This window comes from Nesoenas mayeri (genome assembly GCF_963082525.1).
Source record: "Nesoenas mayeri genome assembly, chromosome: 11".
Classification (NCBI taxonomy): Eukaryota; Metazoa; Chordata; class Aves; order Columbiformes; family Columbidae; genus Nesoenas; species Nesoenas mayeri.
Window position 1 is genome coordinate 762413 of NC_137563.1, and position 284767 is coordinate 1047179.

Genomic DNA, 284767 nt, shown 5'->3' on the forward strand with positions numbered 1-284767 from the left:
TCAGCGGGACACGGTGCCACAGGCACTCCAGTCACCACTGGCCGGGGCAGCGCCGGGGAGGGCGGCGTTGACCGGCCTGCTCTGCCAGAGCCACACAGGCCTCGAAACGAGGGATGGCGCAGGCCCGGCCCTTTCGGGGAACTTGAATTTCTGCCGGATTAAGTTGGTTGTGTAACCGCAGCCCAGCTGACCCCGCTGTTTGCCCGCACCGGTTAGCAGTGAGATGCGCTGCCAGGCAGGGCGGTCAATGGGCCGTGAGGGGACACAAACGCGGCCTTGTCGCCTCTTTCGCGGCTCCTCTGGCGGGGCGGCCTAAGCGGGCGGGGGCGCGATCGCCCGCGGGCCGGCAGTTCGCGCTTTGAGTCACCGCGCTGCGCGGCGGGCGCCTATATAGATCAGCTCATAGCGCCCGGCGGCGATGGGCGCTCGCTCGTGTGGAAATACGGGGGTCCGGCGGGACAGCATCCGTGCGGCCGCCCCGGGCGGAGCGGGACAGCCGGCGAGCGGCTGACGGCGGTGCGGGAACGGCCTTCGCGGGAGCGGGCTGGGGGCTGCGCCAGCCCCCGCAGGAGCGGGGTGAGTGAAGGGCCGCGCTCCTCCGCGGAGCGAGACCCCCGTACGTGCGGGGGGAAGGCAGGAGGGGAGGAAGCGGTCTGGGGAAGCCGACGGGCGGCAGCGCGGCGCTGCGCCGGCCCGCCGCCAGCAGGCCCAGCCGGGCCCGCGGTCTGTTGCCACGACAACCGAGTTGCTCGGCGGGCGGGCAGCCAGGCAGGAAGTGCGGGCAGGGGATTGGCCGCCGCGGGGCACGTGAGGCGGGCGCGGGGCGGGGCGGGTGGGACCGGCCAGGGGCCGGGTGCGCGGGGCGCTGCGGGGCCGGCAGTCGCTGCCGGGCTCCGCGCTGCCGGGCTCCGCGCTGCCGGGCTCCCCGCTGCCGGCCAGGCGGGTGCCCCGCGGCCGAGCTGCCCTGCCCTGCCGTGCCCGCCGGGCTGTGATGTGTGTGCCCCACTCGGCGGGAGGCGGGGAGTGCCCGGCGGAGGGGCGGGGAGTTAGTGAGCGGCGAGGAGGAGGAGGCAGGGCGGGAGGCAGGGCCATGGGGCGCAGCGCTCCGCGGCGGCGGGCGGCGCGGGCTGTCTGACCGCGGCGAAGCGCCAGGGGCACGGCCCGGCAGCCCGGGCGGCAGCGGCGGGGCCGGGGATGCGGGTGCCGGGCAGCCCCCCGCCGCCAGCCGCCGGGCGGTGACGGGGCGGGCGCCCGGCGAGCCGCTCGCTGCGCGGGGCCGGCGGGAGGGAGGGGACTCGGGCCGGGTGCCGTCGCCCGGGGCCGCGGTGACTCAGAGCTGGCGCGGCCGGGGGTGAGCCGAGGTCTGTTGTTGTGGGATTTTTTTCCCCGGCAGGTTATAAATAGCCCCGCGCGGCGCCGTGTCACGGAAGGACACGCTGGCCGGGCGCGGGGAGAGGCCGCCGCGCTCCGCCTGCTGCCGGCGGGCACAGCTGGGGCGGCGGGCCGGGACAGCCCCCGGCGGCGCGGCCGGGCCCGGCCGCTCGGTTCGGCACACGGCAGATAACTGATAGCGCTTGCGGGAGGCAGCGGCGGCCGGTCTGCGCGGGGGGAGCGGCGGAGCGCCGCGGCTCCTTCAGACCTCTCCGAGGAAACGGACAGAATGAAGCCGGAACGAGGTAAAGGGTTTACCAAAATATTTATTTATTGCTTTGCTTTGCTTCTAGGAGTAGAAATAGCCCTATATTTCGTTTCAGTGTTATCGCTCTATTTCCTTACCCCCCCTACCCCCTCTCATTTTTGGGGGTGGGAGACTCCAGGTACCCGGGTTCCCCTCGGGAAATGCTAACGATCCCGTGAAGGTACCTCCGGAGGTGATTAACAGCCCCGTGTCCTGCCTGCCCTTCGGCGTTCCATTGTCTGGGCTGAGTGGAAGGGAGACAAACACCGGAGCGAACTGCTGTTGCTCTGGGAATGCTGCAGTTTGCGTGTCAGGCACCGTCGCCTCGTTAGCACAGAACCGCAGTGCCGGGCCAGAGCCGGTCAGGGGCGAATCGGCACCGACAGACAATGCACAAAAATGTCAAAATGTGGCTGAAAAACACCCTGGAAATAACCATTGCTTCCATCTGTGTTGTATAACCGAGCAATGGTTTTTGTTCCAGTTACAAAGGACATGTATCGTAACAAGCGTGCCGAAATAGTGGTTTTTCACCGTCATTTGGTTACCGCCTTGTCTGGATTATTGAAATCTGCTTTTACAGAAAAATAAAGTCTATGTGTGTATATGTTTATAACCCTTCAGCCCTTTGGCAGTGTAGCAACAGCTGCTGATGCCCCTAGAGTCCAAAATATGTCATGACTTCTATTTTGATCCACACGAGCAGTGATTATTGATTCCTCTTAGTTACGGCAAGATTAGTTTTTTAAACAAATCTCATGATTTGTTTAAAATTATGATTATGATCTTATTATACCTTATGAATTGTTTACAATTCTGAGCGTTAACTAAAAAAAATTCCTTGTTTAGATATTTGGGTTTCTTAAAGTTCTGATAAGTGTGTTGTTTACTTGGTTGCTTTCAGTTTTAAAAACATTCTGTTTGTGTTATAATCACTTTGATGCTTTGAGAAACACTTCAGTATATCTTAGATATTCGCGTGTTAAATACTAACACTTACATGACATACACATCTTAATTAGGTTTGTTAATGACATGTTTGCTAATAGTGACATCGCATAAATGACCACTCTTAGGTGGATTTTTTTGTGCGTATGTGCTGTAAGGATTATATGGTGTGATGATTGCACAGATAGCACAGAAATTATTGTAAACATGCATAAATTAATGGAGTTTAAGTACTTGGGACTTGAAATGGGATTTTCTCATTGCTTTCTTCCTTGTTTCCTAATTGCTTAAACCTTCCCCTGATCCATTGCGGTGAGGCAGGCTGGTTTTGAGAATCTCTTTACGTGTTAATGCCAGACCTCAAAGTTTGAAAACTATGTCCTGTAAGGGTGAAAGAAAACTCAAAATAGCCAATGTTTGCAGCTTCAAAATGCTCTGCTGTAGTAGTTCAAAACCTCCATGAGGCCTTTGTCTATTATTTTCTTTAATTTTTAGGTAGGAAAAGTTAGAACATGGGAAACATCTTCAGTCGCTGTATGATAAGTGATCAGAAGCCTTTTTTAACCAACGTGGTGTAGAGGGAACCAAATTTATAAAGAAAGAAAGTAATTAGGTTGTTGATATTGTGGTCTAATTATTTTTTTCCTAAGCTGACAGTTAATAAATTTGAGATTATCTGTTGTAAAATGTGTATCGCAAAGTGGCTGAAACCCTTTAGAAGTAATGTGATGAGATTCTTTTAAGATAACTAACACTGGAGAGTATCCCCAGCCATTTCAGTGAATACCTCTGGCTTAGCTGTTTGCTAATGTAATAGAGCGGTGCCATGCACAAAAGGGGCTGTGGAAGTGCTGCCTAAATGCCACGTGCAGCCCAGAGACTCTTAGGACGCAGGAATCATGCGAATGTTTGCTTGTGCTGCTTTGTGCACAGCAGCTGCACCGCAGGACCCGAGCGGCCAAGTGTGCGGTCACCTGCTGCCCAGCGTCCCAAATCCACGGCAAGGGCCGGGGAGAACAGACCCCTCAGCGCCCACAGTCTTCACCCCCAAAATCCTGAGAAGGCTGCAGATCCACACACCACATGAAACATGAGGAAACAGACTTAAAAAGACTTGAAATGTTTTGGGCTTTTTTTCATTATTACAAATAATTATATAGCGATGCATTTGGAGCAGAGGGATACAGTTCTTGTAGTTAGAATATAAACTTAAAACTATATCTAATAGGATGGTGATGCCTGGGCATGTTGGGAGAAGATACGGGTTAGCCTTTGTCATGTGATCAATAAGATTCTTGTTGTCACCAGCAAAAATGGGTAGTCAAGGAGGAGAAAGGGGAGATCTAAATGTGCAACCGCTTTTTATCCGTGGGAAATGTTATAGAATATTTTGATTTAAGGAGGTGAGAGGAATGAGCAGAAATGAAGAAAAAAAGGGAAATTTGGCCCTAGGGTACTCACCTTTCTTCATAATAAGGCAAGTTGGAAAATGATGGATATAAACATGCAATATATGAGAGCAGTATGGAGGAGGTGAATGTGGAGTGTAGCTTAGCAAATCCATGGAGCAGGAGAAGAGAGCTTTGAAAGTGCAGGTAAAAATGTGGACGTACTCCTTTGCCATGCAAAGGCACAGAGCATCCGCAGGACATGGCTCGTGCGCATCGCTCGGGACTCACCCATCAGGCGGGTGTCAGTGTGGACAGGCACTGCTTGCTCTATCTATCTATCTATCTATCTATCTATCTATCTATCTATCTGTCTTTATTACAGTGGTTTTGGAGTGATGTTTGAGGTTTTTTATTTCATCTTTCTGCAGTAAGATCATACCAGCTTACCCAGCTTTGGTCCCTGACCCATCCCCGTTCGGTCTCTGCAGCACAGCTGCCTGCTCAGCTGCTTCGCGTTGCGTGTTTGAGCCGCTGTCTCCTTTCTCAAGTACAGAGCTTTGCTCTTGCTTCTAGTGAACTTCGTTCTGATGACTTCTGATCGCTTTGCTGGTTTATTGAGTTTGGAAGACAGAGCTAGGCTCCGTAGCAGAACTCTTCCAGTTCAGCTTTGTTCGTGAACTGTATAAACACACTGTTTCACCATCGCAGTTAATGAAAACATTGCATAATGTCAGGGTGATAGCTTACTGCCAAACTTGGAAGGCTTGTTATGTCCTCTTAGAGTACACTTGGTGCACAACTGGAACAAATCTTGTGGTTTAGATGAACCTACAGCATTCTCATATTTTACTGTGGGAATATTACAAGACTTCAAAAGTCTTACTATAGTCTAAACAGCTCAGAGTTACTGCCCTTTCCTCCTCCCTCCCCTGCTGCATGACTGATCAGTTAAAGGAGGAAGACAGGCTTGTTTGTCTCTATGTGCATGCTGGCTGTTTTTTATCACTTTATTCTACTCTTTTCTTACTTTTTTATTACCTTGCTTTGTTTATTCCTCCGCTGTGTGTTCTCTGTATGGAGACTATTCTGTTTTCACTTACAAATTAAACAAAAAGCCTCTTTTTGAAGCATCAGTTCTGTCTTTGAGATTATCCTAATTTAAAGAAATGGCTTTCTGTCTGCAGGAAAGGAGCAATCAGTCTGAAGGCCGCTTTTCTCTTCTCCCTCCTCCTTAGGCTGCTTTTCTCTTCTCCCTCCTCCTTTGCAAGTCAAACTCAGATACGTGCCGCTGGGTCTGTTTGTAGTAACCGGGTTAAGAGACTTTCTTCCACCTTATTTGGTGGTTTGGTATGGAAGGAGCTAACTCGCAGCTCAGCACAGGTCTGTGTGCTCCCTCCTGTTGGAAACACACCTGGAGGATTCTGGATGTATCTGTGAGGAAAGCTGGAGGAGAGATCAATGAAGATGAACAGTTGATTGAGTGCTTTTCTTCTTCAGATTCTGATGAGGAAGGCTGAGGAGGCGTGGGATTGGGGTGAAGGGAGCTCAACCAGAGTGTTTAGGAGTTTTGGAGTTAGTTGTTACATTAGGAGATCTGGATAAGGCCCTTGTTTTTAAAAACAATGCTTAGCGTTATGCCCAATGTTAAGTCAGTGAAAGATTTTCTGGAAAACTTTTTAGCAAAGATGTTGTGCTACAGAGTGTGCAGCTCAGGAGGTGAAAACATCCTTCTGAAAAAGGATCGATGGTCTTTTAGTGTCTTGTATTGCACTGTGACACAGGCACACGGGTTTTACAGTGTCTTCTCAGCGCGATGTCACGCGGCACCTGCGGCAGAGTGATGTACCCAGTAAACAAAGCAATAAGCTGGAAATGCGGCGCTTCCTGCCGAGCGGCGCGGTCACCCCAGAGGCGTTGTCACCCCAGAGGCGTTGGCCGTGCCGCGGGCTGGGCCGCGCAGGTGAGTGCAGGTTGGGGACGGTGCGCGGGGGTGACGCTGCTCCGCGCTGGCAGACACGCCGCGCGGGGCACGTGCCGGGGGCGCGCGTGGCCGGGGGGCAGGAAGGGGCGGGTGCTGCCCTTCCCGCGGGGATCGCTGCCCTTCCCGCGGGGATCGCTGCCAAAGCACGCCCGCTTGCTCTGGAGAAGAACGAAACGCTAGAACTGCTGGGGATAGTAAAGCAGCCGAGCCAGCCGCGCTGACAGGTGCTCAGGATATTGTGCTCCAGCTCCATTTGTAAGGCACAAAGCCATACAGTCCTCATCTTTGGTGAGAGCCAATTTGTCCTGAAAACACGTAATATGGAGACGCGGTGCATGAGGATGAGTGGACAGGAACATAAGTCTCCCCTGCTTTTTTAATTGAGGGTAGGGCCTAGGTACTTTCAATACAACTCTGTCCTTGCACCCAAGAAATGGGAATATACTAACTTAGAAGAATTCTTAGCTTTAAGGTGCTTTTTTTTTTTTTCCTGAAAATAAGGATATTCATTCACAGAATTGGGAAATGTCAAGTTTTGGTTTGGAATACCTGCTTATGTTAAAGTTTTCCCACCCGTAGCGAGTGCTGACAGCAGGGCAAGTCCTCCCTGAGCAGGGAGGGTGTTTGTATTGGCGTTCAACAGCCAGAGTTCTTCACTGCGTGCCTGTTCTTGGAACAAACCACACTAGTGACAACTTGGCCATTTTCTGCCGTCTGGTTGGGGTTGTCCACACCAGCTGCCTTCAGAGGGGCTCTTGTTGAAACCGATGCTGCTGGAGTGGCCTTTAGGGGGATATTTTGGGGCTTGTGGCTACGCCAATCCATAGGCATGGGCTATATGACCCTGCCGATCGTGTTGTTCGCTTGCTGAAGTGAGAAGCTTTGGCGTGCCGCTCAGATCCCCGGGCTGATGTTAGGTTGGGCTTAGTTGTTAAGGGCAGTGTTGAAGCTATTATTGGATCTGAGGCCTGCCAATTTCTAAATGTTTTTAAAAATAAGCTAGCATTTATAAATACAGATTCTCATGAGAGATATGAGTTTGTTGCCAAATGAAATTCTGCTTATTAAAATTAGAAATCTTCTGTGAAAACAGAGTCACTGATGGGAACAAGCTAGCTATATGACATTTGTTAAAAGAATTTGCTCTAATTCACTCTTTATAAAATGTTTTTGTTATTTGGACAAAGGTCTACTAATAGCAACTGTTAAATAGTGCTGAAATAGCCATAGCAAGTTTAGAGTAACGGTCTGGCAGTTATTAGCTGTTCTTTTAGTCAATAAGGTCCTGCTGTTTCATTGCAATTGCAGCTCTAATATAACTCTTGTCTCCATTCTGATGTGATACTCGGTAAACTATGGTTTTTAGATTTTTTTGAAGGTGTCTCACATCACTGGTTTTCAAAGTGGTGATAACTTGTTCAGTCTTCAGGTCACTTGTATTTAATGTTTAGACAGAAGGCAGTTTTACAGTCTGAGTTATTTTAGAAGTGCAGGTACAATTGCACCGTGACCTTCCCATCTCGGGAGCGGGTGCAGCGGGTGCAGCGCGTGCAGCACAGCGCCGCTCGCCCTCGGCTGCGTGGCTGGACTTTGGAACACCCCATTGCTTCCTCTGCTTGTCCAGCGCGGGGTGGGATGAACAGAGCTGTAAGCACCCAGCCGGACCACGGGAAGCTATTCTTGATCTGCACGCATAACTGTACGAAGATTGGAGGAGGCATTTTTATAAAGGCTGCTTGTAAACGGTTATAAGGGGCATGAAAATTCTCTAGCTGTTCTTAACAATTCAGTGCTGTTATTCTGACCAAATAAAGTGTTTACTTAACTTGCTTGTATTAGTATATTTCCTCCTTGTTAGATGGGTGTGACTGCTTCTTTTCGCTAGTGATTGTTGCATTGCCTTTTAATGTTAGGTTTGGCACCAAAACTATTTGAAGGTGCTATCTGGTATATTATTACATTATATTGTCTCAAAATGCAAAGGTGTCATGGGATAGTTTGAGGATGTTCTCGGGGATGGTGTGGAGAAGAGCTGTGTGTGAATCAGTGGAAGCAGATGAACTCCATGTGAAATGCTTCCACGGGTGTTCCGAATGGACAAACCTTTATTAAGAGTAAAGGTGAACAAAATAGTCTTACTGAGAAGTCGTCTGAAGAATTTTTCTTTAGGAGCAGCAAGAGGAGCTCCGCAGCTCCTCCCATACACATTGCTTTTGCTTTGACTTTATCCAGTCTGTCTAGGCCTGTAGCACCAGTAACCAGGGCACTTAGGCTCTTCTCTTAGCAGCGATCGATGTGTTTCCCAAAGCTGTGCTAAGTGTGACTTCTTGGATTCTAGGGGAAAACAGGTTGGGCTTTCATCTGAGGTATAATGAAAGGAGGATGTATCTGAGATGAGAAGTCTCTGGTTGCACATATGCCATGTCATCTGTTCCACGTTGTGTATCCTGTGAAGTTAGGCATTTTTTCCCGTTGAGCCCTCTGGGAGCAGGTTGGTGAGTCAGTCCATTTTAGACTGAACTTCAGTGAGACTGCAGGCAGGTGAGTGCTATGCTGGTTGAACCTCTCGATGGCGCTGTGCACACGGGGGTTACTTTTGGACCCCAATGGGCCTTCAGGATTTCTAGGGCATGTTTCACACTTCTCTGCACTGCAATAAAGCTGCTTTCTCAGGGTGCTGTGCAAGTATCATCTTGTCGTTGGCTGTAATGGGGAGGGAAGGGCAGAGTTGGATGGTGAGGCTCGGCACAGTCAGTGCCGTGGTGGGGTGCCGATGGTTTCTGGGGGCGGGGGCAGGGAGGGGTGCTGTGCTCCGCACATGCTCCCGGGGCGGTGGGACGCCCTGTCCCCGGGCAGGATTGTTCTCCTGGGTTCCCCGCCAGGGCACCGGCCCAACAAGGTCCGTGGAGCAAAGCGTGGCTCCCCCAGCTCTGGGCACAAAGCTGCTCTGCAGGCTGGGGGCAGAGGGGCTGGCTGCAGTGACACCTGAGGAGATGCCTGATGAGCACTTGCTGAAGGCTTAACCTCCATGTTCGCCAGTTTATGATACGTTGTGGTGATGCCTTGTGCGTTTTTTTGTGAAGTCACAAATATCAGTGCATTTTCTTTGCATGGTAGCTCTGAATATTTACAACACAGCCCCAGTAAGACATCCTATTTACTTGTGCTTGTTTGCTATAGCTTTTTCCATCAGGCTTTTAATTGTAATGAAGTAGTTCGATTGGGGGCAGGGAGGAAGAGAACAGATGCATCAGGACGAGAAGAGCTTTTGTAAGTCCTCCAGTGACGTGGAGTAAAGCAGTAGGAGTTTCCTACCGGTAGGAACTGAACAGGAACAAAATGGCCCAGATGAGTATGGACCGGGACATGGGTTAATGTGAACACTCATGCTGCTGAAAGGTAAAGCATCTTTTTCTCTGCTGTATATTTCCTTAAGTGTGACTCTTTAAGCATATTTCCTAGGCAAGGTTTCCCACTTCAGACGCCTTTTCATGAAGTATGGCTTTGTTTTGCTTTATTTTGAAGGGGAAATAGCTTCTTCCTTTTGAAGCACGTGCTATTTGGCCAAAGAAATTTTGTTTGCCATGGAGAAACAACATATCTGGAGGACTAGGATTGGAGGAGCGGGCTGGGTGAGGATTGCTGTGGTGGCTACGCTAGCGGCGGTACTGCTGGGCAGGGGGGTCAGTGTAAGCGCTCGCACATGCTGGCGCGAGATGGGGCTGAAGAGCCCGTTCAGAAGGGTGCACGCTGTTCAATGGTGAATGGGCAGAACCAGGTAGCTGGGTTCTGGGGCTGGAGCAGGAGGAATAGTTGATAATAATAGGAAAAACTGAAGGTAAAGGTCAAGAGATCAGTGTAAATCTGCTAGAATACACATCTGCCTCATCTTACATCGAGCGATGAAGTTCACTAAAATTGGTGTAACTGGCTCTAATTGTATTGTGTGCGGATGTTTCCTGCTGATGGTGTCACTAATTTAACAGGTTTCTGTGAGAAAGTATTTTTGGATCTGCTAGAGAGAAAAGGTTAAGTGGTGCTGCTTAATATGTATTTGCATGTTCTTTCATCCTATCTTCATTTGGGGAATATGTAATGGCCTTCAGTTTCATAAATGTTTTAAGACACTTTACAAGGTGGTTGTTTTCATTCTGGGTTAAGCTTCTGGTATGAAATGTAAAGCAGCATTACGATCTGCACTGATTGTGTTTTAAAATTGTAGTGGAACTACTGGCATCTGATGCTTTCAGCTTTTTTAGGTATGGTACACACTACACTTGGGTGTGTTGTAATGGGATGATGCCAATTACTGGCGTCGCTGAATTGATGTGTAGTTGACTTGATACTGAGATGAACTGCGCTTGGCTGGGATTTCCTGCTTTGTGAAACATGTAGGACCTTGTTCCTCAGGCTGGTGTTGGATAAAATCCATTCTTATCAAGGCTTCAGTTTAAAAAAATATTTAATAAGTGTTATCCTGTTTGTGGCAGAAGGTGCGTTAAAATACAGTCTGGTTATCTTGCTTATTATTAGTCATTTTGCGCAGTATTAAAACTGCAAGGGTTTAGTAGTATTTTAAGTGCAGCCACTTTATTATGGTGGAATATGTGTTTTAGGATTAAGTTGTATGTATATCTATCTGCTGCTGTGTTACGTTCAGTCACACTGGCAATGTCCTGTTATCGTGTGTGTTGTGTCTACTGGAATTTGTGGAAGCATACAAGATCAAACTGAGAAGTGAAGCATGCTGCAAGGTGCGTGTCGTTTGGAATTGATCATTTCTGAATGTAGTGTTTTATTAGGCCAAGTGCACGGGTTTCTGGGTGTTCTCCCACAAACACGCACAGAGCGCAGCTGTGTATCTACGGGTAAGCCTAAAAGCTGGAGCGTCAACGTGCTGTCCTACTTTTCCTGTTTGAAGGATACCAGGTGTGAGAAGGATCTTGGTGGTTGCACCCCAGCAGCGCTGTATGGGACTGTAGGAGCGTTATGGTGGGTCTGCCTGTCACCCGGGGCAGCTGCTCCTCGCTAACCACGGTCAGTTGGCCTGTAAGAACAACCGGTGCCTCCTGAACACTGTCTGTGCCAGCCCACGGGAGCTGACTCGGGGTTGTTGCTTCTCCCTCATGTTACCAAAACTTTTAAACACACTGTGTTTACCGGAGTGATAAATGCTCCTCTTAGCCCTCCCATTCTGCCCATAGATATTGAAGAGCTGTTTCATAGAAAATCATCTGAGAACTCTTTCCAAGGCTGGGTGGTTGCTCAATGAAGAAAACTTGAAACTGCTTTTTCAGACATCTATGTAAACTATGGTGTTTTTGCAGAAGTAAATGTTCCATGAAAGAAAAATACTTGGAAAGCAAACTGAGATAAAATATACAGGAAGCTTGCACGTCAGTGACTGATGAAATGCTATGTTTTGCATGTAACTTTCTATGAGGCGCTGTATCCGCACTCTTTAAATGGGCCAGCTACTAAAGGTATCCGGCCTTCCTCGGGTACAGTGTCTGCTTAGAAGCCTGGCGTAGGCTGTGTTCTCCCAGCCAGGGCTGGCTGGCGCTGCTGCGCAGGGTGCGCGGGGACGGCCCTTGTTCTGTGCGGTGCCATGTTCTCCATGCTCTTGAATGAGTTACTGAGTGCTACTGGCTTTTCCATGTGGTCGTGAAGTCTGGTTTGATCCGGACTTCTCATAGTTTTGTGGCATCTTATTACAGAACAAGACTTTTATTCTTGTTTTGTGACGTGGTTAGGCAGGGAGCAGGATTATTTTGTGTATGTGCTGATTATGTTAACATGGCGAATGTCATTTTAGTTCTTGTTGATAGCTAAGGACTGGATGAAGTTGTTTAATGCAGACAACCTGTTGTTTAGACTGCACTTACAATAATATGTGCAGTTTTGAGACTGCTCTCTGGAAACAGTATCATAAATTAGCCCGCTAGAAAGCTGCGGAGCGGGTCAGAAAGAACACCTTGTGCAGCTGAGCTGTTCCGAGCAGCAGCGGCCGCGGTGCTGCCGGCCTTTTCCGCTCCGGGGTCGTTGCTCAGCACCTCGCACCCTGCTGCTCGGGGCTCGTTCTCCACACCGGTGCGGGGTGTGGACATTAAATGTGCGGTGCCAGCGCGCACACTCGCAGATGTTCTGGAGTTATTTGCTGGTACGGGGAGCGAGATGCCCGTGTGCAGCCGGGTCCTCCTCCGGTCCCCCCCCCCGGGTCCTCCTCCGGTCCCCCCCCCCGGGTCCTCCTCCGGTCCCCCCCCCCGGGTCCTCCTCCGGTACCCCCCCCGGGTCCTCCTCCGGTACCCCGCCCGGGTCCTCCTCTTGGCCTCCTGCAGGCTCCGGGGGCAACTGGCGCGGGGTGCCGCTGCGCGGGGTGCCGCTGCGCGGGGTGCCGCTGCGCGGGGTGCCGCTGCGCGGGGTGCCGCTGCGCGGGGTGCCGCTGCGCGGGGTGCCGCTGCGCGGGGTGCCGCTCGGCGTTCGGCCCCGTGTCCCGCGGGGGCCCGGCCGGCGGGAGGTCGCGCTCCCCGCGCTCCCACGCGTGCCAGCAGCTCCGCGGCAGCACGTTCCCGCGCAGGGGCACGCGTGGCACGGCGCTGCTCTCCGCCAGCAGCAGCAGCAGGCTCCGGTGCCGCTGGCAGCGCTTCCTGCCGCGGGTTTCCCCCGCCCCCCGCCGCTCACCTGCCCCGGCGGGGCGGGGGAGGCCGGGCGGGGGCCGGCGCTCGCCCGGCGGGGCCAATCGGCGCCCGGCCCTGTTGCTATGCGCGCCCCTACTCTGCCTCCTTTGTGGCCGGTGCCGCGGGCACCCACCCGCGGCGGCGCGGCGGCGGGTTGGCTGCGGGAGCACGGAGAAGGTGTGTACCGGGAACCGGGCCCCGCCGCTCCCGGGCTGGGCTGCGCAGGGCGGGCCCGCTCTCCGGCCCGGGCTGTCCGTGAGGCGGCGGAGGCTGCGAGGACACGGGCTCGGGCAGGGCCGTGGGGAGGCTCGGGGGCCGGCAGCTCGGGGCCGCTCGGTCTTGCCGGCCTTGAAACGAGTTGGGGCTGTGCAGCTGTACGAGTCATCTGCAGGATGTGTTGGTGCTTTGCTACGAGAGGTAACCGAAAACCGGTCTGTACTAGAGTTTGGCTCTCCGCTTGGGCCGAAGAAGTGTGTTGTTCCTTTAAAACAAAAAACCCAACCAAAACCCAAACAGTTTCGCCATACGTTCTGAAGTTCTTCCTTTCGTCTGTACACTGAGCCTATGGACGGCTGAAGTTTGAGGTCTTCCCCCCCCCCTTTCCAACCTCCCTTTAAGGAAAGTAATGTACAGCCTAAAAAATAACTCTGTTAATTGATTACATTGTTAGGGCAAGGGTATTAAATGGCCTGGAGCAGGATGGGGATATTTTTAAACCTTAAAACTGAGACACGTAGTTAAATGTCAAATCTGCTAACAGTTGTAGTTAGTGTAGCCATATGTAACTGCTTCACTCCTCATTGTTATGGAGGAAAAACCACCTCTTCCCTCCCAAAAACACCCTGGAGCTTGCCTGGGTTTATACGTGCCTTGTTATGTAGGTCAAGTTTCTCTTCTGTTTTGTTCCTCCTCACCAGCAGGAGGAAGCGATTACAGTATTTTGATTTCTGCTGGAAACAATGCGTGCAAGCGTTATCAGCCCTTCGCCACTAGTTGTTTGTCTTGGGGCAAATAAGCTGATGCAGATATGTCGACTTTGGGGGCAACTAAAACTATTTCTTTTCCATTAAAAGTTTGCTAGTTGCTTTCATTCTGAGTCTCCAGCTTGTGTGTGTTGAGGCACCGCAGCTCTGCGGGCACTGGGTGTTCACCTCCTGCTGCAGGGGAACAATTCCACCAGTGTACCCTGCGCTGTGCGTGGGAATGTTGGGTTTGAATCACCGCAGCGTTGCTTGATAACGTAGTAAGGAATTCCTGAGAGGACAAAGTGAAATCTCATAATCGCATCCATTACATTTTAGATGTGTTAATGTCTGCCGTTTTGCTATGCTGAAAATTACCATATGTGAGGAGAGAGGGAGGCAAACTAGATTCTTGGCTGGAATTCTGTTAAGCCTTTAAATTTTGACCCAATGTAACATTTTATTCTTTTCAGTACCAGAGTACTATTAAGGCTTTACATGACTTAAAATGTGGAAACTTGTAAACAGCCGGATTGTGCTGTGCGACACAGTTCAATTCTAAAACTATCAAAAACGTTCTTCTGTTTTATGCGTTCACAATTCTGTAGCAGGCTCTGGTGTCCCTTGTAGAATGAGCCATCTTTCACGCAGTGCGAGACTCGTAATGTCCTCATTTATCCTCCCAAATAAAGTTTAAAAACAGTTTTATGGGCTTGGCCATTCTCCCAGAAATGTTTTAAATGAGAAGCATATATTGTCTCTTCTGTAACTTTTTTACTTTTGCAGGTTACTGTTTAACCGCTTAAGGGCAGGCCTGGTAGGTGAAGGTTAATAGCAGTGGGAAAGTTACCTGAGGAGCTTCACGCTGCTTCAGCACCGTCAGTGTGAGCTCAGTTTCAGAGCTGCTTGCTTTTCTGGTGAAGAAGCGCAGCACCTGCCCTGCTCCGCTGGCCCGTTCCTCCCCTCCGCCCCACCGAAACAACGTGACACCAACCTGCTGGCGCTGGAGGGAGCCTCGCTAGCTGGGAGGAGGATTTGGGGTGGCCAAACGTGTTCTGACAAAGTTCCGCACCATAAATTACCCTCCACTTAAATGGCAATGGACAGGTTGTAACATCAAAGTTTTGAGAGATGAAGTTGGAGAACTCAGAAGATGAAAACAGGAGCTGCGGTAGGAGAGGTCAGATGTCATGAAAATAGCTTGCTCTGGGCTTTTTGTTTAGTCTTTTTCTTCATTTCAGATGAAATAATGGGATTCGTAATCGACATTCCTCACCCAAGGGCACTTCCTCACGAGTCCTGTGTGTTTTCCGTGTCTCAGCCTCCTGCTAGTTCTGGTTCAGCAGCAGCGCTGCACACGCACCCAGCTTGTGGGTGGCATTCCTAACTGTGATGTTGGAATAAAGTTCTAAGCCTATCAGCTCCTACTTAACCTGCGTACGATATACCTAATGTTTCACGTGTTATCCATTCAAATAAAACTCTTGAATTCTTGACTGTTTCTATCTCTTATCCTTGTGAATAATCTTTACAAGCTTTATTACTAACAGTGCATTTGCACCTTTGGTTTGTTTCTCATTTTCTTGGTTTTTTTTCAGTTATCCTGGGCAATTTTTAAAGGCAGCTCAGTGGCATGAGTAGGTGCCTCGTGTGTAGGTAGAAAATGTGCTTCACAGTTCTTCCCCACAGTGACTGTACTTATCTTGGGCTGGAGAGTGCCCTTGGTGCTGGTGGTGGAGCATGCCCTCGGTGTTCTGGAGCGTGCCCTCGGTGTTCTGGAGCGTGCCCTCGGTGTTCTGGAGCGTGCCCTCGGTGTTCTGTAGCATCCTGGAGCTGACCCAGGTCTCTGGATGTGGTTTGATAGTCAGACAGCTGCCCTGGGCCTCATTCACCGAGCGTTCACCTGTGAGGTTGAGTATCTATCACGGAGGCTTTTCCTGAATGTGCTGAAAGACACTTCTAGACTGTTTAATTGCATCATTCTCATTGGAACCAGAAGTATTGGAACTGTGTGGGTTCTTATTTTGATACAGTATCAGGCGGATCTCTAAACCATTGTATTATATTATATGAGACCTATCGTATGAAGAAGCATTCTAGCCAGCGCTGTCTCTGCAGCAGGTCGTGCTGCAGGGATCACCAGTGCCTGTGACTGCTGCTGCCCTGCGCGTCATCGGTGTGAAACACCGTCCTGGAAAGCCTCTCTTGTTATTTGGAGGTGTGAACTAGCCTTCTGATGCTCTGCAACTCCTTTTCCATATTCTCACATAAATACTTTTCAAATTTTTCTGCCATTTGTAAGTTTGGGGCAATCTGCGCTTTACTGTCTATGCCCGAGGACAGAATGCTCTTAGCGCGTGTGATGTGTGTGTTCGTTACCTGACTGAAACAAGCACTTGCTAAAGGCCTCTTAGTTGCTCCTAATAGTACTGATTTTTCCTTTCTTTGTGAAGGGGTTCTAGGAACAGTAGAAGAGTCCTGTTGTTCCTGTTGTCATTGTATAGGCTCCGGCTTTCTTTTGAGAGCCCGACCAGTGAGGAGCAGCAAGACTGGGCTGCCCTCCTGGGGCTGGCTTTGGGAAGATCCAGTGTTCTGCTTTGAGTTAAGATAGTGGAGTCAAGATAAGGTAAAATAACTCAAATTCTAATGTATTTCAGATCTCCTTAGAGGATAAAAGGCAGTGTTTCCTTGCTAATAACATATAGTTGAGTGTATGGTGGTCACACTCTGAAATTTGTTTTGCAACATTGAGAAGATGGGGTGTAGAATATGGAGGGATGCTGTGGACTTGGGAATGTAACGTGGAGGATGTAGCCTGTCTTGCAGCTCAGCCACGTAACCTGCTGTCTGAAATTCTTCTCAAGTCGATGTCTCCAACCATAAAGCTGCTGCTTCCAGATGACGATGTCTGTTATCTTTGGGAAAGGAGAATATTGACCGAGGTTGAGTTATGGTGGTCGTCCTGCCTGAAAGATGACTGAGCCCTCAGCTGAATTTCCACGTTGATCAGGAGCTTTACAGCAGGGGCGAAGGTGGGGAGTCAGATTCTGCAAACTGAGCACCAGCGCTGGCAAGCAAGACTGTTGTTAAATAGTTAATAACAGATGGCTGAACTTCTGATGCAAATGATCAGACAGAACAAGAGAAGTTCTCTGCATCCTGACCCAGAGCCTCCTCACTGCTGCCATGGCAACTAACCCTTTTTCTCTCCAGTTTTAGCAAAGTTTATGGAACTGAAGATGACTTGTTGGTTTTACAACTTTAAAATACATTTTATAAGGCAAAGCAGACCAGCTGGAGAAGGAAGAAAGTAAACTAAGAGAATGTGGATATGAATTCCTAGAGGCCTTGAGTGGTTTAGTTCCTATAAGATCTTTCCAAAAGATGTCTGAAGGATTGCATACTTTAAGACGTCTGGCAGCTAAAGCGTTAGTTTAAGTAAGAATTTATAATCAGAGCAGACCTATCAGCCCTGGTTTGTCCGTGCTCTTTTGCTGCAGTGCTTGCTTTGGCTGCTGTAAGCAGGGGGCTGGAAGTGCTACCTTTTGTATTTTTATAGCAAAGTTACTCTGCAGGACCTGTACCTACTATAGTTAAATTCAAAATAGGAGGCTCATCACCTCTCCTAGGGCAGGACACCTGAAGGAGTGTTGGTGTAGACACCAAAACTACTGGAGGGCAGTAGTTCTGAGGCAGGTTTTAGTCCGTTCCCCTGGGAAAGCTGCAGACAAGACCTTTGTTCATTGCACCTCACTCTCAAGGCATGAACAACCCGCTGTAAATGTTTTATCAACGCTGTTAAGAACATGTAGTTTCTTCATCTCTTGCTGGTTTTATGACGTGCATCTATGCCTGTGGGTCTTGCAATACAGCAGTGCAGAATGTCCTTTCGGTAGGTGTGTACAAAGCTACAAACTGTATTTCCAGAGTGTATGGTATTGCTGGGTTTGATTGTCTAGGTGGATCAAGGAATTCTTCAGCCGCCAGGTGTATAACTTAGTCATCATATTGCTTTTAAAGAGAAGGGAAGCAAATTCCTAGAGTTCTTAGCTGAAGATTATTATTCGTTATCTGCAATACTAATTAAGAGGCACCTTCAGGTGTCAGGTTTTGCTGGGTATTATGCAAGCATGGAACAAAAGACCATCCTCGCCTCGGCCCTTGTGCGAGTGTCGAACGCAGAAGCGATGACTCCCGACAGAGCGCTGTAGGGAACGGGGGCCTGCCCAGCACACGGGACAGACAGCCGCTGCGGGGACAGACAGCCACTGCGGGACAGGCTGGCGAGCCCCTGTCACCCTGCAGGGGAGCTGGGAGCACAGTCGTTTGCATCAAGTGTGTTCTTCCCAACCATAGGACAACACTGGGGGAGGAAGTACAGGTGATTAAAGTAATCAGAGGCTAATTGGACGTTTACTGCAACACTTCATGGTAAGCCATGAAGATCTTGAAAGTTTTGTTTGTTTTTTTAAAGTTATTTGTTTGTTATGAAAGGTGATGTTTTGAGAGGCAGAAAGGACAACAGGAAAATACGGTTTCCTGTCAGACACTCACCAGACATGCCTTCCCACGGGCCTGGATGCTCCTGAGACAGTCTGTGTCATTGTCATGCTCGTTTTCAGTGATGAGTTCCATGAGGAATCCTGTGGGCACTGCTGGCATGTCCCTGAGCAGGTGAATGGGGCTGTGCCAGTTTGGGGCACCGTGGGGCTGTGTCAGTTTGGGCACAACGGGGCGGTGCCATCAGGGTCACCCGTGGGGCTGTGCCAGTTTGGGGCACCGTGGGGCTGTGTCAGTTTGGGCACAACGAGGCGGTGCCAGCAGGGTCACCCGTGGGGCTGTGCCATCTCGGGGCACCGTGGGGCTGTGCCGGGGGCTCCGTGGGGCTGTGCCCGGCACAGGGTCCCCGCTGGCACCGCCTGTTCCAGCATCATCACGGCTCCGGCTGGGGAGGATTCACCCCTGAGGGGAATCTCAGGGTTTCGGACAGTGTTTCACCATGAACCAGCTCTGCTGAGAGCAACCCTCTGAATGCTATTTCCTGGGATCCCACCCAGCAACAGCGGTGTTGGGAACCCAATTTGCCTGTTTTCCTGGGAAGAGAGAGGGCAGGTTGTTCTTTGCCTGGATCACCATGCCAGATCCTGGTCCTTTCAAGATCAGCCACTAATTCAGATGGTAAGAATAAAATGTTCTGTGCTAAAAATCTCTCGGATGTGTTTATTATTGGTTCCTGGAGATAAGTGTTGCACAACCCAGCTGTTTATAGTCATAGCCAATGCAGTCATGTATTGCTAAATGTAAACCTAAAATATCTTTGGCTATAGTCTTCTGCACTCAAGTTTTTGTTCTCTTAAAAAAAAATCCCCTTCCTCCAACAAAATTATGCATTGTTGTCACTTGATAGTAACGAGACGTTTTCTTACTGATTTCTAACAGAAAATCTCTGTATAATCTTTTGGGAGCTGAGAGGGCTGACAAAACAAGTGCCTGTCGGGCACTTTTGTTTTTCTTTGTGTTTTGATGCTCAGCTTGAGCATTCACAATAATCTGTCGAATCCATTGAAGTCGACAAGTGGGCGAATCCTTAACGTTCCCTGACCTGTGCTGGTAGCTGACGTTTGTGACTTTTTGGCATGTCTGAGCCGAAGGCAGCTTGGAGCGATTTTCCCTAAAAGAAAGCGATTTTGGCATCTTCTGACTTAAGTTGCATTGAATATTTACTTTGGACATTAGTATCTTTTCTGCTGGTCTCAGATCCAACATGTCGTGGGTTGGTCTATTTTCCCCGCTGTGTACTTTTGATGAGATATGTTTGGTGTATTTGGTGGTTATCAGGGAGGAGCTGAGGCTGGGTTGTTTGTGTATCGGCCTTCGCTGGGGTCGGTTTGTGCACAGCCCGCAGCAGAGGCTGCGCAGGCCCTTGAGCTTTGACTGGCTGTAAGCTGCTCTTGGTACACTGCTCACGTACGCTATTTTTAGTGGTTTGTTTTTCCTAATAATTTATTGCTGTGTCTCTGGACTCGCAGGTCACCTGATGTTGGAGCACGCGGGCACAGGCTGGATCCTGCGCTGCTCTGTGAACTGCTGGTGTGTGTGGAGGAGCAGCTGCCGCTGCTGCCGGGGAGGTTGCTTTGGAGCGCTCGCGGGGGGACGAGCGCTGTCCCTGGGTTCTCTGCAAAGCCTGTTCCAAGAGCAGGCACTGGGGTGTTACACAGCACGGAGGTTGCTTTGGAGCGCTCGTGGTGGGACGAGCCCTGTCCCTTGGGTTCTCCGCAAAGCCTGTTCCAAGAGCAGGCACTGGGGTGTTACACAGCACGGAGGTTGCTTTGGAGCGCTCGCGGGGGACGGGCGCTGTCCCTGGGTTCTCCGCAAAGCCTGTTCCAAGAGCAGGCAGTGGGGTGTTACACAGCACGTGCAGCCGTCGTTCTGGCGCGGGTCGTGCTGCGCAGGGTGTCCCGCAGCTCCTGCCAGCGCCGCGCAGCCATCGCCAGCTCGCCTTGTTTTGAGCAGATACCTTATGTATCCACTGCTGTTATTCTTGCTCTAGTAGTGTTCATTTATGGCGTTGGGATGAGTGTCTGGCATCTAGGATTGCCATAGACTTGTATTGTTGTATGCGGTGCCCAGTGCTGGTGTTCTGGTGGCCCTCGAAGCTGCGCTCCAAGCCTGGCAGGACGGTTCAATGGAGAGCAGAGGGAAAGCAGACACATTTGTGAGCAAACAAGTATGTCATTTCAAATTTCAGTGTCCAAGTGGGCCCCGTTTTTAAGAAGGTACTTTCCCAGGTGTGTGTATGTGTGGAGGGAAAACCGAACAAGGTCTGAGTGCTCTGGAGTTTCATTAGTTTGATTGGTTTTTAAAAATCTCGAAGTAAATCTGAACTGTAACAAGATAAATGTCACTGAGCCAGATCCTGGCGATTCTTCAAATCGCCTAAAAACAAAGGCGAACAAAAGCAGCATCCATCAAGCTGTTAGTTACTCGCACAGATGAAATAGGTCTAGACATGTCAAATGACTATTCCGATGGTTTGGATTGAACTAGAAGTTCATGACTTCCCAGGCGGTTGCAGACTCCTAATTCCTGGCCCATGAGGTCTTTCCAGCCTCGTGCAAAACTGCACAGACTGTCGTCTTCTCTAGAATGTAGAAATGAAGCACGTTAACTTTCACCTGTCTAATGAACTGCAGTGGGTATCGGCAGCGCTGGCACCCCCAGGGGGTTTAGTTCATAACGTTATGGTTTTGATAGCTTCCTCTACAGCAGAACACTTGAACTGGAGCGCTGCGCCCCTCAGGAGGGCTGTTGTTGGGGCGGCGCGGGCTCGGTGCTGTGCTGCTGTGGTGCTGGTAGCTCCTTTCGCAGCCTTACCCGGTTTGTAACGCTGGTTTTCACGCGGCGTGGAAGGCCAAGAGCTTTAGTACTCACAGACCTCACTGGCTTTGACAGCAGCGTCGTGCTGCAGGCTGAGCGCCCAGCCAAGGGTTCCCATCGTGTGCCATCCATAGGTCAACGCGCAGCTTTTGTTTGGGGGTTTCTCTGCCTCCGGCGGCTGATTCCACCCAAAAACGAGCCAGTGCTTTCACATGGCATTTTTCAAATCCACTCTGGCTGTTTTCAAGGGGTCTGAAGCAAATGGCACGTGGTGTACGTGTTCTTTTCTTGGGGAAGAAGAGCGGCGGTTTGGGCCTGGCGAGGAGCACCGCGCGGGCGCTGCGCCGGCAGCCGGGTCCCCGCGGGCGCCTGCGCTCCCCGCGGCTCTTCACATCGCTCGTTCAGAGTCTTTCTGAGAGCTGAAGGCTGCTTGGCATTCCTCCTCATAAAAGACGCCTTACTTTATCGCTATTAACTGGAAAATAAGGACAGGAACACTTGAAAATATGTTGTCATAATAAATATTTAAGGTGATGAGAAAAATAATGAAATACCCGAAAGATTAATTTTCTCATGTTGGTGAAAACCCCTGTTTTTTGGCAAGTATAACCCTATATGACTATGAATGCTGTTCCCAAACATGCTTGTGTATGTTGTGGAGGCATGAGCTGAGGGGCAGCGGAGCAGCGCAGGACCCAGCGTGCCGCGCTTGGGGCAGAGCGCTCTGTGCCAGCTCCCATGGGCACTGCATACCTACTGCAGGGTTGTCAAACAGTCCAGGGATGTTTTCCAGACACATCTCAGAGGGATTTATTATAAATATTGTTGCTTTCTGCCTTTAAACCCGTCTCTGTATAAAATATTGCAGAAGTCTGCGAATAGTTGAATCTCTGTCAAGCTGGATTGTTAAACAAATTAAAGAGGAAGCTTTTGTCTGTCGTCCTGAGTCTGTGGTCAGTCTGTCGTCCTGAGCATTTTTATTTATGTATGATAAAATGCTATTGCAGCTGGAATTTAATGCAGAGCTGCTGTCAACCTGTTCAATGGGAGGGATGTCTCCACTTCCAGGTGGAGCTGGAGCTCCAGCAGTCCCTGGCTGCGGTGTCATGGACGATGTGCGTTCAGAAGGATACCAGGCTTAGCCAAGTACTCCTGCTTTTGCATCGTTAATTTCTGTTGGGCTCCCTTTGAAAAGGGAGCACAGCAATGGAGCCACTGCAGTGTGGTGTTTACAGCTGCCATACAGTTCAGTAAGTGCATTAAAGCCTTCAGCCCCTGTTTCCAGCTGTGTGGTTGCTGCTGAGCAGGGTCTGGGATTAGTGACGAAGATAGTGCCGATGGTCATTGGCCGTCAGCAGCTCCATCTCGCACAGGTCTTGGCTGGGGAGCCTTGGTGGAGAGTCAGTCATCAGCACCAGTGAAGGGAGCGTGGAAAAGAGGTGTGATATACATCTAGAAATCTTGCAGTGGAAAATCTGTGGTTTGATATCTAATTGTGTTTTCGAGAAAGCACCTCAGGAAGAAATGTTCACACATTCCGTAAGCTGAGGTGCCTCTGTTTTCTGTTCCAGGGCGACGCGCGGCTCCTTCAGCCCCACACGAGCACGTTGGACGCGGTTCCGCGCTGTGCTGCGCTGAGCGGGAAGCCAGCCTGGCTCTGCTCTCCTTGCCCCTGCGTCCTCCCAACGGGGTGGGCTTGAAAATAGGACCATTTCAATGCTTTATTGTCAATATAATTCTGCAACACTTATATCAGCATATTTACAAGGGTGGTAAATTACAGTATTGATGGTGAGAATGAAGGCTAGATAGAAACCCTTTCTCCCCTTCTAATTACAGCGGAGTGCCTGTACTTAGTGCCACGTGCTTATTCTAAAAGACATGTTTTCTCCTGATCGTTTTCTTTTATGAACTAACACAAATACCTGAAAAAATAGTTTTTATTGCAGAATTAGAAATCCTATTGCTATTTTTGAAGGTTCTTTTTGTTCAGGTAGGTTGGCAGAGTCATGCAGTTTGGTCTAACATCATCTATTTAGGCAGAGCATCAGCTAGTTAAGGGAAAAATGTAAAAGCTCACATTGTTTGTTCTTAAATATTCCCTTTCTTTGTCCAGTTACCAGAAAATAAAACCGGCCTCCCTGATCCAAATGTGAACGTTGGATCTAGAATTTGGCTTAATGCTGAAAAATCAAACCGAGCAGGTTAAGCCGTTGTTGCTGAGGTAAAAATAGAAAGCTGCAGTTGGAAGAGAAGTGACTCAGAGCGGTACGGGGATGGCAAAGTAGGACGTCGGCCAAAAGGCAGGAAGCGAATGGGAACACCCAGGTCGGTTGAGCAGTCTGTGTTTTACACCCTCAAAGAGCAGTTGCTGAGATTACTGCAGGAAATTTAGGCTTCACATGAAGTTTTCTGGATTTTTTTCTCTACTCATTAAGCTGTTTGAACCTAAATAAGGTTTAGTAAAATGCAAACTGTATATTTTTGTCAGCTTGATTTTCAGACGGGTCTCTTTGGTCACGTCATTGGCGGTACAGCTGTGGTTCCCACGTACCGGGTTCCTGCGCTGGACACATTGGTTTTCATTGCCTTGGAGCTCTCAAGTAACTTATCAGCTGCCGTGGAGCTGGTTTGAAATCTCCCCTTGCTTACAAGGTGTTGTGCTTTGTTTTGCTTTTCTAATGATAAACTAGCATTTATAACTAGAAAAACAGCACAAAAGCAAATTAATTTATTCCTATTCTCCTACACAGAACTAAGTAGATCCAGCATTTTTTTATAGCTTATACTCTGTTTTCTTTGAATAGCAGGAATGCAGCAATCCTAATGTAAAGTTCCTGTGCTGCCTTTGACAAGCAGGGAGCGGGTCAGGGTGGTGCCCTGGAGAAGTGAGGGAATCACGAGAGCTGGATGCTGCACTGTGCTGCCGTCCTTGTGTTCACAGGAGCTGTCCCCAAGGATCTCGAGCCCTGACAGCCCAAGGCAAGAGACAATGTGGAAGGAAGCAATCTGTAGAGAAGTACTGCTAAGATAAGGCAAGCAACCAGTTCATTGCACTTGCTGGAATTCAAGACAACTAATAACTCGTTTCTTAAAATAAAGCAAGTACACTAGCTCATGATTTTAACTCCTGAGAGCTTAAATTATACTGAAACTCTTAATATTGCAAGTCTTTTGAAGCGCGTGACTTCAGATATGATTACAGGTTTGTAATGTGCAGACACACCACGATGGCTCATTCGGAGAAGCGTGAATTCGGGGGTTTCAAGGGCAACTTGCTTTGAAGTGAAGCACAAGGTGGAATTAGTTCACTGAGGCATCCGTAGGTGTTTCGAGTTCCAGAGGAGAAGCTCTTAGTCAAATGTTTACATTGTGTTTCATTTCCTTTGCAGTAGTTGCTTGAATCCCTGCCTTACTCTTAAAATATGTAACTACCTTCAGCCTGCTTTGTGGAAAAGCGAGACAATAGGACCTATTCGGAGTTGACTGTTTGGGGAAGGGCCAGGGAGCTTTCGCTGTCATTTCTGAGTGCAGGGTGATGCCTTTGAGGGGGCGATGGGTCTGAAAACCATCAGTGCAGATGCTTTTTCTGCAGTGTACCCGACTCTGCTGCCGCGGGGCTGAAGCGTCTCCTTACGGACGGGCTGTGCTGCAAGCACAAAGTGCTTCAGCAATATTTGTAGTCTTTCAGAGAACGGCAGCCTGGGAAGGAGCGGCGGGCAGGGCTGGATTTGCTTGCTGCCTTCCAGCTTTCTAAGGAGTGAAATAGAAATCTGATTACTTCAAATTAATGGCCTTCAGATTCCATTGTGGGTGTCTCAAGGTTTTCCAGGGGAGGTCTGGACTGTTATAGAGCATGTTTAAAGACAGTTATTAGTTGGTTCATGGACTCTGTAAGAAAGGAACCCTTCGAATAAGTCAGTGGAGATCAGGACTGATGGATACTTCGAGTTGAACGGATTTGTCTGTCTTTGAGACGATGAGCTCTCCTCCCGAGGAGGACGAGCTTGGTAGATACGTGTGGTGCCCAGTGCGGTGTGAAAGGTGCTGGGGCAGGCAGATGCGCATGAACTAAGGGATGGCAGCGCCTCGCCGTGCGTCTGGTGGTGGCCCCGGGAGCACAGCGGGTTACGTGATACCAACGTCTGCTTCCTGGCTGAGCCCAGAGCGCAGGTTACATGCTCTTCTGATACTCGTGTTTCAGGAAAACATGTTCTGTAATTAATGCAGAAAATGCCGTGATAGGAAAGGGAAGGGAGTTGGTCCACACAGTTGTGACCTGGCAGGGAAAAGAATCAGCCGGGCACAACTGGATAACTGAGTTTTGGGAGAGTCCCGGGCTACAGTGGATTCATGACTGACTGGTGCCGTGTGCCCAGCGTCCATGGGTGTTTTGGGCTGTGAGCCAGTTGAACACTTGGGAGGGGGCTGAGTTCTTTTTCCTCTAGCGCTGCAGTGACTGTGCCTGTGTGAGGTGTGCACGGGGAGGACAAGGGCTGGTTAAATGGGGTTTTCTGTTTGTCCAGAAGACGTAGAAAATGGGTCTTTGTTGAGGTTGGTGTGTGTAGGAGAAAATGGAAGCAACAAAAGGATTTGTCTCCGGATTCCAGTTCCCGCTATCGTGTGTTTCGGTTCATGTGTAGCAGCTTCAATCTGAATTTCTGTTTTGCCTCCCAGAGCAGGCTGACGTTGCTGCTCTCATCAATGAACTGCAGTTTCCATGTGTTGATTAAAGGACTGTAGTGCCGTGTCACTTTAATTCCTGTGTACTTGTGTCAACTAACTGGATTTTTTGCTGTTTTCAGGAGAACAAATCCTCGGCACTGCTGGGATGCATATTGTGTGCTATGTACTTACATGTTCCGTTGCTAGAGATGAAGCAGGATAATAATCATATTTTTATAGTCAGATTATAGGATTGAGGTTATTCCATGCACAACATACGTGTCTGAAACTAGGCTGATTCGTACACACAAGCACTTACAGGACACACATAGTAAGACTTTTAAACTAAACACTGAGTTTGCTGTTTCTCTAAGTCTTTCCACCCTTGCTCTCGATTACATCAGCTCGTATTGTCTGTGTCTGTTCTACAGGAACAATCACCAGCCTTTGTTTATAGGGATTTTTCCTTTCCTTTCCAGAAGCTGCTAAATGATGTAGAAATGGAGCTAAACAACTTCAGTATGCCACATGAACCTTGTAGGAAAATGTCATTCTCAAGGTCCGTTGCTCCATCCAATATCTGGTTGGTTACATTGCTGATATAACAATAATGCTATGAAAACAGTAGCGTTTCCTAGTTCAGTACTTGCTGTTTATCATCCTTTAGTGAGATACAGTTTTTGTTTTGAAACAACATGGTGTTTTTGTAACTGCAGCCCATACAAATATGTCTGTATGGCTGGTTGGGTCTCCTCTTCCATCCTTGGCCAAGAAACCTGTGTCTGATATAATAGTTGTGATATAGTAACAGAGGCGGTGTTTGCAAATTGAACTTCAAAGTAAGTTTTGCCTGTTTAGATAAAATAATATCATGTATATGTTCTGAATCTTGAGTAGTGATTATTTCAGGCTGATTTGCCGTGCTTTGGTCAGTAGATCTTGCTCGTGTACTAGACTCACTGGATCTTGCTTAAACTGTCCGTGGCTTGTGCCAGTTTGTGATACATACACATGAGGACACTGAGCGGTTTGAATACACAACATCAACTTTGCTGTCAGATCTTTTTGTTTTAATGCAAAACGGGGTGAGCTTTTTACCTGAATCCACGGCAGCAGAAGCATTCGGGCCATAGGATTTATCACTGATTTGTGTCAAGTCCAGAAGCTATTCACCAAATACAGCTTCTTTCTAAAAAAGAGCGCCAAATAATAGAAGGTCTGCTGCTTCACGTGGTAAGCAGTTAATTAAAGGGCACGTCTGTTTTTATGTGACTTGCCATTTAAAACTTGCTAGTGTGAAATGTTCAGGTGTTACTGTGCATGGCTGTGTTTGGGGAGGGAGGCGCTGGGCGCAGGTTCGGTCTGCGTGAGCGCGGGCACATTTGAGCAAGCTCACACACTTGTTTCTTTAAAGCCATGGGGTTTTTACATCTTTGAGCTGTGCAGAATTCCTGACACATCTGTTCAGCCTGCTGAGCGTGTGGTAATTCTTGTTTAAATGAATATCACTCCTGCCGAATGCTCCAGTACGGCCCTCGCTGCTTTGGCTTCCCAGCGTTCCCGCGGCGCTGGACGTACGACGATGAGTGAGCTGCTTGTCCTTGCAGCCACAGAATGCTGCCGTTATTTTTGGTCAGCTGGGATACCCACATCCTTTTCAAGGTCTTTCCAAATCCCATTTCCCTGTCCCTAATATGACTTGCCAGTTGTTCACCAGACCTTCAGCTAGGGGAGAAATAGGCAGGTGCCCAATTTTGCAGGTGACTCATATCACTGCCTGAGTGTCTTGTACTCTCTGTTATTTACCATTCCTTTAATCTTTCATGCGGCCTTTATTAGTCATTTTCTGCTGCCCGTCAGATGACTGGCACTTTGACCTGGTGCTGGGTGTTCAGTGTATGGGTCTGTGCCACTGGGGGCTCCCGGGGAGCCCCTCTGTCCCGGCTCTTGTGCTGGCGCCCCGGTGCTGCGGCCGGGGTCCCTCCCTCCTCTTCCTCACCTCGCACGGGCTCTTCCGAAGCGGCTGCAGGCCCTGGGGTCGCTGGTGCACGCCTGGGCTGGGCAAACCTATGCGTGCAAAAGCTGTTTTCACACCCTGCACAACTTGCATATACAGGTAATTGCACATTCAATTGGAGCTTTTGTTTCGAGCATCCTGTCTTGTATGGATCTCAAGTCTGTCTTGCCCCATTTGCCAAATGCTCTGCTGTTAGGGGATGAAGGAATGAAGACAAAAAAGACTTCTGAATTACTATTTTTTTTTCCCCAAGTGGAAAAGTATTTTATATATGATAAACAAACCATGAATAGAAATTCTGCTGCCCCTGTGGCAGTTTTGTTTTGGTGGATGACATGGGACATTTCAGCTAAAACTGTGAAGTTGTCATATGCCTTTGTTCCCCGAGAACATAAAGGTAAAGAACTGCTGACAACTTTGCCTCCACTTGCTTTTCTTTGCTGCTCTTAAAATAGACTTTGAAGTGAGTGGATTTTAGCTTTCTCAGATAAGAGATTTTTTTCTGTAACTCCTTCAGTCAACCGTTTTGATAATTGTTCCAAGCAGAGAGGGGAACGACGTGATCTCGAATCAGAGTGTGTGGCACCCTCGTGGTGAAGAGGAGGAGGAGGAGGGCGCTGAGCTGAGCGCGCTGGGGTCGGGGGCGCATGGCGCCTCTGCGGGGCCCAGCATGCGGGGCCGTCGTGAGCAGCTGCGTGGCTGCGGCTTTGGCTCTGCACACCTCTTGAGTTTTAATTCTTCGCACAAGTTCGGACTGACCGTGGTACAAAGCAATGGGTGCTCCGCATGCTCCTTGGGAGCCTTTCCTGTGTGCTAATGGTGGCTAAAAATGGACCTCTCAAGTAAGCCTTGCTCTCGGCAGGAAGGACTCGCAATGAAGAACATTGTGTCCCACTTTTTCTAATAGAAGTAAATCTTCCTATTTTTTCTTATTCAATTTTTAATGTATTCTATGATGTATTGCGGCTTCTCTTTCTATGGTGCCAAGTCATCGTGCCCTCAGGCTTCTCCCCGCGAGCCCGGGAAGTGTTTCCTCGCGAAGCTGTGACCCAGCGGTGGTTCAGCACACAACCGCTGTTCCTCAGCACCGCTGGGATCTGCTGCACTGACCAGTCGCTACGGGAAGATTTCTGCAGAGCATTCCTAATCTGGTCTGCTTGTAGTGACAACATTGAGATAAGAAAGACGTTTCCTGGTGGTTGGGCCTATGGGGAGTGCAGCCAGCCTGATACAAAGATCCACTTCCCATAGTGTAAATCAAACAAACCGCAGGGTCAGCCAACAGCTGAAAGCTTGTTGCGCAGAAGGTGTCAATGTCTTTTCTCTTTCTGGAATGGCAGATACCTTGGATGAATACTTCGAGTATGAAGCGGAGGAGTTCCTGGTCTCCCTGGCGTTGCTGATCACCGAGGGCCGGACGCCCGAGCGCTCCATCAAGGGCCGGACCGAGGGCCCGCACTGCCCGCCGGCGCAGTCGGCACAGCCGCCGCCCGCCAAGCATGAGTGCAGCGACAAACTGGCCCAGGTACCGCGGCACCTTTTCGCTTCAAACGCGTGGTGTGATTGAAGTCGGCAGAGAACACCGCAGTGTGTTCACGGTTAAGCACGAATAACAACTGCTTTCTGTCAGCCGCACGTTTAAATGAGTATGTAATTCAGTATTGTGCTAATAATAGATCTGTCCTTAAAATGAGAGATCATTAAGCCTTTTATCCTTGAACGTGAAACTCTGCGTGACTACCTGCATGCAGTACCTATTTGAGTCTTTTATTATGCAGATGACAAGTGCTATACTTAGCAGTTTTGGTCTGTTTTGAGAAGATGCAGGCTGACTTGCCTAACTTTTTGCTTTTCCAGGTTTTCAAGGAAAGTTAGTGATCTAAAACACATGAGCACATCCAATCTGGCTTAGTCTGTTTTGGAGTAAGGTTGGAGCATCCCATCTCTGCAGTCAAAGTGTCTAAGTACTGTGTGAGTTTAAGTTATTCATGCAGAAGTTAACCTGCTCCAAGGCACAGGACTGACACAGACACTGCTTGAGTGTGTCTAGCCAAGAGGATGACTTGTGGAGAGAAGTTCAAGGTAGCCAAGTAGAGTGCTTGGGGAAACGTATTTTTATGAGCTCTTGCTTTTTCTACAGAAGTTGCTCAAATGGCAACCGTAAATGATCTGTTAATGATTCTTCATTTAATAGCTCTGGAAACTTACCTCTGATTTGATGATACCTAATTAACAGAATTGGACCCCTACCCTTTTCCAGTACTTTGGAACAAGTTTTAAAAGCAGATTTAAATCTGGCCAGTATTTTATGATTTGCATATGTTAACATTTTTTCCTTCCCTCAGTGTCGCCAAGCCAGGAGAACCCGATCTGAGGTTGTGCTGCTGTGGAAGAACAATATTCCAATCATGGTCGAAGTGATGCTACTGCCAGACTGTTGCTATAGTGATGAAGGGCCCACCACCGAGGGGAATGATTTAAATGATCCTGCAATCAAACAAGATGCATTGCTGTTAGAAAGGTGGATTTTGGAGCCAGTTCCTCGACAGTAAGTTGGATATTAGGATCAGCTGAGGATCTGGTCACACTGTGGTGGTTTAACGCTGGCCAGCGCTCAGCCCCGCGCGGCCGCTCGCTCACCTCCCGGTGGGGAGGGAAAGTGGGAAAACTGGTGGGTTGAGGTAAAGACAGTTTAATAGGTGAAGCAAAACCTGTGCACACGAGCAAGCAAAACAAGGGCTCACCCTTCCCATGGGCAGGTGTTCGGCCACCTCCGGGACAGCCGGGCTCCATCACATGTAGTGGTTGCTTGGGAGGTCAAGCACCATCACCCCGGGTGTCCCCCACTCCCCTTTCCCACAAAACACCCTCTGAGCGGGATGTCCTATGGTATGGAACATCCCCTTGGCCACTTGGGTCGCTGTCCCAGCTCTGCTCCCTCCCCTATTCTTGTGCATTATCCACATTCTCCTCATATTCAGTGCAAAACACGGCACTGTGTCAGCTGCCAGCAAGAAAATTAACTCTGTCCCAGCTGAAACAAGTCCTTAAAGTAATGGGTTAGTGGTTTTGAACTGGCCCTTTGCCCTGCAGACTGATCTAAGAAAACCACTGCTTACCAGTGAAATCGAAGCATCTTTTAGACTTAGTCTTCCTGTACTCGTGTTTTCTACAGTGAATGTTGTGCAATGCAGAGTATGAAATGCTCCTGACTGGAAATGGTCGTTTTTATGCATTGTTTATGTTAAATTGTATAAATCATTATGTAGATAAGAACAAATCAGGCTCTGTATTCTTCAAAATGTTTGAGGAGTTTCATTGTTCTGCTTGACTCAGCTGTGGTTTATTTTCAGAACAAAGATCTGCAGCCGTCCTAGTTGCAGTTCGCATAGTTCTCTGGGTATATTCTTACCAGCATCCTTGTGTTTCTCAATGTACTTCAGGAGCGGAGATCGATTTATTGAAGAGAAGACCCTTTTACTGGCTGTTCGCTCTTTTGTTTTCTTCTCTCAGCTGAGCGCGTGGCTGAGCGTTTCACATGGTGCTGTTCCCCGGAACATTCTGTACAGGTACGTCTGGCGGGCAAACAACTCGCTTGCAGTGTGCAGGTTGTTGCAACTTGTCTGAAACCTGTTCTTCCCTCCTGTTTGGTGCTTCCAGAAGGTGCCACGTTGTTGCCCAGTACTTTGGCGGTTGGGCAGCATTCATATATTTCGCAAAGTACAGCAGTTGCTGGTTTCTCTAGTGCTTTTTCTTAGATATGCGTTTATGAAGTAGATAATTAAAGCCTCTTCATTTAGATGTTTCTGTAAGTGCCCTTCTGTGTTGTTCAGGGTGAGCGCTGCAGACGTGGGCTTGCAATGGACGTTCTCCCAGACGCCAACCGAGCACGTCTTTCCTGTTCCCAACGTTTCGCACAACGTGGCCTTGAGAGTCAGCGTTCAGTCCTTGCCCAGACAATCGAACTACCCGGTTCTGACCTGCAGTATTCACACCAACCTTGGCTTTTATGAAAAGCGGGTGCAGGAGCGTAAGGTACATCAGCACAGCGATTCCGGTGCAGCTCAGCAGTGCAGCAGCTCCAGTCCACAGCGCTTCTGGGGGAAACAGACGTGGCCAGTGACAGCTGAGGGCCTGCTTAATGGAAAAAAGACACCGGAGTTTACTGCGTCTATCAGAAATGTAAAACTTTACCCATCAGCCGGTCTTGGATGTGACTTTGGGGCCTCGCAGTCTAAAGTTCAGTGCTATAACGCTACTGCAGACAGTAAGACACAATCTCATGAAAGACCCGTCAGAACTTTTAAGTCCTTTTCTCTAGTTGATTCCCGTGTTTCGAACGGTCATTGCTCTCACCAGCCTACGGGAGAAGCCAATCCTTTGATAGGCTCTTTACTTCAGGAGCGACAAGAAGTCATCGCGAGGATTGCTCAGCACTTGATTCACTGCGATCCAGCCACGTCCCCAGTCGTTGCTGGGCGTCCGTTCAACGGGCATGAGAACAGCTCAGCTGCACCCAAAGGTTTTCGGAGTACTTACGAAGACAAAAGCTTGCCAAGGAAAGGCAGGGAAACCTCCTCTCTTTCTATTGCCAACTCAAACAATGCAATACAAGAAGATGGTGGTGAAGGCAAAACCAGAGCAATTCCAGAGGTCTCGCTGCTCGAAGGCCGAGCTCCAGCGAGCCACTGTGGCCACCAGCCCACGGGGGAGGGCAACCCCCTGATCGATTCGCTGCTCCAGGAGCGGCAGGAGGTGATAGCGAGGATTGCCCAACACTTGATTCATTGTGATCCAGCTACGTCCCATGTTACGGGACATCCATTCAAAGTGCAGGAGACGAGCCCAGTTGCTTCAAAAATTTTCCGAAGTACATATGAGGATGAAAATTTGCTGAAGAAAAACAAGGAACTGTCTTCTGTTTCTTTGGCTAAGTCTGATTTTTCTGTGGTAGAAGAAAGCAGTAAATCAAGGACGAAGGCACCTGATACCCCTGTGAGTCCCTCCAGGTGTGATGGGGAGTCGAAGGCTGCTTTGAAACTCCAGGCAAGAAGAAGACTGGTTTTAGCAAAACCCAGTGAAGCTGTCCGACATGCATTTCATCAGACCGCAAAAAAAGCGTTCACCAACGCTCACACATCGGCATCCTGTAGTAAAGAAAAGAAATCTGAACTGCCAGATAAATTGGAAACGATACATTCTGGTTATGCACAGAAGGACCAGGTAACCAATAGGATTAAACAGTGTTCAAATTTCGGCAGCATTGATGAACAGATTTGCACAAATAAACTTAAAGAAAGAATAATCGTGAACGGGAATAATGGCACGGACAGTTTTAACAATTTACAGATGGATAAATGCAAAATACTTGAAGGTACAAAAAAAGCAACAGTTATGCAGGTATCTGACTCTTTGCACAAACATGAGCTCAAGTGTTTATCTAAAGACTCGAAAACCCCAAATATTTATGAGCAAAACACTCAGCTCATTAGTATTGAAAACTATTTAACTAAAGACCATGACAGTTACAAAAACAAAGCCAAGCAAGATAAAACAAAAGCTGCACATGATGAGAACGAAGACCCAATAGGCCTCGATTTCCAAAGCGCTTGTCAGAAGAAACCTGCAGAAGATGGAGCGAAGTGCGAGCGGCTGAGGAACCCAGACGTGCAGGTAAACACGGGGGAAGGGACTCATTGCGGTAGCTGCTCTTAGTCCGGTAGCTCGCACCCTGTGCCCCGTGAGGGCCCATCTGAAGAGGGGTTAACTCTGACTTTGTAGGGAGCAGCACGTTACTATTGTCCTTTTGGTCTGAAGCAACACCTGGCCATGCCTTCTTCATTTTAATGTTGAGAAGAACATTGTCTTGTTTCGCTCATGGCAGTTGCATTGAGAGCCACTGTTTCTACAGGCAGGTAGGCATCCTGTCTGTTTGTAGATACACCAGTGTGTGAATACGGTCTGAGATCTCTGAGCAGTGGTGCTGGTAGGCTGAGTGGAGGGGAGTTTATACCCCTTATTTCACAATATGCCAGTGTGGTGCAGATCCACGTGGTTCACAAGTCGTCTGCCCCAGCAAGCGCAGTATGAGCAGGGCAGGCCATTGAATTATCCCATTGATATCTTCAGTACATTTGTTTTGCTAGCAGAAAGCACCATCTCTAAAACACACCAATACATGGCGGAAACATAATTGTCGATCCTTGGATGGAACTTCAACCAAGGCTTTTCATCCCAGAACTGGATTGCCTCTCCTTTCGAGTCCTGTAAGTTATTGTTAAAACGACAACTTAAATGAGAAAGGAAGTATTTTGCTCTTTTAATATCTGTATATGGTAGAAAGCTTGACAAACGGAACTAGGTGAAGTGTGTGGGGGAGTTAACACTCAAATGATTGAACAATAATTCCGGAAAAGAAAACATTAAAGAAGTAGTTGTTGAGATCCTATCGAGATTAACAGAAGGTGACATCAGGAAATTCTAGAGCAAAAAATGCTTTGGTGCTATTTTAGAGCAGAAGAGAAAGCCTTTGGAAGAATAGTGTTTTAACTATAAGCTAATACATTTTGTCACTGAAGAGTTGTTGTGCGAGTTATTAGTATGCCAGAGCTTTTGTTCCTGTGAACAGTTTGTACTACAGAGGTGTCACCGAATGATTGAGTGTGACACAAAGCTGCTGTGGTGGGACAGACATCGGGGACGCGGTACAGTGCGTGGTAGGTTGTTGGGAGTTCAAAGAAGGCAGTTCCAGTTAGGACTACTGAGATATTGTGTGTTGATCACAGAACATCACTGTGGTTTAGTCTCCAGTGCTTGTGAAGGCTGTCACGTTTTCGGGGAACTTGGATGGACATCATTATAGTCTATTTGCCAATATATGACTGTTCTGTACCATTCGAGAGAGACGTCAGCCTCTTGAATGAGGCTTTTTAAGTACTTCCTCTTAATAAGAATTTATAGTCTTGTCATTAATCATTTTAGAATAGATGGGAATTACTCCATTCTGCTCTGTTTTCGTAGTTCTGTAATGTCATGAAAATTCTTGGCAAACTTGTACGTACTTGGCAAAATTGTCTTGGCTAGAGGTACGGTTTGCAAATTAGCATCTTCATTCCCTGTTGAGGTTCCTCAAAGGAGAACGCAGTCCGGGTGCTTTGATCTGGATTCGTCACTACTGCAGCTGAAATGTCTGTCTGCGAGAAGGTATGTCTGTCTTACCAAAAACATCACGAATTTTGGGGGAGCCAAAGTGAATGCATTCCTGTGTGCAACAACAAAGCGTGTTAGCAAAGACAAATACGGGTGTCTTTCAAAAGAGTGGTTATTTGGGGAGGCTCCGCGCTGGCGCGGCTGGGTGTGCTGCAAGAGGCGCTGGGGTTGTCAAACAGAAGATCCTCATTGATTCTTCAAATCAGTGTTACTGACAAGCGCCTTAACTTGTTCGCGGAACTCAACTTCTAAAAGGGACTGACCATGACTTCTATACATCAATACGTGTAACATAAACAGCTTTAAGTGTGGTGGTTTGATTCTGGAAACTTCGGGACATGAGACAGAAATATCTGCTTAGAAATAAATAACTGATCTGATACTTTGCTTCCTGCTCATAGAGTTAATGAACAACCTAAAGTTGTATTGTCTTTATCCCTTGTAATGTGGAACTTGTGAAAGTGTTTTTTCCAGTTAACTAGCAAATGTTGTGCTAAAGTATTAACAGGCAATGGTCAACTGTTACTTCTTTAGGACAACATTTTGTAATACAGTAAGTAAGTGATTCTTTCTAGAGCTGTTTATACCCAGAAGACAAAAGCAAATGTGATTATCCTTTGTATTTATGTTGTCTTCTGATAGCCCACAACAATGTATAAACAGAGACAGTGATCCAGAGAGCCATGGGAAACCATTGCTGAGTTGCAGCGCTCCACCAGTGACGAGCCTGAGCCTTCTGGGAAACTTCGAGGTATTGCATGTTCTCTGGAATTCTTGTGGTATTTTCAGTCTTCTGTAGTGCTTTTGAAAGTCCATTTCTGTGAATAATCCCAGCCTATTACAATGTAAAAGTTCATAATTAAATTGAAGAAAATGTGTTTGAATTTCCAGCCATAAAGGCACATATTTCGCACCTCAGACATCTTCTATCTCAGAGATTCAGACACAATGAGTTGCTTACAACTTCATTTTCCCACTATGGGCAAGTTAGGAGGTGTTCTGTGGGCTCAGATGAGAGTTAACACCCGCGACTGTCCGTGTCCGTAGTGTATATACCTAGAGAAAAGTATTTACATTTTCACTCCTAAAGTCTACTTACTATGTCACAAAAGCTGTGTTAAATCAGTGCAGGAAACAGAACGGCTGGTAAGTGTAGCCTCCAGCTTTTTGCTTCGTATAGCAAGTCAAGTATCAACAACCAGTATCTGGTGTGTTAACAGGTTGTTGTACTCCACATGTGTGAAATATGCAGTGAATACCTGGAGGAAAGTTACCGATTCTAGATTATTGTTTTCAGATAGTGTATGTCAAGGAAAACAGCGCATAGATCCTGCTGCAGTAAAATCCTCTGAGCTCCCGCACCAGTCTCAGTGGGATGATGGAGACTGGGTTGGATGTCGCTTTCTCTTAAGCCACCATCATCTTGCTGAATGTTCCACTGTTCAGCATTTTTGCCCCGGTGTTGATTTTTGGCAGGTCACCTTGCAAAACCCTGATATAAACTTGTTTCCTTGTCTGCTGCGTAGTTTTGCTGTGTTTCCTTGCGGTGTTCCCACCGTCAGCTGCACATGCTGTTTTCCAGGAGTCTGTCCTGAATTTTCGCCTGGACCCGCTGGGCGTTGTGGAGGGTTTCACGGCCGAAGTGGGAGCCAGTGGAGTGTTCTGTCCCACGCACATGACTCTGCCGGTGGAAGTGTCGTTCTACAGCGTTTCGGATGACAACGCGCCCTCTCCTTACATGGTGAGCGTGTGGTTGGATTTATTGTGAATAAACTCCGATAGGTGGAGGTGAAGAACAAGAGCGGGGTGAGCAGAGGGTTCAGCAAGGTGGGAATTTGCAGGGACCTGGATTAATTTCAAGTGCTTATGATGGAGTTCTCCTGCCCCTTCTCCAATGGGGCTTTTCCTCCCGCTCTGCCCCACCATCCAGCTGCTCTCATCTTGGGGTACTGAACAGATTTGTCTCCCTCCACACTGCAGTCATCAACTCCCACTATCTCTTTATATCCATCTACCTTAAAATAGGCCGTGAGGCAATAGCTGGACTTAATGGGATGCCGTTTGTTGTCCCAACAAGCAGCTGCCCCGGGCAACTCGCCGCTGTGCTGGCAAGCGCTGGGGTGCAGGCCAAGGTGTGATCGCTGGTGCTGCCCTTGGGCTCAGCACTCATTGAGCCCTTGGTTCTAACGCGGGCGCTGAGCAGGCGTGACACGCGGCGCTCATGGCCCGCCGGGTGCTGCTCGCACCCTGCTGGGTGCTGCTGTTCTCGGTGTCTGTCTGCTCATCTTGTTCTGCATTTCTGTGATGGTTTTAGAGTGTAAAAGTGCTTCCTTGTATAAAGCAAAAGCTGTCCTGTGTGCTAGCATTGAATCAGATGGCTACGTTTGTTCTGAATGCCTCCTGAGGAGCCTCAGTCTCTTTAGGAACCTCTCAACCTTGACAGATCTAATTTTTAGAGGTTTTCATATGTGTATATCTATCTAAAATATGGCAAATAGTCTGTTTAAACATGTGAGTAAAGCATCGAATGTCTGATTATCCCAGTATTTAGATTTTAAATTCATAGCACTTACCGTATTTCTGACCTTCTTTAATAGGATTCAGAAAATGAAATGGCTTTGAGTAACTCGAACTTTGAGTAATGGACTTCAAATTTGTATATGATTCTCTTAATCTCTGCAAAGAAGTATCTGTTGTTTTGCCTCCATCTTTCCTGATGGTTTCATGTGATTTTCCGGGAGGCGCAGGGGTGCTGATGTGTCTCAACTGGTTAAAGCAGCACTGCTCACTTTCCTAGCTGCGTTTCATTGTTTCAGACTTCCACGTGTTTTAAACACGCTGTTATGGCCGAGTCTCCCAGGGTGAACACAACATTTGGATAGCGCCTCCATCATCAAAGCCATTGTTTCTGTTTGCAGAGCTGGTTTCTCTGCTACGGGCTCTGTGTGTAGGTTGGGGTTTGGTCTGCGCGGTGCCCTGCGCGGTGCCCTGCGCATCGCCGCGCCCGGCTGCTCCGTCCAGCATGGCCGGTGCAAAGCACACGTCACCGGTGCTGAAGTGTTGGGCTGGGATGGAAGATTAAGTGCATCTGCTGCCTTTGAACAGCAGAAATCAGGTCTGTGAGATCTGGAGCAGTGTCGGTGTGATTGTAGGTGGTATAAAAATGGAAAGGAGGAGACAATCCTTCCATTTTAACTGACAAGCCGTTTTGAAAGGGAAGTTCTGTTTCACCATGGCTTCCTGATGGCTGGTTTGAAGATGTGGAGACTTGGCGAACGTGCCCCCTATTGCACAGCTTTCAATCATCTGCCAAAGCATCTAAGGCACTTACTGTTGATTTTTGAACTGCATCTTAAATGCACGTATTGCCTGTTCTTTTTAATTTTTATACGTTACTGATTGTCAAATAAATACAATTACACGAATAGAACATTTTTATCTGTTTATATCCCTCCATGTGAACTAAATGTATCTTTTCTTTGCAGGGTGTAATTACTTTAGAGTCCCTTGGTAAAAGGGGTTATCGGGTACCGCCTTCAGGAACAATCCAAGTGGTACGTACTCAGCAGATACGGGTGCCCTGACACCATTAACAGCAAGGACGTCATGGGGAGGGATGAGGTTCTTGGGGTGGAGCACAAATCCTGCAGTGGAAATGTGAATCTCTGTGGGTACTGCAGGGTCAAAGTAGAGATCTCTGTCATTCCTGGAGCAGAAGAGACTCCGACCTTCAAACCTTCAAAGTGCTGTGAAGAGGCCTCAAATCAGTTACTGGAGATGCAGAACACTTGGGGACACCATGGCTTCAAATAAGTAATGGAGAAGTAATTAGGCCACAGCCCAAATTCTGAAATCCTTTAAAAGGGATTTAGATTAAATACTCAGTTGTATCTAAATCTCGTAACACTTTAACACCACTTATGTTTTGTAGTGAAATCAGAAGGTAAATCACAATCATTGCTTAGGAACAACGATCTGCATGTTTCTTTGAAGCCCCCAGTCCAGGGTACCGCTGGTAGTGTCAGGATGAGGAGCGGAGCCCAGCCCTGCGCATCCTGGGGCGTTTGTTTAGAAGACAGCGCAGACAAAAAGCCGGCTGGAAACAAACAGAAATGGGGATGCAGATCAGCAAAGCAATAGTACTCACACACTACTGCTCGTTCAGAATAGATTATGTTTAGTATTGTAAGTGTTGACAAACAGCAAACTGCACAATGCTGTCACCCAAAGGTTCTGTGTGGCTCTGTTTTGGGAGGTGAAGGTGGGGGGGGTTGCTCTTTGTTTTGTGTTGTGATTTTTTGGTTTTGTTTCATTCTTGTTAAATTTGTCATCTCTAAAGGGTATCGTGTTACACTGTTTGTCTTTTCAGACCTTATTTAACCCTAACAAAACTGTGGTGAAGATGTTCGTGGTGATCTACGACTTGAGAGAAATGCCAGCGAATCATCAAACATTCCTCCGGCAAAGGACTTTCTCTGTTCCCGTGAGACGAGAAATCAAGAGAACTCTCAATAAAGAAAACAGTCATCAGACTGAAGAAAGGCTGCTACGCTACCTCATACATCTGAGGTGAGTCCTCGCCCTTTCAGAAAGAAAGGAAACACACATAACCACCCAGCCAGCCTTTTGTGTACAGACTTACTTAAAAAAAACCAGCTTTTAAATGTGGTGTTAACCTGGACAACAGAGGAAGAACAGCTAATAAATAATTTAGATGGGAGAAACAAAGTTAAAATATAAAGCTGTTTCTTGGCATTGGAGTGTTTTGTATAGCCTGGTAAAGCTTCATTCTTTTCTCAGCAAGAGAGATTTAGTTCTGGCTGGGCTGCCGTGCTTTGGAGGCTGCAGGAAATGGTGAGTGTGGATGTTATCTGGGCAAAAGCCAAAGCTAAGGGTGGAAGTAAGGAAGGTGCCCAGTGTCCTGCACATAGAACAGCACAGAGTCTTCTCCCCGCGCCCGCCGGGACGGACGTTGACAGCGGCAGCACCGCGCGAGCAGCGACGGGCGGGCGCGTGGCTGCCGGAGCAGCGCTGTGCCGGGCCCGGGCAGCTGTGTGCAGGAGAGGAGGGTTCCCCTGCGGCTGCCCGCGGGGTGACCACGGGCTGTTCTGCATCACTCACCCAAATTACCCAGTGCCACAGAATCCATTTCTACAACCTGCCTGCCCCAGATGATTAAACCGTGATGGATCTCCTGTCGTCGTCTTTCTCCTGCCTCTCAGAATTTCAGTCTGATTATGGCTAGGTCTATTCTACAGATGTTACTTTTGCTTCAGTAGGGTCAATGAGTGAACGCTTATTAAAAATCTGTGCAAGCTGTAGTACACGTGATAATGCAGTGTGCGCTGCGCTCCGGGCGTTTGGAATGGCATCATTTTGTCATTACAATAGCAATAGCATTGCTGTTTCTATTACGGTAGCAATAGCTTTTCTCCCTTACCGTGGCGTAGTAATAATGACATTAAGTTCGGCTGCCATAAGAAATGTTCCTGAGGATCTCCTGCCTTTCCTGGTGGAGGGCAGGAAGTTCTGCCAGAGGGAGACTGTAGAACACAGTTCTCTGAAGTGCAAATCTAGGCTCGCTATCTGTAGTTGTTAAATCTCGGGGAAGGTGGAACTGGCACATTCCTGGCAGGTCTGGGGGGCCTGGCCCAGGCTGTTCAGCTGCAGCATAAAAGAGCATTGGGCCCGGGAACTGGCTGTTGGTTGGTGCCTGGGCCAGAAAACCACAGTCTCTAAAACAGCTCTGTGTTGTGTGTGTGAGATCCTGTACCGCTGGCTGGCGCTGGAGCCGCACTGAAACCCGGCCCGTGGTACCGAGGAGCAGGAAAGCAACCTCTTGCCAGTGCATTCACAGAGGAATGCAATCTGCCTGCATGCTGGTGCTGAGATAGCTATGATATGTGTATATGCTGTTGTTGGTATTTGAACGTTCCCGTTTGTGTGTGTTCAGGGCACCCTTGGGGCGTTTTCAGGAGCGCTCACTGAAAAGCACGTTTTGCCTTTCTAGGGTGCTGAGAACTTTAATGTTCAGTGCACAGAACTGCAGGTGAACCTCAAGCGTTCAATGCAGTGCCAAAGCTGTGCACTACGCTGGTGATGGAACAAAGTGAACTGCAAGTGTTAGGGTATTCTTTCATTTTAACTGACAAATTCTGTGTGTTCAAATGCTTTCTAGCATCAACCTCTTAAAGGAACACACTTAATTCAATAATACTTAAAGATGAGTCTCTTGTTTGTTTCTTCTCAGGTTCCAGAGTTCTAAATCTGGAAAGATCTACCTCCACAGAGATGTACGGCTCCTGTTCTCTCGGAAATCCATGGAAGTCGATAGCGGCGCTGCGTACGAACTCAAATCTTACACTGAATCGCCAACAAACCCCCAGTTCTCCCCGAGATGCTAGCGACCAGCGCCAAGCTAAGCACCCGTGCTCCCGTTGATCAGTCCTCACTGCGAAGGTGAGGAGAGCTGGCCGGATGAAGTTAAGCCCCTAAAGGAACGAAGGTGGCGCTGCAGAGAGACGGTTCTTGTGCGATCCTGGACCAGCTTTCGGCGACTGGACTGAGCTTTGTGTATTCCAAGTAGACTGGAAACATACTTATCTTTTTGTACCGTTTAAAACCACTTCATTGGATGTGTTGCAATAGCAAATTCCCAAGTTAGTTTAGTGTTTACACTTTTTATTTTATTTTTCAGTTATTTAATATTTAATGTTTCATTTAATACTCAAGTGATGTTTGTCTTTAGTGTTCTAATGTAGCATAAATCCTATGTAAAATCATACTATGTATTTTTGGCATTAATATTGAAATCTGAAATATATACAGATATCTTTAATCTGTGCGATGTTTTAAGTGATATTCATTTAAGTTGTTGAAAATGGGGACAGCAGGTGAATTTCCATAACATTTCATACTATGCAAGCATGGAGCTTTTTTCCTTGTTTTCTCTTGGATGGTACCCTTTTTGCTTTTCTTTCCTCACGTACAGATTTAATAACATCTGCGGCCATAGTGCGGGTTTATTTCCGCACTCGTGCATTCAGCTCACTGGTTCGATTCACAGTTTGCTGCCTCAGTTTCTTTCCTTGAGAGTCACTTTAATTTTGTGTTCTGTCCTTAGTTCTTCTCACAAAGTTCCCACCCTCCCCATTTGATTTCCCGGATTGTGTTAAAGGATGTACTGTGCAAACAAATCAGTATTTATATCTTAAATATATGCAAAAGCGATGAAACTTGTACTTTTTGTTTTATTTTTAGATGAGGAGGATCTTCATGTAATCCGAAGTATTTTAATAGGTCAGTTCCATTTAGGCCACTAGGTGGCCATGGGAAGTTTTACTAGAAATGCTACATTGGGCACATAAATATTTTCCAACACGTGTATATCTAAAGCAAAACACAGCCGGATGAGCAGTTTATGCGAAGTGTTAAACTGTGTAACTGAGATGAATAAAGTCAGAAGCATTTGATTACATTTGAGGTATATATTTAATGCTGAAAACGAACCTTTGCAATGGGAGTTTCTCAGCTCCCTGGCCTTGGTGTTATGTTGTTCTGTGCATGGCTGTAGGTGTCCAGGGTGTCAGTGACAGGAAAGGTGACCCTCGTTGGAGCACAACACGCTTATCTGATGAGACTGGAGAAAGGGTGAACGTGCGCCTTGTGCACTGAGCGCTGCCCTGAGACGGGAAGTCAGGGCAAGTGAGGGAGACCAGACGTGCCAAGTGAGACTCATCACCTCCTGTATATTCAAGCGTCTGCTGCTCCAGCGGGCAAAGCTCAGACACAACCGACCCTGTACAGGACTGCACAGGGAGAGATTGTTTGCAGTTTCTAGTGTGCTCTGTAAAACTGAGAAAAGGATCCTTTTGGTAGCGAAAGAGTGAACTCCAGCTGCAGTTGTACCCTGTGCAGGACCGGGAGCTGGACGAGCATCACGAGGACGTGGGCCAGTTTCTTTGTAGCTGCTACTGAGTGATGAGCAGCACGGATCCTCTGAGAGCTTGTTTGTGTCATGGTGCACATCTGCTCGCGTACTTGATGGAAGAAAGGGTAAGAAAAGGTTGCACTTTTAATGAAAAGTGGCAATTCACCTGCAGTAGACGAACCCTTTATTTTGCACTGATAATATGCAATGTTCTGTATCTTTAAATGACTTATTCAAGCCATCCTTTTCTCTCTTCAGAGTAATACTAATTTGTTTTGAACACTGAAGTAGTATGGGTTTTGAATATGTGGTCCCTACAAGTCTAGGAAATCAATGTGTATTGACTTAAATAGCCAAACTACACTCAGTCCCTGCATGGATTAGGTTACCCCTGCACAAGTCATTCTCCATTCACAATTTGATCTGAGTTAACACTTTCTATTAGAGACACGCCTGGAGATGAATGCTGAATGTTCGTAAAATATGACCTGAATTCCACAGCCTGTGCACGGGTTACAGAAGAGGTTGGACTCGTTTCTGAGAGGCCATTTGCTGCTTCTCTGTACTCAGCAGGCTCAACCATATCGAATTATTTTTGAGAAATGCTTGAGGGCCTCCAGTGATGGAGGCTCCAGGTAATCTCTTCCAGTGGTAATCTATCCCAAAAAAGCTATTTATAATGTCCAACTAAATCTAAATGTCAAATACTATCTGACCTTTTCACTGTAAGCAAACCAACCAATTTAGTTCCTGTATCTCCTTTCTGTCTTGTTTTCCGTATCTCAGACAACCCCAGACTGTTGGTCACACCTGCCTCCCGGATTTCATTTTCTGCACCTCATCGCTCTGGCTCTTTGCTTTCCTCTTTGATCTCAGTCTGTCTCGGTGCCTCAAGCTGGACACGGCATCTGAAGCAGTGCCCTTCTGTGCCTAGAGACTGGCAGGGTTGGTTGAGAAATCTTACAGGTTAAACTCTTCACCCCCTTTTAATACCTGATTTTTATACTTTGATTGTTAATACTTGATTTGACATCAGGAGATGTCAATTTGCATTCATCTTATCCAATGTATCAGAGGTGTCCTACCCGCTTGTTCCCTATGTGTGGCTTTCCTGCGTGCGGCATCGTTGAACGTCATTCTCTCACTACCCAAGATTCTGTATCTGATTGTCTGTTTGAATCTGAATTGCAATTACTTTCTAGTGTTCCTGTAGCTTCTCTTCCCCAATGCAATCTGCTAATATTAATAAAGTTCAGAGTGCGTGATCTGGGTCACCAGTGAACCCTACTCACCACAGCACTGCTGCTCCAGCTGATGCCCATTTGCAGTCACCACGTTAAGGTTTCATCCAGTCACGTTCTCCTGACCCGCACGGGAAGTGTCGGAGGCCTCTAACGCCAGAAGGTGTGGAACTGCAGCCACCTTCGCCGGCTTCTCCACGTGGTTGTTTCCTTTCTGTTAAAGCAAACAGAGTTGTGTGAAACCCTTGTGCTGAATTCATGTCTATCTACTCCATTTCTTTGGGGTGCTTATTTTAGATGGTTTCTCAGGTAATTATTGGTTGGACAGCTTCGTTATAGCTTGTATTCTGTCCTCCCCTTACTCCTATTTAACCAGCCTCCTGAAAACACATTTGTTTTCTACAAGTTCCTATATAGATGACCATTAATTCACTGGGCACTGCTTCAGCCAGTTCTCTAAATCCTCAAGGATAATTTCTTATCCAAGTTGAAAATATTTACCAGATAAGGAAAAAAAGAACTGATGCAAGTGTCTTATAAACAGATCTTTTCCTATTGCAGCTTGAGGCCGCACTGTTGTAAGTTCGTTACGCCGGCTGTCTTGATCACACCAGACTGAACAAAAGAATCATTAAATCCTTTGGTCTTTATATAGTTTGGTAAGGATTCTGTGTATCTCGTCTTCCTGATCTGCTTTTGATGCACATCCTTAAAAAAATGACCTAGTTTCTATATTTTCTATATGCTGCTTTCATGTATTTGAGGCCATTAAAGAACTTGAGCTTTTCCTGAGGTTCTTCATTCACTTCCCATCCTTCCTCTGCACTGCAGCGTTTACACTTGTTCCCTTAAAGAAATAATTGCATTAAGGAACCGCTGAATCCTCAAAACTGTCTTCGCTTGTGCTGATTTCCTGAGGGATTTGAAAGAAATTCCTGAGGTTTGCATTCTGTTGTCGCTGCTTTGTTGTTCCGCTTCCCTTCAAAATCTAGGAACTTCATCCTTTTTATGATAGTTCCTCTATGTGTTGTTCTGTTAATTTTTGGTGGGTTTTTTTTACGTTTTCCCCTGGTTTTGCTGGAAGCAAACGTGACACACCCACCATTGTATTTTCTGTCACTAGGGAAGAAAACCACTCTAATGCCTTCTATGATTGTCATGTACACCCTGCCCTGCTGTCTCCCTTCTGGATCGAGGGGCACACACGTGCCGCCACACAACCCCCATCTCTGGGTGAATCTCTTAGCTGCTCAAAACAACACTGTCAACTCCTGTTTTGAGGGGCTCTTAGTAAAATTGATCTGTGGCAAAATCATTGACTTTACAGCTTCTGTTTCGACGGATTTTCCTGACCTGGCTCAGTGTCTTCAGGCCCTTGAACACGCGAAGCCCGTCACGGCCCGTCCCTCCTTGCTCCTTCTGCTCCTGTGCAGGCAAAATCACGGGAAAGCGGCGGAAGGTAACGACATTTTGTATGGGAAAAGTGAGGGTGTATGCGCACTTCAGCATTATAAAATCTATACCTTATTGTTCACATAATCTTCATATTCAGGGACCGCTAAAGGTGAGCTATTAATCGTGAGCTGTTTGAGCCCTCCTTTATGTTCTTAAAGGAGCCCGAGGGAGGTTCTTTCTGCCGAGAGCCAGGTGGAAGGCAGCTGAGGGGAAGGAAACACCGAACTGATACCCATTGCTGACACGTTTAAGGGGGTCTGTGAGATCTGCTGCCTGCGAATCCAATGAGATCCTCAGGTAAAGCCGCTGAGGACTCGGATCCTCGTTCTGATGGGTACAAGTAGCCAAAATAACCCATTTTAGCCCGGCGGCAACGGGTTTTTTGTCCTTTCCCTGCTGTGGGGCGGCAGCAGCACGCGGTGGGCTGTGCTGGGGGGCCGGGCCGGGCTGTGCCGGGCTGTGCTGTGCTGTGCTGTGCCGGGCTGTGCTGTGCTGTGGGGCCGGGCTGTGCCGGGCTGTGCCGTGCTGTGCTGTGGGGCCGTGCCGTGCCGTGCCGTGCCGGTGTGTCCGCGCCTCCCGCCGCCGCCGCGGGCTGCGCTCCGTGATCGCCGCGGCGCCGTGCACCCACAGCGGACGTGACGTCAGGGGTCGGAGGCGGAAGCGGGGAGCGCGGCCGTTTGGCGGCGGAAGTGCGGTCCCGCCGGAAGTGTGGTCCCGCCGGCGGCCCGTCGTGCCCGCGGCCGCCATCTTGTGCGGGAGGCGGTGGCCTCGCTGCGCGGAGGAGCCGCGGCCGCGCCCCCGTCCCGCCCCGTCCCGCCCGGTCCCGCCGTCCTGCTGCCGCGGCGCCATGTCTGCCGAGAGCCCCGAGCCCGCCTCGGCCGAGGAGCAGAAGGTGGGTGGCCGGCGGCCGCGCCGAGGAGCAGCGGGAGACCCGCGGGGCTTCTCCCGCCCCCATCCGCGGCCGAGGCGCAGCGGGGCCGCCGGGGCTGTGCGGCCCGCAGCGCGGGGAGCCCCGCGGGGCAGCGCCTCGGGCCTGACCGCCCTACGGGCCGCGCCGGCAGCCTCCGAGCGGCCGCCCTGGCCGGGGAGCTCCGGCCCTTCCGCCGCCGCGCTGGGGGCGCCGGGCGGCTCTGCCGGCGGGGGCGGAACGGGGCCCGGGGCGGAACGGGGCCCGGGGCGGAACGGGGCCCGAGGCGGATCGGGGCCCGGGGCGGAACGGGGCCCGGGGCGGAACGGGCCCGGGGCGGAGCGGGGAGCGGCCAGGAGGGCGCCGGCGGGGCTGGCGGGAGCGGCGGCACCGTGTCGGCGGCTCGCTCGGGGCCGCTCGCTGGTACCCGCTGCCGCGCTCCGGCCTGTGCGGCTGGCGGCGCCTCCGCTGCCCGGGGGGCCCGGCCCCGCTCCCGCCGCGGTCTCGGCTCCGGCCGCAGCGGCTGCAGAGCGGCGGGAATCCGGGCCTAAACTTGTGTCTTATTTTTAGAACATTTCAGCTTTTAACGTGAACTGCTTAGGAGGAGAAATACCCAAAACACAGTGGCCCTGGCCTGTTCTGCTTAAGCGTTTTAGAAAGAAGGATTGTCTGGGTTATCTGCTGATGGAGCTATTATGTCATCGAATGTTTCTATAGTTTCGGGTTCAGAGATGACCGCATGCTGCCAGCGGTGACCCTCTGTGGGCTGTGTCTTTAAGAATCCGATTTGGTTTTTAGTGCTGTCATTGCTGTGTAGACTCAGTTCAATCTCACAGCTATTTCTGACCCGGAGCAGTTATGAAACGCAGGCACTGCTCTGGAGGACGCCACAAGAGAAAGCTTGATCTGCCTCAGCTGCCAGTGTTTGTTTAATAATTTACAGTTTGTAATATGAGTTAGTCATGCAAGTAGGGCTTTGGGGGTTGATATGGAATGATACCTCCTCAATAGGTGCAGTAATCAGAACCAGCTTCCATGGCAGATCTGCAATCTACTCTTAAATACATGTGTTCTGCAGCTCGACTCTACATTCGTGTTAGGCGGACTGCTGAGCAGACACCGCTCCTGTGCAAAGCCTGTAAAATACATTCCTGGCCTGTGTAGCACTCCTAGAATAGCTCTGTAATAAGAGCATAGGGAAACATGTGGTAGCGAGTTTATTGTGATGCCTTCTAGTGTGTTCTAGTGAGGTCAGGTGGCTGGGCCTGATTTGCCGAGTTTTAGACCGAAATCTTGAAGTGCAGCGCTTATGCACTGCTTGGAAAAGTCACCCTTTATCTGAGAGACAGCAGTCCCTTACTGATCTGCTGATTTAGTTTTAATCTGACGAAGTGTTTGAGACAAATCAACGACATCAATAAAATTAAACTTTGTTTTCTGTGAGTTTGTGCTAAGATAGTGTGATATTGGTGCTCTTATGGCTTTGCAGTATTAACCTTCACTAAAACTGTTTGGGTAGACTAAATTGAACCTTGGCTCGGTGCTTAGCTCTGAGATACTTATATAAACAACTCATTTTGCAGTGCTTACTCATATGTATGCTTAACAAAATGCAGCCCCCAAATGAACTTGGAGGCAGCGTTTTCATGTTCAGAACTGGTTTTGGAACTTTTCTACCATGCTGTAAGAAGCTTGTGTGTGTGATAGGCGAGAAAGGTGTTAAACAAGAGTGATACAAATGGAAAACTTCCCAAAGACCAGTGTTTCCTGACTGTGAACACTCAGGATAGTGGCAGGGGGAAGTTCGGCAACAAAGAAACCTTTGACATTGGAGTGCATGCTTTGTTGACTGACTTTTTGCCTTAAAAGCCTGTATTTTTCAGGAAGCTGCTGGAGGTAGCACGTTCTGTTTCTGGACTGGCTGTTGCCACATTGATTTGCTGTAGAATTGTGTTGTCATGTTTTTCCCATTTTCTGCTTTACATTTTCTCGGATGTCTTTTGCTGAAGAGGATGAGTTCTTCATACCAGAGTTTTAAGAGGCTGATGGCTCTTTCTTTAGCCATGCACTTCAGTTGTTGAGCAGATATGGAGCTTTACACTGCTAGTGCCTCTGTAAAGATTAAAAGCAAAAGCTATCTTTAAATAAGTTAGGTAACTGCTGCCTTCCTGGTAGATAATTTTAATGAAGTAAGCAGACTTCATTAGCTATGTCAGATTCCTGGAGAGAACTAAAATTGTAACTTTTGTGTGGTTGTCACTAGGAAGAAGAGCGTGGTGTATCTTGATTTCTGCCCCCTCACTCATTTGTGAGTCACTTGGTGCTTGCTTCTGTAACTCAAGAGGGAATGTTTTAAATATACGAATGGCCTTGCCGGCTTGGGTTAAAGCTTTTGTGGCACAACAACACATCTCCAGGGTGTTCGATACCATCTGGCCCACAGAAGAATCTAAGATCAGGACATGCATGCAGTGATCTTCCCCAGAAAACTATCCCAGGTCTCAACAATCTGGGAATTAAAACCCTCCTGAGCAACAAGTGAACACACCGAGTTGCTTTCTGAACCCAGCTAGATCCTTTCTTCCCCTGGGTCCTTTGGCAAGGAGTTCTGCATCTCAGCTATTTTACATGAACAACTGTTATCTTATTTTCAGCTGCTTTTGTTTGACACCCCAAGTCTTTGTATTGCAATTCTTTAATTTGTCTTATGTAGTTTTTTGAGTCTTAGTCGTCACTCTTGGTTGTCAAGACTAAGTGCCCGTAGTCTGTATCCTTTTCAGCTGCACTGATGCGTAAACCAATATTTTTTGTTTGGATTGGCTGCTGTACAGTAATGTCAGCCCTGTGAGTTTGCATAAATGTCTCTTTTGAGGCACCATAAATACATATTTGTGTAAGCTATTTATTGTTGGCCCACTGTTCTTAAAAACTATTTTATCTTCGTTAGTATTGGCAAATCATGCCCCCTCAAATGCTTTGTCCGTTGGCTCAACAATGAGTACCCAGTGATTCAGCATTAGATGTTGAAAATATTTAGCTGAAAGGATTGCTTTTGAGAAAATCCAGTCGGTGTCAGCATGATAATAAAGCACAACAGGAGGACCAGCAGCTGAAGAAGAATCTTGGTGACACATTAAAACTGTGTTCTTGGCTAGTATGGTGTTATATAGTGAGAAATAGCATAGATGTATCTTCAGTAGCGCAGGGAAACTTCACCCTTTGTATTTATTTGTATTGTGCATTGTATTGCCTAACTGTATTTTTGTCTAATAAAAAGCATTTGTTCCTGTCTTCATAGAAGTTTCTCTGAAACTGTTATGTGAATTTTTGTCTTCCCTTGGTAGAGCGTTAATTCAAATTCCCGCTGCGTTGTGCAAAGGCGTCTTTGAGGTGTTTTGGCCCAGTGGAGCAACTAGACAGTGTTATATACTAAATCTGTTATAACCTTTGCTTCTGTTTTTTTTTTTACCAGAAAGATGAAGAATATTCTAGAACTTCGAGCTTTTATGACATGAATAGGAAAGCACAGGGTCAGGCTAGTGTGGGGCTCCGGTTCTTTGGCGGGTCTGGCTTGAGAAGCTCCCTGCTGCTGTGCTGACACCCGTGTGCGCAGCTGCTTCGTGCTCCAGCCTGTCCACTGAAACACGGCCCAAGAAGGAAAAGGAAATAAAAGGTTATTTTTCGGTCAAATTAATTTCTGTAAGCGATTTATGTGCAGTACATGCAGTCACACTGACTGATGCAATGCAAAGGATGATGGCACGGATGGCAAAGAGTGCAGAAGGGCTGTCTGAGTAGCTCCAAGTGGCTATGAAACCTTAGTCACAGGTGAATATGAGATCTCCCTGGTTTCAACTCTTCTCTCCCACCTAAAAGTCTTTCCGTGACTTCAGATTATAATAACAATTCAAGAACTACAGTAGTCATTGCAAATCAGAGTGTATTTTCCTTGAACTAGCAATGGTTTGTATGCAAAAAACCACAGACAGTGTTGGCCAAGTACTGGAAAGTAGCAAAATGAGAATTTTGAATGGAAAATACTTTAGAAGTTATGTAATAGAAGAACTTGTACTTCATACATCATATGGCTACATGGAGCAGAACAGAGAGTGTGAAGTAGCGGGCAGGGTTGAAATACTGGATGTAGAAATTGCAGTTTTTGCTGAAAGAGTATCTGCAAATGATTACTTTGAACATGCACATTTTAAAGTATGCTCTTAAAATAGACATTTTATATGAAAGCACTATCAACTGCCTTCATCGTCATAATTTTACGAAAATTCTAGACACGTATAGAGAAATCCAGTATTGTTGCTATTAATATGATAGCAGCCATGTTTTGAGGCTGAGCTGCTTTCACACCATCTCACAGTGAGTATCAACACGTTGCTGTCAGAGCAGTCATGCGAACCAGATTGTGGCAACGCAAGTGCTGGTCTGTCTGCACCTCCCCGATCAAACGGGAAAGAAGCCCTGTGGCTCTTGCCTGGCTTTCAATGTGTATTTGGTGGTGGTGGAGCCCTTGTTTGGACAAAAAATGGGTTTTCTTTGGGGGATTTTGGTTTTTTTTCCGAAATGGAATAATTTAATTTTAGTACAGACTACTGTGAGGGAGAAATGCATCAATTAGATTCAGTCACATCTCCAGGAAAGGTATCTAAGATGGGAGGCTGAACTCCCACAGTTGCTGTCAATATCCAAGAGAGAGCATACCAAAGTCTATTCAAATAACTATCTGTTCATTTGGTAGCAGCAGTTGGCATGTTGGTGAGCTACCTGCAAAGTTATTCTGCGTAAATAGTTCATTCTTTTATAGTTCATTTACAGTGTTGCTAATTGTCTTTCAGGAAATGGAAGATAAGGTGATCAGCCCAGAAAAAGCCGAAGAAGCAAAATTGAAAGCAAGATACCCTCACCTGGGCCAGAAGCCAGGAGGCTCAGACTTCTTGAGGAAGAGGCTTCAAAAAGGGGTGAGTTCTTTATTGTCCACAGGGTATGGACAAGAAATTCCACAATTCCTATATCTATGATTTTTTTTGATTACTTTTTATTATTACTATTCCACACCACAGGCCTGTGCGTGAGTAGAAGAGTGCTAAGAAATTTAAACTTTGGGAAAGCACAAGAAAGAGAAGTTTGTTTCCACAGAACACACCAGATTGGCAGGATGGTTGTTTACAGCATCAATGGCTCCACTGAACTTTTTAGAAAGAATTAAACTTAGAAACCATCTCAGTGCTGCTGTGATAGACTTCACGAAAACATGGTAGTAGGCACAGAGGGTCAGAACCTCATCCCCGATTTGTACTGATCCTGTCTTGCCCATTCTTAGGTTCCTAAAATGTATGTCTACTTTTATTACTCGTATTTTTAGCACATGAAAGCTTAGTGTCTGCTCTGTTACACCAGGCACCTTCTGATATCAGTGCCTTCGGAGTGGTGTGATTCTGAATATATACGCTAACGAAAAAATGATGATAGAAGAATGAAGAGGGAGTTCATATTTCGGTATAGTTCCACATGTAACCAGTGTCTCTTATTTTCTTAGTTATTCAACTGTGGGTTTTTTTGATTTAATTATTCATAAAGTGATTATGTAATGCCTTTCAGGCATGCTGGAACTCAGTTGTTGGAATAGTCCTGGTATATCACTACTTCTCCTGGTGCTTTCCTTGCTGTCACACTTTTTTGTCTAGCCCCTTTGAGTGCATGCAATGACTCCCGAGTATAAATTCCGCGCAAACCAGCTGCTGGAGTTCAATGCTGATCTGATTCTGTGCTATCTGGTAACATCTCCTGGGAATTGTTGCTGCTGGCAGGTTTTTTATGGGCTTTCTCTGGTGACTCGGAGCACACGCAGCACAGTTAGTGGCTGCTGGTAGATCAGGCGATTCCTTTTGTGAGTTATGCTGTTTGGTGTTCCCAAATACAAAACTGAATGCAACCTAAGTGAGGCTTCAGGGGGTTCACTGTGTGGACACAGAAGGGAGAAGGTGAGCGTGTTGGATGATAATTCAGGAAAACAGACAAGCATCTGTTCCCTAAGGTTGGTGCCTATCCAGCAGTTACAACAGCTTGCACTCCGTGCAAATGTGAGGAGAAATCACAACCAACAAAACAGTCTGCACAATGTCTTCATCTTGATTACAGCACTATTGCACTATTGAATGCAAAAGTTGTTGCAGCCTGTATTTTCAAAATTGAGCAGAGGGAGACCAGTGGGGATCCTAATTGACTGAGTTTGGGATTTTGCTACTTCGACGAAAGAGGGCGTAAAGTTGCGGATTCCAATTCATAATCTGTCTTGGTTGGTTCTCCACTCCTGATGTGGTGGTAATAACTTTCTTCCGTTCTATTTTTCTTATTTTCATTTGGTGTGCTCAGTGTCTCAAATGAGGAAGCATCGTTAGGTGATGCAGAAGCCTGGCTTACTTCAGGCTGCCTGGATTGCTGAGGTTTTAAATAGAGTGAGGATAGTGAGTATGTGTTGCGATTGTATTTGTGACACGAAGGCACCTGGACAGACACAGTCAGTCTGAAGGGGATGATGGAATACAGGCCATCTGTGAGAAGCTGGAGTAAAGCAGAGCAAAACACAGGAATAAGTCAAAGGGGAAAGGAGCTGATATTCTAATGTATGAAGGATGGTAGGTTTTCTCAGATATTGTTCTGAATGCCTGTAGTCTTTGGTTTGGCAGCTAGGACGTGCTCTGCGCGTTGAGATCTGCCCTCCAGCAATGTTCCACGTTGGGTGCCCTCACCATTGCTGGCACTTTCTCCAGAGTAACAGCAGCTGAGAACCATGCTACACCACACTCCTGGAGGGGGGGTCGGTTTGGAGAAATAGGAAATAGCTATTGCCTGTATATACAGGTATTTCCTATATATTTGGAGAAACAGACATAGGTATCTGTTAACAGCAGTAGCACATTGAAAGATTGAGCCATTCTGTTATTATCTAGATGCTGTTTAAAAGTTTCTTTCGGTTGCTTCAGTCTTGAAAGGCAAGTTATAAAAGCCTTTTTCAAATCAGATTGTTCTAACTTGAGCTCTGCTCTGCAGGTGCATCGTTAGCACACTGTGCTGTAAACAGGCATTATGCTGTCGAAAGGATTGAATTGGGAAGGTTTATGAATGGAAGTGTGTGTTTCAGATACACTGCTGGCTGCATGGGCAAACCAGGCTGGGTGACTTGAAGGCTCTAGCAGGAAACACTTCAAGCCTTCTTCGGGAGGCCCTGCCTAAACAACCTTCCCCGCCCGTTAGGGAGAGGCCTGTTAAGTCAGATCTGCAGATTACTTCTCTCTAACAACTGCTGCCAGTGAACATTTTGCAGCTGGTTAGTACTAATGCCAAATAAAGAGTATGGTAGAATATATTGCCTGGAAGCACTTAAACGTAGCATGTAGTGGTGACTGTTGTTCAGCTGACTGAGGAATAAGGCTATATAAACCTACCTACGGACTGTTCTCTTCAGAGATGATTGATGTTAAGCAGCAGCTGCTAGTGTAAGTCTTCGTCATGAATCTAGAAGTTTTTTGGCCTCATGAGACAATCTGTTGAGAACAGTGGGTTACAAGTGCCTTACTGGCAGACCCCTTAGAAAGGTGCAAACAAAATGCAACTTTTCCTGCAAAATGTGCCAGTGAGCAGTTGAAGACTTGACACAGAGCTTGGATGAAATCCTGTGCCTCATCTTACCATGATGCAGATAAATCATAAGTCGTTTGGCTTTAACATCCATAGATAACTTAATATTTTGAGAAACCTGACAACAAATAAAGCACTGTTAAAAGTAATACTATTAAAAATTTGGTGAAATATTAAGGAACACTGTTTTAGAAATGGAAACTCAATGTATTCGCTTTTGTATTCAGAAGAAACCTGGGCTGTGGAGTAAGAATTTCCGTCGCACAGTGCTTTTCAGAAGGACCGCACAGTACATTTGACTTTGCTAAATAATTGCTTTGGGAACTACAGGGGCAGAGGTTTCCATGTTTTAATGTATGCAGACGAGGTTTTGTTGCTAGTGCACTGGTTCATGCTGCTTTGATCTGGTGTGATGGAGCAGGCTCCGCTCTCCAGCTTTAGCTCATGCAGTGGTTCCTTGTTCTGTGCAGTGGAACTTGTTCACTGCAACAGCATTTACAGACGCTGAGGTTTCACCTGTGGGAGACCAGAGCTCTTGGGAAAACCCGGGCAAAAATGATGCTCGTGTATGATGTGAGTTTAATGGTATATGTAGAATCTTTAATGTGTATTTACCTAATGCTATGAGTGTATCTGTGCTTCATAGTCCTGAGAAGGTTTTTTTCTTGAGTCGACATAGAGCTGCTTTGCCAAATCAGGAAGATTCTATAGCTGTTTTTAAAATTTAAAGAAACTATTTAACGGTGTAATTCAGTGTATGCATCTGGTAAAACTCGAGGCTTTTAAATATATGTGTCTTTTGTCTTCTAGCAAAAATACTTTGATTCCGGAGATTACAACATGGCTAAAGCAAAGATGAAGAATAAGCAACTGCCCACCGCAGCTCCTGACAAGACAGAAGTCACTGGTGACCATATTCCTACTCCACAGGATCTTCCCCAGCGGAAACCGTCTCTAGTTGCTAGCAAGCTGGCTGGCTGACGAGAGCAGCCGAACTGCATGATTATTCTCATTCCTGTTATTTCTCCTTAATAGTTATTTCTCACCCTCACATCCCCCATTTTTCCTTTCTTACACTAAGTCATGAGACTGACAGCTTTGCAGGTAGCGGTAGCATGTGCTGCTATTGTAAGGGAGTACTGTTAAGAGTAAAACGTAGTATTTGGACTAGCTGAGAACAATGCACTGATTAAAAAGGCTAAGTTTGGTTAGAGCTCTGTAATCTACTTGAAAATGTACATATTGCCCATTTCCTAGTGTAGGACTGGTTCCAGCAAGTGACATCGCAAGTTTTACAACTTACAATGTTTCTGCTTTTGTTATTTCATCTTAATTACAGCATATTTGTATTTAATATAACCTCCAGTTGTGTTGGGTTTTTCTTCTGTGTTTGGGTTTGTTGTCCAAAATAGAGATTTAAACCACAAGTTGCTAGATGGTAAAGCATGTATAAAACCAAGACAGGTCTCTGATTGAATTTTGTTTCTGCTTTTGAACTTGAACGGCCTTAAACCTGTTTCAGCTTTAACAATAGAGTTTTTACTTGGGCAATATTTGCCCATTCTGGTGTAACTCTTGTGAACCTAGTGCTTGTTGACAACTGCCTGTTGAAGCTGGTATTCTTTTCAGTTCCGTAGCTTAGGACAGACTTTTGTTGAAGATGTGAATGAAGTGTGCATGTGCATAGACTGTTGAATTCACTCTTGTGCCATTTTTGTAAATACAATAGTTTTGCACAACCTTTTGCAAACGTCTTAGTTTTACATTTTAAAAAGCAGATAATGTGCCAATCAAAGCACAAGTGATTCTGTATCTTTCAAAGTCTTGTCCTGAAACTAAGAGCCCAGGATCTTGCTACTGAAAGTAAAAACTGAGTACCTGAGATCTGTGAAACACTGAAATTGACACTTGGCTCAGCCTTGTGCTTTTGTGGTTGTGTATTTTGTTTTACAACAATGTCCATCATTCAGATGAAACCTGGAATTTGCACCCCTATTGGAGGCCAGTGCCCTTTCTGCTCAGCAGCTCTTTAAGCTTTTAAAGGTGAAATGCTCTGATGACGTTCTGCAGAGTCTTGTGTGTGGCAGACTCCAGATCTGGGCTTGCGAAGGTTGATACGCAATTGTCTTTGGGCTGTTTTAACTTGTGGAAGCGGAAGAGTATAATTTTCTGTATTTTTAATTTCTGAAGTGGTGGTAAACTAACTCATGTTCTCTTACGCAGCAGCCCCTCACTGGCCTGGGGGAAACAAAGAACTGGCAATGGTGTTTATGTAATGACCTGTTGAGAAATAGGTCACTTTTCGTATCAGAAAAAAGGAATGAATGTCAGTTCATCTTTCTGGTGCAGGTCGTAAGTACTAGATGGCTAAAGTACACACTTGATATTGGACAGGTAACTTCCCGCCTTTAAAAGCATGTTTGTTCAGTGAAATCAGAATATTAAAAGTGCAATATGATCCATAACATGACTCATTTTTATAGGGAGCCACAGCCTTGGTATTCTTCGGGAATATAAGAAACTCTTTAAAAATACCAGTTTCCTGAATACTTTTTAAAGTTCTGAAACAGCCTATTAAAGCACCACTGTGGGTATTAGGGGAGAAAATAGTCTTAAAGGTGCATGTTTTTAGAAGGATGTGTTTTGTGTTGGCATATTGAGCAAGGCCTTACAAGATAAAGCACTGCCAGTCAGAAAGAGCCCTGGCTCGCGTGTTCCGCAGTGCTCCCTGCTGAAGGCAAACACAAGAAAACCGTCCAGAGAAAGTGGGAAATCTTCATTTGGTCCTGACTCGATCCGAATGTGAGCAAAGTCTAGCGGAGTCTATGGAACCGCTCGTTCCAGAGAGCTGTGAAATTGTTAACCTGATTCTTTCCAAGCCTGTGGAGCCCTTTTCTAGTAATGAAATGGGCTGTGTCAGGGCTGTCCTTATTCCTTATCTTCCACTAGTACTATAAAGAATAAGTGATTTTTGCAGAACAGGTTGAAGAAATGGACTTACTTGCCTTCTTTAAGTAAGAAATGGGGCTGGGAGAATAGCAAGGAAACTGGATATATTGAAGCAAACTGCTTTTTATAGATGTTTGTCCTAATGTGAAAATCCCTGTTTATTTTTGTATGTGTAAATGAAACTTACTGATAGGACTGGGCCTGAAGCAGATTTTGGACAATTGAAGGTGACTTGCTGTGCATTGTCTGGTGCCACTGTTCGGGGCTTGTGTACGGTGAGCTTTCCTCCTGTTTGGGAAGGTTTAAAAAATAGCCATCTATTGTAGACATTCCACTCACTTTACTGCAACTGCACCTCGGCTTGTGCTGCTGGTTGGACAGCACAGGCTCTTCCTATGGTCACCCGGTGACTTGCAGTTCTTAAGATGATTACAGATCCAGCTATGAATATATTATCCCCGTGTCTCTGTGAAGTACTGTAATACTAACGAGGTCAGAGAGCGATTACGAGCCTTCACATCTGACAGACCTCAGCAGCGGGCACGGCTATTTTGATCCTGCACACTGTATAAAACTTAAGCCCAATAATCACTTAACAGTAAATCAAACGTGACTGCAAATCGATGCTTACTTTCAGCTTATTCCAGCAAGATAACTCAGCTATCCAAACTTATGTACATAATGTATTATATGAGTTTTACCATTTGATAATTACCTTTTTCAAAGAAAACCTGTCCACACTGTAGACTGGCAGTCCCTTTCATATCTTGCCTTTATAAAGATAGTGTTTAGTTATTAGAGTAGTACTCACGTAGGCTTCTAAGAGCAGATAGCACGAACGTTTTATTCGAGATAGTTAAGTGAACTAATGACAACTTCACTGCTATGTCCCCAAATCTGTAGCACCAGAGGCTTCCCTCTCATTGTTCTGGATGTAGTAGGACAGCGTTTGTGTAAAAGCCACACAAGTACATTTTGTTGGACGTATTTCCGCCCAGTCAAGATGTTAAGGTGATAAAAATGTCAATTGTTCCCTACAAACTTACACATTGTATAGTATACAGAATAAATTGATCTACTTAGTTTTTATTGCAATGTGTAGATTTGTCTCGTCTTTGCTGTGGTTTCCTACAAGATTCTGCACACTTCGGTATTCTCCATGGAAAATTTCTAACCCCTAAATCTTGCTACTCTGTATGATTAAAAACACGACTGGGCTTTGGTTTCTAGTATGTTAGACTACAGAATTACTTTAATGTAATCACATTTATATATATTTCAGTGCTTATTTTTCTAATAAGGCAATTAAAGCTTATTGTTTGAAAACTCCGTAACAGGTGATTGTTTTGGTCCCTTGCACTGAGTGAATTAGCTTGGCGTACAGGAGTTTGCATTGCTATAGACTACTGGCCCGAACATGCACCATTTTCAAGAACTCAGGATGCTGGAAGAAGCCCAACTCGTTTCCCGTTCAGACTGTGAGGTAGGTGATGGCCTTCGCGCAGCTTCAACATCCATTTGATATATTTGCACAGCTCCATCAGCAAAGTGGCAGTGACACCCTCTGTACCCTGCGCCTCACACGCAGGTGGGACGAATGTGTGTTGGTTGGTTTTTCTGACTTAAGCTGGAGTTGGGCTGAACGTGTGGTTTCATTGTTCCTGCTTTAGTACAAGCGAACCAGCCTCTTTCACACTCAACTCTTGGGCTTTTTCATCCTCCTTTCTGGCATTGGCAGACCCAGAGCAATCTCAAATCTGAAAAGTCCTGTGCGTATTGAAAGCATTTATTGCCATTAAATATTTACCTTGAAGATGAATGTTTGTGGAGTAGTGGCACGGAGCCCTGAGCTCAGGCCATGTGCTTCAGAAACCTCCAGGGCAGGTGACTGAATGGTCCCTGTCTTTCTCAGGCAATTTATCATGGTTACGACAAGATGCTGCTTGATAAATATTCCCGATAAATCTCCTTGCATATGTACAGCAGGCACAAAATTTTGTTTAGTTACTGCTTTGGAAAATATTGACAAATCCTCCACCAATTTCAGATGGATACGTATTTGACTTTGGTTTAAAATGGGAAGAGGGAAGGACTTTTTGGTTCTGACTTTGTCTAATAACACATTTCACTTGGGTTTAGTTTTTTTACTGAATTGCAGAACAGTATTGTAGCTCTTACTAGAAAAGGAATATGGTTGGATAATCTGTCGGCTTCCCTTGGCAATGTTATAGAATAATCAGATAACTGTCATTAACATTCCACAGAGACTGGATTCAGCGTCTGCTGCCTGCATTAGTGTAGTAAGGTTGTTCCTTGCTGGGTTTAAGGAGAAAACAATGGTAAGAGTCTTCCTTGAGAAACAGGCCTTGGATGTTTGAAATGTACAGCGTTTTCTAGGAATTGAATGATATGCCTGAAATTACAAGGATGCTGAAAGGCAAGAGGTGGAAGCTGTGGATTCTCTGAGCTTCAGGTCTGTTCCTGTGTGGTGGTTTTTATACTGTTGAAAAAAACTTGGCTAATAAATTGAAATTAAAATATGTGTGTGACGTTCTAGGGACAAGAAAAGTCTTCCTCCTCTAGGCATAGATGGGCTGAGGCAAGCTTTCTGCGTGGGAACTGCAGCATGGGGGGTTTGCCTGTTTTCTGTAAGCCCAAAAGCCCTGGCAGTGAATCCCAAACGTTGCTGGGAGGGTATGTGCATGGTGCATAATTTTATCTCTTCCTACGTATCTCTTGCATTGTTTCAGAGTTCTTAACTAGTAACTGTTCAGTCAGTGCCAGCTGAGCCTGACCTGCTTGTTTTCCACAGCTGAATCTCCAGCCCTAGTTGTTGTACTGTGAGAATGAAGGGAAAGGTAAGAGGAGGATGTTAGCCTACAAATTCTGTTGGCTTTGTTTGTGCACTCAGTTACACGGATGGGCAGTGTTGAATGTACAGATGCTGTTCTGAAGGAGTGGGTAGGGGGTAGGCCCATCCACGGTGCCACAGAAACCGTCCCGTGTTCCTTGTGGTACCAATAGATAGGATTTCTGTGCCTCTGATAGTTTCCCTTTTTCCTTTGGTAGAGCCCGACAGCGGCAGAACAGGCAGAGAAGGGGATTCCGCACAGTTGAACGTGCCATGGATGTGAACGGAACACAGACGTAAAAGATAGGACAGATACCTTGTAGACACTTCTGAAACAAACTCATAGACTCATCTCAATTCATAGAATGATTACTTTCTTTATGTATTACTTGGTTCAAATTCAGTATGAAACTCTGCATGTGAACTGAGTCACCTCCATCAGCCAAGCGTTGTCAGCTGGAATACCGTGGGATATATGCTCTGACGTGACATGCCGTAAATGAGCTTTTGGAAGAGCTGCTGTGCGTGATACGAGATGAGGATGTTGAAAATCTCGCCAGCCATCTCATTGCAGGAGATGCATGTTAAAGTAATAACTAGTCCATGTAGATACATTACCAACAGGTTGCTTCTTGGCAGCTTTCAGTGCCCCCAATTCCTGTCCTTAATGACAGATTTGAAATCCTGGTTTATGCAAATTGTGTCAAATCGTAGCATATTTTGGACTCGGGTATCTATTTTTTGCTGGGGTTTATAATTACATTTGGCTCCTGAGCTCACTGTGAATGGCCGATACAGTAATCGCAGTCCAAGCAAACACCTACAACCAGTGTCTTTGAATTCAGAATTTTGAAGAAAGGGTATTCAATATCAGATATGAAGCAGCACACAGAGGGGGCTTCAGGTCCCTCTGAAAACAAGAGTGAGGTTTCTGTGGTTCATACATACAGATTTTTAGATGAAGCCTTTTAAATGTGGATGGTCACACTCTAGAATGAAGCCCAGATCTCTGGTGTTGCACATGCGGGATGACGGGTAGCGCCAGCGCAGGTCTGTGTTCTGCCCAGCGTGCACAGGGAACGCAGCTCTGCAAACAGCCCGAGGCCTGACCCTGACCTGGGCCGGTCGGCAGGACCCATCCGCTGGGCTTCTGTAGGACCAGGACAACGTCAGTCCTGCGGCTGGGATCGGGCTCCCGGCATGGGACGGTAATCGCGGCTGATAATCCTGGACGTGCTGGCAGAACGTGGGCGGGAAGAGATCGTTAAATTCAGTTCTCATCGGAGTTTCAACTCTGAACTCTCCCAGCAAATTTTTTTTAATCTTTCTGAATTTACTAACTCAGTTTGCTAGCTGTGGAGACCATACATCTGCATCCATTAGTAATATAACTCCAGGTAAGGCTCTGTATTTTCATCCTATTTTAATTTTTCATTTGTGCGTGCTATTGTCCATCTCTTTTCCTTTAGGCAGCAGCAGTAAAGTACAACTGGATTATAGCGTTTGTTTGGAGTGTGTATTGGGGGCTCAAGATAGCTGGATTTTATTTCTGGCTGTTACTTGGTTGGTGAGTGATTTTCGAGCAGGAGTTTCGGGGCAGCCCGCACACTGCCCACTGGTTCAGAGCTGATATCTCAACAGTGGGATTTTCAGAGATGATAAAGCAAAGATAACTGTTTCCAGCTGGGTTTGTATTTTGGACCACTTGGACTGTTGGGATGCCTTCCCAGGTGAAAAGGGCAAATACAGGATTGTAATAGCTCCAGTTGTGCTGTCTGAAGATCTCTTGCCATAATGTGAGCTGTAAAAAGCACCAGTTAATGATTGCCAAAGCAAATGAGCTGCCATCTCTAGACTTAGCCAGAAGATGGATTATGCTTTTCATTCCCTTTTGATTCAGAGATGTGTACCTTCCTTACTTTCTTAGTAAGAACTGGACTTGCTTATTGCAGGAACTGGTTTGGGCCCAGTTCTCTTCAGTGTTTTTGGTAGTGGTTTGAATGATAAAGGTGCAATCTTTAGAGGTGAACAGTTTGAAGGATGGGATCGGAATTGGAGAGTAAACAAAAGATGGAAAACTTGACACCTGAGAAGTATTTCCAGAAGCGCACAATAGGAACGACTGTAGGCGGTAGGATGGCAGCGGGCAGGCGGACGGGAACCCCACGGGATACTCTGCGTTAGCAGGAGTCGTGTGGGAAAGGGAGCGACCGTGCGCGGTGTCCGGCGCTGCTGATGCCGCAGGGCCCGCGGGGGTGGGCGCCGCGCCCCGGCGCTTCATAACGAGATGGGTGATGGTTCGGTCTAGCGGAAAACCAACGAGAAAGCGGGATGGGGAGGGAGGGACGCGCGTCTCGCACGAAGCGCGGCCGGAGCGGCTGAGCGGGGGGCGCCGCGGGTCCGCCCGCGCTGCCGTTGTGTCCCGCGCCCTCGGTGCAGCCCGCGCGCGCCCCCGCGGCGCGGCGGCGGAGGGGGGCGGGCGAACAGGTGCCCGCGGCCGCTGCGCTCCGGGCAGCCGCCCGCCGGTGGGAGGCAGCGCCGCCCGCCGCTCCCACAATGCACAGAGCGGCGGCCGCCCCGCGCCCGCCAGGTAGCAACATGGCGCGTCGCGCCCGGGCCGCCGCCTGAGCATCCTCCCTCCTCCCGCCAACGGCTGCCGCAGAGGGGCCGCCCGCCCGCGCTGCGCCATGGCGGCCTCCGAGCTCTACACCAAGGTACGGCGGGGACGGCGGCGGGGCCGGGGCTGCGCGGGGGCGGCGGGGCGGGCGGCGCGGCCCGGGCGGGCATCCCGAGCCCAGCGAGGGCGGGGTGGGCAGGGGCCGGCGCCGCCATCCCCGGCCCGGCAGCCTCTCCGCGGCGGGGCCGCCCGCTCCCGGCGCGCACCCGCATCCCAGCGGGGCGCGGGGCCGGTCCCGCCGCCCCCGGAGCGGCTGTGCCCGCGGGCCGGGCTGGGGGGCGGCAGCGGCGCTGCGGCAGCGGCGCCCGCAGAGCCCGCGGGGAAGCGGCCGGCGGGCGCGGTGTGCCGGTCACAGCAGCCGCTCCGCGTCTCCTTCGGAAACGCCGTCCCGTTCCTTGTACAAAAACACCCACAGCGTAGATACTTCGGCAACAAACTAACCTTTTCGGTGACGCTGCACCTTTAGGTTGCGTGTTCTCCTTTGGCAGTCGTTCAGAGCCCTGCCGTCAGCGCTGGGGTGGTGCCTGACTCTCATATGCTTTTGCAGACATTTTTGTAATCATTTTGGGCTTGTGTGTCAGTATCCTGTCAGTTTCCACCCGGAAACAGTTCCTGCCCTACGCATCTCTATGATGGCAAAGCCTGCACCTTGAGAGCTGTGGAAATGATGGTTTCACCCGCTGGCAGCGCATTGTTTGCTTTGCTCTGCCTTGGCCGAGCGCAGCAACTTGAGGAAAATGTCAGAGCACAGGTTTTTGAGGGCAGAAGGGACCGCTGGGGTCCCCAGAGCCGAGCTCTGCGGTGCCACACGCTGAACTCCAAACGCTGCTTTGGAAACCTTGCACAGTCAAAGCTCCTTATCAAAGCCGAGCCATCGGGGTCTTTGAGCCGCTCCATGAAGTGTTCTGAATTTATCCCCGGTCGAGCTTTGGTGAGGAGAGAAAAGGAAGGAAACAGCCTTTTTTTGGTTTTGACGTGAATAGTTCACCTTATTTGTAGAGTCCCCCGCTCAGACACGGTGGGCAGCACATTGACTGTGCATCAGTGCAGGTTGGACGGTGCGGTCCCTTCCATAGGCTTGACCGTACACGAGTGGTGTGTTTGTGTATGGGAGATTGAACGCGAGGTGCACGCCTGCACCCCCTAAAGAACGCCAAATATATTGGCTGGCATGGGGTGTCTTGGTGTCTTGCACCGTGTGGAAGAGCATCTCTGTTCATTGTCATTGCAAAAAGGGATGGAAATCAGCTTCTTGGTCAAGACAGCAATGGTGCCATAGAGTTGTTCCCTCTATGTGAGAAGTTATTTCTGAAAGATGTTCTTGATTTCTGTCTCTGTGGATATTCTTATTACTTAATTTCCAACCCTTGAATAATTCCCTTCCGTGAGGGGGTGAATCCTGCGGTCAGGAGCTGCCCCAGAAGCGCGTGTGCCCTGTTGCGCTGGGGCCGTTGCAGGGGGAGCTCAGGGCGCTCGTGGCTCCCGGGCGGGCAGCCGCGGTGTGCAGGGGATGGCCCTGCTGCCCCTCTCCGCTGGCTTTTCCCCAGGTAAAGCCATCAAGTAGTCGGAATCATATTCAGTATCTCATCCTTGATTAACTATCATGGGTAACGACTTTAAGGTTGCAGCACGCGGAGGTGGAAAGAGCCAACACGAAGCCAAGTGCAGGGATGATCCTGGGGTAGGGGCTCGCTGGGTGACAAGCGCAGTGAGATGGTTTCTGTGCTTTCCTGCCACACTGCAGGCTGTTCTTGTCCTCTTTGCAGCCATATGCAGACACAGAAAGAGCCGCTTTCGCATCTTTTTTTACACTGGCAGGCAGAGTCAGGGTTGTGGTTCAGAAGCACCAGAGCTTCCCGCATGGCAGCGCCGCTCGCCGTATGGCGCTGCTTGCATCCACGCGAGGCACTTGCAGCAACAGTCGGTACAGCGGTGTTAATGGCTGGATGGCCAGTGTTGCAAAGAAACTGTCAGCGCCTCTTCAAATGTCTGAGAACAGCACAAGTAGACTTGTTGTTTCTGTTGTTGAAGTGGCACTTCCTGCTTCGTGTGTCCGGTTTTGCTAACACACACTGCTAAGACTTCAGATTTGGTTTCTTTGCACGCCGGGGTAAAAATAGCACCCGCTGTCCTAACCACATGAGCCATCTTGAAATAGCATAAAGGAGCTCTTATTTTGCCAAGCGAAGTTAATTTTGTTAAAAGCAGAGATGTACGGTTTTGAAGAGGTTGTGCCACTGCTATGAAAACCCTGTTCCTTTGACTCATCCCGGCGTGGATCTAAACCTGCTCCCCACGTGGGCAGCCTCACCGGCGCACGGTGTAGTTGCTCTGGCCAGCTGATTTAAGTTGAAGCGCTGGCCCTGGCACACTCACCAGCTGGTTGTGAACAACGGGCCCAGACTGAGCTGGGCTTTGTGTTCTGTGCCTGGGATGCCCAAACACGCATCTGTCTGGAGGTGTGAGCGTCAGTTTTGGGGTGCAGCAGTTCAAAACTGTTCCATGGGTTAAAGCCCAGGCATTCTTATCTAAAATATGCCTGTGAACGCTGTTTAACTTGTTCTGTTTGACATCTGTCGGTGGCAGGTTAGTGGTACTTCTGTAAGATCGTTTCTGGAAGTTTGGGTTCTTGGACTTTGAGAATGAACTGGGGAGAATCTCAACGTGTTTTCTGAGTCACTGAGTGATGCTCAGATGGACATCATCATTTCAGTGACTGTTGACCAGCAGCAGATACATACCTGCTGCTTCTGACCCATGAAATTTGATGGGGACAATCTAGGCCATGCGTTGGCTTTTGTGAAATGTAATCTACTTTCCTTGGAGATGAAGGGCAGGTGAGGACGCTTTGCCCACACCTGGAGCTCATGCCGCCTGTTTGGCATTGGACACCAGCTGTGCTACACACCATGCGGTGTGTAAACCCAAACCCCAGCGCGCGCTCTTGCCGCCTGGACGTGACAATGGGCAAAGCGGGTCGGACTCCTTTTTAAGGTCAGAGTGAAGAGTTGATATAATTCATTTTTGTTCTCCATTTCTATGCATTCCTTCCTGGGTTTGAGCTGTTTCTGTTCCGTGCTGCGCTTTCCTCGCGTGCTGCTTTGCCTTCTCCGTATTTCTGTTTCAGTTTTGTCTGCCTGCGTGCAATCAGCTTCATTTATTTACCCATTCAGTCATACATTCGTTTTTATTGTTGCTGCTACCAATATGTTCTCCCTTGCCAGTGTCTTTGAGATCGGGGCACTTAGCTCCAGGCAGCTTGCTTCTGTTTTAGGGCTTGCTCCAATTTCAGTTAAAGTGGGTGGAAATACCCCTTAGAACGTGGGGGAATCAGCGACCAGGCTTTGCTGAGCGCAGGTCTGGGCAAGCTGAGCTCAGTCTGACCCTCAGTGCCGCCGCTCTCTATTGAATGGGTTCAGTCTGAGCGTTTACAAGCAGTAAATTGAGTGAGGGAAGTGTCAGAGTGAGCTGCGTAGAACAAACAGCCGCTTGTGCGTTGCCAGGGGCCGGTTCTCGCTTTCCCGGGCTGTGCGGACGCAGCTGCGGTGGTTCGAGCGCGTGGTTCATGGGACATGGGCTTCCCCTGCAGCGCTGCAAGCGAGAATGGCAAAGGCAGGTTCTGAGCAAGTTATGGCCTTTCCTGAGTATGTCAGTGGTACACGGGGAGGGAAATACATCAGAAAACAACCTGAGCGTTAGAGAGAAAATACAACTGTATTTGCAAATATCTGTGCTATTAGTGGGCTTTTCTCGGGGGTTAAAATAAAGCTACCTGAATTACACTGTCTCGCACGTGGCTGTTGAAGCTGTTGCCTGTGACACAGGTGTTTTGTCACCGTGTCCTGGTGAGCGGCTGTCCCAGTGGGTCCTGCTGTGTTCCCCAGAGGTGGGGCTGGTTCACCCGCGCAGCCCGGCGGGACAGGGCGCTGCTGCACCGCTCACATGTGCTGTCAGGAACCACAGCTGCACACAGCTGGATGGACAGAGCGCTGCTGCACCACTCACATGTGCTGTCAGGAACCACAGCTGCACACAGCTGGATGGACAGAGCGCTGCTGCACCGCTCACGTGCTGTCAGGAACCACAGCTGCAAACCACTGGGAGCCTTCCCCGTGCACCGCTGCGTCTGCCTCCACTGAAACCCACCGAATCAGCAGCAGAGGGGATGTCTCGGTGGCTTCTGAGCTCCAGGGACCTGCCGTGTCACTGGAATAAAGGTGACGGCAGCTCTGCCCGGGGCAGCGCACAACGGGTGCACCAACTTTATTCCCGTTGCCTTTAAATTGAAGGTGCCAGGGATATAGTTACCTGGCAGTCTAACAACACTTAGCTTAGCCCAACCTTGCCCGTATGTACGGCAACCGCAGCCGGCTGAGAAACTGAAAAACAGCTTTCTAATGGCCGTTTTGCAAGATGTCAGCAATCCATCATTCCTGTGGAGAGACACTGTGTGTCGGGAAGCAGACGAGCGCTGGTTCGGGCTGGGGCCCGGTGTGCCCAGCGCTGCTCCGCAGGGCGGAGGAGGCGGCACGGCCGCGCTGCAGAGCCCGGGCCTGCGCCGGAGCTGCTCGTGGCCACGGTGCTCGGTATGGCGCAGGAGTGCCACACGGCGCAGGAGTGCCGCACGGCGCAGGAGCCGCACGGTGCAGGAGCTGCACGGCGCAGGAGCCGCACGGCGCAGGAGCCGCATGGCGCAGGAGTGCCGCGCGGCTGGCGTCGCCGGGCGAGAGCAGATCGCAGCTTTATAGCCTTGGTTTTCTTCTTTCTGTAGACCTAATCTTGAAAGTTATGTGAGTTCTTTGTGCACATAAAGAATAATTGTGAAGGTCTCATTTGTAATAGTTGGTCTTATTTGTTCAGTGCTCTGAGTATCATGTTAAAACATTTACCTAATAATATTAGTGGATGATGTGGGATCCCCCACAAACTGCCGTCCGCAATCCTCGCACAACAGTGTCTGTACGTTGAGCTGTCGCTGGCCATTTGCAGTGCTGCAGTGATTTTGTAGCATGTCCCCAGTGACTTAGGTAATGGATTACTATTGGTTTTTAGATAAAAAAGTGATCATGCAAAGTGCTGTGGAGCACCCGCTGTGTCAGGAGATGTGTGCGATGGCCACCGTTACGTTTCCTGAGCCACAGAGCTCCGGGTGCAGCTGGAAGGGATGGGCGGCCACGTACCTGGCTTTTGGGGTCTCCTTGTGCGGCCCTTGGGAGTTTAATCCTCTCCATGTGTTCTAGTAACAAAATAATTTGTCTCTCTTTAATGAGACTCATTGTTTAATCTCCGTAGGACTAAAGAAAGCATTTTTGTTATTGAAATTTTCTCATTAAACCAATTGAATTGGAGGAAGTTGCAGAAACATCCAGCATCACAAGGTTTCGCTGTTTCTGGATGGCCTGTTTCTAACAGGATTTAACAAAGGCAAGGAGTGCCGGGGCTCGGCGCTGGTGTCCCTGCAGCTCTGCTGGGGGCTGAGCGCTGGTGTCCCTGCAGCTCTGCTGGGGGCTGAGCGCTGGTGTCCCTGCAGCTCTGCCGGGGCTCGGCGCTGGTGTCCCTGCAGCTCTGCTGGGGGCTCAGCACTGGTGTCCCTGCAGCTCTGCTGGGGGCTCAGCACTGGTGTCCCTGCAGCTCTGCTGGGGCTTGGCACTGGTGTCCCTGCAGCTCTGCTGGGGGCTGAGCGCTGGTGTCCCTGCAGCTCTGCTGGGGCTCGGCACTGGTGTCCCTGCAGCTCTGCTGGGGGCTCGGCGCTGGTGTCACTGTGCTGTCTGGGGAGAGCCAGTGGTTTGTTTTGTGCGTGTGGATTAAAGTCGTCTGAGCTGGGTTTGTGTGTGTGAAGTTACGGCCGAGCAGCCCGGGCTCCTGTGCTCGGCTGGGTTTTTGTGCGCTCCAGGGTGCAGGGGTTATCTCGGGTCTGATGTGGTGCTCGCTGCAGCGGAGCGGTGTTTACTACTGCACGTATCGTGCTCGACCCTGATAGTAAATATTTGTACATTGGGCCCAGGGCCAAGAAACGGGGTTTGGACAAGGCTGTTGCTCCCAGTGCCGCCTTAGCAAACGACTCGAGTGAGTCCAGGCGGCACCGGGCGCCTTCTGCTGTCCCTGCTGCTGAGATGGCAACGGGCTCCTTCCTGTTTTACCTGAATAGTAGCTGCTCTTGTTGCAGATAACGCGGCGCTGGGGTCAGGATAAACCCATGGCTCTTGGAAATTATCATCATGCCTGTCACTTTCACTTTTTCTCAGACTATATATTTTAAAGTTATTTTCATAGGCCATAGCCCTGCTCATGATACACACGCTACAACAGACGTATGGTTTTGTTTTGAGGATGATGGTCCCAAGAGCTTGATTGGTTTAAATTGCTATCAAAACTTCTAAGTAAGTAGAAATGCATTAGACAAAAAATTAAAGCTGTTATCTAAAGGCCCTGGGAGACAGGGAAGATTTGGACTGTGTTGCATTCAAAGGCTCTTTGTACAGTAAGTTTTTCGTTAGTTTGCGTTGCTTCCCCAGATGGGCAGTTCTGGACGGGGTTGCCAAGGCTTCATTTCCTGATGCGCATGGCGGGGGTCGTGGTGGCTTTTCCGGCGGTGCCAGCGCCGTGGTGGCGGTGCCAGCGCCGTGGTGGCGGTGCCAGCGCCGCGCTCCGTGCTGCCCTGTGCTTAGGCTGCATCGTTTCTTCCAGTGTCACTTGGCTTTGCTTATGCCTGGCTTTGCTTAAGCCTGACCTTGCAAAGATTTATCTTTATTCTGTGTGAGTAATCACATCGCTTAATTTTATGCTTTGAAATCAAGCATGTAAATCCGAAAGGCTGGGTCTTTGATTGTCCGTTTCCTCTTATTGCAGGGAAATAACTTCGCTGTCATGTACCTGCTCAGAATAACTTCTGCAGGAAAACAAATGAAAACGTGTCCTAGGGACGCTGCCTTGTCAAGTCCTTTGTGCTAAGCTCTGTGTGTGGGGTGTTGCAATAAGTTAGGACCTGTCTACTTAGAACCCAGTTTTAATACTTAATCGCACAAGTGTATTTTCAGGAGTACCTTGCACTGTCGGGACCTCCTCAGGAGGTTGTGTGTCCCACTCCCTGCCTTTGGTGTGGCTGCGTTCCTGGTGTTCTGTGATAAATGGGCAGCCCGGAGTGCCTGGGAGAGCACCGCGTATCAAAGGGGCGATCTGCAGGATTTTGAGGTCTCCCTGCTCAGAACCTGCAGCTGTTCAGTCTCAGTTTAGCTCCTTTGCTGCCCGCTCTCAGTTGATCACAGTGTTTAGTAGCTTTATTTATATGTATCTTAGTCTATTTATATACAAGTGTGAGATCAGTGCTGGCTAAAAGGTTTGCGTTGGTTTGGTAGTTTTGGGGGTTGTTGGGTTTGTTTTGGAAGGGAGGATGGGTGTTCGGTGCGATGGCAGCAGCGGAGCGCCCTTCTTGCCGAGTCCTGCGCACCGAGCAGCCGGAGGGGGAGCACAGGAAACACTGGGCGCTACTGACGAAGTTTGAAGACCTCACTCCTACTGTGTGGCAGATGCTGACCCAACTTTTAATGCTTCTGCGAATTTCAATGCCAGTTCTGAAGAAAGTGAAAATGGATTATTTACAAAAGCAGAGATCTTGTGTCTTTACGCCACTTCTTCTTTCTAGTGGCATGGGTTTGGTTCCTGCTCATCTGGGATGATAGCAAGAGCCATCACCGAGCTTTCCCTGAAGAATCATGGCATGGAGGTACTCAAGGCTGGAGTAAAGCTTCACAAAGCTTTAAGGGAGGAGAGGGTGCAGACCTAGCACCAAATAATCAGATCAGCAAGCAGAGAAGAGAAGCCCCCGTGCCGCTGGACGGTGTGACGGAGCCGTGTGGAGGTGGAGCTGGCGCAGAGGCGGCCGGGGGCGCGGGGCGCAGCGGTGCCGCAGCGCCGCATCGCGCCTGGTGCCTCCCTGCTGCCCCGCGAAACCTGTGGTTGTTTGCGGAGCATCTTGAAAGCTGTTGCGTTTCCCTCGTTGCTCATCACGTCTCCACGTGCGCCTGTTAACCCTGCTCCGGCTGTGCTGTAGGTAACGCTGTGGGGGTAATTCATGTCGAATAAAAGCTGCTGCCAGTAATTGACACAAGAGGCTGGTTGAGTTTGTTTAGGTGTTGGGAGACGCTGGGGGTGGTTGAGAGGCGGCTCTTCAGGCTGCTTACGCTGTGGTCTGATGAGAGCCCTCGCTTTACAGTTAAACGTAAAGGCTACAGCAGTGTTGCTTTCAAGAGCCCTCACTCTGCCTTTATAGTGGTTAACACAAATACAAAGTGTGACTTGTCGAGTTTCCTGAGGTTGTTGTGTGGCTGGATGCAAACCGCACGTTTCCAGCTTGACTGTCCTAAATACAGAAGAACAGAAACATCTCATCTGAGTGACTTTTTTGCCCATATGGTCCGTTTTTTGTAAATGGATATGAAAAATCATGAAGTCTCGCCGCAGTTACTGACGGCGTCTCCGAGTTCTTCTGTTTGATTGTCACAAGACAAGAGGGTTTTGTGCTTACTCTGCGATTTACAGGAGGACACTCTCGCTCTTTGTAGAGCCCGAGAAATAAACTGAAGATGCTCCGAGTCGGTCCAACAATGAGGGGATTCATTGCCCCAGCATGGCCTGTCACACGTTGCTCTCTGCAGACTCCACGGCTTATTCATAAGTGTCTTTAAGGCAGATGACCTCAGTTGTTTTGCTGAGGAAACCAGAGAGAGATTCCCAAGTTGCTTTATGTGCACCAGTGCAAGAAATCAGGAAATATTATCATGGACATTGAACCTCTTTTGCCTGGAATGGAAACAGCAACTGCCTCTGGAAGTGCTGAAAATCTGTGGTACACAAGACTCAGGATGGAAACAGATGGCTTAGACTATATGTATGTTAAAGTAAGTAGAATGCGTTCGGTTGTTTCCTTAGTTTTACCATAGGTGGGGGCTGTATAGTGAAGCTGTGTTGTTTCACTCGAGGTAGCTGCATCTCAGCCTGGGGCTTCTTTTTGTTCTAGCGAGAAATAACCCGTTCATTTGGGATTTGGAGGAGCTCAAGCAGGTATTTTACTTTCAGTGTGACTTTGGGGGTCTAGGATTAGGAAAAACCAAAGGAATGCTGTTTGGACTTGAGCTCAGCTTTACAGGATGATCTCAGAAACACAGTCTTATCTGCTGTCAAAGTTTACGCCAAATGTCTTTCCTTTGATGTTTAACTTTTAAATGAAGCTTTCACAATTAGACACATTTAAGAACCTGAGGAAATGAAGCCGACGTTTCATTGTGTGACATCAGCATGTAAAAATGCAGAAGAACCATGAGGGTCTTGACTGAATGTGTCCCAGTGGTCTGAAAAGAACCCTTATTTCAGCAGCGGGTTAATCGTGCTCTGAAGTCGGTATTGCGGCTGGCATTGTCCTACAACCGCTTGTTTCATTCGGCCTCATGGTGTTTGTTTTCTTGGATCTTAAATTCGGGCACCCATGGACTTAATCCTGACATGTTGAATGTTGTTTTGTATGCTCCTTAAGTATTGCATTTTCAATTCAGTGTTTAAATTGGAGTATTTACATGATACAGCCACCACATTCACCGTAAGCACACAGACATGAAATCTTGCATCCTTTTCCTAATCCTCTTTCTTCACTGCTCTGTGTTGCTTAACATCCAGGGGATGGTGTAGCTGTTTCATTTGCCCTTAAATTTCTTGTGGCCATTCTTGTACGAGTGTTGTAACGTGTTTTTCAGGTTGGATGAATTTGGTGTTTTAAGGCAGGTTCATAATTATCTTCTTTTTGAAATCAGTAGCGTATAACCCGCTGTTGGCCCGTGTTTTGGCGCTGTGTGTGGGGATGGTCTGGAATGGGCATGGTCCTGTTGCTGAAAGGTGCTGAGTTAGACGGGCAACACGCGGGAAGCTGTGGTTTAAAAGTTCAAGAACATTCACAACTTTTAAACTTTTCATGTGTTTCAGCTCCTTAAAAATGTTTCTTACAAAAGTCACATCAACTCCAGTGTGACTGTTCTATGTCAGATTAGGGAGTTCCAAGTAAAACATTGATTTATTTGGCCTGGGTGTCATGCCCGGTGCGTAGATTTGCAAGGTGATCATTTTTGCTGAATTTCAGTGCAGAAGTTGCTACTAATTTTAATATTTAAAGAAATTAAAAAATGTACATTTCTGTTTGATCAAATTTGCCCGTAAGAAAGGAAAAGACAGTGTCTCTCCTTAGCATTGAAATGTGGTGATGTTTATACAGTAGCTGAACACTCGGGTTCAGCAGATTGTCCTCACTGGCGTAGCTCTCAGGACACAGAACCTGTCCTGTCCTGTTGATGTCCCTGTTGGTAAACCAGCTGTGTGAGGCTGCTTGTCAGGGAAAACACTAATACAAATCGGCACATATATTTTCCCCACTGTATATTATAATATAAATGCCTTTTTAAATTAATGCTTTCTAAATATCAGGCCTTAAAGTGTACAAGAGGTGTTACATATCAGCGGTTGTTGCTGAGCAACAAGACAAAATACGTTCCATGCCCAGGGAGTGCTGCTGCCTCTGAGAAAATGGATGATTTCTGGTTTGATTCTTTTGCAAAGTTAAACTTCAGCTTTTCTGTTTCAGGTGTTTCTAGGCTCAGTGTTATCGTCCATGGTGGTGGCACCACGGGCTGAGTACAAGGGAAGGTGTACAGCTAAAGGACGTTGTTGCAATAGTTGGCAGCTGGTTGGCATGGAATGCTTTTGCTCAAGTGTGTGTTTGACTTTGACCGCCTGTTGCTGTTCCATCAGCTCCTTCAGCTGGTGCTGCCAGCACTGCCAGCACCTCTTTGATCCAGACATGGAAGAGCTGCTTTATTCCCACCTAAACGCGGGGCCAGCCTTGGAAGAGAGAGGGGCAGCCGCCTCCCTGCGTTGGCAGGTTGAGGAGCTACGCACAGCTTTTGATGGGTTGAAATTTCCCCGTTTTCCCCGTTTCCTTTAAGGCTGTAGGTGACGCCGGGAGCTCTCGGAGCCGTGGTGGCAGCGCTGCGCCGGGCAGGTCAGTGTCCCCTCGCGGCCGGTGACCGTGCGCCGGTGGGACGCGGCTGCTGAGCGCCGCTCTGCCGGCAGTGTCCGCGCTGCCAGGGTTCCCATCTCAGCGCAGAGGCTTTGTGAGTCATGCGGTCTTATTTGATAGATAATGACTGTAGTCTGCTGATCTCTTCATGTGATCTGAGTTGAAATCATGAGGTATGAGAGAATGCTGCTATTTGCTGTTATATTGTCTCATTATATAAAATTGTGGTTCTACAGCAGCTTTCTGACCCACCGCTGAATAACGAAGACTTCTCCCTGTATTTTCTTTCGCTATGAGCTCTCTTGGGGTTCCCATATAGAGATCGCTGAGCCATCGCCTTCCAGCAGCCCAGCCTGTCCTTCCTTGAGCAAAGTGTGGCCACCCTGCCCCCCGTGAGGTTTTGGAGCCGTCGGGGTGTTTGGGTGTCAGTCTGCCGGGCTGGAGGGAACTCTGGGCAACACACCGAATTTTGAAATGGTCCTGTCAATATGCATTTGATTATTTGTTTTCCTTCTGAATTTGAGAGTCTCTCATCTGTCAGAGCCAAATCAACACTGACATGCAAAGCGCAGGTGACGCTGTTGGGGAGCTCGGGGTGATACGAATGGGAACAATATTCACCTAAAACTTGAGTCACTGCCTTTCCCTGAGCAACTCACACGGTTATCTGCCCTGTCAGACGTTTTATTCTGGCAGCTCAACATTTGCATTGAACTATTACAAAGAGTAAAAACAAACAAGAAGTAGTAGTAGTAGTGAGAAAACGGGGTTAATAAGGAGCGGAGGTGCTTCAGCACCCTTTGAGGTGCAGGATGCGATACAGAAATGAGCTGTGTAAGCTGGGATGAAGCTGTGTGACCAAATGCACAGTTTTCTCTGCCATCAAATCCTGCGTTTGGACCCATACATTGCGGTTATTTTGATGTATTGAAAATGCCGTAGCCTCTTCCTGCTGTTACTCAAGAGCTGTTTTCCTGTGCATGTATTTGCATGGACACGCAACTCTATAAGTAACTAGGTAGTTTCCATATACTTATAACTGATTCTTGAGCATGAGATCTGGCTTCACTCATTTAAAAATATGAATATTCTTTCTGGTTTTGAAAACAAGTCTTGTCTTTGTTCTGGGTTACTTCTATGAACACAGTTTGGGAGAAAATGGCCATTAACTGCAATGCTGCTTTAGTTTTTTCTATTATTTGGAGGCCTTTTCAACCAATTTTTTTCAGTTCTTTTCTTTTGTCATTGTGTAGATAATCCATTTTAAACTTGCCCTATTTGCAGCTGCAAAGGAAAGACACTTTAATACTTGAGATCAGGTAGCTTTGCTTGAATTAACACAGATACACCAGAGTGTCGGCTTAACCGGGGGGGAAGCAGAAAAAGCTATCTGATATTAGGATGCACATGCATTTAGAACCTGCTCAGAAGAGGTTTATATAGCCAAGTTTTTGATTTCTCTGCAAACACAGATTTTTGTGTTTGTGGACTTTTGGCATTGAATGTGTATCTCGGAACATTATTTTGCACGGGAAACGCCTTTTCCTTTGTTCCTGTATAGGCAATAAAATTCAGCTTGTGTAGCCTTTTATCAACAGAACAACTTACTTCAGACATACTGTGTGTCTCTTGCTTAGGGCTTTGACTGCTAAATGTGTGTTGTGGTGTGTATTGCTGATGTAAGCGTGTTGCATCCCCAAGTGACGGCGGCTGTGTGGTTGCCTTGCAGTATGCCCGCGTGTGGATCCCCGACCCGGAGGAGGTCTGGAAGTCAGCAGAGCTGCTCAAGGACTATAAACCTGGAGATAAAGTCCTCCAGCTCCGGCTTGAAGAGGGCAAGGTAGGTCTGTGTGCTGTTCGCAACCTGATCGCGCTTGTTCCCAGCTGCAGACGGATGCGTCTGACGGGGGAAGCCGCACCGTCAGATATATCAGTATTTATCTTTGTGCAGTTATTCTCATCCAGTGATTTCCAACAGTATTTTTTTTGTGTCATGAATTATACTGTTTAGTTACAAAAATGCATTTTACCTGATTTTTGACATAAATAGTAAAAACCATTGGTTTTTATCCAGCCGCCGGCTGTGCTCAGGCGCGTCACCTTTTTCCACGAACACTTTGAAGCCTGTGATGTGCCAGTGGGAACAGTGTTGCTAGAACAGTGTTCCAGAGGAACAGCTGTGACTTTTGGGCATAACCACCACAAGATGAATAAAGATAAAAAGGGGCGAGGATCCAGGTTATTATGGAAATGAGGCTGTTTATGGTGCAGAGAAATGACACGTCCACAAAAACTCACATCCTCCCAGTGAAGGCCGGTTCATTTTTTTCACACCTTCACATGATTATTTAATTTCGATGTGGAATGATGGTGATTCTTTTAACAGAAAATAAAGATCTTAGATATTCTTAGATATAGAGACAGGCGCAATTAAAACATACATTAGAGGTTATACCTGCGAAACCCGCAAGCGGCATATTTGCAGTTTCTGTGCTCTTTGTGGCATTCTGCCGATATTCCCGTGTGGTGTCGCTTAAGTAAGAGTTAAAAAATATCATATCCCTTTATGGTTGCCTTTTGCATATAGAAAACCATTTGGGGGATTTTAAATTACATTTTTGGAGAAAGAACTGCTAATTAAATCATGAGGTTGTTGAAATCTTGTGTTGCGTGTGCGTGGCCTGGGCATGTTTCTCTGGGCAGAAGGGCTGGGATGAGGGCGGCCAAGCGCCGGTGCTCAGCGCGTTTCCCTTTGTTTTTCAGGACCTGGAGTATTGCCTGGACCCGAAGACCAAGGAGCTCCCGCCCTTGCGAAACCCCGACATCCTCGTTGGCGAGAACGACCTCACGGCGCTCAGTTATCTGCACGAACCTGCTGTTCTGCACAACCTCAAAGTTCGCTTTATCGACTCTAAGCTGATCTATACCTATTGTGGCAAGTACCGTCTTTTCACACCATTATCCTCACGGAGAATGCCCTAGACAGGGAAAGGAAAGCTGATTATCGACGTGCGTGTCTTTAACTTAAAGTCATTTAACGATATTCTCAGTAGAGTCCATATGTTTGTGGTTGTTGGGTGCATCAAGCAGACGTGAAGGTATTAACGTTGGGAGAAAATGGACTTTGCTGTGCGTTGCTGTGGGTCCCCGGTGCGCTCGGGTTGTCAGATGTGTGTTCAGCGGTTGTAGCGCGGCCGCCTGTGATATCTGCAGGTGGCCAGAAAGGGGGGAAGTTACGTTAATGTGAACTTCATCATAAGTGTGCGATTGCAGCTGAGTTGGCTATTTTAAAGGAACATTGTGAGAGAGTTCAGGCTTTGCATTTAGATTTCGTGCTTTTTTTCTCTCTGTGTGTTTTCTCTCTTGTGTTTCTTTCAAATCTCAGTGTTTCATTAGAATACATCGCTAACTTGTAATATAACCTTTCAATATACATAAACGTTTGAAGTTTTTCAGATATTTCTCTGGTTTATCTATGCTTCGGACATTGTGCCAGTGCGTAAGAAACACTTTAAATCGTTAATGGATTGTTCACATTTTAGGCTGAGTAAAACAAAATATAATATGATGAAACCAGATATTGAAAATTTCCTTCTCTTAATTACGTGGTTAAGGCAAAGACACCTTCTTCCAGTACATGTAGTCAAATTATCATTTGCATACTCGTTGTAGCCCAGTTTGTGCCAGCAGAAAACATGCCCCATTATTTCTTTTTTAATATACAATTTAAGTTTGTCTCTAATCAGACTTTTGTAGGACAGTCGCAGTTCTTGGTGTCACAAACCAGAGTACATTGAGCTTTCTTGATGTTCTCATATGTGATTAGACTCGCTGTTTCTAGTTTCTCTGCGCTGTTTCACGGGCTGTGGAGTAGGGCAGTTGTGTGGCAGGGTGGCCAGTGGCCGGTATCAACCAGCCACGACTGGGGGGCTCTGGAGCGGGGTTGTGCTTGTCAGCCGAGGGCCTTGTCCTGTCCTGCTCTGCGTATGGAACGTGCCAGGGGTCAGTTTCCCTGTTCTGGGCACCCTGACAGCCCCGTCCCTGGTGCTGGGAGTGCAGGGCGGGGGCGGCCGGCATGCTGAACACGTTGTGATGGGAGGATGCAGGTGTTGGTGTCCTGCCGCGCTGTGCTGACTGCTCTGCTCCGCGGGTGCTGAGCAGAGCACAGCTGCTCCAGTCCTGCTCCCGGCAGCGTCCGGACCACAGGACTGAGTCAGACCCTGCAGGAGTGGGCGGTGATTCACACCCGCGTCTCATCCCGTCCTGCAGGCAGAGCATGGCTGGGCACACAGAGTAATTTAGCTTGGAAGACACCTCTGGAAGCCTTCAGTGAAGCTTAAGAGGAAAACAGGTCTGACCAGATCAGGCTGCTCAGGGTTTGGACCAGTCGAAGTATCTGAACATCTCCAGTGATGGAGATAGCGCAGGCTCTCTGGGCAGCCCCTGCTGAGCGTGCGTGTCCTGGTCGCGGTGCTGGGAAACCACCTCTGTTCCCCAGATTAGACGTTGTCCCCCAGGATGAGGGAATGTTTTGTGAAAGAGCTTTTGTGCAAGCGGAGTCTCATGGGCTGAGCTGGTGAGGGGCGCCCGGTCCAAGGTTGGTGGTGCTGGCCAGCGGTACCACCGAACCCCTCCGGGCAGACAGCCTGGGCCGCCTTCGGCCGCTTGCGGACGAGCTTGGTGTCCAGCGTCGTTTCAGACGCTTTCAAAAGGAACGTGCTGTGGGTTCGGCTGGTTCTGGAGTTTCTCAGAGGGCGGGAAGGCCCCCAGCTCTTCAGGGAACGGTTCTGCCCTGGGACGGGGCGGCAGAGCGCGGTTGGCAGTTTGGCTTGCAGACAAGCCTCAGGCGGTGCTGCTGGGGACGGCGTGTGGCTTTGTCTGAAACCCGTGGACCCAGCAGCGCGGGGGTCCCGGTGCTCGCAGCGTGAGGGTCCCGGTGCTCGCAGCGCGGGGTCCCGGTGCTCGCAGCGTGGGGGTCCCGGTGCTCGCAGCGCAGGGTACTGGTGCTCGCAGCATGGGGGTCCCGGTGCTCGCAGCGCGGGGTCCCGGTGCTCGCAGCGTGGGGGTCCCGGTGCTCGCAGCGCGGGGGTCCCGGTGCTCGCAGCGCGGGGGTCCCGGTGCTCGCAGCGCGGGGGTCCCAGTGTTTGCAGCGCGGGGGGAGGACGTTCAGCTGCGGTGGACGAGCTGGGACGTGTACGTTGTGCTGTAAGCTAAGGGCAGCAAAGCCGGCGTGTCAGCCTTATAAACCCAGTCCTTTGGGCATGGGTGTCCGCCTTTCAAAGCGCTCTGTCCGCTCCCATCCTGAGCACAGGATCGTTGCCTCAGAGCTCTGCCTGGAGGAGGAGCCGCATTTGCCTCCGTAATCTGATTCGCACATTAGCCAGGTTAGTTTAAACACCCCACGAAGGTGGTTTTGAGCTAACAGATCTGATTTAGCCCCAAGGAGATTAAAAACGCTTTAATCCACCAAGAGAATTATGGTAACATTATTCTCAACCAGCAGAACTAGAACTGGGGCAGCGATTCGGAGGTGCAGTGCATGTTCCCTGCTTTACAGCGGAGCGGGTGCTGTTTCGTGGGCACTCTTGAATCTGGTCATATCTCGCTTTAGAAAAGGCAGATAGAAAGTAAAACGTTGTTGTTTGTGTGTTTCCTGAAGCAGGGTCAAAGTAAACACTTCTTATACTTTTTGCATGTGAAACTGTGGTCATAATAATAACCTGAGGTTGGTATCAGATCCTCATTTTTCTTTAGTTAACATTTTTAGAAATGTTAAAACAATAACTGGTATTAGAGCCATTTTTTGTTTGTTTAATTTTGAAACAATTATTAATAACTCCTTTTGTTTTGTTTCCTTTGTAGGTATTGTCTTAGTGGCCATAAATCCGTATGAACAGCTGCCTATCTATGGCGAGGATATCATCAACGCCTACAGCGGCCAAAATATGGGGGATATGGACCCACATATCTTCGCGGTGGCTGAAGAAGCCTATAAGCAGATGGCCAGGTTTGTAGACCAAAACGCTTGAATTCGGCATTTTTGTAGAAGGAATAAGATTTAAAATTTCTGGCTGTTGGCCTTCTCTTTAATTTATGAACATATTTAATAATGATTAATTTATGAAATATGTAGCCAGATCTGTCTTTTATCTAGTGTCTTACTACATTTTGCACGAGGATAAGTTGCCTGAGTTAGTGAAGAGTAAAACATTACGAATGCCATGATCACGGTCACTGACAAGTAACAGGAATAACCACAGATCTCATCAATATTTAGGTCTAAAATTACCCCAGTGCTTTATGGGATTGTTGTTTTAATTTGATTAGCAAAACGTGGAGAGGCTTTTTAACCATCGGTGGGTTTTTAAGGAGAACAGTGCCAGGTCCTTAACCGTTCTGTATTTACGTGTGATACTGACAACAGGAAAAAAGGCTCGGCTCAAGGGTGCTATTCTGGGCTCCTGTTGTGCGGTGAAGTCCCCGCTGCGTAATCTGCCCGCGGCCGTTGTTGCGGGGAATTAAGAGGGAGCAGAGGGACGATCGCACCGGGCGCCTGGAAACGCTGTCCCTGCGCACACTGCGGCAGCTGCGCAGGAAATCCTCATTTCTGTAAATAACGCATGAAAACGAACTTGTCACCAAGGGAGTGGTTGTTAGAATCGTCTTCCCCTTCCCCCCACGAGCCCGGCAGTCTGAGGAGCTTTTGCAATATTTGTTTCTAGGATAAAAACCTGTTGGGCTACTGGGTGGTCTATGGTTACCAAGACCTGGTGTTTGCACTGTTTGGCTGCAAGCCATGGGTTTTACTCATTGACAGTACAGCCCATGGTCAAATGAATCAGGTAAAACTGTGGCAGATCTCTGGATGAATTGCGATGGCCCGCAGGCCTTGCTGCAGGAGAGGGAGGCGAGGGGACAGGATTGAAAATGATTGAATGCTCGTCTTTGAAATCAGCTATTTAGTTAAGAATCCATATCAGAGCCAGAATGAGTAAAATGCTCTGTACGCTGTGAAGTTGGTGAACTGCACACATGGATATGGTGATTCATGATACACACGTAATAGATCATTTCAAAAGCGAATGGCAGGGTACAGCGCAGCGTTCCATGACTTGGGGTGATTGCGAAATAGCCAATGGCTCAAAAACGCACCACATCTGCGCTGTTGAATGGCAGAGGTATTGGCCTGACTTCCTTTTTGCTAAGGAAATAGACGTATAGTCTGGTATGGGAATGTAAAGGCAGAACTGTGTTATGGCAGTCACTTCTGCATTGTGTCAGATGGGTCGCTCCGGATCACTGTTGTTTTAAACAGGCTTGCTACTGAAGTCCCTCTAAAAAATCAGAATCTATTAGCCTTGTTTTACATGTGAGGCGCAGTACAGTGACGTGCAGTTATACATCAGTGATGGATGTCATCCAGATTCGCACAAGTTTAGTTCTTGATAGTGCCCGGTGGAAGTAAGAGGCTGTGGGGGGATCTCTGGCTGCAGATTCGCCTCTTGCCTGTGTTGAATCCAAACGGCCGGATCGGTTGTGCTCTGTGTGTCCGTGTGTCCGTGTGTCCGTGGGCTGGAGCCTGTGCCGCGGAGGTGCCGTCTGCCGCCACCCGCAGGCTCTGCCTCCCGAGGAAGACTCGGAGTGTTGGGTAGAGCTTCTGCTGTGCCTTTTCCTTTGTGTTCATTGTTCCGCAGCTCTCGCTGCGCCCTCCGGCCGCGCTGCTGTCCTGAGCACCAATGGAGAGGATGTGGTAGGAGTTCCTTTCTGAAACTAGTGATGAGAAATTGTATAAGCGTGGAAATGATCTTAAACGATCCTTCTGTGTTAATGAATTGATTCCTTAGTGCGCCTACAACATGTTATAAACAATATGTTGTTCTTTGATGAATAGCTGATAGTACTTTCGTAGGTGCAAAATGAAATCTGAGCACGCAATGGAAGTGAAGAGAATTCCGCTACACTGAAGTAACAACCGCATTGTTTATTTACCCTCCCGGTGTTTATTGGCTTTTCTCTCTGTTTATTTTTGTTTCTTGTTTGTTTTTAAGAACTTTTTAATGTCATTTGGACATACTGGGTTTGCTCATTGAATTTCACTTTCTAATGGTGTTTCCAGTTCCTTAATCCCTTGTCCTGCCCTGTAACTTCAGTGATTCTTTCTACACTTGGAACAAATCGTCTTTTACTCCTGAATTATGAAGTTAAAAAAAAGTGTAGATTTACATTTCTGTGGCTGGTTATTTAAAAATGAAAATGAGATCGTCTGTGACTATTTAATTAATGCTTTAAGAATTGCATGGAATAATCATATGGTAGCTACTCATGTGGTATTAATCTGCATTTATGCATGTAATTGGTGGGATTTGTTTTTCTGTTATAGCTAGCTGTTCCTAACTCCATGCTTAAATGAACACTGGGATAATTAGTCGTGATGCTCCTATCTATAAGGCTTCAGTGAGCTCTTGTAAATATTTACCCCCTAGGTATTCTTGTTAATTTATAATGTAATGATTTAGAATGTGTTCTCGACAGCTTCATTCCTTCATCTGCCGTGGCTGAGGAACTCTCCGCGTGCGTGGTTGTAACTAAGTGATCCCCGTGGGCTCTTCAGCCGTAGGAAACGCCCCACGGCAGCGATCGGGAGCCAGGCATTGTACACGGAGTGCTTGCATTGCGTCTTCAGAAAAACACAGCGCAGAGATGTAGGTGGCTGGAATGGCAGGGATGGAGCTCGCGTCTGGCCTGGGCACGGACACTGATATCGGGGCTGGTTGCAGGATAAAGCGGCACGTGGAGGTGCCTTTGCTTGAGAAATGTTCTGCACAGGGAGCGCTGGTGTTGGGCTGTGAGTGGCTGGGAATGCTGGGGCACCCCGTATAGCTCCCCTGGACACCCCGTATAGCTCCCCCGGACACCCCTTACAACCCCCCCGGACACCCCTTACAACCCCCCCGGACACCCCTTACAACCCCCCGGACACCCCTTACAACCCCCCAGACACCCCCGGTGCTCTTTCTGCGGCGGTTCTGGCAGTGGGTTTCGGTGCAGGGTTGGTGGGAAGGAGTGGGGCTCATCTTTACCCTGAGCTGTCAGTCAGATCAGTGACTGTTGTTTGCACCGTAGCTTCTTGTCCTTGTCAGCGTAGAAAACTGTGCACAGCTCTTGTAGGACATACTCATTTTGAATTATTATTATTTTCATCTCCTCTTCCCCCCCTCTCATCTGTATCTTTGTGCCTTTTTCCCTCTCTGTCCATGTCCCGCAGCTCCTCTGCACAGACCGACAGCTTCGCTTCCAGCACCTTTCCTCTGCTGTGCCCAAAATAAGCACTGAACTAGTTTTATAACTGCACTTAAATTGTGTTAGACTTAAGGTTACGTACGCCTCATGGTCGCCAGTAGCTCCCTTGGTTTGGGATCTTGGGATCTCTCGGGATCCTAGACGACCTTTGAAGGTCCCTTCCAACCCAGACTGTCCTATGGTTCTGTGATGCTGTCCCCCATGTTCAGGGTTCCAGCAGAAGGTGTTTGCATGTATCGAACCCTTTGAACTACAGTGCACACCGCTTTTCTAAGTCAGCGTTTCAAATTATGAACAAAAGTGAAGTGAGGTGAAGCATCAGTTGGCAAGTATTTCATTCTTTTTTCTTCCAGAAGCATTACAGCTTTAGTAGGAATGAACCATCAGCAGGTGCAGCTCATTTGCTTTGCAATGTTCAATAGAAGCCTCCATTTTTGCCTGTATGGTTTGCATTAAGAAGAGATGTTGATGATTATACTCTTGAAACTCTTAAGAACTGCATTAATGTATGAGACTTGTGAGTATCAGTTTCCTAACGCTATCAGGGAAAGAAGTTTTAAATCACTCACCCATGATCCCTTCCCCTGCCGAGTGAGGGTATATTGCAGTCATTAAGATAATGTGTGGTTTTATCAGCACTTTGTTGGTCTGGTTTGTTGCATTCTACCTGTGGCTGATGACGGGTACAGCAGAGTTCAGTGCTTTCCGATTTAATAAATTAACTTAGAGATTGGCTTCTGATGAGGAGTTTAAGTTGTCTATCGAAGTGAAAGTAGAATCTGCAAACAGAATCACATACCGGTGAGATCCCTATGAAACTCAATGAATACAAGACAGAAAGCAACAGCGCTTAAAGCATCAGTTTTGCTTTTTCTGTTTGGGCAAAGTACAATGATTTATTCAACGTTAGTGTGGATCTTTTTCATTCAATTGCCTTTAATAAGCAGGCTGCCGCTCTGTTTTGTCAGGTTTTCAGCGTCTGATGGCTCGCAGCTCCAGGGAGGTGGTTTTATTGCTTTTGTTCAAAGGAAGCTGTGGAGCGGGTGTTCCGAGAGCACCGCGCCTGGCCGTCTGCAGGTGCCCCGGGCAGCTCAGGTGATGTCCTCTTATCAGACAGCACATTTGATCGGCTGCTGCTTTGCCTCCGAGTGTCCGACAACGGAGACTGTTGGTCAGGGTGGGGTGATCAACAACCCCTTGTGGAGCTGCTGTGGTGGGCCTGTGCACATACACAACAGCCTTTTGGACCGACGGCTTTGACATGCGACTCCTCAAATGAAATACCTTGGAAAGAGATGGTGTGCTGTTGTTAAAATTAGAATGAAAAGGGAAATTGTCCTTTCTGGTGAAAGCAGATGAATTTGGAACGGTCTCTGACATTTTTTGATGTTGGGGCAAAGGCAGCAGATGGGGTGATCAACTTTACCTCACATCAGGGACCTGTTGTCTGAGCAGTGGTTGTTTTTGGGCAGCAGAAGGGTCGAGCGCGGTGGCAGGGAAGCTGGGGCTCATGCGAGGTGTCCTGCTGGCAGCCCAGCAGTGAGCCTGCCTAAACCACTGCGGGAGCGGGCTCTGACTAATCCTGGCTTAATCACTCGCACAGTGCTGGCTCATCCCTGTGCTCAATCTGCCGTGATGCTGCAGCGTGTGCTGACCTCGCCTTTCCTCGTTGGTGTTTGTCGAGAGACGGTGCTGTTAATTCATTATCTTTTGCCATTTTTACAGTCAGGAGCTGTGTTTCCTGAATACCATTAAAATGGAAAGTGGTGTATCTGCTGTTTTTTAGAGTATTGTGGAATGTTTTTACCGAGCTGTTGTTGAAGAACTTGGGGTGTTTCAGAGTGGCTGAGTTTGCAGCCAGAGCAGACTCGAGAGAATTCGGGTTACATATAATAGTGATATTTCACCTTTGTTGGAAGGTTTCCGTGAGCAGATCTCAAAGTCCTCTACCGAAGAGATCAGTGGCGTTAGTTCTGTTTGCTAAGTTGACACAGACACGAGTGGGAGGGTAGTTTGGTGAGTTCACCAAGGCGGCAAAGCAGGGCATCAGAAATACTGATCCAGTGCCTGATGACTTGATCACTCCAGCTTGACAATAAGCTATGTGAGAATAGAGTATATAATTGATAGTCTATCAGTCAATTGGGTTTCCTTCTAACATGCTCCCAAAGGTAATTTCTCTTCAATACACAGAAATTAAGATGCTACATTGTGCATGCCTTCATTTCCTGCAGCGCTAAGGCGTCTCTGTGCCAGGTAATGTATACTGCATCATAACATTTGCTTTCATGCAAGTCTTTGTGTTTTCCAGGCACTTTACACGCATTCACCGAAGTCTGTCTCCTCTGCTCCTGTATATGGATTTCTGCTGTGTCCCCAGGTCTGTCTCCTCTGCTCCTGTATATGGATTTCTGCTGTGTCCCCAAGTCTGTCTCCTGTGCTCCTGTATATGGATTTCTGCTGTGTCCCCAAGTCTGTCTCCTGTGCTCCTGTATATGGATTTCTGCTGTGTCCCCCGCAGGCAGAGGTGGCAGCGGTGACGGTGACCAGCCCCGAGCTGGTCCCACACAGTGGCTTCCCAGCCCCTGCCCTCTGCTCGGAACATCCGCGTTCCTCCGGTGGCCAAAGGAGACGTCAACGAGAAACGCTGTTAAGTTTAAAAATATGGTTAATCAGGAAGTATATTTAGAAAAGCAGTTAAAGAACATGGTTTGTTGGACTAATGCTTCCTGCCTATCAAAAATGAATGATTTTACAAAGGATCAAATTACCGCTTGGGCAGGAGCAACCGTTGTGACTCAAGGTGAGCGGAACGTGTCTCCGAATTGTTAAGGCGAGGTGTCTGAGAAGACCGGGCTGTGTCAGGTCTGAGCACGTTAGACCCAGGCAGTCGAAATGAAGCGATGGGTGCGGGGTGCGCGGGGGGAGCAGACCCAGCGGTGCGGCTGCTGCTCTGCGCAGGAGTGGCGCCGGCTCCCCTGCGCGGCACTGGTGACTCGCCGCTCTCTTTCCCCCGTCACGTTGGCACAGAATGGTTCAAAGCACTTTAGTCTCTAGTAATAATCCTTAGCGCTCACATGGCGCTGTGGACATTCTGGGTGCTTTATGAAAGTTACCTCGTTAATCCCCGCAACAGTCTTTTGAGGCTGGAGAATAATGATCTGTATCAGGCGACACGTTTTGGGATGTGCCGATACTGGTGAAGGTGGAGGCTTTGGCACTGAACAGCGGGATGGGATGGGTCTGTGGGGAGGAACACTGCGAGGAGGAAACTCAATATGAGAGAAGAGGGGCTCCTCCAGCGCAGCTGACAGCAGAGCACTGGGTGGCATTTACTGGGGCTCCTGGTGGCTTCTCCAGGGGAAGGTGCCGTCCAGGGAGAGGGGCTCAGCGGCTGAGCCGAGAGAATAAAAGGTGACGTGCTTGTGTTATGAAGACAATAGGACGCAGCTGGAAAGTAAGAAGACAAACCGGGGGTGCTTTGCCATCTTAAGGAGGCCAAGAGCCAGATCCAGAAAGGGCAATGGAACTTATTTAGGGCTGCAATGAATTTTGTGATTAAAATAGTTTGTTCAGAAGGCTGATGAAGGGCAAGATGTCCCCTCCTGCCCTCCGTGGGAGAGGGGACGGGAAGGCTGCTCAGACCCACCCGCTGCTGTTCTCAGCTGCTCAGTGAATTCTTATTTATTTCTTTATTGAACAGTTGAATTACCTCTACACGAAAAGCAAATCCTCCTTTGTGGAGCTGCCAGTTTTTATCATGGCTCCAAACAGATGTTTTGTGCCCTGGGCTGGATTTCAAAGGCCTTGGCACCGAGCAGGCGCCGCCCGACCCGCTCAGCCGTGTGTGCTGCCCGAGGGGGCCGAGCGCGCTGCGCCCTCCCCGCTAAACCTGCGGGGCCGGGGGGTTTCACAGCCGCTCTCCTTCCCCTAAGTGTCAATAGCAATTTCGGTCTCTTTTAGCAAAGCAAATAACTGTGACGCTGGGAACATCACACAGGAGCGGAGCAGGACTGGGTGGCCCTGGGAGCAGCCCAGCCGGGGACGGGCTGGCTGAGCGCAGGCTGCTGTGCGTCTGTCCCACGGTGGGACGTGCGTCTGTCCCGCGGTTGGACACACAGTCCCGTGCTCCCTCCAGCCCGCACAGCCGCCCCTTCTTCCGAAATGCCCTCATTAGTGAAACAAGCTGCTGTCCGTGAAGCTCACAAAACATTCGCTGCTCCGGAGAACTCTTAGCTTTGCATTGGTAGCTGATGGAAGCTGATGCCTTTCACTAGGAAAGAGTTTAAAATATTTTCAGTGAAAATTTATTCCGAGACTGATAAGCTGTTTGGAATAGGTGGAGTATTAGGTATATTTCTCTTTTCCTATAACATCAGTAGTTCTAAGTTATCAATGTTCCCAAATAAAGCAGTTAGAATGGTACTTAGCACTTCCACACTGCTTTTATTTTCAGTTCATTGCGTAAACTTCTTTTATTTCATCTTATTGATAAGGAAGTTATTTGGTAACATTTCTGTGCTCTTGTTTCTGTTGCAGCTGCCTCATGGGGGGAGCTGATCTTTGATGAACAGATTTGTTTAGTCGTGCTCTCAGACACGAAGATGTGTGAACGTTCTGACTGCAGATACTATACCGTGGGTTATTTTGGTCATGTGCTGTCAAATATGCAATTGGGATGCTGAGATATTGCGAAAAATAGGATGCTTGCTTAGGTCCGAGTTATGTTTGCATTGCTGGAGACACTTAATCATGTCAGCTGCGTGTATGTACAGGTATCCTCACACAGTTCGCAAGTCTGATTTATAGTGTGGGGTGTAAAACGTGTCACTTAAACTAGGTTTGTGTTGGTGCCTGGTTAGTCCTGCAGCCCTCTGAGTAGGTCCAACAAGCCTTCAAACATGCCAGCATTTCAGAGTGAATCCTCTCTGAGCTTTCAGCAGTGTTATTAGTTGTTAAGTTATTTTCTTGGGCTGGTTTTCAGCTGCAGGATGGCACTTCACTACGTTACTTCTGTGTCTTTGATGGGCATGATGCACATTGATGTTCCTGGTAATGAGGTGTATTCTGAGAGCAGGATCCATCCCAATGGTTCCCTGAGTCACAGGTTCCTTCCCTGAGAGTTTGTGTCGGGTTCTTTGATCATTCAAAATTCACCGTTTTGAAAATGTAAAGCAATTTTAGCCTTACAAATCTACCTTATTGCCGCAGAACTGCAGTACAGGAACAACAGTGAAACAAAGCAGAGCAGGCCGGCACCGCTAGGTTAAATAAGAGCCATTGATCGTGTTCTTGTTCCTGCATTGAAGCGGTAGGAGATTTCAGGATTTGAAACTTGCAGGACCAGGCCGTTAGCAGCAGTTTGTGCTGGTGTGGTTTAGGTAAAAATTGAAACTACCACATGCTATGGGGTCGGTGCCCTCAGCCAGAACCTAAACCTCTTATTCCAAAGGTAAAAGAGAAACCTGCAGCAGCTCCCCACACAAAAATGGCTGCAGGCTTATTGAACCGCTTAGCGCTGGAGCAGCGAGGGACAAGGTGTCCTGGAGGGGGTGGCCTTCGAGTCACCCTGACAAAGAAGCTTCCCTGAGAATGTCAGCACTTTGTCAGTGTCTTCAGCCAAAGAGATGTAGGTGGTTCATGATCAAAGGCAGTGCTAATGCTCTTCCCATCAAAGTGCCCTGTTATTTGGTCTCTTCTTTTCATACTAACAATATCTCTCTGATGTTTTCTGCCGATCTCATCTGTGTCATACGGCATCGAGACTACTCAGCTTTGACGCAGTTAATCACAGGCAAACATTTCCAAGTCATATCAGAATATTTTAAAATCAGCTGATAATGATGCACTTTTGCCCGTTTGAGATGCTAATGGCTTGGGCAGGGATGGATTGATAGGAATATTGAGGCTGATGTCAGCAATCTTATATTCCTTTTGTTTTCCCAGGCTGATGTTTTGTGCTGTGTGTGCTTATATACATCTATTTGACATTATTTGCTGTGGAGTCGTGAGTCTGAAAGACAAGATCAAGTGATACATCCGATGCATCAGTCACAGGAAGCAAAAAAACACAAGAACAGTGTTGTCCTTTGATGATTAAGTTGAATAGCTCTGGGCTTCTTTAATCCCCTCTGAAATGCTTATTGATGGGTTTGTTTCTAACTGTGTTAGTGTTCCTGCTTCAGAGAGGGGTTTCCTATGGGAACAGAGCAAGACGGTGAACAACGGTGTCTGTGGGGATTCTTTCAGTCTGGATGTCCTGGTGATCCTGACCCGTTTGCACAGTTTGCTATGGAAATAGCGGCTGTGGTGCAGTGAGCGGTTCTGGGTTCGGAGGAACCAGCCTGTACTGATCTTAAGGAATTAAAATTGTCTGCAAATTGGCAACTCTGCCTTTGATGTTCGTACCTTTAATGTTTCATTTCTTACACTGTTATTCCTCTCTTGCCTCAGTTTTTCCATTGGCCAACTGAAGTTGTTAAGCACTCCTTTAGATAACAGTTAGTCCTTGGTAATCACTGTAATCAATGACAATCAACCATAGTGACTGGTCAGTGTCGATTTCTATGAAGTACAGAATTCAAAGTTAGTAGCAGCCCATACTATTAGAAGTATTGCACCCAGATACATGCACATCCTCGACAAAGGGGTTTATTACATCTTGAAAACAAGATTATTTTACTCTATTTTCTGGTTTCCTGTGCATTGTCCTTTCACTTGCATTCTGCAGAGCCTTTTGCTGCTCGCCAGCTGTCTCAGCTCGGTTTGCAGCACCAGTGCTGAACTTGGGTTGAAAAGCAGTTTCTTCACTGTTGGATTTTGCAGTGGCTTTTCCCAGCATAAAACCCCCTGCTGGAATGTAGGTTGGTCTCAAGCTTCCAGGAGTGAAGTCAGCTGCATCTCTTCTGGTTTGGCCCTCTGACAGTGAATTTCCTCGTAAACATATTGCCCATTGACAGAATCGTGTAGGTAAGGCAAAATTGTCTTTACAAGTTACCAGCTTGTGCGCGAGTCTGTTTTTGTCCTTTACTGGAATTATGATATGAAAGAGTAGTGGTATTTATTGCTCATTCTGTGGCCACTACTTGTCATAAGGAGTGGAGTTGTGTATGACTTGGGTACAGCATCTGAATGTTACCTTTCAAAACTAGACATCAGCATTACTTTGTGATAGATAACGCTATTTTAAATTATCAACTCCAGAGGTGTAATTTAGACTGACGGCTGCTTATACCAAACCATTACAAATAATTCTCGCCACATTTTATGCCCTATCCACGGTATTTAAATTACATTCTGTTGGGTGGTGGTGGCGTTTTGTTTCGTTAAAGTTTAATGACGTGAAAGAGCCCTGTGCCAAGACCAGCCTGCTGGCGGACGGTCAGCGCAGTGTGTTGGGCTCAGACGATGGACTGAGTGATGTGCTGCTGGGGACAAGGGCGGCTCTGAGCGGGGACTCTGCACACACTGAGCCAGCCCTTTGTGCCTCGCTCTGGCCAGAGCTGCTGCAAACACCAACCCTCACTGCCAAGGAGACGGCAGAGAGCACAGAGCTTCTTCTCTGGGTAAATATGTGAAAAATGCGTGTGTATATGCACGGTAATATGATAACCGATCCCTTTATTCCTGAGCACATGAATGAGTGCTAGGGAGAAGAGTACATCTTCGCACCTTAGGACAAGGGGGAAGGAAACTCCAGGCTGATCAGCAATAGTATTCTTAAGGAGGAATTGTTTCAACCTCATCTTCTCGTTATTGCCTTTGGAAACACGAAGCCCCTCCGGTGCAGCGCTCGGTGTCTCCCAGCACCGCTGGGCCCCCGGGCACCGTCCCCACTCACAGCCGTGTCCCGCGTGTGACAGTCGGAAAAGAGGCACCTTTGCCTCAGGGTTCTTCTCTTGGCAACACTTAGATTTGGTGACACTTTTGCCAGAGGTCTGTAGCACTGAGGTTGTGTTGTTGTGTTTTCTGAAAACCTTCTATACGTTGGGATCTAAGCTAAAAATAAGTTTAATCAGCAGAGGACACATTTCATAGGACTTGAACTTCACAAGTTCATATGTTTAATGATATTTAATACATGAAATGATCTGATGATCTACAAATGAGAAGCTTGTTATGTTCTTGTCCATCTCCTGTGTTAGGCAGCTCCTGAAATTGGGTCAGAAGTTGCATATTTTGTAATTTTGTTGGGTTTTTTTGCTTTGTGAAAGAGCACAGGAGGAGTAAAAGAGCGCGCTGCCAGTCCTACGGAGAGATTGTTCTTGGTTTTTGACTCACTGTAGGATGTGTCTGTGTGGGAGTCATTGGTTATCCCGTTGAAGGCGCGATGTTGCGCCGTTGGTTGGGCTTGTCCCGTGTCCCCAGCTGGGCCGCTGCGCTTCCCCACACGGCTGAGCCGGGACAGCTGGTGCGAGTGAATGCGGGAGCTGCGCTCTACTCACTCACACCTGTCGCATGTGGTAAATGCAAGTCGAGAACGCAACATTAGGTTCCTTTGATGTTCTTAGTGCTTTCCTATTAAACTTAATTACTTGGAATGGCTGCGTGCTGACTTTCCTTTCACCAGCATGTGGAGAACGTGCTGTAGCCAATGCCTTCATGCGGTTAGACAAATCCCACCCTGGCTCCCCCAGAGGTGTGGGACGTGACCAGCGGCTCCGTCAGCAGCACCGAAGGGCGCTGGAATTGTGCTCATATCTGGGGTTCGGGGACGATTTTGAAGATGGGTGACAGCTTGAGAGTAACAACCTGATCTGCAATTCAGCTTCATAATTTCATCAGCAGCTTTTTTTTGCCACCTCAGAAACAGAGCCGCAGATCTCCTGGAGGACCTTTAGACTACAGAAGCCACAAATAGATTTTCCATGCGTATCTCTTCCCCTGCACAGCATTTGCCAGTGGCCTCAGCGGGCGTTTGGAGGCTGTGCAAGCTGCGTTTGTGCTGCCCGAACATGTGTGTCCCTGGGATTCCATTCCCAGTTACTGCGCTGTAAGGGCAGGGGCTTGGTTACACTTGGTGTTCCAGCTCCAGCTCTGAAACACTTTGGGGTAATTTGCTTTCCTTCTTTCTCCACTTTGCGGTGTGTGAGATAGAGTTAAGCTCGCCCAGCTCATAGGAGTATTTTGAAATATCATTCATTTTAACTTCTTTTGCTTTGGAAATGTAAAATACTGTATCAAGTGTGTATGGTCTTTATTTTAAAATATTCAGGCTATAGAAATGTTAATTTCTATTCTTGTTATTTTGTGGTGTGTTTATTAGTCATACAGGTGGGGTTTACGGATAGAGCCCTCTTTGAGACGAGAGTTGTTTCAGTAGAAAATGGGCTTTTTTTGAATGAGAATGCACTAGTTGACAACAAAGGGGTTGTCGTCTTTCCAGAGCTGCTATTTGTGTCCTCAACAGCCCTGCTTGAATTTTTCAGATTCAGACCAATTCTGGGAAAAGCTGGTGATTAGCTCAGAAGGACGAAAGGTTTCTGTTGCTGCCTCTGCTGTTGAGTTCTCTATCTGTAAGATGGCATTAATGATCTTTACTAATGAGCACTGACAATTAGCGGAGCACTTTGCCAGGCTCTGGGTAGACGTAGCTGCAGCAGCTCGTAGTGAATAGTGGTGCCAGGCACTTGCCCACAGCGGGTTCTGCGGAGCAGCTCGGCTGGCTGGCTGGGCCACGCTGCCGCGTCCGTCTGTCCGTCCAGCCAGCCACTCGGGCAGCTCGGTCACTAACAGCCTTCTCGCCGCAACGTGCATTTACGTTATTGCTGTGTTGCTAACATTTATGGTAGAAGGGTTGTTGGAATTGGGGACACAAAAACAAAGTGTCCTTGGAGAACAGCTGGTGATTAATGTGTCTTTGTGTTTCAGAGACGAGCGAAATCAGTCGATCATTGTCAGTGGGGAATCTGGAGCCGGAAAGACGGTCTCTGCTAAATACGCCATGAGGTACTTTGCCACGGTCAGCGGATCTGCCAGTGAAGCCAACGTGGAGGAGAAGGTCTTGGCCTCCAACCCCATCATGGAGGTGAGAGCTGCTGCGCTAGCCCCCTCCTTCCAGCTGCATTTGTGATCCTGGGGCTAGCGTAAGCATTCAATGGAGAGCAATCCGTACTTCTCTTAAGGATCAAAAGATGTAGAATAAATATATTTTTTAAATATGTATTTAATCCATTTACCAAGAGATGCTCTAGGCATCAATTTCATTAGTATTTGGGAAAGACTGAGAGGAGGTGTGAGGTAATGTTTCAGTGTTGTCAGTGCATTTCACATAACAAAGGAATTTTTGTATGAATGCTGCTTTAAATGTACTCAGTGTTGTAACACTGGTGATTCCCAAAGCACCGGCCAAATGCAGGTGCAGAAGACTGCGTGTGGAATTTCCAGAGAGGATTAAAACTTCTGGTCGTGCCCACTGAACATGTGCATCGCACGGTGGGGGCCCGTAGGTTATACTGTGAGGTGGAAGCAGTTGTTCAGTAAAGCAAATGTTCAGTTGTAGGAAGTATCATTCGAGAGGACACACTGAGAAGGCAAAGTTGCATGAGACGCACACGGTTTCTTTCAGAAGGGAAAAACACAACAGAAGTTGTTGTTTGGCCATAATTAGCTCGGAGTGGTGTTTCAGATCTGGATGTTCATGTAACTAACAGTCCCAGAGTCCCAGAGCCGCTGCCCCGAGGGTGCAGGTGCTGGCCATAGCCTGTGAGATAATACCTACAGTTCCCTCCCGCTTCAGGATCTCCGTTCTTCAGAAAGCTCAGGGCACACTGTAACTCTAATGAATGTTGTGGCCAAGCAGAACACATTTCTTAGGCTCAGCTGAATCGGTTTTTGTGTCTTTACCTACATGTGTAGATTCAAGTTGTAGCTGAAGTTGAGAAATGATCCACCAGAGAGAAGCAGTCTTGGAGAGTTCCTGGAGAGCAGCAGCGCGGTCCGTGCTGTTTGCTGGACTATGGGTCTGTGATGAGTAGACTTAACAGAGGTTGCAAGTATATATGCATATAGCTGTACACCTACATATATGAGTATATACAGTGTGAAATAATTGCTATAGTTTTATTAAGTTTTTACTAGAAATCTGGGTGTTTGCGAGCACTTTGTTATACTCTTTAATTCCTTTTAAAAGACTTGAGAGAGCAATCAAGGGTTTTTAGCTGGAAAGCTGGACTGTGTGGAAGTGAAGTCGTTGCTGGGAAGACGAGCTCCTGATCTTGTATCAATGGAATAACCATGTTTTGATGTGACTTGCTGACCAGGTGTCAAATTCTTGGTTATTTTGAAAGCAGGGCAAAGTCAATGTCAAGTGTTTATGAACCATGTAGATGATTAAACAGACGTGTTAATTTCTGAAAGCTGTTTAACCTTTACAATATTCCCTTTTTTCAGTCTATTGGAAATGCCAAAACTACAAGGAATGACAACAGCAGTCGCTTTGGGAAGTACATTGAAATAGGTTTTGATAAGAGATACCGAATCATTGGTGCTAACATGAGAACGTACCTCTTGGAAAAGTCGAGAGTGGTGTTCCAGGTAACACTGATGCAATCTTATTGTTCTGTCTTTGTGTGACTGTGCTAAAAAAGAGCTGTAAAATGTGTTTTAAAAAGGCTGTTTATTTAAACTTGCAATACCCTCAGTGCGCTACCAGCTGTGAGTTCGTGCTCTCTGTAGTAGTAAAGGGCTTCAGGACCTCACAGAAGCCGCTGCTGCTCAAGCCGAGCTCTGCAATGTGTTTGTAAAGCTGCCACCATAGCTCGTTTTCAGTCTCCTGTTAAAACCCGCTGCTGTCGCAATAATTGCGAGTGAGTTTTAATTGCCATTATTTAGGCAATGAGAATATGTAATTTAATCTCTTTTGAACCCTCCTCATTTTGGTATTTAATGCTTGAACTGATCCGCAGGCTTTTTGTTTCCTGCCTTATAGTCTGGAGCTCAGTAACAACGGACTTATCCTTGACTGGCTGCCTAAAGGCTTAAACCAAATGATTGCAGTTTGCATTGGGTAGGGGCGTTATGTGAAGTACTGTTGTATATTTTAAAGATAAGAGAGACTTATTGCACATGGTTTAGCTAGAGAGCATTTTTGTTTTGTTTTATTTTGAAGTTATGAAATTTGGAGCGCTTAAGTTCGGAATTATGGTGTTGGTCAAGAGTCAGAACCTTCTGAGCTGTGTTTGTCCTTCATTCCAAAATTCCAGCTCTGCCTTGAGAAGGAAGACGCTCCCTCCCTTCAGCCGCTTACTAGAAAGGCCGAGGCGAATGGTACCAGTTATTTTTGGAAAACGAAAAGCTTTTAAGCATGATCATTTCACCCACCCACAGAGTGCTGAGCTATATTTAGTAGTAATCCGCAGTTCTGAAAAGTGAAATCCTGCGTTTTTTTGAAATGAAAATGTCTGCGTGCTTCTTGCTGTTGAAAAGGGGTTGAATTAATCAGGAAGGAAGTGATAGATGCTGATTTATCTTTCCTTTTTCCACGTGGCTTCTATACTCTTGATGTGATACTTGACGAAGCACTAAACACAGCAGATCTTTTCTACTCATGGATGTTTCTGGAACTTGTTAAGTTGCAAAAAATAATAAATTGCTTTCTTTTTAAAGGCAGAAGAGGAGAGGAATTACCACATCTTTTACCAGCTCTGTGCCTCTGCAGCTTTGCCCGAGTTCCAAACGCTACGATTGGGTATGAAATTCACATTCCTTGTGTGGTGCAGCTGTAGGTACAAAGCAGCATCTCCCAGCCGTTTGAGCCATAGAACCAAAAGAAGAATTGCTGGCTTTGAAATTCTGAACTTTTAACCTTCAGATACTAAAATATATTGAAAATAACTGAAATGGCAATTTCAGACTTTGTGTTTTTTAGCTAGAACAAAAGTCACAGGTTTGTGTATTCAGCACGCTGTGATACACTGCGGTTGTCATCACTGGGACTGAATACATCCTGGATTCCAGAGTAGCTTTCCAGCGCCAAGGGAGACGTTCTCGTCTCTTGGTCCTTTTAAACCTTTTTGCTGTGGTTCCAGCTGCTCGGGAATGTCACCATTTCTGGTTTATGCACCCGAAGACCTTATTTTGCATCCACATACTTCCCTTGGGCCAGTACCAACAATCATTTTACCACCTCTGCTAACCTGCTGATCACAAAAATGTTGATAAAGGAAAGGTTTCTCATTTAACAGGAACTGGTGCTTTCTAAAAGAAAGGCATTATGGTGACCTTGGGACAGGGAATCACCTCCTAATTTGTAAAGCTCAGTATAAATTTCAGTGCTTCTTGTCTATTTTTAACTGATAGCTGTCTTCCCACGCAGTGGGCAAGCTGCACAGCCTGCCAGTGCTGGTTTCAGAAATATCAGCCTGATTTTAAAGTGTTCCTCTGCTCTTCTGCACCATGCTGGCACATTTAGGATCCACATCTGCTGACACGGGAAAGAAAGGGACTGATGTCATTATAAGTAGCGCAGCCATGTAGCAGACTCCTCTTTCAGCGTTCCCGAGAGCGGAGCAGACGAGAAGAAGAGGCGCCTGTCCTGCAGCTGGAGGTGGCGCTGGGGCCGAGGCGCGTGCCCAGCGCCCGGCTGCTGCGGCTCGGGCTGCCCAGCGCTGGCCCCGGCTGCTGCGGAGCTCTTGGCTGCTCCAGCACGACCCCTCAGCCAGAACGGGTCCCCGAGGATCGTCAGGCTGAACTAAAACACACATTAGAAACAAGAAAACAACAGGCAAAATACGAGTTTTTAAAATATCCTGATGCAATAAGAACATAATGAGAGCTGCCATGTGATTCCAAAGTGCTGGTGCTGTCAGCTCTGCACCTGCCCTTTGGGTGGCTGGCTCAGGCTTGGACAATAATTGTGCCACAGGTGTGGAAGTTTGAACCAGAGAATACACTTGAGGGCCTATTGGAGGAACCAGGTAGCTTAAGAATACTTATTTACTCTGTTAAATCCTGAAAAAATTCTCCAGAATAAGGAGGTCCCTGTGAGCCAGGAGGCAAAAATACACTGGCACGTTTCAAACCATGGGTTCTGCCAAGGGTGACTCGATCATTGCACAGCTGTACAGATGTGCTGCGAATTTCTGCGTCGCTGTGTGTAAATGATTTGGGTTTTCTCTCTTACAGGGAACGCAAATTACTTTCACTACACGAAGCAAGGTGGGAGCCCGGTGATTGATGGTGTCGACGATGCTAAGGAAATGGCGAACACCAGGCAGGCCTGCACTTTGCTGGGTAATTATAAAACACAGTCATGTCCCAAATCTGATATACTAGCAAGTGTTTCCTACATTGTTCCTGTATATTTTCTTCGTACTCCGTCGTGTTTAAAAACAGGGGAGTTTGATAACCTTTGGGACTGCGATACTTCTGCTGCATTAAGAAGGTATTTAAATTGCAGTGGAATCACATATCTGGTGTAGGAGAGGGATGCGTTGTATGGACGTAAATAATAGATTCCCTTGGGGCAGCATATACAGCGTTGGAGGTTGCTCACAAAGCACCTTGCAACAGCAAATTAAACAATTAATGTTAATGGATTTTTTTTTGCATCTGATTGTAGAATGTTTTTAGTAGAAGTGAAGCCAAGCAGTGCTGTCCAATACCGGAATCTCCGAAGAAAACACACAGCAGTCACCATTTTTCTCAACACAGTTTTTCATCAGCTGCAGCTCGTGGTTCTTTATGTCTCTCTCCACTCAGAATGTTTTATTCATCGTTTCAGGGATTAATGATTCCTACCAGATGGGCATTTTCCGAATCCTCGCCGGCATCCTTCACTTGGGCAACGTGGAGTTTGCGTCTCGGGACTCGGACAGCTGCGCTGTGCCCGTGAGTAGCGGACGGGCTCGAGTCGTGGTTTGTGCTCTGACCATCCTGCCTCCTGCTCGTTTGCAGGGCTCTCTTCTGAAAAAGAGTCACAAGACAACAGCACAAGCAATGTGTTTATTTCTCATATGGGGAAATTTTCAGAGTGCTTTTTGCAGATGGATTCATTTTTCTCAGTTGAGAGGCTTTAGACAGTACTCTCTGTATTATAACAGTGGCTGCCTTAACTTTGTTTCAAAACTCTAATTGATCTGTCCTATAAAATCTGCCAGACAGGCTGGCTTTGAAGTCCTGAGCAGGTTTCTAGATCTTTACATCCCTACATTAATACATTCCCTACCCATAGTAAATGCTTTGCAGGATGTGGGTTTTTTTTAATGTTAAATGCCAAAATGGTCTAAATAATTGCAAAGCAAATGCTTCACAAAGTCCTCTGGGATGTCTAGACATGAGCACAGGATATACAGATGTGATTTGTGTGACTCATCTAAGTGTCGTGGTTTTCTCAGTCACTTTTACCTCTGTGGAGGGCAGTGATGAGGACTGCGTGGTCTGCTCTGGAAAAGCCCTCATTCGGTGAGGCCCAGGGCTCCCTGCTGGAGTCCATAGTCTGGACGTGAGAAACAAAGAAGGTCCAGCTAGCAAGTCTTCTTGTCCTTGGATTCCCAAGTGGGCAGTTTCTCCCTCTGCCTTTCCTGGCCTGTCTTCTGCTGGCCTACACAGCCTTCATGTTTGTCTTTTCAAGTAGTAGCAACAGTTGCAGGGTTTTCCCATTTTACTGTCAGTTGCTTTCTGAAGAATCTGCAGGCGCAGTTTCTGGAGCTGGGGCGGCAGGTCCTTCGTTGGGCCACGGCTGGTCGGCGTGCCAGCCCTGCTGCTGGCTGTGCGGATCTGCTGGGCGGCCGCTGTGGAGCCGCAGCAGTCTGGCTTTGTGGTGTGTCCGAAAAAGGTTTTCACTACAACGTTGAATCATCATAGATAGAAAGCTGATGAGCCCCAGGGCATGATGAGCTAGCCTGTGTGGTAATGGGTATCTCAAAGACAGGAATCCCGCCCAACGAGCCAGTATGAACCTGCAAGTTCCTGTGGAGTCTGATCGGGATGTGGTGAATACCTAGCAGAGGGAGGTGAATGTCTGCTCAGTGGCATCGGCTACCTGAGAGGTGCTGTTCTCTGACAACAGCCGTGTCACCGCAGAGCTCTGTCGCCACGGAGCCTGCTGTACTGGGAGCACTGGTGTGCCGGGAGCATGGTGTGCCGGGAGCACTGGTGTGCCGGGAGCATGGTGTGCCGGGAGCACTGGTGTGCTGGGAGCATGGTGTGCCGGGAGCATGGTGTGCTGATGCAGCCGTGGTGCTCCGGGGAGCTCAGTGAAGGGCTGTGCATGGTGCTGTGTGAACGAACTGGTTTGCTTAATGCCAGCTTGAGCAACCCTAATGTGACACTCCTTTGTGCAGTGTTCATTATTATTACTTCATTGTTGTCTTCTGAGCCAGTCAAAGTGTTATGGCTAAACTGAGAGCAGATGTGCTCAGTTAAGTGGATTTTGGAGGTGTGGCAGCACTGCCGTGGGACCTGTATGCTGGAAGGAGCCCCAGAGAGGTCAGAAGGATGTGGAAACAGAAAGATAAGGCTGATGTACCTGAAGCTACTGGACATGTAGTAACGGTCCCCTGTAACGTGTCCTTGTCACAACACTGCTTGTCAGCGTGCCACTGAGCCACTGGGTGCAAATGAATGTGATGAGGATGTGGTGTTGAGGAGTTCCATAGGAGACACCTGTCTGTCCTTGATTTCTAGCCATCGGTTTGCTTGTTAGTCATGAGGTGTAGTATCTTCACTCATTGAGTGGTAAACCCACTGCACTGATTTTTATGCATAAACCTTATATACCCATCTCTGTGCAAGCCTTGCTTTTGATTTTACCCAGTTAAACAGAGGTCATTTTTTTCACTCGTACAGTCCAATTTGAAAGTTAGCGTCATTTGTGTGCACCAATCTCTTGAAGTTTGTCTCCAGAATTCACTGCGAAAATACTGTGTTAAATACTGAGCCCAGAGTGCTAAAGCCCTTCCACACGGCTTCCTCTCCGTTCGTGGCTTGGGCTGCGACGCCCCGTTGCCCGTCACTCGTTCCGTGGGTGTACGTGAAAGGTGAGAGCACCACTCAGGAGCCGGAGCCCATTCCGTCCCCAGCACACAGCTGACGTCCTGTCCTCTGTGTTTCTCTAGCTTCTTCACTCAAAACCGAGACCGTTAGTTGTAAGAATTCAAAATACAAGGTCCATCCTGCAAAGCTAGGTGATGCATTTTTGTGAAGGTTACAGGTTCCCTGTGTGGGGCTTTTTGGTGAACACAAGTATAGTGAAATGCCTTCGGGAAAACTGTGATTCACTAATTGGCTTCAGCGATGTGAATGTGGTAAGTGGGTGGGGAACTTGTTATGTTTTGAAGGAGGAAGAGCTGAGGAAGCTGCTGTTGGTGCTTGTTGCTGGATCACTGCAGGCGGGTGGTTCTTCTCGTTGCACAACTGCATGTGTGCTCTTGGTAGTTTCAGGATCTAACGAGATTGTTTTTATTAGCCCAAGCATGAGCCCCTCACCATCTTCTGCGACCTCATGGGTGTGGAGTACGAAGAAATGGCCCACTGGCTGTGCCATAGGAAGCTCGCAACCGCCACCGAAACCTACATCAAGCCAATTTCTAAACTTCATGCCATCAATGCCAGAGATGCACTTGCCAAACATATCTATGCTAATCTCTTTAACTGGATTGTAGATCATGTGAACAAAGCCCTTCATGCTACTGTAAAACAGCATTCTTTCATTGGAGTGTTGGACATTTATGGGTGAGTCTTTTTGCCGGAGATACGGCACCTCTTACGTAATTATCTTACTGCAAAGCACCTTTGTCTTTATCACGCAGGGCTGTGTGGATTATGCAAAACAAAACGCCCTTAGCAGCTGCTTATTCCAGCTGAAGGAAGTAGGCGTTTAGTTTTGACGTGCTCTCTAAGGTCTTTGTCTTCAACTTTCAAGTTTGACATTGAGAGTGGGATTTCAGATTTTTGCTGTTGGTAGTTCTGTTGTGTATTGCACTGGGGAAAGTGACAGGCAAACTGTCATCTCATGGCTCCTTCAGGGAGGTGCCTTTAGAGAAGGCAAAGATAACTAACGTGCTCTCCAGGAATACCAGTCCCTTCCCATCTTCCCTGTCCCTGCCTAACGAGCGAACATCTCTGAATTACCCTTGTTCTGCAACTTGCTATTTCTCTGTGTGCTCCATTGCTTGATTGTGGTTGTTTGCGCCTGGAATGATGCAATGAATTTGACTGGTGGGAGGGAATTTAAAATTATGGGGTCATTTAATCTGTTGTTTTATGTGCACTAGTAATTTTGACTGTCTGCATATTTTAGATTTGAGACATTTGAAATCAACAGTTTTGAACAGTTTTGTATCAACTATGCCAACGAAAAGCTGCAGCAGCAGTTCAACATGGTAAGTAGGAAATGACTGGCATTTCCTCTTCCCTTTCCACTCAGCTAAGTCCGTTCTGCTAATTGAGTCCCCAGTGGTTATAATGAATTCCTTCAGTCTATTAAACAGCTGTCCTGGCTGTGGGCCTTGGGGGATGGGGAAAGATCGGCTATCTCCTAGAAATAGATTTTATGACTAAGTGCTGCTCTGGGATTATTTGAAATTCCGATCACAGTAACGATTATAAGACAGAAGCGGCACTTGGCCGTTAAGGCCCTGAGATGGCCTGTCAGTGAGACGCCGTGTGCTGCAGCTGGCGCTGGCGTGCCCGCAGCCCCGGGCAGCGGGAGCAGGGCTCTGCTGCGGGACGGCTGTCCCCCTTCCTCTCCCAGCGCAACTGCCATCACGCTCCGGGTTGTCAGCCACGGGCTCGGGTTGCTGACTGACGTGTGGCAGGAGATGCCTCTTCCTCCTCCTCTGGAAAGATCACGATTCTCTCTCTCTTTCCTCAGCCTTAGTGACGTTTGCAATTACATATCTTACCTGCATAATGATGAGGCAGGTTATTTATGGCAGGTCTGTTGCTAGGCTGTGCTGCAGCACGGGAGCAGCTCGGGGCTCTCTCGACGAGCGTTGCCTCCATGGCGCCGTGTGCTTGCAGGCCCGGATCCCTGCGCCGGTGTTCGGGGGTACCTGTGGGGCAGTCGGCCGGGGCTGAGGTGGAGGCAGCCAGCCCTGGCACGTCCCTTCTGTGCCATAGTGCCCTACCATGTCCCTTCCATGCCATAGTGCCACAGCATGTCCCTTCCGTGCCATAGTGCCACAGCATGTCCCTTCCATGCCATAGTGCCACAGCATGTCCCTTCCGTGCCATAGTGCCCTACCATGTCCCTTCCGTGCCATAGTGCCCTACCATGTCCCTTCCGTGCCATAGTGCCCTACCATGTCCCTTCCATGCCATAGTGCCACAGCACGTCCCTTCCATGCCATAGTGCCCTACCATGTCCCTTCCGTGCCATAGTGCCCTACCATGTCCCTTCCATGCCATAGTGCCACAGCATGTCCCTTCCGTGCCATAGTGCCCTACAATGTCCCTTCCGTGCCATCGTGCCACAGCACGTCCCTTCCTGGCATAGTGCCACAGCACGTCCCTTCCTGCCATAGTGCCACAGCATGTCCCTTCCTGCCATAGTGCCACAGCACGTCCCATCCTGCCATCGTGCCATAGCATGTCCCTTCTGTGCCATAGTGTCCTACAGTGTCCCTTCCGTGCCATCGTGCCACAGCACATCCCTTCTGTGCCATCGTGCCACAGCTCATCCCTTCCGTGCCGTTGTGCCACAGCTGGCTTCGGCTCCCTCAGCAGGATGTCGTAGCTGCTAGCGCAAGGCGTCTCAGAGTTTTCTTAGCTCTGCAGCAAAAATCCAGTCACTGGAAGCACTGTAAGGGTTCACTTTGGTAAAGATCACTGTCACTGTGTCCCTCTCACATGAAGGATGGGGTGATGGGGATTTTGTGTTGGTGCCCCACCAAGCTGCCGAACCCAGCGCCGGTGGGCACGGACCCGTTGGGCTGCCATGCAGATGCATGGGGTGGAAGCTGTTTTAGTTCCAGCGCGGTGTCTGTGGCGGCAGCCAGCCAGCCCCCCTGTGCGGCCCGGGCAGCCCGCGCCGCCAGCGACAGGACTCGGGGACCGACCTCCCGCCATCTGCCTCTCCACAGCCTGCCCGGCCTCCCGGCCACCCTTCCCTTCCTCTGCCCGGCCACCCTTCCCCTCCTCTGCCCGGCCACCCTTCCCCTCCTCTGCCCGGCCACCCGTCCTCTGCCCGGCCACCCTTCCTCTGCCCGGCCACCCGTCCTCTGCCCGGCCACCCTTCCCTTCCTCTGCCCGGCCACCCTTCCCCTCCTCTGCCCGGCCACCCTTCTCTTCCTCTGCCCGGCCACCCTTCTCTTCCTCTGCCCGGCCACCCTTCTCTTCCTCTGCCCGGCCACCCTTCCCTTCCTCTGCCCGGCCACCCTTCCCTTCCTCTGCCCGGCCACCCTTCCCCTCCTCTGCCCGGCCACCCTTCTCTTCCTCTGCCCGGCCACCCTTCTCTTCCTCTGCCCGGCCACCCTTCTCTTCCTCTGCCCGGCCACCCTTCCCTTCCTCTGCCCGGCCACCCTTCCCCTCCTCTGCCCGGCCACCCTTCTCTTCCTCTGCCTGGCCACCCTTCCTCTGCCCGGCCACCCTTCCCTTCCTCTGCCCGGCCACCCTTCCCTTCCTCTGCCCGGCCACCCTTCCCTTCCTCTGCCCGGCCACCCTTCCCTTCCTCTGCCCGGCCACCCTTCCCTTCCTCTGCCCGGCCACCCGTCCTCTGCCCGGCCACCCTTCCCCTCCTCTGCCCGGCCACCCTTCCCCTCCTCTGCCCGGCCACCCTTCCCCTCCTCTGCCCGGCCACCCTTCCCCTCCTCTGCCCGGCCACCCTTCCCTTCCTCTGCCCGGCCACCCCTCCTCTGCCCGGCACCCCTGCCCCTAAGGAAAATTAAGTCTGAAGACATTTTTCACAATGTAATTGCTAACTCCTTTACAATGGTTTTAGGTTTTCTTTCAGGACTTAGGTTGGCTATGACTCGCCAGTAGAATGCTGCCACTGGCTTTCCTGTCAGGAGTGAAGCTGGCGTGTGAGGCGGCTGTGAAGCGGGGTGGGAATGGCTCCCGCGGGCGCCGTTAGGGAGCGCCGCTTTGGAACGGACGGCGTTAGGCTAATGAAGTAAACGGGATAAACCGCTTTGTCGGGGCGGTTCTCTGCTGGCTGGCGTGCCAGAGCGCTGCGAGCTGCTCCTGAGCTCGGCGCAGCCGAGGCCGGCGCCATGGACGCGGGCGCTGGTGGCGGCCCCGGCCCTGCCCACAGCCCCGCTGGTCAAACGCGGGAGAAAACGGCATTAAAAATAACCGCAGTCAGCAGTCTTTTTGTTTTTAGAAAGAGTGCTCATGCTATTAAGTTTGCCTGTTTAATATCTTATGATGTTTTTTTCCTGAAGTTTTAATTCATCTCCTATGTGCGTTTCATTAATGCTCTGCGGGTTTTTTGTGATAATATTTTTGAATAAATATACAACTGCATTGTTATTGATCTTTGTGCTTGGTGAATCTTGCACGAAATTTTGCTTAAAGGATTTCTTGTGCTAATATTCCCAGAGTCGTTCTTGCAGGTTTTTGCTGAAGAGTAAATTTTAATGCAATGCGTCATCATAGAAAAATACCAGCAGCCATGTAAGAGAACGTGGAGCTCTGTTCTTCCAGAAAGAAACACAAAGTATTTATAGTGAAATTTTACTCGGAATAGAGCAGTACTCATAACTCAAAATCAGAAATGTATAGCACATCCCACTTTATAAGTTGCTGTTCCTGCACTTGGGGCTTTTTCTGGGTTTTGTGGTGGTTTTTATTGTAAGAGAAAAGAGCTTATAGTAATTGTGGGACAATATAGTAAAAAGATATGAAAAAGTAGACCTTATTTGCAGAGAATATGGATGAGTGCTTTAATTTAGTCTCTTGCTTTTAGGCCAGGAAAAAAGGTTAATTTATTTTTCATACACTTACTTGTTAAAGGGTTTATTGAGTTGAACTGGTGTACCACTTGGCAGCCTGAATTGCGGTGCCAGGATGACTTCAAGTGAGAGTGTGATGTATCTATTCTGCGTTTTATTTCACAGAAAACTGTTTTCTTTTTGCCCTGTAGCACGTCTTTAAGCTGGAACAAGAAGAATACATGAAGGAACAAATACCATGGACCTTGATTGATTTCTATGACAATCAGCCGTGCATCAACCTCATTGAGGCCAAAATGGGAGTTCTGGATCTGCTAGATGAGGAGTGCAAGGTGTGTGCTCAGGGGCTTTCATAGAGAGGTCATCACCCGTCCTGCTTCTGGGGCCTCACAGGGAAGAGTCACGGGCATCCAGCCAGCACTTAGACACTGCTGTTTGGAAGGATTTGGAGAACGTGCAAACAAAATTGGCAATTACAGGAGGAGAAGAAATGGGTTTAGTCATGCTTTTTCCCCCCTTGTCTCCATCAAGTGTCTGTATCTGTTTCTGGGTCTCTGATCAACCTTTGTTTTGACTCGGGCAACTTTCTCAAACGTAGCAAGTGAAGTCTTTGGTCCTGTCAGATCTCTCCAAGTTGCCGGGTGCTTGGTGTCTCACCTTTTGTCTTTCGTCTTAGTTGAGGTTGTGCCAGGCTGTGTGCAGGGGATGCCGGGTTGCTGTGCAATGTCCACTTCCGTGGAAACCCAGCCTGGGCTTCTTGTGTATCACAAACAATCTGTGCGGGTGGTGTACGAGTTCTGACCTGCTCTGTTGCTGCTGGGTCAGGTCGCGTTCCTCTTGGATCCCGCCTTCAGGTGTGCGACACTGGCAGCGTTTTTAGTGTCATATGTGTCACACCTACTGGGCTGCACCCCAGAGTGTTAGAAAGGCAAGTGTGCAGCTGGTTGCTGGCTTCCTTGCTATGGCAGTGCTGGAAATCTGAGGAGCCGGAGTTTGAAAGTGAACCACAAAGTGTTGTCCCCCTTTTCTTAGTTTCTTTTGCTACCAAAGAGTTTTCAAGACATTTTGAATGACTGTGCATTCTCTTCCATAGATGCCAAAAGGCTCGGATGACACTTGGGCCCAAAAACTGTACAATACTCACTTGAATAAATGTGCCCTCTTTGAAAAGCCACGTTTATCCAATAAAGCTTTTATCATCAAGCACTTTGCTGACAAGGTAAGGACTTCTTTCTGCGGTGCCTCTTTCCACGACTGGTGTTCCTGGGCGCGAGGGGGTGCCGGAAGGGCAGGAGGGGGTGCCGGGAGAGCGGCTGTTGCAGGCAGTGTTCTGGCTCTGCTCGGCTCCCTGCAGAGTGTGTGCCTGCCCGTGCAGCCGGGCAGGAGGAGAACGTTGACGTGGCAGCTGTGCAGGACCAGGAACACAAACAAGAGCTTCTGCCTCCTGTCACGTGCTGTAACCACCAACCGTCCTTTTCCGAAACATGACAGCTTAGCGTATTTTCAATTCACAGCGTAATTCCATCAAATCCAGTTTTTCTATGGAAATATACAAAATAGAAAATCGTATATCTCACCGTAGCTTTAGCTAAAGAGCAACAACAAAATGTGTTGGGTTTGCTGCCATCTTAATGTGCAATAGGAGAGAGGTTCCCACACCCTTCTTATTGCTGGGGCAGGATGTGCTGCTCCCCCCCACTCTGCTGCCCTTTCTGGGAAGCTGGTCAAGGGGAAGCTCAGTGGAGTGAGTGCATTGTTCAGCTCCCGCAATGCAGCGTCAGACTGAGCAACTCCTCGGGTTAAAATCAATACTAAAAAGTTCTATTTAAGGTATTGTCCCGCTAAACAAGGAAGCTGCCTCAGAATATTGTTGGCTTTGTCCAAAAAAGTTTGGAGAAGCTCTGGGATTCTTCTCTGTATGTGCTGACGGGGGGTTGGAAGCCTCTGTTTGCCTCCATTTGATTTCTCCCGCTTCTTGCATTTATGCATAGGAAAGGAATCCTGTTCTTGTTGCATTTATTGTTAATAAAAGCAGCAAGAACACCTCTGTAAGAGTTGAAATTCGTGAGTTCTGCTCTATTTGGTGCATGGGAGAACAAGGCGGGTTTAATGAATATTTCCTATACCGTTGATGAGGCTGAACTTTCACATCTGCAAACCAGGCTTTCCCCTGCCCGGTCTGAGCAGCGAGGGCAGCGGGGAGCAGCTCCCGGCCGGTGCTGCGGGCTGCGGGCTCTGCTGCGTGTCTGTGCGGAGCGTCCGGTGCTCTCCCGGGTGCTTGCGGGAGCGCACACGGACATCTTGAAGAACAACTGAAGCTGTCGGGTCGGTAACCTCTGTGCCTGATGCTTTTTGTGGGAGAAGGCAGAGATTCTGCCGCCCTCTCGTGGCATCGTCTCCCGCGGTAAGAGCATCGGTGGTGCCGCAGCTGATGTGCGGCGGGGAAGATCCTCTGCCTTGTGCACCCCGGGAGCTGCTGGCAGTGCTGTGCAGCTCGGGTGTGGTGCTGTTGTGGCAGCACGGCTGCCCGGCCGTACCGACAGAGCTGCCGGCCCTGCGGCTGCCTGCTCCCAAACAGCAAAATCCCTTCAAGGTCTGCTCTTGTATTTTACAGTCTGCACGTCTGCTGATAGGAGGTTGAACAGTTAGCAGCTTACATAATTTAATATCGAATTCTAAGCTAGAAACTTTTGAGAGTAGTTTTGGGGTTTTCTTCAGCCTTGAATTAGGACAGTGGTATAAATACTAGGTTTTTATCTGCTGCTCTGGCTGTTCTTTGCTCCAGGAAACACTGTGGCCCTGTGAGAAAGGATTGTTATATGTTGTCACAACATTCAGACTTTCCATTGCTTCTGATCAAATAGTCTTTCTGAGTACGAATCAGGCATTTTCATAAAAAGCTGCAGGCAGATCTACTTCTTGCCTCTCGGCCAATGAGATGAGATGATGAGATGAGAGGAGGTATTTTGTTCTCAGTTGCATCGGGATTTCATGCAGTTTTGCAGCCCTGATAACTCCGGTGAAGGAGACGCTCAGCACATTTTGATTCTTCCCCTTTACAAAAACCACTCAGTCCTGCAGACTTACACAAGCATCCCTCAGCAGTGAAACACATCTGGTGTCACGGAATAACAGTACTCGTGTCTATATATTTTAATATTTTACATTTTACTGAAAAGCGCTCTCTTTAAGGAAAATCTATACTTGCCAAAGATGCACTTGGGAGCTGATCTTTTCAACATTTCAACATCCACAAGAATGATTTGTTTTAAATGTGAATGTTACAGCTGGTGAATTCTATTTAAAACATTCTTATTAAATGCTTTTAATACTCACTTTTTTTGTAAAATGATGGTTTTCAGGTGGAATATCAATGCGAAGGCTTTTTGGAAAAGAATAAAGACACAGTTTATGAAGAACAAATTAAGGTCCTAAAATCAAGTAAGGTTAGTATAAGGATTTTTCTTGTTTGTTATGGATCCTCACATTAAGGGTCATAGAAAATTTCTCAGAAACCTGGAAAGTATTTCTCCCTTAGCATAAGATCAACTGAAATTGAACCCAGTTTGCGTTTTACTTGCCTGTCTGTATGAAATGAGAAGGTCCTTGAGCCTAATGTTGCTCCGTGTAAGCTCAGTCTGTATTTAGCTTCTGATTTCACTGTTTGTTGTGTTGTGTTTGGTTGTTGCTGTTGTTTGGTGGTTTGGTGGGGGGGTTGTGTTTGTTTGGGTTTTTTTCGTTTTGTTCTGTGTTACTTTTCACAAAACGTTGCTGTATTTTCTGTCAAGGCATCAAGAACTTCAGATATACTAGAGTGGTATAAAAAGGCTTAACAGTTAAGGCCTTAATTTTGCAATCTGGAAACAGAAGCTCCTTGTTTATGGCCCTGATGAACAGAAAATTTCTGGAGGAAAGACAAGTTCTGCTCCTGGAGCAAAACGAGAGCGGAATGAAATGTATAGACCCTAAGGACACCAACCAGAATTTATAGAGTCTCGCCATTTATTGATATCTATGAAAGAAAGATAACATCTGAATCGAAAAATGCTGTGTGAAGGAATGTTATAGAACAGGCCTTTGGTGCCATCATCTGCTTTTTTAATGGCAAAAATGCTGGTTGTGCTCTTCTGAAATGTAACGGCCATTACCTTGACGTTATGCTGCGATGGCTGTTGGGAATGTGCTGGCTCTAATGCCCCAGGAAGCAAGTCCAGCCTATTTAAAATTATTATTCTATCAGGAAAAACAACATTATTCTCTTCTGTTTCCATTCTGAGCAGATATATGGAGCTAAATTATTAAAACATGTGGTATAATGAAGACCCAGAGCAGCGTTTGTGCCGAGGGAAGGGCTGCGGTGGGCTGAGCGCGGCACTGCTGTGCGGGGCACTTCAGTCTGTACACTAAGAAACAACACGGTTTTCCCCAGTGCTCAATTTTACCAAAACCAGTGTTAAAAACAAAAAGAAATTCAACCATGAAGAAAACAGATTTTCAAAAGAAGGGTTCATTTTTATTTTTCATTAGTAATTGTAGCGGGATTGCATTTCTGATTCATTTTTTGTTGTTGTCCCTGTTTTCTGGGCTTGCTGTGTCCGTCCAGCAGAAGGTAATTCTGAACTGAATGCATCATCTGCCACCCTGCCATGCGCAGGCTCTCGCGCACAGCTCGAGTGCCACTTTGCATCCACACTGCATGACACACGCTTCTCTTGGCAGGCACTGCCGTGTTCAGCTGTGTGTTTTGGCATTCTCTATAAATCCACCCACAGGACCTCTTTGAACTACTTCACTTTCCATGCATGTGTCATGAAAGCAGTGCAGCAGTCCTTCAGCTTTTCTGCTTGCTACTGGCATGTTGTTACAGCCTTCTGTCATGGCTGTGTTCTGAAGGAAATGGTCTGTAAGATTGTTAGCAGCATGTCTGTTAAGTCATCGGGAAAAATTACAGGAAAAAATGCTTGCTTGCTTGTTTTCTACTATGTGAATTATCTGCCCTTTGATCAGTGTGTTCCCTCTCTTTGAACACTCCTGGTGTTCTGTGAAACAAAGAAAATTCATCAAATACTAAAAACCAAAACCAAAGGAGAACGTGAATTCCCCGCGTATGGATGATGCTCTCCGGTTGCTGATCCTGCTGCCGAAGGCCACACGCTGCTCCTTTCCTCTGCCAGCACTAACTGAGGTGGTGTCCATGAGAACGGTGCCTTCGAAATGCGCTTGCCCGCTTTCACAGGGTTGGAAAGGGGGAACGAGACCTGTGTGCCGATAGCTTAGGAGAGCTTGTCCGTCTGCAGTCCAGACACGGGGGAGCCCCTTCGCCCCAGCCTGGTGTGCGAGAGCATCAGGAGCTTCAGACAAAGCATGTTGCGTTCAAATAAGTTTCTGTATGGGACGAAGATGGCTGTGTAGCTCCGATGTAGCTCTGATGCCCTCGCACACTGACGTGCTCCATCTGCCTGCGGGCAGCCCGGAGAGTTAGTGGGGGAGTCAGCAGGACACGGGCTGGATCACCCTCTGGAAATGCAGTTCTGCCTCCCGCTGCAGAGGTGATCTCAGGTGATCGTGGTCCTGAGCTGGCAGTTGGGTTGAGGCTAAGCCGTGATACTCCTTTTGCAGTTCAGGACTTCAGGATAGCTTTGTAGCATTCCTAGTTGTTATATGATGCTGGGGTGCTGCACTAGATGTTGTTGAGGAATGTTTGGTGCTTTCTGCGGGCCCATCCAGCACAACCACAGAGCACGAGCACCCTTTTGTTGCGCAGCATGTTTCATTGGATGTTGTGCATGCTCACCAAGTTTTATAAGGCAAAACCTATTTTTTTACTTTTTTAGGTTGTTCTTAGCCCAAGCACTTTCTAATACTGAAAACCCAATGCTCCTGTCTCTTTGGAGAAAATGCACAAATGCTAGATAAAAGATTATTCATTGACAGGTAGAGAAGCTCAGATTTTCTTCCTCTTACAGTGCTTCTGAAGTGCCATAGTTGTCAGTAGAAAGGCCTGGTGGTCTTATTTTTAGCTACGTTACCTCAAAGCAGGTGTTATGTATGGGGATATTTTTGAGTCATTAGAGACAGGGAACCTGAGCGATATTGGAAAGATGTTTCAGGTTTTCCCTTCGCTTCCACTGACTTGAGGGAAGATCTTAAGTTGGATGAATTTGGCCAATTAGTTGTTGGTTCCTTTTTGAAGTTGATTATTTCAGTTTTGAGTGTGTTGTGTTTTAGGGCTGAACACCACACATGTTGGCTCAATCCTCTGCCTCGGGGCCATGGGGAGAGTATCTGGAAATAGAAAGTAAACCTCGTGGGCTGAGATAAAGACAGTTTAATAGGAGAGACATGGAAATCAGAGTAATCATCATAAATAAAACAAGTGATGCACAATGCAATTGCTCACTACCTGGTGATCGATGCTCAGCCTGTTCCCAAGCAGCAGCTCCCCTGGCCGGCTTCCCCCAGAATATATACTGAGCATGGTGTCCTATGGTACGGAATATCCCTTTGGATCAGCTGTCCTGGCCGTGCCCCCTCCCAGCTTCTTGTGCACCTGGCACAGCCTGAGAGGCTGAAAAGTCCTTGAGTACTTAGCAACAACTAAAACATCAGTGTGTTATCAGCATTATTCTCATTCTGAATACAGAGCACAGCCCTGTACCAGCTACCAGGGAGAAAATTAACTCTATCCCAGCCCAAACCAGGACAGAGCGATAAAGCAGCGGTATTCTGTGTGGCCTGCCGGGTTGCTGAGTGTCCTAGATATTTCTCACCACAAAGGAGTCTGATGCACCACTGGAATGAGAGGACCCTGTTGCTTCCTTCTTAGATCAAAGCAGCCATATATCATTTCAGTTGGTACTTACGAAACTGCTGTGAGCTTCTAACAGTTCACATGGAAGCTGTTGCTGGCTCCATGAAAACTCAAACCAGAATTTTGTCTCCAGAAGGACACTCACTGATCAAATCCGCACGATTCGTAGTATTAAATCGTGGCCCACCCCCTATCCTACTAGCTTGAATGGCTTTTTTTTGCATTTGTCCCCATGTGGAGCTCAAACAAACAAAACAAACATGCTTACAAAAATGGAGCTTGGATTCTAACTCTTGAACACAAACGGGTGCAATCGCTTGCTGGATTCTTATCCTCTGTATCTCTTCTGCTGCTGTACCAGTTTAAGCTGCTCCCGGAGTTATTCCAGGACGAGGAGAAGGTGCTCAGCCCCACTTCGGCAGCGCCGGCAGGGCGCGTGCCTTTGTCTCGGACGGCCGTGAAACCGGCCAAGGCCAGGCCAGGTCAAGCCAGCAAGGAGCACAAGAAAACCGTGGGCCATCAGGTGAGTCTGCACGTGCGGCTCTGTGAAACCACCTCTGCCTGCTGCTGGCTCATAGGTCTCAGGGGGGCTGGTGCTCGGCCGCTCTTGTGGTTTTGAAACTTACGCAGTTGATTGTGACTTACATTTTGGAGCAAATATACCTTAATTATTAATACATTTTGGGCCACAGTTTCAGGGAGCTCAGTCCTTACTGTGGTGCCAAAACCAAAACTCAGTCAAAAGCTGAAAATAACTCAGTCTATCCCATGTTTTTGTAATTTATCACGTGCTGATATAGGAGCTTTACTTCTGTAAAGCCTAACACTTAGAAATCTCACTGTAACATAATTCACCCAAAGATGGTATCTGAAGCTAAAATCTATTGCCGTAACAAAACCAAGGTGGTATTTAGTACCAAAAACTTTACTACAAATAAACAAATATCCCTAGGTCCGCTTCCAGAGTTTATCTCAAGCATGACTGAGCTTGTTAAGGCTGTTCCCTGATATTTTTCCCTTTTTCTTTTCCAAAGTTTCGAAACTCTCTTCATCTGCTGATGGAAACCCTAAATGCTACAACTCCACACTACGTTCGCTGTATTAAGCCAAACGACTTCAAGTTTCCTTTCACGTAAGCTGGTTCATGTGTATGGTTCCATAGGCTGTGCCTGAGAGGGAATTACCCGAGGCCCCGGAGGATCAAGGTTCTGCTAAACCTTGCTCACTCTCCAGTGAAGTGGCGGGTCTTTCTCTTGCTATGAACTCATTGTGCATGTGTACATGTACTTAAGCAGGAGATGGTTTTAGAGGGAGAAATAGCAACAAGACTGGGGAAGGGACTTGAACACAAGCCCTATGGGGAGAGGCTGAGGGAGCTGGGCTTGTTTAGTCTGGAGAAGAGGAGGCTCAGAGCTGAGCTCAGCACTCTCTAGAACTACCTGAAGGGCAGTTCTAGCCAGGTGGGGATTGGGCTCTTCTCCCAGGCATCAGCAATAGGACAAGGGGCCATGGGCTGCAACTCTGCCAGGGGAAACTGAGGCTGGGGATTAGAAAGCAATTCTGTGCAGAGAGTGGTCAGGGATTGGAATGGCTGCCCAGGGAGGTGCTGGACTCACCGGCCCTGGAGGCTTTTAAACTGAGATTGGCCATGGCACTTAGTGCCGTGATCTAGTCAATGGGCTGGAGTTGGACCAAGGGTTGGACTGGATGATCTCTGAGGGCTTTTCCAACCCAGTCGATTCTCTGATTCTGTGTGATTCCTGATGCTTGTTTTGTTTATGGTGATAGATGAGAAAAGTGCCCCCACAGGTTCTTTTTATTCCTACGCAGGTTTGATGAAAAGCGGGCAGTGCAGCAGCTGAGAGCTTGTGGTGTCCTGGAGACCATCCGAATCAGTGCAGCTGGCTTCCCCTCCAGGTGTGTTTGCTGCTCTTTAGATTGTTTCAGCTGCAGTTCCTTTTTTTAAGGGAATTCATTGTTGAGACTGTTCATTGACTGTTCATTGACTTCATTGTTGAGACTGACACTGCCTCTGTTTTTGGGACAGGTGGACATACCAAGAGTTCTTCAGCCGTTACCGTGTTCTGATGAAGCAGAGAGATGTCCTTAGCGACCGAAAGCAGACGTGTAAAAATGTCCTGGAGAAGCTGATTCTGGTACTGGACTTAGTGCTGAGAGTATCTGGAATCTGAAGGGAGTAAAAGGCTCCCTTAAGTACTTCTACAAAGTACTGAACCAGTAAACCAGGAGCATCAAGCTCATTTTCACCGGGAGCCACATCAGCCTCGCGGTTGCCTTCAAAGGGCTGAATGTCATTTTAGGGCTGTATAGATGTAACTTCTCCTACATTTGTACAGTCCTAAAATGATATTCGGCCCTTTGAAAGCAACCGCAAGGCTGATGTGGCTCCTGGTGAAAATGAGCTTGACACCCCTGCACTAAACTGTAGCATTTCCCGGTGTATCGCAGGAAAGGAAGACAGTGATTTTCAGTGTGGGCGGGTTAAGGGTGAACCTTATCTTGCTTAAGGGCAAGATGTATTAACCACACCTTAAGTAAGATGCATTTATCTGGAAGTTTTCCGATGTGGAGTCGTTTGTGTCTGGGAATGTGTGTGTTTCACGCTGCTCCCCTTGGCTCCTGTGCCCCAGTCAACCTTTTTCACTCCTTTTGTACTCGTGACGCTTTCTCCCTGCTTAGCGCCGTGGTTGTGCCGGTGCCCCCGCAGCTCCCTGCTTTCCCTCCTGCCGCAGCTGCGTCCCGCGTGCCCGGGCGGCGATCCACCCCACTTGTGTCTGGGCATTTCCTAAGGACCGCTGGAGGGTGGAGGGCGGGTGGGCTCCGAAGGGGCAGTTCCAGGCAGCTCTGGGTAGGAGGTTAACTGAGACATACTCACCAGTGTCAGTTGCGAAGAGAAAGAGGCAAAGTTTACTGAAGATACAAAAGGAAGCACGCCTGCCTTGCAGAGCTGCAGTGCCAATGTTAGCATGTTTATGGAAACAAAAGGATAAATACTGTGCAGGCAGGCTGGGACTCAGCTGTTTGAATTCTGTGTCACTGGGTGGATTTAACTAAAACCTTTTCATTTACATGCATATGTCTGTATTTATAGTGTTAAGTGTATCCTAAGCTGTATCTCTTTGACTGCTGTTCCTTTTAACTCAACATCAATCAACAAAATTAATTATTTCAATGTACCTTTGCATATTCTCAGTTTTTCCCCCAAGGAGTACTGCAGCCCATAGGGGGAGAGCATTATTCTCTTGGTGGTTTAGTTGTGAAGTTTCAGCTGTGTTTGAGCAGCAGGGCGATGCTTTGTCCTGGGTCAGTCCTGATGCGGTGAAGGACGTGCGTGTTTGAAGCCCCAGCTGTTTCGTTTGTGCTGTGTTATATGGTTGAACTGGACCGTTCAGAGGGGTCCTCTACAATTTAAGCAGGAAATGGTGCACGTGCATGGCGTGTACCACGTTCATCCTTTGGGCCCTTTGTCACCTCCTGTAGCCTTCCACATCTCTTCTAATTCTTGTCTAAGCAAAAATCTTGTGGTTTTCCTTTAGGCCATGCTTTTGTGGCCTATCGTATTAATTTGTTAAGAGAACCATACAGAGAAAATACTCTCCTCTGCTATTTAATTTAAGTCTAGTTTTACTTGAAATCCTACATAGATAATACTAACTCTACTTTCATTTAGCCCTTTGTGCCTTTTTTATCCACTAACGTTTAATGCTGTAACTGATCCTCTTTTTACCTCTGAAAATAGGACAAGGATAAGTACCAGTTTGGTAAGACAAAAATATTTTTCCGGGCTGGTCAAGTAGCCTATCTGGAAAAAATCAGGGCAGATAAGTTGAGAGCTGCCTGTATTCGCATCCAAAAGACGATCCGAGGCTGGCTGATGCGAAAGAAGTACGTGCGTATGAGGAAGGCTGCCATCACCATTCAGAGACATGTCAGAGGGTACCAGGCACGATGGTAAGCGATGCTCGTGGGAAAACCCCCGCTAGCCTCAATTCACATCCCGTTAAGTAGGACATTGAAATGTGATACATTTGTTCTCTCCTTCCTGTGCTAGCTGGGAGGAAATAATTTTCCAGGGAAATGAAGGAAATAGAATTTAATGAGTGTGTCTGTCCTTGGCTGTGTGATGCTGACAACAGCAGGTCGGTCGCAGGAACAGGGTACAGGTGGTGCTGGGAGACGTTGCGGTGAGGTAGAGCGGGACTCTGGGCTCAGTCCTTGTTGCTCAGTTTCCATGTGCCCTCCCGGCTGGTCTGTGTGTCCTGCTGGAGCAGCCGTTCCTCATCAGCCATTGGTGTGGATTGACTTCTGAGCAATGGCCGTGAAAGAGCCAGGGTAAAGTGCGTGGGAGTGCAGGTGGGATCATTCAAAGATCAGGTGGTTATGAAGACTGTAGGAATCAAAGATGCTTTGTAACTGTCTTGCTGAGGGGGCCAAGAATGAGCAACTGTTTTCTACAGGTTGAGGTTGAGAGAGGAGATCTGGAAGGTGCCATAGAGGAAATAGCTTTAAAGCTGGAGAAAAGGTGATGAGAAATGAAGCTGAGTTTATCTTGTTGGTTCTATAGCACAGTTCTCAGAGGAAATGGCAACATTTCCCTGCAAAGCCTTGCAAGGTTACTGTTAATTTGCTGTTCTGTTGTACCGCGGTACGGTAGAATAGCAAGTCAATATGCTGTATCACTGATGGCATTAGAAGAAACCGAAGTAGAAAATGTGGCTCTTGAGAGAGAGGATAAAGTTATAGGATATAAAAAAGCAGTGTTCAAGCACTGAAAAATAATGACGGGTGTTATTTGTAATCTTCTTCTTGCTCAGCTATGCCAAGTTCCTGCGGAGAACACGGGCTGCCATCACCATCCAGAAGTTCCAGCGCATGTATGTGGTCCGCAAAAGATACCAGCGCATGCGAGATGCTACCATTGCCCTTCAGGCTCTCCTAAGAGGTTACATGGCCAGGAACAAGTACCAAATGGTAAGAAATCATCACGGTTTACGTAACTCAAGCTTTATTTCCACATACCTTCACAACAGAGCTGCTCTGTGGTGTCCCCTTGGGAATATGAGATGTTTGTGTGCGTGTGTTACGTGTAATGCACAAACAAAATGTCACCGCATGGGTTGAAGGACAGCACCTGCAAATGAGAAAGATCCGACGCTGCAGTCAATGAGCTTGTCATTTTAGAGACATGTAGTTAGAGATTAGTTAGAGATGGTGACATTCGTGTTATCATCTAACATGGATGTACCTGGACTTTCTGTGCAGTCCGTGGAGAACCTAACAGGGGTTTACAGCATTTCTCTTGAGAAGAATTCCTCATCTGTTATATAGAATGTCGAGGCACTTAAATACTGAAAATGGCCTTGTGTGAATGTGCCTCCATGAGTTCAAATCACTATTGCTCACATCAATGTACATACGGGATGCACTGCTATAGCTATTCCATCCCTAGTTTCAGTGATTCTGAAATGGCTGATGGAATATACTGAAGGAGTTTAATGTTAGCAAAGAGGTAATCACAAAAATAGGAGATTAAAACTTAGATTTGTCTGGTTTTAAATTTATTGATGTTGGTTTTGTTTTAGAGAGAAGTTGATATAACCCTGGCTTTGAGATATTGATAATATGTTCCTGCTTATGCTTGATAAGAAATGAAAGTTGAATTGTGAAATTAGAATTTTTTCTTCAGTGGTCACAGGGCTGGAAAGAGAATTATGATTCAGATGGTTGGGCTACAAAATGCCAACATGTTTCACGGCACATTTTTCTAGGTGAATTGTTTTAACTGGGCTCAAACGTCAGCCTCTGTTTTACTGAAAAATTACCTGGAAAAAAGAGTTGGTTTGGGGTGATTCTTTGTTTGTTTTGTGGGTTTTTTCTTTCTTAAACAGGTAGGTATTGAATGAATGTAACCAAAAGCAAAGTAGTGCTTATGTTCTGTATGTTTCTCTTTTATATTTGAAGTTTCTGTAATTTTTCATTTGTATTACATGGTCACGTGCGGATATGTCTAAATGACAGCATTCTAATATATACTGACCAGAAAGCCTGAAAACGAGTAATCCCTGATAAGAACCTGTAAATCCTAAGACCCCCGTGCTTGACTTGGCTGTTCTTTTGTGCAGGTATTGACTTGCCTTTGTATTGCAATTCTTAGCGTTTTCATGATCACAAGCCGTGTTTTAGGTTGTGGGATTGCGTAAGATGTTTTTAGCAGTGATCATTTAGCAGATGTGACGCAGTCAGACGTGGCTCACAGCAATGCGTGGACAAAAAGCCGTCCTTAGGAAAACGGGAAGTGAGTCCGTGTGCCTGAAGTTAGTCGTGCGAGTGACACACGCCCCGTATGTCCTGTAGCCCAGAGTTTTATAACCCTGTTACATTCCGTCTGGGTAGACGTCAGGTTTCTGGAGGGGTCCCCGAAGGAGCGGCCAGACTCGCCTGTCGTCCCCCTCCAGCGCTGAATTGTTCAGCGCAGTACCACGTGGCGTTCTGACACGGCGCCTGCAGCGTGCTGTGTGTGCCCCGTCTTCCTAAGGTGGAATGTCATTAAAGCTGAGATACAGGAATGGCCAGAGAGAGCAGCACAGGCTTTGCATGCGATGGGCAGGTAAACAGGGCTGTTCTGAAGTTCGTGGTGATTGCAGATGAGTGAAACCGAAGGGTTGCCCTGTGGCAGCACACTTGGGCTGAGCCTTGACCCTGTCAGTGCCATACGTACACGTGTTGCTCCTCAGGATTGTGAAAGGTCCCTGTTGTTGTTGGAAGAGAGGGCATGGGTTGCAGTCACGTGGCTGCTACAAGGAATTTAGAATGGTTGAATCATCTGTTTCACACATCCTGGGGAAAGCTTCTGCCCGAGACGTTGCAGTGTGCTTCGCAGCTTAACAAGGAGTTTAGCTCCTCCACAGCTTTTTAGATAAGCTTTCCTGGGAAATACCTGGTAAACCAGGTACCTTTTCTGATATTCCCACCTTGCGCTGGAGTGGCCCATTTCCTCACTGGACTGCATGGGTGTGAGAATTCGCTGGCAGATGAGGACCATCCCTGCACCATGGAGGTATTTGTTGCTGTCAGACTGGAGTGGAAATGTTGTTGAAAGCTGGTGGTGCTGGAGCCGTTCAGACAGGCGCGGGTGACCCCGAGGGCTGTTCCGGGAAACGCGTGGGATGGGCAGGAGAGCTCGCTGCGTGACGCGCCCTCAGAAGGACTTTGCCTTTTGACCTCGCTGTACGTTTGAGAGCTATTTCCTTACCTCCCTGCGCTATTTAACCCAGTGCTGGTATTTCAAGCCTCATTTTTTCTTTAGAAATAAATGCTAAGGGAGAAAGTCTGTGTGTCTTATAATCTTGCTACTTTGCCAGTGAGCCTTTTAAGTCCATTGATCTGGAAATGTAACGCTTCTAACACAGTTCATTTGCTAAGAAGAACAAAAGATAATAAAATTGTTGTGACTCTACTAGTTTGTCTTATCAGCTTTGTGCTAAATCAGTGCAAGAGTGTGAACTGCATGTGGTCTTTAGACTATCAAAGCCAAGAAGCAACATGAAATCTTAAATAGTTTTGTTCCTTAGAATGAACTGTTTAATTTGCAGAAGCTTCAAGAAGTGGACTCTGAAGTTCTCAGGGCGCTGGACGCCTTGTGGGTCTGTGCAGCCTCCCCACGCGTAGCTGTGGGCTGTGGGATCGCAGGGATCTCTGACTGAATCAGTGCGTGAAGGATCCAAAACCAAGTAGCAGACTCTTTGTAGCGTGAATTTCTGGCTAGCGCCCTGATGCAGGTTGCTCGCATCCTGACTGGTTTTTATTAACTTGGCTGGAACTTGTAGTTTGGTCAGAGAGTCTACGGCTGCTGCTTGTAACAATTCCCTCTAGGTTCTAGTGTGTACTCGCGGCATTGCACATCAAGGGTGGTCATTTTAAACCTTGTATTGATTAATCCTATGCAGCATATGTCAATGAATCTAAGATGTTTCAAGATAAAAGGTTCAGTAAAAGAAGGAAGGATTGTATTTGTAATCTTGCCAACAGGTACCATGTATTTTTGTAATTAGCTTGGCTCTGACATCAACACGGAGGAATGCCTGCTTCTTCCATGCTCATCCAGTTCTTGCTTTCCATGTTTTTCCTTCTGGTTCCTTTTCATTTTATTCCCTGTCGCCTTCCTTATTCCCGTCTTTTCCTCTGCTTTTTTGTTTAAATTAATTCCATATTAATTTCCTGTTACTCCTCACCTGAAGTTTCTCTGTTCAGGCTGGGGTGTCTCTGCGCGTACATGGTCTTTGCACCTGTCATTATGGAGTCTGTTTAACTGCGCAGGTGAGGTTTGCAGCTCTGATGGTGTTTTTTCCCTGCCGTAGATGCTTCGGGAGCACAAGTCTGTTATTATTCAGAAGCACGTCAGAGGCTGGCTGGCTCGCCTGCGCTACGGCAGGACCTTGAAGGCCATTGTTTACCTGCAATGCTGCTACCGGCGCATGATGGCCAAGAGGGAGCTAAAGAAACTGAAGATAGAGGCCCGGTCTGTAGAACGCTACAAGAAGCTTCACATTGGCTTGGAGAACAAGATCATGCAGCTGCAGCGAAAAATTGATGAGCAGGTAAAAGCTCCCCGGCCTCGGAGGAAAGATTTAGGAATCTTGTGTTACCTTTCTCAGTAGCACTGTGGGCATTCACAGAAAAATGCACTGAATTTTCATTGTAAGGATCAGTTTGTTCTCTTTTCTGCTGAAGAACATTAATAGAAGAGAAAGGGAGGCCACAGCAGAACTGAAGCAGTAAAGCATCCATTTGTGTCTCTCAGCAGCATGGAGAGAAAACATCTACTCCCTTAATGTCAGTGTTTCCCTGCAGCACGTCAGTTGCTCTGTTTAAGGGGAAGGTGAGGTGGTGGTGCTTGATATGTGTGGGCTCCCTGTCTGATTCGAGTTTGGGATGCTAATGCGTAGGCTTAGAGGCTGGACTGTCCTGTCATCTTGTCAGGCAATTCTGCAAAAACAGACCGAAACGTTTTTGAAACGGGGAAGCTGCTTTTTGCTCCCATGGCTGGGTGTATTCTGTAGGGAACTAGAAGGCTCCCTTAAAGCAGAACTTGTCCAGCAGCTGCTATGTTTGTGTTGTGTTTTGCAAAGAACAAAGAATACAAATCTCTGCTGGAGAAGATGAGCAGCCTGGAGATCACGTACAGTACGGAGACAGAGAAGCTGCGGAGCGACGTGGAGAGGCTGCGGCTGAGCGAGGAGGAGGCTAAAAACGCCACCAACCGCGTCCTCAGCCTTCAGGAGGAGATCGCCAAGCTCCGGAAGGAGCTGCACCAGACTCAGGCTGAGAAGAAGACCATTGAGGAATGGGCGGACAAATACAAACACGAAACGGAGCAGGCAAGTGCGCAGTCTCAGATGCATCTAGAGGTTCATGGGGGCCTGGTGCCCACTCAAGTTCTGCCCAGGCTTAACTGCTTCAGTTGTGTGGCTGATATTTTTACAGTGTTTTTAGGCCATGTTATACCTGTACAATCCTAAATAGACTTGACACCCAAATAACTCCACCTGTGGTAGAAAAATATACTAAATCTGTATATTGTATGTAAATATATGTATTCAATCTGTTTAGATTTTGATACTGAAAGTATTTGCAAATCCAAATACTTAAGCTTCCTCAATTAGTCAGAGGTAGGGCTTTCATAAAATGAAATCATTGTACCTACATAGATATCAGAAATCTGTCCCATACACAAGAACCTGCTTATATCCTACTTAATTTAAACAATTAGCCTACTGAACACATGTATGTGTGCACAGTCTGGTCCAACAGGTTTTGACTAACCCCTTATCTTTGCTTTAGCCATGAACATATGAAACTGGTTCTTTCCTGTCAAGGTTACTTGCTGATAACAGTGCAGGTTTGGAATATTGGAAGAGCCTTTCCAGCATTAGGTGATGCTGCTGTGACACATTTCAAGATCATAAGCAAAAATATTAATTGATTAAGCAAAGGGAAGGCATAGTAATAATAACCAGAGACAACTGAGGAAGTGGCAAAGCTGGGCACAGTTGAAGTGGCACAACTTTTAGACAGAGGCAAAATGTTAGATTATGGTGTTACCCAGCACAATGGAATATACAACAGAAGTACCAAATGTCTTCTGATTTTAGGAATATTTCTATTTTAAGGAATAAATTACATCTTTGGGATGTTACTGAAAAATATTATGGCGGAGTGGTGTGGTTCAAGGTAGTTTTGGCATCTAATGAGCAATGGAGTGCAGAACGTAAGGGGGAATCTGCAGTGGGACATATTTAAGACATGTAGTTGGGAAATGAAAATGTCATAACAGTTCACTGAATTCATTCTCTGAGGAAAAGTTTAAGTACTTGAACTCTTACAAGAAGAATGTAGTTGCTGTTAGAGCTACTGCTGAAAGATGAACTGCGTTCTGAGCCAAATATTTCATAATCTGTGTAGCTGGTATTGGAGCTGAAAGAGCAGAACACGTTACTGAAAACAGAGAAGGAGGAGCTGAACCGCCGCATCCATGACCAGGCGAGAGAAATAACAGGTTGGCTCTGTTCTCTTCACTCGGGGTTTCAACTTCATGTTACCTTGTAAAGCAACATTCTACTGCATAGACTGGGCTAATTTGCCTTAGTTTGCATTCCTTTTTAGTTTAATGGTTTCGTGTGTTTGTTTTGAGAACTCACATGCATTAGAATTATTTACTATTTGAGTTTCCATGAAGTCCCAATGGTCTGGGGGTCTTTTTGGTGACAGTGACTGCTACCAAATGTTTTACTTTTGAAAAGAGAGGAGAGTGTAACTCTAGATGTGAAGGCTGTGATGGAAGCAGCTGCGATGGGGAGGGTCTGTGTGCTTGAGCCATAAAGCATCTCCCATTCTGCTTTTCACATAACGCAGCACTGCGCTAGTGCCCCTTCTTCCTCCCTGCTGGAACTGCTAATGCAAGGTATTAGCAGAGTAACTAATTTGATGGAGTGAACCCTTCTGTGGTCACCACAATAGTGCTTTGGTCCTTCATGTGTTTGGCTTAATGTTTGCCCAGAAGCACTAATACCACACACCAGCTTCAGACAGGCTGTTTCACCATCTGTGCTCCTGGTGCAGACACACTCCTGCGCCTCCAGGATGGCTGCACCGCCTGGTACGTAGAGCTGGGGTTCTCATTTGGGATTCCTGTGCTTCATGGCAGAGACGATGGAGAAGAAGCTGGTGGAGGAGACCAAGCAGCTGGAGCTAGATCTGAATGATGAGCGGTTACGGTACCAGAACCTCCTGAACGAGTTCAGCCGTCTGGAGGAGCGGTATGATGACCTCAAGGATGAAATGAACTTAATGGTGGTAAGTGGCTAAACATCTGGAAATCAAACGCTGTTCACAAACGTGTTGAGGCAGAATCTCGTGGTCCAAGTTAGAAACTGATTCTGCTGTCAACTGTGTGGTGGTGACCTGTACCTGAAAAGAGAATTTGTCTGTTAAAATATTGATTCATTAGCTCAGCTCAGGCAAAACAAATACATTTAAAATTTGTGGTTAATTTTTTTAAAGATGGCACGTATGTGAAGAAGGCTAAACTTATGTTGTGGCTTTGCTAGCGACATGTGGTGTCTGCCCCTGTTTTGCCCTGAAGTTATTTGTGTGTGCCAGAGTTGTTTGTACCTCATCCATGCAATGTTAAATTTGAAGTAGTTCTATTAATATATTATGTGGCAGGAAGAAAAAATGTTCCTCAATACAATGTCTGGCAAGTTAGAGAATTGCTGCTGGTGCTTCCTGTACACCGAGCGTTTTCTTGCCCACAAAATGCTGTGGTGTTGCTTAGTTCTGGTTCCTATAGCAGCACCGGATGGTGCAGGGTGTGACCTGTCTCCATAGATTTGATTGGAGCTACATCTCCTCAGCTTCAGGTGACATGAGAGACCAGAGTAAAAAAGTCTTGTCTTATAAATTCTGATAGCCGTGAAATAACGCCAAACGTTACAAGCTATCAAAAGCTAAATTACACGTTGTGACGAGTCACAGGGAGAACTGTACAGTGGTATTGATCTGTTTCATTTGCCCTCCAGAGCATCCCCAAGCCTGGACACAAAAGAACGGATTCAACTCACAGTAGCAATGAATCTGAATATACTTTTAGCTCTGAGATCACAGAAGCAGAAGACTTACCAGTGAGGACGGAGGTAACGTTAAAAACCCCCACAACTTTTCCTTAATCAATGGTTGCATTCATCCCTATCTTTTTTTCATATGTGCTTGTGAACACCACGATCTTATATTGAGATATCTAATGCTTCAGTCCAGCTTTTTCCACTCCTATTTTGAAAACAACTCATTCTCTGCTTAGTTGTGGTCCTGTGTAAAAGGGAAAGGGTGCTTTGAATTCTTCTGTGGAACAGTAAACATAGACTAGATACTTGGCTGCCCAGGTCCTTAGCATCTGTCCAACATTACTTGCCCGTGTTTGTAAGCACATTCACCTTTTCAGCACCAAGTGGAACAGAGAAAACCGGTGAGACTTGCTGAGAAGTCTGTATACAGTACAGGATTAACGGTGGGGAAGCAGTTAGCCACATCCTTAATAACTACTTGGAGTGAGTTCCCTGGTAGACGTGAAAACCTCATGTTGGGTCATTTTTCCTCTATTTCATAGAGACAAATAAAACTCTGAGAATGCACCATTCCTTTGCATGTGCAGCCATACAAATCCCAGGATGTTTAACATTTTTCAGAAAGATGACTCTCTTGATTCAGCTAACAAATAATAAACCTGGATCATGTGTGGTGCAGCTTCACGCCTTTCTTTCTCACTCTAGTTGCCCTTTATCTGGGTTGCTTATCTCCAGTCGCCTTCTGCAGGCTGTCATTACTGGTTCAAAAGCCTCCCCAGAAAATGGTTTTCTACTATGGATGCAAATATCCTGACACATTGATGCTGCCACATATTCTGTGTGGACTCTTTCATCATTTGCCTTCCCGCTTTCATTTTTCACCTTGCACAATTGTCTCAGAAAGATGCTCCTACATTCATGAATAATCAGGAAAAGGACAGCGCAACTACATGTAATTACATGTCACGTATGAGCCAAATGTCGTCTTTTCCTTTGGCTAAATAGACTTACTGAATTTGCTGTTCTAGACTCAGTTTTGGTTCTTGGAATATAAATGAGAACAATTAACTCACACGGGACTGTGAATAAATACAGCACTGAGAAGATTAAATCTGTGTTTGTTTAACCCCTGAAGATTTCAAATTCCAGTTTGACTCTAGGCTAATGATATAGATTAATGATGCTAAACTACATTAAAAATAGTGTCCATCTCAATTCAAACCAGAAAACTCCAAGGTCTTCCTGAGCTGTTGATGTGGTTCATGACTCTTCTCAACAGCGGCCGGAGATGAGGTGGCAATGGCTGTGCCTGCTTGTCTGCTACAGTCACTCATTTTCGGATTACAAATGCTTGTCCTTACCCAGAAAATAGTGGGAAAGCTGGTGAATTAGGCCCAGAACAGGCTGCATTATTATCATAGCAAAGGGAAAAAGGCATAAAATATATCTTCTGATACCTGTTTATGTCACATGCCACTAAATTAACCTATAAATCAGCAGAGAGATTTCTTAGTAGCTGAAGAACTTAGTGTAGAAATAATTTAAAATGAAAAAAGGCTGTATTACAGTTGTTTCCAGGGAGTCTAACCACAGGCTTTTTCTCTCCTTTCCCCCTCCAAACAAGTAAGAATAAAAGGTATGCCTAATTACAGACCTCCTGCCTGCTAGGTAGTCTCTAGCGCTTTCTTTTGCTAGCCTTTAGGCTTAGAAATGCTTTGCACTAGTAGATCCTTTTTAAAATAGCATTTGACAGCTGATGAAGTGTTTTAGCTGCCCATAGTCAGCTCTCAGAATGAAGTCACGTTGCCGCGTTCCTGTCTCCCCAGTCTGCCTCCCGTCCGTACTCACCGTCGTGCTTCCTGGCCAGGTGGAAGGGGAATATTTCTTGACCTCCTTCTGTTCTTTCTGAAGCAGGAACCAAGTGAGAAAAAGGCCCCGTTGGACATGTCTCTGTTCCTCAAGCTGCAGAAGCGGGTTACGGAGCTGGAGCAAGAGAAGCAATCCCTGCAGGATGAGCTGGACAGGAAGGAGGAACAAGCTCTCCGTGCTAAGGCCAAGGTGGGCGCCTTCTCGCTGACAATGCTGACACCAGAGTGTCCCTTCTTGTGAAACAGGAGCTGTGTGAACGCTCACTGGCTTTCACTAAATCAGTATCTTCCTCTAGTACTTGCTTTATTTAACAAGTTTTATGCCTGGGGCTGGTTATTTAGTTTTCCAAGGTCCTGGAGGTCCTCTGATGGAACTTAACAAGAACAAAAAGTGCTTAGGACTTGGCTTAAAATTGAAACAAAACCAAGGCTGTACTTATTAACTAAAAGCAATATAGAAATTCTACTTAAATGATTGGACAGAATGAGTAATTGTTCATTTGGGCAGAATAAGGAGGTTTTCAACCAGAACGCAAAACCAAAGCACAGGGATTAGACACGTTCAGCAGATGTTGTGGGAAGTTCTTCTCTGATTTGGTCTCCTCAAGTATTTATAAAAATCTGAAAATGGTTTTGGCAATTGTTTCTTATTATTCTTGCACCAGTGAATTTCTTGATCATCCTGGCATTCATCCTGCTCTGTTTTGTTACCAGTGGCAATAGCGTGATTCGTACGTTATTTTATTTATATTAACCAATTATGAGTCATAAATTCATAAGGAAATTAAAGGAGACAATGCCAGTATTCAAACTAAACCACTCAGCAGTACCAGGATATTTTCCAGTTTGGTAGGAAAATAATTCCAGCTCCTTTTCCTGCCTCAACTAAATTAAAGAACAGAAAGGACTGGGTTTGTATTTTTCACACTTGTCTGTGTTCTTCCATAGGAGGAGGAAAGGCCTCCCATAAGAGGTGCAGAGTTGGAGTACGAGTCGCTCAAGGTAATTCTACAAAGGATGTTTTGGTTATTTTCCGGTGAGAATGTTGTCGCCAATTGCATGTGGTGGCGTAGCGAATGACCCCAGCCCTCCTGTTCCAGAGTGTTTGCTGGGGAAACTAGAACAAAAATTCCCCCACAATCTTTTTATTGTAGGATTGTCCTTCTTGGTGTTGAATGTGTGGCTGTGGCTGCAGAATAAAAGGAGCCCCTGAACCAGGGGGAGTTCCATGCCTTGGACCATTAAAGCTACCAATAGTTCCTAATATCACTGAATGATGCGGAATCTTCTTAGCCTGCTGACCAGTATTCCTTGTGAAGTTAATTTGTTTTGTGAAGAAGAGAATAAGAGGAAAAAAAGATTGGTAGTTTTTTCCCATGAAATCAGTATGATTCGTGCATATTTGTTCTGATTTTGCTCTTCAGACAAGTTAGCCCTGTCGGTGGAATCCTCCCAGGCACTATTCTTCGCAGCCAGGAGGCCAGGGATATGGGAGACACTGATCTGTTGTAGTTACTCATTGTTTTTACTGCTTCTATCCCTAGTTTGCACCTGTGGTTTATAGGCACGTTGGAAGCTGCCGCGTGACAGAACTGTCCCTGTTTCTTGCAGCGTCAAGAGCTGGAGTCTGAGAATAAAAAGCTGAAGAATGAGCTGAACGAGCTGCAGAAGGCCCTGACCGAGACGCGCGCTCCAGAGGTGACGGCTCCCGGGGCCCCCGCCTACCGAGTGCTGCTGGACCAGCTCACTTCGGTGAGTGAGGAGCTGGAGGTGCGCAAGGAAGAGGTGCTCATCCTCAGGTCCCAGCTCGTGAGCCAGAAAGAGGCTATTCAGCCCAAGGTAAATGACCGTCGGCAGACGCACCGCGTAGTAAAGGGTCCCCGCATCACTGACCTGCTTTGTTTAATTGAACAGTGTGCGCCAAAAGGCACAAAAAAGTGGTCTTGGTTTGGAAGCCTTTCTAAGTGTAATCCCCTGATCCATTGTTAGTGCACATATTGCAGCCATCCGGATTGGGAGAGTCTGTTAACGAACCAATTTGGGGTTTGTCTACCAGCGTTCCTATAAAGATACCGTACTGGTCACAGCAGGCGGGCAGGATGATCACAATGCAGAAATAAATCTCCTTTGGAGCAGTATCGTTTCTGCAGTGAGTATGCAGTTTGACTGGAAAATGTATTTAGGGTTTCTTTTTAATTAATGGTTCAGTAGGACGTACAAGGAACAATTTCTTCTAAATCTATAGATGATTCCAAATAAATAACATTTCATAAAGATGACCTACAAAGATAAACTCCATGTTATTGCTTGGTAGGTGCTATGTGGTTTTGTTGAGGAGAGTAGATTACAACCACTGAAATGCATATCTACTAAAGAGCTCTAATTCTGGTGAGACACTTAGAGAAGTAATAGCTTTGAAAATGAGAGTCATTCAACCCGAAAAGGTATCACATCAATCCAGGAACTAGTCATTTCCGTTGAACGGAGCTCTCAGGTGTTCCACAGCTGCAGCAAGGAAGGAAGAGATGTGTTGGCTTTCCTTTGCTGCTGCTAAGGTACGGTTATATTTGTCCTAAGTAAATTTTGTGATGCATGAAGGTGTGCATATCTTGTTTCAAATGATTCATTTTAATGCAAACAAAACTCATTGTTCTGTAATATTTACAACATTGTAAATAAGTATTTGAACAGTAAATCCTTTAATAACTTATTTTCAGCAGTGGTGGGGTACGAGTGTTGCTTTTCCAGCAGTGTAGGGGCCATGTGAAGGTGGGCTGTGGGATGGCGAGCAGCCGGTTTGCAGATAGCTTCTGCTGCTCGCTGGACAGCTGCGGCACAGACGGGTTTCTGTAATGATCTGTTTTTCTTCTTTCTTGCCTGCCAATTCGCTGGCCAGGAGGATAAGGTACACGTTTTCTTCTACGGTTATAAATCAGAACTCTTAAATGCTGAAAAAACCTTTAACAATACTTGAGCTGTCATTTCCCTGCCTCTCATGAGTAACCTACGTGTATTTAAAGTTGTTCTTGCACTTTACTTTGCTGTTATTGAAGAGCCTTCCTCATTATCATGTGTCCCCCGTCCCTCATCTTCCCGGTGTGCACAAGTTATTTCAAAACAAGCAGAATTAGCAATTCTGGACTGTTGGTTTGTGGTAACCAGAACTGAAAAGGAAGATGAAGGAATTGGTGTGGTCGGCTCGGTCAGTGTGTCTGGCTGAGTGCGTTAGGAGTGAAAGAGCAGCACTGCGATTCAGGAGTCAGGTCTCTATTAACTTCCAAAATCCATAATTTCCACGTTTCACACACACACAAAAAGGATGTGGTATGAAAAACTGCCTTACTTTATAGTGTTTGTTACCGCTGGCATGCAACAAACGATCAGACTCGTGTTGTGACTACTGATGTTAGACAGGAGCTGCTGAATGTTTGATTAGAAAATGTAGTTGAGCGTTTAGTGTTTAGAGTATGAGAAGCTGAAGTAACTCTAAATAAAGGCTGTTCAGTAGTAGAGCTCCAGCAGGTAGGGTATTCTTGAAGGTGTGACAGTAATTATCATTTCTTTCCATCAGCAATGAAGTAATAAATCTGTTCAGCCTGCTGAAGCCTGATGGATTGCCAGGGGAGATGAGTAGCAGAGAAATCACAAAGATCTCATAAGGATGTTGCACATAATTCTGTGAGGATCTCATATTGGTTTTCCTATTAGATAATACAAGCCATACCAGGCATAGAGACCTAGACTCCAAAACTTATAATATCCACTAAGTTGTTATTGTAAACACGGTGCAAAATGTTACTCGGGAGAATAGCATCTGGTGGTTTGTCAAAAAGAAGGTGGAATTCCGCTCTTCTGTTCATTGGAGTCCTGTGGTTCCAGTGTCAGTGTTTCACTGCGGTCACTCAGACCAGACGGGCCAAGGTGACTGGAAACACCTCTGAAGTGTTTTCAGTTTTACTGAAGAAAAAGCAAAAGGGCCAATGCAAACATTCAAAACTGGAATGATATTTGATGATGGTGGTACCTAACTTCAAATATCTCAAGCCCTTGTAAATTATTTCCTGCTTGGCCAGAATACCTAAATATACAGAGTGAGGAATGGATCTTCTTTATGAGACTGGAAAGACTACATGTAATGCTGTGGTTAAGAAATATTAATAGAATTAAGCTTGCAAAATTATGCTTCTTCAGTTTTAGCATTAGCTGTTCCTGGTGATTTGAAATAAATGCTAATTCATAGTTTTGTGAAATCTATTTTGTTGCTTTTACATAATGAACAAATGAAAAGAGGTAAACACGTGTAGCTGCTTGTTAGACAGACTGATACTGGACCGTGCTGCATGCTTTCATTTTAAAAGAAACACCAAATGGACATAGAAATGATGGACCAACCTCCTGCTCAGGTACCCACACTGATTATAATGTAGGGACTCAAGGATTAGTGTTCCACGTGGATAAAGTGACAAAAACGTAGATTCCAAAAACGATTACATTGTTAAATTTACCCTGGAAATCATCATTCTTGTTGCAGAATACCATGACAGACTCTACAATCCTCTTGGAGGATGTACAGAAGATGAAGGACAAGGGAGAAATAGCACAGGCGTATATTGGACTGAAGGAAACAAACAGGTACAAGTTCTCTTTATTGAATCTGCGATGGGTTGGGGGCTGCTGTGACACGCTGCGGGTGTTGTACTCAGTAACTGCATTCATGTAAGTCTAGATACTTAGAGAACACTTATAGTTTGAGTTATAACTTGATTTGATTAGTAAAATTGCTGTATGCAATATTTGAAAGGATCACAAAACAGTGAGGAAATACAAAATCAAGCTTCCTGGATTTACATCTTCTTAGTCTTTAATTGCTACGTTGCTCAAACTGGGCGCCATTCCCCATGCTGCTCCTACTTCTTGTCCAGTGGTTGTCACAATAGTCTGTCACAACACACTTATCATAACAGCATAAAATGCTATAACCAGTTGGGCTAACACAGAGAGCTGAATTTCGTCATTAAGAAGATATACGTATAAACAAGAGAAGTAACTTGCGAAGTTGTTTTAGAGCGTTGTTTGTTTCTCTTTTATAGTAACTGTGATTTAGTGTGTAATGTCCTTACATGTCATCTCATCACCATCACGTATCTCTCTTGTATTTTTTAACAACTTCCCTTGCAAGGCAATGTCCCCAGGACTATCATATGCTGAATGAGGACGGAGAACTTTGGCTGGTTTATGAAGGGTTAAAACAAGCCAACAGGTTACCAGACTTCTCAGAATTATCTTTTCTTCGTTTACATCTTCTTTCCTAGCTAACCGTGCCCTTGCTCTGGGTTTGCTTCAGCTACCGTATTCCTATTGCTTTAACAGAACAAAAATTGTCACAAGTTTTACGAATTAAAGTTTCCTCAGGCTTAGTTCCCAAACCTTTCTATTCGTCCAGTTTTATCATTTTAAAAGTTAAGATGGTGGCAACAACTAACACATAATTCATAAAACCACTTGCACAAAAATAGACCGTGAAATACCAGAAGCTCCGCAATTGACAAAGTTTTGTAGCTGTGTCCGTTTTGTCTGCCTTGGTGTCGAGTATCAAAATCCATGTTCCTTACAGTGTTTCAGCCTGAAGAAGTGGAATCATTTTAGTAATAAAACTATTGTTTGAATAGCTTCAGCACACTCTCTCAAACAGTTCTGGGTCTTGCTGTCCTTGTTGCGACTCAGGTTCAGTAAATTGAACATTCTTCTCCCGTGTCTTCTGTGCCAGATTCCAATGTAAGATGCCTGGGCAGGACACGCCGTTCTGGGTCCGTGTCCTGCGTGTGTCCCAGGCTTCCAAACGCTTCCTAGTCCTGCACTGGCAATTAATTCCATAGACCAGCAGTGCTGTTCTTCTTCAATGTACACGTTCGGTAGTGGTACCTTATGGAAGGAGTTATTTTGCAATGAATGCTACTAACTAAAGTCTCTCCGTTTCTTGTACTAACCAATTCTACACCTAACGTTGTTTTGTGAGCCCGGGGAGATCTAACTTAGAGCAAGTGTTTTGCAGCGCAGGGTGTGAGAGTGTTTGCCCTGTGCCTCTTGTTTCTTGTCCTTGCGCTGTAGAAACAAGAAGCTTTATATTAAATGGAAGAGCAAAGCAGGTAAATAACTATTTGCCCTTTGCATGCTTGAGCAGTCTAGTTACTAATAAATGTGTCTGCCTTCTGCATATTTAAACCCTGAAAGGTTGTCTAATTGCACACTAGCAGTCACTAGTAATGGCCTTTCCTGTGTGTGTGGATGGACGAGCGGGTGAGTCAGAGCCTTGGGCAGCGCGTCCCCAGCAGGAGCAGATCCCGCAGCACTTACCCCATTTCACATGGAAGAGCTCGAGACGTGCCGTGCCCAAGGGAAAGAGCGAGTCAGGGTAAAACAGAGCTCCCGCATCCCAGTCCTGAGTTGGCTCTGTTGTTAACCTCCACCGCACTAATGACAACCCTCCGCAAAGCGGTTTAATGTAAAAATAAAGATTATTTATGAGCATCTGCAACCAAATGGTTTCTGACTGAACAGAGTTAACTCTAAAAAGATACTCCTTTTTTAATATTGCACAGCCCTAGTTTAAGTGAACACACTGTCGTCTTCATCTTTGGTTTGACTTGAGAGCTAAAACCTCTTTAAAGCCCCTTTGAAAAGCAGTGACACTCTGGGGAGAGTTAGCAGCACATTTCTCGCCACATGTTCTCGGTGGCATCATATATATGTGTTCAATCACAAAGGAAATGCAAAGGAGTGTCACAATTAGTTTCTCTCCAGTTTTTGATCATGTAAGCTTAATTTAATTAGAAGGCATACTGAAGGGTTTAAAGAGTTCTCTGCCTTTTTCATTTTCCTTTGCAAGCCATGGCTAATTGTTCCTGAGCAGCAGCTAAAGCTTTACGCTCCCTCTGAGAACTGAGGATGGGACTTTCCAAGTGTGTTCACGCAACTGTTGCTCAACCTCTTTAGGCTGCTGGAGTCGCAGCTCCAGTCCCAGAAGAAGAGCCACGAGAACGAGCTGGAACTGCTGCGAGGTGAGATCCAGGGTCTGAAGGAGGAGAACAACCGGCAGCAGCAGCTCCTGGCGCAGAACCTGCAGCTGCCTCCCGAGGCGCGCATCGAAGCCAGCCTGCAGCATGAGATCACCCGGCTCACCAACGAGAACCTGGTAAGGGACCGTGCGCACGAGCAGCCCGGGGAGCCGGGAGACTTGCTGCCCCTGCAGGTTCTTATCAGTTTTCAGATGGCAGCCTCCTGCAAAATTTGCATGAGTGCACTTGCTTTTGGTGGGTAACCTAGTGGGAGAGGTTTGTGATTGCTCGGGAAGCATTACAATTGCAGGAAGGTGATTTGAAGCTTGTGGCGTGGAGAAAGCTCGTGGATCCTAGCTTCCAAGTGATGAGTTGAATCATTGTTAAATAGAATGATTGATATCCAGGGAACTCACAAAAAATATTAGTGCCAAGTACTGATGTTTCTTCTGAAATATATTAGTTTATTGATTTTGTTGAAAAACTCTGATGTAGTTCTTCTGTTATTTGATGTCACTTTCCCCCTGTGTTTTGAGCTCTGGTTATCCAGTGTGTTCTGAAGAAAGAAAGAGTTCCAGAAAAAGAAACCTGGTTAGAAGTCACTTAGTTAATGACTGGTGTTCCTTGTTTACTGCACATTTGGTATGAAGGAAAGATCGGGTGAAGCTCCTTACCTTTCCCTGCAAAGGAGCATGTTCATCATGCGCAGGCTCGTTCCGTTCTCAGGGATGTTTCCAAAGAGTCCCGTGTTGGAGTATCATTGGCTTATTGCTGTTTGTTGGGATGGGGAGCCATGCTGCTTCAGGAAGAGAAGCCGTTTGAGTGTCATTGCTTCCTCTAAAAGAGCCAAGGTTTGGTCTTTCTTGCCTATGTGTGATACAAGAGTTACGATGTCGGGCTCTTGTCTCAGTACCGAAGATTTTGAGGAAGGCATCAGTTAATTCAGTGAATAGATCTTAGGACTGATTCAAGGTATGTCAGGGTTGCCTCCGCAGCAGGTGTCTCCCACTGCCCAAGGTGAATGGCAAAATCTCCATCTCTGGCAGCTCCCTCCTGCTGCTTACTCATCTGTTGGGATTTTTAGCCTTTTTCCCCCCAAGAGACCTACTCATCACATTCTGTGTTCCCAAGACAACACACAGTCATGTAATTATATCCCAGAGGAGCTCTCTTTATTTTCAAATACAGCAAATGTAATTTTACTTGTTAAATATAGACTCATTCATTAGGATTTCAGTTCTGATGTTTGAGCATTACGAGTCCACTTCAAGTCAGCAATATGCTGCTTTTCCACTCCTAGCCCTAGAGTAGAAATAATTTAGAGGCTTTCCAAACCTGGTATTAGAATTGCAGTGTTCGCTGCAATCCCATCTCGATTAGCATAAGAAAATGGGCTGTCCGGGTTCTCACAGAGGTTATGTTCCAGGCTTTCACATGCTGGTACTGCCAGCTGTGAGTGAGCACCACACCTAAGGACCAGACGGCCTCAAAATGAGAGGTTCTCCAGCTTGTTTTGATCTGATGTCATGTATATAGTGCTTACTGAAATATCAGCATCTCAAAGGCAGGGGAAAAACGATCCTGTACCTGTTTTTACAGTTTTATGAGGAGTTGTATGCAGATGATCCCAAGAAGTATCAGTCGTACCGGATTGCACTTTACAAACGGACACTTGTATGTAGATGACGTGACTCCTGTTTCGCTGTTGTCTCGCTCGCTGTTTCGGGAGCACTAATTGAAAAGCAGGCGGCCTCTCTTTCTCCCTTTCAAAGGAAATCCCTGCAGAGCTTCCCCGTGCCAGTTCCTGCCCTCACTGCTGCTTCGTCAGTCTCAGTGTCCTCTGTGTGATCTGTGTCTCTTTCTGATGCACAGTTCTGTTACTAATACAAGCCTTGCACTGTGACTGAAGCAGGGTCTGTTTGAATACGACTTAATGCCGCCCTGAAAAAGAGCTACATGATGCAAAATATGACAAATTTTCAGAACAACTCTGTGCTTTGAAACTTTGATACATTTAAATTCAATTCAGCAAAGCAGAGGTGCGATGATGCAGGTGACTCCTGAAGGTGAGTGATGCCCAGTAGCCTGAATTTCTTCACAGATCTCTTCACAGTGGTATGAATAAATCTATCAGAATCAAAACACAGAACCTTTTAAGATTTTTCAAAAACACGCAGTCTGAAGGATAACATTGGAAATAATACTATATTTCCATAATAATTAAAGCTATCAAATTGAGATAGCACCATATATAATCTTGAAAGAATATAATTTATGAGATTCCAAACCTTAATGAGATGTGAAATGTGTTCTGTTCGTTTAGAGGAACCATAGAAAGAACTTTTCTCCTCCTCACATATTTATTGTTCAGAAATCATGTCCCTTTACTGATATTTTCAGAACAGTTTGTTGGACTCACGTGTGGTGGGGTTTTTTAATTAATTTCAGTGGAAATGATGGTATCTGATGATGCGTATATTCTGTTGTTAACGAGGTGATGTTGAACACTACTTTTAATATGAAGCATGGCCTTGATTCTGTTCTTTCAACAGGCCTAATATCTTACTGCTCCACTATATTGTATTAGGTCATAAACTCTTTATTACATGATTAAGAGCAATTTTATGCTTAATTCAAATTTGTCACCAATGCTGCACTGATATTTTTCAGTACTTTTAGGAAAGCGTATAAATGATGCAGAAATACAGGCCAGCTGTTAAATAATGAAGGAAGTGATTTCTGTGAGGCATTTGGAGGAGCAGAGAGGAAGCATTAGGGAGATGTGTTTGCAGCAAAGTATCTTGTGCCATAGGAACTGACCTGGTTCTGAACGTCTCCAGATGCCCCTGCCTGAGAGCTTTGCCTTTGTCGTGCTGCACGTAACTTAATCATGTTTGTGATTTTGGGCTTGTGTTGTAGGCAGCATAGCGGCTTGCAGAGCTCAGCCAGCGGATGGCACCACTGTTCGCCTTTCCTCACCGCCTTGCAATTCTAACAGCACTGATTTTTGTCTTTGTCACACGCTATGGCACTTTCTCATATCTTAATGTTGTTCTCATTTTAATTTACAGGATTTAATGGAGCAGCTTGAAAAGCAAGACAAAACTGTCCGCAAGTTAAAGAAACAGTTGAAAGTATTTGCTAAGAAGATTGGTGAACTTGAAGGTACTTTTATATTTTGAGAGGAAGAGAAAGATTTTGGTTTACTTTCTGTGATGCTGTTGTCATCGTATCCATCTGTCTCAGTGGTTGCGAGGGCAGCAGCCTCTGTAACTGATTCCAGAAACAGGAGATGCGCTCGGTGCTCTATGCGTTCCTTTATAAACCTTTACAATATCTGGTGTATTTTGAAGCAATGAGTGGAAGGAGATTGATGCTTCTCTGAAGGCAGAAGCCACTGAAACTTAAAGAAATGTTCCGTGGCCTATTTCTGTACTTAGACACAGTACGTGTTTTTGTAAAGACAAAAGCAATACTAAACATGAAGCGAGCAGAACTAATTCCTCCAGTTGTCCTTTGTGAACTCCTGTGTCGCTGGAGCTGAGGACGCTGGGACTGTCTTTGTCCGCTTGAGGTTTCCTTTCGTAGCTGGAAGCCAACTTCAGTGTGGGAACGCTGAGATACGGACTAAGCTCATTGTATTTTTATGAGCATCAGAGTGAGTTGCCTTAGGATCTTGCACTTGTGAGACTGAGGACTTATTATACCTCTACATAAGTAGTGTCACTTTAATTGCTAAAAGCAATTAATGATGTTGTAAAGTTGAAGTATGAATTTGTTTTTAAATAATCCTGCTCCTAATCTTTTGGAAGGTTTTCTGCTTCCTCCAGAAACAAGCTCACTGCCCGGTGAGTCGTTTTATTGAGTACTCAGACTGAAATTAGTGACAGTCTGCAGTGCTTCGGTGTTTGAAAGAACTGCGATGTCAAGTTAAGCCTGGAATAACAGGAGTGTATTATCCTCTGGCAGGCGCTGGGTGCAGCCGGGAGGGCTGGCTGCAGGACGGGGACCTTTCAGGGGCTGAAGCCAAGTTTTGCTTCTCAAAACCAAACGTGCAGCTTAATCAAGGGGAGCGTGGGTGTTGAATGTGGCACCATGGGGCACTGCATGCAACAGAGTGGATATTTCATATATCCTTTTGAAAGGTTACTCCAGTTCGGCTTGTTTTTAAAAAGTCTTTCAGTATTGTTTGGTTGCTACTGCGGACAAGATCACAGTATTCCTACAAACTATGGAGTGGGAAAATACTTCTGAAAATATCATCAACAACCAACAAATACCATCTCAACAATCTGTCTTTTTGTTTAATGGGAGTTGTGTTGCTAAGGAAAACATTTCTTAGTTCTGTATGCTGGAGATCTTCCTCAGAAATGCCACAGTTATTGCTTGTACAGGAAGATATTATATATCATTTATTTTCATTTCCTCTCTGCAGTGGGCCAGATGGAGAACATATCACCCGGACAAATCATCGACGAACCTATTCGTCCAGTTAACATTCCACGGAAAGAAAAGGACTTCCAAGGGATGTTGGAATATAAGAAGGAGGATGAACAAAAGCTTGTCAAGAATCTTATTTTAGGTAAGTGTCTTTCCCATTTGCAGCCTCCTCCGCTCCCACACGCTCTGCAAAATGAATGGGTACAACACAGAATTTGCATTGTGAAATGAATAGCTTCTTTTGGTTTTGACAGTGCTCTATTTATCTAAAATTCATAAATGACTATTGTAATCTAAACAACAAAGTACATACTAATGTGTCTGTGTATCTTTTAGCAGGCAATTATGTTTTGTTCTATTCTGATGTTTTACCGAGAAAGCGGCTCTTAGTTTTACTCTTGGTTTTCACTGGCCCTGTATAGATATGTATGTATGATTAACTCAGGAGGTTGAGATTATGACATGTAACGCCTTTCAGTGGCTTAACAAAACAATGTGTGTGTGTTTCTCCCAAGAGCTGAAACCCCGTGGGGTGGCCGTCAACCTCATTCCAGGACTGCCGGCGTACATCTTGTTCATGTGTGTGCGCCACGCGGATTACCTCAATGATGACCAAAAAGTGCGGTCGTTGTTGACTTCCACCATCAATGGCATCAAAAAAGTGTTGAAGGTTAGTCAGTCTGCTTCGGTTAGGAAAACATTAATTGGCTCTGGAGTTCTGATCAGTAAAGTCCTCCCACCAACGTTACAAAGTGTTGTTAACAATTAGGGTGATACCATTTTATCCACATAATGCCACAGATGGTTTGAATTAGTGGACAAAGAGTCGCGTGCCACAGAAGGAGTGTTTGGGGAGTAGCATCACATCACCCTGTGATTTGTGCATGGAGCGTTAGGACGGGGCTGTGAGACACAAAGACTCTGTCTGTGGGGGAAATCGTATTTTGAAAAGCATTACAGAAATCAGGGAGGGTGTTTAATGGCATTTTGGCAAAACCCTTGCTTTTCTGATCTCTTACTGCAATACACAAAGTTTTGCAAAACATGGCAATATGAGTAGCTCCAAGAAAGTAGATTTTAAGTGTTTAATTGTTTATCTAACATTTTATTCTTTTATTCCTCCTACTAATCCTTATCGAAAGGTGTTTGTTTTTAACCTTTAGAAAAGAGGCGACGACTTTGAGACGGTGTCCTTCTGGCTCTCCAACACCTGCCGATTTCTGCACTGTTTGAAGCAATATAGTGGGGAAGAGGTAAGCAGCGCTGCTCCTCTGCTTTCTGCTGCTCTACCGTGGGCGCTACTCCTTAAGAAACTCCCGTGATATCTCAAAATCTAGCCAAAGTCTCTTTGTATAATATTTTTGTGTTCCACTGAAGCATTTGTTTCTGTTATTTTCTGAATTCAGGGCTTTATGAAGCATAATACACCTCGTCAAAATGAGCACTGCCTCACTAATTTTGATTTAGCTGAATACCGACAAGTACTGAGTGACTTGGCTATTCAGATCTACCAACAGCTCGTCCGAGTGTTGGAGAACATTCTGCAACCAATGATTGGTAAGGAGGGTTGAATTCTTGAACTTCACACCATAGTACCGAATGGAAAATGGTGATGGTGGTGATATACTATATCTTGTATTTCTTCCTAATCAGTAGAATTACTTTGATAGTATTTTTTATATATATATAAAAATATAAATAGTATACTATTATATATAATAGTATAATATAATTAAAATAGTATCTATAATATATAATAGCATATATATAATAGTACATACATTATTTAATGCAGTGTTCTGGTTGTAGATGACAAGGACTACACTGGACAGGCTGGATTAGAGGCAAATCTAAACTGTGGCTGTTCTGGCAGTGACAGAATAAATCAATACACCTTATTCGTGCTTGTCATAAATCATGCATTTACAGGAAGATATTGCTAGAGCAGTCTTACATTTGTTGCCCTGTCTGTTGGGAAGTATCCCGTGGAAAAATTAGACTTTGCCTGAGAACTCGTAATTAAAATGGAGAAAAACGGTCGTTATTCTGGACAAGGATTAGCACTGAGTATCTAGCAGTAATGCAGCTCGCTTTCAGGGAGATTTTGTCATTACAAGTGCTTTCCATTTTTCTCATCAGACAGCAATTTTTATTACGCTTTCCGATCACACCATTTAGAAGAGTGAAACAGCTCTTTGTGTGCTGACTCTGCTGCTCCTATGACCATGGGAGGAGAAAAGTGGTTTTGGGAGCTAGAGTTAGACCTTCTTTTGAAACACAGACGCTGGGATCTTTGTATAAACCCTGCAAGCATAGATTTTGTAGAACTTAGCGGGACACGGAATGTCTGGAAATCATGGCAAAGCGTGGCCAGCAGAGAGCCCAGCCTGCTCTTTCTCTATGAATACTGGGGTTTACTGTCTCGCACAATGTGCTTGTATATCGGCAGTTTTCAGTCGTTATAATAACATTGTCAATCAACTGCAGTTTCAGGAATGCTGGAGCATGAGACTATCCAGGGTGTCTCGGGCGTGAAGCCAACGGGGCTGCGGAAGAGAACGTCCAGCATTGCTGACGAGGGAACCTACACTTTAGACTCCATTATTCGGCAGCTGAACTCTTTCCATTCGGTGATGTGTCAGCACGGAATGGATCCGGAGCTCATCAAGCAGGTTGTCAAGCAGATGTTCTACATCATTGGGGCCGTGACGCTTAATAATCTTCTCCTGCGCAAGGACATGTGCTCGTGGAGCAAGGGAATGCAGATAAGGTGGGAGAGCTCATGTTGTACTGTTCTCAAATGTGCTGTTGGAAATCTTAGTGAATTCTTGGCACTGCTGAACATCTTTTTGATGGAATAGCAGATAGATTTGGAATATCTATTTTTCTGTACATAAATAGTTGCACGTGCTGTTAAACTGATTTTGTGAGGGTCAGCTAAACAGAGCTTGGTTAACTTGGGAAATGTGGTAGGAGCAAACCAGAAGTATTTCGTCAAATAAAAATCAGAACTGTAGGTGACATGCTGATAGTTGCTTTCTCAGCTTTTAGAGAAGAACAGCAGACATGCCTGCTGCGGTCCTTGTTCTCTGGTGGCTCAGTGGATCCCTGCTTTGTTCATCCACGCTGTAGTTTGCTGCGTCCTGCAGTAAAGTCTTCTGCTCTGCTCTGCTCCGCTCCATTCCATTCCATTCCATTCCATTCCATTCCATTCCATTCCATTCCATTCCTGCAGCTGGCATTGGTTGTCCAGTACATTCTACTGGCCTGTGCCAGGAAATGTAGCCGAGGCGTTCCAGTCCCTCCAGTAACCTTGAAAAGCCTCACTGCACATCTGCATGGGCAAAATCTCATTACCTGTTTATACTTGTCACATTCCTGTAATTAATAGCAGCAGAAACACATGAGAAAAGCTAGTTAATGGAAGTCCTTGGCCACACTTTCTAAATGTCTTGAAACTCAAAATCTCTTGCCTTACTCGGAAGGAAACAGTATGAAGAGAAAATTACAAGAGATGACAAGTGTGAAGGAAAAACATGGAAGGACAAAGCAGCAGCACTGGGAAAGAGAAATTGGACGTGCTTTTGATTTAGCCGTAATCAAGCATTAAATGTCTCCATACTCTTACCTCTTTGTACAGATACAATGTGAGTCAACTGGAAGAATGGCTACGGGATAAGAATTTGATGAACAGTGGAGCAAAGGAAACGCTGGAACCCCTCATCCAGGCCGCACAGCTGTTGCAAGTCAAAAAGAAAACGGATGAAGATGCAGAAGCCATTTGTTCCATGTGCAATGCACTCACCACTGCCCAGGTAAGCCAGCTCCCTTCCTTTTGCATTAGTACGATTAAAACAGATTAAGTTAGAGGGGTAAAAAAGTGAAGTCATAACACTGTCTCAAATGGAAGCTACAGGCTCTCATAATCATAGGGTCAAAATTAGGAAGATAAATACAGTGTGTTTCCAGGGGCATAGGAACGCCATCATCTGATTTCTCCATAGTTTGCTGTTTTCCACACACAGGTAGAATTTTAGAGTTTCTGCCTCCAAAGAACATATGTTCTGAGGGAGGTCATTTAACATAGGGAGTCATTTAACATAGGGAGTCATTTAACAAACACAGCATTAAGCAGATGACAGAATTCTGTGTGAATCAATAAAGCAAGAAATACTTGTAAAGATTTTTCTTTTTCAAATAGCTAATTTAAAAAGTATATTATTAGTAACCATGGATGCATCTGTTGATTCGTCAGGAAAATGAACTTAAGAATGGTTGTTCTTCTTCACAGATTGTAAAAGTTCTGAATTTGTATACTCCGGTTAATGAGTTTGAAGAGAGAGTCTTGGTATCATTTATACGTACAATACAGGTATGGCTTTGTTTTTTCATCAAAAATCAGCCGATTCTTTCTAAGAAACTCTGATGAGCTGAAATAGCTTGTGTCCCAAAACACATTCAGGAATCTGCATTAAGCCAGGCTGTTTAGCTGCTGGTTTTTAGCTATGTTGAAAAGGCGATGTCAGCCTTAGGATTTCAGCCATCACAATTTACCGCCTGCAGACTTAGATGAAAAGATTCGTTTCCCTGTCAGTACGTGTGAGGTTTTCGGAAGGTGAGATGTTTTTTTGCTCCCACGTCTTTGTGGGTGTAAACACGTTTGTATGCCAGCGTTTCGGGTGGCAACATTTATGTATCCAAATTTACTTTCATTCCAAGGTTCTTCGTTTAGCCCTTCCAATTTTATACATATTGATGAAAACGAAGCATTTTGAAAACTCCAAAGAAAAGCAGCTAGTAGAGCAAAATAAGAGAAATAAAGATGATCTTTCTGGTCTGTTAGAAATCACATTACACTGCTAGCAGGATAAGGGAGATTGGGAAGGATGCGTTTACCAGATAGTGTGCAAATTCTTCCTTTGCAGGGAATCTAAATATCTTCAGCTTGCATTGTTAAGGGGAAGATATGCAGAACAGAAAATGACAGTAGTAACTACAGTTTAATGGCACAGTTGTTGCAGATGTGTTGGGTCAGGTTAGCATAGAGCGTGTGTCTGCACACACGTGTATTTGTGAGTACAGGTGCCTCTTTGCAGATGATTGTTATGAATGAAGTGGCTAAATGCTCATGTGATCTCTCTTTTCTCTCTGCAGATGCGCCTGCGAGACAGGAAGGACTCTCCTCAGTTGCTCATGGATGCTAAACACATCTTCCCTGTTACTTTTCCATTTAATCCATCCTCTCTAGCATTAGAAACCATTCAGATCCCAGCCAGCTTAGGCCTGGGCTTCATATCACGTGTGTGATCCCAGGGAGGTACCAGCAGTGTTAGATGGAGAATGACTTCCCTGGTATCTGTACCCGTTAAAACATAGAGAGCCACTGAGAACACGTTTTCTGTACAAACAGTCTATACATGCCCCGATCTGTAGTAACGTAGCTGGAAAACCACATAACAGCACCACAGACTGAAGGCTCAGAGAGAGACGTGCGTTTGTGTTCAGTCATTGCATTCATGGGGACATCACTAATTCATGCGTTTCCAGAATGTGGAAATCGGGCTTGGACAAAAATGGTGTCTTCAGCTGTCTAGAGACATTTTTAGATCTTTAGTATCATATTTAAATAGTGTAAATTGAACTCCATATGTAGTCTTCTCCTAGGCAGGGACCAACAGGGACAGTCGCAGTCCTGAGCATGGAAGACTTGAAAGTGAGGCATCTCGTAGTAGGACACGCAGTCACTTGGGAGCCTGACACGTTTAATTTGTAAAGACTGGAATGGAGAACACAAACTGGCAATATAAAAAATGATTTCTTAAACCACTTCCTTACTTTTGTCAGTTTGACAGAAATTCTAGTGATAAGTCTCATATCTCGCTATATGCTGTAACGTAGGTGTTCATTTGTTAGTACTGTGGTTTAGGTTTACCAGGCATACTAAAGCGCTGCTGCATATCGTGTTCTTTTAAATGTATGACAGTATCATACTAGGAACTCTAATAAGATCCTTCATTTCTTGTCAGCAACCTTATTTACAGGCCAGTGCGGTTTGTTACTACACCTGGAGTTTTGCAAATGGCATCACGTAACACCTGTAAAGGAAAATGGTGACTAAGCACAAGTAGCACACTGGAAATTACATGTTTAGTTCTTTTTAAAAGTAGTTCTCTAAAAATACAGTTTTGAAGCAACTGCTCAGAAGTCGATAATAATTTAGTATTTATTTAGATTTTGTAGTCTGTCTGACGTTCTCCTTTGTTCGTAGACCCCAGAGATGAGTAGAATCTCTTCTTTAGTGCCACTTTAAAAACAAAAAGAAAAGAAATTCGTACTGGAATTTGAAGAAGAACGTGAATAGAAGATTTCTTCAGCAGCTCAAGGCTGTTGTTCTTTGACTAAGAAGAATGTTCAGTAGGTTTTGACTACAATGCTGCCATTGGACTCTGACTCAAGCTGATTTAATGGTTGGAGATCCAGACTGCATACTGAGAAAACGAGTTATTTTGAATATTGCACATCTTATTGGAAGCGTTTTTCTGTCTCACATATCTGGGATCTGCTATACGGAATTCACATTTCACAATGTGCAATATGAGTGCAGAATCCTTTCTGAAGGCTCCAATTCAGAACTTCAAAGCAGGTAGTTTGTGGTATATGGCTCAAATATACACGTAAAAAAGCCACACACATTGCTCAGTTGCATTGTGCAATATTTTCTATGTATTATAATAATGAGTAACTTAGTATAACATTAATTTCTTTTAATATTGCTAATGAATCTAGAGGTACACTAATAGGGTATTTGGTACTGATCTGTTTGCCTGCAGACGCACAGGGGATGTGCTGCTAGGCAGGCGGAACACTGCGGTGGTTTCACTGGAGAGGTGCGTGTGCTGTTTGTGTGGCTGCCAGGATCAGTAGTAAAGACAACCCAGACTTCATCAGTATCATTTTAAGATGCTCCTGTCGTCTTATTTTCAGCTGGTTGTGCCCCATGTTATGTCTGCTGGGTCACGGCAGTACTCGCAAAGCTGCAGTGCGTAAATGTTCTGGATGGTTTTGATGGTTCTCCTGTGCGTGGTGTATACCACACACTCTGCTGTCAAATGTTACTTGATTTCTGGAACTACAGCTCCAAACAAGGTCTAATGGAGCTTTCAGGCTGTCGGGTGCTGTGCTGTGAGGATGTGATGGGAAAGCCCTCTCGTTGGTAACGAGGGTGGGGTGGAGATACCTGAGAACATGCTGACCCACAACATTTTTCTGCTATTGAAATACAAACAGCTGGCGTTACAGTATGTTCATACTGTAGATCAGGAAATACATCCACGACTTAAGCATTAGTGTATTAAAATGTATGCCTAAATGTATTTCTGTTTCTTTTTTGAGTTGGTTTACCTGTAAAAAGCCTTATTGTATCTTGTTTCCTTAAGAAATAGTGTTTAGTAATTTATAGGTATTATCCTTAACCTCAGTGGTTTGACTGGTCTCACTTTTCTATCACATTTAAAGTATATGCTGCTTGACATGTTTTAAAGGAAGATATTTTTAAGTTGGAATAGATGTGTAACTGGTAATTCATCTAATACTTTACCTGGCAGTATTTTACATGCACTTTTCAGAAGTAAAGATGTAGTGTCAGTGTATAATATATCTTTCACCGTAGGACTAATATCTCTTTAACCATGGAATATAATGCAGAATGATTTTAGCAATTTTTTTTTTCCTTTGGGTCATTGTTATGCTCTTTTAACGTGGACATATCTTTTATATTTTAATTTATTACCTATTGCTATGACAGATTTTATCGGATGCTGGAAAAATACCTGTCAACGACCCCTTAGAATGATATACAGTTATTGTAGAGATTTTGCACAATAATTACCTCATTCAGTTTGGTGTATTTTTATTCCAGTGATAATTTAATTCTGATGTTTAGGACACAATCTTCTATCCAAATTCTGAAATATTGCTTCCCAGACTCCCATCTGGGGTGGAAGTGCTTAAGTCTGTTGAATGCAGTTAGTCTGTTCTGTATATCCCAGGAAAAATGTAGGATCAACTTCGATGTTGCCAAGAGGATTGATATCCCGTAACATTCGGTCCCAACTTGGAAACACCAGCATTTGCAATTTGAAGGTCTGTGTAATTGAAACGTAACACATTTCAAATACCATACAAAAACGATGAGTAAGCACTTGGGTTTTTTAAGATGCTGATACTTCATGTGATAGATAAAAGCCTTTAAACATGGGTTTTCACTCGATGCCGCTACCGTACATGGGTGAAAACCGAAACGTTGTCAGAATGACCTGAGCTCTGATCTGTTGTAGTGTCTGACGTTGTACTTAGTCAATGTATGCATCATAAAAGCTGTAGCCTAATAGCTATCACTGGAAAATGTCCAAATAAAAAGACAACTGTAAGATTTGCCTTGGATCGTGTTGGTTGGTTGTTCCCGCGTCCCCTGTGTCACCCGCCAAGGGCGCCGGACCTTGGTTGTGTGAACCACGGTACCGACAGCGTGCCATCGAGTGCTGCGCGTGCTTGGAAAGGCTTGGCTGGACATAACTCGCTCCTTGTAGGCTATTTTGTCACCAAATATCAGCTGTTAGTGAAATAAGGCCTGTACTTTGCTGAAACGTTGTGTTCTGTGCCGTGAAAGCTCCTGGGCGGCCGGCAGAGCATGGATCCACCTTCCCAAACCAGGTACTACGTTTATTCGGATCTTTCTTATGCAGGATATTTAAATATATCACCTATTAGTGCCCTAAGTTTAGTAAATGCATCCTGAGTTGTTTATTTTCATCTCAGTTCGTTAGAGAAGCTCCTTGATGGACGGTGATTGATGTTCCTGCTGTTTTTTCTCTGTTGGATCAGGACCGGCTCCCCTCGTCATCCCTGGCAGCCCGAGTGGCCATTATTGCTGATGCCGGGCGGTGTGTCCGGGGGTCCGTACGGGCTGTACTGGTGTGTGACAGCGGGGGCCACCGCTCCCCTCCCTTGTTCCGCTGTCCCCTGTCCCTGGCGTGCGCGCTGCCCGCACAATCAGCCCCGCGGGTGCGGGAGCGCTTTACCCCGGCGCGGCGGGCAGCGGGCGAGCGGCGCCTCCGCGCTGCCCTCGGGGGAGCCGCCCGCCGCTCCGCGGGCAGGGCCGTGCCCGGGCGGGCCGGGCCGCGGATCCGGGGCGGTGTCCGGGGCGGTGCGGCGGCCACCTGCCCTGCGGCCACCTGCCCGGCGGCCCCGCCGCACCGCGTCTGTCTCCGCGGGCGGCCCCGAGCGGCGGCGGCTCGGCCCCCATGGCGCTGGCCGAGCTCTACACCCAGGTGAGCGGGCGGGGAGCGGCCCGGACGCACCGGAGCGCCACGGCCGCGGCGGGGACGCGGGGGTGACGGCCGCCCGGTGCGGGGCGCGGGGAGCACAAGGGGCACGGAAGGACGGGGGGCATGGAGAGGACAGGGGGCACGGAAGGACAGGGGGGCATGGGAAGTGCAGGGAGAGCACGGAAGGAAATGGGTCACGGAAGGACGGGGGACGCGGGCCGGGCGGTGCCCGACTCGCCGCAGCGGGCTGGGGGTTCGTGTTCTCCCGGGAGCCGCTGGTGGGACTCGGGGGTTGGACCCGGCGGGGGGACGCGTGTCCGTGTGTCGGGAGCGACACCCGTCGGACCGCTGAGCCAGAGCGCGTCCCAGCGGCTCTGGGACCCCGGAACAGCAAGCGAAAAACTCCTTTTTTGGGACTTGTGAGCTTTTCTTTAGGTGTCGGTCTCTGACGTGCCGGCTGCCGATTAGGCAGCTCTGGAGTTTAACAGCACTTCCCTGGCCACTTAATCGCGAAGTGCTCACTCTTTTTTAATGCAAATATTGAATGTGTTTGGCAAATCTTGGCACTAAAACACAGATTACTCATCCTCAATACGGCTGCTCTAATTTTTGCACGTTTCCCACTTTGCCTGGAGTCACCGGAGTATTGTGACGTATAGTTTGTTTGCTTGGCTTTAAATATCAAAAATAACACGCATACATTCCTAATTTATAAGCCTGTATCTCTTCTATCGCAAAAACAGGTGCCATAATAAACTCTGATGTCGTCTGCAGCGCTGTTCATTCGTTGTGTTGGTGCCGTGCTCTGAGCAGCTGAAAGAACAAACGAGGCTTTTGTAATCGGGGCTGAGGTTGGGCAGGTGGCGGGGAGGAAGGAGTGTGGGTGTAACTTGAGCCGAAAGGGAGCAAACTCGCTTGTGTTTACCTGTAGGGCCGGGTCTGGAGAAGGCAGCCCTGGTAGGCTGGGTTCATTTGCCAATGGAGGCGCCAGGAACTGCAGGGACCTTTTCTGGAGAATCAGTACTTGGATCATATGACTTTTCGTCCCTTTCTGGTCCCTGACCTTCTGCAGTTCACTTTCCCACATGGGAACACGCTGCGAGGCCATTTGGTGGTGATATTCCTGACTCACGTGGAATAAGAGCAAATAAAGAATTCAGTTGGACAGCTGTGAATAGACAAGTGTTTTTACAGCCAGGAAATCAGCGTAGTGTAGGAATGATGCAGAAGTCAATTTGTACTTAGATACACGTGGAAAAATCAAAGTTAAACTGATTTTATTTAGCCATGTCTTTCATTTGCCAATCTAATAGATATTTGTGAAGCTGGGTTTTTCTCCCTGTAGTCAAGCAACTGAAAACATTGTCATCATGGTGGTTTGGGCTTGTTTAGAAAAGGTCTTTGTGATTTTGGATATTGTGTGGAAAAAAAGCCATGGTACCAAAGGCATCGGTGAGGAGGTACCATGAAAGCAGCTGAGGTTTGATTAGCGTTCATCAGCTGCCATACATGCCAGGTTGGCACATGGTCCGTCAGAAAGGTCAATCTCCATCCTTAGAAATACTGAAAGCTCAGCTGGAGCGGTCCCTGGGCAGCCCGAGGTGACCTGCAGGGCATCCCTGCCCCAGTCCCTCTCGCCCTAACCCCTTTGAGGGGCGTCCTCGGGGTTGGAGTTGAGGAAGCTGCTCTACAAGTGCCGTGCGGTTTGCTGAACACACCGTGACTGTGTGTTCAGTGGGTTCTTGGAGCAGAGACCCTTGTGTCCAGAGCATCTGCTGGAGCTTCCAGGGCTTCCTCCAAATTTAAGAGGAAAGAAGGGGTTTTCGTGCCAAAAACAACAGTTGTGACACCGAAATGAGAAGCCGTGCGAGTCTCCAAGGTATCTGCGGGCATGCTGGCGCTTCATGAAATCCTTGAATAACTTTTCCAGTTAGCAGCTGCAGCCGTTCTCAGGAGTTTATTTAAACACAGCTGGTTTAAACTGACCGTGAATATGGCGAGGCCAGGGGGACTAAATGGAGGGTTCCGGCTCCCGAAACAGAAAAGGCGCTGGAAGAAGATTGTGCAGCGGGGTTGTCTGTGCGAGCAGGGACTCGGTGGTTCTGTGCTCTCTGGTGATGCTTTATCACAACTTAGAGGAGAAATGGCCCGTAAGAAACTCAGTACTAGCACACAGTGATGATTTTCAGGCTTTTTTCCTGACATCGCTGTCCGTCCTCCTGTCTTACATCCCAGTGTCGTCTGTGATGTTGTCTCCATTGCGGTCTGAGATACACGCTGTGTACGGTGTGAAAAGCACTCCGCACCAAGGTTTAAGGAAGATGGTGATGTGTCAGAAATGATCTCAAACCAAATCCCTGACCAGAAGAGATCTCAGTGTTACTAGAACCAGTACTATTACTGCATAGCTGCTGCATTAGGGAGGCTTGTAGATATGCCTCTAGGGTGTTTTTATAGATTCTAGGGCAGAGCGTTAGAAGATGCTGGTAATGCTTCAGCACGGGAGGCCGGACGGTTCAAACAGCATAATTTACATTCAAACATTTGTGCTATAGAAGGCCGGGGGTCATTCTGTTGGGTTTGTTCTTCAAAAGCCTGAAAGGAAATTACAATTCATCTGTTTCTATTGGAAATAAGTGCTTTTAGGAAGGGTATTTTGTTCCTGAGAGGCTGGAGGGCCGGACTGGGCCTGAGCTCAGCTAAGCCAGCCCATTGCTGGTAAAGAAGAAACCTGTTGGTAGTTTTGGAGATGTTTGGAGGTTGCACCTCAGTCCCATTGGGAGACAGTAACTGTGCAGAGTCTTTCTGTTCATGCCCATGGCAAAATGTTTTCTGCACTCAGGATCCTGTATTCGAAGTCAGTGAAGTGATGGTCTAAATTCTGCTCAGTGAGACGCTTTTTCTGGTAGGTGCTCATTTGAGATTTCTAGGAAGAATAAAGGATGAAGAATAACTAAATAACTGAAGAATAACTAAACCAGAAGAGTAGAGCCTGCTGAAAGGGCCAGAGCTAATCATATTCCCCGAAAGCCCTGGGGTCCAGTTCAGCTTTAAGGTTGCCCTTGACACCTGCAAACTATTTCAGTTTCTGGCTGCTCTGGTGTTATGATGATAGCCAAGCCAACTATTGTCTTGTTTCTCCATTGCAGTACAACAGGGTTTGGATCCCTGATCATGAAGAAGTTTGGCAGTCTGCAGAAATCACAAGAAACTACAAAGCTGGAGACCGTTTTCTCCAAGTGCAATTAGAAGACGGAACTGTAAGGAGAAAAGTGTTAATTATTGTGGGGTTTGTGGGATATGTTTATATAGAGACATAGGACTCACCCTTACAGGATCTAAATGACTCGTCTGCGTTTTCTTTTGTGTTAACCCTGCAGTGACCAGAACTTTATTACATTGCAATTTATGGAGAAAACAGCTGTTACCTAACAGTACAAAGAGTGCGGTTCTGCTATCTGTACCGCGTTAGTGTATATACATACCACGAAGAAGAAAGATCACCGTGTAAGAGTTTGCAACCAGCATTTCTGCATTCCCGTTCTGTAAAGACAACTGTTAAATGTGGGATTGAACGGCTTTGTTGAAAGCGACAGAAGCAAGTTGAAACCCCTTAGTTTTCTTTAGGCAGAGGTTGTAAGTCAGGGCGGTTTGGGCGCTGACTGAAGGGCGTTTGCTTTAAGTGAGTTGCAGCTGGTCGGCCCTTTTCCTCTGTGCTTGGAACATGCGTTCGTTTAGAGCGCTAAACACATTTGCCATTTTTACAGATTTCAATAAAAAAATAGTGCAAATAAAGAGAATGTAGCTTCCTTTTTAATACACAATGGAGAGCTCCATCTTATTTTTGTGATCTGTAAGTCCCCCACGTTCAGTGGGATGTATGGAGTTGATGACATACGAGCTCAGAGAGGGCTCCATCAGCCCTGTGATCCCGTGTACAGGTGGGAGATCAACTTGTGTTCCTGCAAACATAATGCATTTGATGGTATTTCAAGTGGTTTCTGTTGGCAGGAACTGAATTACCCCGTTGATCCGGCTGCTTTGCCACCGCTGCGCAACCCCGACATCCTCGTTGGTGAAAACGATCTCACTGCGCTCAGTTACCTCCATGAACCCGCGGTTCTGCACAACCTCAGAGTTCGTTTTGTGGAGTCTAAGCTTATCTACACCTATAGTGGTAAGTGAAGTAAAATGCAGGGTTTAAAATATTCCTAAATTAAAAAAAAAAAAAGTGGGTTAGTTTGCAATACGATGTGAGCAATGTTTTCATCAAGTGTATTTAACTCGTTCAAGGTAACTCGTTGTTGTGTGAGCACAGACTTGTTTGTTGATCCATTAGAAAATACTGGTATTTGTGTCGGTTTAACTGCTGTTGCCAAAAGCTGGCATTGCGTTGGACTAACCTGTGTGTTATTGCTGTTTCATACGCTTGGTTGTAGGAATCATTTTGGTGGCGATAAACCCCTACAAACAGCTGCCAATATACGGAGATGCTATTATCCACGCATACAGCGGGCAGAACATGGGGGACATGGACCCACATATATTTGCTGTGGCAGAAGAAGCGTACAAGCAAATGGCCAGGTTCAGTATGTCCTTCGTGTCCACAAGTAACACTTGAAGTCTAGTGGCAATCTGTGTTAATTGTGATTCAATTTAATTGTGCATGTGCCGTTGGCTATTAAGAATACCTTTGAATGGTCAACTTAACCAGCTGAGGAACTTCTAGAACTCATAACTATTTTAATTCGTATTTTTGTGTATATAATTCTTACATTTATACGTGCATTTTAGACATGTCTGATTTAAACTGACTATTTGGTTTTAGGAATAACAAGAATCAGTCTGTTATAGTCAGTGGAGAATCAGGAGCTGGGAAGACGGTGTCCGCCAGGTACGCCATGAGGTACTTCGCCACAGTGAGCAGGTCCAGCAGCAAGGCGAGGGTGGAGGATAAGGTGCTGGCGTCCAACCCCATCACCGAGGTGAGCGCTGGAGCTGCTCTCGCGTCTGCGCTCGTCGGGGAAAGAACCCCAGGAAAGTGTAGAGTCTTGAATCTGGGCAGGAACAGCCCCAGGTTCCAGTGTAAGTTGGGGAATGACCTATTAAAGAGCAGCGTAGGGGAAAGGGACCTGGGGGTCCTGGGGACAGCAGGGTGACCATGAGCCAGCACTGGGCCCTTGTGGCCAGGAAGCCAGTGGGACCTGGGGTGGGTTAGAAGGGGGTGGTCAGTAGGTCAGAGAGGTTCTCCTGCCCCTCTGCTCTGCCCTGGGGAGACCACACCTGGAATCTTGTGTCCAGCTGTGGCCCCTCAGTTCCAGCAGGACAGGGAACTGCTGCAGAGAGTCCAGCGCAGCCACCAAGATGCTGCAGGGAGTGGAGCATCTCCCGTGTGAGGAAAGGCTGAGGGAGCTGGGGCTCTGGAGCTGGACAAGAGGACACTGAGGGGGGACTCATTAATGTTACAAATATTTAAAGGGTGAGTGTCAGGAGGATGGAGCCAGGCCCTTCTGGTGACAACCGGTGACAGGACAAGGGGCAATGGGTGCAAACTGGAACACAAGAGGTTCCACTTAAACTTGAGAAGAACCTTCTTCATGGTGAGGGTGTCAGAGCCTGGCCCAGGCTGCCCAGGGGGTTGTGGAGTCTCCTTCTGTGCAGACATTCCAACCCGCCTGGACACCTTCCTGTGTAACCTCATCTGGGTGTTCCTGCTCCATGGGGGGATTGCACTGGATGGGCTTTCCAGGGCCCTTCAACCCCTGACACTCTGGGGTTGTGTGAAACCTCCAGACATGTTCTACCCGCCGGAATCAGACATTGAAATTAGCAGTTTAGCCTCTGGATGTTGCGGGTGGGAAGAAGATGTTGGCTGCAGGAGCACCCGGGTTCTGCCTCATTCACCAGTGGCACTAGTTTGCCTCCACAGTTTTATCTGACCATGTCCTGTTAATTAGATTATGAGAAGACAATATTGGACAAGTTGTTTGTTTTTATTAATTGGAGTAGAAACTGGTTAATGTTCCTTATAGTGGGAAAATGTACTTTCTCTAATTCTCAGTTTCTGTGTTGCTATATTATTTGACTTGAGGCTTATCTTCCAGTTTGAGCCCCAGAATTTCCATTTCACAGCTCAGTGCTGAGATTGCTCCCTGAGCACCTTTGACTTTAGGAATGTGTAGCTGAGTCATGTTTTCACAAGGTTATTATTATGAAAGATGCAAGTAAAACAGATTCTGAAAGTTTGTATTTTTTGTAGGCTGTTGGCAACGCAAAAACCACACGGAATGATAATAGCAGCCGATTTGGAAAATACACTGAGATCAGTTTTGATCAGCAGTACCAAATCATTGGAGCTAACATGCGAACATACCTGCTCGAGAAATCCAGAGTTGTCTTTCAGGTGGGTGAAGAAAATACAGTCAGTGTCAGTGTAGCTACTGAGGTACTATGGTTTTAGTAGTTTCATATAGAAAATGTTATGTGAGGTTCTGAATAATAGGACTAATCTGCATCTGATTTATTTTTAATAAGAGCTAATCTTATTTATAATAGAAACGGATTTATTCCATGTTCTTCCTCATGGTAGGTGGAGGATGTGTCTTGGGGATAATGCAAGAAGGATTTAGAAATCTGTGTCTTTCAGTCATAACAGTAACACGTGCTGGGAGAAGAACAGCGAACACAGGGCAGAGGGACGCGGTTCATTATGGTGTCAGGGGATAACTGTGATAATCTACTAAATAAAGCATTTCATTTTATAGAACCGGTTTGATGAAGTTTTGGGTTTTAGTGGTATTGTAACTTTTTAAGTACCATGAAAAATCCTTATATATATCTATACTATGAAAAATCCTTGTATATATCTATATCTATACTATGAAAAATCCTTGTATATATCTATACTATGAAAAATCCTTGTATATATCTATACTATGAAAAATCCTTGTATATCTGCTGCCTGAAGGATGGGTTGGAAATAGAGTTTTCTGAGTCCCCACAGGGCAGAGTTTCAGCTGTCACTCCCACACAGTTGTGTGTTACACTATTTGTCTTATTATTAGATATTATTATTAGATATTATTAGAATTAGGAATTATTAGAGTAACAGCCTTGAGGAAAGAATACAGCAAATCGGTAATAGAAAGAGAGTATAGCTGCATTTATCACTTTCAAAGCTTTTGTTGAGGTCTAAGCTGTTCTGCTTTAATATTGGGCAATTTTGTTGGCAAACTGTGCTACAGCAGAATCCAACCTTTTTGTGTTGTTTTTCCCTTCTGTAATGGTGTTCTTTGTTTGCATTTACAGTCAGAGAATGAGCGAAACTACCATATATTTTATCAGCTGTGTGCATCTGCTATGGAGCCCGAATTTAAGCACCTTAAACTGGGTAGGTCTCAAGAAACCAACCTGCTCTTCATTATTGCACTGCAGCACTTTGAAGCCTGGATTTTCAAATGCTGGGATATTAAGTGCTTTGTACCTTAAATCTCACAGACTTACAATGGGCCTCACTTAGCTGTTAATCCTGCTTGTATGGAACTTGGTAGCAAGTCCCTAGTAACCTGGATACTGCATGATCAAGTACCTAATTTATTCTAATGCTAATTCTAATTATTCTAATTCTAATTCTATAGTGACAGATGCCAGAATGACAGTTTAGGGTCTTGATTCTTGTATCTATAGGAAGCTTTAAGGGCAGCTGGGAGGAGCAGACCTCGGTGTATGTTTGCTCAGGGTTCATTCCTGTCTGGTTATGAGATCGGGTATTAAGATCGTTATGAATTATGACTACTCATTTGTGTCAACTCAGCTGAACTAGAGGCATGGCTTTCTCTCAGGAGACAACCATTGCTATTATCTGGTATCTATCATCGCTGTTCTCCTCCAGCTGTTATCTGACAGTATCTTTAGTTTTCAGCTGTTACAAGAGTCTTTACCAAGGGACTATCCTCAGTGCCTAATTTCCAGCGCTATGAGTTTTTCTTCTCTTTAACAGGAAGCGCAGAAGAATTTAACTACACAAGAATGGGCGGCAGCGCGGTGATAGAAGGAGTGGATGACCGAGCAAATATGGTGGAGACTCAGAAGACGTTTGCTTTACTGGGTGAATTACCTGGAACACCTTTGCAACAGATGGAAAAATCAATTTGTTTGTTTTTCTGAAATGGGCAAAGGTGGATTGTTTCTGAAATGTCCACAACTTCAGTAGTCATTACCAAAATTATGCCTCATCTCCCATCAGATGGGATAGGCAGAAAGTAGGCAGGACCGGGGCTGTGCACCCTAGTCTGCAGAGATGCTATGTGTACAGTTCTTGGCTACAGAACGAAGCAAGGAATCCAGCATCATGCTATTTTAATTAATCTTTCCTTTCCTGAGTGTTTAAAATAATCAAGAATTGGGTTTTTTTAGGTCTGAAGGGGGATTTTCAGATGGATGTTTTTAAGATGCTGGCAGCAATCCTGCACCTGGGCAATGTGGAAATAACAGCCGTTGGAGATGAGAGATCATCCGTCAGGGTAAGGAAGCAGCTCACTCATGTACCTGCATTTTCCTTTATATCCTATGCCAGAAGTCCTGTAGCAATCATTTTTCTCATATTTGAGGCTCAGAGCAGCATTAAATCTGGTTACGACGCTTGAGAGATTTCTCTGCCTTCCTCTGCATAGGAACACCCACTCACCCAGTGAGTGTTTATACATATATATATGTATTTATATATATATGTATATATATATACAGTGTTGTCCTGGCTGCTCAGAGCGTGTCCCAGCAGCCAGGCCAACCAGCCAGGACACCTGAACATACACTAAAGTCACCTTTTCTTTGAATGTCTTCATCCAAAGCGTCCCCTCCAGTCTGATTTCTTCTCTCCTATATCATGAGCTCTATCCAGTATTCTTTGCTTTACCTCTTCTTGATATCTTGTCTAAACACAGAAAGCAGTTTGATGTCGGCGCTGCCCGGTTTTCACTGTCCGAACAACAGTTAAAGTATTAAGAGTAATCTAATAATATTTATTTATGTTCTTTAAAGCGGGAGGATCAACATCTCAATATATTCTGTGAACTTCTGGATTTAAACGGTGACAAAATGGCACAGTGGTTGTGCCACCGCAAGATTGTCACCGCATCGGAGACGGTGACAAAGCCGATGACGAGGGCTCAGGCCGTTAATGCCAGGGACGCCCTGGCCAAGAAGATCTATTCTCATTTATTTGACTTTATTGTGGAAAGAATTAACCAAGCTTTGCAGTTCCCTGGCAAACAACACACTTTTATTGGTGTCTTGGACATTTATGGGTAAGAATGTCTCTGGAAGCAAATTAAGTCGTGCTTTTGCTGTGGAGTTGATAGAGACACTTTTCAGTTCGTACAGTTAATTAATTTGGGGGTTTTGTTTGATGGAAAGGCGATAGTCATGTCAGTTCTTTATCATCCAGAGTAGTGTGGTTGTTCAGCAACTATAACTATTAGTATTTTTGTGAATGGGATTTAAATTTGATATTTGATACGATATTTTTACATTTAACTGGATTTTGTAGCTCTGTTCTATCTGGTACAGGGAAACCTGGCAATGCCTCAGCACCTTCATTAGTCTTACGGCTATTTCACTTTCTTAGAAACATTACAATAGCTTCAAAGCCTTACAGGGATACTATAATTTGTATTTAAAATCAAGGGTTTTCTCCAGTCCTGTTGCATCACCTTATATTTTGTTCTTATTTGATGTGTGTTTCAGCTTTGAAACGTTTGATGTGAACAGCTTTGAACAGTTTTGCATCAATTATGCCAATGAGAAACTGCAGCAGCAATTTAACCTGGTACGTCCTTTTACTTGTTAGAGTTCTTTAGCTTATTTTGCTTCAGTTTGGGGATTATCAAGAATGGATATTAGCAAATGCTGTTGGTACTTGAGTAGTGGATATCTGTGGATAATGGCTATTCAGATTAAAAGATTTTATATTTTTATAGATATATACATACACACATGTATATATAAATGAAAAATTCTGAGTTTATTTTCCTAAAGGACAGACATGTATACTATGCTACAAAATATGTAAGTATTTTGTTTCTACCTTATATATGCAATCACACACATGCACACATTGTATATATTTTCTTCCTTAATTGCAACCTCCCATTTTGACATCTGCACGTATCCAGCACGTCTTTAAACTGGAACAAGAAGAATACATGAAGGAAGATATCCCATGGACTTTGATAGACTTCTATGACAACCAGCCGGTCATTGACCTCATTGAAGCTAAAATGGGAGTTTTAGAACTTCTGGATGAAGAGTGCCTGGTAAGTTAAAAAGTCTTGTGTTTATGAGCTCATAAAAAACTACATTGATTTTAACCAGTTGGGGTTGTGGGTTAATTCATATTTTCTCCGTTAAATGGGAAGTAGAGTGTTTTCCTCATAAAAGGGACATGAATGTTCACTCTCTTTTTAAATCGTAAGCTGTTTAGTGTGTTCTTCTCTTATCAAATGAAGAACATAGAACTGATCTGTACCTCGGAGCTGACTCAAGAACTAGTTCCTTCCCTCTGGGTGCTGCAGTCCCGGAGCAGCACAGGGGCCTCGTCCACCAATATTTCTATAACTCAGTTACACCACGAATCACTCATTTTGATACAAAAAGAAAATGATACCAATTTTTGTATCAAACCTCATTTTTTTGTAAGTTCTTGTTGGCTGCACCAAACCTACACCTTTGCTTTTTCTTCTTCCATCTTGCTATTTTTCCCCTGTGCTCCTCTCCTGACTGGACCAGTTCTTCAATCTATAGATTTTCTTCTACATGTGTGTGGTTCCTCAGGCTTCCAAACCTATTGGAGGAGTTTTGTCGGTGAAGAACAGGGCAGGGAAAGGTGAACCCTATTCAAATGGCCCCTGAAGGTGTTTTGGTGGTATTGGCAAGTCATACTTCTCAGAATCCAACCCACAGAGGAAATTAGGGAACATCGCTAACTTACCTGTCCCTGTACCCTTATATATATATATACACCCTTAGCTTATCTGTCATTCAGCTCATTAGCATTTTCAGGGTTCAGATTGTCCCTAATTGCAGGTAGCATCCTCTCAGAACAAAATTATATAGAACTGATCAGAGAATTGACTGTAGTCAGCAAAGTAGTTTGTTGTCGGGCCCCACAACTCGCTTTATCCGGACAGGGTTTATTGCTAGGGAGCAGTCCTGCTGTTGTTAACAGCCCAAGAGTGTTTTGCTGAAGAGACCGCCCCTCTCGTTTCCACAGTTACCCCACGGAACAGACGAAAACTGGCTTCAAAAGCTGTATAATAATTTTGTCAATAAAAACGCGCTCTTTGAAAAGCCGAGGATGTCGAACACTTCCTTCATCGTTCAGCACTTTGCTGATAAGGTAGAGTGCAAACAATCCCATATTATTTCACCCTGTTTGGAGCAGTAGCTCATTCAGAAAAGAAACAAACTTGGGAAGTAGTGGAAATATTAACCACGCTTATTTGGAACGTCTATAAAATCTACTGTACGAAGTACTATTTATTTATGGCTAATGCTTCCCGTTACATGCCATTGAAACACAAGAAGTGCTTAAGATAATGTATTTAAGGGTATAAAAGTAAATCAGCAAGATAAAGAGGCAGAAGAAGAGCACCGTGTCTAAGTGAAATAGCTAAGACTGTAGTCCGTACACACTTTAGTCTCAGTTATTTCCACTTCAAGTGTGGTATTCCTACTTTGCCATTTTGATTCGATATCATAGAATAATGAAGAGAGGAGGAGATAAACTCCTCACAAAGGCAGAAGGAACCCGCAGCTGATAGCGGATCCCGATGGTTCCTTCTGCGTTTAAATTTGCGTTACCTGCCGTAATGACCGCAGTGAAAGTGGCGATTGGGCCATTTCAGACCCATAAAGAGCTTGTTGGCCCCCACAGCTTAGAGTGAAAATTAGTGTTTTGCTAACTGTTCCTGTTTTGCTGGAAAGTTAATGATTTCACCCATTCGCACAGGTAGAATATAAATGTGAAGGATTTCTGGAAAAAAACAGGGATACGGTGCACGAAGTGTTGATTGAAATCTTGAAGGACAGCAAGGTTTGTGAACTACCAGTAATGATCAATGTTCTGAATATCTGAAATTCACTTAGATCAGGTTTTAAAACACTTGTTCTGATCAGACTTTTAATACGTTGAATCAATTAGTTTAGTCTTAATTTTTATTAATATTCTACAAGCATGTTTTTTTTAATGACAAAATAACACACAAGAAGGAAATAGAGTGTATTGAAGCTTTTCATATATGTGTGTTTACTTTGCTGGTTATTTTAGTATTTTTTGTTTTCCTAATATCTCCCCTGAAGAGCATGTTGGTGGCTGATCATTAACAGCTGCCTTTGTTTATTCTTCAAAGAGATTAAGAGAATTCCGGGGCAGGGAAGGCATGGGATGCGTCCTATGTGCCGGGTGCTGCCCATCGCTCCAGGGCTCCATCCCCTTCCTCTCTGCAGCCTGGAGCCTTCAGCGTTACTATTAAGCAACTAAATTGATCTGACAACAAAAAAATCTTAATTTAAATGAAATATTGTGAAAATATAACCTCAAGTGATCTTGTTTTTAACTCCGTTCCGTGTTGCTTGTATTAAAGTAGCTCTTGCAGGCCCACTTAACAGTTGTTGACTTTTGTCTTGCAACTGGTTCTTCAGTTGTTGGTTGGTTGTGCCTTAACAATCCAGTTCAAAGTCCTACAATTCCCGGCCTAAGCATTAAGGTGGGATGGGGTTTGCATTTTACGCTATGGTAACTGTAATTTGTATTGAAACGTTATCACAGTTACACAGTATTTAACTGTGATTCTTTCACCACACTTTTAGTTTCACCTGTGTGCAAATTTTTTTCAAGACAATCCAGTGTCCGTTTCACCTTTCAGTTCAACTATAAACATCAAATCCGCCAGACCCGCTCCCAAGCCCCCTAACAAACAGCTCCGGACGACTGTGGGCAGTAAGGTACCGATCTGGGGCTGGCGATGGCGCGCCGGCCTGGGCCGCGGGGGGCCGTGCGTTCAGGGTCTAAACCCTGAGATAATCTCCCGGTGTCCAGTCAAAACTGGCAAAGATCGGGCTTTTCACTCAGCTGTAAGCGTTTTAGTAGCAACATTGTTGTGTCTGATGTTTTCTAGTTCCGGAGTTCTTTGTCTTTACTCATGGTGACGCTCAATGCAACCACCCCTCATTACGTACGGTGCATAAAGCCGAACGATGAGAAGCTGCCTTTTGAGTAAGTGTGTTAGTGCTGTTGAGCTGTTAGAAACTTCAGAGAGTCTTTTTCTGTTTCACAGTAGCTACATGTCAGCAAACAGAATGTGTATTGTTGAGCAACTTCCCATACAGAACGTTTTTCCTTTAAAGATAGCTGAAATTAAAAAATATTGTCTTACAAAAATAGAATAATTCAGTAATAGTTATTGATATTTAACAATATTATCCTAAAAGTTCTCAAGTCGGATACTAGTGTTTGTGTATTTGTCGTAACGTTTTTAGGGGCAAGGCTGCCCGCCCTTGGTTTCTGTGGATGGACCGTCTGTGTAGGTGTGTTTGCTCTTGTACAGGATGGGTCAGCACCAATTCACATCTAGGGAATAAAAGGCACTGCCATTTTCTCTGCGAACTTCCCTTTTGTCCACAGAAAAGTTTAGAAGAGCTTTAGAAGTCAGAGAAGGTATGAGCAGTGTAGCCTCGGCTTTTTCCCACGATTTTTTGTCGTTTTAATGTTAAAACACACTTGCAGGAGTCAGCCCTGCTGCAGCCGTTGCTCTGTTCCACGAGCAGACACGGGATCCCTTTAGTTACCGTTTCCAGCTTTTAGCTGCAAAGTGTTGTAATGACAAATGAAATAGAAGGTTTTGCCGTATGTGAGTAGGAGGGGAGGAGCAAACTTTGGTTCTGGGTTCATTTGAAGTGTGCCTGCCCATTTTCTGGATGCCAGACTGTCCATACAAAACACGTTACAAGTGGCACTGTTTCACTGCCGTGAGACCTCGTCACTCTGTGTGATAGCAATGAGGGGGAAAATAGCTTAGATAATATAAAAACCCATCTGAATTAGAGAGGGTGAGCTTACCGTGGGTTGGTGAGAGGACAACAGAGTCCTGTGTGAGCCGTGGGAGCTCTTGGGTGGACTCTGCAGCCCCGTGCTGGTGTCAGAGCCGCTCTGGGTCTTTCCATGTGAATAGAACGTGGCGATAGCCTTGGACCCAGCTATTCCTAGGCAAATCCTGGTTTATTCCTATGGGTGTGCTAAGGAGCACCTGGAGGGAGCTGTTTCCCAGCAGGCTGCTGAGGGAATTCATTTCTGTGTATGTTTTGTGCTGGGAGTGGCACAATTCTTTGTTATCACAGTTAATACTGAAAGAAATCAGGGCTTTTCAGAGGAGATAAATAAACACGGTCTTCCTTTTGTTTGGAGGAAGAAAAAGAAAACTGAGATACTCCCTATCACATATTAAAAAACCCCAAGTGAGACACCATATATAAAGTAAGGAGTTCAGCATTCTATGGGCAGAAATAGAAATCCAGCCAGTAGAACGGTTATAATTCTGATAGCTTGCCAAAGCCAGCAAAAATGTAACCTGTAACTCTGCTCTTTTAGGTTTGACTCGAAAAGAGTGGCTCAGCAGCTGCGAGCGTGCGGCGTCTTGGAAACCATCCGAATTAGTGCCCAGAGTTACCCCTCCAGGTGGGGACAGCGGTGCCCCCCTCTGTGCCAAAAAATACTTACGTGTCTCTTCAATTAGTTTCATTTGCTAACTTTGAATTCTCCAGGTGGACTTACATCGAGTTTTTCAGCCGTTACAGCATTCTCATGACACAGCAGGAACTCTCCTTAAATGACAAGAAGCAGATTTGCAAGATTGTTTTGCAGCGACTAATCCAGGTTGGTTTGCATGCTCTGACCTGATATATATTTGAGCATCTATGCTTAATACAAGGTGTCTCTGCCAAGAGCAGCATTTCACTCCTCAGACAGGTGAGATATTTACGTTGTTGCTGTCTTTTGTGATGTAGTGTGTTGCACGCAGGCTTGTGAGTCAATAACCTTGTGTTGTCACACAGTCGTGATTTGCCTGTAGGCAGATGATTTAACCTCTCCGTGCTTAGTATCTCCACTTGCAAAATGGAAGATATTCTACCTATATTTATAAACCAGTGAACATAACGATATACATTTGTCAATTACTAGAAGTTCATGCACACAAGGGGCTGTTGGTGGAATGCAGCATATTGGAGAGCTGTTGTCAAAATGTGCTAGTTTGCCTGTTGCTCCTGTTTGTTAGGCAAGCCTGTAGTGGTGAGTTAAAGTTACCATGTTGGGACTGGGTTCAGACTCGGGGTGTATGAGGGTGAACACGGGCGCACGTGTGACGTGGCCCCAGCACAGACCCCGCTGGGAACATGGGCTTGAAAGCAGCTTCTCCCCGGGGTTTTTGCTCACACAGCTCGCTGGGTCAAGGCTGGACACGTGTGCCAAAAGGCAGCGTTGAGCCCGAGGAACCAGACCGTAGGAGGGGGTGAAGAGGTTACTTTCCAGGCCCTAATGATATGTCCAGATCCCCCCCTTAATTTGAGATCACTAATGTGCAATTTTTGGATGTAATTCTCTGGTTCTTTCCTGCTAAGTGAGTTTTCCACCCATATACTCCCCCATCTACAAAGAAGGCAGATGGGATATTCCTATTTAGCAAGATCATGTCATTTCAGAAGAAGTGACAGTTTATAAAAGGAAGAACGTGTCTGGTCTGCAATAATAAACTAAAAACTGAATATACCTGTTGTTTTCATTTTCAGGATTGTAACCAGTATCAGTTTGGGAGAACAAAAATCTTCTTCAGAGCGGGGCAGGTTGCTTACCTGGAAAAGCTGCGGTCGGATAAGCTGAGGCGGGCGTGCATCCTGATCCAGACGCGCGTCCGCGGCTGGCTGCAGCGCCGCGGGTTCCTGCGCGTGAGAGCGGCAGCCGTGACGATACAGCAGTATTTCCGGGGGCAGCGCACCGTACGGTACTTCTGGCTCATCGCTGGATTTGCTGTTGGGGTGTGCCTGAGGGTCAGACTAATGCCCAGCACTAGTGTGGAAGTGTAGTTTGTAATGAAAGAGCAGTTCAGATTGCCTTTCCGTCTCCTCTTGATTGTGATTACAGAATCACACAGAAGCACAGAATCCCAGAATGTGAGGGGTTGGAGGGCCCTGGAAAGCTCATCCAGTGCAATCCCCCCATGGAGCAGGAACACCCAGATGAGGTTACACAGGAAGGTGTCCAGGCGGGTTGGAATGTCTGCACAGAAGGAGACTCCACAACCCCCTGGGCAGCCTGGGCCAGGCTCTGACACCCTCACCGGGAAGTTTCTTCTCAAGTTTGTTTAAGTGGAACCTTTTGTGTTCCAGTTTGAACCCATTACCCCTTGTCTTGTCACTGGTTGTCACTGAGAAGAGCCTGGCTCCATCCTCCTGACACTCACTCTTTAGATATCTGTAAACATGAATGAGTCACCCCTCAGTGTCCTCTTGTCCAGCTCCAGAGCCCCAGCTCCCTCAGCCTTTCCTCACACGGGAGATGCTCCACTCCCTGCAGCATCTTTGTTGCCCTGCGCTGGACTCTCTCCAGCAGGCTTGAAAATGTCAGGTTATTCAAGTGTACTCAGAAAGTACTCTAGAGGCTCCAGGTGTCATTGGCCAGGTTGCTGAGGGGCTTATCTACTTGCACACACTGTCCTTACCTAGATAGGGACGCAGTGGCTTGGGTTTACTGCTGAGCTTCGGAGCCAGAGGAGAGGTCAGGTAGCAGCGAGGAAAGGCAATTTCTGAGGGCCTACAAATGAGTGTATAGAGATTATGAGAAGGAATTCTGCAGCAGAGAAGCTGCTCCGGTCATTCACAGAGCGGACTGAGGGAAGGTGGCTCGCTGTGGTCTTTGAGATGTTCAGAAAGAGCCCATCGGAACAATTGCCTGTGGAAAAGATTGCAAAGATTGTCGATAATTCCCTCTCTTTCACTTTGAAGAAAAAGCTGCATTTTAGCTAGCAGATGCCTGTTTTCAATATCTTATTTGTGTGTGTGCTTGGGCTGGGTTGAGGGTATAAGCGTGAGAAATCTAATGTGACCTGAGTGAACTTGCTTGTCTTTTGAACGAAGGCAAGCCATATCTGCAAGGGCTCTGAAGGAAACCTGGGCGGCTATAGTCATTCAGAAGTACTGTCGGGGTTACCTGGTCCGTAGACTTTGCCAGCTCATCCACGTGGCTGCTGTAACAATTCAAGCTTATACAAGAGGATTTCTAGCAAGAAAACGATATCGAAAGGTACAGTCATCAAGAGTTCTGTTTCAGTAGCTGGAATCAGCTATTGCTCTGTAAGAAAGATGGAGACAAGGGCAATGATCCCTAATCCTTCACCTTTTGCCTGTCTGGTTCTCATAACTTCTGTTTTTCTGTTGATACTATAAAATACTGTTTCACAGTAGCTTAGATCTAATCTCTGAGCTACAAAGAATTCTGTCCGATTTACACATGGTGCGGATCATTTAGGTGACTGCCACTGTGCTTCAAATGTGTCGCAGCCTGAGGATTTCAGTATTTTGATGTTAATGCTTCCATGAGAAGCATTGTCATTGGTAGGGTGTGTGGATTCCCAGAATGTTCTGGTTGGTGCTGATTGAGCGGTGGATAATTACAGACAGGTGCTAATGTTTTATCTGACAGATGCTGGAAGAACACAAGGCGGTGATCCTCCAGAAACATGCCCGTGCGTGGCTCGCCAGGCGCAGGTTCCAGAATATCCGGCGGTTCGTGTTGAATATCCAGCTTTCCTACAGAGTTCAGCAACTGCAGAAGAGAGTAGAAGAACAGGTGAGGGACACAAGTCACTTTACGATTTGTACTCATTTTTTTATCGTATCTTCTTTATTCAGAGCTCTCCCATTGGGTAGAGGCTTATGTGAATTACAGTATCTGTCCTTTACTTGACAATGTAGGAGAATATGTAAGGGTTATGGTCCTTTATAATAAACTAATAGTGTTCTTCCTGTGCCCAGGGTAGGAAGCACCATTCAGGTGTTCCTTACATTTTGGGTTAGCGGTGCCAATGGGAAGTTGCAATGAACTCTCTTCTTTCTCAAGGCGTCTGTGCAGTCTCTGGATGGGGTCACCTGTACTGGGTGAAGGGTGTGCGAGATACTGCTCTGCTGTGACATAGTTAGTAACTTTGGGGAATTCCATATCATGTTTATTTTGCAGCTTATTTTTGCCAGCCATATGAGCCAGATAATCTTTAGGATGGTAGCTCAATCTAATTGATGGGAACGATCCTCGGTTGAAATAGTCATGGCTGATGTGGGATGGGGAGCAGAAGCAGTTCAGGTGCTTTGTTCAGACTTGTGTTAAGCAGTTTCAGGTTTGCATTTTCCTGGTTTCTTTTAACCTGTCTTGCTCATTGCAGAACAAAGAAAACCACGGTTTGCTGGAACGATTGACCAATCTGGCCTCAACTCATATGAACGACATCGATACGATTCAGAAGCTTGAATTAGAGCTTGAAAAGTTAATTGCTCAAAGGAGAACTTATGAAGAGAAAGGGGAAAGATATAAAGAGGACAGTGAACAGGTAAATTTTAATTGCCATCTGGGGGCTTTTCTTTTAGTTCAAATATTGTTTTTCAGTTACTAGATTTACCAAATCCAAGACTCAAGAGTTACTCAGTGACTTCCCTTCTAGGGTGGCGGGAGGGAAGGGGGTCCCCGTGTGTCGTTGAAATGTGAGACCACCCCTGACCTATTTCTTCCTCCTTTGTCATTTGTACATTGTGCTTTTTGTGTCTACAGAAAATCTTAAAACTTGAGAATCAGAATAAAGAATTGCAAGAACAGAAAGAGACCTTAGAAATAAAGCTCCAAGAAAAAATGGAGGAAATGAAAGGTACAATAGCTAAAAGGAGTTGTAAAGGGGCTATAAAGGCGTTACAGTGGGGGAAAGTTGTAGTCAGGTTTTCGGCAAAAATGAATTACTTTTGTTCTAATAAAAGCAAGATAAATGCTGAATTTACAGTAAATTAAAAGTTGGTCCTAAGCATCTCTTGCTTAGAACGTGTAGTGCAAATGCTTTCAGTTTCATAATTAAATGGAATTTGTACTTCCAGTTGCAAAAGCTTTCCTCCTGTTTCCACGTGTGTTCCTTCCAAGTGCCGCTTGATCCTTGCTTCCTTTAATATCTGGCTTTTATGAAACTGATTTCAGAGGGCACGGGCAGCATGTGAGATCAAGGGTACTATAGATGAATAACACATGGTGTTTCAGAACCTTTTCACTCTATAGCATTACTTACAAAATTTACTGTGATAATTTCTGGCACTTGAGAGAGTAATTTCAGCCTTAAAATATGTTAAGGAACACTAATTAAAACAAAACTTCTCATTGTGGTCATACTGCTGTAATAAATGTGCATAATTGCATGAAGGTCTTTGAAATGTTTTTTGACAGAGAAAATGGATGACCTCACGAAGCAACTCTTCAGTGACGTGCAAAAGGAAGAAAACCAGAGAATGTATGGAATCTGAGTTTTATTGCTTTGGAACAGCATTCTTTTCTTATCTTTCCTTGCATTTCTTTCTCCTGCTGTAGCTCAATTATGCTCCTGTCACTTATGAACCTGTCAGTGTTCTTGGCCATTAATGCTGGTACTAAGTACATCATGTGCAGATGAGGAGAAGCAAATGCTGCTTTGTGGGTCAGTCACACAGAATCCCAGAATGTCAGGGACTGGAAGGGCCCTGGAAAGCTCATCCAGTGCAATCCCCCCATGGAGCAGGAACACCCAGATGAGGTTACACAGGAAGGTGTCCAGGCGGGTTGGAATGTCTGCACAGAAGGAGACTTCACAACCCCCTGGGCAGCCTGTTCCAGGCTCTGCCACCCTCACCCCAACAAGTTGCTTCTCAAATTTAAGTGGAACCTTTTGTGTTCCAGTTCACACCCATTACCCCTTGTCCTGTCCCTGGTTGTCACCAGCAGAGCCTGGCTCCATCCTCCTGACACTGCCCCTTTCCATATTGATCCCCAGCAATGAGTCCCCCCTCAGTGTCCTCTTGTCCAGCTCCAGAGCCCCAGCTCCCTCAGCCTTTCCTCACACGGGAGATGCTCCACTCCCTGCAGCATCTTGGTGGCTGCGCTGGACTCTCTGCAGCAGTTCCCTGTCCTGCTGGAGCTGAGGGGCCACAGCTGGACACAAGATTCCAGGTGTGGTCTCCCCAGGGCAGAGCAGAGGGGAATTATACTGTTGACTCAAGATTCTTCTTGCTTTCGCCGTTCCCTGTCTTTCCACGTGTCTTTCTAAGGCAGCCCTGCTCATAGCGGCTCCTTGGAGGCAGCGCAGCATGCGGTCGGTGCAGGAGGAGCAGCTGGTGGCCCTACCGGCCACAGTTCCCGCGGAGTCAATGTTGAAGGACAATTGAAAGAGTCAGCTCGATGGGAAGGCCGTGTTTGTAAAGGACATTTACTCAAAAATATAGAGGAAAAGCTTTTATTTTTTTCTTTCCCCTCCATTGGTATTTAATTTGCAGTATTAAAAATCCTGCTATTCAGCAATCAATGGTTGTTGCTTTGCAGCATGCAAGTGTTTGTTTCCCAGTGACTCTATTCCAGTGTAAGTCAGAGGACCTCAGGTGCCAGCCTAATGCTGTTCTCTGAAGATTGAAGGTGCTGGGAGCTTTGTGGGGTTTCAGCTGCGAATAACTATAGACTATACAAGAGGACTGGTGTTAGTGCTGGGGTTTCCATTGCCGTGTCCTTCCCCAGGGCTGACTGCGGCCATACACGGAGCAGAAAGCTGCTCGGGCTGGGTAACCCTAAAGGAGTTAGAGATTCAGCCTTTCACTGCAAAAAAAAGCTCAGTTTTTCTCTTAAATTCAGTCCCAATGTCTGAATCAGAGGTAGGGAAATCCGGGGACATTCATCATCCATTTTGTGACTGATTCTGAGGATGCAGGATAGAGTTTTCAACTCATTATTGTTCATCTAATTTTTCTTCAGTTAAGCCTGTCCTTCCAATTAAAATCAGAGCCGACTTGCACTTATGAATGTACATAAATAAACCACCTTTTCATTGTTTAGGATGCTTGAGAAAAAACTGCAAAATCAGCAGCAGGACTATGAAAAGGAGATTGAATTGCTCCAGGGAGAAATTAAGATACTGAAAGAGGAAAAAACTCAGCTGCAACATCAAATTCAGCAAGAAATGGTCATTCAGGACGGCCTGAAAATGGAAGTGGGACAACTTGCAGAACAAGCCCAGGTAAAGTGTGGCGCGGTGCCTTAAGGCAAGCGGAGAACGCGGAGGTTTCATTTATAGATTATCTCCACTAATTTTGTTATCTCCATTGCACTTTTAGAAGATGCAGCTAGTAAGCTGTATTTCATACACCACTATGTTGCATTGTTTTCATATGGTACATAATATAAGTTATTGCTTGCAGAAGTGCATGTTTTGGATAGTAATTGTGCTTGAATATTTACATGTTTACATGTGGGTATCATTTTTTCTTTTTCCAAGAAAGCATTAATTGCTCAGGGGTTTTTCATGCCAGTAGTTTATAAATTGAACCTGAAAACAGCACTTTTGTGTAAAGTCACATTTTTTCTCCGAGTCAATTCCACAACATGAACACGTTTCACTACGTTCCATCACTGCTCTGCTCTCACGCCTGAGGACCAGATGCTTTAAATCCAGGGCATTTTAAGCCTTTTACCATATGAACTTGTTCTTCATGATGATTATCTTTGATTTCACCGATGCTCATTCACTCCTTGTCTCAACCCGCAATTTTTCTGGTTCAGAAGATACCCGAGTTGCAAAAGGAGATTGAAGTGCTGCAGGCGCAGAAGCTGGATGTGGAGAAGCAAGCCCAGGCACAGAAGCGAGAGCTGAGGGGTAAAAGTTACCTACCAGATAATTCGGAGCTCACCAAGTACAGCGTGACCCAGGCTGGTTTAAGCTGCTTGCGTCCACGCCAGCTTTGACCAAAACCAGTTCTCTCTCCCATCTCGTAGTGATTCAATTCAATGCAGACCTTTACTCGCGAAGTTAAGAAACGAAACCAAAAAACAGCAGCAAAAATAAGTTTTGCAAAGTGATTACTGAATACTGAGACCTGGGGTGCCCCTTTGGAGAAACTGATTTGAACATGTCTCCTTTATGTTTAAAAATCAATACTTATAATTTAAGCTTCGCTTGGAATTTAACAAGTAGCTTATAGAGACCCAAGAATACCAAAACAATGCATTGTCTCTCTTCCATCCAGCCCATCTTTAGCCTTAGGTCCAATAGATGTCAAATATACTCAAATAACTGGCTGAGTTGAGTTATCTTGGGAACAGGTTGTGCCCTTTGTTCTGTGCTGACAATGCCATGGAGCAGCCCTGTGTCTGCAGCCTTTGCTGTGGGAGCCTGGAAATAGTTGAAAAACCATCCATACATCTCTCATAGTTGTCCAGATCCAGAACAGAAAGAAAGGTTGATGGGTTTAGAAAACAAAGAATATCGGTGCTGTTCCTATGCAGTGCACCTTAAACCTGCAGAATCACAACCAAGTCCCTCATCACATTCTTGTAGTAAATCAGATCTGTTTACTGAGTGCAGGGAAAGAACCTTGTAGATTTAGGAAGCTGTTGGCCTGATTTTATGATCAAACTTCATTTGAAATGTGTGGAGAAAATGATTCCTGTAATAAACTTTCTGTTTTCCAGAGAAGATGTCAGAAGTTACAAAACAGCTTCTTGAAAGTTACGATTTTGATGATGTGAGGAGCAGGTAATTTTGCTCTGAGATCTGTTTTAAAAGCTCAGGTGATGCATTGGGTTTGCCCGCACACTGATGGTGGTGCCTTGTGTTCCAGACTCTCTGCGGAGGATTTGGAACACTTGAATGAGGATGGAGAGCTGTGGTTTGCCTACGAGGGCTTGAAAAAAGCTACGAGGTTAGTTCAGTTGTTCAGTGTTTTCATAACTTGATTTAGAAAATAAAGGGAAAGATCAAGGACTAATTTGGCAGCGCAAAACCGAGCACCTGTTCAAGAAATGAACTAATACTGTGTTATATGACTCACCGAGCAGCTTAAAAATCACTTTAACAAGCTTTTACTAAGTCAGTGAGATAAGCGTGTATGTGCCGGTCAGGGAAACGTGTTCTCTCTGATATCATGCATAACTTCCCACTCCCTTAATGCACAGGGGACGTAGTGGGATGTCTGTGTGTTGGCCACGGTGCTTTGCCTTCCCTTTGCATTAAACCTGACCCATTGCTTCGAGGCCGTTCTACATCTGCCATGCTCTTCTCTCTCTTTTAACAGAGTGTTGGAAAGTCATTTCCAGTCTCAGAAAGAAATATATGAAAAGGAGATTGAAGGCTTGAACTTCAAAGTTGAACATCTTAGCCAAGATATTAATCATCTGCAAAAATTATTTCGCGAGGAAAATGACATAAATGATGGCATTCGGCTTGAAGTCAGCAGGCTAACTTCAGAAAACCTGGTAAGATCGAGCTGGAGTAAAGCAAAGTATGTTTTTCTTATGGAGTAATACAATCCCAACATGTACGTGGCACAAAGCCCTCGAGATCTTGTGGTCGTGTCCTTGAAGTCTCAGGGTTTGGCCAGGCATAAACCTGAACTGGTTTTGGTTTGGTTTTGGTCAGACCATATAGTTTTCTCCTGGAACGCTTCTGGTATTTCAGATTTGATGAAAAGCAGGTTTGCGATACTGTACCTTTCTGTGGGTCATTGTTGTAACCCTGCTGGGTCCCTCTGGGGTGGAAGTGGCTGTGTTTGTAGCACTCTGATGCTTCATTTTGGATTTGTGGGTGAAATGTGATAGCACAACAGTGTTCTGGCTGTTGCTGAGCGGCTTGCAGGGTGTGAGGCTTTCTCTTCTTATTCTGCCCCAGCTCATGGGCAAGAAGCTGGGTGGACACAGCCGGGCTGAGGCGCCCCGAGCACATCCTTAGGAGCTGAGCCTTAGAGTGCCAGGCTTGCCTGGGCAAACTGAGCTAGAGGAAGAAGAAAGAGGGCATTTGGCTCTACCTGGACCCAGATGTTTTCTGGTTTCTGCTCTTTGTATTTTCTTCCCCATTCTACTGGGGTGTGGGGGGCAGGCAAGGGCTGTGAGCAGCTCTGGGGGTGCTTGGCCGCTGGGTCTTCCCACAGCAACTGGCGCTGGTTGTCATTGCACTGAGGGTCTCCAGCTCAAAACCGAGTCACCTCGCTGTTCCCCTCCAGCCCAAGCACAGAAACGAGCCTCTTTATCTCGGGAGCTGCTTGGAAGCAGTGACCACATCAGCAACCGGAGCTGGGTGAAGTGTCCCTGCTCATTGCAGGGGGCTGGACTAGATGAGCTTTGGACGTCCCTTCCAACCCAAACTGTTCTATCATTCTATGAAGATGTTTCTTTCTCTCGGATTGACAAGTTCTGTGATTTGAGAGCGAAAAACCAGATGTGTGGGGTTTCTGGTGGCCACGGAATGGTGCGGTTCTGAGACCGTCCCCACCAGAGGGCGGCTGAGCAGGTCCAGCTCCCCATAAACTGCAGACGAGGCTTAAGAGTCTGAGTACTAGTGCTGTGTAAAACCCACCTAATGCAGCGGTGTGCTGTTATTCTGTAAGCCAGAGCGGAGGAGCGGTGGTGCTGGGCAGGTGCGGAGGTTTAGGTGGCTGTTTCGCTCTCAGAGTGGCGGCAGCAGGAGCCCCCGGCGCCGCCGCACACGTGGCGCTCGCAGCTCTGCCTGCGGCCGCTGCAGCTTTGCAGCGTCACGGGAACTGCCGCTGAAGTGCACAATTCTCCTTCTTCTCCAAAAGGTGATCCCAGACCTGAAACAGCAACTTTCTGAGCTCGAAAATCAAAAACTAGACCTTGAAAACCGTCTTCAAGAGCAGACCATAAAGCTGAAAGGTAAAGCACCAGTGTGGTTCATAGTCTTACAGTTAAGATGAACATAATGAATTCCTTGTATTTGAATTTTAAAAGCTGAAGCAATATTATTGCCTCATTACTTTCTTGCTAGCAGAATATAAGACACACAATGAAAAAATGTGTTGTGTAGTTTATACCTCTGTTAGTAAGGAATACAATATATGCAAATATGTGTATTTTTTTTCCTCTTTTAACCTTCTTTTAGGCCACTCAGTTCTGTGGTTTGGGTGTCTGCAGGTGTATCTGATGGGGTTCTGCTGAGGATATGTGTAATGGGGTATGCGCGGTGGAAACAATCATGAAAAGGGAAGATATTTGGAAAGTGAAGGCATACTATGAGGGGACTTTAGAGAGTGTTGGAAAATTCAGAACGAGACACAGAGGGAAAAGCTCTTGCTAATTTGTTTGTTTGAAAGTTCTGTGTTGAGGAAAGGCCACTTTTCGGAGGTTTCTGAGTCGCTCCAACTGTAGCATCTCTCTAGACAGTTGATTTAATATTCACAAGTAGTTCTACCGCCCACTGCGAGAAGTCGGTGGTGTTAGATTCCCCATCCCTTAGAGTCACCATGTGCTGAGAAGTTGGTGGCGTTAGATTCCTCGTCCCTTAGAGTCACCATGTGCTGAGAAGTTGGTGGTGTTAGATTCCCCATCCCTTAGAGTCACCATGTGCTGAGAAGTTGGTGGTGTTAGATTCCTCGTCCCTTAGAGTCACCATGTGCTGAGAAGTTGGTGGCCTTAGATTCCCCGTCCCTTAGTGTCACCGTGTGCTGCGCAGTGCTCAGGTGTTTCTTTGATACGTGACCTGTCGTGTCATTCGGTTTCGTTAGATGAAATAAGTTACGAGTGTAAGAAGATATTTACTAACTGCTAGTACAGAACAGCAAGCAAATGTGATTTTTGTTGTTTTTCTTTTGTTTTGGGTTTTGTTGCTAATTGTTACTGAAAAAAATGAAAGAGATGTCTAATCGACTGCAGTATGAGCTAGAAGGGAATAGAACACAAAAACGGTAAATATATATATATTATATTTCTTTTTAATGTAAGAAATGTAATTGCCATAAGTCACTTAAACTCTTTAAAGCACCACATCCAATGTGAGATTTGTCTTTGAGCCCTGGGTACAGTTAATGGGTAATGGGCACGTTTGATACAAGAATGCTTTAACAAAAGAAGAATAAGAGACAAAGCTTCCTATCTGTCTGTTCTCAGAACAAACGAGGTCCAGGATGGAGCAGACATCAAAGGAAATGAGAGGCTGAAAGTCACAACCCAAGCAGTTGAGGGGCTGAGCAATGGTTTGGTGGCAGATGAAATCCAGGATGAAGTCAAAACCAAGATAAAGCAAGAAACGACTCGACTCACTGTGGAAAACATGGTGAGCAAGTGCAATTGTCAGTAAGAATCTGTACATGAAACTCAGGATAAAAAGAAAGAAATCAGGGTTCTCAGGGTGTGGGCCGGATGCTTTCTCGGTCCCTTGTGGGAGAACAAACGTGTGAAGGTTTCACGTTCCTTCCACCAAATACACGTAAGAGCACAACACAGTGCTCTTTAATTCTGGCAATAAACGTCTTCTACTGCTACATGTTATTAGTTGGATTTGTTCTCAACTCACTGACTGATTATTACAGGATCTTGAAGAAAAACTGGACATGAAAGACAGAATAATAAAAAAATTGGAGGACCAGATCAAAACTCTTACCAAGACTATTGAAAAATGTAAGATATTATTACGGGATTTTTTTTTAATATAGATTTGGATGTTCAGTGTGTGTTTGTAAAAAAGTATATTTCAAAAAAAACCCAAAAAAAAGATAGGGTTAGAAATTCTAAACACTCAGAGAAAAGCGCCAGGGAACCATCGGCAGAAGTTATGGAAAAGCCCTTTCATGTATATTTGTCCCAGCAAAATAATGGACCTAGATTATATGATAAAAGACTAAGCCGGGAGGATCACGTTGTGTCAACAGGAGTCAGTTCACAGCCTCACGTGAGCGTCTCGGGGCCAGCAGTGTTAGTTTTGCCTCAGACGAGTAGCTGCTCCCATTACACTCCAAATGGCAGGTGCTTCCTGGTGTGAAATGAGTTTGTACAAAGCTCTTACTGCAGGTAATTCCTCGCTATAGGATACACTTCAAAACATGGCAGAGGTGACCAAGGTAGAGCTGTATTGTTGCTGTTGATTTGTCTTAGTGCGAGCAATTCCACTGAATCCAGTGAAACTAGTCACATTAATAACATAAATGTTATTGAACTCATGATGCTTGGAACCATAAGCTAACAATGTTATTGTGAGCAGGGCCCATACCCTGTTCATTATAGAGAAAACTGCTTTTCTCCCGTTGTTAGTTCTAACGTGAACGTGAGCTCAGTCACTTACCTGCAGGTAACTGTGCTTTGTGTTGGACAGCGGAGGCTCGTGTGCCAGCTCTGGACAAGGAGTACATTGGAATGATGGAGTACAGAAGAGAGGATGAAGAAAGGATCATCCAAAACCTGATCCTCGGTATTGTAGCAACACTTCACATTTTAACAGCAGTCAGCGGTATTTGGTGTAGAACACGCCAACAAAAATTACAAGGCGCCGTATTTCACTTAAGTGGGAAGTTGCCTTTTTTCTGCTCTTTTCCCACCAACAAAACTCGGAGGCTCCACGTTGCTCTTTCTCTACTGCCAGTCATTTCAAATACAGAAGTGCTTCATCTGCATTGAAATTATTTGTCTTACTCCACATAATAGTGACTCTATTATCTTTCTTATTATTTATTCACTGATAAAGCTATAAATCTGGAGAGCACTCCAGGGACTTGAATTTACTTTCTCCCTGGTCATCTACTAAGTTTGTAAGTCACGGGCTTAAATCTGTGTGTGATGGGTTGTGCTCCTGTCTGTCTCGTCCCCAAAGGGAACTGTGCTTTCACGTCTCCCTTGTAGAGGGGTTTTGTCCTTTGAGTTACTCCATCATATCGATCTTAGGCCAAACCAGCTTTTTGCGTTAGCTTACAATTAATAGTAAACTCCACACATTTCCCGTGTACACTGGTACCCTTATAAACTGCTGCTTGGAAAGAGCATCTGTCTTCTCACCTGTTTCAGCCTTGTGAACGTTTGTATCTTTGAGAAGAAGGTGTATCATCAAGCAACGCCAACACCTGGATGGGCCTTCCGGGGGGGAGTTAAATACAAACTGCTTTCTGAAGTTGTCCTGTCTGGCGTAGCCCATGCTGGACCCTAAAACTGGCCATAGTCATCTCCTATTACTCTGGAAAACTTAATTAATGCTCTTATATGAACACTACTGTTACAGAAGTTTGCAGAAACAAGCAGTTAGTCAGTGAATCAGTTATCAAGTGACTGGCCACTGAAGAAATGAACCCCATAATGCTCGTCTTTTTCAGAATGATACACCGAATCACTGAATTTTCATACAATAAACCTGATTAATCTCCTTCACGCAGATTTAAAGCCGCGTGGAGTGGTAGTTAATATGATACCTGGCCTTCCAGCTCACATCCTGTTCATGTGTGTGAGGTACGCGGATTACCTGAACGACGTTGACATGCTCAAGTCTTTCATGAACGTGACTATTGACGGTATCAAACAGGTTGTTAAGGTAGGAATTATGTTTAGCTGTACTGCACTTTTTGATTTAAGTTACCTGGGGAATGCTCACACTACCACTTGCTACTGTTCCTATAATAGAACAATAACCATTAGTGACAGTCTTTTTGAAGATTGTAGTAGTATGCCTGGAAAGCCTTCAGTTATGGTTCTACTGTGCTGAATACAGAATGCAGTAACAGAAATCATCTTTATCTAAAGAGCTTGTTGACAAAGCAATTTGAAATATTTTACATTTGACAATGAGTAGCTAATTAGGCACCTGTTCTTGCAGCTCTGGTAAAAGTTGGTGGACAGAAATGAAGGTTCGTATGTTTGGTAGCAGGCAGATGGTGGAATTTTAAGAGGTTTTTACATTGCTGTTGTACTAGTGTAATGGTTTTTGATCTGTCATTTGGTACTGCAGCATTAGTACTCAAATGATTAAAGTTATGTTGCTGGCTCACGTTATAAATCACGTTATAAATGAGAACTAGTAGCCTGTTGTGTCATCTACATAACCAGTTCAGCTGTGTGGCTGCTTTATTATGGATTTACCATGCAGTAAACCAGCAGGCATGCTTTGCAGCACTGGCAGGCATTGACTGCTGGATGTTGTATAGAGAATGCCTATAGCTTGTTTGCAAACACATTTATATTTATTTATCTGTTAGAAAAGCTCGTGCTTACTTAGCTGGCAAAAATAAAGCACAGGTACATGTAGTTAGAGTTGTGTTTGTGTGACGTTCGGCTTTGTGCATGCAGGGGCCGTTCACACCGCAACACACACAAACGTGCAGAACTCTTTGCCTCTGACTTTTTTAGCCGTTCTATCACGTACAGAGACTTAAACAGTGTTTAGCAGATAAAAGAGAGATGTCTATATATATTAACCTGAAAACACAGCATGATTTGTTCAGCTGGCGCGCTATAGATGCTGCGTGCTCCTTCTGCAGTGTATGGGCTGCACTGTACCAATTCGGTAAGGGTCTGAAGTTGAGTTACTAATTTATCTTCATGAGACAGTACTGTGACAAGAATGCGTTACTTAACATTGCAGGAACATTCAGAAGACTTCGAGATGTTGTCCTTTTGGCTTTCCAATACGTACTATTTTCTTAACTGTTTGAAGCAGTACAGCGGGGAAGAGGTAGGAATGATTTCACCAATAATTCCATTACTTTACTTGTGACAGAATTTAATTGGAATTGAAAATTGTTATAATAATAATTCACCAGCTCACCACTATTCTTTGCAGATAGACATTCATATTGCTCCGTGGTAGTACTATATGTCTTACACAAACCGTGACAGTGTAAAACTAACAGATCAAGTGAAATCAAGGAAACATTAAAGTTCTAAAGTAGATTAAAGCCATGAGTGGAAGCTGCTAATTATTTGAACTCTTCCACAGAGGTTTAATGTGAGCTGGACTTGAGTTGTTCGGGTACATACATACATACATACATACATATATATATATATATATATATATATAAAACACTTTTACTATTTTATAATTGTGGCAATTCAAACACCCACTGCTACCAATATGAGATTACAAAAGAAAACCTCAGGAAAGGAGCAAAACAATAAAATACCCTTTCCCCACCCCTTATTTCACTTTCACTAGCTGTGTTATACCCTGAAATATAACATTATTTTAAATTCTTTTAAATTGCAGACTCTTACTATATTTTATAAGCATAGGCAGACTGAACTGGAATTGCATGGGCACATGCGAATACACTCTTGAGGATGAAAGCAGAGGCACCATAAGCCTTGGGATCACATAACTCCTGTCTAAACAACAGTTCTCCCTCTTGTGGTCACCTCGATAACATCTAAAGAGAGTGGAGAACTGACAACATTTAAACGTAGTTAGTAACAGCCTTTTATAATTTAGTTACAACAGGAGGAAAGGGATGAATCTAGAATGTAGAGTTTTAATCTATATTTGTAACGAACATTCAAGACTTCGCACAAGTTAGGATTCAGTCTAGACCTGAAGCATCCAATTAGCTGTAGCTTTGACTCTTTCTGGGACTGTGTTCACCCGTGATGCAATGAGTTACTCCAATGTATACATTACATTATAGTAACAATTCCTAATTATGATGTTACGTGATTTCTAATAATTATGTTTACAACTTATAGGAGTTTATGAAGTGTAACACTCCTCGTCAGAATAAGAACTGTTTGAAGCATTTTGATCTCTCAGAATACAGACAAATTCTTAGCGACTTGGCCATTCGTATCTACCACCAGTTCGTTCTTGTGATGGAGAACAACATTCAGCCCATGATCGGTAAGGCAGCAGCAACCCAAACGGACTGAAATGTGGCTTGTGAAGTATACGAATAAAGCACGTACATGGAGGAAAAGGATGGAGCAGACTTGTTTCTCCGGTTGGTTTATACATACGCGGACCTGCAGGTGTGTTTGTGCGCATGTAAACTCCACTGAATGGTACATCCCTGCAAGGTTTGGAGAGACGTTTTCCTCACGGTGTCTCCTGGTGTGGGGTAATGATTTGAAACCAATCAATGTTCTACAAAACAAAAGGCTTTTCAGAATCCTTGTGCTCCAGGAGCCTGTGTCAGTATCTCATTTTTCTTGTATCATTTCACTTTTAAAACATCCTGAAAGCAGGCTTTGTTTAAGAATTAAGTTATAACCGAAAGGAGCTTTAGGAGCGTTTGTCTCATCAGTTGTTTTCTGTTGTCTTTCAGTGCCAGGCATGCTGGAATATGAAAGTCTTCAGGGCATTTCTGGCCTGAAACCCACAGGGTTCCGTAAACGCTCTTCTAGTATAGACGACACGGACACCTACACCATGACCTCTGTCCTGCAGCAGCTCAGCTACTTCTACAGCACCATGTGCCAGAACGGCTTGGACCCCGAGCTGCTGAAGCAGGCGGTGAGGCAGCTCTTCTTCCTCATCGGAGCCGTCGCCCTCAACAGCCTCTTCCTGCGCAAGGACATGTGCTCGTGCAGAAAGGGGATGCAGATAAGGTAAAGCCAGCGGAGCTTCCACAAGCACTTGCTTGAGAACAAACTTTTAACGCTTTCACGTAACGTCCTTTAAGTCACTGAGTATTCTGTAGCTGCTCTACCAGGGTTTTTTCAGCATAACATATTCCAATTGCTCTTTCCATGGAAATACCAATGGAGGAAAACACAGAGAAAATGACAGTCTGGAGTTCCAAGTCAGACACGTTCTGGATTCTTTCTGTGCTGGTTCACTCACAATGTCATGAATAGTACTTTAAATAGTACTTTAAACTCTTTTTTACTGCAGGGCCCCTGGCACACAGCAAACCTGACTTGCACTTTGCATGCTCTGGGATGGGAAAGGCACTGAGCCAGAGCCTCTGGGGCTTAAACCCGGCATTAAGAGAACACGCTCCTAAGTGTTGTGCAAAAGACATGGTTCATTTGTCCTCCATTAGACAGTCTGCAGGCCGAGGTGAAGAAATCAGTAACATCTTGACCCATCTGGGCATATTACTAGAAGAAAGCTGCCTTAACCTTTAGATCATCTGTTTTAAGCCCGGCCCTGCTTTGTAATTTGCAAAGATTGTTCTCATTCCCTGTGTATGATCAGTTGTATTTTAAAGACATATAATGCTCCAGTGTAATAGGCAATGCTGGTATATGTTAGTAATTTTCTGTAAATGGCAGCTAAACTAATAACTTGCTTTCTCTTGTCCAAGCTTTAAGAAATAAAAAAGTAAAAATGATTGAAATATACAAAGGATTGAATTTACAGATCAAGAAGCTATTGTTTGATTTCTATGTTCTACCGGTATGGTTTTTAACTTAAAATATCTGAATTTGAAGGCTGCGGGGGCTGGACTAGCTGACGTTTGAAGGTCCCTTCCAACCCAAACCACTCTATGATTCCGTGACAAGAGGAACGCTCTTTCTTTCCAAGTCTTTAACGTTAACTTGCTTGCTTGGGGGAACCTGACACTTGTGTTGATGGTTTAACACAGGTGTAACATCAGCTACTTGGAAGAATGGCTGAAGGACAAGAACCTTCAGAGCAGCAATGCCAAAGAGACCCTGGAGCCGCTGGCTCAGGCAGCCTGGCTCCTGCAGGTCAAGAAGATCACAGACGACGATGCCAAGGGAATCTGTGAGCACTGCACGGCTCTTTCCACCGTGCAGGTAACGAACCGAACCGCCTGTTTTCTCCTGACAGCACCCACTGCCGAATCTTACCTAAAATCATCTGTTGTAAGGTGCTGCTGGCCTTTCATTTGACAAAACCAGCATTGCACATCACCACTTGTTAAACTGAGCTTTTAACTCTTTATTCCTGATCATTAGCATTTTAACTGCTGCTGTGATGGATACTCATCTGCTTCCTTCTGTCCCTTGCTTTTATTCCACAATGGGTTTTCTTCACTTTGTCACAGGCTTTTCTTGTGTTTCCCTTAATTCAGCTTTTCCTACATCTCCTCCATCCTGCTGACCTCTGGAAACAAGTCACAGCAATTATCATATACATAACAACTCATTAGGTGACCAGTCAAAATTCTCTCTTCATTGTAAAATTCTTTGCAAAAACTTCCATTAAATGTCAATAAATACGTCATATTAATGATTTCTTTTTGTCTTCTCACTTTTTGTGACATACTAAATCAGTCTTTTGTAATTTGAACAGATAGTTAAGATCCTCAACTCATACACTCCAATAGACGATTTTGAGAAAAGAGTGACTCCATCATTTGTTCGTAAAGTCCAGGTAAGAGCTACAACTCTTATTTTTCATATCCAAGTTACTGGATACTCCATACATGCAGGTTTTGATGCTACATTACCTTTATATGGTATTATTAGTAAGTTGCTCTGCTTGTAAGTGTTTGAAACTGATCAAAACAAGTCTCCTTAACATGGTGTGAAAGCAAGATTTGCAATGGGAAGCAAACAACGTACTGGGTTTTCTTTGATTCTCAACACAATATTTTCCTACCTTTTCTGTTACAATTTCAGGCTTTGCTGAGCAATCGTGAGGATGCTCCACAGCTGATGCTCGATACCAAATATCTCTTTCAAGTGACGTTTCCTTTCACCCCCTCTCCACACGCCTTGGAAACGATACAAGTCCCCAGCAGCTTCAAACTTGGCTTCCTCACAAGGATTTAATATTTGGTGTTTCCTCAGAGGCGGCGTGAGGACGGGAGCCCTTCATGGCTGGATAGTGCGGCAGCTTGCAGTGAATTAAGCCACTCAAAACTTGTTTTTGAGTCAAGGCTGGAAAAGTAGGAGTAATTTCATCTTGTGAATTCCTCCTCCCGTTTCTTTGGCCCACCTCTGGTGCAGTGTGTTTCAGAACACATGCAGAGCGTGCACATGTGCACATCTTCTTTCTCCCTTTATTTTTTTGCTGGTTTCCCTCTTCCAGTCCAGACACTGAGCAGGAGTAAATGCAGCTGCTCTGGTCTTACTGATAAACTAAGCTTAAGTCAGCTTTATTTGTTTCATTTCAATCGCAGGGTCCTCAGGAGCAGCGTGGTCTCCTTTGGCTTTGCTCAGCCTTCCCTGGAGCCAGAACACAACGAGCAGTGACTAGTTAGTAGTGATTACTATCAGAACAACTGGTGAGAGAGCACTCGCCTCACCATGAGCAGTGACTAGTTAGTAGTGATTACTATCAGAACAACTGGTGAGAGAGCACTCGCCTCACCATGAGCAGTGACTAGTTAGTAGTGATTACTATCAGAACAACTGGTGAGAGAGCACTCGCCTCACCATGAGCAGTGACTAGTTAGTAGTGATTACTATCAGAACAACTGGTGAGAGAGCACTCGCTTCACCATGAGCAGTGACTAGTTAGTAGTGATTACTATCAGAGCAACTGGTGAGAGACCATTCACCTCACCATGAGCAGTGACTAGTTAGTAGTGATTCCCATCAGAGCAACTGGTGAGGGACCATTCACCTCACCACGGCGATGACCATCCTTAGTGAGTCCCCAGTACGTAGAGATAGACTTCTAGCTAGCCTATTAGACATAGTTTTTAAAACCGGGTACTAAAGCTTTGAAATATTTAAGGGATTCTAATTAATGTAGCTAATTTAAATATTACGGGAAGGAACAATTAATTTGATTATTTTTTTAATACACAGTGTTGGTACTGCTTGTTTAATTTCACAGAACAATCAGTAAATGTAAAAGAGGAATCATTCTTGCTATTTAGTGTTCTTGGTGTTTACTGTGTACAGCGGAATATTTGTGGTGATATCCACAGAGATGTACTCAAAATATATGAAGGAAAAATTCTGTGTTTTGTTCAATAGCAATAAGAACTGTAGAAAATGTCAAAGATGTAGGTAGACTAGTATCTTAATCTGTTAAATAAAGTAACTTTTAAATCAATTTGTAGTGCTTCGAGTGATGCAATAGTTATCTTTCCAGTGTGGGGTTATCTGATAGAAGTTACTTGGAACTACGTGAAGGTTGGTGAATGTTGTCAGTCTGCTGTCGCACTGTAAGCCTTTATTTCATGGTGCAGCTGCTTTGCTGTAACATCATATGTCTCCATGTCAGAACAGTTCACTGGCTCCATGAGTTTCTGTAAATATCTTAACTCAAGCAGGTTGTGTTGCTGTAATTTGTATAGAGCCTTTTTCACCTGGGACAGCATGAGGAAAATCACAGTCCACACTCCCATCCACATCGCATGGAAGTGTCAGAAGGCATGTGTGTCTTTATGACAAAAATTGTTGATCAAGGGAAATTGTTCTGGCAATTCGATGCCGGGTTACTGCGAAAGGTTTGCGTGAAGAACGTTGTTAACACTGTGCATGCAAACAAAACATAACTTTTAAAAGAAAGTTCAAAATTCTCAGTGTCTGCTGTGTGCTCTCAGACGCCCATCTTGCTTTTGCTGACATTCAACCCATGCATAGGTACAAAATTCTGTTTGTTATCTGTAATTCTTCTAAAGATAAGGAGCAGTTGAAGTGAAGGCAGACGCATGGAAGAGGCATTACTTGTAACTTTTCTAGCCTGATAATAAAGGAGAAAGCTATTTCATCAATGGGAGAATGTGCTATGACGGTCCTTTGCTGCAGTGGGAAAGCCCTGAAGTGGCTCCTGAAGAGATGGGCAAGATGCTCTTGGTGTCTTTGGGTGTATTTAGGCTCCTGCCGCTCCTGGCAATAGGACTGGGCAGCTCAGGTGGTGCCTTCCAGTCCTGTGCTCCCATAATAATCTAATCAAACAAGACGAGCACAAGTTACTTGTACCCAAGTGTCTCCTGGGCTGAGACTCGTTTGGTTTCTTCTTTTGTCTTGGATGCTCTTGATTGTCAAATGCAAACATCTGATGAATTATATAATTGACTTCAGTGGAGTCAACTCGATAGTGGGAAAAATCAGTCGTTACTCACCTCCCCAGGATGTTTAAACCTTAACGCTTGGAAACCACCCAAAAATTGCTACTACATGGAACAGGCAGGTAAGACCTAGTTTGCCTGATAGTTTATGTTCTTTATGCTGTATTCGGAAAGAGGGTAGTTAAAATAAAGCCTTTAAGCTATAATTGTCAGTGCGTAGCTGACCTGAGGTGATACAACCGGAGAGGCTGAGCTTTAAATACCCTTTAAGCAGACTTAAGAGGAAGGTCGCCTTTCCGCGTTAGCTGTTGCCCACGGCTTATTTAGTCGTCCTGAGAATCTCCAGGTTCTTGCTGCTTGAAAAGGTGGGTAATTTTGGATATTTATCATCAAGTTTAATTGTACAGAATTTCTCTGTAAGTGGCGTATTTCTTAATGTTTCACCAGGCCACCATTGTTCGAGTTCTACTGTAACTTTAAAAGTTTAAAATTGCAGGTTACAGTGCAAGAGGTTGCAATACTTTTAGAACTTTTTGGCTTAAATAGTTTATAAAATAGTACATAAATCCATGATTGTCACAAACAATCTGGGGTATAATACTGCCTTTTGGTTATTCAGGAGTTTTGGTGGTTTTTCTTGTAGCAAAATGTTATAATGTGTCATAATCTCATCGGAAGTAAAATACGGATAGCAGGTACAATTCACCCTCTATGTTACTACAGCAAATTCGCACACTTCATCAAAAATTAAATCTGCCCAGACTATTTATTGTCTGAAGCATCTAGTAATGATATTTTGTTCAACTAAGACTGCATTTCCCCTGTAATACCTTCATTTTACGCTGCTTCTGAAGTGAAAGTTTTCCTCCCAAAGACGAGTTGGCCGGTGATGGTGTCACCTGAGTTGCCCTCAGTGGGAACCGCAAATTCTAAGAACATGGGAATACCATGTTTTTCCTGCATATAGTCCAGGTTATTCCTGTAGACAGTCCAGGTTATTCCTGCATATAGTCCAGGTTTGAGGATCCGGCAGCGATGAGCTCTGGTGCTGCCGGCAGTTCCACGCCGCGAGCAATGCTGGCGCACAGCAGCTCCTGGCAGCTCATGCTCCAGGGCCCATTGTTTGCAGAAGAATGCATTGAAAACTTCAGGATATATATGCTGCTTTTCATCAAATGGGATGTAAACCTCAGTGACTGCCTGTAGCTAATTGAAAGCTCCATGCAAATTCCAGGTTGACGTGCCGTAGTTCCTTTCAGGACAGGTTGCCACCCGCGTGTTTTGGGGTGAAGTTATGCACCTCCTGGAGGCAACAGCAGCATTTCTGAATCTATCATCTCATTTTTCAAGTAGTCTGCTGAAATACTTCAGAATAAGCAGCAGAATGCAGGCAGGTGCAGAGAATAAAGTTTGGTTTTCGTATCGTGTCAAGCCAAACAAGTTCTAAAACCTGCATAGCTCATTGAATTTATTTTTCTCCATTTAAATTCTCTTGCAACAGCTTCTTCTGATTGTTAACCATAAAGCGTTTATGTACATATCTAACTAATGCCAAAAGCTTTCGTTTTAGAAGTGGTGAAAGGTCCCATTTTCCCTATGAAAAATGCACAGAGAAAAAGGGCACTGCAGTATTACTCTCGTTTGTTTTTCTGACTCTGGAGCAGTTGTAGCTCTCTCCTGGTGGCACTGCTTTGATGCTCAGAGCCACCTGCTCCAGAACAACAGTGTGTTCGTTGTGGCCCAGCGTTCAGTGTGCCTGGAGCATCAATTTCTGCTCAAGCAGCACGTTGTTCATAATGTTTTTGTAGCTGCTGACTGAACCCCAGGCCATCTTTTCAGCTTTATAAATAATGTGAAACATTGACTGTTTCCTGATGCAGTGGAAAAACAATAAGTATTGATCAGTTTCTCACAAGTCCAGCTGTTGTTACACATTTCTGGTTGCTGCCAATAATTAAGTGAAAACTAAGAGTAACTTCCTGCGTGTAGTGAATCCATGTGCACAGTGCACGTTGTAACAATGTGTAATCAGTGCATGTTATAACAATATATGTATTTTGCTTTGTATTTTTCCTCATCAAAATGTAATCTGCAGAGCATGTGAGTGTCCTGCATATAGTGCCAGTTCGTCAAGACCAAGAGATTAGTCCCAGAGAGATTATCCACCCTGCAGCTGCCCATCCGCAGCCTGAGCCGCAGGGGCTTTGCGCTGGCCTGCAATGCACTCTTTCCTCCTTCTCTTTCAGCTCTCTCGGACCGCAAAGATGTGCGACCAGACCTTCCTAGCAGTTGTATTTGGTCCATGCGACAAGTGCTCCAAAGAGAAGCCCCTCAGGGCTGTTTACATCAAATCAGAACAACTCAGCTACTGCTCGCTATGTGTGGAAATGGTACGTTATTGATTTTATCAGCCAGAATGCGTAAAGACTGCAAAACCGGGGGGCTGGATGTGTTAATGGTCTGTTAGGTTAGGTTTTTCTGGAGAGCAAATAAGCACTGCTAGGCCTGCAGACTGGCGAGCACCCAGCTCTGCAGACGCCCGCTGCTCCCAGCAGAATGCAGCAGGGCTGCCTCGGGCTTTGAGGAGACACTTCATGATTCTTGGTTGGGAAAGAGCTGTAAACTTTTTCCCCTCGCTGTACAGACGTGACGTGCCTGTCTAAACTCTGCTCTAGGTGTGCAAGTGTCCTTGGCCTGTGATCTTGAGAAAGCAACTCGCTAGTGACCAGGGGATGCGAAGTTGATCGAGTCTGTCTCAGTAAAAACGAGACACAAGTGAAGTGCTGTCACAACTCCGTCATGGCCCACGTTTCACACTGAGATGTGTCGTCTCACACGTGGTACTTGGGTGAAGGCTGGAAGTAGCTACAGTGAGGATAAGGTGGATAAGTGTAGTATCTTCTGTCACCATGGGTGCACATCACCATGGAAGGTGTAGTGGGAGAGATTAGCAAACCCACCAGCCTAGCCAGCAGGTCCTTCCAGAACACCTGCCCGAAGAAAGGACCATGTTGGAGCTTTCTAATCTCTGGTCACTACTGGTGAGGTGATGTCCCACTCTCCTGGGTGGGAGCTTTGTTCTAGAGACATCACAGTAGGGTGTTTTTAGATGAAATACAAAGCTAAGGTGGTGAACCTTTGTGGCCACTGAAGAGTTGGTCTCCAAAACTCCTTTTGTAAACTGAAGAATTTTGTTGTCTCGATTCTACTCCAACTTGGGGTAGTTTTATTTAGCTTCCCGAACCATTGTGTATTATCCGTTGGAGAAGACATCCTTCAACATTTCCTCCTTGGAACTGGTCTCAGCCACGACTGAGTAGGGCCCAGTAGTTCGTTGCATTAGAATGTCAGATGAAATGGTCTGTGCTGGAAGGTTCCACTGGCGGTGTTTACAGAGCACTGTTCCACCGGCAGATAGCACTCAGCTGGTCGTGCTGTTCACTGGCTGACACAGCACATTCTCATGCCTTACATTGTTTAGGAGGAAATTTAGATGTAATGACTGTGAGACAAAGGACGGTCCCTTCCTGGTTTATTTGCTTCTCCCGACTTTGAAATTGCTGCTTTGATCAGGTCCTTCTTGGCCAACAGCTTATAAATAGCCATTTATCCAGTCATTTTTTGCATGCCTTGATAAACGCATGCTGGAATTGCAGGAAACTGCCTGTTTATTATTTACAGTTCCTGCAACGTTCTCCCTATTATTCACATTATGGAAGTTAGACTCGACTCCTACCCCCGAAACAGCTGCTGGGTGGACGCAGGTTGAGACGTCAGTACCCAACAGCCCGTGAGCCCTGCAATGGATCCAGAGCCTTCTGGCAGATCTGGCCTTAGCTTGCTGCTTCATATCTACTTTGTAAAAGATTTTAAAAGAAATGTTCAGGACGCAGAATGCTCATTGCAGCAGCACTGAAATACTTATGGGAAGGAAAATTGGATCCTTTCCTTTTTTCAGAGCGGTGGGTACGCTCTGGCTCATATCAAAACACACAACATATCCCTAACTGCAGTCCAGCAGGCGCACACATGCGTTTCCATCAGCCAGGCTTTCTGATTTCCCCAAAACCAATACATGTTGAGGGATGACAAAATGAGAGATCGCTGATTCCCAGTGTAGTGAATTCTAATACTGCGTTAACCAATTATTTATTACTTTTGTTTGGTTTTAAGGAATTGCTGTTGTTAAAACTACATTGCTTTCAGTATGGTTAGATTTTATGAAAAGGGAGAAACAAAAAGCTGTGTTTGGTTACTAAATGGTAATGTTTTCCTTGTTTAGTTGACCTAGCACTGTGTTATCCTCTAATTTAATCCAACTCTGGTTAATTTCAGCAAAAGCTCCCAGATGGCATTACTCTCACCTGTGTTTTTTGCTTGGTTAACTAATGACTACATGGGTAGCGAAACAGCTTGGTCAGATGAGCTAAATACTCAAACTCATGAAATACACGCTGTGTATCGCACGCTTCTATAGCTCGTTCTGCTCATAGAGGCTTTTCTTGCACCTCATGGCTCTGCTTATCCCTGTCATCTCAGGACTAAGTATCATGTATCAGTCTGGACATGTACGGTTCCCAAAGACTCTCACCTTCCCTGCCATTCTTTGTGGACTTTTTAATCCCATTCCCCAAGGCAGGGAGGCTGTTCTTATCAGCAGGGCAAGAAAACCTGGGCTTTCCCCTGTCAGAGCTGTGTCTGTCTGACATATAGATGCTATCTAAGCCAAGGTCCTTAGAGCCCTGCACTGCGGTCGGACAGCGACACGGCTGCTAAGCGCGGTGTGGGAAAGGATTTGTATTTTCCCCAAGACCCACACAGTGTCCAGGATGTGCCCCGAGTCTAAACAACAGCTGCAAACACGTATTTTCTTATCTCCCGTTCCAATCTTGGCACATCACCAGGTTGAACGGTAGCCATTGCATTGTCCATTTTCTGACTAAAGGGAGACAATGGGAGTCAATATGAGCAAAGTTACTCTGTGTAAATCAAGGACAGTTAATGTAATAATAAGAAGAGGATTTTTAAGGAACTCACAGGGAAAGAAGAGCTGCAAGGCCATGTGCAGAGCCCGCAGAGCCATGGAGCCGAGCCCCAGGCTCACACCAACCAGAAAGCTCTTTGTTCCCTTTGGGGTTTTGGAAACTGGCCTCTATCAAGGTCTGGGAAGGGCGCAGACCCTAATGTGTTTATCTGTATGCAGGGGAAAGAGGTGGCTGGTTTAAGAGGGAAAAAAAATAGGCAAAACACCTGATAACACAAAATTTTAACATGAGGAACTCATTCAAAGCATAGGTGAGAAGGGTTCACGCCACTGCATCTGTCCTGTTGGCACAGAAGCTTGGCCAGAGACCTGAGCTAAGTCTTCTACTGCCCCTGCCTATAGGGGTATATGGGAATGATGGTGCTGAGCCATGATTTGTGAAGGTTGGACAGGATCTGTCTTCCCAGTCTGATATTTTAAAATTATATTGAATTATTACTTTTTTTTTTTGTTTTGTTTTCCTCATTACCTTATAGAGTGTGCAACTTCTGGTACAAACAGGTTTGGGTACAAAGCAGAAACACCCTTTTGCATGTATTTCCGAGAAAATGAAGCTTCGGGCTGTGAAAATGGCCCGGGATGTGCAGCAAGTACCAGCTGCTGGAGCGGGAGGAGGGCAGAGGTGAGGCCGGTCCCCGCTGCCTGCCCGCGGGCCGGCGGGATGCTGAGCCTGCCGTGCTCTGCGGGCTCTCACGGGTGTTTTTCCACGCAGTGTCTGGTCAGGTACTGGAGGAGCATCCAGCCCGGCCCCGGGCGTCAGCATGGGGAGGGGGGAGCCCGGGCCGGCTCCGGCGGCGTCGCTGAGGCAGCAGGAGCCTCAGCAGCATCCCTGGGAGCCAGGCAAGCAAACTCCTCCTCCCGCCCGCTCTCATCTCCTCTCTCTCCCCGCTTCCTTTGCAAAGATGGCAACCGAGGGGCTGCACGAGAACGAGACCTTGGCATCGCTGAAAAATGAGGCCGAGAGCCTGAAGGGCAAGCTGGAGGAGGAGCGGGCCAAGCTGCACGACGTGGAGCGTGAGCGGGGCCGGGGCGCGGGGCCGCGGGCAGGGCCGGGGGCGGGCGGGGAGCGCGGTGCCGCACGGCGGGGACAGCGGGCCGGGCCTCGCCGCTCACCGGGAAAACGCGCTGCTGCTGCCGCCCCGGAGCGAGAGCGCAGCCGGAGGCCGGGGCCGCCTGCCCGGGAGGGGCCGGCAGAGCGGGGCGCGGAGAAAGCCGCCCCCGGGGCCACGGCAGCCGCTTGTCCGTGTTTGCGGGCGCCCAGCGGGGAGCGCGGCGGCTGCGTGCGCTCGGCCGCGCTGCGGGAGCGGGGCGCTGCGGGAGCGGGGCGCTGCGGGAGCGGGGCGCTGCTCGGTGCGCTGCGGGAGCGGGGCGCTGCTGGAGCGGGGCGCGGCTCCGCAGGGGCGGAGGGGAGCGGAGCGGGAGCGCGGCCGCGCAGCCTCCCTGGGCGCTCAGGCCGCGCAGCGCGGCCGGGCCCGGGGGCGGCCGCCCCGGAGCTCCGCATCGCCCCGCACAGCCCCGCACAGCCCCGCACAGCCCCGCAGCCCGCGGAGCTCCGGCCTGGCTCAGGCTGCGCGCACGGAGCTGCGCGTCCCGCACGGCCCTTGGGGTGAAGGGGAGGTGGGAGAGGAAGAGTCCGTGAAACATCCCCCTCAGTGGATGCTGAGATTTATTTGCACCCTTTTAACGCACATCTGAGTGGGAGGAGGGTTGAACGCAGCCTTGTGGAAGTTGATGGGAATTTGATTTAGCGAGGCCAGGGTTCCACACAAGGCAAAAGGGCTTGAAAAGAACCGTTATTTCCCAAACCAGCTCCTTCTCCCTGCCTTCCCCCAAGGAAACAACTTGCAGGGATCCAGTGCTGATTCAGAGGTGCACGGTGAGTCAGTGCTTGAGCTGTCAATGCGTAACTCACCGGTATCAGCTGCAGTCTGAAGACGGACAGTTAACGTACCAGAAATGACATGGACAGGTTTCAACCCTGAGCCCCCAGTTCAGGAGCAAATAAGCTAACCTTACTTTTATGGATCTTCTCAGATAGGTATTAATTCATTGGTTCTGAGATATAACAATCATTTTATTTTTATAATAACTATGATATAATATATTGCAGAGGTTGTTTGGGTTTGGGTTTTTGTTTTTGTTTTAGAAGAACATGTGAGGTACTGTATTCCTCTGAAATCACATAGGCCACTTTATCAGAAATATTAGTGTCTCATTAAAACTTTTATTTATCATTTTTGATGCCTTAAATGTTGAAAAGGTATCTGAACCTGAGCTTGTATCTAGTGATTTATTTAGCTCTTAGTGTTTGTAAGACCGAGGGTCTGGCAAGCATTCTTAAATTGCAGCTAAGGGAGGATTAAAAGATCTTTTTCTGGACTATATAGAGCATTTTCTTGTCTAAATTAGACAACCATATGTTAGATGAGTGTCCCTTTAATAAGAATCATTAAACAAATGGAGATAGCCTCATTACAGAAACTTTACCATAAATCATCATATTCCTACAGTGTAATTTTGGTATCAGCAGCAGTGGGGCCTCTATTTAACAGACCCCTTATGCATATACTTCAATTCATTTTTGCTCGCAGAGTTTCACCGGATTACAGGGATTCCAGAGCTGTGCACGTCATTGACAGTCACAGGGTATTTGTGTCTTTGTCATATGTCAAATCTGCAAACTTCTGTCGGAGGCTGTTTCCTTAGCCGTGACGTGATTGCTAAGACAAAAGTCTTATGCTGCTGTAGAACAGTGCTCCTTCATGATGTTTATGTCATTGATTCTGTGTCAGAGCTTTCTTTTGCACTGAAATTATCCCCAGGAGCTCTTTCTGCAGAGATTGTAAGTTTCAGAATAGAGGATCTCTTCTGGTTTGGTTTTCTGATTTAAAATGGTATCTTTCACATTCTTTTGCTCTGATCATGACTTTTCCTCTGAGTTTCCCAAAACAAACAGCTGGCTGAACTAGGATTGCCCTTGTTTGTTCAACTGCTTTTGAACAGCAGCTCTCAAAGATGTGGATAGAAAGAGGAAATACCAAACGTGCATTTCATTTGCAGTCTTACAATTTTAAGGATTCTATTCTGTTACAGTTTGTTCTGTTCATGCGATTCATAAATTTCGAAGGCCAGAAGAGACCATTAGGACCAACTGACTTCCAGCACGGAACAGATCATAGACCCAATAGTATTTGCATCAAGTCCACACCTCCTGTTCTGGCCAAATGAGATGTTTTAGAAAAATAGCCTATTTTATCTGGACCTTCATAAAGCCGCTCAAGCTGCTGCTTTGCCTTAGTTGATCTACTTGCCTGAGTGCATAATTTTCAACTATCTTGAAACAATATTGGAGAAGGCTTAAAAATAATGATCTGACTCCAAAACCTGTGCTGGGCGGGTGCAGGGTTATTATGGCTGTGGCTGGAGATAAGTGTCCTCAGGGAATCAGTAAGGCTGAGCCAGACCTTTCCACAGTCTCGGCTGCGTTGACATAATGGAAACACTTTGCCCATTGTCTGTGGAATGTTTGTTCTTTCAGATGTGTCCTGGACACAAGCATCTTTCCAGCTGCTACAATAACCTTCTGTCCTGTGTTTTCACATCTTGTGATTGGATCCCTTGGCAAGCTTCCACGGGCAAAAGTAGGAGGAAATGTATCTTTTCCTTAGTGGGTTTATATGGTACTTTCTCAGCAACTTGCTTCTGACGTCCTGCTAGAGACGGTGTGGGCAAGTTGTCAGGAATGTGGACAGCACTTGTGCCCTGGCTGGGTGACCATGGTCACACGCGCAGAGGTTTCAGGTGAGAACGTTGTTCTGGCGCAGCTTGTGGGGCTGGCGGCTTTGAAAGACAGCTCTTCACAAGCTGATCCGCCGGAGATCGGTCTGTGCCTTCGGCTGGAAGTGCTGCCGGGCGCTGAGCCAGGGACCCTCTCCAGCCAAGGCTGCTGCGCCAGCGCCGCCGCAGCCCCCGGCCACCCGCCTCCTCGCAGCTCTGGGAAAGCGATGGAGGGCGAAGCAGTGATGCAGCTCTGCAGCAATCCCCTGCCGTGTAGGATGTGGAGCTCAGCCTCCAGCAGGGCAGCGAGAAGCCTGAGATTCCCTGCACCAGCTCATTAAAGCTTCTGCGTTTATTTTGAAACGTCACAACAGGGAAGCACTGGGTCTTATTGGTTCTGCTCCAGAGTCATGTTTAATTCTGGTGCCAGGGTCTCCTGCCCCAGGACCCCACTCAGCTCTGGGACGTGAAGCAGCTCCCACCCTCCCAATGCTCCGTGTGGTGTCAGCGCTGCTGCAGTGTGCTGGGGTCGATCATGGCCCCGCTCAGCTCCTTTTAGTTGTGTCCCCTGCAGTCACATGAATTTTATGTCTAAGTGCATTTGCACAATTGGAAACATGAATTTGTTGGGTTTTTAAGGATATCAGCTGAAAGTGCTGCCATTAAATAAGGTATGAAAGAACCGACTTCTCCTCCACAAGGGGATGTTACTCAGGGAAGCTGACCCACCCATGAAGTCCTCGGTGTCCAAAGACACTGTTGAGAAGTTGCGTAGCTCACTTCTATAGCAAATGCCAAGCTTCTCCGCTCACTCAGAGCTGTGTCCTGGCGCTCAGTGCTGCCCGGGCCACCAGAAGGGCTGGCACGGCAGAGGTCTCCAGCACCGGTGCCTGCATCACGCTGCACCACTGCTGTGGGAGCCTCACATCCACAACAAGCGTTTTACCCTTGACACTTGGGTGATTTGTTGTTACTCCCTTCTTTTGTATGATTTTTCCTCCAAGACTCAGTAGTGATCTTCACTTCTGCTGAGCACCTGGAGGCATGTGTTAGGAGGGAGACTGGCTATGCACTTTAAGCCTCAGCGACACTGAGGATTTCCCAATAAGAGGGGAAAAGCGGTAATCTGTTTTCCACTTGTACTTGGATGTGATGGTCTGCAAGAGCTTCAGCTCCTGCAGTCCTGGAATTCAGTCCCTGAGTGAATCAATCCTTATCGTTATCTGGTGAATACGTTCATCCACCTGCCGCTCTGAAGCGGAGTGTGTTGGCTTGCACCACAGACTCCAGCTCCATGGGTTGATTGTCCAGGGTCGTTGCTGGTCAGTTTGCCAGGGCAGGTCTTGCTGGGGTCTCTGACCACGCGCTGTTTGCAGTCCATCAGGTGGCAGAGCGTGTGGAGGCGCTGGGCCAGTTTGTGATGAAGACCAGGAGGACGCTGAAGGGCCATGGAAACAAAGTGCTCTGTATGGACTGGTGCAAAGACAAGAGGAGGATCGTGAGCTCCTCGCAGGTACGCTGCTGGGCGCTGTGCAGTCTCTTGGCGGTGCTATATGCTGCGCTTGGCAGATGATCACTTGTGTGCATCATAAATGTTTTCCAGGTGCCCTTAGAGCAGTTCATTGGCGATGTATTTATTTAGAGAGCACAAATCCAAACTTCTGATCATCGCTATACCTGTCGTAGCTAATACCCTCAATATTTATTGTCCAGTCATACACAAATTTTCACCATGTTCCCTACTACAATAGAAAAGAGAGGGAGCTCATATGACACCACTTTTATTTCCTTGTTCTTTACAGGCAAAATATTTAGTAACAATTTCAGTTTATGTGTTTAGAGAAAAACAGTCCTACCACCTGCTCAAGACCATTCTCCTGAGCGGCAGGAGGTCATGAGATAATGACTTTCTAGATGCCCTGGTTTGTCCTGAGCCCAGAATGGCAGCGAGTGAGCTCCTTGCATCTCACAGCTGTTCACTGACCTATATGAAATCTGTCAGGGGTCTCACTTGAGGGATAAAAATAGGCAATCTGCATTGCGAGCCGCCTTCGCTTACTGAGAGTTTTTACCATTCATGGTGATCTCAGCAAAGAGAATAATTGTTAATAATTAATGTCACATTTTTAAAGTGGTTAAGATGACGATGTGTAGATCAGAAAGCTGAACAGGCAAGCTGTAATGCATTTTGGACTCTATTTTAAGAACTGTAGTGAGTCCAGGTACAGCAACAATTGTTGCTCAGTAATAAACATTTCACTTTCGTGGTACAGGGAGGATAACGACGTTATCTGCATAAGGCACAGTAACTGGCGTGAGTGTAGCTGGCATACACAAGGTGATTGTGTTGCTCTCTGTGGAGTGTTCTTATGGTGGCTATTTAGCAGATTGTATCAGTGGATAATTAATGGCGAAGTGTAGTGAGAAGTAAAGAGAAAACCAGGAAAAGACAGGAAAGGGAAGATGAATAAACTGGGCAATGGCCATAAATAGCCCCCCTGAGTGCTGCCAGCTCGGCAAGTGATGTGTGATACAGGTCGCCTCTTGTGTTTGTAAGGCCTCTCTCGTTTGTGTGTTTTAGGATGGGAAGGTGATCGTGTGGGACTCCTTCACCACCAACAAGGCAAGTGAGGCTTCAGCAGAAGCCAGATGTCTGTGCGCAGGGCGGGTGCCGGTGGGGCAGGATGGGGGCTGAGGGGCTCTGGGTGCTGCAGGGGGCAGCGAGTGCTGGGATAACACACAGACCTGCACCGGCACCTCCAGCCAGTGGGCAAACCACCCACCATGACCCGTCTGCCCAAAGTCCCCGTCAGGCGCCGGGGTCGGTGGGGGCTCTGGTGCCGACAGGGAGGGCTCCAGCGGGGCAGAGCAAAGCACGGGCTGACCCCGGGTAACCCCCGCACCGGCTGCCCTGGGTGATCACCCCGGGATCTCCCAGCCTTGGTGTTCGCTGGGAAATGGTGCTGCGGCTCCTCCAGGCCCTGCCGGGGCTGCCTGGGGGCACCCTGCTCCGCACAGCCGAGAAAACAGCGTGTTTGGAACTCACGTGTACGCGTGCAGCAGCGGGGACCTTCTGCAGCACTGGGTAACCCAAATGAGACGTGCTCTGTGATAAGTTTGAGGCTCATGAGTAAGGTGGGAAGTGCGAGGGAGGGACGCGCCGTCCTCCTGCTGCTCCGCAGGGTTCTGCAGTGAGCATTGTCCCTGCCTGACACGTGAGCTGTGCCTGGGGAAACACCCGTGCCTCTCACTGACCCCAGGAACGTGCCCCAGAGATCATGAACTTACTACTCTGAGCTGTTTTCCTTGCACCGATTAGCGAAGCAGTGACATCCCAGCCTAAAGAGATGCTGTGTTTCAGGAGCATGCGGTGACGATGCCGTGTACCTGGGTGATGGCGTGTGCATATGCCCCATCTGGATGTGCCATTGCTTGTGGGTAAGTTCCCATTTCCACAGCTGCTTACGCAGAGGAGCTTGATGCACAGCGGTGTCCTGGTGCCTTCAGATGCTGACAGCTAGGAGGGGTTGTGGGCGGAAGGACTACATTCAGTGCCTCTGATTCTATTCTCATCATGGCTTGTACACATTATACCCACTGACTTCAGTGCGATAGCATTTGTCGTGTAAGTTTGGAAAATAATCCTCTTTCAGCATTTCTATAATGGGTTAGGAATCTGCATGCATGCAGCTTCCCCTGCTCCACTTTGGTTGTGTGTGTTGGGAGAGTAGTTTTAAACCTCTTCCTACTTTGCACTCTTTCTTCTATGATGTAGAGAAGGTTAGTTATTACTGATTACCAGCGCACAAATAGATCTTGCCAAGATGGGGTGAGGAAAAGTAACCCCATCCTTGATAATCTTCTCCAAGTTTTCTAAAAGACTTTATGCAGGGGAGAAAACAAAGAGATGAGGTGTTGGCAAAACATCTTTTAAGAAGGGTCTGGGTGGATCAGGCAGACAGAGCAGGCGTGGGGCGAGAGAGGAGCAAAGGGACACTCGACTGTGCAGCTTGCGAGTCTAGAAAGCAGCAGACAGACAGACAGACAGACAGGCAGACTTGCAAATGCGTGTGGAGAGAGAGTCCAGAAACTGTATGGTTTTGACTAAAACCTGAAGAATAGCAAGAAAGCTCTGTCTTCACACTTGTAAAAGAGACAGGGAGAGTGTATATGTGTTTCACCACCTGATTTTGTGTTTCTGTTGTGCTGTCCGTTCTGTGCTGTGCACGTAGCACAAGGCACAGGACCAGCACCCAGTGCTGTGTGTGCTGGGATCAGGGCAGGGCTGATCTGCCACGGCTCTAGAAAACGGTCAGACCCAAGTCAGACCCGTTAGAAAAGGGTCCTGCACCCTGGGACACAGCTTAACTACTGCAAATGTCCCGGAGGGGCACACCAGCTACAGAGGGCAGTGCTCCTGGTGTCTTTTTTCCAAACCCCTCTAAAACCTGTCTCCACACCCACTACTTGCTATACTGCCATCTCTTCCGTAGGAGCTGGGTCAGATTTATTAAGGTAGATAAAAGAATGGTGCTGAAATACTGATTCTCACAATGACAAGTGTCAACAGAAAAATGGCAGTTTGGCTGTACGTGAAACATTAACCGTGAGGTGACTGCCGTGTCACCTCCCAGTTGATCCTTTCGTGAGGTCTCGTTCAGTGCCATTTATAAACTGGGTTGGGGTAGAAAGCACTGATGTGCAGCTGTTGAGGCTCGTGGAGCAGCCAGGCTGTGGGGCAGCTGGGCTTCCCTGCGGGAGACCCGGCCGCGCCGCGGGGACGTCGCTGCTCCTCAGGGTTTGGCAGCGCGGCCACGACAGGTGGTTTCCTTCTTATCACCGCTCGCCTTTTGTTGTTGCAGTTTTAACCGATTCTCCTCTCTCTGTTATTGCTATTATTACTCTCTTTAGTGGCCTGGACAACAAGTGTTCTGTGTACCCTCTGACATTTGACAAAAACGAAAATATGGCTGCAAAGAAGAAATCGGTTGCAATGCACACAAACTACTTGTCAGCCTGCAGCTTCACTAACTCAGACATGCAGGTAAATGCGTTCCCTGCCCGCCACTCGCCGTCCAGCAGCACCTAACACGACTGCGCTCCTCCGCGGTGCGGTAGAACCTGCCTTGGCGGCAGGGCCGGGTCCTGCCCCGTGCGGGGCTGCTGGAAAGCCCTCGCTGGCCAGGGTGCTGCTGCAGGAGCTGCCGTGAGGAGTGCTGGTCACAGCCCCGTGCCCCGCGAGGCCTGGCGCTGCTGCACGGGGAGCTCGTGCCTGCCTTGTGTTCTCTGCTCAAACGGGCTGTGCTGGGCTCTGCTTTTAGCAGCTCAAACTAATACAAATAGTTAAGAACCCGCTTTGGCCAGGACTAGGCTGGGTATGTGCTGTGCCTATGGAGACTGTGCTGTTTGCCCGCCTTGTCCTGGGCGTCTGGCCAGCTTTGCTTTTGCTCTGTGTTGTTTGTTTGTACCGAGTGAGATGTCTGAGCTTGAGGATGGTCCCATGGGGGGCCCTGGTGCCCGTGTCCGCCCTGCAGGGCGAGCAGCGCTGCTGTCCCCATCTCGCAGGGCGATGGCAAAGCCCGGGACTAAATGCAGGTCTTCTGAGACCAGGCCAACCTTCCTCTGCAGCGAATATCTCAAAGATCTCGTTCTCCAGGGACGTGAAAGGTGATGAAAGGAGCCAGGATAATCCCCGTGTCCTCTCAGGTTTGGGAATTTGTTTGAAGCTCTGCTCAGTGCAGCTCTGCACCAAAGTGGCAGAAGGGAGCATCCTCATTGCTCCGTGTCAGCGGGGCTGCTGGCAAGGGAATACCTTGTCCCCTTCTTCCAGATATTTGGAGCTCCTCCAAAGGAAGTATCAGCTCTCATTGCTTCTATTTCAGGACGTGAGATGCCCAAGAGTGTGTTGTTGTTTGTCGTTCTATGGTTTCTGTAATGCCTCTGAGGTGCTAATTTAAGTCCATTGCCATGGAAACAAGTGGTGGAGGTACCCAGCGCTCAGGCTTGCTCAGCCCTGACCTTACTGTACGGGAGCCCTGCGTAATTAGAGCAGTCTAAATTAAATGGAGTGGGTTTTATGAGATAGAAAAATAATATTCTCTTTTATTGTCCATACTTCTATACATCATGATTAAATTCTATGAAAGGAAAACTAGTTATTTGTTCTTTATAATAAAAAAGGAAAGTTGGGTCTTTTTTTCTCCGCATTAAATGCAGCAAACTGCATTGATATTGAAGGAGATGTGTTACTATTCTTAAATAATACCACAGTGGATTTAGGTGCTTTATATTCAGTGATGCAGAGATTTTTCTGAATACTTTAAAAATAAATTTTCTTGTGATTGGTAGGCTTATTAGCGATCATTTAGAGCGTTGCATGATACTATTGAAACAAATACAAGCAGGTGGGTTGGCCAAGCTTCTGTTAGAACACTGTTATCTAGGGGATCCTAGAGAACTTATCCTTTTCCTTTTATGTAATGGCCTCAGAATTGAAATAATTCAGTAACTCGGGGTGCACAGCGCCACGAGCACACTGTGCGGGGCTGTGCCAGCTGTGCGGAGCAGCTCTGCCGTCCCGGCTCATGGCCCTGAGGGATGTGGTGGTTTGACCTTAAACTACAGCTTGGTTTTCCCTCAGAGGAATGGAAGATGGGGCGGGAGCTCAGGAGCTGGTGTGCCCGTGGGCAGTGTGATGGACAGAGAGATCTGGGGCTGGTTCATCATTGATGAAAGCCGCTCTCAGGCTGTGTGGGTGCTGAAAGAGGGGGTCTCGTCCTTGCTCTTCATCATACCCCTGCCCCGTGCCAAGACGAGCACTGAGCTGCAGGGCTGGGCGACCCGCGCACCTCGTTCTCGGTGTCCGAGGTCAGTCTGGGCAGAGCGAGCCTCTGCGCTGTGATAGCGCTCCCCATGTGACAATGCTCCTGGGTAATAATAGCAACAGTTAATTGGGGTCTCAAGTGTTTCGCGTAGGGCGGTATGGCAGGGCTGAGGAGCAGGATGGGGCTGGGGCGATGGTGGATGAGCAGAGCGAGGGTGTCCCCTCTGCCCTTGCCACTGGTTCTTCCCTGCTGCATGTGCTCCTGGCGAGCAGGACCCTGTCCCTGCCATCCCTGCATCCCTGCATCCCTGCATCCCTGCATCCTCACTGTCCCTGCATCCCTGCATCCTCGCTGTCCCTGCATCCCTGCTGTCTCTGCCATCCCTTCATCCCTGCTGTCCCTGCCGTGTCCCTGCCCTGGCCAGTGCAGCCTCTGCCACCAGGCGAGGGTCCCTCAGCACCACTGCACCCCCTCCAGCAGCAAGCTGGAGCCTGGTAGCAAAACTTTTCAATTCCCTTCTGATTTGGGATTTTTGGTGTGTGTGGTTTGATTTGTTTTTGTTTGTTTTTAAATAGCAATACCCTGAACTTGAGTCCGTGACATTTGCCTTTAAGTGTTAGCTGGAGCTGTGGGTTGCCAACAGACCCTTCCCTTACACCTTCAGCTGCTCCTGGCCCCCTCGTGTCTTTCTCACACGTTATTGCAAGCGCAAAAGTCTTCATTCCTCACCCAAATACAAATATTCCTCAGAACAGAGAGGTTCGTTGATCTAGGCTCCAAAGCTGGCCAGAAAGACAAGTCAGGACTTCTGCCATTATCATCAGAGTAAGGCAGGATTCGGAACAGCCCGTTCCGCAGCTTTGCAGACCTCTGTTTGTGGGAGGAGTTTTTGGAGCATCTGTCAAACACGTTCAGTGTTCAACCTTTATGCAACTCTGTGAATCGTTTCATGACAATTTTCTGCTTGAAGAGTATTTAACTTCTACCTACCTACTGGGATCCCTTGAGTTTCCTCACTGATCGTGAGAAAAACCCTCCCAAGTTCAGCCTTCCACGTTGGTGCACAGGGACCCTTTCAACCTACAGGATTTGTGATTGCATAACAGCCAAGGGGAAATTTGAACAATTGGGCATCCTCAGGATTTAGTCACAATAACAAGCGTTAATCACATGCGCTTTCTGCAGGCACTGTAGCCGCCGAGGGAGCTGCGAGCTGTGTTGGGTCAGTGTGTGCTCAAGCCCTTTCACACACAGATGGTTTCGGACAAGTAAGGGGTGATGGACTTATCAAACAACCGTCTAGACAGGCTTACTTCCCTTTCAGAAAATTCATGGCTTAAGCCAAATCAATTTGGTTTAACCTGCTTATTTCAAGCAGGAAAAAAAAAAGAGTTATACAGGTAAACTTAACTCCAGCAGTTCTTCTCTTTACCTGGGCTGAATTCCAGCAGCCTAAATATGGATAGGGTTAAATACGGGAGCAGACAGGAATACCGGTCTGGTTCTACCTCCTTTTTGGAAACACCGGCAGATGCTTACTGCCATCAGTTCTCCAAACCCCACTGCACAAAGCTGACCATTATTGAAACACTGTGTAGGTGTAGCTGTGTCAATACAGCGCTCCTTTCCACTCTAACTTCTTTTCATAAAAAACATAAACTGTGTTTAGATTCGCATTGTTTTTATGGCTTTGATTTATTGCAAAATATTTCACTAAATTAAAGCTGTCCTTGGTGTATATATATAGGATGTCACTTGTTTCTTTGTGAACTTGAAGATCATCTGCTGATTTTTGTATTGTGACTCTTCTTGCCACATCCTATAGATCCTGACAGCAAGTGGAGATGGAACTTGTGCTCTGTGGGACGTTGAGAGCGGGCAGCTTCTGCAGAGCTTCCATGGCCATGGAGCCGATGTCCTGTGCCTGGACCTGGCCCCTTCTGAAACGGGAAATACGTTTGTCTCTGGGGTAAGCAGCAGCTTCCTATCATAACAGCAAATTAAAGGATGTGGAAGGGAAAAGGCAGCAAAGGAAGAGGTTTGTGATCTTACTGAGAGAGTGCTGGAGTATGTGTTGGAAGCCCCAGTGCAATCCACTCGTTGCAAGCACATTTTCCAAGCTGGAGCAAATTAAACCCCTAACTGAGGGGTCAAACCCACGCAGCCATTCTGACTGCAGTGCTGCTTACTTAGCAAATTCCACCCCACACCAAAGCAATCCAGCCTGAGATGAAAACAACGCCTGTCCCGCGCAGGGAAGGGCTGGGAGCTGGGGCGGCGGGCTCGTGCGGCGGCGGAGCTGCGAGTCCTGCGCAGGGGCCGGCGCGGCAGGCGGCAGCCCGCCTTCGGCTCCTGTCCTGTGCCCAGCTCCCTGCAGCCGTACGGCTGTGCCAGGCGGCTGCTCGGGGCATCGAAGCGGGGCCGCAAACAATGTGTGCGCCCCGTGTCCCCTCACTGCTTCCCAGGAACCGAGGGGTGGCTTGGACACTGGCCAGGCTGGAGCAGGGAAATGAGGTGCGGCCACATCTTCAGCTGCTGCTAAGTCCCCTGTGCCTTCCAGTGGTGCCAGGGGCATTTAAAGCCCCTTTGCCAACTGAACGCTGCCCGCTCCCTGTCCTGGCCCAGGGGAGCACACAGACCTCCTGGGGCTGCAGGGCTGGTCTGGGACAGTACCCAGAGCATCTCCCAAACCTCGTCCCGCTGTGAGGGGCCGCTGCTCCCAGGCAGCCGAGCCCTTGGCGTGCAGCCGGACCCTTGGCGTGCAGCCGGGCAGGGGGCGTAGCGGTGACTGGGTGGGCCCAGCTGCTTTTCGAGGTGCTCCTGGTCTTCCCCACATCAGAAATGGACTGCGGGGTGAGAGCTGGCAGGAGCTGGGAGGTGACCTCTCTTGCTGGAGGCAGGTTGCTACCGTAACTTTGCTGAAGGTACCTGGTTTCTGAGCCCCGCCAGGGCTGGTCCTGTGCTTGCTGGTAGAAATGGTCCCTGTATTGAAGGATGCTGAGAGTAGATTAGGAGGTTCCCCTTGTGCTCAGAGTCCTGGTCTCATCCCTACACAAAAGCCTGGACCTCTTCTGTGATGGCTGTGTTATCGAATTGGGCTGGCCCGCGAGGAGCGGGGCCCCGCGCGCTGGCCCAGTTTGGCTGCTGCTGGCACAGCTGCTCCGGAGCGTGACTGAAAGCTGATTCCATCCCAGTGCATTACTCCTCCCGGGCTTTTCTGTCACCAGGCTTGCTTCCCAGAAAGGGCAGATTCATTCTCCCTGGGAACAGCTCAGCTTATTATAGGGCAAAGAATCGCAAGCAGCTATGGTGCTGCTAAGAGAATATGTCATACTTGTGTGGATGTAGCAGCTTGGACATGTCCGTGCTTACAGGGACTTGCTTAATTAATCACATGCAAAATACCACTTCGGTGAAGTGTCTTATATCGTGTCAATGCAGGTGCAGCCAAAACAGTGCAACCTGAAGGTATGTATGGTGCGCAGAGAGACTCCCTGTGCATTGTGCCTGTGTAATACAGTAACCGTGAGCTGGAATAAGCATTGCAAATACACCAGTGTGTAGACTGGGTGCTGTTACATTTAATGACCCAACTGAAGACCAACTGGGGGAGCTCAGGGCTGCGTCCCAGGCTGTTGTGCTTGGTGCCCTGTGAGCGCAGCTCCTTGGGGCAAGTTGGGAGGCACTTGGGGGGCCCATCTCTCCACAGGTGGTTGCTGTTTTTTCTTCAAAAGCTTAGGAGGCGAAGCACCAGCTTGTCTGATTAGTCTTGCCCCTAGACTGCCAGAGAGGTCAGTAAGAACAGTGCACATGGAAGCAATACAAAGGGTTGGGCTTGGGCTGTGGCGAGGCTTGAGACGGAAATATGCTGAGTCCAAAATGTTCTCTATCCTGTTTGGTTTCCCCGGTGCAGAAACCACAAGTCAGTACAAAGGAACATTGCCTCTTTTAAATAATGACATCATTAGTAAAAACCCTGCAACTTCATTTTAACAAGAATTCACAAAAAGAGAGAGAAATATGAATTGCGAAGAGATTGTTTAATTTAATTAACAATCATATTTGCTTAAAAATAGCTAACATGTGTGGCATGGTCTGCGGGGCAGGACACACCAGCTCTGCAGAAGCAGCAGCCGCCCGGTGCTTCCCACGCAGCCACAGAAGGGCTGAGCCCCCAGCCGAGCCCACCCGCATCCTGCCCCGCAGCAGGGCCGTAGTTATTAACATCTGTCTCTCTTAAAAGAAAAGTCCATGTTCTTTTTCCTGTCACTGCAACTGTGAGAGCAGCGAGACATCGCAGCTGAGAGCGTGGCCCTGCGGCTGTGAGCTGACTCCTGCCCCAGGGACGCTGCAGACGCCATGGGCTGAGCCCCTTGCCCAAAGCGTTCAGGGTGCTGAGCAAGCACTGGGTGTTAAGTGATCTTTCCAAAGCGCAGCTTGGAAGGGCAGGTTAGAGCTTGACAATGAGAAGAAATGCTGTTGTGCTTCTTTTCTCATCCCAACCACACCACTGAGCAGGTGGGTGCAGAGCCACAGCAGGGCTTAACTCTGATGGGGGCTCGGCAAGAGACCCTCCAGCTGCACTTATTTTCTGTTTCAGTGTATGAAAAGGGTTAGTTATAAAACTTAAATGCTGGGTATGAATTTTTCGTATTGAGCATGTTAAGTGGTGAGGCAGCGAGTGGGTTCTGCAGCTCTGTGGCACAGTGGGGCTGCAGAGTGCGGGTTAGTCTGGGACTGCCCGTGCAAAGCCCGGCCTGGCTGCACCCCTGTGCCCGGCAGCAGCGCTGAGGCTCCAGCCCGCGTGGCGTATTCTGCTCCAGCTGCAGCTGCTCCAGGCTTGGGGGCACCGGTACGGCCAGCTCTGCTTTGCTGGTTAAATCCCCTTGGAGCAGTGATGTTCAGAGCCTTTAAATGTAGCTGGACACATGACGGGTGAATGTCACCAGTTGTGTGACTGTAGTGATGTTTTTTGTCTTATTAGGGATGTGACAAGAAAGCCATGGTTTGGGATATGCGGTCTGGTCAGTGCATCCAGTCGTTTGAAACCCACGATTCAGATATCAACAGTGTCAGGTCAGTGTGTGTCTGGGAGAGGACACATTTGTGATGTTGAGCAATGCACTGGGTCTATTTTTGAGGTCTGACTTCATCCAAGTAATGTAATGTGTTCTGGTCTTTTTTTACTCCTGCACAGATATTACCCAAGTGGAGATGCTTTTGCCTCTGGTTCAGACGATGCCACGGTATGTTAATTCGGCAACCTAATTTGGGGAAGTTCTGTTACCTCCCAAGTCAGATTTTCTTAAGACATGAGGTTATATCCACAGAGAACTTCAAGTGACTAAACTGGGCCTGTGACACCAAAGTTGCAGAAATAATAATGCTATAATATGTATTAAATAGTATATATAATGCTATAGGGAAAATATAGTAACGCTTTGTAGGTCACGTCTGCAAACTTCTCTACATCAGGTACTGTTCAAATATTCATTTCAGATTTTCCGTGTTTTGAAGTTTCATGATCAAAATCAGTTGTCTCACTGCAGGAGGTCTGGTTTCATGTAGTTGTTGCTCAGAACGGGGAGGACCCAGCCGAAATGCCGCGGGCTGTGCCAGGAGCAGCAGCACGGGGACGAAGGGCTGCGCGTCCCGGCAGGCGGGGGGGCCGTGGGCTGCACGCCGGGCTGGGCTGGCCTGGCCGTCTGGCCTCCGCCGCCCCGTGTACCCGAGAACACAGACCCAGGGTGGCCTTGGCCCCGTACACCTCCTCCTGTCAGCCCAGCTCACTGCCAGCGCTCCTCACTGCCGTGACTCACCCCATCCAGCTCATCCTGGATGATACAATAGCTCTTATGGATCTTACTAAGCTATGAGCAAGCTGCTAGGAGGGGCACGGTACATATTGACAGGTCGTTTCGGTCAGCACATTGCCTGCAAAAAGCCGTTTACCTCCTGGTGCCTGTGGGCCCTGGGTGGTGGGTCCCCATGGGGGAGCAGGCTCTGCGGGTCCCACAGCCCTGCAGGGGCTGGGCTGGCGGGCGGGTGTAACTCCAGAGCTCCTGGCACCTTCTTTCTCCTGTTTATCCAAACGTCACATGAGGGTGAAGGCTCTTTCTGAAGTACTCTGCCCTCGAGGCATGTTTTGAGTCTGCTCCAATGCTAGCTAAACTCAACAGAAGGATTCCCTTTGTCTGCACTGGCTGTGGAGACCTTCCAAGGCTCTTCTGGAGAGCGTGCACACTGCTTTTAGGTCTCAAAAGCTGCTGTTATAAATTAATACCTCAGCTGTTGTGAGCCCAGTGCCTCTCCACACATTTGGATGCAGGACTATGAGCACTTGAGATGCTGAGGGAGTCGGGTGGAGAAATCGTCCATCATTAAATTCCAATGACAGCACTTTCTTTTTACGCCCAGTACCACAGGCTCTGGGCTTCTGTGCTTATTAATTTATTTGATGGGGTTTTTCTCCCTTAACTACTCCTGACACCCCTGACTTGAGCAGGAGAGTGGGGAATTCCATCTCTGTGCTTTTGACAGAGCTTTTGGCAGTTTCCATCTGCTTCGTTCTTTAAATGAAGAGGTTGGTGTTTTCAGCATTAGGGGCTGATACACTGACTGGTATCCTTGACCTGATTTATGTACTTAGGGATTTCAGGGAACAGATAATGCTGACTGTCTGGAGGCAAACCGTAAACGCGTGCTCACGTGGCAGTGCTGTCACCGGCGGTGACCGCAGCTCCCTGTCGGGGCAGCCTGATGGAGTTATTAATTGCGTGGAGCACTGGGAGACCTGGACCTGACACACCTGACATCCCAACCTCCCTGCAAACCAAACAGCCTCTCCTTTATGTGCAGGCTTGAATATCATTAGTAAAGTCTTAATATTAGCAAGCCTATTTGGCCAGTGCTTGCTTAAACTTAACTTACTGAGGAAGGTTTTCTGTTCAGATGGTTTTGAAAGTGCATTTTGATTTCAGGGCTACCAGACTGCCTTTCTGCATGGCAGTGAAGTCGTGTCTGTCAGTGCGTTATTGCCATGCTGAACAAGCCTAAGTGTGCTGACAGATTATAAAAACAGGACGTGCGGGTTTGTAGTGCTGATTGGGGGTTTTCCATGAGAAATGAAAACCAAAGATCTGTATAAAAACGTGTTATTTCACATGAATTATTTTGACGTAGGTTGTTCAGACGGGGCGTCCGGCAGCGCGGGGGCTGTTTGCTGTCCTGTGGCACCCGCAGCAGGGACCGCCACCCGCGTCCCCACGCCACGGGGCTCCGCGGGCACCCTGCCCTGTGCGCCGTGTTCTCAGACATGACCAGAGGTTTAATCCTCTGTCTCACAGACTCCAGCTGTGCTTAAACTCTTGTCTTCAGGGACGGTGTCCCATGCACCCCCCAGCAGCAGGATGCCCTGGTGTGCAGGACACCATGTTGGGGACGCAAGGGGATGGGGGCTGTCAATGGGTAGCTGTGCTCCAAAACGCACCGCTCATCTCAGTACAGCAGGACAGGCAGGAGGCTTCGATGAGTGCTTTAGAAAAGCAAGTTCTTCACTCCTTTTATACAATTTTGTTGCTGATATCCCTCGTCAGACTCCAGAGGAGTCCTGGGTACAGTGAGCAGAAACAGCAGAAGGAAAGAAGCCAAGCGGCTGCTTCTCGTGATGCCCGTGAGGCTGCAGCGCTTCCCACTCCTGTTTTCACAATGAAATGTCGTAGCCATTGACTCCAGCCCGTGTGTTGGTTTTGTTTTAACCCTAGTGTCGTCTATATGACCTCCGCGCAGACCGAGAAGTAGCAATTTATTCCAAAGAGAGCATCATTTTTGGAGCATCCAGTGTGGACTTTTCTCTCAGTGGTGAGACCTGAACTTCAGAAGGTTATCTTAGTGTTGGGATTGGAGGGGAACTGTGAAATTCTGCCAGTTTAATTTGATAAAGCATTTGTTATCAAAAGTTATCAAAAATAATACTAAGTACCAAAAGAAATATTTTAGGCATGGAAGCCCTTTTTTTGCTTCTGCAAAATAATGACACTTTAATAACCTAGCTGGCTATTGCTTTGTTGTAGCAATGAAAAATATTTTCCTGGCCCTACTGAAGGCAGAAATATTTTGCCATTAACTACAGCTGGGCTAGAATTTCACAATAGTGATTAAAAACATTTCAAAGGAAACATGAAATGTAACTAGACTATTAAGTGCACTCACATAAATAGTTTATAAAAGGATAATAAATGATTAATAGATAGTAAAAGTATGTTAGAGGAGCATGAAGATGGAGACGTTGCCATCTTTGACTACAGATCCGGAGGCATGATCTCGAGTCTTCCCTCCGTGTGGGGTCAGGGGGTGGTGAAGTGTCCCCCACCTGGAACAGGAACAAATGTGTCGGTCATGGTCACAAGCACCACAGGCTCGTCCCATTGGGGCCAATGAATCTCTTCCCACATTGTCTGCTACTCATTCAACCATTTGTATCCAACTTCTTGCCTAAAGGCTGAACAAAATATTATGACCCTGCATGAGCTGTTCAGTCTGCCCTGATTTGGAATCATCCCACATCTCCAATGACCAAACAGATTCTATGTAATTTAGCTCGGGTTTGACTATACTTTAAAGTAATAAATGCCGAAGGGCTCGGTGTGGGCGGCCGAGCGGTGGAGCGGGGGTGTCCGACAGAGCGCGCCCGCCGGGCTCAGGGCTGGCTGCCTGCTGAAGAGCTCACTTGGTAAGACGTCGTTCTCTTTGAAGGTCGCCTGCTGTTCGCAGGCTATAACGATTACACCATAAATGTCTGGGACGTGCTGAAAGGGTCCCGTGTCTCCATCCTGTTCGGACATGAAAACCGTGTCAGCACGTTGCGGGTGTCCCCCGACGGGACCGCATTCTGCTCGGGCTCCTGGGACCACACTCTCCGGGTAAGCGCTGGGACCACCTGCTTCACTGCTTCTTTCCTTCTTTGTTTAAAAAAGGGGGTGAAGGGGAAAGGTTGTTACAGGAAAATGGAGGGATATAAAAACACAGTGTAAAACATGAGCAGAAAATTCAAATTGAAAAAAACATCCCAGCGAAGTGCTAGCATAACTGTTACATTTTGAACTTCTGGGTTAGAGAATATAATTGCTGCTGATGCTCTGAAGCACTGCTCTGACTGCCTTGCCAAATTTTAAGTAAGCATTCAATAGAATAGACAATGTCGCAAATGATTGTTCAATTCTGTCTTTGCAGATCTGGGCTTAATCTGGGATCCTGTGTGCAGAACCAAAGGAAGACTGAACCGCTGGACTGCGAAAGCTGCATTGAAAAACACTCTTCAAAATCAAATACTCACAACACTACAGAGGAGGGACAGTGAATACACAGGTTAACACAGCTAGGTAGAAAACGTAATCTGCTTGAACACATAGCAAACAGCAACTTGTAGTAAAACGAAACGTTTTTAATTCTGTTTTGAAACTATCTTATTTTATTAGAACTAGTTTAGATAATTATAAAGTGGCTTTTCCCTGAAGTCACCTGTATCATAGAATTGAGTCTTTCAGTGCACATGATGTATTTATTTGCATGAACTGAGTTCCTTTTTAAAGTTAACAAAAAAAAAAAAGAAGAAAAAAAGATACCTGATATTATCAGGATGTAGCATAAGACTTTGGAAACATTCCATAGGAGTACATTGAATTTTGGTGTTGAAAAGTGGAAAGAAGAGTAATTCTGATATGTTATGGTGGCGTTGTGGATGACTTAACGTTGGTAGTATGGAGAGGAGCAAAGGACCTACTGTGAAGGTACCGGCTGTTGGCATCAAAATGTATTTTTTGTACAAAAAAAGGAATCCTTTCAATCCCTGTTTTTTCCTACTGTCTTTTTAGATAGAAAGAAGTATTTCATCTCTGTTACCTGAGTATAAAAAATCTAAATATATACAAACTGATAAACTGCAAAGAGGAGGGATATGAACATGATTTACCTAATCATGAGGTAATACGTAACCAGTAGTTTCTTAGAAATTTTTAATTGTATCACTTGGTGAGTGAATTTTCTTTTACTTAAAGGAATATTACATACTGAGCACTAAGGGATACTACACGCTAAGCGCTAAGCACCGTTATACCAATCGTCAAATCTTTTCCAAGTCAGCCATAGTCATTCTCTGATCATGACTCTTATTTGTATTTGGAGCAGTTCATAGCACTTTGACAGGGCAGTGCGACTGAAATGTGTATTAAGGCAATATATGCCCAATCCAAGGTCCTTCTGCAGTATAAGTTCATGCAAACGCGGGTCAGAGCTTACAATCCAGGTGGTAGGGTCCTTAATCTACCAGTGATCTCTCGCTGGCCTGGACATAGTGTTGTCATAATTAGACTTGAGAACAAACACCGGGGGGGTGTTGGGAACCCGCTGTGTGCCCGTCCCGCCAGCGTTCGATGCCCTGCACACCAGAGCCCCCGTGCCCATGGCACCGGGAGCGCGGGGGTTTGGGAAGCGGCACCACGGCCCATCCGTGAGCGCGGTGACGCCCCCAGAGCCGGCGGGACCGTCCCTGTGCTGAGCTGGTGCTGGAGAATTAAGATTTAATCAGATAAAGCTGAGATGCAGTTAAATGTAGAACTGTTGGGAAATTGCATCTGCGTTGACCCACTGAAGGCTGTTGAGAGTAGAGTGTGTCACCTCTGCTCATAATGACAAGTACTGAGTCTAAGCACAGGAGGAGCAGAGTGCTGGAGTGATGCTGGGGGCTTGCACCGTCTGGCCTTTGAAATGCAAGCGGTAAGATACATCTCCAAAAAGATCAAAGACACGATTTATATTTAGATTGAAGTGAGAAAAGTTCACCGGAGTGAGCTTGATCACAGGCTCACTGATCACTGGAGCGGGCTGTTCACATAAGTTTCATGATAAAGCCCTCATTCTATTATAAAATGAGGTTTTTTAAACAATTCTCTAAAAGCTGAATTAGAAATAAAGTCTCCTCATTCATGAAAACATTAGGTTCCATGAATCCATAACCAGTAAACCTAGGATGCTGACATTTGTGTCACCCATCAGTCCCCAATGAAATAGTTCAGCCGTTTTCACTTGGAAAAGTCAACTCTGATGCTTTGCAATATTTGTGGCAAACTATCCCTGTAACAAACTGAATGCACTATGGAAATGTCATATAGAGCTCACTGTGCAATATTGAGTCAATACACTGTACACATTTGAGAGATTAATATTAATGTTTAGATAGTATTTATTGGTAAGATGTTTGATTCAAACATACTACATTGTGTTGATATTTATGAATGGCCTAAATACAATAAATTGTATTTTACATATTGATAACGTACATAATTGTTTTTTTCCCACCAGTTAAGTACTTGTAATGGTAGCTTTTTTTTCTGGGTTCTTTTTTGGCATTTCCTTCTTGCACCACACAGTTTTTTACATCATCTGTCCTGCAAAAATCTGGGGCAAAATCCAGAATATTGCTTCTGGAATATCCTCTGGAAATACCCAAGGTGAGCCACAGCAACCAAGAGCGAGCGGTACGGGGAAGTACCTGGGACTCCATCTGAGCTCCCTCTGCTTTCAGGAGGCCAGAACCCGGGTTGTGTTTTCCTGCTCGGAAGGATCACAGCTAACGTGATGTTTTCTTTACAGATCCTCATCGCCATGCCCAGGAATGCACTGGAAAACACAGAGTATGTGATTGTGGGAGCGCGGGGTTCTCCACATGTTGCAGTGCAGTGGCGTTGCAGTGCAGCGGCGTTGCAGTGCAGCAGCACTGCAGTGCAGCGGAGTTGCAGTGCAGCAGCGCTGCAGTGCAGTGGCATTGCAGGGCAGTGGAGTTGCAGTGCAGTGGAGTTGCAGTGCAGCGGCGCTGCAGTGCAGTAGAGTTGCAGTGCAGCGGCGTTGCAGTGCAGTGGTGTTGCAGTGCAGCGGCGTTGCAGTGCAGTGGAGTTGCAGTGCAGTGGAGTTGCAGTGCAGTGGAGTTGCAGTGCAGTGGGATGCCGGGGAAAGCTGGGCAGTGGAATGCAGTTGAGGGCTCGGGCTGTCGCTCTCTGGGCAAACCAAACCACGTTTGCAGATCACCTTGAGATGCAGCAGATCCACTTTCCGCCTTGTCAGCAGAAGAGAACGGTGCTGGGGTCGGCTCTCCTCCCCCTTCAGGGTAGATTTCGTGGTCAGCATGGAGGTGGCTGGTGGAAGCATTCGGTTTAGAAACCGAAAACAACACCTCCTTCATTTGGGCACAGTTTCATTTCCCTTCCTTTTAGGGCTGAGGAAAGTGCTGAGCCAGCGTGTTCTGACATCAGTGCCCAAAGCATCACCAGTTCCAATAAGAAGGGCATTGTATCTTGCACTTCTGTTCTTGCAGGGAGGAATCCTGTGGCTCTTGCACTTCAGGGCCAACGCCTGTGCACTTGTAAGTCGGGCTGCACGGACTTGGCACCTGTGAAAATCACCTTTTTGTTCCTGACGTGAAGGTGAAAGCCATGAAGCAGCACAAGCCTCGACTTCCCATCAGATAAAGGAACACGGCACTGAAGTATCCATTGTATTTCTTACTCACTAAAGGTTGACCAGGGAGGCTTTGGAAAACCCGGTGTTTTGTGAGACCCCCCTCTGACCTGTCAAGCTATCTGTTTCTGGGAAACACCTCTATTCCCTTCCAGAGGGAGAGGTTTTAACCTGTGTCCTGTCCTTTTCGCTACGTGAGCGGCCTGCAAACAGGTTAAATGTATAGAGAGCACGGAAGCTATAGCTGGGGCAAAGTCACTGTCGGACGGCTCCGTCCTGTTAAACAAAAATGCTATATAAACAGGAAGGGTGGAAAAGGATATTGCTACAGAAAGAGCAGCCTCTCCCTCTTGCTCTCCTGCTGTGAGGAATGCAATAGGAAATTCCTGCTCCAGGATTAACAATCGTAAGGAAAAGTCTAGTTAAAAAAGCATGTGTGTAAAGCGCTGGTGAAAAGTAAAGATATCCTTCCAGCTACTGCTCTAGCACATAAACACAGACTAGATTTCCCCGCTCAAAAACAAAACAAAAGCCAAATATGGGGATGTAAAACTAAGAGTTGGCGGCAGGAATGACTCTCAGAGATCGGGCCAGTTCTTGATAGTGATCTGAGAAATTGCAACAGGATTGATTCCAACTGTCTATTTTTAGATCTTCTAACGGGACGTAAGATGGAGACAGAGCTGTAACTCAAGAGAAGCGGAGTGAAGCCGAGCAGCCCTGTGCTGGCATGTTGGGCACCTTGAGCCCATTGTGTGACAAGAGGTGAGAGTGTGAGCAGCCCGGGCGGCTGTGGCAGCAGCTCTGCCAGCGCTGGTGCACGCACAGCCGCCTTCGCGCTGGGCCACCGTCTGAACCTCACCCGCAAACTGGCCCTGAGCACGACGCACAGGCTGGGTGTACCTGCGCTGGGACTGCCATAAATCTTAAGGTGGTATTTATGGGAGTTTTGATGACCTGTTAAGCAGTTGATGGTACTCGCAGCTCGAAGGGCGCATCTGGGATGCAGGGGAGGTGGCTGGCTCAGATGTCTCCATGGTGCTCTGCAAATGACACCACTCAGCCAGTGGTGTTCTCAGCCATTTGACTTTACACCAGCAGAGTGAAGGGCCCAACCTTTGCATCACGAAGGTCCTAATCCTTCATTTTGCCTATATGTTTATCGAAAAGCAAATACCACTGCCTTCCTTTGGTAAATACACAATGCACTCATCCTATAGCCCTAGAAAACCCGGAGCTCCTTTGATACAAAAGAATACAGGCTGGACCACCAATGTGGAAAAAAAAACCCATCCGAAGAAAGGATTTTACAGTCGGCATCCGGTAAGTCTGCGTTTTGTCTGATCGCCCAGGGAGCCCCGCGCCTTTGTGCGGTACGTGCCCCCCGGGCTGCGGACGGTCCCCACGGGGAAGCGGCGGTCGCTCCGCGGCTGCGAGCGCGACCCCCGGCTCCGGCGGCGACCGCCCCCCGGCCCGGCCCCGCCCCGGAGGAGGGGAGCGCTGCCCCGCGCCCCGGGGCGGGCTGGGCCGGGCGGAGGGGCCGCCCCGCCTCTTAATCGGCCGCAGCTGCTGCTGCGGGGCCGCTGCCGCCGCCGCCGCCATGCCGGGCTCGCTGAAGGAGGAGACGGCGCTGCTGCTGGAGGACTACTTCCAGCACCGCAGCGGCGGCGCCGGACTGCCCCCCAGCCCCACGGCGGCCACGCTGCGGCGGGCGGCGGCCGAGCTGGAGCGGCAGGAGCGGCCGTTCTTCCGCTCCTGCGCGCCGCTGGCGCTGGCCGAGCCGCGGGAGGCGGCGGCGCTGCTGGAGCGGGTGTCGGCGCAGCTGGAGGCCGAGGGCGGCCTCAACTGGGGCCGGCTGCTGGCGCTGGTGGTGTTCGCCGGCACGCTGGCCGCCGCGCTGGTCAAGCGGGGCTGCAGCGACGGGCCGCGCTGCCTCGCCGCCGCGCTGGCCGCCTACCTGGCCGAGGAGCGCGGCGAGTGGCTGGAGGCGCACGGCGGATGGGTGAGCGGGGACGGGGCGGGGGCGGCCCGGGCGCGGTGCGGACCCGCGTCCCCGGGAGCAGCGAGGGTGGGGAGCCGGGAGCCCGGCGGAGCCGCCGGGGGTGGGCGCTGGGGGGCCTGGCCGCTTCTTCCCGGTTAGCGGAGCGGGGCAGCCCCCCGGCGCCGTGCGGCAGCGTGGCCCCGGGGTGTTGCTGGGGAAACGTGCCGGTGACCCGAGCGAGCGGTGACCCGAGCGGCGGTGGGTGTGTGCGGGGGTGTCCGCAGGGGAGGGCTGCAGAGAGCCTTTGGGGTCTGGTTAATCGGTAGCGACGTGCAGTGGGTACACGCTGCGGTATTTAAGGTGGCCGTGGATGTCCTGTGCTGCGGGTTAGGCCAGTTCTCTGGAGGGGCTGGTGGCCAGCTTTGTCAAGCTGCAGCCTCCTAAAAACACGGGAATGATGATGCTGGCTTGTGGGGTGCAAGTTTTACCTTCTCCTCGGGTCCACAGTTCGGGTTTTGGAGAGCAGGCTGGCACAGCTCTTCTCCTGAGTGTCAACACAAAACACCAGTGTGCTGGTTCTTCAGTACGCCGGTGTGTGAAGCCGCCTGTCTGCTAGACCTGCTGCTCTGGTTCCTGCCTCTCCTGAAACCGGTCAGGTTGGGGCTTCAGTAATGCACAGGCAACAGCATTAATGTATGCTGCGATGTAAAGCAATGGCTGCTGTTGCTTTTCTGCCCCTTGAGATGCATGCTGAAAGTACAGCATTTAAGGCATCTGTGCAGCTCTGCCTGCGCTTCTGAACAAAATGTCAGCTATCCCACAGAACAGCACATTTCCTATTTTCAGTCCTAGTGGAATATTTGATGCCAGTACAAATAAGCACTAAAAATAGAAAGGGGGGGAAGCAGCCACTGCTTTGGTTGACTTTTCCAGACACCAAAATGAACTTGGTTTTCCAGTGGTCACTGGTCTATCTGACTGCTCAGAACAGTATGGTGCTTGGCTACAGTGTGCGCTGTCACTTGGCAAAATCGCATTGCCAGTTCGCACAAATTAAAGTGTAAAGAACAAAGTTCCGGAAGAAATGAAGAGTATAACTTGTTTACATAGACATCTGCGGAGCAGAGTTCAAACACAACCATCTGGAGTTGTGTTGCTGCCACTTCTGATTATCACAAATAACGATCTGGGAGAGCAGCTGCCAGCTTTGCTCTGTCGTAGGTCAGCGCTGAGCGTGTCCGCTTGGCCCTTCCAAGAGAGTGTGTAATCAGTCCCACATCACGGCGATGGGACCGGCTTCAGGCTCCTGTCCTTCAACTGGAAATTTCCATATCCTGTATTTCAGGTGCTTTCTCAGACTTGAATGAGAGGAAACAATGCTGGCAGCTCCCATCAGAAATTTGCCTAAAAGGGTGAGAATAGCATAATGACACGCTTAGCATCTTGATGGGAAGTTTGCAATTGTCTGTTGAGCAGAGCGTACAAACACCTGTAGCTGCTGCTTTCAGCCACCTTGTGCAAAGGCTCTCGCAAAGCATCTTTGTGTGCCCGAGGCGGCAGGCTTGACTTTCGTGATTAAAACAGAGACTTCTGCAGCTGGCAAACACTGTGCTGGGAGCGTGAACCACACTGTGCTCAGAGACTTGTCAGAAGAGCTGTGGTTAATGGTAAGCCAGCCGACTCAATGTCCTTTCTCTTGCTTTTCTAGGATGGCTTCTGTCACTTCTTCGGCAGACCCGGCTCCCAGGCGGGAGAGCAGAGCAGCACCATCAGCAACGCGATCATGGCCGCAGCGGGCTTTGGAATAGCAGGATTGGCTTTTCTCTTGGTGGTGCGGTAGGCTGATGAATGGATCTTGCCATGGGAAAGTACTCTCAAAACTGATAATTTACCAGATTTCACTCTATTTTCTATAGAACAGACCCTCTAAGAAGAAGTTTATATTTTTAAACTGGCTCGAAAAACTGTCTCACCAAATCCTTGGCTATAAACTGCTTCATTTGCTACCCAGTAACAGCACAAACAAATGTGTACTAAACCACCATTTGTGCATGTTTGAAACCTGTCGTCTCCAAACATCCTCTGGACTTTGTTTTTGAAGGTGTAACCTAAATTTTAGCATGGTTCATTGTACTGTAACTTCCGAGTGCTCAATGTTATGCTAGGAAAATGTTATGGTGGACTTGCTACTAAACCCTTTGTTTGAGACGTCTTTCTTACATGGAGGCAAGTCCTCGAACCCGCCTTCCATTAATACTGTAAAGTGGGCGAACATTGACTGTGATTGAACATGGTTTATGGCTTCAAATGCGGCGCACGGCACTTGTTACCGGAAGGCAACTAGTTGGTTGATTTAGAGCAATTAGTGCCCATGATACGAGAGGCATTAGTGCTTAATATAACATAAGGCTGATTTCATTACACTACAAGAAGATAAGTATTGATACAGGAATGGCTGCAGTACTGGTTCTTATTGAAAGGAAAAGAATTTAAATATTAAACCTTAATTGGTATATTGAAATCCAGTGAAGGCTGGAATTTCCCTGGATTTCCTTGATAAAACAAAAATTTCCATATATCTTAATATATTTTTGAAGTATTTATCACTGTATAATACTTGTAGCCATGACATCTTTATTTTTGTTTAAAACTTAATGCCGGTTCTTGTCACTCTAGAGTGTATCAAGCATTGTCTTGTTTGAGTAATATTTCACACTATTTTCAACATGCTGTGTATTTCTTTCGATGGTTGTACAAATTGCCTTATGTTTCTGGTAGCTTTTAATAACGTTCCTGGGTTACTCATAGCGTGTACAATTTTGCTATGGTGACTTCAAAGGTGAATAAATGTTGAGTATTTTTATTTTAAAAAGCTTAACTGCTCCTTGTTTGATTGGACGGGTGATGGTGCTCAGACCGAGCTCGTCGCTGGTTCCCTGGATGCATCGGTGCGTACCCGCCTCCCTGAAGCGAGGAGCAGCACCGGAGCAGGGCGATGCTGCTCTTGGCGCAGAGGAGTCCTGCAGTCAGAATTAGGGCTAAGACAGAAAAAGGGGAAAATCCAGTCCAAAAGACTCATCTTCACCCCTGCGACTGGAAATAACCCGGTGGTTTTGCAGGCCAGAAGTTTCCAAAGTTTGCTAAGACAGCTGAGTACAAGCCGGCTCCTCCGAGGGCTGCTCCTGCTCATAGAGAGCAGCAGAGCTCTTGGTTCTTCTCTGGCAGGACTTGCTGCTGCGTCTCTTTCACACATGCATGCTTTTTTACTGAAACTAGAGTTTCTGATGGGAGTTACGAGAACGACTGAGGTGATGGAGTTCAGCCCTCTCAGATTAGTAATACTGAGCAGCTGTCATTTGAGGGTGTGGTGCTTAACGCTTTTAAAAAGCAGTCTGACGCTCTCATCTCCAAGCTGGATGCTCCTGTGGCACTGGTGGCTCTGATGCCCGTTAAATGGTGCGAGCCTGTTGTTCAGCCTCCCTCCCTGGCTGCCACCAGTCTGCCTGTCAGAGGGTGTGTATGTCCCTTGGAGAGGGTATGTCCCTCCATGGGATGAGCACCGTGCAGACTTGCAGACTTCCTCCTGGGAAAGGTCAGCCTGGCAGCCGGGTCGGCGTCGCGGTGGCCAGAGGTGACCACCCCGCTTCTCCTTCAGCTGGCCGCTGGGCCGGGGGGCGCGCGGCCCCGCAGCGGACAGAGCGGCGTTGTGCTGGCCGCCCGCAGATGCGGGGAGAAGGACAAAAAGGGACATTCAGGGGCGGTAAGTCCCGCGGAGGCGGGAAGGAGCTGCCGGTCCTCCCCCTTGTACTGCCAGCTCCGAACAAACGTCTGCTTGTTCTCCGACTTCCAGTTCTCTAAACTCCGGGCTTGGCTCCTCTCGGCGAAAGGATTAAGGCCCCGTGGTGTGGGACTGTCGTGCCCGGTTCCTCCCTGCAGTTCCCACGGGGACGGTGCCCGCTTGAGCAGCAGCTGGATGCTCTGCGGCTCTGCCTCCAGTTCTGGGCGCCCAGGAGCCTGCGGCACCCGAAACTCTGGCTGTGGTGGGAGTGAGTTGGCTTGTGTTGGGAAGTGAAGGTAGATTCCAAAATGTGGGATGCCTAGGGGCATGTATGCTGAAAAGCACGGCAAACGACTGGGCAAGATGTGCTCTAAACAGAGGTCAAATGTTGCGTGGAACTGTCCTGCTGTGGGTCTCAATGTCTCTCCAATACCAAGCAGGACAAAGATAAAATATCAGTGTCTTGATTTCCAGTGTAACCTGATCTGGCAGGCCCCACAGGAGCAATGGCATAGAGGATATTGTGCTTGCTTTTACAATATGCTCTGGAAGAGAGAAGAAAACAGTTTGGAAATGTCCTTGAATAAAGTCACATCAGCCTTTGGCATAAGCCTGACCCTTCACAAGGTGCAGCTTGGAGGGTGCCTGCTGCTCTTCCTCGGCCTGGGAGAAGCTGGGGGTGGGTTCCTCAAAGGGGTCATTTAGGAGAGGATAGGGCTGAGTCAGGAGACGGCAGCGCAGCTCTCGGTGTGCAAACAGCACTGCCTGCAGTTTCCTGGCACCTGGAGCTGGGCAGCTTGCGGCCCATGGTGTTCCCCTCGGCCACCCCATGAGCGGGGACACAGCACAGGCTGCTGGAGCACAGGGGACCTGCCCGTCCCAGCCAGAGCTGTGCTCCTCGAGCCACTCTGCTGCCGCGGGGACCGTGGTGATGTAGAACTGAGGGCCTGGGCTTAAATCACTGGATCCTCATTGATTTCTAGACTAACTTATATTTGCATGACTCTTCTGAATTATTTTTTTTTCCCAGTTTCAGCCTGACCGTTTGTCTCAATGAAGCCCCATATTTCGGTTGAAAACTGCTGCTCATCCTCTTTTCTGCCCCTGAAAAGGGAAGCGAGACGCTGCTGTTCCTTTCTCTAAATGCAGAAGGAGAGTAGGTGGTGTTTAAGCACAAGGCTGGGTCTAATCCTCATGACGGCTTTCGATCTTAAGCACCGGGGTGATTCCCGGGCAGGCGGTGGATGCAGCAGCCCTTGTCCTGTCTAATGATTAGCACGCAGTAATTGCTGTAGCGGGGCCCCAATGTGCCTGTGTCTGCTGAAACCGTCAGTGTTGGTGGCTCTGAGGCAGCTGGGTGCTGCGCAGGGTCTGTGCGGAGGGCGCAGGAGAAGCTCAGGGCTGGCTGCTCCTGCCCCTCTGCAGTCAGTCTGTCCTGCCCCTCTGCAGTCAGTCTGTCCTGCCCCTCTGCAGTCAGTCTGTCCTGCCCCGCTGCCCATGGAGACCCATGTGTGGTGGAGGCGGCGGCGTTCCCGGTGTACAGGGCTGTTCGCGGTGGTCGTGCTGGAGCCGTTAGTGTTACCTGCTGGCACCGCACCTGCTCCCTGCGCGGTTCCCTCCTGCAGGGGCGTCCATTGTAACCATGGGAAAGGCTGCCCTGCTGCTGCTGTGCTAAAGTCAATCTCATCATCGGGCTCCTTATGAGCGTTGAACTAGCCAGTGGGTTTCTTTCTGACTTGGAAAAAATGAGGCCCTGTTAGAGCTCGCAAAATGGGAGTTTCAGTATAATGTTCTGCGGCAGTTTGCGAGCTGCTGTGCTGTGGTATGCGAAGAATCTGGCGTGGCACGTCTCGCTGAAGGAGTTGGTGCCGTGTCCCTTTGTGCCCACGCGTGCTGCCGCGTGAGGGGCGTGAGCTGTACCTGCGGGGTGGTGCCCGCGCATGGGTGGCATGCGAGAGCCCTGTTACAGATTGCATGCTAATTAGGCAGCTAAAGACACTCGGAATCGTTGGAAGGCAAAAAGATTGAGTGCGTGGCATTTATTCACGTAATTTCGCTTCTTGTGTTCATTCAGTTTGGATAATGGAAACATAGTTCTGGGTTTCACTTCTGTTGCTCCGGCTGCCTCTGGAGCAGAGCCGGGCTGGTTGGTCCCTGCGGTTACGTGATGCTGTGCGGGCAGAGCAGGCGCAGCTGGGAAATCACTTGCGTTCGGGTTTGAAAAGTCGGTGTAATTCCTGCACAAATGCTGCTGTTGCTGATAGCGCTTCAAAATGTTACTTTGAAACTTTAACAATTGTCCTTGAAGTTCTTAAATAAGAAAAGTTAAAAAATCCTGACTTGAAGTCAAATGTAGGAAGTCTAAAAGTCAGCTCTGTGCTGAACTAACAAGATCATTTTATTGTTTGTTTTGTTTTCTCTGCCTGGGCTTGGTCTATTTGTCTTATTCAAATGCGCTGAGAAGAGAGGAGCTGGCTTTCCTGGTCGGATCCATCTCCTTTCCAACAGGCTGTTTGTTTCTGCCCAGCCTGTAACTGAGACTCACAAACGGGCAGTCTTGCAGTGTCTGGATGTTTTGTATCTGAGCTGATGTACATTACATGTTTCTGTGGGTTAAGAATTAAACCTATTAAACCAAGTGGTTTAATTCAGTAGGGAGCCATGCCGGCTATCAGAGTGACTGAAATCTGTGATGTCCCGTAGTAAAAGACGGTAAGCTCAGGGAATTAGAAGCGCCTGTCTGCAGAGGGCTGCTGTAGGCACCACAGAAACTGTGTGCTCTCTGGATTTAATCCCTTTAATGGTTCTGACCTGTGACAACAGCTCATTGAGGGAGTTCCTGTGTGTGACCCAGCCTGCTCTTTCATTTGTCCCTGAACAGCTCAGCGCATGGTGAGCAGCAGCGGGAGCCCCACGCCCTGCTTACAGCTCGTGCATGCTGTCAGCTCTGCCTTTCCTTATCCTCCCCACGCAGCCCATGCCGGGCGGCACCGCAGCGCAGGGACAGTGACCTGTGCGCCGGGAGCACGGGGCTGTCACACGGCCCTGCGGTCCGCCGGCCGCTGGTTCCCGTCCCACAGCTCCGCAGAAACCCCTGCGCTTTCTGGCTTGTGAAAGTCGGTAAAATGTGCAGCGTTTGAAGTTTTGTTGGTTTGGTTTGGTTGGTTGTTTCCCCAACCCTTCCATGCCCTGCAGAGCAGGTACCCGCAGCAGCCCCACTGGTGGTCCCGGCGTGAGCGCCCCCCGAGCGTGGAGCTGTAGCGTGGGAACACAGCATCCCTCCGCGTTCTTACTGCCCGTTGTGTAGGTGACTCTGCCATAGCAGCGTCGCCTTTCCCCTGGCCTAGGAAAGAGAAAGCAAAACATTCCCATAAAATCTTTCAAAAAGGGCACAAAATAGTACAGAGCTAGCTTGAATCTTTAAAAACAAAGAAACAAACAAATTAAAGATCCTTGGTGTATTGTCCTTGGTGCTGTTCAGAGCAAAACAGCACCTGCCGCTCTGAAACTCTTCCAGTGTTTCTGGTCCGTTTTTCCAAGAGAAAGTCCGGTCATGGGAGGAAAAGGTTAAGCGTGGGAGCGAGTAGGGCACAGGATTGTGTGAGACAGGAATCGCAGTGCTGTTTGTTCTGCCATCTGCTCTGCACTCGATCGGGCTGTGGGTGGTTTCCCATGGCACTCCGGTTCCCCTCGCTGCCACGCGCCGGCAGACGCTTTGAACCCCGAGCTGGCGCTGCGGAACCGGGCGAGGTTTGCATCTCCTTTCTCCCAGAGGAGCTGCCCCTCGGCAGGGGGAAGCGGCTGCTGCCACTGAGAACCAACTCCAGTGACAACCTAGGGCAGGGGCTTCAGTGCCCCTGGCGTGACCAGAGCAAACGCTGGGGGATGCTGGGGTCAGCGCATCCCCTGCCATGCCCAGGACAGCCTGTGCTTCCCTGGGGATGCTCAGCGTCTTTCCAATGATGCGCCAGCGGTGTGAGATGCTCCCTGGTGACCTGTGTCCCCCACTGCCACCATCCCAGCGAGCTGAGCCCCGCGTGGCTCTGTCCTGGCGCACCATCCTGCCGGCAGCAGGGCCAGGCATGTGTGCCGGCATGTGGGAGGACGGCGTGTTGCTTGTCCCTGCTTTATGGACAAGGGACCAGAGTGCAGAGATGCACAAGAGCCTGCAAAGCGCAGTGCTGCGGCTCGCCGGGGGCTCGGTGCTTGCAGCTCGCCGGGGGCTCGGTGCTTGTAGCTCACCCTCTGCCGCAGCCAGCGAAGAAAGGTGAAACCAGCTCATCTCTTACCTCCAGGTCCCCTTTCTGCTCTGCCCCTTCCCCTAAACCCCATTTTTCTGTGTCGTCCCCCAGCCCCGCTGTGCCCCACACTGCTGCCTCCCCAGCCCTGCCCGCCCTCCCCTGCTCCGCTTTCACTGCGGAATGTGACCTTGCTCTCTAGATTATTTACAGACAAAATATTGCTGCAAGCCTGTGGAAGGTTGTTTTTTTCTGTTTCTTTTTAAAGTGACTGAATTCCACAAAAAATGGATTATTCCAAGGGGCATGGTGGGAACACTTTGCTGCGTTTGGGAGCAGGCTGCCTGAAGCTGTCCCCTGGCCAGCACAGAGCTGCGAGAGGCTCTCCATGTCTTTAGCTGTAAGAAATCATCTGTCTCTGTCTTTTTTACAGAAAGCCACCCCCTGCTCAGAGATGCTGCCGGGACAGGACACCAGCGTTAACGGGGCTCTGGCACACACGTAACCAGGACCTGGGCTCCTTCCCAAGCTGTGTGTGAGCCGGGGGAAGAGCAGAAGCAGGGTGGCTTTCCGTGGCCCCCTCCTGTGCCCCTGGAGCCAGAGCCCTCAACTTCCCCTGGCCTGGGAGCTCCTGCGTCTCCTCCTGCGCTTGCAACACAGGCTGGGTTTGCTGAGGACCTCAGACGGAGCTGTCACATCCGATCGGAAGCAGTGGTGGGCTGATTTCTCCTTTTTTGTTTTTACTGGCAGGACCAACAGCTGCCCTTTTCCCCGCTGCTGACAATTCTTCTGTCTAGCTTCACTTCTGAAAGCCTGCTGGTGGTGGTTTCCTACTGTGCAGAGACCTTGTGCCTTTGACCTTACACCGCAGCAGTACCCTTTGCATGGCTGCTGGAGGCCATAAAGCTGATTATTGCACACAGTAACACAAGTCATCGGGTTCGAGCAGTGCTGGCTGTTTTGGATGGGGCTGACGTGGGGTCCCTGGCTGGCGCTGGTTTCCTTACAGGGTCAGCATAAGCCTCCAGGTGCCTGCAGCTGAGTATTTGTCCTGAGTAAGGCTTTGTGCTCAGCTTTTATTTAGTTTTAAGCACGGTAACTGTCAGCAGAGCTAAACTTGATTGTGATCTCACAGTTGCAGCTAAACGTGATCACCTTTTTGCTATGGGAGGGGAACTTACACCAAAACCTCTTGCTCTGGCTCAGTGTGCACCTTGGCTTGGTCCCTCTGCGACTGGCGGCTGCCGGGCTGGCCGAGGTGTGCGCTGCTCCTCCTGAAACCGGAGCTGCCCCCGGGAAATCTCTCAGTGGATATGGCCACAGGGGGTGATCATGAAGCAGGTGCCCGCACAGCCATTCCCTGCCTGCTGCAGGGTCGGCTCTGTCCCTCCGTGGTGACTCCAGACTTGCCAGCTTAAGGTGGGTGATGGTCTCACCCAGGCTCTCCTGGCAGCGTTGGGCACAGGGCGCTCACCTGGCAGCGAGAGGATGCTGAGGGAACGGGGTGGTGTGTGTCTGGGCGCCGCCATCAGCCAAACAGGCTCAGCCGAGGTAAGGGGCAGCAGGGGAAGGGTTTGTGTTCGGGGTGCTCTTTGCCAGGGTTCGCACAGTGTTTGCTGGATGCTGAAACATCCTTGGGAAGGCAGAGAGGGAACGCTCAGCTTGCTCAGTCTGCTGTGGCACACAGCACTCAACTTCCAGTTCCCCAGCCTAGCTGGGGCTGGTGAAAACCCCATCCCATGCCCCTGATCTTCTACATGGGTGCCTTTTTATCAGCAGGATGTCCTGGTCATCCCTATTTTCTTTAGCAGCTGGGCGAAGCTGAGGAATGCAGCTGGTCTCCGCTTACATTGCTGGTAAGAACAGGACCTGGTGTGCCTGACTCTGGGTCCGCTCTGTGCACGTTTACGTACACATGATGCTGCTCCTCACCGATGGGGTCTCTGGCATGTTGCTTCCAGCCAAATATTAGTGATCCGGCAGCTCGACAGCTGCTGGTGAGCAGCTCCCCATAGCGTCAGACCAGGGGTGTCGGGTAAGCCTGGGGCCTTGCTGGGTGCTCGTGCCCCCCTAGAATATGGAATTAGGCATCCTGAGTGAAGCATCTCCCCTGCCTGGTTGCCGCAAAGGGTTAATGATCTGGGCAGCAGATGGATGGGTGGTAAGGAGATTGATTGCCTTCTGCAAGGTACATTAAGTCTCGCCCTCCTGCAGAAACACACCACTTGTTCAACCAGGTAAATAACTGGTTTAAAACCCCCTCTCGTAGCAGCTGACCCTACACGTGTTTATCCAAGTGACTGGAGTGGTTCCAGTCTCTCTGCTAAGTGACCTTTCCCGAATTTTTCTTTTCAAGTTGACATTTAAGCAGGCCGGGGGGGGGGGAAAGTCACAGCAACAAATGGTGTTTTAACAGCGATAAAGCCGTACCCATCAACAAAGCCAGGAAAGCCGCGCTGGAGCCCGCGCTGGTGGCTCTGCCGTTCCCACCGGAGCCCGTACAGACAGTGCTGGCTGGTGTTTCCCGACTTGCTTGGTTGTGCGTGAACCGGCATTTGCGTGCCCGTGGGTGCCCAGGCTGGGCTGGGCTGGGCTGGGCTGGGCACAGGGCGCGTCTGCAGTTCCTGGGAGCAATGAAGCCTGAGCCAGCTGCTGGCAGCTGGAGGCACTCACAGTATTAGTTCATTACTGCAATTCAAATGAAGAAGAGTCTTAAATCTTCTCTGAAAAGAATCTGGGCTTGGCAGGCAGTGGAGCGCTTGGCTTATTTTGAAAATGCCTTGGACAATTCTGGTCAATGTTTTACTGTGTGTTTGGGAGAAGTCAAATTTACCCCTTATGTTCATGTTCCTTGGTTCTCGGCTTCAGCACTGTCACGACTCAGCCCTCACCACCAGCACTCGTCTCACAGGGAAATATTTAGCAATGAAGTTGTGCTTTGCAGGAGCTTTGCCTCCTCAGCCCAGGTGCCTGAGATGAGCTCCTCTCCCAGGCTGGCGGTGCTGAGGGCATCTCAGAGGCTGCTCAGTGCTGAGGGGTTCCCCAAACCCCGCTGTCCCCGTGCCCTGGTCAATGCCATAGCTGCCAGCTGCTCCATCTCCCCCTAGCACTGCAGCTCCCCGCATTTGGAGTGTCCATCTCCCAGGCTCTCCCCGCTCCCCTGCTGTTAACGTGACACAGCTGGGCTCTTTCTTGCTGGAGTGATGCTTGTGTGAGGCTCTGCAGCTGTTTGGGAGCAATGGCAACTCTGAGACCTCACCCGCTAAGTTATCTCGAATCACGCATGGCCAGAATGGCCCGTTTCGCTCTGCTCGCAGCACGCCTGGGTGTTGGCTGGCTGCAGGCTCTGTACGTGAGCCCTGGCGCGGGACTGTCTGTATCCGGAGCCTTCCTTCCCGTGCGATAACGTCAGCGCTGGAGAGCAGGCGGCTATTTTGGTCCCAGGAATGCCGGTGAATGATTTCACTTTTGTTTTGTACCCGATAACCTTTCCGTCCACAATGAGAGAGGACGTCTGCGCTCCCTGTGCTTCTGTATGCGAAGGGAAAGCCATTCAAGCACCTCTGCAGGGGAAAGGAAAAAGCCAGTTTAAAAATAGCTGCCCGATTGTCCGTGGAGCCGGGGCAAAGGAAGGGCAAAAGCCTCTCCGTGCCGCGCTGTGCGCCGGGAGCGGCCGCGCCGGGACACGGGGCGACGGCCGTGGGAATATTCGCTGTGCTGGCTTCTCCCATGGGGATGGGGAGGTCTGGGAGAGACTTGCTCCTCCATGCGGAGTCCTACCGATGTGGGCTCCAGGAGGGCTACAGCAACCCCCTTTGCCACCCCACCTGCCCTTCTCCAAGCCCCTTCCCTGCTGGGTTTTGTGGCTGTGAGCTCGGTCAGGAGCGAGGTGATACAAACCCACCTCAGGCCCCAGGCCAGATAAGTCTAATCAAACCCAAATTGCTAATGTTCAGCTGCAATTTTTATTTCCTGCGGGGACAAAGCTGGCTAAAGCAACCTTTTTTTTTTTTCAAGTTCTCAGCTTTTGACTTCCCACGAGCTGCTGACCTCTCATGTGACGGAGCCGTGCGGGGGCTGTTGCGGCGAGACGCTCTCAGCGCCCGGCCAGCCGCGCCGGGGCCGCGGCGAACGCAGGTGCGCAGGTGAGGAGGGGTCTGGGGTCTGCCGGGCGGGCAGGGGCCCCCTGGGCAGCGCAAACGCCGCAGGGAGGGCGGCACGGTGAGGGTTGGGTCCTGCCGCCTCCCCGCAGAGAGATGCTTCCCCTCTCACCGGTGCCCACCCTGCTCTTCAGAGTACATTATGGGCAACGTTACAGGCTATTGGCCAGTGGAGTGGCTACCTGGGCTTCTGTTTGATCAGTCCCTTTGCTCGCTGGGAGGTTTTTGCTCAGTCCCTCAAGCACACGACTTACAGAGTGGCTCCAGACATGCCCTTGCCCTTCCTGAGCCGCAGCCTGTTTACAAAACAGCAGCTGGGGACTGCTATTATCCCTACACACACATTACATTCAGAGTTGCTAAACAGGCAAAGCTGAAATGAAAGTCATCTGAGTTTTCTTTAATTAGAATAAGTTCCTGATGAATCATGAGGTTCTTTACCTCAAGGATGCCCAAGAATTGACTTTGGCAGCAGACATCAAGGTACAGCAGTCAGCAGAGCTCACTCGCACTTGACATCTGCTGGAAAGACTTGTTTTTCCCTCCCATGTCACATGCTAGCTTGTGATCTGATCATGAGATACAAAGGATAACCTTCCAGTATTTATTTTTCTCATCTAGAGTTTTAAAAGACAAAGGAAAAGAGTAAAAAGCAGCGTAAGGGAAAACAACAAAACAGAACACAAGCCCTTGAGTGTTTTGGTTCGCATTGCTGCAGGTGTTGGTGCTAGGGCAGGGCAGGAGAGTCGCTGCAGCGCGCGGGGCTGCGTGCGTGCCTGCTGCAGCCCGAGAGCAGCGGGGCTGCGTGCGTGCCTGCTGCAGCCCGAGAGCAGCGGTGCTGGCGTGCCTGCTGCAGCCCGAGAGCAGCGGTGCTGGCGTGCCCAGCTGTGCGCGCATCCCCCGCAGCACACAGAGCTGCAGGGTCACCTGTCCCGCTGTGACCTGCACCACTGTGGGGGGGGGTGTCCTCCCCAGGGCTGCCCGGTGCTGGCCCTGTGCCACCCTTCGGCATTCAATGTGTGTGTTTGATTATAAATGTCAAAGTAACATTTTTTTATAACAATATCCCAATGTGATCCACTAGGCAGATGGAGTTACTTGATACATGCTCAAGTCCAAAGGTTTATAGTAAGCCCAGCTGCAAGATTAAACCAAAGTCACTCTCGAATAAAATCCCCCATATAATCTTTGGGGAATTTTGCTCGCGCAGCTTGTGTATGTTTACTTCTGTGAGATGATGCCTATCAAGCACCAAAAAAACCCCAGAAAACCATCACGGTGCCTCTGTAGGGGCTGTTGGGACACGAGCATTCAGGCTGCTGAAGGCTTTGGTGTGAGCGGAGCTCTCGCTGAAGAGACACCGAGGCAAAGCAGGGTGGCAGGGTTTGTTTTCCGAGCCAGAGGGGTGTGTACCATCGCCTACCGAATTTGAATAAGGAGGTTGCTGCCCACGGTTTGCAAACACACAGCAAACCTGACTTGCATGTACAGCAGGATTATTCCGGGAATGACAAATTGAGATCAGCAGTGTGTGCATGTGTGTGTCTGTCTGTCCATCTGTTCAGTGCTGGTAGCAGACCACGGCTGGACTTTCCGAAATGGCAGTGCCATGGGATGCCCCGGCCACGTGCCCATCGGGCACCCCCGTTCGTGGGAAGAGCCAAAGCTGGGATGTCCCCTGCAGCCCCAGTTACTCAGCACTTCACCGCTGGTGTAGCTGTAAGGAGATTGTACCATGGAAGGTGTCGGTCTCTTCTCCCAAGTAACAAGCAATAGGATGAGAGGAAATGGCCCCAAGTTGCACTGAGGGGTGTTAGATTGGATATTAGGGAAAATTTCTTCACAGAAAGCGTTGTCGGGCATTGGAACAGGCTGCCCGGAGAAGTGATGGAGCCACCGTGCCTCGAGGGATTTGAAAGATGTATAGATGAGACTCTTTGGGACGTGGTTTAGTGGCAGGCTTAGCGGTGCAGGTTAACAGTTGGATGCAATGATCCTAAAAGTCTTTTCTGACCAAAATGGTTCTGTGATTCTGCAACTGTGCCAGTGCCCTGTGGTGCTGTGCCCTGGGCTGCGCCGCCATGTGCCACCTGGGGGGTCCCTGCGTGCCCAGGTGTGTGTTGGCAACTGGGAAGCATGGCAGGACAAGGACTGTGTCTGCAGCTGCAGCTGAGCAGTGAGAAGAGAGGTTACAGCAGAAAGGCGCTTGTGATCTCCTTCAAAACTTAAAATCCCTATAATATTTCAGGAGGCTGGTGGCATGAACGAGCTGGTGCAGAGCGCTCTGTCCAGGGGCTATGGGCGAGTGCTGCTCCGGGAGGATGAGCCCCTGGTGCTCAGGAGCATTCGGGGGCTTGGTGGTGTTTCGGGAGCAGGTTAAATCCTGCTGGTGTCCCAGCTCTGCCTGCCCTGGGGGGGCTGCAGGTTTGCAGAGTGGCTGGACCTGACCCATGGCCCCAGGATGGGCGATGGAAGGGGACGTGATCCCGGCGAGGCCAAAGGGTCTGCGCCTGCGTGTGACACGCTGCGTGTCACCCTAACTCAGGGTGAAACCCTCTGCCGTAGCTCCCCTGGAAATAAGTAACAGGGAGGAGGAACGCGGAGGGGTGGATGCAGGGAGGCAGCCAGGGCGCTGCCTGCGGGAGCCACAGCGCGGCCACAGCCCGGCCACAGCTATTTTGGTGCTGAGACGGGGCTGGGCGCGGAGGTGTTACCAGTAAAAACCCGCACTGGTGTCGGGGAGGTGGGCTGGAGGAAAACAGCGAAAAGACGCCCCAGAGCAGAAAGGGATGGCGTCTGCTGGGCGCCTGTGCTGTGTGGCACGGTGACTGGGGTGGGTGGCACAGTGACTGTAGTGGGTGTCACGGTGACTGTGGTGGGAAGGTCGGCTCCCACGTTTCAGACGGGATGACCGAATGATGGGTTTGCAGTGGGGAGCAGACGGAATCCAGCCTGCGGGGCCCAGCTGGCCCTTGCACCTCTGTCAGGACCATGGGAGGAATAGCTGGGACCTGATACTGTCCCTAGAATCAAAGCTGCGGAAGCATAAACAGGAGATGATTTTAAGTGGAAACCGAAGCAATCCGTAATAAAGAGCTGTCTTGAGTCAGCAGAGTTATTTCTGATTTCAGGTTTTGGGAAGTCCTGAAACTGCTTATGTCCAAGTTGTGTATCTCCTGCTATTACATGAGCTTTACTTCTCAGTGTCCTAATGCACGCTCCCATCTCAGCACTTAGCGCAAAGACCAATTTTTTATGCAGAAAAGCAAACTATACTATTTCCTTAGGCAAATATTTCTGTGGCCTCGGCAGCAGCGTTATCCAGAGATCGTGGTGGGCTGACGAGGGGCTTGCTGTGCGGTCATCAGTGGCCCATGAAGGACAGCAGCACACCAGCTCCTGGGCATTTGGAAGGAGTTTGGGTTTTCTGGACCTGGCTGACCTGTCTCTGTGCCCGAGGAGCATCCCTGAGCACTGTGATTTCCCAATTTTCCAGCCCTTTGCCTGCTCTTAACGAAATTAGAGCAGACCTGACCCAGAAAACTGGATGCAGAAGTGATCAATAGTGATGGTAATTGGCAGTGCTGTCTGGAGGCTTTCAGTGTCTCTGCTCCAAAATAACTAAATGGGTTCAGAAGGAATGTAGGCAGCCCTGCTGCAGCAGCTGGGGCTGTGGGTGGAGGGGCCTTCAGCCCGTGGTCCAAGGGCCGCAGGGGACAAAGCTGCTGGCAGAGGGCTGAGTCTGCTGTGCCGCGGCCCTGGTGAATGGCTCCGGTTCCTCTGGTGTCCCTCATGGGGACGGTGTGTCTGCAGCAGGCTTTGCTGCGCAAGGTTGTTCTGCCGCAGCAGAGCACGGGAGGTTTGGGCAGAGGGGGCAGTGGGGCAGGTGCTGCTGGGGGACACGGTGACACGCGGCTCTGGGTGCGATCGGTGCGTGCGGGAGCACTGGGGAAGAGAGGCGCCTGCTTGTCCCTGAGCGCAGGGCAGAGCCTGGCTCCTGGACAGGGAAAGCAGGCCCCGTTTTTAAGGAAACAAGCAGATTGTAAAGAACACACTTTTGGAGCAGCCCCCTCCTGTCTGCTCGTGTCCCCAGGGGACAACGAGGGCTTTGTCACTGCCCAGGGCTCTTGGGAACCAAAACAACCTCGATATGAGCTCAGTGGCTGTAAATCAGCAGGCTCCAGCGGGTGTTAGTGCTGGGTAAATTTAGTGCTGATTGCTTTGATCTGAAATGCTTTTATTTCATACCCTCTGCAGCGATAGACACAAGGTCAGACTAATGCCTGGTACATGAAAAGCGCATGTGGCCCTTATTGATTTTGCAGTGATTAATGATTCAAAGGGAGCGCTGGTGATTCACGCACGCAGGAACAGTGCCTGAGAATGAGCGATGCCGACCGAGGCAGCATTTTACCCATCACACAGCCCGCTTCCCGCTGCTGGGGACACCAGTGCTGTGCTCACGGGTGTCCCTGCACCGGGCATGTACCTGTTTGTGTGCAGTGAGCTCTTACACTGCGCTCGAGTTCTGTTTGCCTTGCTCTCACTCTCCCTTTTGGAAGGGCATCAAAAATAACTGAACCCAAGCCCTTAGGGTAGTGTTGTTGACCGATCCTCTTTAAGCGTTCCTGCTGCTGTCCCAGGCTGTCCAGGGACAGAGTCCTGCAGCAGCTCCTTGCCCCGGCTCACGCCAGGCGGCACCGCAGCGGAGCACGCGCAGGAGGCAGGCGCACATCCAGCCCTTTGGTTGCTGGCATGTGATCTCTCAATAAAGGAGCTTCAAAGCTGGTTGCTGTGATTAGACTCACAAGTGGTGGTTTTTGAAATGCTCTTCCACCCCTATGAGCATGTGGGATTCCTCGGAGCCTGCTGAGCCGTTGCCATGGGGTGGGCGCTCTCTCCTGCAGCCCCTGTCCCAGCCCCCCAGACAGGGACCACAGCCCCCCAGTTCACTCTATGCCACGGATGCAGCTGGAAACCGCATGGGGAAGTCATCCTAATTTTGGAGGGGGAAATCAGGCCCTGTTTGAAGGCTCTGGGCAGTGGTTGTGCAACTTTCCTATCTGGTATTTGAGAAAACTTCCCCCTCCTGGCTGTTTTAGCCTTGTGACTATGACTAAAGTCATCATGTTGCCACCTTCTGCTGGGCTCACTGCTTTTATACTGGCTGTCTCACCGAGTGGGCCAGAGACCCACTGCGTCTCGTAGGACCTGAAAACTCGCTGCAGTCGAGTTCCATGGTGCCAGCTCTACTGCTTTGTTTCCTTCTCCCTCGCAGTTGCTGATGTCTTTCCCCTGCTGAAGGCAGACGTGCTGTCTCTCGGGCAGTGCCGTGGAGGAGGTGATGCTTTGCTCTAAGAGCAAGTGCTTGGTTACGGCAGCTGCTCTCCCAGGGCTGGGCATCCATCACACCCCCAGGTGAGCGCGGGGGCACAGGCAGCGGCACGGCGTTAAATGCAGCACGTTCACTGGGGATGCGGAGGGAGGTAGAAACACCACCTTGGTGGAGGTTTCTTCAGGTTTGTTCCATGTGGATAGATTTGAGTTGGCAGCGATATCCATGTGTGTACGGGGAGGCAGATGCTGGATAGCTCGTTACCCATCCACGTGGCCAAGTGGGGCGAGAGCTGACATATGGTGGTGCTGGGGGAGCTCGGGTTCCTCTTTGCAGTAGTCATTATACAGCAGCACAAACACAGGTGAAGGTCTACAGGTACGGTTGAGTTTGTCTACCTGGACACCTGTGCTCACGAACCCGTTCTGCAGGGATGTGCAATGCACCTGCAGCTTCCTTGGGCGCTGTAGAGATGTTTTGAATGTGCCGAGGAGATGAGGGAGCTGTGTACGGTGATCTAAGCCTGTGTCCTCATGCTCCTCCAACCTGAGCTCTGCAGCCCTCCCCAGGTCCCCTTGGGCTGGTGGTGCCACTCGAGAGTGTCCGGGCAGAAGAACCCCCATCCCGAGCAGCCCCTGTGCTGCGGCAGAGCCAGGACACACCGCCCTGAGGTGAGGGCAGGAGAAGGTGTTCCCAGTGGCAAACCAAGGTGAAAATGTCGCCCTGCGAAGGGCTGGGTGCAGTGCTCACACTCTCACCCTGCGCTTTGCGCACCGTTAGTGCACACGCTGGGTGGCCCTGTGCACCCAATGCTGGCTCTGGGTCTCGTTGGTGACAGTCCCAGTGGCGTCTCTGTCCCCATTCAGGAGCAGCCAAGGGCTGTTGGATCCCTCTGAGGGTTGCTTGGGGACACAGGTTGTTGGTCCCAGTGTAGTCCCACTGGCCCTGGCATGGCAGGAAAGGGTGGGAAGCATCATTGGGGGGCACATGGGAAGTCACTGTGTGCTCCCAAATTAGCTACCAGGCCAGGCTGGTTTTCCTGTTTACTCCCTAAGTGGAAAATAGGAAGAGAGTGAAAAACCTCATTCCCTTGGCTATAAAAAGGTCTTGTGGTGTGGGCAGAGGAATTTTACCTTCTCTTCATTTCTCGCCTCGGTGGCGCCAGGTGTGCGGCGTGGGCTGCGGTGGCGGTAACGCCAGAGAAACGGGAGACCGGGAATAGCAGCTGCTCTGGGGGAGACGTTTCCTCTTGGGCAGAGAACAGGGCCCATTCACCACTTGGCAGATGAGCAGATGTGTCGGGGTTTTGCAAAGCCCGAGGGTCACAGAGCAGACCGCGGGGACACTGACGCAGTGGGGGCGCGAGGCAGCTGGTGGCTGCTCACAGCTACAATGGGCGCGACAAAAGGGTAAGAAACCGCATCATCCTGACAGCGTTTCGTAGGCAGATTGCAATGAAAAGGTTGGCTGTTGGGCTGGCCAGCAGGAGCGAGGGGTCGGGCAGATAAGATGCTGCCACACCAGAAAACTGGCTGGGCTGCATTTCAGGTTTACAGCATCAGGGTGAATTATTGGGATACCAAGCCCTGCAAGCCCAGAGAAGTTGCTAAACCTTGTGTGCCTCAGATTGTTTGTCCAAAAAGATACTGAGAGATGAACTCTTTCTTCCCTTTGTAATTGGCCATAATCTTATCTGAAACCTCCAAAGTGTCCTAGAGACTCCCCAAGGAGATAGCAAGCAAACAAAAGAGAAGTCCAAGAATATTAATTTCTGAGGCTTGAAACTGGGGAATAGCACAAATTTCTTGGCCAGCTTTGATCGCCCTTATTTGCCACAAAGGGAAGGAAAGGATACCCAGAGCTGCCAGTGTCTTGCTTAGCAAGCGACTGACCTTTCTTGCCTCCGTGCTCCTCAGGGGTAACTGAAGATGTTTAGAGGAATAAATCTCAAAGTTGGTTTAGCTAATAACTAGAAAAAATATGGCATGAGAGCAGTAGGCTACAGCAGCCCACGTCTCAGGCGTCCAGATGATTAGGTTTAATTATGGTTTAACCGTGTCCCACCAAAGGGTATTTTTGGTGTGTTTGTTGTGGTGCCCATCAGGTGAGAGGCTCTCGTGGATCCAGTGGTGGTCTCAAGGTACCTTTTGCCCTGCATAGTTTGTGGCTTCTCACTTGTGACAGGAACCTGTAATAATCTCACCACAGACCTTGAAAAGTATGTGCAATTGTAGAAAAGGTCCCCTAGACACAGTGTTTCCTTTAAAATACGGTTCAGTGTCTGTGCGCCTGGCTGGTCTCAGCTGCTCTTGCCATAAAGGATTTTACAGGCTCTGTGTCTCCTTTTGGGGTCTGTTTCTGCTCGTGCCGCCTGTGGCTGTGACTGTGAAGCAGCTGAGTGTTATTTGTGACGTTGCCGTGCACTCTTGGCCCTGTTGGTTTGCTGGCAAGTGGGGGTGTCCCGTGAGGGCTGGTGATGTGGAGCAGACCTGGTGGGTTGTCCTGGCTTTGTCTGTGTTAATTGTGCTGGTTTGGGCCAGGTTATTGATTAAAAATGTGACATTTTGAAGAGGGAAGAGGAAAATTATTCTCTGACAAAGTGTATACTTGGTGCTGGTTCATGACTTAGAAGTTGTTTTCAAACCAGTGGGTTGGCCAGTTTTGCCACAAAGTGCTACATTACCCTTTAGATTATTCTAGTTCTCAGTCAAAATGCGACACCAATAAGAGGTGTTACCAGCCTGCACGCATCCTGTATCAGCACCACAGCAAGTTACTGCGACCAGATCTGTTTTCTGTCAACCTTTCTTGATTAGCAGAAATAAACCATTTAAGGGAGGGGAACTGAACTAATCAGCATGTGCCTGGGCTCTGGGTCATGGTGACTCGCCTTTGGCTTTATCCTGTTTGCTCTTTCAAATACTGGCATCTTTTCTTTCGGATGAGTCCCTCAGCAGCTGGACCGAGGGCAGGACGCACAGCCGCTCCCCATGCCAGCACAGACATCCTCAATTAATCCAGGTATAATGTGTATTTTAGGGATGAACAGTAGGTGCGAAGGATACTTCAGTGTCGCGGTGTTCTGAGCAAAGCAAACTAGTGGGACAACGGAGCAGTTGGCTACGCTGCTGTAATGATTTTACTAATACAAAGCAGTTCACAGGCAGCAAGGACACTGTTTTCGACTGTTTTGCTGGCCCGCTGCAAGGCGCTGGGCAGCGGCTGGCGAGGCTGCTCCCCAGCGAGCATGTGCCCTTCGCTTTGCCGCGCTCAGCCCCCGGCTGCGGGGCTTCCCCGTCCCCGTGGGACCAGGGCCACCCACACCGGGTCACCATGAGGCAGCGCAGCCGAAACCCAGGAGGTGTCTGCGGGCGGCAGGGCTGTCCCCGTGCTGCAGGGGACAGGCACCGCGGGGTTAAAGCCCTCAGCCTGACTCTGCTGAAAACCCGTGTTGCATGGTTTGTGCGCACAGGCTGCTCCGGTCCGCCTGGGGTTTACCACACATTTTCATCGTGCTTGCAAAATGCTGTTATCACCAGTTGCAAAAACCAGCCTCATCCTCATCTGATCAGAGCGAAACCAGCACAGCTCTGCACAGCGTCTCCAGCACGTCCGGTCTGCTGAGCGCTCCTGCGGGGCACACGGTTATTGCTCAGAGACCTTCGGTTTGCTGCTTTGGGATTTGTTTTTTCTCATTGCAGACTCCTTGGCCTGTGAAAGCAGCTGGTAACCACTGCAGGCAGGATGCTTGCTGCCTTACCTACTGGCCGTGACATGGCTTTTTGCTGAGGGCTGACACGGCCTTTCCATGTGCAGACGTGCTCAGTAAAGCTGAGGGTGTCAGGCAGCCGGCGCTGGGCTGCTCCCAAAGAGCAGGGGCTGGGGCTGCCACCGGAGCCCTGCTGAGCAGGGCACGGCTGAGCTGGCTGTGAAGCCCATCCCCACCTCTCCATGCCGGTCCCATGGGGCAACCAGCACCCTCTCAGGGTCACTCTGTCCCACTGGGGTGAGGAGAGCAGGGCACCCACTATCTCCCCACTGCCAGTGCCTATGCTTCACTCTGATAGCGCCTCCTGACCCCCACAGCGCCTCCTGACCCCCATAGCTCCTCCTGTCCCAGCCCTTGTCTCTGTGGTGGGACAACAGTGCAGGTGAATGCGCAGGGCCAGCTGGAAGGGAAGCTCTGTGTATTTTCCAGGAGGAAAGCTGCTGTTTAAAATCATATGTATTCCAAATCCTGAAGGCTATTAAACCTTTATGAGACACAGGCTGGAGCCACTGTGCAGCTTACCACACCAGTCCTCACGACAGACCGCTCTTGCGTGCTGCTGGGCTATGGGATGGCTGAGGTGGAGGATGGCATGTGCAAAATCGTGGGGAGAGCTGTGGGTTTCTTTCACTAGAGCTTAGAAACCATCTTTGGCTGTATGAGACCCCAGCCAGAGCTCAGCCTGCTCCAGCACCCGCAGCGCTCCTGGGGAGCCGCTGCTGGGGGCTCTGCAGCAGCGGGGTGGTGCTGGGGGCTCTGCAGCAGCGGGGTGGTGCTGGGGGCTCTGCAGCAGCGGGGTGGTGCTGGGGGCTCTGCAGCAGCGGGGTGGTGCTGGGGGCTCTGCAGCAGCAGGGTGGTGCTGGGCGCTCTGCAGCAGCAGGGTGGTGCTGGGCGCTCTGCAGCAGCAGGGTGGTGCTGGGCGCTCTGCAGCAGCAGGGTGGTGCTGGGCGCTCTGCAGCAGCGGGGTGGTGTTGCGGAGAGGGAAGCCCAGGTAACGTGCACAAGAAATTAGGGCTTTCACAAGGTGCCGTAACAAACTGCAGCCCCAAGCTGCAGCTGCGCTGTGTGTACACGCGCGGTGTGCTGCAGGGTCACCTGCGTCCAGCCCGGTGCCGCTGCACGAGCTCCGTGCCCAGGGCCACGCTTCACATTTTCTTCTGCTTGTATCCATTTCTCGGCACTTATGAAGCCATCCATATTCTCCAAATTTAGAATCAAAGGTTCCTTTTTGAAGAGACCTCAGCTTTAATGTAAAATGTGCCCCAAGTTCTTGAATTCCCGCTTTCTTTTCACTTTTGAAGATATATCTGCGGAATGTGAAAACATGTAGTCTCGCTGGTTGTGATACGTGGTTGCTTGTCTTCCAATGAACTGAGGACCGTGTGGGAAGAGACAGGCAGCATGCGACCAACGGAACGGCCCAGTCGTGTTGTAAAATTATTCAGGATTACTTCAGGTATGTGTTCTGTGGGCTCCTTCCCTTTTCGCTCTATTTCTTTATGCAAACGGACACTACTCATTCTAAAATGAGCAGTTGGACCATCAGGCAGATGACTTAAAACAAGACCCTTTGGTATTTTGCGATCTTCGTTAATGACGATTAAATCAGTGAAGTCTCTCGCAATACACTGTGGAATAATTCTTTTCAAAGCCAGTCCTCTTCCATAGCAGACGTGAGTGAGGGATAACAGTTGTTCACAAAGTCTCACTGTTCTCCCGCGAGGTCTGTCTGATGTTGTAATAAGAATCTTGGGAACTGTCTGTCTGTTGAAGTACGGTGCAAATTCATCAGCTGCTTCATCAAAAGCAACCTGTTCATCATTGGGATCTACGGTTGTTTTGTCGTACACTCTCTGGTTTTCCATAGTCTTTGGTATGGATTTTGGAGGTGCCTTGTCTCCCAGGGCTTCCCGCTCCTTCCTCCGCTTCCTCTTGTTGGCCAGTTTCTCCTTCCTCTGCTGCTGCTTCCAGCGATGGGACACGAAGTGCCACCGCTGCTTGTTCTTCATCTCACTGTGTCACACAGTGGGATCATATGGTGCATCTTGCACCAGCAATCAAGTGACACTGAAAATCAGGACATGAAAGTGCTTTGGCAATGCCAAAAGCAAAAAGTAAGGAAAAATATTTCCTCCCCTCTTACTCCGTAAATATTCAGTACTGTTCAGATTATCTGAAATAAGTGCTAAAAGTTGAGTGTAGGACACAAGTATTTTACATCAGGTGCAGGGATCTTCTGCTTCTAAAGGAAACACTTCACAAGGGAGCCTAAATTTAGACTTTCCGGACAGGAGATAATGGCAGAAACCTGATACTGTTGGAGACTGGCTGTAGGAAACGCCATTGCTAATGGCTGGTCTTGATGTTCTGCTGAGTGTTGTACTTTAAAGTATGTGTTTTATCATGGCGGGTGAAGGGAAGCTGAACATGGTTTCAGGGGCTGGGCTGTCTGAGGCTCCTGATTAGGAATGTGTAGACACACAGCACGCAGGGCAGGAACGAACCAATGCTGCCCTGGTACAATTAGTGTTTCTAAGTGAACACTGGGCCGATCACTGCGGCTCATGTTTCTTTTCCCACCTGTCACCTATGTTAGCTCACTTCTAGTTGACATCAGGGAATAGCTAAACGAGGAGAGTATTTTGTTTGGCACTGCACAGCCAGCAGAAGTAGCAGCTGCGTGTCTGTATTACAAGGCTTTAAAAACCTCTGCTCCTGGCGAAGCTGCCTGGGCACAGGTGTGAACCAGACCCCTGGGGATCAGGTCCCAAAACAGCCTTCCTGGGGGATGTGGCCACTGCCCCGTGTGTCCATCCCTGGCCCCTGTCTCCATCCCTGCCCCCTGTCTCCATCCCTGCCCCCCGTCTCCATCCCTGCCTCCTGTGTCCATCCCTGCCTCCTGTGTCCATCCCTGCCTCCCTCCATTGCTCCCTCCCCGGGCGCAGGGTCCCCCCTGCATCTGCTGCGGGAGCAGGAGCCAGTGTCCAGCCTATGTCTCCTGGAGAGGTGAAGTAAATAGTATGAACTGCGTGGAGAAGCAATGTATATACACGTGCACATGTAATTTATATAGATATCCACTCATAAACATATGGGTATATGTATATAAATTCTATGCGTAGACATGCATGTATACACAAATGTGTGTGTATATAAACGTGTATATAAATTCTGTACATAAGCATGCACATGTTATATGTGTATGTGTATATATACCCACATATACTTGTGTACATGTATAAGATGTATATAATGAACATGTGTATCCAACTTATATATGCACGCATACAAATACAGATGGCAATGTTGAAGCGTTGGAGCCGGGAGTGCAGCGGGGGCGGTGCCGCTTGCGGGTCTGTGCGTGTCCCCCGCAGCGCCGGGGCCGCAGGGTGCCCGTCCCCCCGCGCCCAGCGGGTGGCACTGTCGCGCTGTCGCTGTCACAGCCCCGCGCGCTGTCACAGCCCCGCACTCCGCACCGCTGCTCCCGCTCCCAGCCCAGGCAGCCCGAGCTCCGGCCCTGCTCGGCTGTGCGGGCGCTGCACACGCCAGGACACCCGCAGCCGCTGCACACCTGCCCTTCATTTGCCCTTCTTGGGGAGGGAACATCAACCCGCCGTGAAAGTCCGGCCCAAGAGTTGCACTCGCATTGTTGGTGATAGGACACTTAGCACTGTAGAAGAGGCCTGAGGAGAACAGGAAGATACAGCTGCTTAATACAACAATCTCAATTTATACAAGTGTTTTCTCAGCCCTGAAGCTGCTCCCGTTCTTGTTTAGGTTGCTCCACAGTGAAATCTAGATTTGTTGAAGAGGTAGCAGGATGGGTTTGATGCCAGGTCAGGAGTGGCTTTTAAAAGATTAATACTTAAAAATCTTATGTGATTCAGCTTTAAAATACATAATGGAGAAAGGGAAAGAAAATACCTTCTTCTGAAAAGTACACAATTTTCAAATTTATCTCATTTGTAAATGAGTTTTCATATACACACATCTTGCATCCCATTAGTTACTCTGCTTATGCTTTCATACCAGATAATATCCTAATAACTTGTGCTACTGAAATAACTTAGGAAATATTTGCTGTGCCTGGGAGGAGTGAGGGGCAAAAGAGCTAGAGGTACAGCAGGGGGTGCCCTGGCTTGGGGCAGGACACAGGGCACAGGACACAGGACACAGCCTGGCAGCGAACTGGTGCAGAGCGGCGCTGGACCGGGCAGCCTGCTGGGTGGGGATGGCAGAGCCGCCCTTGCTCGCCTCCTCTGTGCTTGAGCTTTGTGCTGACTGAGCCGGGACACCCTGCACCTGTGCGCGAATGGTTCACAAGGGGACAGGTTAGGGTGGTTTGAGGAGCAGCTGCCGGGTGATGAGAGCACTGCCTTGCAGAAAACTTGTCATAAACGATCGAGTTTGATCTCAGTTGAACCAAAACAAGCGAAAAAAGACCCCAACCCTATGGAGCACAATACAGCAGCCATGGATTTACACTTGCTGCTGATTTCACAGCACTATCTGAGCCTGGAAAAGCTGCTCGAGCTCCCATGTGTCAGGGTGTGTGCAGGGGCACAGCATCACCCCAGTCTCCAGATCCCCTCTAAACGCAAACCCTCCTGGTTGCTTCAGCTCACACTCTCCTGAGAAACAGCTTAATCGTTGCGTGCCTCGGCCTTTCCCAACACATCCTGGTTCACAAGTTCAGCGCCTTCAAAGTTGCATCTGATCATTAACCCCGAAAGATCAGAGAGTACTGAAGAGTTTAAACGGCGTGTTTGAGATGGCTGAGAGGCACAAAGTTCAGGCACAAATCTGCACCCAAATCCCGAGACAATCTTCTCAAAGTTCAGGAGGCAGACTCGGTTCAGCTGTGCAATGCCTGAGTATTGTGTAGTTTTGTGTCTTCATTTCTTTTTAAAGCTGCTTTCACGCAGCTGCTATTTCAACGGTGACCGAGAGTTTGGATGCGTCTGGCCTTGCCGTCTGCGGTGATGTGGCTGTGCTCATAGCTCCCATGGACTTTATCCAGAGAGACAAGAATCCAAGTGAAAGCCCTGCAAGTCACAGTTCTCCATGTATGCCAGAGGCTTTGCTAGAAAATGACTCTTTTCTTGTGCATTTTCTCTGTCACTTTTTTCCTGATGAGATAGAAATCACGTTACACATCTAAACAACAGCAGAAGACTGAAGCTCAATCTATTGTGGGTAGTTTTCTTTTCAGTTTGTTGTCATTTCCATGAGAAAGCTTTTGCTATCACAGCACCACAGGGAAACTTATAAAACATTGTAAAATGTTTCCCGAGTCCATCTGGCCCCCACCTTGGTCCAGCAAACCCTTGAGCCTGAACAGTGTGACCCACAGCTCTGCCATAGTGATTTCGGAAGGATTGGAACGAGCGCCGAGTTGCAAAGACATTGGTATTCTCCTTGATGGGATTTAATCTTAATGCAACTCATTAGTCTTCATGGATTAATTTAAACCTAAATTCCTTAGATATCACCTCAAAGACTGGGAGGTGAAGGTCACATAGTGAAGGAGGCGCATGAATACAGCCCCATGGGAACTCCGGGTCCTGCTGCGGGTAGATGGCAAAAGGTTTGAACGCTTTAGGCCCTGCTGGTGCTGATGCTCCTGGCAGTCAGTAAGGGGTCTGATCATTCAGAAGAGCCTACCAAAACAACCGGAGTCAGGCACGGGATGGTGCTGTTGCTGGTTTTTGTTTTTTGGGGGGTTTCTTTTTCAGCTCTTTAAATTGCAGCTACTCGGTGAGCTCAGGAACATCGCAACACACAGCCCTCTCCCGGCTGCTTTGCTGCCTGACCTGCACGCAGCTGCTCGGACGTGCCTGCAAAAACACTCGCCTGTTTGGGTTTTTTTTGCTGGTAAAATGATTTATTGTTTTCAATCTGCTGTTTTGGGCAGTAAAGCCAGAGTTAGTCACCAGCTCTGTGCTTCCTACCTGCATGCAAGTGCGCTAGCGCAAAGGCTGGGAACAACTCCCTCCCGCTGCGTTCAGACGAGCCCTGAGCTGAGGGCGGGGGGAAGGCAGCTCTGCTGGCACCTTTCTACTCCGGCTCAGCAGAGTTTGCGCCGTACCTTGGTTTCGCGTGTTCTGGCTGCAGGCTGCGCACAGCAGCTCTGCTTCCCCAGCACCCTGCCCTTCTGCAACAAACCCAGAGCATGCATTGTAGCTCAGAAAGCAAGCGGGAAGGAGCACAGCGTCACAAACACGCTAAGAAAGCACCGTTGGAAAAGTGTGCCAAGCAACCTGAGCTGTCACCCAGGAGCACCCAGTGACCAAACTAAGGTTTCTAGCAAAGATGTCCAAAGAAATGGTGCAACCCCCATGGCCGGAGGATTGCCAGGGCGGGAGCTGCTGCATAAGTTGGCTTGAGTTTTAATGTGTGGCTCGAAGTCTTACGTATGTCTCCATGCTGGGTGCCCTGTCACCCAGCGTGAAACCAGGCAAAAGAAGCAAAACTCTTCTAGCCCTTTTCTTCGCAGTTGTTTTTCATTCGTACACACTGGAACAGCCAAGTGGCATGTTCATTAGCAGCTGCTCAGCAATACAGCAGCAGAGTACAAGGGCTCGGGGTGTGTTGTAGTGCCAGCTGAGGCGTTGTGGGCCAAGCACTGCAACTGAAATTCAGTTTCCTTAATAAAGCGTAAGCACAAAGCCCAACAGGGAAAGAGGTTGTTAGATATACACATATATAGATAGTCTATGCATATATGTATATATACATACACACATAGGCATCTAATATATACACGTATAATGTGTATGCATGCACATCATATATTGTACACATATATATATATATGTACACATGTGAGTTTATAAATTATATGTGTATCTGTGTGTGTACAATATAAACTTATCATACATATAATGATGTATTATACAAATATAACTTTTATATGCATATACATTATTTTATATATACGCATACACAAATAAGATGTACCGTGCTCATATACACAAATATGATTATATAGAAACATAATATAAAGGTGAATACTTTAATGTATATATAACACAAATATGTGTGTCTGTGTGTATTTATTTATTTATACACTCCCATGCACATGTGTATATATATATATATATATATATATACACACAAATATTATACAAATATAACTTTTATATGCATATACATTTATATATATATTATATATGCATATACATTATTTTATATATACACATCCACAAATATGTTGTACCATGCTCATATACACAAATATGTTTCTATAGAGATATAATAGAAAGTTCTATACTTTAATGTACATATAACACATATAAATGTGTGTGTGTATTTATTTATTTATTTCTATACTCGCACACACATCAGTATGTGTATATGTGTGTGTGTGTGTATATATATATATATATATATAAAACAGATATGTGTGTGTTTCTATACATACACACACACACACACGTGTGTTTATAAATTATGTGGATCTGTGTATGTACAATATAAAGTAATCATACATCTAATGATCTATTATACAAATATAACTTTTATATGCATATACATTAGTATATATACACATCCACAAATATGTTGTACCATGCTCATATACACAAATATGTTTCTATAGAGATATAATATAAAGTCATATACTTTAGTGTACATATAACACACGTTTATGTGTGTGTGTATTTATACATTCCCATACCCATACGCGTATATATGGGGTTGTATGTGTGTGTGTGTGTGTGTGTATATATGTGTACATATATACACACACACACACATATATATATAAAGCATGTGTGTGTGTTTGTGTGTGTGTGTGTATATTCCCATACACATATGTGTATATCTCTCTATATAATATAGATAGATATATAACCACATATGTGTGTATCTATATATATATATTATACACATGTGTGTTTATAAATTATATGTGTATCTGTGTGTGTACAATATAAAGTTATCATACATATAATGATGAATTATACAAATATAACTTTTATATGCATATACATTATTTTATATCTACACATACACAAATAAGATGTACCGTGCTCATATACATAAATATGTTTATATAGAGACATAATATAAAGGTGTATACTTTAATGTACATATAACACAAATATGTGTGTCTGTGTATTTATTTATTTATTTATACACTCCTATAAACATATGTGTGTGTGTGTGTATGTGTATATATATATATATATATATATATATATAAAACCCCCACATATGTGTGTATCTATCTATATATACACGTGTGTTTATAAATTATATGTATATCTGTGTATGCACAATATAAAGTTATCGTACATATAATGATATATTATACAAATATAACTTTTATATACATATATATATTTTATATATATATATATGCAAATACATTATTTTATATATACACAACCACAAATATATTGTACCATGCTCATATACACAAATATGTTTCTATAGAGATATAATAGAAAGTTCTATACTTTAATGTACATATAACACATATATGTGTGTGTGTGTATTTATTTATTTATACACTCGCATACGCTTATGTATGTGTATGTATATATGTGTGTGTATATGTATATACATATATAAAAATAAAAAAAAACCCTGTGTATCAATATATACAGGCGTGTTTATAAATTATATGTATATCTATCTGTGTATGTACAAGATAAAGTTATCATACATATAATGATATATTATACAAATGTAACTTTTATATGCATATACATAAATATATATATACACATCCACAAATATAAAGTCGTATAGTTTAGCGTACATATAACACTCGTGTGTGTTTGTTTATACACTCCCATATGCGCATATGTGTGTATATGTGTGTGTGTATATATATATATATATGTATACATATATATATTAAAAAAAACCAAAAAAACACATGTGTGTGTGTGTGTGTGTATATATATACACATATACATCTGTGTGTTTCTATATACATATATACACACATATGTGTGGGTATATACATAGATACATACATATATACATATATATATACACATACATACATATATATACATACATATATACATACATATATATATATAAATAAAACATGTGTGTTTATACACACATATACATATATATTATTATATATACATATACATAAATATGTTGTACCATGCTCATATACACAAATATGTTTATATCGAGAGATAATATAAAGTCGTATACTTTAGTGTACATAGAACACGTTTTTTTGTGTATTTATGTGTGTATTTATACACTTCCATATGCGATGTGTGTATATATATATATATATGTGTGTGTGTGTGTATATATATATATATGTATACCACATATGTGTCTATCTATATATACACATGTGAGTTCATAAATTATATGTATATCTGTGTATGTACAATATAAAGTTATAATACATATATTGATATATTATACAAATATAACTTTTATATGCATGTACATTATTATGTATACACATACACAAATATGTTTATATAGCGATATAATATAAAGTCGTATACTTTAGTGTACATATAACACTCGTGTGTGTATTTATACACTCCCATACGCTTATATGTGTGTGTATATATATATATATATATATATATATATATAAAACCCACATAAGTGTGTATGAATATATATGTGTGTGTGTGTGTGTGTGTGTGTGTATATCTATATATAAATATATATATATATGTATGTATGTATATATATAACACATATCTCTGTGTGTGTATATATTTATATATACACATATATATACTCCCATACACATATATGTGTGTATATGTGTATATCTATCTATCTATCTAATCTATCTATCTATCTATCATCTATCTATCTATCCATATCTCCACATAAGTGTGTAGCTATATATACACATGTGTGTTTATAAATTATATGTGTATCTGTGTATGTACAATATAAAGTTACACACATATAATGATATATTATACAAATATAGCTTTTATATGCATATAGATTATTATAAATACATATACACATCCGCAAATATGTTGTACAGTGCTCATATACACAAATATGTTTATATAGAGATATAATATAAAGTTCTATACTTTAATGTACATATAACACATATATGTGTGTGTGTGTATGTGTATATATATATATATATATTTTTATTTTTTTTTAATACACTCCCATACACGTATACGTGTGTGTGTGTGTGTGCGCATGTATATAAACCTCATATGTGTGTATATGTATATATAACACACGTGTGTTTGTGCATGTGTATATTTATATACATATACACATATATATTTATACACTGCCATACACGTATATGTGTGTATATAGCTAAAAACCACATGTGTGTATATATAGATACACAACACACATCATATGTGTGTATCTATATATACACACACGTGTGTGTGTGTGTAATATATACACTCCCATAAACATACATTTGTGTGTATGTATATATATATATATATACACACATACATATTTATAAAACACATATGTGTGTATATATATGTGTATATGTAGATTATAAAGTCATATATTTTATGTGTATATATAAGACATGTATTTGTATGTATGTTTATTAAAAAAATTTAGAGGCATATTCTATACATTGACTTATATGTAACACAACTGTTTGTGTTGTTGAGCTGGAACCGTCCCCGGACCAGGTGGTTCCAGTTCCATCATCAGGTCTCTTTGTTCTTTTCTAATCTGTGTACAACTGACTTGAACAACTCCCAGGGGTCAGAAAGCGCTTGCACTACAGGTGACTATTGAGTCCCACAAGGGCAGCGACTGACGGCTGGTTGCAATTCCAGCGCCAGAAGATGCCGAGCGCTCCTGACTCGGGTGTGCAGGAGCGGCTCCCCCGCAGAAGCGAGGGCAGCGGAGACAGAGCTCAACGGGTCAGTGCCCCTGGTTTTCTGAAACACGGAGCACAGACCGGGCCGGGGCGGGCAGCAGCCGTTCCCGAAGGTCACACACACCGTTTCTTGCTGGCAAGTTTGCCTTCCGTGACTCACAAAGATGAGGTGGATCAAGTGTCTTCCAACAGACCTGGATTAAAAATGAAGTCGTGTTACTTGGAGAACTGACAGTCCCACCAGCAATAATAGAGGCTGCTGACAGCTCTGGCTTCACAACAAAAAGCATCATCTTCCCACGTTGTCAAAAGAGCTTCTCCGGAATGGGAATAAATAAGGTGTTATTTGAATGAAAATGTTAATAGCAAAGAGCTATAGATCATATTGGTCTGTTGTAAAAATACACTGCAGCTGAAAAGTTCATTCTTGTTTCCCATATATATGAAAATATATGTGTGTGTTTAAACAAGATATGCGTATCTATGCATATCTCTATATATTTGTGTATAATTCTATGCATGTGTTGTATCAGTAGCTAAAAACACTTAGTAATCAGTCCTTCCCCTCAGAGCAAACGTTTGTTGTGATGGAGGGAGGGCTGCTGGGCAAGATTGGAAGCACAATCTTTCCTATACGTAAAGACTGCAATATAGCAACTGCTTTCTGCTCGGAAGACACTATCTCCCAGCTGATTGTCACTCACCTTACCAGTGGCCGCTGTCGTGGCTGGGCCAGACGAGAAGCACAGTGGCATATATATATATACATATATACATGCACATAGATGCAGACACATCCCTTCACATCCATAGGAGTGAAGGAGATATCCAGTTCTCAGTCTTCATGACAACTTAGCGTGCAGGACCAAAGCGGTTGAACCCAAGGGACAGTATCTGCAGCCTCCAGCTGACAAGCCCGGCTGTTCCCCACCAGTATGGGGCTGCTGCTGGGTACTGGGGGTGTCCCCATCTCCCCAGGGACCGACACCGATGGAAACACCATGCACCCTCCTGCAGGGCTGTGCTGATGGATGTGTGGGCTGCTGTGCCAATACAGGGTTATATAAAAGTAAAGCATTTTATATAAGCCTATTTTATCTGTGAATCATTTATATTTAGAACACCTATTTCTGCTGGAAACACTAAAACCGTGTTACATAAGAGCTTGTTTAAATCCTCTGGCTTAGGGTTTGGCAGGGGGAGGGGCTGGTTCGGATACGGTGCATTCAGGCTGCGTTCTGTAATCAGAGCCTCAACATGCAGCCAGAGCTGCTGCTTGAAGTCCTTTTTGCCTTCACCCCACGCTCCCCCGACAACAGCCGAACACTTTGCTGCAGGGGAATGCTCCTCTCCCTCAGTGCTGCCTTCGTATTTGGCAATTTTCATTTGTAACGCTGTGTCTGTGCTGCCAGCACCGCAGAGACGGCAGCACCGCAGAGACGGCAGCTCCGCGCTGCATGGCCAGTGCCCTGCAGCCCCGGCTGCTCCAGCGGGAGCGCTGCCGACAGCACCGCGGCCACCGCGCCGGCATTCGCAGAAATCAAAAAAACCCACGTTAACGGGAAGTGATTATTGGCCAATATAGAATTACTTGCCTCAGCATTCACAGAATCCCAGAATGTCAGGGGTTGAAGGGCCCTGGAAAGCTCATCCAGTGCAATCCCCCCATGGAGCAGGAACACCCAGATGAGGTTACACAGGAAGGTGTCCAGGCGGGTTGGAATGTCTGCACAGAAGGAGACTCCACAACCCCCTGGGCAGCCTGGGCCAGGCTCTGCCACCCTCACCCCCAACAAGTTTCTTCTCATATTTAAGTGGAACCTCCTGTGTTCCAGTTTGAACCCATTACCCCTTGTCCTGTCACTGGTTGTCACCAGCAGAGCCTGGCTCCATCCTCCTGACACTGCCCCTTTCCATATTGATCCCATGAATGAGTCCCCCCTCAGTGTCCTCTTGTCCAGCTCCAGAGCCCCAGCTCCCTCAGCCTTTCCTCACACGGGAGATGCTCCACTCCCTTCAGCATCTCTGTTGCCCTGCGCTGGACTCTCTGCAGCAGTTCCCTGTCGTTCAGCAGTATTTTATAATGAATTAATTATTTCCCAAGCCCTGCTCTAAGGGGAAGGCAGGAAAGATGGTGACGATGGCCATAAAACGCATGTACAACTGCAGCAGAGGCAGCCGTAGCGCTTTGGATGCGCAGGAGCCGGGCTTGGGCCAGCTCACGTCGCTGTGCCGTGGCCACGGGGAGGGCTGTGTCCCGTCACACCAGGACAAACTGTTCGTGCAGGGCTGGTGCAGCTGCCCCGCGCTGGCTGTCGGGCCGTGGATGCACGCGGGGTCTGTACATTACAGCTCCATCGGGGCAATTCTCCCTGCAGCTGCTCCATATTCTGGTGGCGTGGTTCATTAGTTTCTATAAACGGCCAGGACACCGCACAGATTTCAGGGTCAAAGTAAGAGCTAAAGATGTAAATGACTTTTTCTCCTCACCTCAAGGCTTCTTGTGAGCTGGCTCTGACTCCGACATCGTGGAGGAGCCTGGTGTGTCCCCCCTGCTCCATCAGCTGAGGCGTAATCACTCCATCTCCCATCTTCCCTGCTGGGAAGTGGAGAAGACAACGTTTTTAGTGGTTCAGGAGGAAAGCAGTTAACCTGTGAGCCTGCTGCAATGCCTTCTGAGGCTTCCCTTCAGCAGGAAGCGCAGGCGGCTCGAACTGTTTGAAAACAACCTCATTCCCAGTTTCCTGTGAGCTCCGCTGGGTGGGCGATGGGGCCGGGAGCTGCACAGCAGTGCGACCTGACACCCAGAGCTCACGTCGGCAAACGGCCGGAGGGTACGAGCAGCGAGGTCTCCAACCTGCTTTCCACAGCAGCGCATTTTAAGGAGCAGGACCGAGGCATCCTCCCCAATCAGCTTTCTGCTGGGCCACCACGGTCCCAGCACAGGGGCTGGGTGCCGGGCGGCTGCCGCGCTCCCCACCACCCAAATGGCTTAAGAAAATTCCTCTCATACTTCACTTGAGTCAGACGCTGCAAATTGGATTAAAGTGGTGCCTGGAGCCATTTCTAGAGCCAAATATTTAAAACTAAAATGGATCTGAACTGTTTTCTGGGCTGCTGCAGGGGAGCCCCCGCCTCCCCCCTTGGTGTGCTGGGGGCTCCCCGGCTCCATGGGACTGAAGCAGCTGTTGGGTGACACTGCCCGCAAATGCCAAAATTAATGTCAAATCCTGCAACAGTGAAGAAGTTCAGCTCAAAAATATATATTTTCTGCTTGGGAAGAAATTGTCCCGGGGCTGATTGCTAAAGGAGGCGCTGCCGGGGCTCCTGGCGCAGGCAGGACACTGACCCCAGCTGGTCGTTTCCCTTTAAGCTGGCCATCACCACCTTTTTTTGTCATCTGTCACAAAAATCAAGTGATGCAGTGAACATCTGTGATGTTCGTGGATAAGCATAGCATTTCAACTATTTTATGGAGCTGGAGGGCAAACTCCATCTCATTTTTTTAATATGGAAGAAGAGAAACCAAGGCTAGTCACACTGGCACCATAAGGACCCAATCATCTGCAGTGCTGATGAGAAAAATAACCGAGGATGCAGCAGTGAAAGCCAGGGCAGCCCGGCTCCATCGCCAGGACCTGCAGGATGCAGCAGTGGAAGCCAGGGCAGCCCGGCTCCATCGCCAGGACCTGCAGGATGCAGCAGTGAAAGCCAGGGCAGCCCGGCTCCATCGCCAGGACCTGCAGGATGCAGCAGTGGAAGCCAGGGCAGCCCGGCTCCATCGCCAGGACCTGCAGGATGCAGCAGTGAAAGCCAGGGCAGCCCGGCTCCATCGCCAGGACCTGCAGGATGCAGCAGTGAAAGCCAGGGCAGCCCGGCTCCATCGCCAGGACCTGCAGGATGCAGCAGTGAAAGCCAGGGCAGCCCGGCTCCATCGCCAGGACCTGCAGGATGCAGCAGTGAAAGCCAGGGGAGCCCGGCTCCATCGCCAGGACCTGCAGGATGCAGCAGTGAAAGCCAGGGGAGCCCGGCTCCGTTGCCGGGACCTGCAGGATGCAGCAGTGAAAGCCAGGGGAGCCCGGCTCCATTGCCGGGACCTGCAGGATGCAGCAGTGAAAGCCAAGGCAGCCCGGCTCCATCGCCAGGACCTGCAGGATGCAGCAGTGAAAGCCAGGGCAGCCCGGCTCCATCGCCGGGACCTGCAGGATGCAGCAGTGAAAGCCAGGGGAGCCCGGCTCCATTGCCGGGACCTGCAGGATGCAGCAGTGAAAGCCAGGGCAGCCCGGCTCCGTTGCCGGGACCTGCAGGATGCAGCAGTGAAAGCCAGGGCAGCCCGGCTCCGTTGCCAGGACATGCACTGTTGCAGGGCTCTGCAGCCTTTCTGCACAGGAAGGAGAGCTCGGGAAAGACGATGCCAGGCTGGTGTGTGGTCAGGAATGGTTTATGACCCTCATCCGATGAAAAAGAGAGCGGGCAGGTGTTGAGAGAAGGTGAGCGAACACATTTGTGCAAACAGCTGTGAGCAGCCGCGTTTTGGGAGCACGCGGAGCCAGCCGCTGCCCGCGGAGCCGCGCTGCCTGCACCGGGCTTGCTGCGGGCCTACAAACAACAGAGAACTGCATGTTTCTCCCCAAACAGCCCCTGTGTGAGAGTGTCCCTCCTCCCGGCAACGCTCTGCAGACAGACAGACAGACAGACAGCCCTGCAGTCCTGCTTTCCTACCAGCTTTCCAACATCCTGTTTTCACCAGCGTTATTTTCATCTCCCTGTTTCCCATCACATTTTTCCTCCTGCCCATGCCAAGGCAGACAGTCATTCCTGGCAGGCTGGCTGGAAATCTCCTTCCCGGGCTGCGCCGGCGTTTTGGGGGCTGACCCGGACCCTCCCGTGGCTGCGTCCTGCTCCCGTCTGCTGCCAGTGCCGGGACCGCCCGCTGCCCCCGTCCCCCCCGGCCGCCCACCCCTGCACATCATTCCCAGTTCACTCAGCCACTGAACCGCCTGAGCTACTCTCTCGGCGCTTCCATATTTTGCTCCATGATGGCTGGAGAATCAGAACACCCGCTTCACTGCAGACATAATTATGCTTTTATCAGGACAAGAGAAACGACGCAAGGTACAGATTAACTACCCCAGGGCCACGCAGGTGTGCGCAGCCAGACCCTTTCACGCTCTTCCTAGCTAGCAAGGAACTTTGGGCAGCCGCAAATGCTGGGCGCTGGGTGGCTGCGCACCCTGCCAAGCGCCAGGGCTGCCAGGGTTTGCTCTGCTCCTGGGTTTCCTCCGTCCTCATGCCGAACCCCCCGCCCTGCGCAGGTCCCTAAGCCGGTGACGGTGAGGTGCTGCACTTTGTCTTGCTGAAGTCAACGCTGTACTCCAAGTGACGCAGTTAGCAACGTCAATAGATACAGATATTGAGTGCCAGCGATACGCAAAGGCCACCCCCGCTGGCTCTGCACCCCAGCACAGACCAGCACCCCGCTCCTCCGCACGGCTGCGTGCCGTGTGAAACAGACTCAGCCAGCTGAGGGCCTTCCTGCATAAAGCAAGTAAAAAGAAAATAAAGAATAATGGAAAGACAGTGAAATATCACCTGCAAGGGTCCAGAAGATAGTTTAGTATGTAGATGTAACTTTCAGTATGTGTCAATGTCAAATTTTCTAAGAGACTCCATAGCATTAGCAGCAAAAATCTGAGGCAGATGTAACACGAAATAAAAACAGACCCATCTGCTTTCTTAATCACGGGCTTTCAAAATGTCTCTGCTACTTATCCAGCTACTTCAAGAGCTGTACTGTTTAAGTCTATATCCAAGCAAACACAGAAGTCACAATAAATCTGTCATTCAGTTATTCAGGTCTATGACTTCAAATGATTAAAAATGATAAAATCCTAGCAAGACATTAAATGGAAACTTTGTCTCCCTACAGCCTCCAGCACTGCAGATTTAAGCTCTAATCCAGCCTGGCATGCCCAAGAATGAGAATGAGAAAATGTTCTTTTATTGCCAGAGCGCAGGTTTAAAGCAAAACTAAAAATGTGTCTGAGGATCAAACATCTTGTAAAGCAGAAACTCTACCCTGGCTACAGTTCTGGTGCGGAGAAACCTTTTTGGGAAGATGCTGCAGAGGTGACGACACACAATAATGAGCAGATTTGTACTTGCCTTGCAGCAGCCACGTTGGGATTAGTGTGGCAAAGAAGCCTCCGAGCTGCTCAGCACCAAGCGCTGGGCACAGCCTGAGCAACATCACAAAGTTCAGATTTAAAGCTAAGCCTGTGTTTTATTAGTCCTCACATCCACTCTGAGCGGGCAGGAGAGCGCTCGCACGCCTGGGACTGCACCCGGCCCGGAGTGATGGCTGGAAGGATATAATGAGCCTAAACAACAAGATACAAGAAATTTGGGAAATGTAAGCAAAGGCGCAAGTAACATGGAACTCATACCAAATTAGGACAAAATATATCAGTTTTCTACCAATTAGGAAACACACCCCAAAATGGAAAGAAACAACTAACAAACCACCAAGCACGAATTTAGTAACGACTCTGTACCCTGGAAACACCAATTGAGTGTGTTATCAGTAAACACAGACGAACCCAACTAACCCCCAATGCAGAAGTGCTTCCCCATGGCCCTTTCTGTAGAGCTGTGCTCTTACCCAGCAGCCCTGCACCCCAGGGGAGGACTCAGCACCCCAGGAGATGTCCCAGCATCCCAGGAGAGGTCCCTGCACCCCTGGAGAGGTCTCTGCACCCCTGGAGAGGTCCCAGCAAAGGACCCTTGTCCCCACAGGATGCCCAAGCCAGAGCAGGAGCCCGGGCACCCACCTGCCACCCTGCGCATCAGCACAAACCAGCACCTTCATTTAATCAGCACGGGAGGCAACGCCGGGGAGGGCGGGCGGGTTGTGAAGGGCACCGGTACCGCTGGCTCCGAAGCCGGACAAGTCATAAGTTCCCTGTCCTGCACCCCACTGCAAAAAGCACACTTTTGCAGTTCACAGCACACAGAACACCCAGGCTGGGTGACAGAAAGGTTAAAAGTAATTTTGGCTGCAGTCGACCAGCACATAGATTACAAGAGGCATTTTATTATCAGAGATCACTATAGAAGGGCTGCTTTGCAGTCGGGATGCGACAGACGGATTCCAGAGGGAAGCCAATGGCCTGGCGTGGTGGCAGCTATTGACACGCTGTTTGCAGGGTGCTTATATAGTTTGCTTATATAATTGCATAATAATATAGCATATGCTAACACGTCAGGGGGGCAGAGCTCCCCCCGCGCGGGCTGGTGCATGCAAATCACCTTATCAACGATGCTGACGCTCCAGCGAAAGAAGTCATTGAACTCTCCAACAGTCAATATTTTAAGGAGTTCTCAAATAGCACTCAGAGTAAGCAGATAACCACTTTAAATATAGACACACAGCAATGGAAGCCCAAGAGTGCCGGGTACCAGCCGTGATCTGGATTATTTGCGTGTTACTAAATACCGCCCAGCATTACTTCCCAGGCTGTTCAGCTGGAGGCTGATGCAAACAGTGGCAGAACAACAAACGAGAATTTGCAGGATTTTGTAAGCACTGAAAAAATTCAAGGAACAAGGAAGGAATTGATCCAGGGTTGCTGTTGCTCGGGATTACATCTTTGGAAAAACGAGGACCCTTTACCGTATATAATTATGTGTAAAACCCAACTGAAGGCTTGACAAGCACTTCCGAATCTCAGCAGCAGAAAAGCAACATGAGGAAAGACTCGTGAGAGCAGGTTTTGTTCAATGATGCTTTTCCCCTCTCTTGATATCCAGAAATAATCCGCAGCACAGCATGGCGCTCAGTTCCTCAGGACCCTACTACAGTTCTGCGGTTCGCAGTACACGTGCCTGTAGAGCAGGGGATGAAAGTCCACACGTGGTAAAACTTGGTACCTCTGACTATTGTATAGTTTAGAATGGGACTCAGAAAACCAGCAAAAACAGTTCTAGAGTAACATTAGTTCCATATACAAGAAAAACCCTGCAGGAAGAAGCCTCCCCCCTGAAAAAAGGCATTAAAAACCTGCCCACAAACTAACGCCTCCAGGCAGCAAGCCAGAGCTGAGCACTCAGCGAGGCTTTAAACGCGCACACCAGGCACGGCCCAAGAACTGGAACTTCTACAGCACAGAACGAGCAGAAGCAAGTTGACAGGAAACCAGAGTAAATGAAGGCACACAATGCAGCTGCAGTCACTGCTGCGCATCCAGGGGAAGAGCTGCAGCAGCTGCCCAGGTCCCAGCCGGTTCGCAGAACTGGTGTCCAGCCTGCGGCCCCAGCACATGCCAAACCGTGCCACTCGTGCTGTAACCAAACCCCTAACGCAGCCTGGGCCAGGCCTTACATAAATAGGTAAGATTATATATAGCAACTCTTATTTAATCAAACGTAAATACAATTGTGTTGAAGTTAACTGACCATGTCTGAGAACATCCGATCGGAACGAGACGTTCAGCATTGCGCCAGTTTGTAATTAATAGATCTCGTGATGACAGTGCATGGAACAGGCTCTGTCCTGGTCTGTTCAGTAAGGGCGAGCATCACCTCTTCCAGGTCAAGTTCTTGTTACATACACTTTAAAATCCCAAAGACAGACACGAAAAGGTATTTTTAAAACATGATTAGCATCCTAATTCCTTATTTGCTTTTTTGTTAAATAAGGGTGTTCTATTTTACCTGGCAAACACGTTGGCACGAAACAGTGGTCCCTTTATCTGGCTTATAATTTAAGCCTCTTCCATAATCTGTTTTTAAAGACAATTCAGTTGCCAGGTCACAGCCAAAAGGCGCTACACACATCCTATTATTTGCTTGCAGGGATGGGCACGGTGAGGAACGTGGGACAGAAACCAGCGCAGGGAACACCCAGCTGCGCACTCAAGGGCATCTGCGCTTTTTGGCAGTAGATTTCGCTTTGCATCGTCCTTATGAAGCACTTTAATGGACTCCACGTTGGTAATTACTCCTGCTTAATGAGCCAGACCGCCTGGCTGTACCGTCCAGCGCAGGGCGGGTGCAGCACATGTGGAGCAGGTTTGTCCCCAGCGCGGGTGGCGGTGCCCGCTCAGCATCGCGCCCCCGCGCACACCTGAACCACCACAGCTCTGTGCTGGATTTATGCTCAGCGCTTGACTCTCCTCTTCCTTTTTGAGTATAAAATGTTCCCTTTCTACCATTACAGGCTTCTTAGGTACTGTTGAGTTTGGTGCTCTTAAAGAAGGAAAAAACAAAGAAATAAACAAAAAAAAAAAAATCACACCAAAAAAACCCCCACAACCACCTCCATTTGCTCGAGATGTTTTGAAACGGAGCTTTGTTTCCAGTTTCTGAGCACGTCCCGCCCACTGCCTTCACCCAGCCTCAGAAAACCCCGCAACACCCCAAAACCAGCTCTTGCCTTGGAGAGCAACCAGCTGCTTCCTCCTCCCTCCAGCCCCAGACGTACAAAATGACACGGCTACATAAACACCCCACACCATGTCCTAGGACATGGGCTGTGTCCAGTCTCCCCAGGTGACCATTTTCTGCCACATCCAAGGGGCAGCTCCTTGTTCTAAGGAGTTGCAGATGTGCCAACTGCCAGGGTGAGTAGGGATGGAAAAATCCGCAGGAACCAAGACAACATCATGGAAAAAGCTGTAGGAGTTGGCCAAAAGATGCAGCTTTGTTAGCTCCCTCAGGACTGGTTCTGATGGGAGGAACTGGAAGACAAATACACACCTTTCTTAGGGATGTTGCAACAGACCCAACCTGCACGTTTTGGCGTCCCACAGGAGTTACCTGGTCCTGCTCCTGCGCTCAGGTGTGAAAGTGCCCCACACAGGCTCTTGGCCCATTATCTCTACTGCAGGATGCCAGCGACACAAAGGGGCCCCCCAGGCACCTTCTCCACTTTCTGCCTAAAAGTTGACAAAACCATAATGCTCACACTCTCAAAGTCAGTTGTATTTTCATCAAAATGGTTATTGACACCACCACACACTTCAGCTTTCACAGCCAGACCATTCCACACCATTTCCTTAAACACAGGTCGTTGGCAGCAGGACAGAGGTGAGCACCCCGCGCCCCCTCCCAGCGCAGGGCTCCCCGGGGCTGCAGGACCGTCTCTATGTATACATATATATACACATATATATACATATATACATATGTATACATATATACATATATATAGAGAGAGAGACATGATAAATAATGATTACAATAATAAAATATACAATAAAAAGAATAAAATAAATAAAAAGAAATACTCCGAGTGCGCTGCCCAGGACGCGGCCCCCGCGCCCTCACGCCCCCGCAGGGCAGCAGCAGCTCCTGTTCCTCGGACAAAGCACCAAAACACAGCGATTTTTGCTGGCCATGTTTTTATTTGGTTTTCATTTAAACAGGGGAGCCAATGATACATCCAGTATTTCAAAAAATCAGAAGGTAAAACAAATTTCCAGAAGACCGAGATGCTACATGCTACATTGAACCTAATCTTATTCATGCTTGCTTTGGAGGGGGCAGCGGGACAGGAATCATTCAGTAAAAACATACAGTAAAAACAAAATGCCTCACCATATAGAACTTTAACCTACGGTTATGTTGTACCTTAATTATTTCCATGCACACAACTAACATTACAAATTCTTTTAAAAAATGAACACAGTTAAGACTTCTAGGAGCATCTGATAATAAAGCAATTCCTAATTTCTTTTGTAGAGATCAAGCACCTCCAATTACAAATTCCTATACACAGTGAGTGCTTCACTTGAAATGAAAACTAAAAAATAAACATTAAAAAAATGTATTGGATAGCCTCAGAATAAGCCGATGTTAATATATCTCCAGCTATGTAGGCAATAAAACCATAGTGCTAAACAAAAACTTTTATCTGAAAAGTAACTTAAAAATTAAGTTGACTTTCTATAATTACAGAAATATACTTATTTGCTAAAATAAATAAAAGTGCTGCATATTAACACTTCACTATAAAGAATGCATACCAGAACATTTATAAATATTGAATGATCTTCAATAAGAATAGCTACTACAATAATGCTGGCTAAATAGAAGTGCATAATGAGAAGCACTATGGGTGGTTAATGTTTTGCCACATACTGCTGTTACCTTGAGGTAGATAACACATGCGTACCAAGTTCTGCGGTCGGGTCAGTTGCTGCTGGTATCATGTGTCTGAGAAATGTCTACAGTATGAAAAACTCCAAAATATGCGCGAATGAAAAAATGGTTCGGGAAAAATAGATATTTTCATGCAATTATGTACAGTCTCACTGTGTAAATTTCAAGGCAAGGTTCTTTTTCTGCAAAACATGGACACTTTGACTGAGAGAATGGGTTTTTTCTTGGTTTAGTGCACTTTTTGTTACTCCTGCATTTTGCATTATTTTGCTCTATTCTTTAATTTGTGTGCAAACGACATGCCAGTTTAGAAACAAAAGTAACGCATGTATAGAAAGTAATTCTGGATTGTAAAACCAATGGTAAACAGAAAACTACTGAAATCCATACCAAAACGACACCGTCTGATTCAAGTAAAAAAATTACTTACACTAGTAATAAAAAAAGACAAACAGCTCATGAATAGAAAAGAAACGTCTGCTGAGTGTTTTAGTTCAGGTGTTTCAGAATGCTGCTGTAGGTTTTGTGGGGGATCTGGGGAGAGGATTTCATGGCGGAAGGCGTTAGCGTGGCCTGGATGGACCTGAGCGGCGAGCCGACGGGGCTGTGCAGCTGCGGGATGCCCATGGCCTCCAGCTGCTTGTTGAAGAGCAGCTCCCCGCTGGGACCCAGGAAGGCCTCCTCCCTCTCCTTCTCCCCAGGCTTCCCCTCCTCTCCTGGCTCAGGTTCTAGCATTTCAGCATCTTCTTTCTTACTAAAAAATTTGTCCAAATAACTGGTGTAAGTATTTTCTTTCTCAACGTGTTCATCCTTCCTGACCTCGCAGCAGAACTGGTCTATGAGGAAGCACTCCTCCCCGCCGCCCACCAACTGGCTGTCCCAAGAGGTCTGGTACAGAGCTCCCAATTGCGCCAAATTAGCCATGCCCTTCTCCTGCTTCTCTCTGCTCACCGACTTGGATATTAACCCCTTCAACTCTATTTGAGACACTGAGCTATTCAAGTCATTTAATTTATCCACATCAGTAGACTCGTGTTGTAAACTAAGCTGAATGGTTTCTGCTATAAAGGAATCAAAGTCAAACCCTTGATTCTTCTCCCTTTCTTTTTCAACAAGCTGCTGTGATGCTTCCTCAAGCGCTATCTGAGCTTTCACCAACCCATTCTTTTCACATTTAGACTTGCCTTTCTTATCAGACTTTTCTTTGCTCTGTTCCTTCCAGTTCGAAAGATCTATAATAAGCTTGGGTTCATAGTAATGGTTAACTTCACTGTCTCGCCAAACTAAATTATCTAGGTATGAAGATGACCTCATTTTGTAATTACAAGTGTGACTACATTCCAGATCACAATACTTGTTCTCATGGTGATCCGAATATTGCCAGCAAGGCTCAGTAGAGAAGTGGGTGTCAAAGGCAGGATCCTCCAGATACTTTTCACGATCTCCATCCAAATATTTGCGAGGATCTACTTGCACTTCCTCCTCATCAGTAACATCAGAAAGAGCCCTTGGATCACGCTGAACTTCATCAGCTTCATAGTTATTATGAATAGGCCAGTCGTGGTCTGAGAACTGACTGTCATGGTATCTGTAAGACAATTTCCTAAGCGTTAGCAACTAAAACACAGTCTTCTGGCTCCCGAGACACACACGGTTTAGAAATTCCATTAGAGAATAACAATGATTCAACACAGTTTTTCCTCTATCCAATTGGGTACTTCTTCCAGGTTTTTAATTTAATCTAGCATAAAGTAATCCTCATATGTACATCTGAAAGATTTAAGTCCAGGATTATCTACAATAGCTCACTCCATTTACACAAGTCTTCCTTAAAGTGTGTTTAACCGACTTTAAATGACTACTGCAAACCTCTTTACTATTACAGGAGTTAACCATTGGACAAGACAATCATACTTTAAACTTTATTCATTTAAAGTTTAAAAAAAAAAAACCAAACCCATGTAATGGAGAGATTAACTTTAGATTCTAGAGTCCTAAGTGCATCTCAGGAATGCATCAGCATACCCAAGTCAGTCCGATGAACTACAAACCAAATGACAATGCACTGCCCATAAGGGAAAAGTTTATTCTCAGGTCAACTTAAGAAGAAGAAACAAATGGAAAAGGAAATGATACCCCTGAAGCAACATTACTTCAAGCACACAAACATGCAGTTATGTTATGTGACACAGTAAAGTGATGAATTTACCTTTCCCAATTATAGATATGGCTGTGACTTTCATCCATCAGCAGAATATCATCAACCTCATCTTCAATGTGAAAAGGATGACTTGAAATAGGCTCATCCGTTGGAAAGGAATAAATGCTCATATAAGGATGGGACAAAGCTTCTTCTGCTGTCAATCGATCCATGGGACTAAATGTCAAAATTTGCTCCAGAAAGTCCAGTGCTGTGGAGAAAAAGTTATCATTGAATGGGAGAAAAGTGACATTTGAGACATCTGGCATTTTGGGTTAGGCGCAGTGCTTTTCTCTAGAGGTGTGCATCTTCTCCAGAGTACCAGCTGCTCACCCTGTACTGTCAAACAGACCTTCTGGAGCCACGGGAAAGCTACAAGAGTAGAGCCTGAATCTAGGATCAACAATAATCTAACTTAAAGCAGGAAAAAACAGTAAGGACAGAACGCTTCTTGCTGGATTGGTATCCACCAACAGCTATTGGAAACATTGCTGGCAGTTTGGTTCGGGACTTTCCTTCAAAAAGAGTTGAAAGACAGCTGCTTTATACTGACTCCATTCCAATGTTCCCTCATGTTTAGAAGGGCAGTGTTTCAAAATAGAGCAATTCAATCAGCCTTGCAGTGCAAATACGTCCAGAGATCCACAATTCTAGCCCAAAGATGACCAAGCAGCTATTTTGTAAGCGACTTTTGTTTTTTAATTAGAGCAGAAGTCAATTCTCCTTTGGACAACATACAGATTCTGCTAACAAAACTTGTGTTTAACAATCACACGCACACTGTAAAGTTGTTCACTAACTAAACTTGTGTTTAACAATCACACACACACTGTAAAGTTGTTCACTAACTAAACTTGTGTTTAACGATCACACACACACTGTAAAGTTGTTCACTATTTTATGATTTTGAAACACAGAAGGTGGTTTTCTCTGGATGCCTTACCTTCAGGGCTGATGCCTGGAAGCAGCTGAGTTAAAGGTTTGTGTGGCTCAGTCATATCATTTCTAATGTAAACTGGAATTACGTTGAGAAGCTCCTGACGGTCCTCCTCGTGTACAACAGGAATTGACTCCAGAATCAACTGCATCTGTTCAAGTTCATGCGCACCTAAACACCAAGAGAAAAAACAAGCTGCCATTGCAACTTCAAAGGGTTGTCAACATGTGGTGCTCTGGGCAGCTGCTTTCAGCAGCACTGTCACCTCTGCAGCACAGGGCAGGCTGAAGTTCTGAATGTGAATGATAATAAATCTGAAGAGCGCTCACATGCTATAGTGTGTGAAGAATTATAGATCCACTACACACAGACAAAGCAACCCAACCTGAAACTTTCGCAAGGATGTTTTCACCGTGGATGCAGCACCCTACAGCAACACTATCTTTCTGTTACATGCTATATACTGCAATCCTGCCCCTTCAGCTGAGCCACCTGACAAATTCAATATGTGACCTCACTTTGAATTACATGCCCCTTAATAATAAAAACAATGGTTGTTTAGCTCAGCAAGAGATCTTACAGACCGCAGCCATTTGTATTAATACTCTGCTCTGAAACCCTGTATTACTGTCAGGTGCAAGACAAAAGTCATCAGTCAGTTAAGCAGTCTAATCTTGTTTAAAAACAAGTACAGGATTATGATTGAAATGATAGCACACGTTGAGCACTACCTGAAGTTTCCCTGGGTAAAGAACTATAAGGGCTTATACAGCAGGTGAATTTTGAATAATGAACAGTATCTATATTCAGTACCAGTGTTAAACTTGGAGTACCCAGAAATACAGCTTGTCTACCTCAATGTGTTGTTGAGCTCCAAGAAGCATGTAGCACCCTAGAGACTCAACTAGCAGATGAAAATACATAGGATTATTTGCATGCCAGGGTTTCAGCACGCAGCTCTGGGCAATCATCAGCAATACTGATGCGAGTCACATTAAATACAATGTACTGTCACTGTACCATCTCAAAATCTGCACGCCAGTGGTTTGCACGACAGTGTGCCCTGCACATCCTGCCACATGACTGCCAGCTGGATACGGAAAAACCGAGGGAAAGTCACCACAGAAAATCTGACCAACACATACATCCTGAACCGAATCGGTCTTGTCTCATGTTAACCTATTTGGATTGAAAAAGCTGTTTTGTTCTTCTACTTCAGACTATTACAAATTACTTAATATAATCGATCAGATGTTAGACTGTCTGCAATCTGCTGGAAAACAGATTCTACCATATCATTATTCCATGTCCCATTCACCTAAAAATCAATCAGTTCTCTTTCCACTATAAATGAAACTAGCATTTAAAAATATTTACATAGAAGAAAGAACGACAGCAGCTGTTTGGAACAGTTGTTGAATTCCTCTGCCTCGACCTCCCGTCCCTTCCTCAGCCCAGGTATTCTGCAGTTTTCACCTGCGTTCCCCCCGTTCCCGCCAGCAGGATTCCCGAGGGACGGCTCACAAGCAGACTGGAGGCTGCAAATGAGCCAAACCGAGCCCTCCAAATAACTTGGCACAAGAATTTTACCCAGAGCCCCAGGACAGGCTGTCAGTTCTCCAACCTTTTTCCCTTTCCAAATGCACAATGTTAAGAAGTCGACTCTTCAGACCAGCAAAATATGGCAGTGTCTAATTATCAGAGGGACACATCACATCTAGGTATCTACACAATGCAATCGGGGCACACAAACGAACCTATGAACTTAGAACTTTGGTTACTAAGACTAGTTTAAAAAATTTAACTCACTACATAGATATTAGATCAATAAAAAACTTTAGCAAAGACCAATGCTACTCAAAGCAAAGGCAAAATGCTTGGAGTTGCAATCAAGCCATGCTGAACGCTGAAATCCACAGGCTTGCTCCCACTATTTCACTACTCCAGTAGAAGTGCCTGGCGCAACAGAAACCCAGTGAATCCCTTACCAGTCAAACATTTAATACACCGGGGACATTAGTCCAATAGTTAGTAAGTCAAAGAGTTCACAACTCACAGCAAACTAAGAAAAGTCTCTTCGCATGATCACTGATTTCTATAAAATAATGATTCCAAGGTGACAATACTCCATTAATAGCGCTCAACAGGAAAAGGCTCTCCATTTCCTGACCTTGACACACAAGGCTACGAAGCACTGCAGCGGTGTGCTTGCTTCTAATATTTATCCAAATATACACTGGTACAAGTAACAGAAATTGAAACACCTTCTACTTTACAAATACATCAATTTATAGTTTGCTCATATAATTGCATAATAATACAGCATATGCTAACAGTCAATGGCTCTTGATACCAGCCACAAGAATCAACCTTTCTTAAAGCAGATAATTAAGCAGTACCATTCCTTTTAGGGATACACACACACATTTTTATTCCACCCACCTGCAAAGAGGGTTTTCCCAGTCAGCATTTCAGCAAAGATGCAACCTGCAGCCCACATGTCAATGGCTTTAGTGTAGTTGTTAGGAGAAAGCAAAAGACGAGGCGATCTGTACCATTTAGTAACCAGTCCTTCAGAAAGATGGCCCTAAGGGAATTATTTAAAAACAAAACAAAACAAAAATTTACTTAGATTTGTCTGTTTCCTATTTTTTTAATGCCCTACCACAAGATTTTTTGGTCTCGAGGTCCCAGGGATAGCACCACGCGCTCCCTGCTACGCCTTTTTACCTTTCAAAAAGGAACAGTAATATCTTTCTGGATGAACGGCAACAATATTGAAGTATGACACTATTTATTAGTCAAATGAGGCACTGCAGTAAAACTTTCTTATTCCCAGATGGCAAATAAATGCAGAGATAATAATGAACTCCCTAGTGAAACATCATCTTAACCAGGAAGACAGTATCTCTAAATCAATCCCAGGCAGTAGCTGCACTTGCACACTACGAATGTTCCACTTATAAACTTTTCTATGGCTTCTATAGTTATGCCTCTAAATGTTCTCAGTTCTGCATTCACTGTTAAGAATGTGCTTTTCTGAACACATCTAGTAATAATAAAAAAGTTTATTTTATGCTTGCAGTAGTCCGACCTGAGATAGAACACGGGATCCAGGGATCCCGTTAATCTCTTTGCAAGCATTCCAGTTGTACTGTATGAGTCTAACATGATATCCCGCCTGCTAACGAGGCCTTCACAGACCACCTCCCTCTGCCAAAGGGAGGAAGATGCTATTCTAAGCACGGTTGTCCATCTATCACTTAAATATTCCCACTCCTCACATACCTTGTGGGAATAATGAGGATCCATGATACGTGCAAGTCCGAAGTCACCAATCTTCAGCACCAAGTCTTCAGTATTAATGAAAAGATTAGCTGGTTTGAGATCTCTATGCAGAACATTTGCAGAGTGAATATACTTGAGCCCACGTAGCAGCTGGTACATGAAAAGCCTGGCATGATCTTCCAGCAGAGGGCCTTGCTCCAGCAGATTAGCCAGATCTGTCTCCATGTATTCCTGGACAATGTAAACACAGTTCAGTTCTGTAAGGGAGCCCACGTCATCTGTTAACTGGCTTCCACTAGGACCAAGAATTTCAAATACTTTGACAATGTTATCGTGGTCAAGTCTTCTAATAATTTTGATCTCGCGTAGAGCATGTTTAACACTCTGGGGATCTGTAAGGACAATCTTCTTGACAGCCACTCTTTTGTCACAGTCATTATCGACAGCAGAAAAAACTAAGCCATTTCCACCGCAGCCCAGTGGTTTTAAGTCCATATACCGAGAGCCCAGATCAAAACCATGAATGTTCATGAGACTTTCAAATTTTTCTGCCATTTTAAAATTCCTTACGTTTCTTTTTCCTCAAACTACTAAGCTTCTGTAAACACGCAGAGACACTTCCACTGGTATCTGAAGGAAAGGTCTTGCAGAAAGGGAGAAGAAACACTTGGCTTTGACTGCAAGATGGTTTCTTGACACTCTCATTTCATTATGAGCCAGCCAGGCCTGTTGTGTCCCCTTGAATTTAGAGCCCGTAAGCTCTAGAACTCAAACCGAGCATAAGATAGAAAGATTGCAGCATTCATAGTTCAAGAAAGGTGCAGCATTTCTGCAGACATTAAAGAAAATACTCACAAGAAACTCAAACGGAATGAAATGACATACTATGCACTCAGCTCTACTGTGCTAAACTGGTTAACATTTAACAAAAATGTGAATAAATATGCACATAATAGGCTTCTATTAACATCCTCCTCCTCACAGTGCAGATACATTCAGTGTTGGACTGGTCCTGAGCAGCGTCATTCTATGGTGCTGGTAAGCACTATTTTTTCCTTCTTCTTCGTCTTCCTCCTCCTCCTCCTCTCCTTTGTTTACAGTCTAGTTAAACGGGGAACTGGCAGCTCTTGATTTACAAAAGATGCCTTCTGTTAATGATCAGGTGGCTCCAGCTCACCGCAATCACAATCAAAGCTACCATCCATTTTACTCTGTGACAACCTGAAAAGGAGAGAGAAACACATCAGTATTCCAGCCCACACAGGAGTCTTCCTCCGCCCGCAGCTCCTCAGGCTGTCCTAAATGCACAGCTTGTTTAGTGTCCACTTACAAAGCAACAAACAGTCACAAAAGCTAAACTAACTAGGAATGACATATACTTTTCATAATCGTGGAGGGAGACTGACGATAATCACCAACTGCCATTCCTAAACATATACTGGGCAACTCTGACATACAACCTATAGAGAATGTAAAACTCACAATGAAAAATCCTACTGAATCTTCATAAAGAAGGGAGCATCACAAAACACTTGGTAATTCCCCAATACAGCTGTTAAGAGACAAGTCAGAAACAATAACATGCTGCACATCAGTCACTATATTTTGGAATAATTCTTTCCGCTAAACTTTTCCTCAACGACAAAAGCAGGGTTTTAATTCCTTCACCACAATAAGAGAGAACTGGGAACCACTCTTGCGAAAGGGCCAGGTTTGCACTCTCCCAGGATTTTTGACTGTGCAGAACATAGAGCACACACCCAATGCCACTTACAAAGCGTGAATTCCTGTGCTTTTGGATAAAGTTTACTAACATCTCAAATCGTAATTTTGCCTCTATAGATTCATTGTTACAGGAATCATAGTGGTAAGACCTACATACCAGACAAGTATTACTACTTTATCAATTACTTCTATGCTTATCCAACCTAGATTACAGATAAAAACATAACAGCAAGTACATTTTACACAGTAACTGATCTATTAACCATTTCCCTTAACATAAGGGCACTTTCAGACATCATCTATTTTTAATAGTCTAATGGATGCAACTCCTATTTATGAACAGCAAAGCGGTAGTTTTCTCAGTAAGCTCCCTCGGCTGCAGCAGCAGAATGCGGCCATAGAGCCCACATGCTGCATTTTGCACAACATCCTCATTTCTTGTAAAAGTTCAAACATGCCACAAAGACAAGAGTCAAACGTAAACCTTATAGTGTGGTGAGGTTTTGGCAATTCCATTACCAGTCACTTGTATGTTCTTCCCCAACGATTATAGGTCATATCAAACCACTAAATGTCTTCTATCTTAGATTAACATGTGACAGCTCTTCACCCAGTCTCTAAATAAATGTAAAGTTCCCTGAACTATCCCAACACTTTAGAATCAACTGTATGAGTGTTTTCCCTTAAAACTGTGCTAGCATTTCAGTGGGACAAGCGGGACCAAGGAAAACAAGTCTCCCCACTCCTAACAGAGCAGCTGACTAACTATTAACATATTGCAAATAATGGCCTCAATTCACTAAAGTAATCAGAATTGCATGCAGAAAAAAGGAAAAATAACAAAGGGAAGAAAGGCACTCTGGCCAACAGAAAGAAGCCTGTTTGAACACAGGGAAACATCACCGCTCCTGACACGGACACGCAGCCCAGGCACCTGTGCAGCCCCACGTTGAACACGGGCAAGAAGGAAAGTCAGAGCTCACCTCCAACAGGGCTCTCCCTTTGAGAATCCTTCCCTCACCATTGCCGGAGCCCTGATTTCAGACAGGGTTTTACACGGGTTACTATAACCTCAGTACAAACATAATGAGGTGAAACTATCTTGAATTTATATACATATTAACACATCAGCACAACGACCTTTCTTATAATACCCATTAATTTGCTTAAAGGACAAATAAAAAATTTCTCCTAGGATTAATTAAAATAGCATCAGTGACTATGCAACTTTTTGCTCACAACTATAAAAACCAGAAGTCCAGCCTCTTGATGTTTAATTTTTTTTTTCAAACCTGACACTATTTGCTCATTCACAGGCACCATTTCCAGGCTCACTGCCTGTAAAAGGTTCACATCACCCCAGACCGTCTTCCTTTCATTCTCCACCCCCTCAAAAAATGTTACAGAAATTCATGTTTGTAGCTTATACTCGCACTTTAAATTTCATTTTAACGTGAGGTCCAAGGCCTCTGTTCAAATACCGTGCAATAAGCTGTGTTCTATATCCTTGGGACCATCTAAAACCATCTGTACCCTTCCCCACCATCAGGGCTATTGTTCCACATCGCTGATGTCTTCAATATGCAGCCACACAGACCGGGTTTGCAGCGGCTGGGTGACACATCTGGAACCTCTCTCTTTGCTAGTGCCACTGAACAGCACAGGACCAGATCCAAACAGATGCTCATCAGCAGCGAGAAGCAACTTCTTCATGTCACTCAGCTCCCACCCCTGAGCGCCAGGACTGACAGACGGCAGCAGCAGCTCCACAGCCAGAGCAGCTACGACCTTTGTGCCCCACGGAGAGAGGCAGTTACGGCCCCTTGCCCATGGAAGCAGAAGCCCTAAAAACTCCCATTCTGTATTCCTGAAGTGAAGCATTTTTAATCATCAGCTTATACTATTTCCTTCCACTAGGTGACCACTAACTGCAGCATTTTCAGAAGGTATGTAATGACTTTCAGCAGTAGAGTGATTTAGCTCGGAAAACAAATGTTGACAACACAAGCGATCCATTGCAGCCCTTAATGTGACCTGATCCCGCTATAAAGTTCCTACGTAACTACAAGCAAATGTCGTAATCCCAAAGCCATAAAAAGCAAGGTCCAGCTATCATTCAAAACAGGACCTAGTCCTAGTAAGCTGACCAGGGGCCAAGCAGAGACAGTACCTCACATGGGTATGGTGAGGACAATTAGAGATTGCCCTAGCAAAAATGCCCTGCTATTAAAACAAATTAAATTAAGACTCAGTAATTGAGAGTGATCTTTCACTTACTGCCACTGAAATTCAACTTTGGAAATGTAACAAATTACAACGCCCAGACAAGGTTCAGATCCTTGTCTAAACAAAAAAGCAGCTCTTCTAAATTAACCTCATGTATTAACTAATCTCCTTTTTCACACTAAAGACCTGCTTCCTTCACTAGGCCAGTTCCAGCTCCCCCGGTCCCGGGCCAGGCCCGCAGCCCCCAGGGCATCACTCCTTTCCCCATCCACAAGTTAATAGCAAACAGACATTTAAGATAAATAGCCCTGTGGACCAGAAGCAGATAGGAAGAGTGGAAAATAAAAAGTTAACCCCAAACTTTCTTTCACTCTGACCACGATAATAATTACTTAAAGAGTAAACCACTAGAAGAAATCAAGGCTTTTCTCATGCCAAAATGAGCTCAAAGTAACGAGTTTTCTTCTTTGTATTTCACAGTGATTTTTTAGCTTTGGAAAATAATGAGGTGGTATTTTTAAAACACTAATACTTACAGAGGGTGACACCAACACCCATTGAGCTTATACATTTTCAATTTCAATAAAGGTCATAACAATCAGTCCAACTGCCTGTCCTGAAAATACAAACTAAATAAACAAAATTGACAAATTCCTCTTCAGTTGTGTAACATGCTCTGACCACCTGAAACACACAATGGACTATAATATAAAAAAGTGGGATTTATCACCCCAGTTTGTGCCGAACAGGCTGTTCGCACAGACACTGATGTTTTCATTTAAGCTGTCACCTTTCCAAGACTACTTTTTTTTTTTAAGTGGTACTTTTATTCCTTCCTCCCACAAAGTTTAAAGAGGGAAGCACAAAGCTACTAGTTTCTTATGTGGTTTACAGCTATGCTTTTAAAACAGATCAGTTCTTGGGAGAGGGCAACAGAAGTGACCCACAGAAGGGCTGTTGTCTTTGAAATGATTCCTGGCGCTGGCAGCCACCACCACAGGCGCAGCTCCACGCGCTGTGCCAGCAGCCCCTGCCACCCGTGCTCAACTCCTGCACGTGGATTTATCACAGTTTGCAGGAAACAGGATGTACACTGAAACACAGGCACGTATGAGACGTTTACTTTATCAGAAATACAAATAAGACGAAAGATACCAGTTAATTTGATTATGCAGACCACATAATGATCAAATCATTAGTCACAAGAGAAAGACCAAGAATGACTAATGACATATTATACAACCTGCTAAGTACTATCCCTTTGACTATAAAAATACAGGGCACAGAAGTACTTTTTTAGCTCAGCCACGTTGCAGTCAGTAGGCAGAGTGAGTCATCGCCAGCTCACGAAACTGCCGCTTTTCTCAAGCCTCCTACTTGCTCCCCACACTGTTTAGGGAACTCTGTGCTGGCAGTCAGCAAATGTTACTATTAGTTTATAAATCTTCTGAAGGATCTGTAAAAGCACACAAAAATCCGCCGCGTTTCTCTGTATCATAAAATCAAAAGGGTTTGGTGCTCCCTTTGGACAATCCAGTGAAGAATCCCCACCGAAAGAGCCTACATACTGTGATACCCCAGCCAAGCACAGCCTGTGTGCCTCGGCAGCTGTCACTGTCTGTCGGTCCACTCAACAGTTGACCAGCCAAGAGTGAATTCAAGATAACGACCGCACAAGCAAGGGCTGAGCCGAGAGGCTGAAATTAAAGTTCCATTTTAGCTTCAGAGCACACAATTTCTGAAGCCCTTTACCAAACTAAAATCTGCTCCTCAGCCACCCCTTTCTGGAATTTGCAACTAGTTTATAAACACATAATGCTATCATAATGTGTGTATATATAAGTACATATGTTAATATGTACATTAAAAAAACCTTTTTGGCAAGCGTGCTTTTGTCAGTATTTGCAGGAGCCACATGACAACACGCCAACCACTGTTTCTTTTTCCACAACACAATTAACTTGGCCATTGTCAGGCTGATCCAAAATGGTACCGAATTAGCCAGATCCTCATCACACAGAAGCGCAGTGTGTGCATCCCGCCCGCCCGCTCCTCCAAACCCCGCAACTCGAGCAGCGCCCCTCCAAGCTATTTTCACCGGGTGCTTCAAGCCACTTACGAAAAGCATTAAGTCACTTTTTCCCCCCAAGGTGCTGGAGGTTACGGGGAGCCCGCGGGTGCCCCGGCGGCAGGGCGGAGCGGCACTCGTCCCCGTGTCCCCGGCACGGCTGCCGGCGAGCGGCGCCGGGTCCTTTGCCGGGAGCCGCCGGCAGCGAATCCAGCAGCAAAACTTCCGCCGGCTGGAGCCGAGCCCGCGGCCGCCGCCAGCCCGCAGGCGTCCCGGCAAAGGACATCCTCCCCCGCCGCCCTCCGCGGCCGGGCCGGCTCTGCCCGCCACCGTCGCTCCTTTCCCGCACACCCCGTCCAGACACCGTCGCCCGCTCCGGCAGAGCGGACCCAGCCTCGCCGCTCCCCCGGCCGCGGGGGGATGCGGCCAGCGGACCCGGCGCCCCGCGGGGCCGGCGCAGCGCGGAGGAGCCCTACCTTCAAACGCCCTTCACGGCGCGGCCGCCGCTCCCGGCCCCGCGGGCCCCGCTCCGGCGGGAGAGGCGACCCCCGGGAGCCACGGGGCCCGCCCGGCCCGCAGCCGCTGGGAGCGCTCCCCCCGCGGCCGCCCCCGCCCGCCCTGTCAGCGCCGCTCGCCCCCCTCGGCCCCGGGGCCGCCGCTGCCCCCGAGCCGCCGCAGTGCGGAGGGGCCGGGCCTGGGCGAGCCCCAGCGGAGCGGGGAGGAGCGGCGCGGGCCGGGGGCGCCGCCGCTGTCCCGCGGGAGGGAACAAAGCGCCTTTGTGCGGCGGGGCCGGGCCCGCGTGTGCGGCAGCCCGGGACCCCTGTCCCACCCGCCGGCCGCCCCGCGCACTCACGGGCCTTCCCAGGCTCATCGGGGGCTGCGCTGCTCACACGGCCGGGCCCCGCGGCCCCGCCACCGGCTCCCGCCCGGCGCCCGCTCGCCTCGCCGCAGTCGCCGCTGCCGCAACCGCCGCCATGTAACCCGGCGCGGAGGGCAGGGAGGGGCGGGGCCGGCGGCGGCTCGGCCTCCGCGGGGCGGGCCGGGGCGGCCCCCGGCGCAGGGGCGCCCGGGAGGGGCCGCGGGCCGGTGGGTGGCGGCGCTCGGGCCGCGGGAGTTTGTGCTGGGGGCCCCGGGGCCTGACCGCGCTGCGGGGCCCGCACCCGGAGCCCTTCCCCAGCGGGGCTGGCGGGGCCGCGGCGGGACAGGCTCTCGCAGAGCGGTCTCCTCACGGCCCGGCCTGTTCCCTGCACGGGAGATGGCGGCTCGGCCGAGCCCGAGTGTCCAGCTAGCCAGAGAACAGTAGCGTCAAACACAAAGAACCGGGCCCGGTGCAGCTGAGCCAGGGGCTGCGCGCAGCCGGCAACGGGAGCGAGCGAGGGGCCTGCAGCCGCCAACAGCCCCTGCAGCGCTGCATTGGCCTCCAGGCCTCACTCACAATGGCTGCCTCCTCTTCCTGTTGGGTCTCCGCTGCCCCTGGCAGCTGCGTGCAGCCCGAGTCCTGCTCCCGACACCCCGTGTGCCCCGAGCCCCGGCAGTGCCACGCCGCCTGGGTCAGCGATCCCTGCAGCCGCACGCAGCACACGCAAACAAAGCCCGCGGCGGAGAAGGAGGCAGGAACGTGGGTTTTCTGTAGCTGGGGGCATGAGCGAGGAGGGCCAGACCATGCTTCCATGGCAGGCCACGCTTCCATGGCAGGCCACGCTTCCATGGCAGGCCACGCTTCCATGGCAGACCACGCTTCCATGGCAGGCCACGCTTCCATGGCAGGCCACGCTTCCATGGCAGGCCACGCTTCCATGGCAGGCCACGCTTCCATTGCAGACCACGCTTCCATGGCAGGCCACGCTTCCATGGCAGACCACGCTTCCATGCCAGGCCACGCTTCCATGGCAGGCCACGCTTCCATGGCAGACCACGCTTCCATTGCAGACCACGCTTCCATGGCAGGCCACGCTTCCATGGCAGACCACGCTTCCATGGCAGGCCACGCTTCCATGGCAGACCACGCTTCCATGGCAGGCCACGCTTCCATGGCAGGCCACGCTTCCATGGCAGACCACGCTTCCATTGCAGGCCACGCTTCCATGGCAGACCACGCTTCCATGGCAGGCCACGCTTCCATGGCAGGCCACGCTTCCATTGCAGACCACGCTTCCATTGCAGACCACGCTTCGATGCCAGACCACGCTTCCATGGCAGACCACGCTTCCATGCCAGGCCACGCTTCCATGGCAGACCACGCTTCCATGGCAGACCACGCTTCCATTGCAGACCACGCTTCCATGGCAGACCACGCTTCCATGGCAGACCACGCTTCCATGCCAGACCACGCTTCCATTGCAGACCACGCTTCCATGGCAGGCCACGCTTCTATTGCAGACCACGCTTCCATGCCAGACCACGCTTCCATGGCAGGCCACGCTTCTATTGCAGACCACGCTTCCATGGCAGGCCACGCTTCCATGGCAGGCCACGCTTCTATTGCAGACCACGCTTCCATGGCAGACCACGCTTCCATGGCAGGCCACGCTTCCATGCCAGGCCACGCTTCCATGGCAGGTCACTGCCTGTGACAGCCGGGAGACGAGCAGGACGAGGCGGCCCAGCTGTCCATCTCGGCCTGTGGGGTCCCACAAACCACGGCCAGTGGAGTGGTCTGGTGGGCCCAGCTCAACCCTCCTGGCTTCAAACATCCCCCATGGTAAAGAAGCAAAGCCAAAGGGAAGGCGGCGGGCCGGAATGGCAGCAGCAGCTTTCCTTCTTTCCTTCTCCGAACGGGACAGTTCGGCTCAGACGTTCTGCAGTCTTAGTGTCATGGGGGACCTGAATGTTCCCCCACAAGCATCTACAAGCTACTTGCCATTACTCTTTCTTCTGTGACACCAGAGAGGATTTCCCTCCTGCTGTTGCATCTCCCCTAACACACCTAGGCAGGGACAGCAAAACTCTACTTTTCCCTGAAAATCACAACTAATACAACAAAATGAAGCAAAATAATTACAACTTATTTCCTCGTGAGACTTTTATACAGCATTCTCACTGGAGAGAGGCGTGAAATCAGCAGGCCCATAGCTATCAGAAGAGCCTTCTGCTTGCCCTGACGCAGTTTTGGTGCATCTCTCAAGACAGGGTGCTGTTTCCCTGCATCCCCCGTATGCCTCGTCAATGCAGAACAACTCAAAAGAAGATAGAACAATTAATGCTCAATTTTACTGGTTAGACAGATGTTATTTATAGTTAGTACTAGGATAGAAGTTACATTGCACAGGGTTCTACAGCTCGCTCTGCTGTCATCTGGACAGAAGCATCCAACTGACCCCTGCATTTCTAAATCACATAACTTATTTTTTTAAATAAATGAGTAATACATCAACATCCAAGGTGCTCCCTACCCAGATTCTCCAGAGTTATTTGAATAACTTTTAAGCCCCCTTCAATTATGAAGCCAAGCATTACCTGTTTCAATTTAGTCAGACGTGTTGCTAACTCTGACATTGCTCCCGGTAGCAGGAGAGGTGACTTGGGCATTTGACAATAGCACACGTACAAAGTCAGTAGCTAACAGGCTCTTTACATTACAATATTTGCTAATTTATAGGCAGCTAACCCTGCTGCCAACAGTGCAGAAAAGTCAGAAACGAAGTTGCAGTTCTTCTGCCCACCCAGCACAACAGAGTTGGAAGATTACAGCACTGGCTGCTCCAGAAGGCCTGTATTTAAATACAGGCTATAAAAAAACCTGCAGGAGTGCATATTTGGAAGAGGTGATGTTAGGACGGCAACCAGAGCCAAGCCACAGTGGAGTATTTACTTGCATTAAAGAAAGAGATTTGGGACTCAAAAAAGGCAGGAGCAGCAGTAGTTGTATGTTTAAATCCAGAGCTATTTAGTTAATTAAAGAATCCTTCCACCCATACAAAGTATTTTCATTATGAGAGACAAAGGAACAAGCTGATTCTAGGGTACGGCGATAAGAAATAAATGACATTACAGCCTTGCCACAGCACCTGGAGAGCCCGTTGTCGTGTGCCCATTGGGACTGTCAGCCAACACCACCCGGCCCGTTGAGGCAGGTGGAGGTTGCACATCCGTGCAGTTCGCTCTGCAGCAGCCCAGGCTGTGTGGAAAGTAGATTAGCAAATGCAGAGGAGGCTTCCTCGCCGGGGCAGCACACTCATAAACCTCACATAGTCCAGAAGTACCACCATTTCTCTGGGTTCCTAATAAATAAATCAAGAGCTACTTTATTTTTTGTCTTCTTCCTGTGTTTTTTGTTTTGGGTTGGTTTTGCTTGGTTGGTTTTGGTTTTCTCCCCTCCAGATTTTTTTCTGCCATTCTAAGAGCATATTTTGTGGTAAGATCTAATGAATGAGATCCTTCAATCTGGAGGCAAATCATGCAACAAGGAAGACTATGGGGCAGGAATGTTACTTGTCTTCAGCTTCACTATTCATAGAATTACGAAGCATGTGAGAGAGAGCAGCTCAGAATTTAATTGTGTGTCACACGGCCACTTTAGCTATCTAATCCAGCAAATTGCTAATCTGTTCTCAGATTTTTAATATGCTATTGATTAGGCTATAAATTACTGTGTCGAATTGTTTCCCTGTTCCCCACAAGAATGCAGTTACGTAGCATGTAGATGATATGCTATATGATACTAACCCATTCTAAAACATTTGCAGATATTAACTGTCAGGAAAATGCAGAGTAAGAAAAGAACTGGACTTCGAAGGTCACAAAGCCTAGCAATTAAAAAATAATTAGAATTGAAGCAGTGATTCATTTATTATATCCAAGTTCAAAAAGATCAAACAGTAAATTCCAATGTAATATTTCAGTCCTGTGCATGCATTGTTACTTGCGGCATAAAAGGGAATGGAGTATTTTAAAGCGTCCGCACCCATTATGGTTGGCAAGGGAAGAAGGATTTGGAGACAGTTTGAAAAGGTTGCCCAAGGTGACTTGGCAGCTCCAGGCTTTTGTCTTGGTTTCTCTAGGATTCATTTTGCACAGGGATAGGGATGAATTTAGAGAGAAAATGCAACATATTAAGAGCCAATGAGATGAGATTCAAGGAACATTCAGTTTCTGTTGCCTTATCAGCCTGTTCCTGCTTATCTGTGTTCTGCAGGGTGATCTGCGCCCTGAAATACGATTTGGTTTTCCTGGCACAACTCCCAAGAGTGCCGATAGTTTGCTTGGGTCTCCTGTAACTGCTGCCGTCTCCACTCAGCCCCGTTTTCTGCGGGCGGTAAGCAAAGCCTTTCCCACACACTTGCTCTTCCACCCCACAGTTTATAGAACAAACAGTTCAGATAAATCAGAATTTCTCTGACAACCCAGCAGCTCAGGTGGCTTCACTTCTTGGGCACCTCCATTCTTGGGAAAGGTTAGTCTACCTGTTTCCATACTGGAAGCAGGGGTTTTTTATTTGCTCTTTTAAACACAAACACATTTCCCTAACAAATACTTTCTGGGTTTGCAGACTTTTCCCCAATACCTCTCAAAGTGTACTTGGTGGAACTGGCTTTGCTGGAGCAAGCTCTGTACTGTCCACGTCCTGATCAGGAAAGGAGCTGTGACAATAGCAGGGGAAAGGAGAAAAGCAAACCCTAAGATCTTCATCCTTGTGCGACACAATAGAAAGACTGGGAAAGACCAGACCATTAGCAGAGACCAGTTCAAACCAAAAGCAGCAAAGTACAAAGGGCAAATGAAGGTGGAAAAAGAAAGTCCCAGATGTTGTTCAACTTTGAGGTTAGAGATAAATGAGTTCTGTGACATACTTTGGAAATTCTGTGAATCTGCATGAAGAAAAAAAAGTCATTAAACAATTAAGACAGAACAAGTCATTCTTGCCCCATGGTAGATCATCCGCAATTTAGGACATGTCGGTACAGCTAGCTGCATGCAGGCTCCCTGTTTAATATCACACATTTTTATTAAGTCAGGCGGTTTCGTTGCCTACTGTTTCTATGTCCTCACCAACACAGCGCAGGGACAGAGCGGCTGCCTGCAGCAGGAGCTGGCAGAGCTGTGCCAGTACTGGGAGAAGAGGAGAGCTTAGAAAACGTGCCCTGTAGCTGGGTCACCATGAAAGTGTCAGCCCTCTCTGTGTGAAATTCACTTCTGGGGCTGGAGCTTTCCCATACTGCTCAGCCTTCCATCAGTTCCTTGTTAGTTAACATCACTTAGAGACAGCTCTCAGTGTTTCATGCGCAGAATAGCAGATGCGGGACAATTTACCACGGCAGGCAGAAAGTGTGCGCTGAGTTTAATCACCTTTTATAAAGGATGATGAGTACCAACATTCTCACACTTGGGTGCTCAAGTGACCTGAGTTGCTTATAACTTCCCAGCATGGGACACGGGAGGTGTGCCGGAGCCAGGCTGCGGAGCCAGTGCATGAATCTACAGCTGAAACGTTCTACAGAAAGAGGAGCAAGGCTGATGTGACACAGCAAAGCATGGGATGAAGTGGAAACGAGAAGCACCAAATGTTTTTATCCCAGAACTTCAGTGCCAATATAAGAGAACTGTGTGTGTGCCAGCCGTCCCGTGTTCAGACGTGTGCGGAGGCACCGCTGCCATCCCCACCTCTGCAACCTCAAGTGAAGCGGTTTGGACAACACGTCTGCCCACTCAAGTGTCACCAGAGCAATTGTCCAAGACATCTCTGTGCTAGTTATTGCACCGGCTGCAGTGCTGCTGGAGTTGTAAGGCAGCAAGTGACTGTACAGATATCATTTAAATATCTGCAATACTTCGAGTACCCCAGTGTGGAGAGAGGCCCTGGAAACAGGGCAGGGTGCTCTCAGCAACAAAAAATGCATTTACATCAGCTCTCGAGCAGAAGTTTTACAGGCCTGATGATGGATTTATGTAGAACAGTTACACGTTTTTGTAGAACTATTGCATTAAATTGCAGTACTATACATATTGCTGTGTAGAACTGTTCTTGTTCGTTCCTGTAGAACAGTAAACCTTCCTACATGCAGCCTTTTGATTGCTATTGCATTACAAAGTCTTTGCTGTGCAATTGTAAATACAGCTGGTGCTGCAGCACTTGTCATTTACAGAGGAGACAACCAGACTAACATTCACTAACATTTTCACCAACACCTGAATTCTCTTGAAATACATTTACGGGGGCAAAGCTCAATAGAAATACATAGGCACCAGCTAATACCAGCCCGAGGCTACACAACTTGTACATATCAAATAGTAACAACTGTTACCTGCAAGCTTACATGAGGAAAAGGGAGGTGCAGTGAGTTGAGGCCTTTTAAACACTTTCAGATATTATTTTGCAGTAAACTGCTAAAGAATGACATGGGCAGAAAGTGAATCTTTGTCAGCAGTTGAGAGGACCGTCCATTGCTGCCATGGGGAACTTGGTGGCTGGAAAAGCAATAGTAATTTTTCATAGTGGAAGCCGCTCAGACCTGTGCTGCTCCGTAGATCTGTACCCTGGCGAGGCTCTTCATGGGAAGGATGAGGACTCCAACCCCACCTATGCCACCTGCAGCACGTGGTAATTCTTATGGCGGTTTGCCGAAACAGCACGAAACAGGCTGGATCGGGAGACACATTCAGAAATCATGTCTTTGTGACTGCCAGGCAAAGGCCACCCTGTTCAAAACACCCCCTGTTCACCGTGCCCCGCACATGGTGGTTCCAACCTGCCCAAAGCTGCGGGCTGCAGCTGGTCCCCAGCCAGCAGCACTATCGCAGGGCAGAAGATGGCCCGGCTAGGAGCACGGTGCCTGCAGGGCCACGGCAGGCGCTGGGAAGCCGATGCGAGTGCTGTTGCTCAGGGCGTTTCGTCTGTGGCCAACACGCTTTTTCAGGATTCCCAAAATAGCACTTATCGGGCACAGCGGATTGATGGGGAGCCGCGCTGCCCCGCTCGCTGCCTCCTGCCGCCCTGCCCCGCTGCTGCCCAGCCGCGCTGCTCAGCTGGCGACGTGGAGAACCCAAGAAATACCAACAATGAGAAACTTTCTGTAGAGCATCTACCATCAAATACTGAGCATGGCAAGAGCTACCTTGAGTCACTTTTGTTGTATCTTCAGACATCAAACCCAAAAGGTTTTATTTCGCAAACAAATACATTTTGGAACCACCTCCTCCCTGTCAATACTCTGTAACTTCTTCTCGGTGCATGTTGCACCATCTATTTCTAAAGATTTGCACTGCAAATATATGGGACTATTCAATTGCCCACATTCCCCAATCCCATTATATCTTAGCTTTCATTAAGATTTTCTAGGACATTTCAGGTTTTCTCAACAGTTTTGAGACGTTGCTGGGAGGAATACTTTACCAAACTATTTCTTTTCTCCTGAGAACTGGGTTTTGCCAATGTGCCTGAATCGGCAGACCTTTTATAAATAGCTTTGGGCAGATGACGGGAAATGATGCAAGATCTCAGGCCACTCCACAGAGGGCAAGAGTCTGAAGTGCTCAGAAACAGGGACCTGCACCAGCGACTCCTGCACAGGGCAAAATACAACACACAGGAGTGGCATTTGCTGCAGAAGGTATCAGGCTTATGAAACACAGGATCTCTATCTTATTACAACTCAAGCAAAAAGGGTATTTGCTTGCAACTGCACTGCAATGAAAACCAGGAAAATTAAATGTTGCTTTGAAGACGAAAAACTGTTCAGAATTGTCTAGTTTGCCACTTTGTCTTTTACTGTCAAGGAGGAGCTTTCCCTTAACACACTGTAAATGCCAACACACACATTGGAGGTTCTCTAGACTCTGATGGGTGCCGAACACTGGGATCATCTGCTTACCCTGGCAGCTCCAGCAAAGGCTCTTCCAACTCAAACGACTTAAATGTGCTCCAATAATAGCTGGTTGGAAGTTAATCTGTACCTGTTCATCTGATCCCAAGACCTATCTGTTCCTCTTTGCAGCAGTAATACGGAATGCAGGATGTGTCTCACGTGGCTGTGCGCAGCACCCCTGGGCAGCGTCCTCCACAGACACCCCTGGTTGTGCAGGGCTCCCGCAGACCGCTGCTCAGAAACACCTCCATGGGGTACCCGGTGCTGAGACTTCACTGGGAAACAGCCGCAAACCGGTTATCTCATACAGGTAAACATTTCACAGTCTGCTTATGCCTAGAGGGTCTTTTGTGATCTGAGCAGTGAGATGACTTTGCAAGTGAGCTGGAACTAGGGACGATTAAAGAGGTAGAGAAATCTTCTGCTTTTCAGTGCATCAGCATTCTCTTATCTCAAGCATATCTCTAAGCAGTTTTCAATTGCATTCAGTCAAAAGCTGTTAAACCCAAGTTTGAGACCGCATACATCTAAAGCTATATTTCATGACAGGGGAAAAGGTATTTCTCCCTCGTTCTTTGTGTTTTGTGAAACACTGGAGAATCATTTAAGCCTCAGTTAAAATAAAATCATTTGCTGATAAACCTATTTTAGTAAACAAAAAAAGTTGCTCACCATTATCTCAAATATCTTCTCACTGTTTAATCTGGGCACTCCCAAAACAAAAGCAATCGAGATGATTCAAAGAAGAGGAGTTTCAGCCTTTGGACCAACTCCAATTGTAATACTTATTTCTCATGATTGCTGCAATTCAACAGACACCAACACGAGCTGAGCGCTCACGTGTGCCCCGTGCCCTGCTCTAGCGCTGCCCTGGGTGGCAGCAAGAGCTGCCACTTGCTTCCTATCTGCAATCCAATGTGCCCAGGGGCTCGCAGCACCAGAAACCAGCCGAAGGACCTTCTTCTGTTCCCTCGCGTCCATTATCACACAAGTCATGTACACAAATCCATTCACTCATGTTCTGCAGTGGGAGACTATGGCAAGGTCAGGCTGTGCAGTGGGAGATCCCACTTGGCCACGCAGAGCAATGAAGAGACAACAGTGGGCAAGCTCTTCCTAGGAGTCTGTGTCTTGCAATGGTGGCCCAGAGGGTAAGACAGAAGCTCACCAGCCTCTCAGCTTTTCCTTGCTATTAACTTTCCCAGGGCAGACAGCCTCTCCAGCTACAGACTGCGCTGGAAAACATACAGCCCCGAAATCAAGGATGGACACGAGGCTCAGCCGTCGCTTTCCGGGTGGGCTGACCCTGGCAGGCTGGACAAGGAGGCTCGCTGCCCCAGCTGTCCTCTGGCAGAGGGCAGCTCCAGGGAGGACCTGGCCCTCTCCAGCCCGTCTGTCGGAGACGCTTCGCAGAGACTCCACAGACAGTGCAATACTAATCAGAACCAAGGTGCTGGGTTTCCCTTCGGCCCAGCAGAGGTTTCGAGATGCCAGCTGTGTATTTTTTCCCGACAGACTACCCAAGCTGGAATTTCCACAGCTGCATGTACTATCTAAATACTTCCTAGAAGTAAAGTGAGATTATTATGGTTTGTGATAATATCCCCATTTAAATAATTAAGGCAATTCATTTGCTTATAGTAAAAATTTTTCAAGGACTACATGTACAATCTGCGATCAAAGTACTACCCTGTACCCCGTGTTTATCATCCTAGGTCTGATGATATTTGTTAGTAAACAATAGGAATGTAACCATTGCTAGGTGATGGTAAATCAGTGGCCAGGCTTGAACAGGCTGTTGTCAAGTAGGAAAAGTTCAACCAAGAACCTGCGGTAAGTGCCAAGATCAAGTGAAACTGCAGGGTGGTAATGGTAATGGATGCTTATGAAACTTTTCACACAGAAGACCAAGAAGATTTATCTTTCTAATTGCTCCAGTGTCCCGGGTACTGGGAGACCATGGGAATATGGGCCTTAATGTCAGCTAGTAAACTTCTCTGACCTTTGAGCGGAACTCTGTGTGACATGGCAGTCGCAGTAACCAGGACAGCTCTATCTGCTCTGACACAGCTCTGCTGCATGAGCAGATACTCCTTTTTCCTCTCGCTAGTGCTCCGTGCCCTGCTTCGGTCACCGCGCAGGACAGGTAGTGCTCACCTGATCACCAGTAGCTGTATACCACGAAAAAATCACATCAGCATGCTGCCCTATGCCTTATTCATCATATATTGCCCCAGTCTCAGCACAGAATCGCCAGAGTTTAAGGGCTCTGCAACTACCCATTAAATTAATTTCTACAATCTGCAAGAACATCAGGATATCATCATTTCCACTTTCCTGAACTGAGTCACAAAGATCAAGGTCACAGCAGCCCTTAACAGCAGGCAGACCATTTAAGATTTCCAGAACTGAATTGTGCAAGGATTGGTATTTTACTCCTCGCACCCAGTGCAGATCCCCGGAGCTCCGGACTCACTGTTTTTGCAGGTCACCTCAGGCAGGTCTGATTTTCCCCAGCCCCAGAGCCGCTGAGTTTGCACCCTCCACACCAGCCCCTCTGCTGCTCACCTGGTTTCTCCAAGTCTCCCATTTCCCAGCTGCTATTTTCTTTTCCCCTTTCCAATTCAAATCTCATTTTTACAAACTTTTCCTCCCAACCTGCTCCTTCAAAGTTTCCTACCTATTTGGTCCGTGTTTCTTCCACATGAGTCAGGTAGCTACCGCCGGCTTCTTAACTGGAGCCAGCAGGAGCCACTAAAAGCCACGCATGGGAGGAACAGTCCACATATTTAATTAAGGTGCCCAAACTCAACAGCGCCTGCAGCAGCCCGTGGATGCTGTTCTGTTCGGAAGCTGACTGGACTGGAGCACACCCAGGACTGACAGACAGTGTGGGGATTTATCTGCCACCACATCTATCCAGTCTGCAAAACCTGAGGTCTCCGGTTCATAGACATTGAGAGATTTTCCACAAAGATAAACCGCACATCTTTGACTCTGGATTTCCAAAGTGCCCTCTTCTTCTGAACAGGCAGGAGCCCTTCAGAAACTTTGCTTGCCTATTTTTAAGTAGGGCAAAACCAATTCTCTGCTCCACCCCAGTTCTTGTAAAATGACAAAAATATTTGAGTTAAGCATTCCAGCAAAGTTCAGATTTGGAAATATACCCAGCACAAAACCGTTCCCATCCAAAGAATTAGCTGTTGGCAAAGTCATGGTCTATCAAAACCGGGATAAGCACTGAGACCAAGGCAATGCCAACCCAAGAGCTTCCCAGCTTTGCTCGAGCCACCAAGGGCTGCAAGCACCACATTCTGCTCTGCTGTGCCGCTGCACCCTGCCCGTCCAGCCTTGCGCCATCACCACCCCTCTGCCTGAGCAAAGGAACGGCCTTTTCACACCTGCTCTGCCAGCAGAAGGTACCTGGAAGCTGACGGGGGCTGCGTCACCTCTCCAGGCGGCGTCTCTTGGGGCTGGAGAGCCGCCTGCTACTGGGAAAGGTGGTGGTAAAATGGTCTTCCTACAAAGGAACACAATAGGGAGGGAAAAAAAGTGGACCAGAGAGTTTCTGAAAAAGATATAACCCTGTCAGTGATATAACCCCGTGTGTCAGCGAGACGTTGCTGGGGGAGCACAGGGAAGCCCTATGGGGGCACTGGGCATCACTGCAGGGATGCAGAGGACCCTACTGAAACTTCATTTTGCCTTCACAAGGGTGTTTTGGGGCAATGCTCTCAGCAGTGGAAAGCAGGAGCCTGTTTCCTGGGAGAAAATATCCCACTCTCCAGGGCGGAATTTCTTCCTATGATTTTGCTCCGATGTGCAGCTGCGCAGCCTCTCCTGCCCCAAACCTGCTGCCTCCCCTCCATCCCAGGCACAGCCCCCGGAGCCCCCGCTGCTGAGAGCCAGGCTGTGGGGCAGCCAGAGCGTGGGCAGGAGACCCGGGGTGATGGGAGGGACCCCAGGAATTAGGGGAATGCAACAGGGAAGGAGGTGAGGAGATAAGTGTTTAAATCATCTCCATCACTGGCTTCTCCATAATCTCAGTTTTTGGCTGGTGGAAGGACGGACATCAATCATATGTAACTGTGAGCAGGGGAAAAGGGCAACAGTGACATTAACCTGGCTTTCTGATGGTTACAGAGTCTGTAATGTCTTTTTATTTCCATGGTATCCTACGTGAAAAGCATTTCAAAACCTGCCCTATCTCCAAGACCCTATTACAAAAAGCTGGATCTCACAAAAAGCTGTTTTCCAACATGCCAAATTCAGGTTTTGTGGCATAGTTTGGCAGTTTTATGAGGACAGCATTAACTCCCAACTGAGCGTGGGCAGTGGGTCACTGAACACCAGGGGTGCAGGGCTCAGGTCCCCAGTGCCCCGCCTGGGCCAGATGTGCTTCTCAGAGCCCGCGTCCCCAGCCCCAGCAGAGCTGTCCCACGCCTCCATCGCTCGGTGCACGCAGGTCGGTTCCCAGGACCTTTACCAAGCCGTGGTCACTAGCAGAGGACCTCAAACAGCTCCATCCCACTGGCAGGGCTAATGCGGCACTGCACAGCAAGCCCACCCTCTCCGGCCCGAGAGCCAGGGCAGGGACACACACTGCCCAGCTCCTCCCGCACCGTGCGGGCAGCTGTGGTGGCCACAACCTGGGAAATACATCCCCAAATCCACCCTTGTGGTTTTGAAAGTAAGCTTTTGTTTATGCCGCTGATGCTGGCAGAAAATACCACCCGAGTCCCCTGTCTGCCTTCAGTTGTTTTTGCATGTGCAGAGCTGGAGCTCCAAGGCTCCTCTCCCTCTGCAGAGCCAACGCAGCGTTTGCAGGAATAAAGCCGTGCTTATATAAGCTTCTGAGAATGCCAAGCTGAGAGCCTGACAGAGGAAAAACTTCTGGTAAAAACCTCTTTTTTTTGTCTTTTCAAGAGATCTAATCTATCTTCTGTGCATTCCTGACCTTCAGAAAGTATTTTCATCTCACATGTTAAGTATAACAATCCTCTTAACAAGGGAACATTTTGTTAGAGCTTTAAATTGGGTTACATAAATTATTTGTAGTTCTGACAGCAGGTTTCTCTTCCGTCCACGAGGACAGTTGTTATGAGATCGCTGCACGGTGCGTTCGCAATCACTGCAGATAATCATCGGAAGGGACTGGTCGAAGTGAGATTTTATCTGGGAGATACGCTACAAGTTTATAAGGTATAAAGGCTTTTTATAAAAGTGTCAATTTTGCTGAATAATTTGCAATTCAGTAACCTGCAGGAGAACTTAAAAATATCCCTTTTATAAATGGTAAATTGAGAAAAAAAAAATCCAACTGCCATAAACTTTAAGAACAGAATACAGAGGAACCCCCCCCCTCAACATATATATAGGTATATTGGCGGTCCTGAGCATGTCTCAATCCATGAGTTTACTCTTGTTGGCTACAGTGGTAATTGCAAACAGTCAGGATCGGGCTCTTTGCTTCCACCAAGTACTTGCTCAGAAAAGAGCAGAGTAGGAAAAAGCTTCTACTGATTTCTTCACGAGTGGGAAAAGAAGGGCACCCGTTATAAATTTGGATTAATTTTATAGGTTCTCCATTATAATGATGAGCTACTTAAAAAACCCCTACAAAGCAATAAACCAATATTTCATTTAAAAGGAAGGCATCTTGTTTGACTTTAAGAACACTGATTTAGGAAAAAAAAAGAAAAGAAAATGAAAAATTACAAATCAAGATATTGACATTTAATTTCAAAATCTTTGTTAGAGCATTTCAGATTTTTTTTCTCCCTCCGTGACAGGAGCAGCAAGTTCAAGTTCAGGGAAATGTGGGAAAAGTTTCATCCAATGCTAAATCTGAGCAACTGATCAAATGCAGTCAACTGATTTCTATACGCTCCTGCTGGCATTAAGTTCTCCACAGCAGCGGGCCAGAAACAACAAACCCACCACCCCGTCTGCAGCTTGAAAGTTCTCCACAGAGCGACATTTTCAAGGAGAAAAAACCTGTGGCTTTGTCAACCACACACACAAACCAACACCAAACCGTGTGAAGGGTGCTCAGCAGAGAGAGCACCCACCGAACCTCACGTGTCCCACCACCTGCCTGGGGAGGCTCTGCCTGGGCATTGCCAATCCTATTGAGCTAACTCATGCTGTTCTATCTTTCCCTCATACGGCCTCCCCTTCTTTGTTTGATGCCAAATATTTATTTTCGGCAGACTTTACAGAGCTGGCTCATCGTTTTAGTAGTCGTCTCTCATAATATTTTATTAGTAGTAGTCTCTCATAATACTTTATCTATGGAGAATGCAGTGCATTAGTACTTCTGGGTACAACACTGGGTACTCCTCTGCATTATCTAGAGACACTAGCTGACTAATATACAATGAGTTTATTTATATAAAAGACAATATATAATTATTCTAGTAATTCTAAAAGAGAGAAATGTTTATAGGTGTTAGTTAGAAAGACTGATCTTAATCCTTTATATTTCTTTCTCTCTAAGCAAACAGATCTCATAGGAGAATACACACAGATATTTAACTTACCATTACTGAAGCTATCTTTTGAATTCCTCAGTATCATTAATATTTAAGCAGAAGAAACAGAATGAACGACTATCCCAATGCCACCACAACAAGAGCTAACAAAAGTAGTTTTCAAAAAGTCATCCAGAAGAAGCGAGAAGGTCAAGCAGACAGCGCGAGTCAGGAATAGCTGTGCTCTGGTGAGGAGGGGAAGGTTATGTTGCTGTGATATGAGTAGTGCACAGCTGTTACTCTAGTAATAATTCATCATATTAATATTTAAATGAGAGGAGGAGGAGGAGGGCACGAGATGGTGTGTGGCTCAACAGTCCCTCCCTGTCCTTAAGCAGAAAAATAGGCCACCAATACAGAAAGAGCATTAGGAGCTATAGAGTAGGAAGGTTTGTTTTCATTACTTCGTGAATAAAAGTGAGCAAACTGCTCCCTGAGGAGGTCCAGAAATTCCCCTGGTTTTACTTCTGAAAGTTCAATTCGGTTTCTACTCTCAGAAGAAGCCTTCACCTAATGAGCGAATCGATCCCACGGCCAGCGCTCTAGGCGTGTTCCTGGTGTCTCTTGGCTTCCAGTGTATCCGCAGCAAGGCTCGGTGCTGCCTGCAAAGAGCCGCTTGCAGGAGCCTCACCCGGCAGCTCCTCGCGGGGCACTGCTGAATCGCTGCTGCACTTGGCCCCTTATCTACAGACACACTGATGATAGACCCCATGTCTTTAATGGGGCTGACTTACCCATCTACAGACAGACACACTGATAGACCCCATGTCTCTAATGGGGGCTGACTTACCTATCTACAGACACACTGATAGACCCCATGTCTTTAATGGGGCTGACTTACCTATCTACAGGCACACTGATAGACCCCATGTCTTTAATGGGGGCTGACTTACCTATCTACAAACACACTGATAGACCCCATGTCTCTAATGGGGGCTGACTTACCTATCTACAGACACACTGATAGACCCCATGTCTTTAATGGGGCTGACTTACCTATCTACAGACACACTGATAGACCCCATGTCTTTAATGGGGGCTGACTTACCTATCTACAGACAGACACACTGATAGACCCCATGTCTCTAATGGGGGCTGACTTACCTCCGGGCTCGCTCCGCCACCTTGGCCCATGGGGGTGTGCGGCACGGGCAGGCTCGGCAGAGCGGCGGCGCCGAGGAGCCGCGGCAGGAGGTGAGAGGAGCAGAGCACGGCCCGGCCCGGGGAGCAGGAGGG

At 47.3% G+C, this 284767-nt stretch overlaps 7 protein-coding genes across 11 annotated transcripts; 6 read left to right on the top strand and 1 right to left on the bottom strand.

The window, feature by feature from the left end:
* The first annotated feature begins 1175 nt into the window (after nucleotides 1-1175).
* Nucleotides 1176-42371, top strand: ATOSA (atos homolog A). Of its 3 annotated transcripts, none has more exons than XM_080351081.1 (12): nucleotides 1176-1676; nucleotides 29037-29221; nucleotides 30042-30244; nucleotides 31140-31265; nucleotides 31530-33369; nucleotides 33843-33962; nucleotides 34820-34899; nucleotides 35548-35656; nucleotides 36488-36646; nucleotides 38391-38459; nucleotides 39275-39474; nucleotides 41156-42371. In XM_080351081.1, exons 1-12 carry the CDS (start codon nucleotides 1661-1663, stop codon nucleotides 41307-41309), a joined length of 3261 nt encoding a protein of 1086 aa, XP_080207207.1. In that variant the 5' UTR covers nucleotides 1176-1660; the 3' UTR covers nucleotides 41310-42371. The 3 variants fall into 3 exon arrangements, with proteins under 3 accessions (XP_080207207.1, XP_080207208.1, XP_080207209.1); XM_080351082.1 differs by having other exon boundaries at nucleotides 33846-33962; XM_080351083.1 differs by lacking the exon at nucleotides 1176-1676 and adding an exon at nucleotides 29554-29778 and having other exon boundaries at nucleotides 29112-29221.
* A 3864-nt stretch (nucleotides 42372-46235) lies between these two features.
* ARPP19 (cAMP regulated phosphoprotein 19) lies at nucleotides 46236-58366 on the top strand. The gene is made up of 3 exons (XM_080351084.1): nucleotides 46236-46423; nucleotides 51286-51408; nucleotides 54899-58366. The coding sequence occupies exons 1-3, from the start codon at nucleotides 46379-46381 to the stop codon at nucleotides 55067-55069; spliced, it is 339 nt and encodes a 112-aa protein (XP_080207210.1). The 5' UTR covers nucleotides 46236-46378; the 3' UTR covers nucleotides 55070-58366.
* A 4209-nt stretch (nucleotides 58367-62575) lies between these two features.
* MYO5A (myosin VA) lies at nucleotides 62576-142783 on the top strand (the record flags this gene model as incomplete). Of its 2 annotated transcripts, XM_080351161.1 has the most annotated exons (41): nucleotides 62576-62602; nucleotides 75354-75464; nucleotides 76388-76559; nucleotides 79487-79631; nucleotides 92795-92951; nucleotides 94316-94459; nucleotides 95531-95612; nucleotides 97049-97156; nucleotides 97647-97753; nucleotides 100332-100597; nucleotides 101166-101247; nucleotides 104949-105089; nucleotides 105851-105976; nucleotides 108120-108203; nucleotides 111930-112091; nucleotides 112603-112700; nucleotides 113399-113485; nucleotides 113616-113724; nucleotides 115329-115540; nucleotides 116404-116560; nucleotides 119947-120186; nucleotides 120718-120966; nucleotides 122051-122144; nucleotides 122793-122941; nucleotides 123667-123780; nucleotides 125623-125766; nucleotides 126525-126578; nucleotides 127188-127415; nucleotides 130108-130208; nucleotides 130756-130836; nucleotides 132570-132768; nucleotides 134231-134305; nucleotides 135703-135796; nucleotides 137067-137213; nucleotides 137587-137741; nucleotides 138235-138324; nucleotides 138478-138628; nucleotides 139559-139841; nucleotides 140712-140886; nucleotides 141363-141443; nucleotides 142226-142783. In XM_080351161.1, the coding sequence occupies 41 exons, from the start codon at nucleotides 62576-62578 to the stop codon at nucleotides 142376-142378; spliced, it is 5634 nt and encodes a 1877-aa protein (XP_080207287.1). In that variant the 3' UTR covers nucleotides 142379-142783. The 2 variants fall into 2 exon arrangements, with proteins under 2 accessions (XP_080207287.1, XP_080207288.1); XM_080351162.1 differs by lacking the exons at nucleotides 62576-62602; nucleotides 134231-134305 and adding an exon at nucleotides 71448-71462.
* Nucleotides 142784-146373: 3590 nt separating this feature from the next.
* On the top strand, nucleotides 146374-180151 carry MYO5C (myosin VC; the record flags this gene model as incomplete). Its single annotated transcript, XM_080351163.1, has 41 exons — nucleotides 146374-146400; nucleotides 149547-149657; nucleotides 150409-150574; nucleotides 150837-150981; nucleotides 151226-151382; nucleotides 152657-152800; nucleotides 153706-153787; nucleotides 154397-154504; nucleotides 154813-154919; nucleotides 155437-155702; nucleotides 156142-156223; nucleotides 156570-156710; nucleotides 157667-157792; nucleotides 158405-158488; nucleotides 159265-159399; nucleotides 159573-159670; nucleotides 161042-161128; nucleotides 161215-161326; nucleotides 162238-162449; nucleotides 163582-163747; nucleotides 164147-164293; nucleotides 164883-165047; nucleotides 165266-165359; nucleotides 165920-165983; nucleotides 167549-167729; nucleotides 168272-168365; nucleotides 169181-169244; nucleotides 169330-169410; nucleotides 169783-169963; nucleotides 171283-171376; nucleotides 172353-172404; nucleotides 172607-172772; nucleotides 173029-173116; nucleotides 173808-173903; nucleotides 174856-175010; nucleotides 176058-176147; nucleotides 177155-177305; nucleotides 177730-178012; nucleotides 178996-179170; nucleotides 179670-179750; nucleotides 179999-180151. The coding sequence occupies 41 exons, from the start codon at nucleotides 146374-146376 to the stop codon at nucleotides 180149-180151; spliced, it is 5211 nt and encodes a 1736-aa protein (XP_080207289.1).
* A 4459-nt stretch (nucleotides 180152-184610) lies between these two features.
* Nucleotides 184611-208546, top strand: GNB5 (G protein subunit beta 5; the record flags this gene model as incomplete). The annotated part of the gene is made up of 12 exons (XM_080351194.1): nucleotides 184611-184736; nucleotides 188293-188404; nucleotides 192544-192680; nucleotides 193749-193790; nucleotides 194529-194605; nucleotides 196079-196211; nucleotides 199817-199960; nucleotides 202976-203067; nucleotides 203189-203237; nucleotides 205755-205851; nucleotides 206746-206982; nucleotides 208416-208546. The coding sequence occupies 12 exons, from the start codon at nucleotides 184611-184613 to the stop codon at nucleotides 208544-208546; spliced, it is 1377 nt and encodes a 458-aa protein (XP_080207320.1).
* A 3555-nt stretch (nucleotides 208547-212101) lies between these two features.
* On the top strand, nucleotides 212102-215200 carry BCL2L10 (BCL2 like 10; the record flags this gene model as incomplete). Its single annotated transcript, XM_080351347.1, has 2 exons — nucleotides 212102-212503; nucleotides 214191-215200. 2 exons carry the CDS (start codon nucleotides 212102-212104, stop codon nucleotides 214320-214322), a joined length of 534 nt encoding a protein of 177 aa, XP_080207473.1. The 3' UTR covers nucleotides 214323-215200.
* A 39578-nt stretch (nucleotides 215201-254778) lies between these two features.
* On the bottom strand, nucleotides 254779-269184 carry MAPK6 (mitogen-activated protein kinase 6). Of its 2 annotated transcripts, XM_080351009.1 has the most exons (7): nucleotides 269051-269184; nucleotides 263172-263399; nucleotides 262179-263007; nucleotides 261333-261477; nucleotides 258897-259061; nucleotides 257963-258164; nucleotides 254779-257341 (listed from the first exon to the last, which is right to left on the bottom strand). In XM_080351009.1, the coding sequence occupies exons 3-7, from the start codon at nucleotides 262731-262733 to the stop codon at nucleotides 256243-256245; spliced, it is 2166 nt and encodes a 721-aa protein (XP_080207135.1). In that variant the 5' UTR covers nucleotides 262734-263007; nucleotides 263172-263399; nucleotides 269051-269184; the 3' UTR covers nucleotides 254779-256242. The 2 variants fall into 2 exon arrangements, with proteins under 2 accessions (XP_080207135.1, XP_080207136.1); XM_080351010.1 differs by lacking the exon at nucleotides 263172-263399 and having other exon boundaries at nucleotides 262179-262409; nucleotides 269051-269170.
* Between the last annotated feature and the right edge of the window lie 15583 nt (nucleotides 269185-284767).

What these genes read in the sequence shown, in the direction of transcription:
- MAPK6 (XM_080351009.1), bottom strand. Translation starts at nt 262,733, where the DNA reads ATGGCAGAAAAATTTGAAAGTCTCATGAACATTCATGGTTTTGATCTG. An exon ending in TGGGAAAACCCTCTTTGCAG is followed by an intron (nt 259,062 to 261,332) that starts GTGGGTGGAATA and finishes CTTGGTGTTTAG; the next exon opens with GTGCGCATGAACTTGAACAG. An exon ending in TCCAGGCATCAGCCCTGAAG is followed by an intron (nt 258,165 to 258,896) that starts GTAAGGCATCCA and finishes TTTTCTCCACAG; the next exon opens with CACTGGACTTTCTGGAGCAA.
- ATOSA (XM_080351081.1), top strand. An exon ending in GCAGCGACAAACTGGCCCAG is followed by an intron (nt 29,222 to 30,041) that starts GTACCGCGGCAC and finishes TCCTTCCCTCAG; the next exon opens with TGTCGCCAAGCCAGGAGAAC. An exon ending in ACGCGCCCTCTCCTTACATG is followed by an intron (nt 36,647 to 38,390) that starts GTGAGCGTGTGG and finishes TTTTCTTTGCAG; the next exon opens with GGTGTAATTACTTTAGAGTC.
- ARPP19 (XM_080351084.1), top strand. Translation starts at nt 46,379, where the DNA reads ATGTCTGCCGAGAGCCCCGAGCCCGCCTCGGCCGAGGAGCAGAAG. An exon ending in CCTCGGCCGAGGAGCAGAAG is followed by an intron (nt 46,424 to 51,285) that starts GTGGGTGGCCGG and finishes ATTGTCTTTCAG; the next exon opens with GAAATGGAAGATAAGGTGAT. An exon ending in GGAAGAGGCTTCAAAAAGGG is followed by an intron (nt 51,409 to 54,898) that starts GTGAGTTCTTTA and finishes TTTGTCTTCTAG; the next exon opens with CAAAAATACTTTGATTCCGG.